We start from the raw sequence: 233178 nt of genomic DNA, 5'->3' as shown, positions 1-233178 counted from the left end.
GATCGTCATCACTTTTATTCTTTTGGAACATAAATTCTTGTAAAAAAACCCATATCTCTGTTTTAGAGAGAAACTTCAACAAATCTTTTTTTTTTTTTTTGATGAGGGGATGAAATCTTTCCAAATTCTAATTCTCCTAATCCCTGAGGTGTTTTAGGAGGAGCAGACCTGCAGTCTGCAGCGTGTTGCAGGCAAGACCGACCTCTGCAGGACAAAGTATGGCAGGTCTAAAGAAAATTAGGCTGAATGTAACTTGGAGTAGTACTGCTAAAAAGTAAGTGTTCTCCCACTATTTTGGAGAAAGTCCTTCCTCCTTCCTATTTTCTTGAGTCAAATCATAGTGTATGTTTACAGAAAGGGGCAGGGGAAATTTTTGTATGAGCTCCAGCCCTCCTCAAAGAGGGTTTCCTTTGCTCCCACTGATGCACAGAATGGCTGTGAAGGGTAATAAACTCTTGCCAGAAGTTCTGTTCAGGGTGAGAAGCTCCTTGCAAAGTCAGGGCCTAGGACACTTTGCTATGAATTTTAAGATTTACACAGTGGTGAAACTCAGCCTAACACTGAAAAAGGGATTAACATTTTTCCAAGCCCTCTAGGACCAAACTGAGATCAGGGGGACAGGATGTGTGTGATGTGTATGGCAGATTGAGAAGTGTTTTTCCTCCTACATGTTGAAATTGAGTTTAAGAAACTTTTTTTTTTTTTCCTTTTAGGTGTCCTGGATGAAAAAGTTGCCTTTACTGTTTTAATGGCTGTCCTGGTTCTTTTCCTTCTAATTACTCGCCAGCACCAGAACGTGTTGTTCTTGTACAGTCATCCCTGCAGATTCTTTGGAGGCCCCAAAACAGCTGAATAAAAGCTCCTAAGCCTGACAAGTTGCTCAGTGAGCAGTGGAACTTGTGAATCCAGGCTTCCTGTGCCCCTGCAGTGTGGATGCTTTGGTGGCCAATAACATCAGTGTCTCTGAAAGTGGCTGCACATGTGGGTTCTCTGATGGCTGATAAAAAGGTGAGCTCACACCCTGGCTCTCCTCCTCTGGGGAGTCTCTGACTTCAATCTCTCCCCTTTTCTGATGTCTAATGTGAGAAGCAGGAACTCGGTGTGTTTGAGTCCTCAGCCCTGCTGTAAGGTTTGGGGGATATGTCCAGAGGGATTTAGCAGTTGTACAGGGAGAGAATAGCAAAGACTGATGAATACATGTGCACACATGGAGTAGTCTGGTGGCCCTTTAATCTGTCCCCTGGAAAATCCAGCACCCCTCACCCTCTGTCCTCCCTGCAGCAGCACTGCTCCTCTAAGTGTTGGTGGCAGAGGTAATTACACAGCTGGATGGTGAACTGATCACACCTAAATATGTGTGAAGGATTGGGTTTGGGTTAATACCTTCATGGCTTATCTTTTTTTCAGCCAGCACCATTCCCTCCTCTGCTTTGCTGCACAAACCCTTCCAGCAGAGGCAGGAATGGGGTGAGGGGGTGCAGGTATTCTGTCTTTACATTGGCAGCACCTGCTTTAAATGCACACTGAACCACAGCCACAGACACCATGAGAGCACAACTCTTCTTTTGTAAGAAAATAAACCTAAAATTGTCTATTAAAAAGAAAAAAAAGTGGTGGGTTTGATACCTAGCAAAGGAAGAATAAATATAAAACCAATGGTCAAAACATGAAGGTTTGTTTTTTCAGCAACTCTGACTTAGAGATATTTCTTTTTGCAAGAATAACAAAGGGAGAAGACAGAGCAAAAAGGTTTTGCAACTACATCAAACTCTCAAATATAGATCCAGGCATGAGAATTTTAACAAAAATTTCAAATTACCATGTAAAAATAGCAGTGGGGAAGTAGTGGCAAGGATACAGCAGCCCTGAGGAGATAATCACACCAAAAGCAATGCCTAAGGATGCTTAAACCCCATCAGTTGGTATTGGATGCTGTTCCATGGAGGAGTTAGGGTTTCTAAGAACACTCAACAGCTTTATTATATGTCCAACTTGCTTTTCATTAGATTTTTGTGCCCTTCTCCCTTTTTTAAAATGACATAATAGCATAACTGAGATTGCATCTGAGATCTAGATGGATTGTATGTCATTGTTCTGGCTATGGGAATGTCAGGGAAAAGTTCTGTGCTTGTGAAATGCAGATCTAATTTGTTTATCGCAATGATTCCCTATGGCCTAAAAAAAATCTGTGAATGTATCATTGCCTGGGCTTTGGATACTGAAAAAACCCCAGGTTTTTGTTGAAATGGAGCTTCTGAGACTTGTTTTCTGAGTGCTGGAAAGTTCTTGATTTTCAGAAGGGTTTTGCATGTGGAAGAGCCTTGGTTGCTGCTTCTGTTGCAATGGACTGGTAATGGTAATTTCTGTTCTAATTCATTGTTTTTCAGAGCCACACCTGGCAACAAAGACAGACTGATTCTGGTTTGGATGTCCTGTTTCTGGAACTCTGCAGAGTTTCAGGACTTGCATCTTGAATGGCCAGGAAGATCATAAGTCCCTGCTATTATTTCTTGTTTGCTATCCCTCTTGCTGTCTGTTACTGTCCTTGTTCTTACTATTGCTGAAGCTGCACGACCTGGAAGATGAGCTCTCTCCCCCAAAGATCTGGCTGTTTTCACTTCACATTATATTCGTGTTACAATCATCAGCACACTGCATTGATGCTCCTAACTCTGCACTGTGCCATGGGAGGTAACTAAGAAAGAGCTTATGCACAAAATACTACTTTGGGAAGAAGTTTTACTTCAGGTAGAACAAAAATGACGAACTCTGAGCACACATATTTCCCCTCCCATAGGCATTATTCTGGAGTTAGGAATCAGGAAAGCCAACAGCATTGTGGTTGGTGATCATCCAGCATCTGCCCTGCCATAACCAATGCACTGGAAGAACACAGCAGTGCAATGTCCACTGTAACCTACATTGTTCCTCCTATTCCTGCTTTGCCCTTTTATGGAAAATTTAATTATGGTCTTAGTTACTCTTCTGTAGTCTCTGTGCTGCAGAAACACACTGGAATTGATAAAAATGCCTGTATTTTTTGAGCGAGGCAAAGTAGTTAAGTAATTGATTCGGAGCAGGATTTTGTTTGATTATATCCCAGTCACTGGACTCTTGAGCTGCTTCAGTTCCCTGCTTGCTTCCAGGAGGCTTTCATTTTGAATAAGATCAGCCATCTGGCTTCAAGCTCTTCAGCATTTTCCTCCTAATCCCCTTCTTATGCAAGCCCAGAATAAAGGAGTTTCTTCCAGCTGCAGATAAATAGTAGCTGGATTTTTCTCTCCTGGTTGCCAAAACTGCCACAGTTCATCACAGGAAACAGTCCAAGCTACACATTCTGACCTACTGGACCTTGGTTGAGGTACTTGGCCTGCAGCTCCTGCTTTGTTGAGTCATGTGTGGGGAAAATGAAAATGTGTCTGCAAAGTTGATCACAGAAATCAAAGTTTTCTCTGCTGAAGACACAGCATTTTTGCTATTTCACCAGACAGTTTAAACCAGCACTAGTGAAATGTGCCCAGGTGGAAGTGCCTATAGTGCAGTTATCTGCACTGTGCTAATATTCTGCATTTCTTTACAGTCCATGGAGGGAAAGGCATATGGAACTTGTGATTTATCTCATTCAAGACACCTCAAGTAATTCAGATGGACCAGACCTGGAAGTGACGTAGCTCATCTTCATTCTCTCCAGTGACTGAAGGGAGCTTTAAGTGGTTACAAGGCAGACCTCTAAGTGCAAAATCCATTCTAAGTCCTTAGAGAAATTAGATGTCTGAAAGTCTGAACTTTGTTGATTTCAGGATTGCATTTCTTTCACCCAGTTCAGGCTAAGCTCTACTCATTATGAGTATCTTAGGGCTATTCTAAAAATCAGGTGTTGTAGCTGTGACATTATTACCATAAGCTGTAGCTCAGAAATGCCTCCAGATAAGCTGCAATGTGCTTTCCATCAACACCAGGCAGGGACAAGTCTCTTTCCTGTCCTTTTTGTCTGCAGGGAGGGCAAAGGGGAGCAAACCATGTCTTCTGCAATTCAAAACTGAACAGTCTCCACTTGTGTCAGTGTTCCCACATGACTTTCTTGTAGAACAGTGGGATCTCATGGATATTGTTTCACACACATCTGTCTTTTTCAAGCCCATGTCTCCACAACAGCAAACACTCGGTTTTAGTGACCTCCTGCGCCCATATCTGTGTCTCATTGGGGAGGGAAAGGATTTTCCTCCTTTGGCAGGTGGACATCCTAGGTGGTGTCTCATATTCCATCTCCTCAGAGGCAAGGCCTGCAGAACATGCATTAGGAAGGCAGCAGACTTCAGGCCTCAGGAGAATGAGCCAATGTTATTAAATCTATGCTTTTTTCCCCCTTTGCAACACTATTTTTCAGCCTGTGGTCTGTGTGCCCCTGGGAAGCTGTAGAATACTCCAAGAGGTCCATGAAAAACAGCTAACAGGAGCAAGCCTATTGTCAGTAGGTTTAAATTCTCTATACAAGGATACATACCTCTTTTGGGGGGAAAAAAAAAATAGGCAGCTTGTAAATTGAAAACTGTTGAAAACTGCAGCTCTGTAATGTTCCAAGGAGTAATTTTTCTGAACACTTAGATGCGTGAAGGGCAGAGGGTGAATTATTCTAGCTTGGTGGTTAGCAGCTGCTTTAATAAGCATTTAATTATTTTGTACAAACAGGAGAGACTGAAAATTTCCTACCTCTGAATATCCTGTAGTGCAGGAACCAGGGAAATGTCTCGGAAGGTGAGAGGCTTGAATTGGGCAGGAAAAAATGTTGAAAGCTTAGCACATGTGGAGGGAAAGTTCCCTCCTCCTCTACACTGGATGTATAAAAGCAACACCTTTCCACACATCTCCCTTCTCAATGTTTTGTGCTGTGTGGACTCTGGTAAATGTTTCCTTGTGGCTGAACAGTTGGAATGGCTGTACATGTGCTCAGTGTTGGAGTGGTGTCCTGCAAGAAGAGGCTGTGAGGGTGGAAGTCTAGAGGTGCAGCTCCACTGGCACCCCACCCCAGGTGTTGGAAGTCTGTGTGTGTGGGCTGAGCACCAAAAGGTGCTTTAAGATTAAGCCTTTTGTGGTTCACTCAAGGCCACAGTGGAGGTCCTTGGTAAAGAAAGGGTGTGAGCTCAAGTTTACCAAATATGACACCAGTACCTTCGCCACAGGGCTGTGATGTCTCTGTTAACACGAGCAGCAGTGACCAGATTAAAGGTGAGCAAGAGATGCTTTTTACCCCCAGAGATTTTAAAAAGAGAACTGGCACATGGCAGTGCTACCACCAAGGGAGTTGTGCTGAGGGGGAAGAGGGGGAGGACAAAGACCTATGTTGGATGTGGAAAGCAGAGAGGTGGTGCAGAAAGAAATGTAAGGTCAGATTTACAAATCAGAGGAGGAGTTACAAAGAGGGTCACTGCTGCTCTGTAATGGGCTTCCAGTTGGATTTCCAAATACAGTTCAGAGCATCCTAATGAGAGGCAAGGATGGGTACATGGTTCTAGTAGAAATGACACTCAGCTTAAAGAAATGGATCAGCTTAAAAGGATGAACAGCTTCTTATTCCTTGAAAGAGCTGTAATTGAAATCAAGACAATCTACAACTTCCTGAGGGCTTTCTCGTATCCTTCAGATATCCTGAGGACCCATAATTGGATTTTTAACATAAACAAGCATTGAGAAACATGTTTCTTATTTAGGTTGCTCATGTGTTTCATCTGCTTTTCTCCTTCCCTCTTAGTCAACAGAATTTCTGTGGACATGAATGGGAACAGGAAGGGAATTTTTCTTGTGGGGAAAGGCAAACTTTCCAAAGTCCACAGAACTCAAAACGATTAACCTATTTTGGGTATTTAGAAAACAAAATGTTTACCCTCACAAACTTGTTTTGCCTGTAATTTAAACTCATTTTCTCTTCCATGCCATTTAAGCAGATTACATTTCAAAACCAAACAGATTTTCTAGGGAGCCCGCTTACGTGTTAAAGGCTGACAAAAGCAAAGCAGACACAGATCAGTCCTATGGAAAGGATTTCTGTATGCCCTGCCCTCATACTTTCTAATGTTTCTTCTGTTGGAAAGTGTTTTAGATTTTTCATATTACATTAAATATTAAAAGATGTATTATATAAATTCAATAATACACATTAAATAATTATAAATTTGCATTTGTTATATTTATTGCTTGTATTTATTTGTATTTTTGTTTGTATGTATTATATCTACTGAAGCTTCTGGTTTTTTCTCTCCCTTTTAATTTTCTGCATCTCTGTCAACTTCTCCCAGCAGTGCATGTGCTAGTGAGAGGTTATGCTCTGTTTAGAAAACATGAATACAATAACATGGAGAATAACTTTCAAACCTAATTTACTGACATTGTCAAAGAATTCAGAAAATTTCAAACTTTAAGGCCAAACCAGCTGAGAAAGCAAATATTTAAATATGCTAAATCTTGGAAGATTGTGGATTATTCTTCAAACTCCCCTTTCTTGCTGGTTGCACTTTGATGCTTAAAACTGAGTCAGTTTTGCAGGCAGGGTACTGTGAATGGGAGCAAGATTCTTGTTTGTATTACAGCAGCAACCAAACAACTGGTAATGAGAAGGGGACTTTTTATTACGAGTCAAGAGGTGCTGGAGGGAAGAGCCAAGGTTGAGCTTTCAGATCTATCTTTCCACATTCTGACAGTTGTGTATTTGATTTCTCAGTATTATGTTTTTTTGCTAGTGCAGAAAGACTACAATGAGGATTTAGAAGCACAGTGATAAAATTGGTTTGTACTGTGGTCCCTGAAAGGTAAATAGAGTGAAAACAATTTGGCTACAGCATTTAAACTGAATTTAACTGAACTGAAATACTTTTTCTTTTAAAGAACAGGAACATTTCTAAATCTTCCAATTTTTTAACCCAAATGCTGTAATTTTGTGTTTGTTGTGTCTTCTAAGGAGTTACATCTTATTCCTTTATCTATTCAGAAAGTTTTTGAACATATCACTCTCAAAAAACGCAGAGTGGGTGGTTCTGAACACAATGCTGAAGAACAAGTCCCGTGGAAATCTGAGGATATATTCTCACCCCATGGACATGAAAAGTAGGTCTAGATTCCCAGTGGGTCTGAGTCAAAAGCTCACAAAATCATTCTGAGCTTTCCCTGTGACTCCAGTTATCTTTGGCTCATGTTCAGTGAATAGGGAGTCAGTTGACTTGTAATTCTGACCCCAACTTATTTTTATTTATTATGAGTGGACACCAGCTGCTTCTTTGTTGTCTGAAATATACTGTGTGCCCTTGAACTTTGACATCTTCCTTCTAAGAGGATGATTTAGGCTTTGTCCAGGGTTTGCCAAACCAGCAGGCGACCCCATACTTTTGGACTTCCGACAGACCACGAGGGACCAATCCCCCACCTACCTTTGGAGTGATACATAAAGTAAAATAAGAAAAACATAAACGAGGCCTTATGAAATGGAAGTATTGATCGACAGGGCCACAGTTGGTGTGCTACCTTTGCTGATATGTTCAATTAACAGTCTTGTCAAGGAGAACCTGGCTTTGGTCACTCAACCTTACTTCATTTAAGTTGATAGCCCTTGATATCCAACAGTGGGATAAACCAGATTCCTCAGCTTTGTTTGTTTTGGCCTACCGTGTCTCTTTATGAGGAAAATGGTCAAAGTAAAGTGCTTCCTCTGTGTATTTTGACAGGAAACAGTACTAATATGCTTTCCTTTTGTCGTATGCCTTGCTCTTTTCTCCCGGTGTTGTTTAAATATTTTCAGTCCAATGACATATTTATTAACCCACCACTCTCTGCATGGGGTAAGACTTTGATTGGCCCATCTGTAAAGACTCTCAGTTAAGGTGGTTTTTTCAGCAAGAGTTAATAATATTACTACTATTCACGTAAAACTCTGAGACAATCTCTTTAAAAATGGAGCACATTTATCTAAAACAGCTGGTTAAGAGAGCATGAGGGCCCAGCTAGAGTCAGCAAGGTCGGGGGTCAGGGTTAACACCAATCTCTGTGGAACTTTGAAGCTGACATTTTACAGATTATATGTGTCTCAGTGCACAGTGGGCATGGCATATAAATTGGTCTTAGAGGCCCCTATTTGTTCTCTGCATTTTTATGAGCCCACAGAGTTGTTCTTTGAAGCAGCACACACAGAAAATAAAAACTCATTTTAATGTTGTGGAACTATTTGCAGTAAATCATGTTAACATCCTGGCTTTTCTTTAGAGAGATGCAGGGTGTTTTTCCATGTTCTTGGGTGCTGTGATTGCCTCTGACTTAATCCTGTATTTCTCCTTCTAACCTCACTTCATACATCTTGTCTTCTCTCCTGTCCCCAGTTTGGTATTTGCACAGTTCTCCTGCGTGCCTGGCTGATTTTAACCTCCAAGGACGCCTTCATTTTGCTTCATGCAGTGACTTAGTTATTGTAAGTGCTTACTCCCTCCTCTATCAAAAATCCCCTGGCACTATAAACCCCTTGCTATTGTATGGCATTGCAGCCTTAGAAGAAAGCATCTGATTTCAAAGAGACTAAGTTCCATTCTGGAACTAATTATATCATTTATTTTATGATTTTTTTTTTAATTGCTAGGTGTTTTAACTGGAAAATGCTGAACTGGGGAGAGCCACAAGGAACAGACACTGTTAACAGAATCTGCTGGAGGTATTTTAGCCACCTAATTAATTTTCAATAAATGCTTCCAATAGGTAATTTGCTTCTGGCCAAATATAAATCAACTGGAGACAAATAGAGTTAAAATTAGAAATGTGTGATGGGGACAATGTTTATGGACAAAATAACCTGGCACTCCTAGAAATAACTTGCTGACAGTAATAGAAAATTGGACCACACAGATGTTAAAAAAACCTGAACACTGTGTGTCACATGGCCCTGGTAGAGTTTCTCCAGCTGGACACACAACTGGTTCCTGTGTGTGCATCTCACCACACAAGGCCTGTTTATCCTAATCTTCCCTTGGAATGGATTGGGCATGACATGGCCCAGTCCTCTTGTATCTGGCATCCCTCCTAAGGTGCCTTTTCTCCATTCTCTTTTGCAAAAATTGACTTTATCATCCTCTTGAACCTGCACAAAACCTCAAAGACACTCCAGGCAGTACAAATATCCTCTGCAGAGCTCCAAGCTTCTGTGTTCTCAAGACTTAGAGGTCATATTTTCAGAGGTACATAACAGGTGAACACAGACAATTGATGAATAAAGTTTTCTAATCTTTTTAATTAATAATGGTACTAATCTACACCAGCTTCTGAGATAAATTTAAAATTAAAGATTAAAAAAATAGAAACACTTCTTGCATATTTGCTTTTTTAAAGTTCCTCACCCTTTTCACATATTTTTCACTGCTTCTAATTCCATGAAAAATCCCACTGCCTTCTCCTCCAGAAAATGAAGTCAGTATCTGTCCCTTCCCAAAAGGGCTGCTAATTTCATACCTCCCAGTCTCCCATGCCAGGTGGCCCTTGGACAAGGCTGTCTCATGGCCAAGGTCCCCCATGAAACAACACACTGCCCAAGTCCCTTCCTGCCCTTAAATCCAAACTGGAAAAGGGCTGATGTGGGAAGAAACAGACTCTTTATCCATGGAAACCTTCATATGAAAAGAGGAGTGTTAAGGTTTGATGGCTTTTTATTATGGATGTTAAGTCACTCGCCTTTATAATTCAGAATAAATTAGACAACTTGGTTCAGAGACAATGACAGGATTGGTGTTACTTGCTTCTGATGTGCCTGTGGGTACTGGGAGAGCCTTCAGAGCAGACACCAGCTGCTGTATGAACAGGGAAATCTCCCAAAGCTGCTGCTCATGGGCAGACCAGCAGCAGCCCTAACGAGACGTGGTGGAGCTGCAGTGACATTGTCATCCTGAAAAACAGGCCACAGATAACTCTGTGGCATGAGGTGTGACAAACATAGGCTGCTGCTAAATAAACATAAGGCCAAGTGACTTTTGGAGGTGTCTGATTGCCCTTCTTGCTTAAATCTTCAGCATTTTCTGAAAGCAAAAGTCAATTATGCAGGCTCACAACTTGTATAAACTTCTCTAAACATAAAGGTGACAGAGCAAACTATGGAAATTATCCTGCCATCTTCCCAGTCTCTGTTACTGAAAAGACACTAAGATGGTCTCAACATTTCCCCTTTTTCAGTAGATTTAGGTCTGGTCATACCCTATAGGGAGGATCTCTGTCAGTTTCAGGAAAAGGGCTTGGCAGCAAGTTTGTTGGTTGATCTAGCAAATCTTTTAACACTGTAGAATCATGAGGGGGTCTGGAAAATTTTGTTCATCTTTTTGAAGTCCCACAAAGTTTATTTCTGTCACTTTTATTTTTCCATGATGGCCAGTGCATGGAAAATGGCAATGTATCAGGCTTCATTCCTGTCTCAAGCAGCCCCAAACAAGGCTGTGTGCTGGCTCCCACGCTGGTTTCCTTCTTTTTCTTGGCTGTGCTGGCGGAGGCATTTTGCTGACACTGAGAGAGGAGTATTTATTTAGTTCTATACCAATGGAAAGTTTCTCCATCTGCAGTGCTGCTCATCAGAGATCTTCATTTTATTTTTCAAATGGCTCAATGCTGGCAGTGTCTTCAGTCGAAGACACTTGCTCAGTGTCCCTTTTGCTGAGCAGGCAGTCGAGTGGGTCTCATGACTGGACAACAGGATGGGCATGTCTATCCTGCTCTGCCTCTCTCCAGTCTGGAGAGCCTGGCTGGTGGGTAAGAATGCTGTCACAGGAGCTGCCCAGGAGATCAGCCACTGCAAGGCTTTGTGTTTTGGCTGTGGCCACACCTCTGTAGAACCATATTGTGAAACTAAGCAGTAATGACAATGTCTGTCAGAATGTCCAGCTCATACTGTTCCTTCCTCCTTATAAGACACGCTGCTGCTCCATCAAAACCCATCCTAAAGAGCATCTATGCCTTGGTTTCACCTATTTGTGAGACGATGTGGTGGGGTGAAATACCTAATTCACAAATCCTTGTACATTGACAAATTGCTCTCATTGAAAGCAGAAAATGCCTAGAGACCTTTCTATACAGCTTGAAAATTCTTAAGGAAATACTTTATGATCAACAAAACCAAACCAGCTGTTCCCATTTTGCTGGGATAATGCAAACCCAGCTGGAAAGTGAGCTGGACTGACCCCTGCCCTGAGGAGGTAGCAGCCCACAGCAGAGCAGGGTGGTGGCAACAGTGCTGCAAACATCTTTGCAAGAAATCCTGAATTGTACAAAAACAGAGCACCGTTCCTTGATTTGATAATTCCACTTTTTCCATGTCTAGCTACTCTAAAGACTTTTGCATAGCTCCAGTTTCCAACACACCTGTCCAAGTTGGGTGTTTTCTGGACTCAGCTGAAATGGGTGTGAGTTTTTTGATAACAAAAGACATGAATTCAACAGGATTGTGCAGCTTGATGCAGAATCCTATTACAAACAGATATTTTAGATGTGTTCCCCAGAGCAATGTTCTAAAGTAGTTAAAAAATGGATAAAGGAAATAACTGGGCAAAAGTACTTTGGAAAGATGAGGACAGATCCTCAGCTGGCCTAAATTTCTGTAGCTCTGCTGAAACTAGTGGAGCCTTTTTATACTCTGTTATACTGGTGTTTCAGCACATAAAGTTGTCATTTTATGTCCATCATTAATTATGAGCCTTATTGTTGTAATTCATAGTCAGACAAATAATTCTGTACTTAACATTGTGAGTAAACTTGCATTTAGGGTTGTGGGAAGAGGGACCAGTTAATCTAAAGACCAATTAAAGTGTAATTCATGTGAGGAAAGAGAATCTGATTCTGCATGGCATTTTAGGAATTTTAAGAATATTTTTCTTCTGTATCATAAAGCAGATTGATTAATTAACCCTGAACCACATTTAATAACCAAGCAGGAATTCTGATTTTATGACCCATCTCCCTATACTAGCAAATTACCTTTATTAACTGTATTAAAGATGGAGTTACTGTGAGTTCTTTTGACTGCTAGAAGAACTGATGGTCATAACATCAGACAGATGGATCAATTTTGGATAATAATCTTGAATTCTGGAGGACAACAGTATTTCTACTCCTAGAATTCTATTAAGATACATGATAGCAAGTTTTCCTTAAGCTTGGTACTACCCAGAAGTACAAGCTAGTTAATGAGGGACTTAGAAGTTGCTGGAAATACTTTATTTTTGAGTTTATGGACATTTGATACAGTGTTGAATCCATATATTGCCTTTAAATCTAAAAAGCATAACAAAACTCTACATTTTCTGCATTAATCTAGATGTATTTAATTAGCAGTAAAGCACGGGGCTGGGAGCCAGGAGGTCTGGGCTGTAACTGCTGTGGGGATCCTTTGCAAGCCTTGCCTTTGCCTGTCACCTGGGAATAAAAGTCTCCCCAGGGAGCATTTGCCACAGTGGAACTTAATTTACTGATGTTTTTAAAGTGCTTTAAAGGACTGAAATGGAAGGGACAGGAGAAATGAGAATTGTGAGGATCTATTGTGCATCCCAGGACCCTGGCGGCTGCTAATGATGGACACATGGCAGAAAGTCTACAGAACAGCTTAGATAGCCATGTATTTGGGTACTTACCAAACACAGAGCCTGTTCCTGCTGAAATCAATAGAAGTCCTGTGCTAAACCTCGTGAAAGCAAGACCAGTCCTTGTTCTCTGGGTCTGTGTCAAAAAAATGGTGCAGAGACACGTTGTCATGAAATTTTCTCACCAGTATTGCCTTCATCACATTGAACTAAAAAGTGCAAAGGAAGAGGGAAGCAAGATATGTATCTCTTTAAATGAAATGGAATTCCATTTTTAATATCAAGACAGGCTTTTCTTGATTGCTCTGCACAAATTTGCTTTACTTTGCTATTGCCAAATTTCTTGAGCTCCTGCCAGTCATAACTCATCTGAGCTCCCATGTCATGATTAAACACGTTGAGTGACTGAATGAAGATGGGAAATGCCAGTGTATATAAATCACAACAGACTGCCAGTTGCTCTCCATTTGCTTCCTCCTGCTCCTCCTCGTTGTCTCCCAACACCCATGATCCGTGCTGTTTCCTGATTGCTTCACTTTCACGGAGATGTGTCCTGATCCTGCCTTTCTTACAGCTTAGTTTACAAAAGCTTCTCTCTTGTTCTGCCAAGTAATCCTTGTTTCTGGGGAAAGCCCATCTGGAACACTCAGGTGAGTCAAATCCAGAGTCTTCCATCAGCATTGCAGGGATATGTCCACATCATCGTGAAAAAACACCTGAAAAAACCCATTCAGCTTGACATTTCAGCCACGTGGGAAATGCAACTAACCCCCATCTCTGTTCTCATGGCTCTATCTACCCCAGCAATGGGTCCTACCCCAGGCCAAAGAGTCTTTCAGCTCACAGCCAGTGGAGGAAAGCATACAGAAAACTGGTGCTACATTTCAGCCCAGGCTGATGAAGATTAAGAATCGTTCTCTGGGCTGCTGGCAGCTGTTTCTTCCTTTGGCAGAGTGCCACAAAAATGATAAGTGAAAACACCGAAAAAATGGTAAATCACTCAAGGAAAACGACATCTCTTTTGTTTTGTCCCAAAGTGTTTCATTATAATCATAAACTATAAGGTGTTAAAGGGGTTAACAGGCTCTCAACTCATTGTCAACTAATTATCTTTAAGGTGTTGTCATCACATACTAATCGCTGGGTGAATGCCAGTCCCACCACGGGGAGGTGCCCAACCCCAGGGTGACCTTCTCTCACCTAACAGATGCTTACTTCATTAACTTCAACCACCACTTGCACGGAAAAAAGCTTTTAGGGGCTTTCATCTTTTTAAAAGGGCAGGGAAAAAACCCTAATAAACTGGTAGCCTGGTTAGCAGTAGGGGACAGCTTTAGCTTCAGGCACCATGGGTGGCTAAGATGTATGAGAAACAGATGTAAGGCCTTTGGTGATAGGTCTGCACTTTCTATTTATTGACAAGTGAAACAGGCAATAGAAGGCAATTAAAAGCCAATGATTGCACACAAACAGTGCAAACCACAACAGCAGAGAAGAAAGAAAAGCAACAGCACAGTGCAGCTCAGGGCCAAGTGACATCAATTTGGGAAGCAAAAATGTGATTTCTTTGCAAAGAAAATGTTTTGAGTTTAAAGCTGAAGAGGTTTGATAGTTGTTCTTGCTTTTGTATTCTGTTTTCCCTAAGTGCTGCCCAGTTACAAGGCCCTTCCCAGCTGTGTGATTCTGGTTTTCTTTCTGGGGTTCAAAGAGGAGGTTTAGTATTGGTTTTGATTGATGGAATGGATAAAAAAGATAATCAAATGTGAATAGACAGCAAAGGGACTTCATTGCTGTGACTGAATGTGACAGTGACTTGACACCAAACCTCAAGTTTGACAACCTCTTTATATCTTAATGTTTTCTTAACAGGCAGCTGAGACCTGGACATGAAAAGGTAAATTCAAATTCCTGTACTCAGCTTCTCTAGAGAGACAGATTTATCCCTTTTCATTACTAATCTTCTGTCCTCAGGAAATCAGCTTGCAAGATAGTTTATCTCTGAAAGAACTCGAGGAGTGTGCGTTCTGCTTGTAGGCTGACCTCCCTGATCCCAGAATGTACAGATAGGTAATGTGAGGAAGAGGAGATCTTCTCTGTAGGTATTTTAACAGCCAGACCTGGGATAACACCTACTTTTCACTTAATATGATGAAGGTGCAAATCCATAGGCCTAATTTAAGTGAGTCTTTATTCTGCAAACTATAATTTTGCACCAGAGGCAAGGAGCGAACCAGCTCACCCTCCCAGGATGATGTTATGGCCGAGCAGAATCTCATTAAAAATCAATTCCTCATGTCCATAAAACAAGTTTATTTTATCTTGTGGGAGCCTGCTGTTAGCACTCATACAGTCCCATTGTGAGGAATTCCTGCCCCTAGTTGTATGCCAAACTGCACAGTGTACCATTAACGAGTTTCAATTTTATGCTAAGCTTTTCAATATTTTTGGTGTCATTTACCGCAGGTTATTTTGCCAGCATGTGGTGTCTTATAACATATGTTATTAATAGTGATGACATGTTTAGGTTCTGAAGGTTTAAACAAGACCTCCAATATTTACATTTGTCAAAGGGGGAAATGATGAGAGCAGGGCTGCCATTGGCCACTGAAGGCTCCAGCTGTGCAGGTATTCATCCTAACCCTCACAGGTCAAGTCTTGCTGGCCAACTGTTACAAAAACATAATGCAAAACACATTTTATAAGCACCACAAGACAAGCTAATACATGTTAATTATCTATTAATCTGCCCTTTTTGCAGAGGGTCACGGGAGGCACATGAGTTTGGGCTTGTGCTTTGCAGGACCCCACCCACCCAAGGTCTGCAGGGATGATGGCACCTGGGTGATAGGGGTGCCATGGGGCTCAGGTATCCTAAGCATTTACACCAGCTTAACACCACAGATAATCACAGAATAGCCTGAGTTGGAAGGGATTTATAAGGATCATCGAGTCCAATTCCTGGCCCTGCACAGGACAGCCCCAAAAATCACACAATGTGTCTGGGTGTCTTGTCCACACACTGGTTGAACTGTGGCAGAGTTCAAGATGCTCAGCAGCACTTCTTCACTGAGACCATGCCGTGAAAGCAAGGTAAAATACACTCACATCTCAAAAAGAGAGGTTTGAGTTAATGCACTTCATGCCTTACTTGAGTTAATGCACTTCATGCAACAGGTTAAGGATATGCATGTGCTCAGTTTTGCTGACCTGTAGTGATTTAAACTTCTGTAACTTGATTGTGTCTCTGGGCCTTTCATCTACAGGGCTTTTACATCTCTCTCTGTGTGTTCTGGTTGAAAATGGCATTTGGGATTTTTAGACACTATTGTAATTAATAAACAATGGTTTCATAGTAATTTAGAAATGTCACTTTTGAAAGCTGTGAAGAAAACATTGTATGTTCAAAGTATTGCTAATCCTGCATGTGTGTGTTTGGGAAGAGGGGAGGAGGGAATTGCAGTCCTTAGTACCAGACATAATTAGGATGATTAGTCAGGGCTGATTACACTGTAAATTATAGGGAGCAAAGAATGGTGCTTGAGTGATGTTTTGTGGTGCTAGGATATGATTCATGTCTAGGAAGGATGAACACAGTCTTAAATGCATTATCATATACTGTATTTAGTTATAGTGACAGAAGGAGGCTAATTTTCTTTTTTTTTTTTAGTTTTTGGTGCACCTAAGTTTGCAGGCTTAGGATTTTCAAAAGGACACTTCCAGCTTTATTTAGGCAACCAACTAACTGACTTTGTTTACTTGATTAAATTTCCCTTAGAAATTCCCGTGGCACTGGTTTAGGTTTTTGGTTCATGAAAAACTGCAGGCACAGAAAAATGCTGCTTAAAGTGGAATTTCCTGGGAACACAGCGTTGCTGTGTTTGTAACAGGTAACTGTAGGCAGCAAGGAAGTGATGGTCACAAATGTGTCTGTGGATTGAACAGAACCAGGCATGGGCAGGGGACCTCTTGGGAGAAGACATCCACTCTTCATTCTTTACATAATTATTGTGCTTTATGTAACAGTGATGTTATTTGTTGTAATCTCAAATGCTTCAATTAAAATACAGGTAATTAAAAATACGACATGACCTCATGCTGGTATCTCTGAAATGAATGGTCATTCCACACAGCTGAGAACTTGGTGACACATCACTTGTTCATGTCACCAGGGAGCCCAAGATCTCTGTTCCTCAAACCTGGCTGGGCTTAGGAGATGTCATGGTTAGTCAATTTATTATATTTTCCCATTATTTTGAATTGAAATTTCACAATAAATAAAGCGAGGGATAAAATAGAGCTGCAATTCTCCTTATGGCTCTGTACAAGGACACAAACAAAACTACCTAATACATCACATGTTCCCACACCTGTATTTTTGGCTTCCATTCACCCAGTAAAAGTCGCATGAAATTTTTAAGGAATTGCAACCAAATCAGAAAGAAGATTTAAAGTAAGGATTCACAGGGGATTCCTACAGGTTTTATGAAGAGAGATGTCTGTGTAAAATGAAAACTCCTTTCAGTACTTCAAGGGAGCTTATAAAAAAAGAGTGAGAGCGACTTTATACACAGGCAGATAGAGATAGGACAAGGGGGATGGTTTTAAACTAAAAGAGGAGAGATTTAGGAGAAATTTTTCCCTGTGAGGATGGTAAGGCCCTGGCACAGGTTGCCCAGAGAGACTGTGGCTTCCCCATCCCTGAAAATTTTCAAGGGCAGGTTGGATGGGGCTTGGAGCAACCTGGGATAGTGGAAGGTGCCCTGCCCATGGCAGGGGAACGAGATGATCTTTAAGATCCCGTCCAACTCAAGCCACTCTGTGATGATTCTGTGAAAGATGCAAATAAAAGCCCCCCTGAGAGAGAGGCAGCAGCACAGCTCCTGCTGTACTGATAGAAATGGGAAATACATGAGAAACAGTCACACTGAACACCCCAAGAAGAGAAGCAGCCTGTGCTGGAGTTCATGCTGTGTTAGAGTGATCCAAGCATGAGACACAGCCACAGGTTTCACAAGTTAATGGTGTTTAGAGAAACTCTTGGTTTTAGACTCTCACCCCCAAAAATTACAATTCAATTTGAATTAATCATAAAATAGCATCTATGAAATGGAATACTTGCAGTATGGTCAGGACAGGACACTTAAGAGTGATTTTATTTTGTTTAAAAGGCTTGCTTTTATGAGTTCTCTCAAAGGTTATGCAGAGAAGAAATAATTTGTTGTTAAACTTCTTAAAAGTCAAGAAAAATCACCCAAATTTTATTTTCTTTCTAGTTAATGAATTTCAAAATAATATTCTTTGGAGTTTTTCAAGGCAAATGGGCAAGTTAGGCATGCATCTCCTGCTGGCTTTCAGTGGAGACTCAACAATTCACTGCCATATTTTCTCTTTAAAAATCTCCCCCACCGATACACAACTATTCATTTAGGCAGGGCTGATTTTGTATAGAAGGAGTGCCAGAACATTAACACAACTTGCAAATAATAGAGGGCTCTGCTGGGTGGTGAACGAGGTCCTGTCTCACCATGCTGCAGCCCTCTCACAACAGCTAATCCTGGATTCAGGCATCCAGCACTAGGAGTCCAAATTGAGAAATGCAGCTGGTGACTTTTTGCTTCACTTTTATTTATCTCCTCCTCTCAGAAGTCTCCAGGGCAGCCAGAATTCCACAGCGAGGCCCCCTGCAGCAGGAGCAAAGTAGTTTGTGGAGTTGGAAAATTTTGGAGAACCAGAATGATTCGATCTTCATTGTTGGGCCACTTGGTTCATATTTATTTCTGGTTTGGGAAGTGTCACCACTTCCCCCTTCAGTACAGCATCTCTTAAGGTCACCTGGGGAACTTTTCAGAATTTTAAGAGCCCCCAGATTCCTCCAGTTCATCTGGTAACAAAAAGATGGGACAGCACAGTGCTGTGCTCAGGAAGGCTTGGAAGGAAAGTGTGACCTGGACTCGGGTGTGCCAGCTGCTGCTGGGGCCAGGAGTGTGTGTCCATGGGCACTGAGCTGGCTCTCCCACATCCCTTCATCTGATGAGCTGAGTGGGGTCTCTGCCCTGCTCTTAACCTCAGCACAGGCTCTTGCCTCTTCCCTGACACGGGAGTTACACGCAGAGCAGCTGAACAGCCTCAGGACCAGTGGTTTTTTCCTCTTTGCCTAAACCTGCCCTTTCTGAGGGCTCTAACCATGCAGGTCACTGTTTTGGGGGAGCACACAGAAATTCAGTTTTTGCAGCAGGTTCTAAATTCAATTATTGCTTTGAAGTCATTACTGTAATCAACACCAAAAGCACACAGACTCAGATGCATTGCCCTGCTTTCCTCATTTTTGGGTGCTCTTTGGGATCAAGGCAGAGTTTTGGCAGGTCTGGCTCTTTCTCATTCTCATTATGTCTTGTCTTCAGGACCTGGGATCCTTTTCTACTCCTCTCTTGCATGCCTTCTTTATCTCAGCTGGTCCTGAAATCAACATCCTTCAGGATAAAAGCATCTCCTGTTTCCTGCACATTGGTGTCTTTTCCAGAACCTATAGTCCCTTTGGTCTCTTCATTTGCAATTCCCTGCCACTGTTTTCTGCTATTCCCTCTCTTGTCAGGTGGTCTTGAGCAGCCTCCAAAGTTATCCAAGTCCCCACCTGATGATCAGCAGCTGAGTCTTCTTCCCTCCCAGTCCCTGAGATGTTCATCATACTTAACAAATGAGGTAGCAGCTTTCTCCTTGTCCATGGCTGTTGCAGTGGAACAGACTTTTGACAACATTTACATGACCCCTTTTTTTATTAGTCCTGTGCAAAGGCACTAAAGTTTCTCTCATCACCTCCTGTGGATTCTGGGACACTCTAAGGCTAAGGGAGCCAAGAAAGAAAAAGATTCCCTGCTCAGAGTAGGTTTTGTAGCCTCTCTGAAATGCAGAGAGAATCCCAGAGAGCAAGCAGAATTCACAAGCTGTGTGTGGAGAGATTGCCCAACTTGTCACTTAACATGAAATTTTACAGTCTTTCCCTAGGAACGTATATTACTTTAACAAAATAAAAAGACTTTCCCCTTATCAAGCATTACTCTTTTACATTTACAGTTTGCCTGACATACAGGAGTAATATTCCATGGTTTGCTACAACTTGTAAGTTTATGACCCTTCTGTGGCAGATCAGACTAAACATAATTCATTCACAGCTACTTAGTGTTCTGGGAAATAAACCTCTGAACTTAAATAACTATAGTGTGACCTCTGTAAAATATTATTTATGGGTTAAGAACTGTTACTATATACATATCAAGATATGCCAAAGGTTATAAAACAAACACTAGTCAGCAAACTGCACTGTTTACTGGCTGAGTCACTCGTGGCTTGCTCTCTGGTTATAGTCCTACAAATTCTGTAAATGGAGAAAAAATATGACTTGGCTGCCTTGGTAATTAGAATGAAGTTGAAGCTATTGACCACTAAGGATTTGATAACAAATAATTCTCTGTCGTAAACAGAATGCCAAAATACAACCAAGCAATCCAATGGAAACGCATGGTGTTTTCCATTAAAAGAACATTGATTGCCACAAGGGTGCAGCCAGTGTCACAATCAGCAGGGAAATGACAGCCCTTCATCTGCTACTCATTTTGTAAATCAGTTGGGAGGAAGCTCCAAGCACATATGTAATGCCTCCAGAAGGGAATTTCAGGTTCTGGTTTTGATATCTGCCATCCCACAGGGGGCTGGGGAGCACGTGAGGGTGTATTCATTGCTCTGCTTGTTCGTGTGTAATCTACCTATGTCAGAGCACATCTTGTGCACAAGGCTCCTGAAATGTTTTACAGGCAGGCCTGTACAGACACATAGATCAGAAATGTTCATATCAGTCAAAACCACATCATATAATTTCATGTGAGAAATCTGTTATGGTTTATTTCCCCTCCCCTTTACTTCCTCCTCACAAAGTAATGATAATGGTAATAAAAGAAAAAAAGACAAAAAAAGTTTGAAAGAAACATTAACCACCAACTTTATCTGGACAAGTCTTGTAACAGACACATTTAATGTCATAGGACAGACCCCTTTATCCCTTTTTCAGACACAGAAGTTCCCCAGAAATGTCAAAGGATTTTAATAATTTCTGCAGTAAGTTCCTGCATACAGGTTTTCCTGGCTCTCACAGCAAGTCCAGTAGTGCTCAGCTCACAAAGATCCCTTTCAGCTTGCTCTTTAGACATCAGGGAGGGAGGGTTTTAGGCATGTAAAGTAAATTAGTATGGGAAACTAAAAAATTTTTAGCCCTCTGAAGAGAAAATTTTTCTGTTATTAACTCAGGGGATTTTTTCTTTTCTCACCTTACTACAAAACTACCATTTAAGAGAGCTGGTACAAAAATAGCCAACAGCCCTGTGGTTAGGGCAATCCCTAGAGGTGGTGGAGACTGAAATTCATGTTCTTTTTCAAACTTTGGGTTTGTACCTTGGTGTGCCACATCCCAAGAGTGTGCCTTGCCTGCTGACCTTTCTCTGCTGACCTAAATCCCACCCTGGGCTGAGCCAGCTTTCCCCTGGGAGCTGGGTGGAAACCAGCACCTTTCACTGGAATGTTTCAACCCATTTTGTTCAACAGTTCTCTTCTGCCCTTCTACTTAACGCTCCTTCCACAGTGTTTGCTGTGAGGGATCTCAGTCTGTTACACATCCACATTTCCTTCATGACTCGATCCCATCACAGCAATGACACTCTGGCAGTGACTCCAGGTATTCACATAAACTCCATTTTCATTGGATTGAGGCTGTTGAAAGATTCCAGTTAAGTAGAAAGGAGAAACCAGCTCTTGCACCAATTATGGTGCAGAATGGGAGGAGTGAGTTTGCTGCTGTATTGTCATTTCTGGATGGAGTTTCATGAATTCCAGGATGATATCCCTAGCCTGGATGGAAAACTGGCTGTTAGCATGTGAGCCAAACTGCTCGCTAAATCCAGAGCTTCTCTTAGAATATGGCAGGTGCAGACTTAGCCACCAGTCTCTGGGGGTATGGGAGGTACTGGAACAGGCAGAGTTTGAAGTGCTAGGTGTATTTTCCTTTGAAAAATTGAGAAGAGGTGGCATTTCCAAATATTTGGTTCCTTTTGCTAGGTCAGAGTTTAGGTTAATGTTTATTCATGCTCAGTCTTTCCTGTGACTTGCTTTAGTTTAGCTGAAGCAGGACTGGGGGGGCCCTGGCTTTCAGAAGAGCTGTGCATCCATGTTTGTATCCTATGAGGAAAAACCCAAACCACGGGAAACCAGGGCACACTGTGAGCACAGAGCATCTGAGACAGTGTGAGCCAAGGAAGGGGACCCTGGCAGGGCAACTGGGTGACCTGCATCCTACTCCTGGCTCTGTCCCATCTGCTCAGTAGTCTCAGGCCACCACTTTTCCCTCTTTGGTCTGTTTTCCTTCTTCCCTTATGCATTGTCTGTTTTGAGTGCAAGTTCTGTGGGACAAGTTGTGTGTTTCTTCCTAGGTGTTCGCCCAGTTCCAAGCACAGGGCAGTCCTATGCTTATTTAACACCCCTAAGGCACCACTAAAAAGCAAATAAAATGAGAGATGGGAACATTTTTGCTCTTATATATTTAATAAGATCAAATATGTGTTTTAAATGTGAGCTCCTGTGGGTCTCCTGGTTTTTTTTCATTTACACCCCGAAGTAATCTTCAGCTTTGATTGCACAAGAGGCTTTAATGTTTACATCCTTGGAAGAAGCTGGAGCTGGTAGTTGAAAGCACAGCCCTGTGCTGCTCAGTGCAGTCCCAGCCTGCCCAGGGGGCTGGTCTAACTAACCAGAATCAAATTAAAGCGCATCATAAAATTACAGCATGCTTTTCTGTAAAGTTTTATTTTTACTTTCCTGGGCCTGGCCTTCAGGTTTCATTAGGAGCAGCACTCAGCAGAGCTCCCTGTGGGCTGAGGGTACCCTCTAGAGGAACAGGCACTGGCAGCAGCGAAATACAGGGATGGTTTGTCTTCCCAGGGGCATTTTTAAGGCCGGTGAGAAATTCGGGGACATGAAATGCTGACTCTGGATCCTGCCCATTTGTGCTGCTCTCTTTGTGCAAGGTTGACAGGGTGCAGGTGATTTTAGGGGTCACGTTTAAAGGGAGATGTGTGCTTCTTCAATCCTCCCAAAATCGGGGGTTTGTGGTTCTCAGGCCTGGTGGGAATAAATGCAGTGCAAAGAGGGACACACCACTTGGTGTTTCCTCCTGTGCATAGTGCTGGCAGAGAATAATTTAGGTTGGAAAAGACCTTTTAGGTTATCAAATCCAACCATTATCCCAGCACTGCCATGCTCACCACCAATCCATGTCCCCAGGTGCCACATCTAAAGGTTTTTTGAACACTTCCAGGGACTGTTATTGTTATTCAACCACTTCCCCTAACAGCCTGTTTAGGGCAGCTTGACCACCCTTTCAGTGAAGAAATTGTTCCTAATATCCAATCTAAACTTCCTCTGGTGGCCATTTCCTTTTGTCCTATCTCCTGTTCCTTGGGAGCAGAGCCTGATCTCCACCTGGCTCTATCCTCCTGTCAGGGGGTTGTGCAGAGCCAGAAGGTCCCCCCTGAGCCTCCTTTCCTCCAGGCTGAGCCCCCCCAGCTCCCTCACCAGACTTGTGCTCCAGATCCTTCCCCAGCTCTGTTCCCTTCTCTGCACATGCTCCAGCCCCTCAATGTCTTTCTTGTTGTGAGTATCCCAAAACTGGACCCCAGGATTCGAGGTGTGGCCATGGGGGTCACCTCAAGGCTTGTTCTCCAGGCTTTTGGGATCATGCAGGCTGAGCATGACACTCAGGCTGTCAGTTCTCTTCAGTCTGGCCAGCCCTGCTGGGAAAATTGCTTCCACTGCCCATGGAATGGGATAGGTCTTCCTGAAATTAAGCTTCACTTCATGGGATGAAAAGGAGTTGTTTGTTACCCAGATTTTTGCAGCCTTTCCCTCTTCATAGGGATATTCATTATGTTCAGATCTCAGCACTCTCCAGTTGAATCTGACTGTCTCTTCATTCCCACACAATTGGAAGGAGCGACTTTTGTTAGCAAGGGCATTGGCAACACAGCTGGTTTCTCAAAGAATTATGGAAAAGCTGACAGTATCTAATGACAGCACAACACGTGTGCAAAAGGATGCTCCCATTACATTGTCCCGTTGCAAATGCCTAAGCTTTATATTCCGGTTGCCTCGCCTTACGGCAGCACTTCAGTGGCTCTTGGTTTGAAAACAAAAGAGGCAGCTCCATCTAGAGGTCTGTGACAAGGGAAGAAATCCTGGTTTTCATTGCTCTGTGTTCTTAGGAGTTTCTGTTGACGCAGTGTCGTTGTATGTGTTGATGTGTATGTGGGAGTGCTTTCTCTCGTTCAGCGTGGCTTTGCCTTCTGGTTTCTAAATGTTTTATAAGTTCTAAGATTTTTGGAGCACGGTCTTGAAGTTTTAGAGCAATCCTGAGCTATTCTTATTTCCCCAGCTTACTCAGAGTGAGATGCAGCTCAGCAAGAGCATCCCTATGTGTAGTTTGCTGTCTGTGTGCAGAGTTTGGGAGAGAAATGGGATGGACAGGGAGGTCCTGAGCATTGTTTCTCCCTGATTCTTTACAGTCATCTGAGAATTTCTCAGTGCAATGTGTGAGAGAGGACTGTGCTCAAGCCTGCACTGGTATTTTCTGGCTGAGTCCACACTCTGATCCCAAAGAAGGGAAGAGTACCACTGTGGGAACCACCATGGAGTGGGGATGGGGATATACAGGTAACTTTTATTCATAGGTGTGCACCAACAGAAGTGTTATTTTAAGTAATTAGGAATCTAACAGTCTGATTTAAAGGGTCCTTGGGATGGCATCTTCGTATCTCAGAGCTCTTGTGCTTCACTGAGATTTAAAAGATCTCAGTAAAAGTGCATACAGAGCTTTTTTTTCTTCCTCTCAGTGATGATTAAAGCACAAACACAGAGATACATCCCCTGCACAGCATATTCCAGAGTGCAGCCCTGCCACAGGACTGCAACCAAATGCTGGGGGTTGTGTTGGGGTTTGGTTCTGAACCAAAAGGAGAGTTCTTTGTAATGGACTGAAGAATAAAAATCAATATTCCTTAGACGGAATTCAAAGGTTAATAATGCCCAGTACCTCCTATGTGCTTCTTTTTCTTCTAATCATCCAGTCCAGGTAATTGTTCCCTTCTCCCTTTGAGCATCTTTCATCATCATTATATTTTCTACAGTGTACTCTCATCAGCATACTTTTAACACCATTATTTCTAACCCTTTCCTGCTGCCTTTTCAACTTCCATCTATACTATAGGTATTAAAGATGACAGATCCTGTGGTTACTAGAAAAGAAATGTACAGATAAATAGAAATTATTGGTCAATGCCTGCATTTCAGTGGAACAGAGTTCAGCACTTGAGATGAAGAAAGAATAGGCAGTTCTTGGCAGATGGGACTTCGTTCTAATGAGAAAAAGAAATTTATGAGAGACATAGCAGGAAACTGAAAGATCAGGCTCAGTCTTGACTGAAAAAAGAACTTTGAGGGCTTGCTGATCCTTTGCCAGTGTTAAAGGAGTCAACTCAGTTAAGTATTCTTAGCTAATATAATGAGTCTGCAGCATGTAGTCATAATAGCTCCATAACATTAATACATTTATTTTTTTCTCCTCTTTAGTCTTCTTACTGTTAAACAATGTCTGCTATTGTTTTAGCTCAGGTCATAGTTCAGTCTTTGGAGGACTTAAAAAATGCAAAGTTGAATTATTCAAGAAAAGAACAACATCCTACTTCCTAAGGAATAATATTAATATTAGATAAACATTGCAGCGAGGAAGAACATCTTTAACTAGATCAGGTTGCTCAGAGCCCCATCCAACCTGACCTTGAATCTTTCCAGGGATGGGACATCCACAGCTTCTCTGTGCCAGTGTTTATCTGATACAAATCAACCCTCTTTTAGTTTAAAACCGTTACTCTTATTGCAACAGGCTCAGCTAAAAAGTCTGTCCCCATCTGTCTTCCAAGCCCCCTTTAAGTACTAAAAAGTCTCCCTGGAGCCTTCTCTTCTCCAGGATGAACACCCCCAACTCTCTCAGCCTTTCCTCACAGCAGAGGTGTTCCAGCCCTCTGAGCATCTTCATGGCCTCCTCTGGACCATGTCCAACAGTTCAGTGTCCTTCCCATGCTGGGGATCCCAGAGTTGGATGCAGCCCTCCAGCTGGGCAAAGATTCTGGGGTCTCTTCATTGCTGTTCCTCATGGAAAATCCTGGGATTTATTATGTTCTGAGCTGACCAGAAGCTGAAAGAGGCAGAGATGCTCTTTTATTCTACCCCATTTCCAAAAGGTAAAGAGAATGCACACACACCTGACAGTCTGGGGCCATTCCCAGCAAGCCTCTGCTGCTTAAAGGCACCATGTGCACATCCTTGGGCTTCTTAAGTACTTCTGAATTTCTTGTCCAACTGGTTCTGTTGCACAACATGTTAGCACGTGCTGGCTTGAGAAAGAGGGTAGGAAGGAAGTTGTTATCAGAAGCTGATAGGGGGGAAGCTGTATCCCAAGTGCCTTGTTTATAGGCAGGAGCAGATAAGCTGACTCATATCTCTGAGTCCCCAGCACTACGACATCCCCATGCTCATACCACGTGAGACACAGGCATGGGCATACACAGGAGGCTTTAACCCCTGCCCCAGGGATGATTGAAGCACTTTCTAATCCTTGGTTGTACAAACCAGCGCAAACTTGAGCCTGTTAACAAAATCTCCCACCTTTTTCCTCTCGATACTGGATCCATTGGCTGCCATAGCATCTGAATGGGCTTGCAGGTAGCACTGAGCTGCTGTAATTTGACCAAATTTGAACTCCATGCTTGTCCTCTGACCACTCTGTGTGTAGTCAAACCATGACAAGATCCCATTGCAGAGACCAAACTGGAACAGGCTTGGTGAGGCATCTCCAATGCAATGCATTCAGATGCTGCACTGTGAATCACTTTATTTGGAGGAGTGTGACCTCTCCTCTTCAGAGAGTTAAGCACCACATGTGCCACCAATACTCTGTGCTGGTTGTGGCCCTATCTGACTGATCCAAGCCTTTAGTGAACAGGGTGGCTCACCTATACCAGGTGTGCCTTTGTAGGAGAGAAGAATTTTAAAAGTACCATCAATAACTGCAGTGCAGTAGAAAAAGACCAACAGCTCAGAAATTGAGTTATTTCAATACCATTAAATGTACCCAACCCCACAGAGGGTAAAGCACAGTCATTTCACATATCTCTACCTCTGAAGTGCTGATAGTTCTCTTGCAACACCAGTCGGGTCTAGCACTGATTGGAGGGAGTCCGGAAGATCCTGTTCCCACAGAGCACTAACAATGCATTTCTGGGTGCCTCCTCCCTCATTTGTGTACCATGGCACTGCAGGTTGAAGAAAACTGCTCAGACCGCTCCATGAAAGCCACTTCCATGACAAGCTGCTGCCAGTCCTTCATGGCATTTTGACACTGGTGTTGTTTTTCCATAGCTTTGAACTGCAAAAAAGTGAAAAAAGCAGAGCAAAAAGTGGATCAGGTGTCTTCAGCATTCAAAATGTGGAAGGGAATGTCTTTCATATCTTGGTAATACTGGGCAATATTGCTCATGTGCAGGCATTTGCAAGATTGTGGCTCTAAGCTCATTTGTAAACCACATGGCCAGAAGAGAACTGTACAATTATCTGCACTAAATGTTAATGAGGGACAGATTGTATTCACCCCTGCTTGATGCATCAGTCCCCATGAAAAGGAAGTAAAAGGTATTTTTAAACTTGAATGTTGGATTTCAGTGAATTAGAAGGAGAGAATCATGAATGAAGCAGATTTTCCAGCCTCCTATGTACACATTACTGTGTCTTTTACTTAAATCCCATTATCACATATGTGGGTGGAAGCTGCTGCCCAACAAAAAATATACAGAAAAATCAGGAAAGCAGAGGGCACTGCAGATGCCTGGTGCCTCAGAGCTCTGTGGTTTAGAGGAGAGGTTTGTTGGGCTAGAGGTGGGGGGCTGGCATGCAAACTGAGTGTCCACATGGATGCCTTGAACCCATTTCTGAGCGTGTCCGTCATGTTTGGGAATAAGAGAGAAACTAAATTATAAATAATAGAGCAAGACTGCTGGGAAAGAAATAAATCCCAGTAAACCAGAACAATCAGTTTGTTCTCCAGTGTTTCCTGTACAAGTAATAAAATCTAATAACTGAGTTGCTGTTAACAGTTAATGACCACTGCATTTGTTAATAGACCCAGACAAATGAGAGCAGTTTAATACAACAAACAGACCATTAGCTGTATTAATGGTTGGCTTGTAGGAGTTAGTGCTCTTATAAACTATATTCTGCAGTTTATAATACCAGCACTTTATAAAATGACCCGGTGTTTTCCAAAAAAATAAAAAATAATAAGGATCAGGTGAACTGCAATTTAGTAGTGGAAAATCAGTATGCATGGCAAGTAGGAAAAGCTGATATTAGGCTACAATCTCTTTTTCTGTTTTGCACTGGAATAAATCAGGATCAACAGCAAACATACAAATCAGGGCTGATTCTTGTATAGCTTAAATGAGTGGCAGCTTTGCTTTTGACTTCAGTGCATTGTGCATTGATCCTGCAATTATTATCATTAGAGAGGAATTTGATTTTTTTTCTTTTTTTTTTTTTTCCCTAGACCACAAATGATTCCACATATGGGATATTCAGTCTTTAGAAGCTGTCATTGTTTAAAGCTTTAACAAGCAGTCTTATAGAAAGAACTATAAAAGGGAAGTGGTATAAATAGACTAAAATTAATAGAGGAACAAAATAGAGTTAGTTCCTGCTTTAATTTCCTCTATAGTTCTCTTAATTTTTGTATTTTTTATAGTGTATTTAGCTGCAGTTTGAGTTACAAAAAGTGTCACTGGCATTTTTTGCAGTGGTAGTTGTGAAACCCAAAGTTTTCCCATCACTTTACAGACTCACTGCTGAATGCGACCAGGGTCTGGTAGAAATTTGAAGTGGAGCAATTTAAGCCTTTGCCCTTAACTTGCCAAACGAGGATGATACTAAATTATTACAGGTTACTGGAGAAAGGAATAATGCACACTTTGGTAGGAAAAAGAAATGGAGATTTTTACAGGGTGCATGAATGGGCTCTAATCTGTGTGTATCTGTAGTGTGAGATGAGGCCAGGCTTAAATCACAACATTAAAACAGTTCTTGGCCAAGCTCTTTGGCTTTGTTTGTGGAGCTGAACTGCAAGTTTTCAGACAGATTCCCAAAAACAAAAGGGAGAAGTTGCATAAACTCATCCTTAAGGTTTCTGTGACCTGAAGGAAGAATGCAGAAGCAAACTCAGAGAGTTGCTCCCATCTTTGACCATTCACCCACCTGCAGGGAGTGGTGCCTAAGCCAGTCTAAAGAGATGTCACTCCTCAGTTTTTTTATTTAGAGATGGAAATTACAGTCCAGAGGAACACAATAAGCTCACTTTATCCCTCCTAGATTCATCATACCTCAGCCATGCTGTTCCATGTTCTTCCTGTTGATTCCTCTCAGGTGGCAATTTGTGGTTCAAGAAGTTTTTGGGCTAAGGTTTATCTCATGGTCAGTAGCCACTATTAAGTCTATCCTCCATTAACACCTAGTCCTAACCTATATAGGCTGTTTATATTTCTGGCCTCCATTTATTGCAACAAACTCCAAATTATAACTATGCATCCTGTGAAAAGGCATTTGCTTCTTATGTTTTAAACGTCTGACCTCAACACAACTGCAAGTGTCCCTTAGATCTTGGCTGGGAAAGACTGAAAAATCCTTTCCCATTCATACAGCCCATGTGGTTTATGATTGTACAGATCTTGCTCATATTTTCCTTTTCATTCATTCCTTCCCAGACTTAGAAATATTAAGCTAGGCAATCTCTTTCCCTTCATAAACATGTTTTGTGCCTTTCATCACCTTTGTCATCTTTTTCTGTGCCTTTCCTAATTCTATTCTGCATTTTTTGAGATGGAGGGACCAGCAGGCTTGCACACTATAAATGGTATGAGTGTGTCATTTATACAGTGCCTGAGTGACAGTTTTGGCATTGCTGTCAGTTGTTTCTAACAATTACCAATAATCTATTTGTCTTTTTGATTGTTGGTTAGCTCTAAGCTGTTTATTTTTTTCCAGGGGGTTCTCCACCACTACACTAAAACCTCCTAGAGTGGCAGGTTAATAAGATTGCCTGTAACCTGGTTTGTTTATCCTGTAATTTACCCATAATTCAGATTGCACTGCCTCATCTCCTTTATTTTCTATTTGTTGCCACTGCATGTCTCCCACCACTCTGCTGCTCAGGCACATCAGGAGATCTGTTCACTCTTCTCAGTGGGTTCCTTGAACAACTCTGTGTCATGGGCTGCCTGCTTGGCCATCCAGCCTGGCAGGAAGCACTGGGAAGAGCTCAGCCTCCCTGAACACCCGAGGGCACAGAATGAATCACCCTGCCATGCCTGGAGCCTGGTCTCTGAGGTACTGCTGAGGAAGGGAAGAGAATCCGCGCTCCTGCAGACCTGACTGGCACCCAGAGCTGTGCAAGGAGGATCAATGCAGCCATCACCAGATGGTGCTGCTGCATTCAGCCTTGCAAGGTCCTTGTGTGCAGGGATGTTTTGATTCTTGGAAGAAAATACTGAACTGGGGATGTTTTTCCACTGCATGGATGTCTGGAGAGTAGGCAGGGTATGTTCTGACTTCATATCACTGCTCAGTTCTCTTTGAGAACAGGACATTTGGGCTTTGGCTGGGAGTTCAGAATAGGGGTGTGTTCAGATGCTGTTTGAGATGATCTGTTCCAGACTGGTTTGAGTGGATAAACAAAATTAATTAGATTCACATCATATGAGTCCACAGGATTGATTTTTTCCTCCAGCAGAAAACTGGTTTGCAATGCTGCTCACCAGAAATACTTACAACTATGGCTCACCTGCTTTTTTCCATGAGTTTTACAATACTTGCTGTTTTTTTATTTTTTGAAGTCTGGGTGGAGGAATCACATTATCACATGACATTCCAATGAACCACTGTATAGAAAAAGTTCTTTAAGTCCTCATTCCTATTGTTATTACAGACTTCAGCAGGGCAAAGTACTTCACCCTGTGTGATTAAGCAGAGGAAATGCCACTGTCTGAGCTTTTAACCAGCAGATTTTTATCTTCTCCCTGTTTCTCCCAGTAAATATGTGAGCCAGCCATTACTTCTAACAAGTAATGCTTGGGATGACTTTCATCTCTGCCTGCTCAGAAACCTGAGAAAAAGGTAAAGGAAATTTTGATGGTATTACAGCAGTCTGTGATTGTAATTCATGTTTATCTGTTAACTATAGTCTTTTACCTCCAAACACTCTTCACTGCTATTGCACTGAGCATTTTGAAGGGCTCTAAGCAAAGTAAAATCTGTATTTGATGATTTGGAATTTAGAGAGGGAGTGCTCCAGCCTTTCTAAGGCCTTCAGCCTTATCCTCTGGGCACTCATGCTGGGTGCTTTAAAGTTTAGTCTGTCTTTAAGCTTTGTCTGCAGCCATTAGCGAGTTCTGGTGAAGTCTTCTAAGAACTCAGGGCTGCCCATGATGGGCAGTATGGATTCTACCCTGGCTTCAAGGGACAGCTCATAACTAGGAAGGACAGAAGTGGTAAAAGTAGAAAATGACAGATACTGATGCTCTTGAAAAAGTAAATGACGGACTTTTTTATTTTATGGTGTCATGAAAGAAGAAATGGTGAATCCAGACGTGAAAGCAGTAGCAGATATACAGCTGGTAAAGAGAAATATTTATTTCTGACCAGCTCACTGCTGTGGGATATGGGAATCCAAGACGGTACGAAGATTAAAACCAGGGAAAATAAACTTGCCTAGAATGATCACAGCTAATTTCAGAAGGAACATCAACACAAAAATCCTAAATATTCAAGTCTTTTATGAGAACAGAGTACTCTGTGTTTACTTGGCTGTACCTGCTGTTAAAAGATCTGGAGTTGGTCACTCCTGGAAACAAAATCCCAGAACCTGGGGTGGCAGTTCGTAAGACAGCCTGTATTCCTCCTGAGGATGAGCTGTCCTTACCAAGTTCAAAAAAATCTTAAACACTTCTCTTTTCCAGTTAATAGTGACAGATCAAGGAACTTAAAAGCCCTGAAAGGAGACCTGTCAGAAGTCTGATTTAAGAGCCTACAAATTTTTCTGGCAGAACAGTTGGTTCCATGTGAGGAGTGATCACATTACTGAACCTGTTCCACCTGCTCTCTCCAGAGGAGGCAATCAGAGACAACCTGCTTTGTCTGAGGCTTGGAAGAAACCTTGGCTTGGTGCTCCTGCAAAACTTGGGCGTTCTAGAAGACGAAAACAACGTGGAAAAGGGGCCAAGGGAGGTAAAGGGGTGAGGAAAAAACAGAGGCAGTCTGCTAGGGAAGGTGAAAGATGGCAGAGCTGCAGGTGAGAGGAGTGGTCTGGAAAAGTAAAGAAAAAAGAAACACACCAAAAAAAGGCTGCAAACTGTCAGCCAGTCTTGGCACCATCCAGCTGTGGTGGGGTCACTCAAAGGACCGCATCTTAGGGAGTGCAACCTAATTCAGATGATGTCGGCTAAGCAGTGCCACCGGGAAGGCAGGATTTCATTGTTCCCTACCCAGTTCACACCGCTTTCCTGTGAAATCTGCAAAGCAATTAAAACTAATTAAATTCCGACTTTATTAAGTGCGATCAAACCCCCGAAGAAATCCACCCTAAAACCAACCCTGCAAGCCGAATGCCAGGCACGTTAATCAGCTTCAATTAACCCCCAAACGGCGGAGTTGTTACAATACGGCAAAGCCAATACATCCTTATGTTCTCCGCGCACGTTCTCCCGGCTGAGCGATGCGGGGCGGCGCCGCTTGTCACGGACGAGGTGCGGGCGGCGGAGGCAGCGATGCTCTGGGTCGCGTGTTCGAGGGGCCGCAGGTCCGAGCGGCGGGTGCAGCCCCAGAACCGCTGAACAGGGGCTTGGAGCCCCTCCGGGGTGTCTCGGAGCTCGCCCCGGCGCTGTGTCCCCGCCGCGCTTCCCGGGGCCGGGCGGCGGTCTCTCCTCGCCCCACGCCGGGGGCTCGGGGCCGCGCCTCGGCTGCAGCGGGACGGCCAGAGCCGAGCGCTCGCCCGCCCATCCCCGCCCTCGCGGCGCGGGTTCGCGGCTCCTCCCCGCCCGCGCCCCACGCCCAGGTGTCCCCGAGCCGAAGCGCGCCGCTCCCCGCGGCAGCAGCAGCCCGGCCCGGGCGGCGGAGCGGCGGCGGCGGGGGGCGGGCGGGGCGCGGCGGTTCCGGAGCCCCGGCAGAGCCCGGGGGCGGGCGCGGTGCCGCCGCCCGGCCCCCTGAGGAGGCGCGGCGGGGCTGCGCCGGCCCGGCAGGAGAGGCTGGGTGCCTCTCCCGGCGGGAGCGGGTTCTGGCTCTCCTCCCGGCTCCCCGGCGCCCGGGGGGCGCGGCCATGTCCGGAGCCATGAAGTTCAGCGGGTACCTGAAGGTGCGGATCGGGGAGGCGGTGGGGCTGCAGCCCACCCGCTGGTCCCTCCGGCACTCGCTCTTCCGCAAGGGCTACCAGCTCCTGGATCCCTATGTCACCGTCAGCGTGGACCAGGTGCGCGTGGGGCAGACCAGCACCAAGCAGAAGACCAACAAACCCACTTACAACGAGGAGTTCTCGGCCACGGTCACCGACGGCCATCAGATCGAGCTCTCCGTCTTCCACGACACCCCCATCGGCTACGATGACTTCGTGGCCAACTGCACCTTGCACTTCCAAGATCTGCTGCGCTCCGCCGCCCCCAGCGACACCTTCGAGGGCTGGGTGAGTACCCGTCCGGAGGAGAAGCCGGAGCAGAGCTCCTCTGGGAATGAATGAAGGGCTCTCGTGGAGCCGGGGCTTGTCCTTGCATGCCTGTGCCGCAGACACGCAGCCCGGTGTGTGTCTGCAGGTACACAGGTGTGTTCTTTCACGCATCTCTTTGTGCCCCTCTGCCTCACATTTGCTCACGCTGCTGTTCCTTAGGGACCCTAAGGACAGAAAGTCTCAGCTGTGGTAGCTTGAGGGTGAAGACGCTGTAGTGGAGGTCTGTGAAGTCTCTCTCTTCCTCTTTGTAGACGAGTAGAGAGAAGACCTGTAATACATAACTTGCAAACTACACCAGCAAATTCACACAAAGGTGCCCCTTTTTCTCCTGCTCAGCACACAGAGGTGCACTTGGAGACTTGGTTACCTGGGTTGGATGTGTTTCTGCTCAGCTCTACACATGCTTGCACAATAGTTTGATGTGTGCATGAGGATTTCTTTGACTTCTTAGCTGAATGACAGGACTAGTCTTGTATCTGTTACATATGCCACTGCTCTGGGTCGATGCAGTTTCACTCTGAACTAATTCTAGGTTATTTCCAGGTAAATGTCACTTGTATGCAGCCCAGAAAACCTCATTTATGGCGTAGTCCCAATGGTGAGGGAAACAGTACAGGCTCTAAAGTTGTGCCTTTGCTTCCAGTCTTGTAAAGGAGGAGCGGATGATTGCTTTGATCCAGACAGTAGTTTGCTGTTAAGAGGTTAATAAAAAAAGGCACTTATTCTGAGGAGAGAACGTGCAGAACAGTTGAGAACGTTCAAGGCTGTGATGGGTATAAAGTTTTTGAGGCCAAGAAGTTCAGGATATGTGGTCGGATAACCACCACAATAAAACCAGACGTTGAGGAAGGAGAGCTGACAGTGTAGAGAACAGATAGACATCTTGATCCTATCATGGGGGAGAATGCTGGGGCTTTCTGCTCTCAGGCAGTGTCTGTGGCTGAGGTGTGATGCTACACCTTTGGGGTGATTACAGAGAATGATTAATAAATGTATATTGGGGCAATTTTACTGAGGTACCTTATGGATAGGCGTGAGGGTCATGCAGTGAAGGTGTTCTCTCTCAGACAGTCCCTGATGTGATTTTCGTGTCAGACAGAAGGGTCCAAGCCAGTCTCCAAAGCCTTGGCTGAGGTGTTGCTCCTGACAGCCCGGCCAGAGCTGAGGTCATGGGGTTTTCCTGGTAGATGCATGCCCAGCTTCCCAGGCTACCTATCCCCCTGGAAAGAATCTGCTCCTGGGATTTGTGCTAAACCAGTTTAGAATACAGAACAGACCCCTACGGGCAAGGCAAAGGAGTGAGCTCGGGATAGAGCGCTGTGGTTTTTTTGAGGGTTTTCCTGATGTTTGAATTGCTGGGGATGTTTGCTTTTGAGAGAGGCCCTATCCTCTTGGGAGGCTGGAGTTGTGGTCACACTGGAGCTGGCTACATGTGGGATGGGACTGCTCTCCTGCAAAGGTGGTGGCCTTATTTACATGACTAAAATACCTGTCATAATACTGCTGCTGGTGTGGATGCATGTACATTTCTTTCATTTAGTCCATCCTGCAGTGCTGATTTTTAGAGCAGATGCAGTCTGTGGCCTGAAATACTCATCTGGTCTTTGGTGAGGAAGAAGTTTCTAATCCTTGCAGGATAGACATGTGTTTTATGAACTCCTGTACCTGTGGGCTGATGGGTGCAGTGGGGTGGGAAATCACTGAATTCTTTTAACTAGACTGACATAAACTGATGTTGTATCTGGGCATGTAGACAGAGGCTAAGAGCTGCTGCTCTCCCTTGAAATTAATGTCTAAAATTTATAGCTGGGGTGGATTTAGTGGGGAATGAGCAAATGTTTGTCTTCTCTTGCCTTTCTCTCTCCCCTCCCTTCTGATTTGCTTTGTTAGCATCTCGCATAGCGTGCAGCCTGGATCACATGATGACGGGGAACAGCATCTTGCCCTGATAATTTAATATGTCTTGATAAATCCAGCAAGGCTGTCACGGGAGTCTGTGTAATCAGAAGGATAGGGAATGCTGGTTTGTACTAACCCAAGGTCCATGAACTGCTGGCACAATGCAAAACAGCACAGGGACATGTATATGATTTGTAACACCTCCACTCTGAAATCCTTCTTTTCTCTCCTTTTTCCATCCCCAAAACAAAAGCACAGATAGGCAAGTAAGGACTGAATCGAGTAAGAGGAAAACTGCTGAATCTTCCTAAGTTTAATCTGTCTTACGCTTACTTGGTTGTGCAGAGTTTTTCGTTTTGATTTGAAATAGAACTTTTATGTTCGCTTTTCAGAGACAGGGAAAACAGTATTTTGGTAAACTCCAAATGAATGATAACAGGCAAACACAGCAGGGCAGTTGGCTGCCTCAGGAATTACCTGTCACAGTCTTGGTGTCAGCTCTCAGGCTCATGCTGCTCTGTTTATAAACATGGATTTTCTCCCGCTGACAAAAAAAAAAAAAAAAGTGATTAGTTGTAACATTGGTCAGCACCTCTTGTGAGAACTGTAGGAAGTTTCAGCGAGAGGCAAGGAGGAGCAGTTGGTGTGTAAGAGTTGGTGCTTCCCAGATGACTTGCAGGTACCTCACTGCAATTATGACCCTGAACACTTAGGCAGATGAGTAAGTGTATGGACATGAGCTGTCTCATCAGTAATGCTTATACACCTGAGTCATCCCACTGGGTGCTGGGACAGAGTTCTCTGTTCATGGTTTGCTTTAAAATTCGTGTTTCAGAGACTTCAAAACTGACCCTTTTCCTTCTAACCATTTTGGTTGTTTTCTGAAGTCTTTCTAGTAACGACATTAGCATGGTCTGGATATCATCTAATTTGCGTATAAGTTGTTAAACACATTTGACTAATTTTCCACGGATCACATTTCTAAGAGCTTATTAACTTGAAGATCCTTCTTGCTGTTTCCCCTTCCTTATATTTACTTGTCAGGTTTCAGCACAGGAGTTTTCATTAACATTGTCAATTAAATGCCATTTTGCCTTCAGCATTCTTTAATGTGGTCAAAGCTGAGAGCGATCTCTCCAGTGCCATGTCCTGTCTCTGGTAGGCATTTGCCTGTGTGGGTGTGAGATTGTGCAAGCCTGAATTGTTTTACACAGGTGTGCATGACCAGGTGCAGGGCAGGAGGGAACTGAGCTGGCTGCTCTCTGAAGCTGTTTGCTGTGATTTACATCAGGGCTGAAACTTGCCTCTTAAAAGCATTTAATTCTGCACTAGCCTGTGCTAGGATCTTTTTACTTGGCATATGCACCTTTAAAAGGTATTATCGCCTGTCTGTCTCTGAGTGCAGTACAGAAAGCTGTCTTGTATCAGTGAAACAAATGGAGTGCTCAGTGTAGCTGAAATGGGAGATGTTTACAATACAGAGGATTATTCCTATGAGTTTTATGTAGTAGCTGAAGTAATTTTTAACCTTGGGGAAACACTCTTTACAGATACTGAATGGCATTGTTACAAGGGAATTATTTAACCACGGTTGTAAAAATTGTTAGTCCCTGGGTGGAGATGCCATAATTTCTAAGACTTTAACAAGGAGTAGAAATTTAAACTTTGATCTTGAATAGCAAATCATCAGAGTACACTGAAGGAAATCACATAACAGATGGGCTATAAGATTAATGAGCTGGTTGCAACTTCCTGATGAGTTTGTTACCATTTGCTTGTGTGCAGGAAGAGATTAAGACAAATAATTCTTGTGCGTTCCTTCACTTCGGCTCTTTTGCCTGTATCCTTCCCTATGATTTTTTTCTTTCTTGAGGCAGAAATAATTGTATTTTAACCATGCTTATATACAACTGTATATGTTGAATGTTAAGTTGAAGATTTAAAAGATAAGTCTATTTCTCTCCAGAGCATCGTGACTGTGGCAGAGCGCCAGGGTGCTGCAGGTCAAGTATGATATGGTTGCTGCTTCTTTTGACTCCTGCTTGGCTGCAAGTTCTCCAGGTGGGCAAAAGTTGCTTCAGGAAGCCAAAATACTTTATAGCTCTTGACAGAGGATTTTATGATGCAGTATTTTGTGTCTGCCCAACTGTAGAGATGGATTGCAGCTTGCAGAGCTGAAATAAGTGGTGTCTTCTTCCACAGGGCAGGAGCAGGCTGAGATAAAGAGCAAGAGTTATCTGTACATTTGACTTCTGTTTCCATGCACATGACAGTGGTGTACGTAGTGCAGATCTCTGATCTGCGTGAAGGTCACACTGCATGTTGGTTAGACTTGTGTAAAATGAGTTCTTTCCCTAACTTTTTGGAAGCTTTGTTTCAGTGATTGTTATTACTGATACGCAGTTATTATGTTGAATAGGACTTGCAGAGAGAAACACCCACTGCAGAAGGTAAGATGGGTTTGAAAGCTACTGGGATTTCAGCTTTTCTTTCTTTCCTTTAGTTGTCCTTTGGCCCTACGAACAGACCCCTCAAAATGCCAACAGAGTCCGATGCACCACGGCTGCCTGAGAGTGCCCTGCGGCCTAAAGCAAAGGCTGTAATAACTAAGGGAAAAATTGTTGCTATTTGTCAGGTGTTTAATAGTCTGTGGGGGTGTGATGCTAAAAACAGTTGTTCTCTTGAGGCAGATGAGAAGCTGACTGTCACGAAGAGCTGCGCACACACTGCCCTGTTCCAGCATCAGAAGTGGAGCTAAGCTGTTTCTTGCTCCTCCCCAATAAATTGCCTGTCTGGCAACTGTCAGAATCCTTGGAGAACATGGGCACTTTGCTTGAGAGTGTGTTTGGCTGGGAAGATTTGACCAAAGTATGAGAAGAGCCAGTTTCCAGTGATTGGGGTCAGTAGGGGTGCGTGGGACTGAGTTCATGTCCTGGCTTTGAACTGAGTGCAGCAAGATGTGGGTTTGGCTCTCAAGGTTTTCTGGAGTTGTAATGGGGCAGCTATGTGGGCAGTGAAGTGACAGTGTTCCCGTCCTCTCAAAGACATTGTCACTGCATTCACTTGGGGCTGGGGCTGAGGAAGAGAGTTCTGTGCATCTGTGCATTCATCTGTCTTTATCTCTTCCTGCACAGGAGCAAATGGTAACAAACTTAACAGGGGCAGAGCCAGAGTTCTGGGAGTGCAGGATGAGGCAGGACAGAGTGCAGGCAATCAGGTGCTGCAGTGACCTTGCCACCAAGTGCAGTGTCAATCACCTCAAGGTGACTGGAATGATGTACTGGAGTACTGCATCCATGCCTGGGGCCCTCAATAAAAGAAGAACATGGACTTCTTGGAGGGAGTCCAGAAGAGGCCATGAAGATGCTCAAAGGGCTGGAGCACCTCTGCTATGAGGACAGGCTGAGAGAGTTGGGGTTTTTCAGCTTGGAGAAGAGAAGGCCAAAGGGAGGCCTCATAGCACCTTACAGTACCTAAAGGGCTAAACTAGACCTGGAGAAGGATTTTTGACAAAGAGACAGCAAAAGGGTAATGGCTTTTAACTGACAGAGGAGAGATTTAGATTGGATATAAGGAGGAAGTTTTTTACAGTGAGGGTGGCACAGGTTACCCACAGAAGCTGTGGATGCCCCATCCTGGGCAGTGTTCAAGACCAGGTTGGACTGGGCTTGGAGCAGCCTGGTCTGGTGGAAGATGTCCCTATGCATGGCATGGGATGTGGAATGAGGTGGTCTTTAAGGTCCCTTCTAACGCAGACTATTCTGTGATTCTGTCAAGCCCTTGTTGATGTGGTTGGCTGGAGTGAGGGGCTGACTTTGATGCTAGGGGTACCTTTACATTCCTGCTGATGGTGTTGCTGCTGGATCAGTTGAAAGCCTTGGTTGGAGGGAGAAGAGGCAGCCAAGGGCTGATGCCCACGTTGCTTTTGGCAGCGTTGGTCATGTTAGAAGCCCATGAGAGGGTGTTTGCAGACCTGAACCTGCAGCCTTGGGGTTGCTCTTTGCAGAGAGGCTGTGAGGAGAACGGGGCAGCAGGGTGACTGCAGCACAAGTGAGCCCAGCAGCCCAGGAAGCTCTGTCCCCAGCTCTGCGTCCCGCAGGCCTTGACTCACCCTTTTGGTGGTTTATATTTAGCTTTTTGCACAGGTCTTTCAGTAAAGCACATTTCACCCAGGCTGTCAGAGGCTTTCTGTTTGGAGTATTTTCTGAGTAATGATTTGGTTTCTGGCCATTTTGAGCTTATAGGCAATAAACTCTGCAGAATGGATCATCAAGAGGGCCATTTAAGCTATTGAAATGCTATTAGAAAGTCTACTGATTTACAGGGTAATTCAATATGAAAAACATATCCCTTACTGAAGTGAATAAGACTCCCACCCTTTCTTCACAAACTATCAAAGCTCCTTTCATGGTTTAGGCTTTAGCTATTGTGCTTTGTTAATACAATCAGGAAACTGGGGACCTTTTGTGTAACCATGGAGAAAAAGATGAGCAGAAGACTTACCACATGAAATTAGTTACTGGCAGCTTTTATAAGGGTTCTGGATCAGCCATCGCACTTTCTTGCCTCCCAAATGTCTAAATTTCATCCTATTTAGGTATGCAGTTAAGACATGTCAGACCATGCTGCAAGTTTAATTTCCTCTGGAGACGATGAGCAGTCTTTGCTCTGGTTGCTTGCTCCACCCCTGTGCTGTTTGTGGGGCCATGCAGTGACCCAGGCTGGAGTCCTGGCTAACTAACCTGGCGCCGTGTCCTGGTGGAGATCACTGTGTGGTTGTTCTTCTCCCAAGCCATGCCCTTGTGCTGGTACAAGATCCCTGGCTGGTTGAGAGGGAAAGACCTGCTTTATAATAATGATATCAAAGATAAGAACTGTGTATCTAAAACAAAGCGCATCCTGAAGCGTCCAATTAACATTGCTAAGCCACTTAGGGTAAGCCAGACAAACAACTGTATTTCTGCAGTGCCAATGATACTGTTTTATGCTTTGATATCATGAGATGTTCTCATCACTTAGGGAGGTCAATTGCTGAGGAAACTGTCCTGCTATAATTTAAAGCCAGCACCACGAGCAGATGTAAGCCAGCTTTTGTCGCGTTAGTGCGATGCCGTGTGGGAACAAGCATCCCTCAGCAACTCCCATGCTCTTGATATTCAGCGTCTGTCCTGGGCCCAAGGTGATGGAAAAAATTGCTTTTTCACTGCCCCTGCAAGACCTTTTGTGCCCTTGTTGTGCTAGACCAGAGGCATCTAATCGATGTCCAGATCTATCCCGCAGGCTGCCAGAGCAGTCTGACCGGCTGATGGCCTCGCTCCCTGCGCTACTCTGTCCTGGGGCTCCTCCAGTGTGGGGCAGGTTGCAGGCAGAAAAGTCATTCTGGCAACTGACAGGGGTTTTTTTTGGCTTTTGACTTCCTTGTGAGACCCACTGCATCTCCAGAAAGCCTCATACTCTAGCCCACCAGTGATCTGTGTCCTGATGGAGAGATGCAGCCCTCAAGGCAGAGACAGGATGCCTGTGTGCTGTCTGACAGATGGGTGTCACGCTCCGGGCTGTCTCCTCTGAGTGCCACATTGCAGAGCAATGAAGCCCAGCCTGGGGAAGATGGCAATCCTGGGCTGCAAAGCCACAGGGTGTTAGGGATGTCAGGTCTAGGATGAGATTTTCACTTGTCTGATGAACCTCCGTGGCTCTGGATGGGAATTTTTGTGCTCCATCATGTGATGGTGGACCTGCCCTTCAGGTCAGCACAGCTCACACTGCACTAAAACCCAGCTGCTGTGGTTGTGCTTACCCAGGAGCTTTGCCAGGACAGAAAAATGTTGGCAGGGGAGGAAGGAGGGAAGGAAGTATGAATCTGTTAGATGACATTACATAAGGACTTTTTCTTGGTGTTCACCTGCCTAGTTTCATAAGTATTGAGTTTCATGAGTGTATTTGTATGGTTGTATTTGTATCAGTGATACAGTGGCAGCTCTCCAGACTCCTTCCAGGAGGGATCTTTCTGTGGAACAGGCAGGAGATGAAGTATTGGTGCAGAAACATGAGTTGGGCAGCTTTGGTATCTTGAGAATGGTATTTGGGACTTAGTGGAATTTCTTTTTTTTTTTTTAACTTTTTACTCCAATACAGATATTTCTATCAAAAGGAGGAAAATACATCCATGCAAGGCACATTTCTAAATGTGTGATTTGCTGTATGAATATTGCATGCTTGCTGTATGTTTAAAAAAACCAGCAAAATCATTTGCAGTGCGAAATCACCTAACGGCTCAGTAGAGCCCAGTAATCTCTCAGAATGAGGGGACTGAGGGACAGGATGTGAGAAACAGGCTGTGTGTCTGCTGTCCCAGGACTTCACATCTAATAGTAGGAATCACAGTGACAGATTGTCTGATGATGTGCATCCAAGGGCTGAGGAGAGGTTTTAGGTGGTAGCTCCATATCTGACATGGAGGTGTTTTTCTTGCCTTTCTCTCATATATTGTATGTCAGCCATTCTTGGAGACAGGGTTTTGACTTGTCAACTGGTCTCATTTGGTGTGAAAAAGCAGCTCACACCTCTGTAGAGCACCTCTGGGTTCTAGCCCTCTCTCGCTCTTTGGCCTGCTCTGTGGTTTCTGTTTTGCCTTTGCTTGTTTCTTTTTTCTTTAATTCCTTGTCATTAGTCTGCATTTTAGCATAGCATGGTCTTTTGCATTTTTTCTCATGAGTGCATTTAATTTTACTCTGTCATGTAAGCAAGACATCCCATGTAAATTAAAGTCTTCATGCACATGTCCACTTGCCTCATTTAGTATCTTAAACCTTCTATGATACCAAAGTGGTCTTAGTTTGGGAATCCTTTTGTCATTTTTGGATAGAAAAATCTTTGCCATCATTCACAGTTTCGTAGATGCTGTAGTAGGTTCAAGCAGGACCAGTTGTAGTGGTGCTGAGTGCTGTGGATGTGAGTCAGAGAGAGAAGTGCACTGTCAGAGGGATCATTTAGGATTGTGGCAGTTCTCAGGAGCTGGCTGGCTCCACAGTCAGGATAGGAAAGGGGATGACAGTTTCACTATGACAATAAAAGTCAGCATGGGATGTCTGTGCTCCAAAGTGCTTTTATCTGACAAAATAGTTGGCAAATCAGTGCTGTCTCTGATAGCGTTGGAGCAGGCTTGTCCACGTGTGGGTTAGTTCCTAGAGGAATTCTCTCCACCTAGACTGCTCAGTGTGCTCATCCCATACTAAATGTATTCAGTTCTGGGCTTTGCTCCTTCAGAATAACAAAGGTTGTCTAAATCAGGAATGACTAATGAAAGACTAGCTTATCCTGTTCGAATTCCTCCTTTGTCCTGCATTTATTTTCTTGGTAAACAAGGACATATAGCTTGTTGGCCTCTTCCCCCGGACTGAAGGGCAGAGGAAAAATAGAATTCCAAGTAGTGAAATTTGGGATTGATTTAGTGCATGTTTTGTTCTATCCCATATCCTTCAATTCTTTTAAATTTTACATGCTTTAAATGTTATCCTCCCCTCACGTGTAAGCTGGCACACACATGGAGCTCTCCATACCTCACTTCTTTCTGGCATCAATTTTTGATAACATCAGTGGGAAAGTTGCCTTCTTCCTTTTTCACTTATTTTTAAAAAGTTTGCCTGTGTGTTCTGTGAGATTCCTGGAGAACAGGAGCCTGGTGCTTGCGTCTGCTGTTGCTTGTCAGGTTTATGTCAGTGGATTCCCCATGGCTTTGATGGAGTTACACTGCCAGCTTTGCACTGGCTAATTGGGACAAGAACTGGACACGTTTCCTTCCTCCTCCTTGCATGCAACCAGAGTTGATAATGATGGCTGGGTTGTACATTATTTATGGGGCACAGCGAGTGCCCATGGTGCTCTGAGAAAGGAAGGAATTGGCTTCCGTCAATGAGTTTATTATCTGGGTTATTCACAGACTGAGGCATCTCACATTAATATATTCAATGAAAATTTATTCTCTAAGGCAGTTTGCTCCTGAGCCTGGAAGAAAATACAGCCATGTGAGGAAAGTGCTCCCGTGTGGTCCAAACCCATGGTGGGATTTCTTGTCAGAGCTACTCATTGGAACACACTGTTAATCCAAAAGCTACGGTGGTGTTGAGTGTGTAGGGTGAGCCTCCATCTCCTAACAGGGCTTGGTGGGAGTATTGCTACTGATAATCAGTTTTCAGCACGGTGCCCCACGCTTACTGCTTCATTATCTGCTTACTCAGTAGCAGTAAAAAGTCCAGCTTTGGGTACTTCCCAAGTACAAGACTGGCTTGTGAGAGAGGGTGATTTACTGGAGACTGTTGAAAATGACCCTGCGATCAGTTTCCTTTTTTAGAAGTTTCTGTCCCTTGTTTCTGCAAGGGACTCGTGATGTGGCAGCTAAGAAGAAATGCTGGTTTATTTAGTCTTCTTGAACGTAATGGGACATACCTGTGGTCATTTAGTAGCTACTCTACAAGCAACTAAGCTGTTCTCACCTTAGGGTGGAGCAGAACTGGGTGGAAACCCAGCAGTGCTAGGATAAGCCATCTTCCTCTCAAAAATTAGCCCCTGTTACAATAATCATATCAATGCCTAATGATAGGAACTAATTTTGACCATGCTTTCAAATAATTAGCTTTAGTAACATCTAGCCTGTCATGTCAATAAAGATGATATTTTTCCCTGTTTCCTTGGTTGTAGAAAGGGACATGTTTTGCTTTCTTCTTGCTGAATGGTTTATCAAAACCTACATCATCAAATTCGTTTTGCTCATGTCCAAGAAAGGAGCAAGGTCTAGAGCTGTGATAGTCAGCCCAGGAAGTGGGGCTTTATTTTTTCCCTTTGAGGGACAAAGAGGGTATGATGTAGACAAAATAAATGGTACAGGAATAGATAAAAGTTTCTTTGGTGCATTCCCACAGGTTGAGGCTGAGATCTCCAGCTCTACCTGAAGGACAGTGGAACCCCCCCATATTTACTGTAGAGGAGCTGTCTCTGCAGGCCAAGACTCCCTATATCCACATCCTTAGGGCTTGTCATCCTCTTGGAGTGACAGTGCTGAAACAAAGAGCAGACTCCTGGATTCTGGAGGCTCAGGAATAAATCATCAAAAATTCGGGCTATGCTGCACATCCTCAGAGAATGATTTTCAGCCCCTTGTAGACAAAATAGGTTCGTGTGCTAGTATGAACCTTTCCATCTGGGCTAATGTAATACTTGCAAAGTCACCCAGTCTAGGAAAGAGTTTTCTGTTTAAACATGGTGGAGCACTTTTTCAGCAGGCCTGTGACTTGTGGGCTCTGGCAGTTGGCACGGGGCAGATCTAGGAGGGCACCCAGCAGGTTTTTGCCCTCCTCTGCCCCATGGGCAGTCGCTGTGCAGCAGGAGAGGGGGAGAGCTTCCTGCTTGCGTCTCTGCTTCTTGCCTACCCCATTTCACAGCTGAGCTTGCTGAAGAAACCATCAGTCAAACACCAGACGAGTCCGTGTGGGGGGCTGTTAGCTGTGGTTTTGGAGTCGTGTGAAAGCAGCCGTCCATTGTGCTGCCTTTGCAGAGGAGTGGTGGCGGCCGGAAGAAGAGGCGGGGGTGGAATTTTGGGGCAGCTGGGGCTCTTAATCTGCTTTTGGTCAAAGCTTGATGCCAGGATGGTTTTTCTTTGTATTTTGGTTAATGATTTATCAGTTCACAGAATCACAGAACGGTTTGGGTTGGAAGGGACCTTAAAGCTCATCAAAGTTCCACCCCCTGCCATGGGCAGGGACACCTTCCACCACACCAGGTTGCTCAAAACCCCATCCAGTCTGGCCTTGGACACTTCCAGGGATGGGACAGCCACAGTTTCTCTTGGCAACCTGTGCCAGGGCCTCACACCCTCACAGGGAAGAATTTCTTCCTAATCTCTAATATGCACCCTCCTTCATCTTAAACCATCATCAACCCTGTGCTTTCCCATCAGTTTCCGATGGCCACTGTTGGACACGTACCAAGCCCCCTCTGAGGTTACCTGTGCTCCACTGGAGGGGTTTTGGGAGCCGTGGCTGCTCCCCTCTCTCTCGGGTGAGAGTTGCTGTGTGTGGCTGCATATCTGCAGGAGAGCAGGATGTTCATGCTGTGGTGTAGAGCTGCCTGGGAACGCCTGTGTGCTGTGGCACAGGCAGGACACGACACACACTCATTTCGGGTCTCGCTTGGCGCTGTGTGGAGCAGGGAGGAACCCTTTTGGCTGGTTATGTTCTTTCTGATTAGCACTATCTTGGTTAAAGTTCTTAGAATTGAAAGCTTCAGAATTTTGAGAAGAACCTGAGAACTGAGAGTTGAAGCCGTATCTAAAATCATCACGTGGTTCATTTTAAAATTGTACGGTTCTGATTTTGTCAAGAGTAATACTGCAGGATCTGAGTGTATTTCTTCAAAGAGGAGCAAAGATCATTCAAGTTGTCACATGTTTTGGCATACTTGGATGTGATCTCGGAAGGTTTCTGGTGTGCCCTTGCAGGTTTGTCATTTCCCTTTGTCATGGAGAAAGCTGTGTCTGTGATTAATACGAGGTCACTGGTGTTATTTCTATATATAAATAAGCTTAGTGCAAAGAGACTTGCCTCAGCAATGCATATGCAGTACTCATTGTTTTTAAGCAATGCACTTCTTATTTTAGTAACATTTTTGAAGCGCCTGTTCCTGTTTTCAACATGAGCATTAGGTGAGAAAAGAGTAACTGAGCTTGCTGGTTTTAAACAGCCCTTGGTGTCCCCGTGCTTGGCTTCTGAAAGATTGCTCTGAAAACATCTTTGTGACCTCAAAAAAGCTCATCAACATTTTCTCAGTTTTGTGGTTCCTTTCTAGGTTGGCTAAACTGTCTCTTCATGTTAATAATCCTGGTCATAGGAAATTTCATTTGCAGAAAAATTTGCAGATCTCTCATCTCTGTAAGTGTTCAAGGCCAGGTTGGATGGGTCTTGGAGCAACCTGGTCTAGGTAAAGTATCCCTGTGTGTGGCAGGAGGGTAGGAATGAGATGGTCTTTAAGGTCCCTTCCAACCCAAACCATTCTATGATTCTATGAAATTTGGATTTGTTGCTTTTGGGTTTTTTGTAATTACTTCAGCTGCACAAAAATGTTTTGTTTAAGTGCCTGATAATGTTTTTCGCTGTTAACAGTAAGAAAAGGAATTTTTTTTTTCTTTTGGCTGTATATATTTTAGCCAGTAAATGGGTAGTTGCAAAATTCTGTACACCTATAGCATTTCTTCTTAGTCCATCTCTGACAATATTAAGCAAGTGTTTCCACAGGAACAGTGCTCTTTACAATAGACAGTGTCGTGGCTTGCTTCAAAGCCACAGCCAGAACATGTAGGTGTTTGAAGAGTACCAGATCTTTCCATCTCTTGCTGTGAATTTTCCAGTGGGTCAGTACTTGTTCAGACTGTCTATCTCAGTATCTGAAACCACCCCCCTGTTTCATGTTGCTCTGTGTGGTAATGCCCTTGAAGCCTTTCAAACTCTGCTGGGCTGCAAGAGGAGTTTTTTAGAATCATGGAAAGTCACAATTCGTGGTGCAGCCAAGATCCAGTCAGCAGCTCCAGGTCAGGATCAATTACTCAAGGCCAGGCTGGACAGGGCTCTGATCAACCCATTCTAGTGGAAGGTGTCCCTGCCCATGGCAAGGGGTTGGAACTGGATGATCTTTAATGCCCTTTCCAAACAAAACTGTTTTACGATTTATTTTATGGTTCCATCAAACGCCTTGCTACGGTAATCCTATCTCGGGCTCTTTCAGTATAATGTATGTTAGGAGTTGAACAGTGTTAGGTGTTTTATTATCTTTCTTAGGGAACTGTGTTTGTAATATTTCCCTTCACTGAATGTGGATCAGTCATTAGAGGGACTGGATCTCTTTCATTTGCTTCCCCCCAGGGTGCTTGCTGAGAGGACAGGAGCTGGGTGGCTTCTTGGCTTTATATTACAAGGCTTGGTAAATCTTAAAGAAGGAAAGTGATTTGATTTTATTTTCAGAGGAGATAAACGCTGTCCAAGGGATTTCTGTCCTCAGCTGGTGAGAATTAAGGTATAAGACTAAAATTGATATGACTTTTCCCGGAGTGAATAAAATCTTGCTTTGTGAATTAAGGGAATGTGTCCCCCTTAGCAAGGGCTGTTTGTCAGCAGGAAGAGGAGCATAAGGTCCACATTAGCTGTGCCACCCAGATGGGGATGTGCTTTTCTCCAGGAGGGAATTTATACTTTAAACACATTAGTGTGCTGGAGTTAAAAGCATGTGTGTTTGTATATAAAACACATGCAGCACTCTGGCACAGATAAAATGCCAGGCCTTCCATTCACAAAGAAACTAAACATTTGTCAAGGAGGGAACATGACAGCAGTTGTCCTAAATATGACTGGCTTTGTAAGTGAGCCTGGCCTGCTCTTGGCTTACCTGGGGTTGCCGTGTGCTGGGGCTTGTGGCAATCCTCAGCAAAAGCTTTGTTGGAAGAGAAGAAGGTTTATCTGCAGCTTTGTGGGTGCTGTTGAGTTTTGAATGGGAAATGTGGTCGGCACCAAGTTATGTTTTCGATCGACCTGTGAGCAAAACCACTCCAGCCGTGTTCTGACCTTTTCCTCTACGTTCCCTTTCTGGGTGTCTCCACCCTCTGGTGTTTTTTAATCCAAGGTAAATCTTGGTCACGTTGGTTCCTCATCTTAAACCACACTTTGGAAAGGGAAAAGGAAATACTAAAAAGGGGAAATATGTGACAGCTGCCTGTCAGCTTGCAGTTGTAACAAACCCCAGGAGAGCCTTCTGTCCTTCAGAGGGAGGCAAGTGGCTGGGTCAGCTGAACAGCACATCCCAGTGACACGGCACCTCGTCACCATCCAGTGGCTTGGGAAGGCTGGAGGCCAATGGTGTTCAGCTCCTTCCTGGCTCAGCTTGATTGCTGGAGTCACAGCTGTGACTTTATGGTCACAAGTGGGTAGTGAGATCATCTCTCTCATGAGGTAGATGAGGAAAACTGTAATCACAGACTTGATGGGACTAAAAATTGCTTGGTCTTGGACAGTCTGTCTCTTATTGTAATTCTTGGCCTCAGGATTTCAGGACAATTTTTTTTTCCTAATTATTTTTGGTACTGATATCCAACCCACTGTCCTTCCCCATGAAAAACCTCATCTCTGCACCCTTTTTTCTAACTGCTGTTTCACAGAAGTATTTTGATTGTACTCTTCCTTCATCCTCACCAAAAAAAAACCCAAACAGAAAACCAAACCCATGAACAAAACCCACTTTACAAATAGGATATGATCTAACTTGGCAAAGCAAATGTTGGCAATGGCGTGTCCTTTCTGGGTGTTGTCAGCTGCAACCTACATTCTTTTTGCTGCCTGAAGACTTGATTGTGGCTCTCAGCACTGGACCTCGTGGGATTGGAGCAGAGACATGAGCAGGAACATCTGGACACCAGGAGCAAGCATCATACCTTCAGGAATGCTGGGGGAGTGCATGCCTTGGCACTCCTTTTTTTTTTTTTTCTTTTTTTTTTTTTTTTTTTTGTACCTTTGGAAACATCTCATTGGCTATGCAGCCAGAACAGAAACTGCTACTGCTTTTACAGGGTGTTCTGGGATGTGTGTACCAGGGATGTGGAGCAATCCCATAAGTGGTTGGCAGGGAATGGGAGAGGGAGTATGTGGGGTAAAGTACTTTCAAACCTTTCTTTTCATCTTTCCCTGTGTCCCAAGCAGGTTCTCTCCTGTGAGATGGCACTCATATTCGGTAGTTTGCTTTTCATCCTTTTGGCTCAAATCATTGGGCAGATCATCTTGCAACATGGAGAGGGGATGTGGTGGATTAATACCAGCTGGGTATAAATGTTAGTCCTTAATGGTTTCAGTGCTAAGAAGCTGCCAGGTGAGGAAGCGAGAGGAGGAAGAAGGAAGTCACTGTGATAATTAATTCCAGATCTGGGAAGGATTATCAGAGCAGAGGTGCTTAGGCTTCCCTGTGGTATTACAGCCCATGCCACGATTGAAAGTTTCTGGATTTAATCTCTCCTATTTGTATCCTCACTAAGGATGAGTAATGTGGTTAAGACTTTAAATGGGGATGTGAGCTGTGTTGGGAGCTGTGCTTCCAAAGACTGCCATGCCCCTAAGACATGCCATTAGAAATCTTAGGTTTTGCCAGAAATATTGCTGATATCTTGATCCTGCGCATAAATTAATTCATTGTGATGCTGACAGGGGTGGTGTTGTGTGCCCCTCAATGCACTTAGCTCAAGGCTTTAAAGTCACTGAAAGACTGAGAGTTCTGGTGCTTTGGAGCAGTTGATTCTTCTTGATGTCTGGACTTCTGTGGAGCCAGGCACCTGTTGCTTTTGTGGGTTTTGCAGAGTCCCCTTTGTACTTCTCCAAGCAGTGTGCCTGCCGTGCAGTGGGCTGGGTCTGGTTTTTGAAGACCCCAAGCCCTGTTTTTACCTCTGCTCCTGCCATCCCCATATGTTGCTTTCCTTGTCTATAAAACTGATGGTGTAAGATTTCCTCAGCACCCAGAGGGGCTTTTCTGTCTTTGGCTGGAAAGGTGGAGATGTGTGGGATGTGTTTTGATGTGTTTGGAGTGTACAGTGTCGTGTGCAGCTCCATCACATTGGCTTCGGGAGAGACACAGCAACACCACCGTAGGAATGTGACACCAGGATGGCAGCCTGGGTGACAGCCAGCACTGTGGGCCTTCCTGAAACTTCTGCCATCCACTTTTCAGGGTTCCAGCTGTCCCCAGTGTAGTAAAGATCAATAAAGATCTTTCCAACACTTGGTGTCGAACGGAGGGAAGAAGAAGGAAGGTGCCTGTAGATCAAGCCCTCTGCAGAGCTGTTGGTTTGCATCTGTGCCTCTGTGCTGTGCAACCACATCTTCCTGCCATCAAGCTGCAGGCATTGAGATGCTGATCACATCTCCCTCCAGAATCCTTCTTTCTTAGTTTTACAGTGCTCATTATTAGTGATCAAGCATCATAAATGACTGAACTTTTCCATCAGTTTGCCTTTTGCTGTACCACCAGGACTTAACTTTTAACTGTTGTTAAAAGGATGGTATTTGGCTCTTCGGTATCTGACAGAAGTGGATGAAATAGGAAAAAGTTGTGACCTTTCCCCTTTCTACCTGAGGTGTTGAGAAATTTGATGGATTGTATCTGGAGGACTAATGGGTTTTAATGGTTCATGATCTCATCTGCTGTGGCCTGGTTTTAGAAAGAAGAGAGAGGTATTGAACAAAAATGGAAAAGCAGCAGTACACCAAATGAATTATATGTAGTAGGAAGATATTTTAAAAATAGTGACACACCTAATGGAGACTCAAATGAGAATAATTTCTCAGAAGCTTAGGATTATGCAATAAAACCTATGAATAACAAGAAAATATTTCCTAGCACTGAATAGTGGAGAACAACGCAAGTAAGTGAGTGAGCAAGGTAGTGGGGAGACAGCTGCAGAGGGGGTCTTTGCATAGTGTGGCAGCTGGTTATGGGGTCCCTGTTCCTTGGGTTGGATCCATGAACAGGGTCTTGGGGGCTCTGCCTGACAGTGTACAACCCAATGGATTCCCCCTAAGTTACACCTAAGTGCTGTCCTGCTGTAGCTGTGCAGTGGTGGTCCCTGGGCGACCAACAAGAGTGCCCTGGACACAGAACCTCAGACCATGTGCAGACTGTGCTACTTAATGTAAAGCCATAAATGATTCATAAAGTCGGCCTAGATTTGTTAGGGAGGTTAATTAAAACCGAAGGTGAATGCTGTGCCTTGGAAGACTCCTCAAGACTGAGAGAACTGTTGTTGCTTCTCTGCCCAGTCTTTTTTGTTTCTCCTCTGTATTTCTGCCTGGTGCTTGTTCTGTTCCTCTCTGGGCCAAACCCAGGTATCTGGTGTGCACTGGCTGGTGCATGGGCTACCTGGGCTTGCTTTTTCACTGCTCTTTCCCTCCTGGGGGACACTGCCTCAGTGCTAAGCTCAGCTGTGTCACTGCTTTACTTTGAGAAAGCTCTGCTCAGCTCCTCATTGTGGTGGCCCTTGGAATGTTTCCACGTGGGAAGTGCCACCAACTTGCCTACTTGGCACCAGTCAATGAATTTATTTCTTTATTGCTGCAAACAGAAAAAGTGGCACAATTTCCTGGCTTGTCTGCCAAGTTATTTTGAGTTAATGTAGGAGATAGAAAACATGCTTGTTGATAATATTGGGATCTTGGAGATAGAAGAGGGCAACCCCTGCATTGTGTGCTCAGTGATAGACCTAAAACGTGAGCTGTCAACATCATCCCTTTACAACTCCAGCTCTACAGCTATTCAGAGATTTTTGTTTTGCTGGTAGTAACTGGTTACTGAGATTCATTGGTGTGTTGCTACTGTTCATTGCATGGAAATAGAAGATTTTTGTTGTTTATTTATTGGTCAAAACTCCCAACAGTTTTGAAGTCCTCTCAAGAGCAGAGACCCTTTCCCACTTTCATCCTCTTTTACCTGCAGTTGCACACAGAGGTGTTTGCAGGCAGATTTCCATACATTGGTTATGCAAGACTGTTAGCCTGATAGCAGCTACTGAATGTGAGCATGGGTGTATTTGCTGTAATCAAGTGTTCAGACAGCTGAAAATGAAGCCCTGCATTTGCCATCCTTTAATTTAGTGGTCCTGCATTGATGTCAGTATTTGCCTTTGGGAAATTAAAGTAATCTGTGATTTTCCTTCCCATCCCTTAAAAAAAAAAATTAGCTGTAGGAGGAAGGCAAGAGGAGTTGGAAGGAAAATACAGGGATGGACTGGACATGGTGGTACTTGGCATGGCCTTACAAAGAAATATGGTGAATAATTGAGGTTTAATTGTGCTCAGCAGAGCTAAAGGTTTGCTTGTATGTGCTTGTGGTAGGGAAGGGCAGCATCCGTCCTGCTCACGTGGTTCTGGTTTCACACGGGCTGTGGGAGGGAACTGTGGGGGCAGATGTGGTGTCCTGCCCCTTCTCTCTGCAGGGGCTGCTCAGGGAGGCTCAGAGCAGCCTCTTCTCTCTGCCTGGCATCTCCCCTGGCCACCATGTGCCATCACTGGGGTGGTTCCAGCAGCTTTGCTGTTCGTGGCTCTTTGCGGAGTCATCCTGTGCTTGGCATGTTCTGTGTCCTCAGAAAATGGGTCCTCACTGGTAGGGTCTGGTCATCCTTTGTGTTTTCTTCTCAGTCCATTTTCCAGCTAAGTCATTTCTAGCCCCACACCTGTATGAGGCTGTGGATGGAAACTCTCCTCTGCTGCAGACTCCAGTGTGTGCATGGCATTCGTAGACTCTCCCACGTTCTCCCATTTTGTTTTGAATTTCCCTTAAATTTCTAAAAGAGTGGGTCCTTACTCAGTGATGGTACTGTTGGGATCAGTGCCTTGTCTCAGTGAACGTCAGTACCGTGGGATTTCGAAACAGGCAATTGGATCCCCTCCCCCTGCTGCACAGCTTGGGGAAAAAAAAGGTAAAAAATCCCTCTGGAGAGTTGTTGTTGTTTTTATTTGGAAGTATAAGGAGAACGAAAACATAGTAGTCCCTGAACCAGTCCTGTCTGTGTTTCTCTTTTTTTAACTTTATAACACTATTTTTTTTTCAAGTATACTAAAGAGCATCTGCCTGCAGCCATTAGTTTTAAATCATTCATTGCTTTAGAGGTGAGATTTCTCAAAAGCAATATAAATTGGTGTAACACCATTAGGAGCAGGCTCTGGCTCATGCTTTTGAAAGGGTTTTTTTTTTTTTTTTTAAGATTTGAAACCTCCTTTATTATCTATATTTTATTTGCAGCTCTTAAAGCAAGTTTTCATGTCAGGAATTTTCACAGGATAAATAAATCCTATTCCTACCTGAGCAAATCTCCTGTAGAGGTGGGTAATCTCTTGGATGAAACCAGACTAAAATTGATTAAAGTGTCCAGGATTGGCTAAGAGTCATTAGTTATGCATGCTTGTTCATGGCTGGTGCACAGCTTGTAATTAGGCAGCTTGAACGAAAACAAAAGTAGTATTTTAAGCAGCTGTCCTGAAACAAAAAATTAGAATGACAGTATTACAGTAATAGCTGGAATAACTGGTTATAGGAGTTTTGAGAGGGACTCACTTTCCACCCATGCGTGAGTTTAGCTGCAGAGTGTTAAACTTGTGTTCAGGTGAACTGCGAGGGCTTCAGCACTCGGGGTACATGGACCTGGTGATTGCAGGTGGGATTGGCAGCCTTTTCCCAGTGCTATCCATGTGGGAATTACTGCCCTGAGCACTTGGCAGCCTTTGCAGGAATAAGAAGATACTTGGTACCCTGTTGTGTGTGTGTTTGCATTTTTTTTTTTTTAATCACCCTAATTTGAATCTTAAAAAGTGCATGCTGTGCATTTGTAGGAAAAGCACTTCAGTCTGTTGGTCTGGAAATGCAAAATCCCCTTTGTACTAGACAGCCCTGAGGATTTTCAAAGGTGTCTGACTTGATAGACAGGTGCGTGTCAGCCTTGAAAAGTATGAGAGGGACTGATTAATCCAGACACCGTGTGTTTGGCTGAGAAAATTGCCATTTGACCTGTCCAAGGAGGTGCTACCTTATTAAAATGCAGAAAGATCTGACATTCCATAAGCATGATCTGGTAAGAGCTTAAACAAGAAAGATGACAAGAAATAACTAGAGGCATGTGAAAAACCAGCTTTAGCCTAACCCAGACTTTCAGCTCTTTCGACTGAACAGAGCCTTGGGAATTGCCTCTACGAATGACTGATTACATATGCAGTTCCGTTAATTAAAATTAAAAATTATGTAGGAAGTCAAAAGATATAGCTACTTGTTTAATTAAGCAAATGAAGTCCCTAGGTAGCTTTTATATTTGCTTTACTCACTGCAAGTGTCTGGCCTGTTCTGTTTTTGAAGCCATGTCAGCATTGACATGCCTTAGAAAAAGGCTGTTCTTCTGGGATGCTTATGGATTGTGCCTGTGGGGAAGGAAGGATGGGGCAGCAATGGGAGAAAGGATGTTCTAGGCTCCAGGGTAAACACAGTCGTCTTTTGTGTCTGATCCAAACACAATAAAAAGATTCCCACTGATTCTGATGTACCTCAGATCAGACTTCCCAGACTGGATTATCTGTTGTGGGGATGGGAGGGGAAAAAAAAAAGAAAAAAAAAAATCTTGTAAACTTGTGTTTGTGAGATTTAATGCTCATGCCAGGTGCAGTGTTGAGGATGTCTTTTCATCCTGGAGGCCCACCTTATCTATACCTCATCTCCACTTTGGAGGGTGAGCGACTCGCAGGCAGGCACCTTTTGGATCTGCCTCTTCCCATCCTTTCCCAGGGGCAGGCCGGGCTCTCTCGGAGGCCAACTCACTATACCTGCTCTTCGAGTTCAGTGGATGCTTCAGCTGGGTGTTGATATGTTGCCTGAGAGATTACCCTCCTTCTGAATTTGTTTTCCAAACCTCTTCCATTGATGAATCACACACGACCAGTTTTTATTATATGTGTGAAGGGATGTGATTAAGGAGCCCTGTTTTGGTCTCCCTGCATCTGTTCCACTCCTGAACTGGCTTATTTTTTATAATGCAGAGAAGGGGAGTAAATAACACTGGCCCTGTTGCTGGGAACGATGTGAGTACAGCCCTTTTCTGGGGAAGGTGTGTGAGGTGGTTGACTGGGGCCCCTCCTTGTGGGAAACCAGTCCCTGGTAGCTGCCTTTGAAGTCACGTGGAGCAGCACGATCCCAGCAAGTTCAGGCATGGGGCACCATGTGAGTGGTTTGGGTTAGCAGTGGAGTTCCTAACTCCCAGCACACTGTCCTGGCACGGGCTTGTGCCTCGCAGTGGAAATGTAATGAAGCCGTGGCTGAACTCATCATCCTTACCTGCCTGTTTCCAGCTCGCTTGCCAAATCCTCCAGTGCTTGTTTTCCCGGGTACGGCCGTGGGGTTCAGCAGAAGTTAAAGTGTGTGCTTAGCTCTGGGCCAAAATCCTGTGCTGTTCTCACAGAGACAGCTGAGCTCCGGCAGTTGATCTTTTCCACCCCTTGTGCTGTGGACAAACGTACTGCCTTCATTTCTTTGAGGGTGACTAAAGGATTTACTACACTGATAAGCACACTTTCCTCTCCCAGTGAGCTAAAACTTGGCCAAGTTACCTCTAAACCAGCCAGAAAGTCTATGTTTTTCCTCCTGGTTCTTCCCTGGGGGACCGGGCTGTGGATGAAAGCACTGGAGAGAGGGGAGGGTGATGATTGTTCACAGGTCTACCTGCTGGTGGTGTGATGCTGCTCGCCACCAGTTTAGTTTGATTTATTGAGATCACTGCACCGCACAGCATTCACGATATCAGGCATGCATAGAATTTCATACTTCTCCTTTGCTTCTCCCAATACAACAGGACTTTTCTTTTGCTTTGTTACTAAACCTTCCAGGCATAAGGCTGTGATTCCCTAAAATAAGTTATCCCATGCCAGATAGATCTTGGCAGTAGGAAACTTTTCTCTGTATGTATTACTCTTTGATGATTGTGTCAAATACATATGGGTGGTTAGATTCCTGTATCACTTATCTCGTATATTGTGGTGTAGGAGTTCTCCCTGAGCATCATCTGTGCTGCCCTCAGGCTGTTGAGTTTCTGTGAGCCTCTTCTGCTTTCTTTAAGAAAGAACATCAGCTGCCTTGTTGACCCAAACTGATTTCATGGTCTATTTTGGACTTTAATAACTCTGTCAAGGTTAATACTGCAAAACCCTGCTTCTCTGCAAAAGTGTAGGGATTTTGCCTTTAAGCAGCCACAATCAGTGCTGGGAAATAAAAAACCAGAAAAGAAGTGAGGAGCAAAACTTGGCGTCTGCATGGTACTTGTGTTACACCCACACTGCTGTTAGGAGGCTGGGTCCCGAGGCTGTTTGCTGGTGCTGGGAGGTACTGGCATCGCTGGATCTGTGCCATTGTGGAGTCAGGGCCTGGGCTGCCAGCCCAGGTAGGGTTATCCCTTCCGTGGCTGGAGGGCCAGTCCTTTGGCAGCTGCTTCCTTTTGAAGTGCTCAGTTCTTACTAAGTGACAGAACACGGTGAGAAGCCCTCTCCATCTGTGAAAGTAGGTGCGGGTGATGGAAGTGCTTTGGCGACTGGAAAGATTGAAGGAGGGCTTACATCAGGAATTTCTCCTTTTGGGGACACAGTAGGGTACCAAACTCCTGATCTGTGGGTGTCTGCTTTCAGACGGTTCTGGGCAATTTCTGCTTGCCCAGCTCTGGCTGCAGTCGCTGGGTGGGTAGAGCCGTCCCGAAGCGTGTGCTATTTCTGTGGCTGCACTGCAAGGGTGAAGGCGGTGCTGAAGGTGTGTGCTGAGCGTGTGAAGCAGGGGCAGGAGCACAAGGGGCTGTGCTGCAGGGCTGGCTGAGCTCACCCCCGTGGCCCCAGCGAGGTGCTTGGTGTTCACACCCAGCTCAGCACGTGGGGCTGCCCTGGCACCACGGGTCCAGCAAGTGTGAGCAGCTCCCAGGCGTCAGCCGCTGCCAGCACGAGGCCACTCGGGCGGTGTGGCTGTGGCTCAGGGTGTCTGTGTCATGGTGGGAAGCACGTCCTGTCAGGCAGGTGTTGCTCTCAGGGAGCTGCTGATGTTTCTCAGGCCAGCTCAGGTCTGTGGTCAGGCATTTTTCTTTCAGTTTTTTAGGTCAGGCGTTATTTTCTGTTTCAGGCACGTTCCACGTGTCTAAGAGTTATCTCAGGAGCTGTGTTGGCTGCTACCTAGCTGGTCAAATTCATCCTTAAAGGAGATCCCAGCAAGTCCAAAAGCCAGACTTTTCCCTGTGGTCTGTTATTATTTAATTTCATTATCATTTGTTGATGCTGTTGCTGTCAATTTAAGACTAGAGAGACTCTTAAGACTGTCTGGTTTAAACTCTTGTCTAGGACAAGAGTTCCCCATTGGTCCTGCAGCCAGCAGTGCTGCTGTGCCAAAGTTGCAGCAGCTCCTGGCATGCTGGGGCTTCAGGCTCATTTTGGAGCCTTTCAGCTGTAATATTTAATTAGATCCTCCTTACAGTTCTGTGAGAAGATCTTGAGTGTAGCTCAGGTCCTCTTGGCTGAGTGCTCTTGGATTGTGGTACAACATGAGCACAGCTGCTTAGTAGGTATAGGGGATTTGACTGGTCTTTAATCTTGGAGTCTGGAGGGGAGAGAGATTGTTTTATAACTCCCATAAATCTCCTGCTATTGCTTTCTGAACTATTTTGTTTCTGTTTTGTAAGACTGCTAGGGGCAGAGGACTGTGCTGTGCCAGGGGCAGAGGAATCCTGTTTGCAGAGATGGGGAGCAAGGTCTGTCAGGACTTTGGGCCAGTTTTTGTCTGTGCCCCGTGTCGAAGGTGGGTGATGTTTTTGTTGGATCCCCTGGCTCAGCCCAGCTGCTGGAGTTCTGACAAGCCTTTGCTTTTAAGACTGAACAAGGAGTACAGGGTTTATTCCACATCCCACCAGAGATACTGTGTGTCAGAAGAAGGGAGGAAGGATCCCCTTTGTCACTGTGGAAGCAGGAGTCTGACATACCCTGTATGGAGACTGGCAGGAAAATGATAAGCACTGAAGAGTGATTTTGGAAACCTAAGTAAGTAAGGATTTTTCCATAAAACCTGAATTCTTGGTATCCCATAAATCAATTTGCGTAATTATATATTATTATATGTTATTATATATTTTGGAAAGAACCATCTCCTTACAAAGATGCACATCTCTCCAGGGAACTGAAATTTAGGCAAAAATGATGCATGATATTGCTGGAGTTGAAATCTTTTTGGGGAATGTTTTCAGTATTGATGGAGACAGAGGGCTGTTCAAACACAGCTTCCTAAAACCAGTGTAATATGCAGTGCAAACAAGCACAAAAATTAATATTGAGTCAAAGCTAAATATTTGCTTTAAATTTTCCCTGTGAGACTGATTCTAATTTTTTTTTAAATTTTTATTTTTTTGTGGAGAGTATAGTGTCCATAAAGTCAGCATTTTGGTAGTATTTTCCCAAGCAGTTGTAGCTTCCCTTTTTTGTGTCCCACTGATAAAAGTGTGTGCGTGGCACCTCAGAACTGTAGCTGGAGCTGTGTGAATGAGATGGTTGCTCATTCTTGTTCCTGAAAATATTTCTTCTGCTCGTCCTAACAAATTCCCAGCAGTTTAAATAACAATTTCTCTCCTTCTGCAACAAACTGTGGGCTAGGGAAATGCATGGCTGGCTGTGCTTCCCCTTCACTTACCCCAGAAGTGTCAGCATTCCTGGGAGTGGAGGTGCCAGCAGAAAGTGCTGCTGTACCTTAGCCCTGCAGAGTCAGCCCAGCTCAGACACCTCCTCCCACCTTCAGCTGTGCAGGTGCTTCACCTCTGTTTGCAGCTTGGCTGTTTGGCTCCTCTTTAGAGTTCACCTTTCTGTTTTTCCAGTGTCTTAATGTTAGTGCCTTGAAATGACTGTTTGGTTCGTGGCAGCAGTGTTTTTTGGAAACCACGAGCAAATGTCTGGGTCAGGGGTGGTCTTCAGCCCTTGCTCTGGGAGCTCAGGTTGATGGTTGGAGGTTTATTCCAGTGATGTGCTGTGTGTTTACACTGGAGAGGAATCAAGGGGCTGACAGGGTTACCCCTGAAGAAGGGGGCAGCCTGAGCTCGTCATCCTGTGGTTGTACAGGAGGAGCAGAGAGGGTTTGGGTGAGCAATCTTTATTCATTCCCCCAGGGAGCTCCATTTTCAAAATTCCTGTTCTGCACAGGTGATCAATACCCACGAGGTGTGAAGCTCCTGTTTGCTAATTTTAACCTTGCAATCTGTGGGAACAGTTGAGGGGGTGCCTTGTTATTTCTTTCTTTTGTTTTTTGTTTTCTAACTGAGGTTTCTGTGTGACAGCCTGACTCAAACTTCATGAATCCTTAGATGTCATTTTAGCTGGTAAATAAAAAATACTAAAAACAAGACCTTTATTAAAAATGTATCCTGAAAAATCTACTCACCAAAAAATAAATGCTTTCTTTCAAGGACAGGCTGACTGACACTGGGATTGAATCTCTGATCCCTAAAATTATGTTCTGTATTTCTATCTCTATCTAATTTAGATTAAACGAGAAGAAGTCCTTAGGTAACAGCACTGAGAGTTTTCTATTTCCTGTGGTTTAAGGCCAAAAGGTGATTTATGTAAGAAATCAGCATTTGCCTCAGCACTGATGGTATTTTGAGAGACTGAAACAATTTCACTGAGATAAAATACAATAGGGAGGAAATATCCATATAATTCTCGAAACAGATGCACATTGATCTTTTCAGAGAATTTACTGTTAGTCCTGCTTCATTTATCTCACAAATTGGAACACTATTAACTGTATATTTTTTTTTTATATACTTCTGTTTCCTCTAGCAAGGTTGAGATTGTTCAGCACTTCTAGGAAAAAGAATGAATCAAGTTCCTTATTTTTTATGGAACTCTGAATGCTGAACAATTTGGGCACTGGATGCTTGATTTTTTTTTTTTTTTTCAATTAAAGGTATGCATGAGAATACATACAGGTTCAAATATTATCAAATGTTGGCAGGATTAAGTCAGGCAAAATCCCGAGAAGAATTTCTACCTCAAAAAAACCAATCTTCTAACATTTCCTTTCCTTTCTTTCAGGTGGATTTGGAGCCAGAAGGCAAAGTGTTTGTTGTCATAACTCTGACAGGAAGCTTCACAGAAGGTAAGGGAGTTACTTTGGCTTGTTTCCATTCAGAGCTGGACTCTGGTCTGTGTTCCTGCCATCAGTTCCAGAGCAGTGCAGACGTTTGGATTCTTCAGGGGCCACATGCTGTGGTGTGCCTGAGATTTCTTGAGTGATGGGGGAAGTCTGCAAAGGGCTGCTGGTGACAGCTGGAGCTGTGTGTGCCCTCTGCTCTGATCTCAGACCTGGGGAGCCGGTTCATGCTCGCTCTCGTTTATTTCCCTGAAGTTGTCCTTCAGACAGATTGTTTTTGTCACTCGTGCTTTTCACCTGGGTGCCTGTTGAAGGGCAAGCTGAGGAGAAAGTGGAGCATGTTTAAAATAGAACGTGTTTAAAACATCTGGATGATTTTTATTCCATAATGGTTCCCATCTACTTCATGAGCATTTCTGTTTCCCAGGCTCACTTTGCACAGGAAACTTGCAAGTTTTTAGTGTGACAGCTGCCCCAAAAAAGTATCTGGGTAGCTTTTTTTTTGGTAACTGTATTTTATAGTGTGATGGTTTTGATTTCCCTGTTGGTTATTGTCATACCAGTTACGAGCGTGGCTGTGAGTGTGGATGTGAGCAACCTGGGAAATCTTTGTATTTGTAACCAGAGAACAGGGAGAGTGGCAGGGTGTGCTGGGGAGGCCTGGAGAAATTTCTTGCAGGGGTGAAAAGGACGTTAAAAATTGGCTTTAATTGCCTATGACAGAGCCAGTGATGGAAAGAGAAGAAACTGGAGGGCTTTTACTGACTTACATCCCAGTTTGTATCCACGTGCAAGAGTGTCATGCTTGGCTATTTAAAGCAGGGTTGAGCAGGGATGGTGGGCATGAGCATAAATCCAGAGTGTGTTTCAGATCTGTGCTGGTGGCTGAGCATGCTGCTAATAAGGTCTCAGAGATGAGAAATGAATAACTCAGATGTTTGTACAGCTACTGCTTTCTGAGGGAAGTGGGAAATATTGGAAATAATTCACTTTTATTTCCTCTGTTGTTCTTGAGGTTGTGTAGGCTTACAGAACAGGAAGATCAAAGATGGCCCTTGGGTTTTTTCTTGTCTGGTCATTCCCATGTATGGTCACATTTAGAGTTGCCAAGAAAAGACCTAATTCAGGGCAAGTCTGATTACAGATGGTGACTCTTCCCAGTCATTGGGTAAAAGAGGCATTCATGAGGAAGGGGTTTCCTTCTGATAAACAGTGAGCTCTCACTCATAACATCGTGTTTATTTGCTGGAAATGTGGAGGATCAGAATTGTATTTGAAATTTTAAAGTTTTTTTTGGAAAGAAGTCTGAGAATAATTCACGGCTTGAAAGCTCAAAAAGTGGCTTCCCACTTGTTCCTCTGATCTGGAGGGCAGCAACTGCTGCATCCTCCCTGCTCCCTGTGACTTCTTATGCCTAGCTAGTTGTTTTGTTTATGGGAATAGCCAAATTCACGGGGTCTCAGGCACCGTTGTCTACCTCCAGTAAAGTAAAAGTCCAAAAAGTGGGTAAAGAGAGGGAGGAAATAGGAGGGGGAAGAAGAAAAACTAGCAAAACCCAAAAAACTCCAACCAAACAGTAAAGACTGGGTTTTTAGGCCCACCTGAGACTGTCCTGTTTCGTTGTCTTCAACTACTTACCCAAAATAGGCAGTGCTGGTGGTGCTTGGACTTTACCTTTAGGAGTGGGGGTTTTTTGGTTTGATCAAAAGCTCTTCTGACCAAAATGGAAATTCGGTTCTGCTCACCTGCAGCAGGGATGGGGGAGCAGGGTGTCACTCCTGTGAGTCTGTGTCTTGGGGTGACGTTATGATGTGTATCCCATATCGCTGCCTATGCCCAGAAATTAATTTTTGTGCCTTTCTATGCCTCTAAACTGAGCCTGAGAGGGGGAAGGAAAAAACTGAGCAAAACTTTTTCAGGGCAGTTTGCAGCTTGTTCAAGGTCACACAGAGATAGCAGGTTTTTTTTTCCAGCTGCGGGAGGAGAGCGAGGAAGCACCCGGCTTGCTGCTTTCCAGTCAGCTTTTGGCCAGTTGTTTCGGCTTCTTGTTCTCCGGAGAGAGAGACTGAGAGTTGGACTTTGCTTTTCCTTCTCTGGAATTCCGGATTTTCTCCCTTTTATACTGGACTGTTTTTTTCAACCTCAGAGCACATCGGGAGGACTTTCCACCGGGCACAGAGGGCCTGGCCCTGGGCCAAGCCCCAGTGCCAAGGAGACCAAAGGGAGGACTCTTAACACTTTCCCAGGTTTTTTTTTCCTCCACAGTGAAACATTTTATTATTTAGCCTTATTTTCCTTTTCCCGTGTGTTTGGTAAATAAATAGTTTTATCTTCTTCACTTTCCTTCGAGGAAAATTTATTTTTTCCCGAACCTGGAGGGGGGAAGGGGTAGTTGTTCCTTCTCTCAGAGGATATATTTCTAAATTTGGCCAAACCGGAACAGTCTGCCAGAGGCATTTGAGGACTGATGAGGATGTGAGGGCAGTATAGGAAACATACAGCTGGGAAGAGGTCAGTTCTTTGCAGGTTCCTGTATGGCTCTTGTGTCCCTCGGTGTTACCCTGCTGTTCTGAGGCAGGGAGACCTGCCTGTGTGATGTGTTAAAAATACATGTAGTTCTTCAGAAAAAGAAAGCAACAGAGCAATAGGAAGTGAGGGAAGTCTAGAGAAATTATACCTGCCTCTCTTTATTTTCTCTGCTTGGATATACTTGCTGGCTAAGCTGTATCTGATTATATTAACTCCCCTCATTCAGCTGACATTTCCTGTGTAAAGCAACCAGTACAAAATTAAAATGAAAATCTCTTTACCTTGGGAGGAGATTACCTCTCACAGAAATCACAGAATGCTCTGAGTTGGAAGGGATCCACAAGGATCAGCCAAGTCCAAGTCCTGAGGTCCCCAAGGGTGACACATCCTTGGGTCCTGGTGGCCCTGGCACCCAGCTGGGGTGGAGGGAAGCATCTTCCCCAGCCATCTCCCTCACTGGCCCAAGAGCTGTTTCAGTCCAGGCTGTTTTATAAAGAAGGTGAGGACTAACTTCTGCCTGCTAAACTTCAGGCATTGCTTAGGGATTGATTTTCTGCCCCTTCTCAAATGAATTTATTTACTCTTCTCTGGGTTTTCTGTATTTCACCCTGCCTGATAATAGGATTTTTTTTTCAAGTCATCAAAATTATGATTCCTTTTAAAAACTTCCTTATTCTTTTTACTCTGGAAATAAATATGATTTTTTTTCCCCCACGGGTGTCTTCAGCATTTCTTACCTCTCTCTGTCTCTGTTTGTGTCTCCTTGCCTCTGCTCTCTTAAAAATAATGAATGTGCCTTCTCTGAGGTGTGTTTTTGCTGTGGATGTGCCCCATCCGTGGATGTGAGGCATATTTTCAGCTGAGGAGCTGGGAACAGGAGCAGGGTGCAGTGTGTGGGACCACACCAAGCTCTGCCCAGCCCTGGGGACTGCAAGAGCTGTGGTTTGACAGAACCCAGAGAATCCTGCTTCCCTCCTTCCCTGTGATCCTGTGTGTGTGCCCAGATCTCTGAGATAATCCACAAGATCTCAACTCTTGCAGGCCTTCTTTAAAGGGAAAAAATCTGCTTTATTGCTCTCTAAAAGATGTACTACTCTTGGGGTGCCCCAGAGGGTGTTGCTCAGCTGGTGACATGAATTCAGACCTGCTTGTTGCTTTTTCCCACTGAATACTGGTTTCAGCTGTGAAAGGGCAAACCATGAGTCAGCTCTTCTTGGGCAGGGTATGATTGATTTGAAATAAAAGCCTTGCAGTGAGTGTGGGTGAACCACTCTGTGGTTGGTGCTTCTTGACCCCTGTGAGAAGTTAGATGAGATACCCAAGAGCTGGTGATGGTGTCTGGGTCAGGCTGTTTGGCTGCAGCAAGGTCTGAGAGGCCCCAGGTGTGTGTCTGGATGGATTGAACCTCTCTCCTTGTAGCACTGGAGTCCCAGAACCAGCCCAGTCCCCTCTCTGCTTTACCTGCAAGGTGTGCTGTGTGCCCTCAGTTTGCCACCTCTCTTTCTGTTTGCTCTATTTAATTCTGAGCAAAGCTAATTAAATTAATACAAATGAAGTAGTTGGCTGAATTAATGAATGAAGCAAACCCTGTAGAAAACAGAGTGCTTCTATTTTAGTGCTTTGAACTCTTGCAATTTGCCTTTTTTTTTTTAAATTTTTTTTTCACATTGTCACTCAAAGTGATAATTCTGGCATGAAGTTCAGTTTTAATTTTGTCATTAGGAGGTAAGTAATGGTTGTTTCTTTTCTTTCAGTGTCAGTAAAGACAATGACAAATTCGAGTTCTGGGCAAGAAATAGAACGAGAATATCGAAAAGCCAAGTGAGTTGGTAGAGCAGATATAGCACCCAGTGTTAAATATTTCATGTTGGTAGGGTTTGCAGCAGCAAGGAGTCATAGAATCATATTGGAAGGGACCTTAAGGATCATCTAATTCCACTCCCCCCAAGGGGGGAAGCTGAACCTGCTTACCTATGGATAACCTAAGAAGCAGGTTCAGGAAGCCTAAACCTGCTTCTAGGCCAGGAAATGTTTCTCTGTTTTGCAGCTGGCACATCAGAATGGTTTGTTCTCAAACATCAAGACTCTTGGTCTTTTGCTGTCGTTTTTCTTAGAATACATTTTTTTACCACAAAGTGTTTTTTAAGAAATAACATTTTCTGAGGTGCCACAAAAGCTCTGCAGTGGTGCATAGGTATTGTGCTAAGGAGATCCTTGCTCTGCACTATTATGTAGCTTCTCAGCCCCATAAAACTTCTATTGACAGATCTGTTTTCAGGCTCTTGCATAACAGGGAGGAAAAGGAGTTTTACCAGTCCTCTGTAAACTGCAGTAATGACTGCTTTCAGCCCATCTTTTGTAGATAAGGGAATAAATATTGGAAACTAGGAACCAGGAATAAAAAATGCCCTCTTCTCATCTCCTGTTTTGTTGGGCCACTCTTCTCTTTTGGTTTACTGGCTCAAGAAGAGTTTTAAAGCTTGTAGTAGGCACCACCTAAAAAACCTCCTGGTCTAAACAGGCCATATCAGTGCAGAATAAGATAAAGAAAGTTCTGCTGTCTTTGGTTCACAGTCTGAGGACATGGAAGTCTTTAATGTCTAGTCCAAAGTCTTATGTGGCAGAGACCAGCAGGAGACATGTATTTCTACACTCTTGTATATTTTTCCAATGTTTGCACTTTTTCCAGTGCTTTATGCTTGTCACACCTGTGTGCTGTAGGCAAGGGATTTCCAGATCCACTCCTTGTTGGTTCAGCTCTGCATTTTCAGATGGAGATAGGTCAGAACAGTTTTGAGTTCCATGGGGGAGAAAATACGCCCTAAGTGTGCCCTGAGAAGATTGAGCCCTTGCAGGGACCAGAGGCGTAATCCACAGATGCTGTGCATCTCTGTGTGGCAGGCAGGTGAACTTCAGTGGATCCCCACCCTTGCTGAAAGATGTCAGTCAGGTGAAAAAATGAATGTCAGGTTAAAAAACAGAAGGTTTCCAGAGGCTGGTCTTGAAGTCCTGAGCAGGTGTTGCTCTCCTGGAGGTCACACTCTGCACACCCCAGCAGATGTTTATCAGCCAAGCCAGTGGGAGCCAGGGCAGCTCTCTCCTTGTCCTGAAGCCTCCAGGAGTTTCTTTTTTTTGTATTTCAAAGTGAAACTTTCAAAATGTATACATTGCATTTCATGTGTAAATACTGAGGAGAGAACCCAAGTATTTTTGCACCCTGGCACTCTGATATCTCTCATATGCCTCTCTTCCATTAAAAAAAAAAAAAAGCCAAGGCAAGTTTGGTAAATTCTGAATTTTCACAGGGAAAAAGGATTTCAACAGGAAGGCAAACAAACAAATCTGTGTATTCCTGCTAGCAGGAAGAGCCAGACCCTGGGAAATGAAGTGATTTGCTTGGTGTTTATGGAGGGACTGTAATGCAGAGCCAGGAGGAGAACAGCACCCCAGCCTGCTACATACCCACAAGGCTACTTTTATTTCTCAGAAAATGATGCATAGGAACCCTGCAGCTATTGCAGTGTGTCTAATGCCAAGAGGTTTTTGTCAGTAATTTGTGACTTGCCAAGATCTGCCAACTGCAGAGATAGCCAGGGACTGTAAAAACGCAACAAGCAGCAGTGTCAGGGTTAACTTCACTTCCTCAGTGGACTGTGTTTTGTCTGGGCTCTGAAGCCCAGAGATAAATATGCAAGCTTGCAATCAGCCCTGGGATTTCAGTGTTCCTGGCTGTAATGAGGAACAGAGGTTTCTTTGCTTTATTTTAATGTGATTCCTGGAAGAGGTGACAGTAGCTCCTGGAGGAGTTAAACCTGCTTGGGCTTGGAGGACAGGGCTGTGCTGGAGCCGATGTTTGGGCTGCAGTGGGGCAGGATGGTGAGTGTGGGATGGAAGGAGATGAACATGAAGCTGTAGGAGGTGAGTGCTGGGATCCAGGGGTGCTGGCACAGCCCTGATTGCTGCACTCTGATGGCTGTTTCATGGCCATCCCTCTCTGGACCCAGTGTGGTTGAGGACACCTGGATGATACCCTGGATTGGGATGAAGGGGGTTGCCCTGTACACTAGCACACCTCATGGCTGTGCCTGAATTTCTCTAGACCACAGTTTGTGAGGTGCCTGGCTGATGAAATAGGCAAATGGCTGTCCAAAACCCCCAGTGCTTTACCAAGGGTCACTCTGTAAATCTGTACCAGAAACTGGAGGAAAAAAAAATACCAACAAAACCATGCTGTTTGTTTTGTTATGTATATAATTATAAATACATATAACTTCAGCTCCACCAACTATCAAATTAGACTGTATCCCATTTAATATCCAAGTCTCTCAACTCTGGCTGCTGGAGGAGACTCCTGATTTAGGTGGTACCACCGCAGTCAAGGATTTTCCTTGTGTCTGGGTGCCTGGCAGCCCAGTCTGTCCAGCATCCAGAAGTCCATATCACCTGGAGGGAACCAGATGCTGTTGTGCCACAGTGTTTAATTACCTGAATTTACCTGGGAGTTATTCAGGCATCTTTAGTGCTTCTGGAGACCCAAGGTTCCCTCTGGCTCTGCAGACATGAGGAGGACCAGCAGCATCGGTCTGCTGCATGGTGAGGGCGTTGTGCAGTTCAGTCCTGCACCTCACTGGAGGATGGCAATGTGTCCCAAATAGCAAAGGGCAGAACAGGGTCTTCAGCATTAGGTGAGCTGGCATGGAGCTGTAGGAAGAAGAGCTCATCTTCTAGTTGTGCTTTAGGAGACGAATACTCACACTTTCAAATTATACACCCCTGTTTTAGGTTGTTCCAGACCATGCACAGCATAAAATAATGAGTTTCCTGCTCTTCAGTGCCAGCTGTTCTTGTTTCCTGGAGTGTTTCAGCAGCAATGATTCTGTTTGTTTTCCAGAATGAAATGCTGAATCAAAATAGAGCTTAGAGCAAAGAGATCCTGACGTTGCTTGGCCAGGGTGACCTCAAGCTTGGCAGAGGCAAGAGAGGGAGGGATGAAAGCTTCTGCTGTCCCTGTCTGCTGTCTTTGGGGAAAATCTGCTCATTTGTGATGTGGGATAAACTGCATGCCATCAGCATGGCTTGGAGTGCTGTGGACACCACCTGCACTGAGCAGGTTCCCACCTCGGTGGCTGTTGCTCCTGGCACTGCCAGCACTGCTGGTGGTTGCAGATAAGAGAACGAGGCAGTTTCATAATTGAGGGTAAATCTGTCTGTCTGAAAAGGATGCTCCTGGGTTTCCCTGGGGCTGCCTTGAGTGGGGCCAGTTCTGCACCAGCTGTCTGGACTGGGAAATTGGAGCAGGGCTGTGATTGGTTTTTGGGCCAGAATTCTCCCTGACTGAGCTCAGCCTTGCCCTGGGTGCTGCAGGGGGGCAGGAGTGGGAGCCCCAGCAGTGGTGTAGAGGAGGGAGGAAGGCAGGAGGTCTGGCTGAGCAGGTGTCCTGCTCTCCTTGCCCCATCTGCTGAGACAAGGGGCAAGGGCACTGAATGGTGGAAACAATGGGAAAAGTTGTTTCGAGAAGAAATGGAGCCATAAGGGTTTGTAAGGACAGAGATGAGGAGTGTAAGGAGAGATAGAAGGAGACTGGTCTGGGGAGTGGTGGTGGATGGGTGCGGGCAGGAGTTGTCAGGAAGAAACAGCTTAAAGAGGCCCAAAAGGTTAAAGGAGGTGGGAGGAGGAGAAAATGGACAGAGGGATTGTAGAGGAGCTGCAGGGGACAAGGAAAGGCTGCAGCAGCAGCAGCATAGCTGTGACCATCAAAGCCTGTTTCTTGCTAGAGTCTGGAACTGTTTCTAATCCCAGAATCTCAGCTCTTTTCTGCCGTCTAGCTGCCAGACCTGTTGAGCATGTGTGTCTGCCTGTCGCTAGCACAGATCCACAGAGCAGAGCACAATCCTTTCCTGGGAAGCGTGTGTTCCTGTGTTAGTTCTCTCCTCTCCCCCGGAGCTGTGCGCTCAAAACCACAGCCTTGCTGCTGAGCCAGGACCAGGAAGACTGCTCCAGTTCCAGCAGATGAACTTGCTTCCAATGATAGTTTCCTTTGTTTATAAAATGTAGGAAATTGCCTTAAAGCCAGAAACCTTTTCATTTGAAGGATGTTACTAGAAAATCAAACTCCCAAAAGCCAGTGCTGAATTTTTGTGTCTAAAATGCGTCTTTCCTATAGTTCACAGTACAAACTTGCAGATCACACTTGCAGGTCAGCAAGGATAAAGGCAGAAAAGTGTTTCTTGTCCAGCTTGCCCAGCTCAGAGTTCTTAGGTGGTGAGTGGGGAATCCAGGGCCTCAGTTTAGTCCTACACCTGTTTTTACTTGCGTTGACTCTGGGTTCTGTATTTCACTTGTGAATGGGAGGTGAAATGGGCAAAACAAATCCTTCAGGGAAAGGGTCCAGTGCTGCATCCTAAAGGGCTGATTACAACTTGCACGTGAGGGCCATGGCAGAGAAATCCCTGTGTCCCGTGTTCTGGCTGGAAAATGGCAGTGTGGAAGGGAGTGCTGGAAGGAAGGCAGGGTGTTTTGTATGGGGAGGACTGCTTAAACCTGTGTAAGGGCTCTTGTGACCATCAAACCACAGGCTGGCTTTCATCTCCTGTCATTTGAGCCTAAATAAATTCCCTCTCGGATAGTTCCTTCCCCATTAAAGGCCTGGGAAAAAAGACAAAAGAGAGTTACAGGTTTTAGGTGTCTCTCAGAAGCTGTTGGAGAAAGTGATTTTCTTCTTTCTCACCCACCTCTGCTTGTTTGTTAACTGAGAGGAGTGGGATGGGAGAGCCCGCGGGGAGGCAGGATATGACTTACTGCTACTGCTCTTACACCTGCTGGAAAGGGCCACCCATTTGGGAGAAAGAAATTGAGGGGTGTCACATTATGGAGCTGCTGAAACCAGTCTGCCCAAGCAGGTGGTAGAGTCCCCATCCCAAGAAGTGCTCAAGAAATAACTGGACGTGGTACTCTGTGCCATGGTTTAGTTGACAGTGTGTTTGGTCAAAGGTTGGACTTGAGGATCTTGGAGGTCTTTTCCAACCTTTATGATTCTGTGATCCTGAGCCAAGGCAAGCAACACCCTCTCCATGTGGCAGCCAGCATTTTTAAAGCTGTATCTGTCTGAATTTGGGACATCCGCTTTTGATATCCCAGAGACATATTTCAGAAGTGGAGAAATATGTATTGCAGGGTGAAAACCACGTTTGGGAGGAGATGGGGAAGGGGGAGAGATCAGGTCTGGCTGTATTAGCTGCTGGGAAGCTGTTGGGGACAGCTGCGTTTCCTGAAGGCACCACTCCTGGCCTGCAGCCCTTAGGAAATCCCTTTGGGAAATCACAATAATCCCCTGGCACTGGGAGGGGAAGAGCACTCATGGTCCCTGCCATCTGCAGAAGTTTCAGGATGGATTGTGCAATCCCCAGCCTGAGCAGTGAGTATTTCCGTGCTGCATTGCCTAGGTGGGGATGTGTTGATGAGAAGAGGTGCTGCTTCTTGGCAGGGCTCTTCCCAATGAGCTGGGAATACAAGAGGCTGAATTTATTTTTCTTGACAGATGCTTTGCTGCGGCAGTGTCTTACTCAGCCCATGGTGTGTGGGAACCTGCGTGGGAGAGCAACATGGTAAACAACCTGCTTTTTAAGGCTGTTGCAATTAGAGGACTCGTTAGCAAGCTGCCACATGGAGAGCTCAAAAGTTCCAGGGTCAGCTGTGTGATCAGAGCTGAGTTTGCTGCCAGACCAGCAGCTGTGGGGTGACCAGTCCACCAGGAGGACCCAGGTGTTGCGGGGTGGTGATTCAGGTGTTGGTCATCCTGCCTGGTGAGCCCCAGTGCACCTTCAGGGTCTGGGGAAAAGCTGAGGCATCTCATGGCAGCAGTTGGAGGCCCCAGTGGCAGAAAAAGGAGAATGTTTAATTTGTTCTGTTGTATTAGCTTTCCCAGTTACCTTGTTCCTGACTAGATTCCAGTTGTGCTATGGGATACAGTTTGCTTTTTGTGGAGAGGTGCAGTGTCCTTGGTGAGGAAGGCTTGAGATGTCATCCTAGGGATGGCTGCTGTGTTGAGGAATGTGGTTACTATTTGTGGAGATGCTGCAAAACTTCAGGACGCTATGGACACAAGCTGCTTGTTATTCCCATTTCAACTGGATTTTGGTTCATCCTGATTTCTTTGTGTGTCTTTGTGTTCCATAAAGAGTATTCTCCTGCTCCTCCTTTCTTTAAGATTGATGTTAAACCTGTGTCTCCAGAAAATGACAGTGCCTGAACATAAAGGTGTGAGTTTTAAGCAGATTTGGTTGATTGCCAGACCTTGTATGGACACCCTTGTTTCAATACCAACGCAACCGACTTCCCCGTGCCCAAAAGGGGGATGTCCCCAGAGCATCCACTTTAAAAATAGCTTTAAACTGCACTTGGTTAAAAATAGGTTTGACTTGGATCTCGTGCTTCCCTGTGTGGGCAGGACCTCCTCAGATCGAGTTGTGATCCCTGCTGTGGAACCACCCACGAGCATGTGAGCTGCTGATGGTTGTGACACGCAGGAGTCCTGAGGGAGGGTTCAGGATCTCCCTGCTTCCAATTCTGCTTTTCTGGAGGATTTTGCACAAGTGATGGGAGCTTTGACTTACAAATGCTGTCACTTTGTTACTGCTACTTCTGCTCTGCAGCCAGCGGGGTTTGAGACCTTCTAAACCAGAGGGCTTCTGGTGCATGAATTAATCATAGCATAGATCAAAGTTGCTTTGTTAGTTTTATTTTCCTGTTTTTAATGAATAATGTATTTAAATGGTTTCCTTCCCTAGTAAATCACATCTCAACGTTTTTCTCTTGAGTTTAGTAAGTGGGAAGGACTAACAGGAGGTTTTACAATGGAAATTCGCTTGCCTAAGCACAAGGAAATAGTAATGATTGTAACAGTGAGGGGAGGAGGGAGAGGAATCAGTTTGTTAAGGCTCTAATGAGCCATGCAGTAAGAAGTGCTTTGGGGTTTGGTTTTTTTTATTTTTTTTCCTGTTCTTATGTAGGTCAGTGTGACAGGAGTGGGTTATGGAGCAGCTGAATGCTGGTAGGTCTGAAATGGCAGGGAGGGGGCTCCATTGTGAGGAGGGAGCAGTGGGGCTGAGGTGGCTTTTAGACTGTACTTCTGCTGGAAGACCATGTTCAGCTACAGCCAGAGGGAAGCACCTGTCTGGAATATGACCAGACTAATTTATTTTGCTTTCTGAAACTGTGTCCTGCTGGGTAAGGGATAGATACGAGGTGGCATTCCAGTCACAGTGCCAGTCTGGGGCTCTGATGGCCTCAGTTCAGTGCTCAGGTTTCTCCTGTCTCTCTCAAATCCCTCTTCTAATTTTTAAATAAAATCCTTCTGTCCTGGAATCTCCTCTCTGTGCAAGCTGAGACAGTTCTTTGCCATTGTTGCCCAAGTTTGGTCTCTCTGGCAAACAAATATATCCTGAGGTTTTGCAAATGAATGCACAAACTTGCAGAGATAGAATGGTAAGGTTACTCACTATAAAAATGAGTAGAAAGGCTTTTTCATTCCCATTTTTCAGCCTTGTGCAACATGCTGTAGTGGCTTGCTTTAGAGGTGTCAACATCCACAAGCAAATGTCTAAAAAACAACTTTTCCTAGGGAAAAAAAAAAACTTTTCCAAGAAAATTCATGGAAGAGCAGATGTGGAAAAGCTGCTTTGTGCATGTCTGAAAACCTCTGTGGCAGTTGGGGTTAAAGTTCTATGCAGAATAACCTGTATGGAGTTCATAACTGGTCAGGAGACTTGAAGAGGCAGCAGAATACTTGTTTTAAAGGTTCTCAAGCTGCCTTCTTCCTGCTCTCTCATGTTCTCACAGAATTTATGCAAACAGATAAAAAGCAGCTGTCTCAGCCCCGGCACTAGGCTGTACCCTTGGCTTTGCAGCCATCTCCCCTCCTGCAGATGTGGATGCTCCCAGCAGCCCCACACTGGTCACTCCAGCTCTGCAGAGCTGCCCTGCTGCCCTTGGCACTGCTGTAGCCAAGAGACTGAACAAAACTGAGTGCCTCAAAAGGTGCTTTTCTGTGTTACCTACTGGTACCACCAGAGCTCTGGCATCATTGTGTAATTCTAGAAAGAAGCCTGTGGTGGGCTTTTGTAGCAACAGCTGAACACTGTCATGCTCACCAGTATTGTTGGATGAACCTCATTGATCTTGTTCTCACTGCTGCCGCACTGAAACATCATCCTTCAGCTTCAGTCCTCAAATGCTGTTAATCACTGAGGGCTGAGATGAATTTATGTCCTAGATCTGGCAAGAAAACAAGGAAGATGGACCTGCCCTGCTTCAGCACTTGGACGAGAAACAGAGGCCTCAGCTCCAGTGCACAGTTGTGTCTGATGTGATGCAGGGATGATTACATGTTTGCATTTCCAAGACTGCTGATAGTGCTGTTTCACACTCACGAGTGGAAAAAATGTTTTTTAGATTCAGAGCATCATTGTTCCTTCTTACTCTTTTGGACAGTATTGACAGGTTGGCATCTTAAAAGACAAGCTGCCCATTAACATGACTCTTCTGTGAAGTCCTGGAAGACAGCATAGTGCTGCCAGCCCTAGCCCTAGCTGGCTCATTCTCTGATCTTCAAATCTTTATCCAGTTTCAGAGGGCAAAGCGGCAGCTGGATCAAACATAAGTCCCAGCCTGTGTTTGATGTGCCACGTGTTTGCTTTGCAAGGAGCCTCTCCTGGGATCGGAACCAGAGTGCAGAGACCAGATCGTGCACAGACTGGCAAAAGCAACAGAAGGAGCAACTTCTGCTGGGAGAGACACTCCATGTGGTTAATGTGATCTTTGTGGAGGTGGCTGTTTTCCACCTGGCTGATTTGTGCATCCAGCTTAATGTTTGAGGGAAACTGAAGAAAAGCTTTGTAATAGGAAAGATTAGGCTTCTACTCTGCAGCACTGTATTAGGGAAGCAGAGCAGAGTATTTAAATCCTTTTCCCTTTTTTAGAGTCAGGCTGTCAGCTTCTTCTTCAATGCTGTGTTGTGTTTGTAACATTTTAATTAGCAAGGCTTCCCATAGTTTTGACCATCCACAGGATTATGGTGATAAAACTTCTGCTTAAAAGATGCAAAACCTTAGTAAGGGATTTTTGTCATTACTGACATGTTTTCCAGCCAGGGAAATAAACATCTTGGTTTAGCCTCAGTTTACATTTAGTAGATGTGAGGAAGCCCACTGTTAGGTAAATATTGAGAGAACACCTACATACTGATGCCTGCAGGGGGTGGGGGGCTGAATTCATTTACTTGACCTGATTTATGTATTCTTTTCCTAAAACACCCACTACTACTCACTGTTAGGGCATGGGGTAGATGATCATTTAGCATGATCTGAGATTGTTTTTCAGTGCTGCAGTGCTTGCAGGAGGTGAGGGGTCTCTCAATCCACTGTCTTGATTTTTACAGTCCAGTAAGCTCAGTGGTTGTGTCTCAGTTCAAGGGGAGCTTGCTTGCAGTGCTCCAAGGGAAGGATAAGTGTATACTGCTCCTGGTACTGACAAAAAAAGGCTTAATTAAGTTTTTACCTATTAACATTATTGATTTAAGGCTTTTTACTTTTCTTTTTTGAATATCTTTATTTCTTCCAAAGAAAAATGCCACTGGTGCATATGGGAGTGTAACACTACTAGGAATTGTCATTTGTGAGGAGGTACCTGGCTGACCTTTGCTGTGCTGCTGTTACAGCAGGGGTCGATAGCACAACAGTGAGATTGATTTCCAATAGATGAGACCTGACAAGCTTTAACTACTTGAGTCAAATAGTTCCAAGCACACCACTTCATCCTGCAGCTCTTCCTCTTGTTTTCCTGCTGTAGTTATGCCACCACTGCAATATATATATATATATATGTATATATATATATATATATACACCTGACATAACCCCCTGGAATACAAATTGGGGCGGGGGGGAAAGGGGAGATCTCTGCCCAGGAAGAGCAGGATCAGGTAAGCTCAGGGGGCAGGTGGGATGGTGTTAAAGGCTGCTGAGTGGGTGAGGATGTGCTGGTGCTTGCACATGTCCTCAGATGACTTGGTGGGTTATTTATTCTCTTCTCCTGCTGCATGTATAATTTCCACTGCTATGAACACGTGTTTGGCGGGAGTGGAGAGGAGGGAAGGGGAAGAGGCTTTTTAGTGTTGGACTTTGTAGTTAAGTTTTGCACATAGGCAGACACAGTAAATACCCCATAGTTACAGATGTCAGAGTTTAGCCACGGATGTGGAAACTCCCTTCACTGAGCAATTACTTGTCTGCTTTTATAGCAGTATTTGGACATTTGAACCGTTCATGGTGGTTGTTGCTTTACCAGAGATTAGAGGCTTTTAAAAGCCTGAGTCTCCTTAATGGTCTAGAATGGCTTTGTTTTGTAAAATGTTCTCTGTGCCCAGAAAGAAAATATATGTCCTATAGGAAACTGGCCAGAATGAAAAACATGAGCTGGGAAAATGTCTCTGATGGCTTATATCCTCTGACACCAAAGATGGGAGGCATGAGAGGCTGCTGTACTGGCCACCCTGTCACAGAATCACAGACTGGTTTGGGTTGGAAGGGACCTTAAAGATCACCTCATCCAACCCCCTGCCATGGGCAGGGACACCTTCCACCAGACCAGGTTGGTCCAAGCCCCATCCAGCCTGGCCTGGAACACTTCTAGGAATGGAGCAGCCACAACTTCTCTTGGCAACCTGTGCCAGGGTGTCCCCACCCTCACAGGGAAGAATTTCTTCCTGATAACTCATCTAAACCTATTCTCTTTCATTTTGGATCTGTTTCCCCTTGTCCTGTCACTACATACTCTTGTAAACAGTCCCTCTTCAGATTTGTGGTAGTCTCCCTTCAGGTACTGGAAGGCTGCAATGAGGTCACCCCAGAGCATCCTCTCCTCCAGGCTGAACAATCCCAAATCTCTTGGCCTTTCCATTAGCAGACTTCAGCGCTGTGTTGATGGATGATTTCTGCCCACAGCCAGTGGCACTGGGACATGTTGAACAGATGGGATGGGTGCGAGCTGAGGAACTGCTGTCCTGGTGGTTGGGAGGAAGGAGGTTTTGGTAGCCATGTGTTCCACCATTTCAAAATCACTTGTTGGAGGGCTGAACTTGCCAGCTCCATGGTGTGGTGTGTGGGATGCATGAGCACCCAGGCCCTGAGACAGGGGGATTTATTCTGTGGGATGTGGTGGTATGTGTAGATACACTAGATCATGTGGTGGATGGTCTCCTGTGGCTACAGCTGGGCTCAAGGTATGGCTGAGGTTGTGCTGGGCTCTCCCTCTCCTTTTCACTTGAGCCAGCACCAGGAAATGGGAAGACTAGTGCCCAAAAGAGTTGATGGCATATGGAAAGTAATCCAGGCCTTCCTGAAGCCTGCTTAGTAACACTCAGCTTTGTTGTAATGTAAATTGAGGTGAACACAAGCACGGATGAGGATCACCTGAAAGATGTGCAGTATCAGCAGAACGTTAGCGGGGTCTGACAGCCAAGTAGTGTGAGAAAATGTGAGATTTGAGGAGTGTTTTAAATATGAGTTAGCTTTTAGTAAAGAAAAAACCCTAACTTGTGGCATGTGCTTTTATGAGAGATGGGTCTGCAAGATAGAGCTGTTGTGCTGTGGGATGTTGGTGTCTGGAAAACAGGGGATGGAGGCTAAGTACAGCTCAGGGGAGAAGGCTTCAGGTTGGCCCTGGATGTGATCCACCACTGCAGGCAGCACTGGTTGCAGACTTCCTCTGTTGCCCAAAAAAAAAAACAAGTGCCTGTAATTTTTTGGGTTTTGTGAACTGTTTCAAAATTGCAGTCTGTCTGAAGCTGGGCAAACCACAGGGATGCACAGCAGTGTCCCATTGGTGGCTTTGTAGGCTGTTGTCAAGTGTTCTCTATTCCTGGTGCCAGGGATTGGTTTCCTCTTGCCATGTGTGGTCTGCACTGCATGGGAGAGCACCAGGGAGGTGATTACCCCGTGCTGGGCCTTGATGGGAACCATAACACAACCAGAAGCTGCAGGAGCTAAATTGGGAACATACTCTTTTAAACCGTGCTAAATGGGGGCTTAAAGGGCATCAGCTGTTGGGCTTCTAATGGAGCAGCTGGCATGGAGCAAGCCGGTAACTGGATTGCTTCCTTAGGTGAGTTACTTATGTGCTCACCACCCACTCAAACCCTGTGCTTCCCTTTCCGTGCCTCAGAAATGCTCCTCTACATTCTTAACACCAATACAGGACACTTTGGCACTTGAGGTATTTGGCCCTGATCCAGGAAAAAACACTTAATTGTTTGCTTAAACCTAGATCAAAGAGATGCTCTCTTGAATTTGAAGTTGGGCACATTCTGTAATACTATAAGGATTTTTTTTTTTTTATTCTCACATGAAGTTGCAGGAGGCTCAGGCTCAGCAAAGCAACTGGCTCTTGATCTTCCTTCTTGAGGACCTTTTGGTTGACCTCGAGCTTCTTCTCAATCTTGTTTCCTGTGGTAGATAACAAGGCAGTTGAACTTGTGCAGTGATGGTTGAACATTTGGAAGGAGTATTAAACCTCTGCAAATCAGATCTCACTTCTGGAGATCAAAATGACATCTTGTGTGTGGGAAAGAGGCAAATTATCTCCCAGCTGCAGAGTTCCTCCATCTTGCTGTCATGTGTTTCTGGTTGCCCACTGACAGAGGCGGGATGCTGAACTAGATGGACCAATGTTCTGATTCAGTCTGGCAATTCCTGTGATCCCCTGAGTCCTGTTGGCCTCAGTGGGAATTAAACACATGTTTAAGCACTTCCCTACAAAGGCAGGCTCTTCTGCACCAGTCTCTGCCCAGCTGCTTGGAGCTCTGCACCAAAGAAAGAAGGTTTCTGTTAAGTGCTTGGATCAGCCTTACCACATCCTTTTTTGTGTTGTGTGTAAGTGGGAAAATCCTAATTTATAGCATGCAGTTCCATTTAAAAAATAAATACAGGCTGTCCTAAAGTCAAGCCGTGCACTGTGTCACAGTGATGCCATCGGGTAGGAGGTTTCCATCTGTGCCTGTGGAAGGGACACATGCACGGATGTCTGGGAGAGCACAGCAGAAAAAAAACCCTTCAGCTTTATGGCTGGCTTTGCTTCTAAACCTGTAGCAAGAGTACCAAGAGGAATGCATCCTGTGGCTCACAACCCCTTGAAGTGGCTGGGCTCAGTACTGACAGGATGGCTTCCCTTATCTTGACTCCTGCAAAGAGCACCGGGAAATACGCCTGTGATGTGGGATTCCTACATTTCAGGCCTTGATCAGGTTGACAGCTTTTCCTCTATTTCCACCACCCCCCTCCCCCCAGTGGTTAATCAGCAAAGCCAGTTGAAAGCAGGGAATTGCTCTGCCCCCTTTTTGTGGGAAGATAAGTGGGATGGTGACAGCTGTGTTTGGGTCCAGCTGCCAATCCAGCACTCCAGGAGTTTACAGACCTGTCCCTTCCTGTGGCATTATATCCATGCAGAGGGCTTGGCAAGGGCTGGCTTTTGTCTTACATCCAGTCCATGCTCAAAACAAGAGTCCTGAATACAGAACATTGGTGCACAGTCACCTCTGGCAGACTCCACTGTGTCCCCCCCACCAAATGCCCTTGTTTTCAGGGCCTTTGCTTTGCAAAGTAACTAACTTGAAAACTGAAAATTTCATTTCTTTCTTCTGAGGCAAGTGTGCCCCAGATGAGGCTTTGATCTGGGAAAGCTCAGCTGAGTCTGACCAGGTTTGTCTGAGGATCCCAGAGACCAGCTGGCTGGGATATGCAATTTGGATGGCTGCTGCCAAATGTGAATGGCTCTCTTGATCTAGAGCTCAGTTCTACCTTTTGAGAGACACTTGTTTTGTATAAGTTGAGCTTTGCTAGGAAATTGTTATATGGCTGAACTAAACTCAGTAAAAAGATTAAATTATATTGGTAGGTAATTAAATTGTGATATTAAATTGCACCAGAGGAGGTTTAGACTGGGCATTAGGAAGCATTTCTCTAACAAGATGTGGTTCAGACACTGGAACAGGATTCCTAGACAGTTGGTCAATGCCCCCAGCCTGTCATGTTTAAGAAGCATTTGAACAATGCTCTTAAAATATATTAACTTTTGGTCCATTCTGAAGTGGTCAGACTGTTGGACTAGACAATTATGTTAGGTCCCTTTCAACTGAAATAGTCTACTCTGTTCTAAAATTAAATTAAATTTTGGGACAAGTCAGATTTGAATGCCAGCAGTTCCTGGGTCCCTGCTTTCCAGAACTATCAAATATTATCTAACCTTTGGAAAATGAACCCTTTAAAGAAAGCTGAATGTGGCACATATCAAAAAACTGATCATCATTGAAAAAGTAGCCTATATTTTTCTTAACCAGTACAGGAAGTATTGGAAGTATGTGAAAATGCTGCTAATAGTGATAAAGAAGTGTAGCATGAGAATACCAAAGGTGGATGAACACTGTTCACAAAGCAAGGCACTGCTTTCACTCAGCAACGTGGTGCTAGTCAGTTGGTTACATGTAGTCATGTTTTCAGGAGTTACTGTCCAAAAAGCTGTGAGTTATGACAACTCATTAGCCTTGAGCTTCTGGTCCATTTACAGCTTGTGAGTTAATAGCTTAATGGCATGTCTCAACATGGGAAGGTGTGAGAGGAAGGGGAAAATTTTTCTAGATGAAAAATGTAATTTTGAGCTAAAGGGGACATTGCAGTTAAGTTCTGTACCTGTCCCAGATGCCGTCCTTGTTCTAGACCACTGTCCCCTGACTTCTAAACCAGGGGTGTAATTGTGATTTTGAAAGTGTTTTATCGTAGAGTCATAGAATAGTTTGTATTGGAAGGGACCTTAAATATTGTCCAGTTCCAACCTCCTGCTATGGACAGGGACACTTTCCACTAGACCAGCTTGCTCCAAGCCCCATCCAACCTGGCCTGGAACACTTCCAGGAATGGGAGGGACATCCACAGCTTCTCTGGGCAACCTGTGCCAGGGCCTCACCACCCTCACAGTCATTAATTTCTTCAAAATATCCAATCTAAACCTACTGTCTTTCAGGGTGAAGCCATTCCCCCTTGTCCTGTCACTCCATGTCCTTGTCAAAAGTCCCTCTCCAGCTCTCTTGCAGCCCCCTTCTAGCACTGGAAAGGGCTCTAAGGTGTCTCCAGAGCCATCTCTTCTCCAGGCTGAACAGTCCCAGCTCTCCCAGCCTGTCTCCACAGCAGAGGGGCTCCAGCCCTGGCATCATCTCCATGGCCATCTCTGGCCACGTCCTCCTTAGGTTGGGAGCCCAAACCGAATGCCATAGCAAAACTAGGAGTGATAACTGTGTGTGATGATCCTAATGTTTCGTTGTCCTTTTTTCTCCTTCTCCCCCCTGCCCAGGGACTCTGCAGAGGGACCGGATCTTTAAGAACCTCACTCGGAAGCGCCAGCGGGCGATGCGAAGGCGGGTGCACCAGGTGAACGGGCACAAGTTCATGGCCACCTACCTGCGACAGCCCACGTACTGCTCTCACTGCAGGGAGTTCATCTGGTAAGAACAGCTCAAACACCCTGTCACAGAGCTCCCCAGTCTTCTGTGTTCTGGGGACAAGGCACCCCCAGTCCTGAATCAGTCACTCAGGACTTTATCCAGGGCCTCCGATGTGATGCCTCTTGGCCAATCAGGTTTGGCAGGTTACATTTATGCTGCAAACTGGAGTCTGCTGCAGAGAAGGCAGAGGTGATATGTATCTTGGGTGCTAGAAGCAAACTGGGTTGGTGTGGGGATGGGGCAGTGTCCCTCCCTTGTAACCACAGATGTTATTTCAAGGGAGAAAAAAGTAACGAGGCAACCTGAAGAAAGACCCTACTCACTGCAGTGGAGCATTGAGATTTCACTGAGAAAAAAACAGTTGTTTGAAAGCTTAGAGAAAATTCCTTGCAACAGAGAAGCCATCAGAGAGGTGTGAGGTGATGAACGTGGAGGAGTGGGCAGAGCAGGGAGAAAACATAGATATGTCTCAAAAGAACATGGAGTGGGAGAGATAATAACAGGGTGTGGGCTGTTGGGATCAGTCTAATGTGTGTGGTGTGTGTTGTAATGAAGTTGAGGTATTTGAGAAATGAGAGTGAGGGGGAATATGGGGAATACAAGGCATATTGACAGCCTGCCCTGTGAGCCATGGCCTGTCCAGTGCTTTCCTGTGCCCTCACACCCCTGTGCTGGGTTGCACCACTACTGCTGGGCAGCTCTACCATGGGATCTGATAATTTGGGATCCTCCTGCATTTTGGCTCTGTTTTCTGTAAACAATCTGCAAGATGACTGTCTTTCTGCCATTAAATTGTGTCTGTGTTTTCTCTTGGCCAGGGGCGTGTTTGGGAAGCAGGGATACCAGTGCCAAGGTAAGGTTCTCCTTTCCTGCATGGTGTGTGTGTGTGTGGGATGTGCTGTTCTGGGAATGCTGTCCTGGTCTGCTGGGATGTCCTGCAGCTGTGAGCTGCTCTGGAGTCACCACTCCTCTTCCTCCCCAGGCAGCCAGGCCTGTGCTTTTGAGCCTCTGTCAGGTTTGTGTGGCTGCAGGAGCAGCCTCTGACATTCCTGCCCAAACAGGTTGTCCGGTTGCTGTTTCATCCTGTGCAAGTCCACTGAGTTGCTGGCTACATGCAACACCCACCTAGGCTTGAGGCACCCAGGGTCCCTTCAGGACAGTGCCCAGCTGGTATTGGGACACAAAGTGACCTGCTGGAATGGCCACCCTCTCCCTTTCTCTCCCTATGAAGTTCAACAAAGTAGAATTAGGGAGTTTGTGACTTCGTGGGCTGGCACAGCACTTCTGCCTGAACGCATGGTTTGGCTGACTGGCTGTAGAGATGTCTGTGGTGCTTGTTTGCATTTAATTATTGTTCTGCCTTTCCCCTTTTTATTTCCTTTCCCTTTTTCTCAGAATTTCCTGCTTCATGGTCATTCAGTATAGCCTAACACAGCCTGTTCCTGTTCAGTGTAATAGGGCACTGGTGTCCTCCTGTGAAAGAAAGCTGCGTGTGAACAAAAAACACTCTTCCTTGGATGATGATTTCAACAGCATTTTTTGAGTAGTTTGAGAAGCTACACTGTTGTTTCTGTGCCCATCACCCGTATTTGATATAGGCAGCTGTTCTCTAGGCTGTGTGAATGATCCAGTGCAGAATTTCTGTTGCAGTAGGTTGAAGATACATCTCCAGATCTGTTGTTAATTCCAAGCCACTGATTATTTTTCACATCTTTACTGTGTGCTGATGATGCAGCTGAGCCTTAAGGAGCCCAGCTGGTGGGTTGATGTGTTCTGAGTCTTCCAAGGGCTCTTTTCAGTGTGCCTCTTTTATTTCCTAGTGTGCACCTGTGTTGTACACAAGCGCTGCCATCACCTCATTGTCACAGCTTGCACGTGCCAAAACAATACCAACAAGAACGATCTCAAGGTAAAGTCACATTGGTTATTTTGGGTCATCATACTTTGTCTGGGGTTGTCTGGGTTGCTGGGGTTTTCCTGTAGCAGAATTTACTCTGTTACCTTTAATCATGGGTTTAAAAGTGAGAAAAAAGTGATGAGATCTGCATAAAGGCCATGCAATGTCATCTGGTTTTTCTTCTGTCGATGCCATTAACTGTTTGGACTAGCACATGGTATAGGAAGTCAGGATATCTTCATTGGAAGACATCAAAAAGTAGCAAATCCACTGGTTTTCTTGGTAATTTTCTTGCATGATTAACTGTGGTGCAATCAAAATTTGGTGCTTGGTGCTTAATGTGGATTTCTCTGGCCAGCCAGTGATCTTTGTTTTGCCTCTTTTTTCTTTTCTGGTTGCCTGAAGGGCCCATTTAGTTGTTGCTCCACACCTTTGCTGTGTGAAATACATTGTAATAAAGAACCCTTGCATAACTTGTGTTTCTGAAGGTTTTCTTTCGCGTTAGTTTTGGCTGTGTTTGATGGGAGTAACATCCCCGCCTAACACTGCCCTGTGCCTTGCATGTCTCATTTCTGAACTGGAAATGGTTCAATAACTGTTTGAGGAAAAATCAAATCAAATCTATTTATTCACAAGGCAGCTCTGTGTTTTGTGGCATGCAATCACCTTTTGTTATTTCTTGCCTCTGAACTGCTGAGCTGAACTCCTTAAAATGACCCCTTAACAAGCCAGATGAAAATAAGTTAAGAAGCCTAAGGGTAAAGTGCAAGTTAAATAGTGAATGTCCTCGCCCCTCCCTTGGGATTATGAAGGTTTTATAACACATTTAAACTACTTTAAAAGAAGGCAGAAGTGAGGAGGCACCACTCACCCTAAACTTCTTGTTCCAGTCGCACCCCTGACTTTTCTTTAATAGAGTTATGGGTTCTGCCTCAGCTTTCCAGGATCTGCATCTGACTTTGAGAAACAAAGTCAAAAGTGATGAATTTGCTAAATGGGGACTGGTTTCTTCAGCCATTGGAACATTTTTTTAAAGGTGTCCTTGGGATTTGAATGATATGCAATTGGAAAAGAACAAGGTTAAAAAGGGGATGAGTGCAAGTGATAGAGTGAAATGTGTGCCTGAAAGGCTGTTAATTACAAGGAGGGTGAGAAGAGGAATGAGAATTTTGGGAGGAGCTGTGAAAGCAGTTCTATATTAAAATTAATAAAATCAACAGTTTGACCTAAAGTTACATATTTTTGCACATAGTATGCAAGTCAAAGATGTCATAACTGCGTGATTAAAAAAGCTGTAGCTCACACTGTGGTGGGATTGGTTTGTTTTGGGGTAATCTAATTCTAACTTGTCTTTAAGAATTTAAAATTGGCTAGGCAGCCATTATTTTAAAGTCTACTTTTCCAGGTAGTCTGGAAAAGCAAGGAAAAGCAGGGCTGGCCCACAGCAGGTGAGGCTCTTAATTCAGTATTCACTTGCAGTAAACCTCAGTGAGGTGATGGATCAGGACATTTTCTGACTTGAAAATTATCATCTTAGATTTGCACTTAAATGCCTGTATGTAAATGAACACCAGCTTATGTATGTGTATTTGAATTTTAAACCTGTGCTTTCCTTTTGGTGCCTCAGGTGACTGAACAGAGGTTTGGGATCAACATTCCTCATAAATTCAGCGTCCACAACTACAAAGTCCCAACGTTCTGTGACCACTGCGGGTCCTTGCTCTGGGGGATCATGCGACAGGGTCTGCAGTGTAAAAGTGAGCAGCTTCTCACTGTTGCCTTTTCACAAAATACATTTATTTTTAGACTCTTGATGCACCATGTGAGCTTGATTTGTGCAACCTTCAGGAGAAAGCTGAGTGATGAACATTCTTCTTTGTTAAGAGTTAAAAAAAAGGCTGATCTCCTTTTTAATCTGGCTGCCAGAAGGACTCTATTCAGCACTCTCAGCACAGCTTTGTTTAACTTGCATTATTAAAAGTATTCTGCTTCCTGCGTTCGTATTTTCCCTTTACCTGAAGGTTTTTCCTCAGCTGGTGAGATAAGGCAGTGAAAAGGCATCCGAGGGGAAAAAAAGGTCATTGCTTTAGGCTGACTGCTAAGCCTGTTAATTGATGACTAAGCATGTCCTGGTGTTACATTTTTGTTTCAGTGATCCAGACTGTAAAATCCTTGCCTTCACTTCCCACAAGAGGGTGTGTGTGTGCCTATGAGTTAGAGCAAGAATGACTTTGGTTTCCCTCTGAACACTGTCTTTAAAATTAGATACATGAAAATGGAGGGGATGTTTGTTGTGAATTCTATGGCATTATAAATACTAATTGTACTTACAGGCATAGCTGCCATGGTAGTTACATACCTCAAAAATACATGCTTATGAAAAGCTTTAGGCAATGTGGCATCCTGCCTCAAGATTTTGGGGTCTGTTGCTGGTTTTCAGGAGTTTGTTCTCTTAAAGAGTCCTAATTTTTACTTAGATCAGTGGCAAAAATCCCTCTAGTTTAAAGATACAGAGTAGATCCAGATGGGTGTATTTCCTGAAGTGGGATTACTAAATTGTTTCTCAGCAGCAAACACCTCCAAGTTATTTTAATTGTTCCTTTGCTTTTACTTTCCATTGCCCCTGTCAGTCTGTAAAATGAACGTCCACATTCGATGCCAAGCAAATGTTGCTCCAAACTGTGGGGTGAACTCAGCAGAGCTTGCAAAAACCTTGGCCTGCATGGGTCTGCAACCGGGAAGCATTTCCCCAAATTCGGTGAGTCTTTTATCTTTTTTCTTCTCTATTTAAAACATTTACAACTGAATCTTTATATGGGTGCAGGAGAGGGCAGAGGCTTCCCATAGGACAGATAGTGTTGGGTGGTGGACTGCAGGAATAGGTCTGTGGCTTGTGGTAAAGGTCTCACCTGAAAAATGGATGTTTGATGTCCAGGCCTTCATCTCTAGGTGTTCCTTTGCTCTGTGCTTATGTTTCACAGTGCTGTGACTATTAAACACTCTTCCATGTGCTTATCACAAATGAGAGCAGAATAAGACCCCCTGACTAATTAGAAATCAGTATAATTCATGACATGCATTTTTTATTTTTAGTGCAAGCACAAGTGCTGTCTGCATGTGTGTGGTGTATGATAGAGCAGAAGAGCTCAAGAAGAAACCTAGTTCTCTTCCCAGCTTTGTCACTTTTTCTGTGTGATTTTGGGGAGCCCATTTCACTCTTCACTACATCCCTAGCCAAAATTTGTGGCCCCTGTCAACGCAACAAAAAGAAAATATTAAAACCCAAACTATAATTTCCAGACTTGGTAAACATTCTCCTACAATTAGCCATTGATCTACCACATCATGCTGTATCAACCTAGCAGGCTTATTAAATAAGGCTGTGGTGCCCCTTTTGATTTCAGTTGGTTCATAGCAAACTCTTATCTCTGCTCTTCTCCCTGTAGCAGTTCAGGTGGACAGTTATCCTGGGAGTTACAGGGAAATCCCCTACTCCCTTCTTTGTTCTGCAAAAATCAGCACTTGTTAACACTTGTTGTTGCATCATCTGCACATCAAAAGGAGATGAAAACAGAAAAAAAAAATCTATACTTGGTGTTTAATGATCTCTTCTTGTTATTTGTGAGCTAAAGAGTCTAGGAAGTGTTTGGACTGTGCTGTATGGACAGCCCTGAATGGCTTTAAGCTGAACGAGGGTGGATTTAGATAATATGTTAGGAAGAAATCCTTTGCTGTGGGGCTGGTGAGGCCCTGGCACAGGTTGCCCAGAGAAGCTGTGGATGCCCCATCCCTGGAAGTGTTCAAGGTCAGGTTGGATGGGGTTTTGAGCAAGCTGGTCTAGTGAAAGGTCTCCCTGCGTGTTAGGGATTTGGAACTAAATGCTCTTGAAGGTTCATTCCAACACAAACCTTTCTGTGCCTCTGTGGCTGCTCTTGGTTCCTTGTCCATGGTGACGAGTCTCCTGTGCAGGAGGAACTTTGCTGTACACCAAAGTAGTCACAAGATGGAGCTCATGAAGTCCGTGTGACTTTGTTTAGACCAGTAAACTGAATAGAAGTGCTCGTTTGTATGCACATGCATACCTGGAGAGCTGTGAGCAGAGGGCACTGGAGGTTGGCTTGATCTTTGTGTACTTCAAAATTACAAGCTCTGGAAATGTGTGCTAATACTGGTACAACTCCTGAATATGCAGCACCTCACTGCTGGCATGGGAATGAACAGCTTTCCATTGAATTTGGAGCTGTGGAGGAAACCAGCAGCCCAGATGTGGAAAAGAAACGTGTTTTGAAGTTGGGATCCCACTGAACTGGGCTTTGAGTAAGAGTCTTAAAATCACGTAGAAACCTAAGAAATTCAGATGAAATTCTCTGCCAGCATTTGAGATCTCACCAGCACTTTGCCTATTGCAGAAATTATGCAGTCCTCCTTACTTTCCTGGTAAATAGAAGACTTGGATTCCCCCACTCATTCTCTTTTTTTTCGTGGGGAGTGAGGATGGAGAGAGTCAACCTTGCCTCTCGACTCTTGGGGATGGTCCTGTGCAGGGCCTGGAGCTGGACTCAATGATCCTTGTGGGTCCCTTCCAACTCAGCTTGTTCTGTGATCATCTGTGATGTGCTGGGCAGTGGGTTTACAACCTGAAATGCCCGGGTCACCAGAGCTGGTGTTGACATGTCAGCACAGCCCTGAGCAGTGCCAGCTTTGGCCAGCCAGATGTGGCAGCTGTGTGATGCTACCAACACACTTTCTGTCCCAGTAGCTGTAAAGTGCCCCAGAACAGGCCCCAAATGCTGTAGTTGGTGGGTTGATCACCTGTGAGCACCTCTGAGGAAGAAGTACAATTTCTACACAGACTGACACTTGTTTGCTTTCTTCCACAGAAACTGGTTTCGAGATCTTCCTTGAAACATCAAGGAAAAGGCAGCCTGAAGGATGGCAACAACATTAGTGACAGTTCAGCAAGCAAACTTGGGATCAAAGACTTAACCTTCCTTCGTGTATTGGGAAAGGGAAGCTTTGGAAAGGTGAGAATTATTCGTGGCTATTTTGTGAGAAACTACATTCCTTATTTAGGAAGCCCCAAGGTAGGTGAAGTGATTTCATAACATGAAATCACTTCACAGGCTGTCCGGTGGTACTCCAGAGCAAGTACTAAGCAGTACTTCCTTTGTGCAACAAAGTTGGTTACAGAGAACAAGGAGAAAAGGGAAGAGAAAGAAAGCTGACAGCAAAGTGAAGAATTGGATATCACAGAAAAGAAGTTAGCACCTGAAGGAACAGCTGCATGCCAGGGCCTATACCAGGAGCTCCAAGTGTGTGTGTTAACACTCGTTTGGGCAGTATTTTTTGGAGCATGTAAAGACTTTTCCTTTAAAGGCAACAAGGCAGTGGTTTCAAATGTGGTGAGATGGGGGTTTTGCTTCTCTGCCACGAAGCTGATGTGAAAGAGTGTGTTTGAGTTTTAAATCTGAGGAGGGAGGTGGGATGAGTGTCCCTGCCCAGGCAGTGTGTGCTGGCACAGTGGGTGACCTTCGGCCAGCCAGCCGTGTGCCAGACAGGAGCAGTGTGTGTGGGTATTTCTGTCCAGAGCAGCCTGCTGCAGGCAGTAGTGTGTGTCATTGATTATACACTGATGCCCATGCTCACAGGCTGACTCACTTTGGTCCACAAGCCTGGTCATGAGATAACTGACCTTTATAGCCTGGGAAGGTGTGAGAGGCTCTGTGCTGCTCAGAGGGCTCAGCCCTTGCCATTCACACTCTCTTTTGGTTTAGGTGATGCTTGCCAAGATGAAAGAGAGTGGGCAGCTCTATGCAGTGAAGGTGCTGAAGAAGGATGTCATTCTGCAGGATGACGATGTTGAGTGCACCATGACCGAGAAACGCATCCTCTCCTTAGCAAGGAACCACCCCTTCCTCACCAAGCTCTACTGTTGCTTCCAGACTCCTGTAAGTATAGCCCAGGCAGAGGCCAGCCTTCCTCCTGACACTGGCTGGCATGAGGAACCCTGTTGTGTATTTGGCTGCTGACCTGTTACAAATGTCCACTTCAGACCCAGGAGAAGCCTCTCTGCTTGAGGATGAACAGAACACTCTGCTATATTCCACCTCTAACATCTGCTGGGCATTTGGCAAACAAATCCTGGCTTTTTCTAAGCTCCCTAGCAAATTGGTAAGGCACAAAGCCTTTCTTTGTGTCTTCCCTAAGAACATCTCTGTTCCATTGAATGTTTCCAAGTGCAAATGTCTACACACCTGCAGTGTCCTCTGGTTGCTCTGGGATCTCAGGCTCTGCTCTGTTGCTGCCTGAATTTTTAACTGGACTGTATTTGCATTGAGTTTTCTGCAGACTTAAAAGATTTGTGCTTGGAACCAGAGGTTCCTGTCTCTGCCAGCCTTTGTAGACTGCTCAGAAATGAATGAAAGATCCTTCTGGGGTTCCTGGAAAGGGTCTGCCTGACATGGGTGGACACTGAGTCAGATCTGTGTACAGTTGGTATTTCTTTTTGTGTAGGGAAGACAAATTGGCAGCACTGCTGTCCCTTGTGCCCTGTGTACCTCAGTGGAGGACAGCATGTGGGCTGAGTGCCTGGCTGGGAGCCTCATTTGGTGTGAGCTGGTGGCTGGAAGCCTCTTGCTGGTGTGGGTGGTGGAGGGGGGAGTGGCTGAGATGGAGGCAGTGGCCACAAGGTGAATTTGGGAGTCCCTCAGCTAAGCTTTTATTAGGACCAAAGCATTTTCTGCAGTGTAGATCTTCAAAACTGCCTGGGCTCTTTTCCAGTTGCATTTTGTTCTTTGCTATGGGGCAGTAGAGCTTGTTTTCCTCTTACAAGAGGCAGGAGAAACTTGCCCTTTTAATTGCAGCTTTTCTCCTCCTACATAAACCCAAAATACTTCAAAAAAAACCAAGCAAAAAAAAAGCAGACAAATGTATTCAGCCACCCACCCATTTCTCTTTTCACTGGGGTGATGCAACAGCCAGCTCTGGAGGTGAAGAACTGTGCTCATTTAGGGTGGAGCCCTTGGGTAGACTCACATAATTGAAATTGAATGGTTTGTGTTGTGTTTTATTTAATACACAGCTCACATGGTTCACAGAGCAGCTGTGGTGTATAGCAGAAATGAAACTTATAGCTCACTGTTGTCACTAGTAACCAAGGAAACTTTTATTTCATAGTATTTCAACTTGTAATGGCTTTCCTGAAGTATTGGAAATGTTCAGTATTGATGTGTTCTGTTTGAGGTCAAATGTGGGTTTTGCCACTCGTTGCTATGGCCTTTGCTATGGCTTTGCTGACTGAATTTGCAGTGCAGATGTGAAAACAGCAAATGTGCTCCTGAGCTGTGTAGAGTGTTTCCCTTGAACTTGGGGAAGACTCAAGGTCACTGTGTGAGCACTCTTTGTCATGTTCAAAAAAAATGGAATGCAGTCTGCTGTGGGTGCAGGCAGAGTCTTCTGGACTGGTGAAGTAATTGCAGAGTCTTTTGCAAAGAGGAAGAAAAGGGGAGAACTCAGCCTGTTTAGACTAGCAAATTGTAGGTAAAAAGAGGATCTGATCGATGTCTGCAGATGTCAAACACTGAGGAGGGAAACAAAGCTGTCAAGATGCTGGCTAAGATTAAAGGAGTCTAGACTGGCCATGGGTACAGTTAGACTGGAAATTAAAAGGTGGTTGCTAAACAGTAGAGCAGCCTGGAACAGGAATTTCTGGACCAGCTTGTCATCAGAGGAGCAGAGGGAAGAACCCCTCAACCCTTGGTGCCTTGAGCACAGAGCTGGTCAGTCCTTGAAATGGTACCAAGGGAGTGGTGCTTGTATAGCAGGACCCTGCTATTTCCAGTCTTTCCTGGGTTCCTCTTTTACTTGAATCCCACTTTGCTTCACTGTCTGGATTGTCTGTAACAGAAAACCACTTCCCCTCTGATGATAAACAACACCAAAAAGGGAAATGTTTGCAAAAGAAGTGTAGATGGTTCATAACACCTTCTGCCCATGGTCTGCACTTGGTGACACCCACTTCAATCCAGAATAACCAGATTTAAATTGTTTACAAAAGCACAAATAAACCCCTTTGCTATAGTAGAGAAATGATTGCAACACCAGGGTATTCACTGTACACAAGCCTTCCACGAGGTCTTAACCAGGCTGATACAAACTTGGGATTTCTGTTTATTTTTTGTATGGCATGGGGATATCCCCTCCATTAACAAGACCTTGGCAGAAAAATATATATATTTTTTTTTTTTTTTTAATATATTTTTATATATATTTTTATATATACATATAAACCATTATATATATAAAAAGAGTAACCACTTATTCAAAATGACATCCTGCAGCCATATTTAAAAAGCTATGGACTGGGGGCATGGTAGCACAAATACCCAGTTTGCAATTACATGGAAACCACATCACATGTATCACAGTTACAGCCCAGACTCTTAAAATGTGGTATTAATGGTTCATGTTAGAAAAAACAAAGCACAGCTCCTGGCTGCCATGGAGATCCTGGATACATAATGACCTATGTCATTACTGCCTTTAGTAATTTTTCAAGAACTAGCCGTTTTGAGGCTTCCTACCATTTGTCAAGGCCAAGTCAGAGCCTGATCCCATAGGTCAGGACAAGCTGGGACTGACTGGCAGAGCAGTAGCCCAGCTGGAAGGCAGACAGAGCTTATGGTAGGTGCCAGGCTCAGTATGAGCCAGCAGTGAAGCCCCATGGAACGTGAGCTAATTTATGGACTGGGCTGCTTCAGGAGCTCTGGAGAGTCATTATCCCTTCTTCCTGACACTGGCCAGGCTGCACCTAGAACAGGGGTGTCCAGTTGTGGCCTCACCTCTCCCAGTTCAAGAAGAAATCATGGAAACTCAAAAGGAAGGCTCTTGGAAGTGCCTGAGATGCTGCTGCAGTTTGAGGACAGAGCACTCGTAGGGTCTGAGGATTTGGCTGGATCCAGAGCCGTTTGAATTCTGTTTTTTTTATAATATCCCACCCAAACTAGCAAACTCTTCCCCTGGCTTAAGGAGCCTGAGGGTGACTTTAACAGCCTAGGCCATGTCTGTGCTGCACGCTGTGATGTTGTCTGGTGCCAGGAATGCAGCATTCTTCCAGGGATGCCCATCCCTGGAAAGTGTTCAAGGCCAGGCTGGATGAAGCTCTGAGCAACCTGATCTAGTGAAAGGTGTCCCTGTACAAGAGAGGAGGGTTGTAACTAGATGATCTTTAGCATCTCTTCCAACCCAAACCATTCTGTGATTCTGTGATTAGCTGAGCAGGCACAAGTACCCAAAACAGCAATGCATTACCCGAGTTCGTCTATACTGCTGCTGCTTCTGCTTGCCTATTTTAGAGCTGGCTGAGGTTTTTCTGAGCTTACATTAGCCACTGACAGTTTTCAGAGAGGTTTTCTGTTCTCTGGTGCTCAGTGTGAGCCTGCTTTAGTCTCAGTTGCAGCGTAAGTGATGCCTGCCAGCAAGGGCGGCTTTGTTTGCCCAGGGTGGGCTGAGGCTGCCTGACCTCCTCCTGGCTCCGTCAGGGCTGAATCCTGCAGCCACTAGGTGGTAGGAGCTGCAAGGGCTAGCTCTGCCTGGTGTGGGTCACACTTTTCAGAGCCTAAAGATGAAATAGCAGCAGCTCAGCAGGCTGGCAGAAGCTGGATGTAGCCATCTGTGTGCCCAGCACACTGGGCTAGGCAGTTTTGGACTTGCACCTCCGGATTCCTTTCCTCTGAAAGGCAAGGAAAGAGTCCAACTGCTCCATTGCAGGGGGGTAATTAAAGTCCTGCTCCAGCTGCATCTGTGGGAGGTCTCCCTTGCTCACCACATCTCTGTTTTTTAAAATTGTAAACTTTTTTTTAATTGAAGGCCTTGCCTTGGGAGCTTTCCACCTTGCCTAAGCCATTTACCTCTGCTTTTTCTAGGGCCTTAGAATAATTCTTTAGTGTCAGAGAGGATTATGCTTCCTCTCCAGTAATCCGTGAGTTGCTGACAGGTGCTGGGACCTGAGGATAATCCCAGATCCTGAATTAGGGGTCACAAGCACCAAAAAGTGTTTGTTTCCTTTTACCTGATGCTGGTGTCATCCAACACCTCAACAGTACTGTCCTAGAAGGGGTGAAAGAGGCTATATATATAAATAAATAAGTCAGGAATGTAATCCTAGGGAATGTGAATCCTGGAATGTTTTAATTAAAATCAGCTTGCAGTAAGTAGGTCCTGTCTTCTTTGGGGTTTAGGAGCCATCCTTCCTGCACAGGTGGTTTGCTTTTAAATCCTTTTGTCTCCACTCATATGCATGAGAATGAAGAGGGCTGGGAGAGATCAGCTTCCCATGCAAATAGTGTCGAATAGCTTCTGGGTTTTATGTTTATTGCCCTTATCCCTTTTCTCATGACCAAAGAGTCCTTCCAGGGGACTGTCCCCCAGGCGATGCTGTTCCCAGCACTGTCCCCGTAAGCCAGCCTGATCGTTATATGGATTTGCTTTCCCTCTGGCTCTGCTGACAGTTGCTGAGGCTCAGAGCCTGCCCCTATTGTTCCAAAAATAGTGAGACACGAGAACTTGGCAGAGGGATGTGATTTTTCTATAACGAGCATCCTTCAAGATAATAATGAGCAGGGTGCTATTTAAGCCAGGCGGGACTGGCCTGGGACTCCAGGACAGTATAATCATGGAACTGGTCCCATTTTACAAGGACAGCCTGCTGTTTGGCATGCAGTTTTTTTGTCCCCTTTACTGGCTGCAGGCTGATCAACATGGAAGAGGAAAGTTTCTCCGCATCTCCACTGGCTCTTGGGGCACTCAGGCAGTTCTGCCAGGGTCAGTGTGGGCATCTTGTCATGGGTCACCCAATTGTTTAGAGAGATGAGCCTGTATTTCACCTCCTGGAAGTGTTAGAGCTGACTTGGAGCCTTCAACAGGGACATCATTTTCAAGTGAGGGCCCACGAGCCAAAGTGGTGGGACTGAGAGGTGGCAGCTCACCCACCCCTTGCCCCCAGATGCTACAAGGGAGGTCTAAGTGCCCTTGTTTGTCCAGGGGAGTCCTCGGTCATGGTCCCTCCAGGGGATCATCAGCATCAGCCTGGTTGTCCACCAGTGACTCCAGTGTCACCAGGTGGGTAGAGCACAGGGCAGAGCACGGTGTGGTGGAGGTGAGGGAGGCTGGAGTGGCAGTGACAGCTTTCCTGGGGCTCTGGGAGATGAGGAAGTACCCTGACAGACTTTGGAGTGTGCTGGTGGGCATTCAGGAATTAGTGAGGCCTCTTTGATGTTCTCTTTGCAAGGCACTGAGAAGGAGCAGAGAGGATGGCTTTGATCCACTCCCAGGCTCTGAACCCCCAGCATTCCCTCTGTGGCATGTCGTGGAGGCACAACTCTGTGCATGCATTCACGTGACAGGAAAATGCACGTCTTGGATGCTTTTCTGCAAGCACTGAGACTTCTGTTCTTGAGAGTTGAGACCCATGTTAGCCCCAAACCACTCTGCTGGAAGGCTCTGCAAGTAAGGCTTGAAGGAGCTTGAGTTATGCTTTACCTGGGGTGGTGGGTTGGTTTTTGGGTTTTTTTTGACAGGGAGGTACAGGGGAATTTCCTCTCCCACCTTCACTCTCTAGTGCAGCTCCTGCAGGTGTGTGCACCGTGGTGCCCTCATGTTGGCTTTGTGACCACAGCAGGGACAGCCAATTTCTGCTTTCCTCTGGCTCTCGTCCCGTCTAGCACAGCATAAAAGCAGGCTGGCCAAAAGTGCATCTTTCTGTGGTTTGACAGTGTTCACATCCACCCAAAACCCCTGATGTGTTTGCTGGCACACTGGTTCCAGTTGTCAGTGAACCAGATGTGCGAGGCCTCCGCAGCCTGCTCAGAAAGGCTCTGCTTTTTCTGATACATGCAGTGACACCTTGCAGTGGTGACTTTGTTGCAGGAACATTCGAGGCTGGGGTTTTTTTTGCAGGCAGGAGATGAAACAAGATCAGACTGACATTTCTGACTCTAATCTGTGAACTTTGCTGGGCGTCCACACTTGGGCTGCACTCTGAGGTGATGTGAGCTGAGGTGAAAACATGAGCTGGAGGGTTGGAAGGGTCAGCTGCCATCGTCGTGTCGTAGTTCCCCAGAGTAACTTTCTGACCCCAGATGGTTGAGGGACTTTGGATATTTGCATTTTCGTGAAGCTGAAATAAATGCCTGTCTCCATTTGCAGTGGCTTAGGGGAGAGACTGTAGCTTGGACAAATCATCAAGCTCAGTGCAAGGGTAGCCAAGTGTGTTGCCTATGGTTAGCCACAGTATGTGAAACTAGTATTTTTTGGCCTTAAAATCAAGGAAGTTGCAGCATAAAAGGGGATCAAAATGGAAGCAGCTCTGAAGCAGCCTGAGCAAGCAGGTGCCAGTCAGTATTGAGGAGGAAGCAGAAGAAAAAACAAAGGCAGTCTAAGCTCATAGAAGAGGTAACTGAGGTGTGAGCCAGTGGTACTTTAGGTTTCAGTCTCTTTGAATCCATATTGCTTTCCAGGTGAAGTTTAAGGTGAGAAGGTGATCTACACCCTCACAGCAAGCTGTTTCCAAGTGGCTTTGGGGTGTTTTGGCACTCTTAGTTTTTGTGAAGACCTTTGGCTGAGCTCATAGAGGTCTCTAGCCTTGCCTAGCCCTGCCTGAGCCAACAGATAGTGCAGAGCTCAGTATTTTGTAAAATGGGAAGAGCTGTTGCAGGTTGGTCACTCTAAACTGAAAACACCAATTTCAGTAGCCTTTTTGAACTGAAGGGTGTAAAGAAAGCATGGTATTTATAGGGTTATTCTCTTCTGAGACACCAAGATGCCAGCAGCCAGCTGAGGGGTGCAGATGTCCTATAAATCTTTGATTAACAGGTAATGTCTACAGTTATACACTAGAGTTCCTTTTTTCTCAATTTATTCCCCTCTTAGTTCAGCCAGTCCTTTGATTTTTTTTAATCTTTCAGGTGGGAAGAAGTGTTTATGTAGTTTTCTGTACCATTTTAAAAGGTCTGGAGGGGAAGATTTTGTTTTGCTTCTTCTTTCAATTTGTTTTTTATCCTTGTAATATCTTATTTTAATGATGCTCCAAGTGTCCTTTTTTTTTAGTTGGGATTAAAAAACCAGACATTTTTTTTTCACATAATTGGTTGACTTATCTGAGTTTTGGGTTTTTTTTCTAATTCAGGTCTGGTCTTGTTTCAAATGGAACACACACAGGTGAACAAGATAATAATCATCCTTTTGCACATACACTGTGTGAAAGTTCCTAGTGAAAAGATGAGCTAATAGTGTAATGCTGCTGTGAGTTAGGCTGTCTTGCAGGAAGGGGATGAGGAGGAAGGATGTGTGTATGGTTCACTTGAATACCCCAGAAGAAGCATTGTTCCAGACAAATGACTGAATTTGCCTGTTACAAAAACTCTCCAGCATATGAGCTTGAAATTTCAGCCAAGTGGTTAAGAAAATAGGGGCAGGAATTTGGAGGATGCAGTCAGATTTGGGGTTTTTTGTTTAGTTTTGGGTTTTTTCCCCTGGGGTGAGTGGGAACCCACAACTCCCCTCAGCTCGCCCTGGTTTGTGGTTGTTGTTGAGCTCCTCTGGAATGAGCTCAGCGTTGATGCTGCACTGTGCACCTGAGTGCCAGGGCTGCCTTTACCCTGAGGGACCCTGCAGATTTTATTTATGCAAATGGAAAGAGCCAATTTATGATTCTCTGAGCAATGTGTATGTGCCTTGTTGCAGTGGCCCCACAGGGAGCCTCATGGTGCCCACTGTCAGCAGCGTCAGAGAGCAGAGCATGGTGGGGTGATAGCCAATGATAACTGCCCCATTTATGTGGTTGTGACAGTGGTTGGTGACTATGAAAGGAGCTAAAAACGAGCCTGGTGTGGGGAAGTGACCTGAGATTCTCAGAAATGTGTTCACCAGCTGCCCAGCCTGGAGGAGACACCACATGTAGCTTATGCCCATTGTGAGTTGGCTTAATTTTCACTGCACCTCCTTCTAACTTAAAAAACCACCCAAAACCAGCAGAAGAAAGAAACCTTCCCCTTCTCAGCCTTTCAGCTGCATCACACAGTGATCCCCTCATCTGGGTAGCCCCAGGGCTGGATGTGCTGTCTGTGGCTTGGTTCCCTGAGGCAGAAGTGGTTCCTGGGGCTGGTGGGCACTTCCACAGCCACTGAAGCAGGGAGGAAGAACAGCCCACAGAGCAGCACTGCTTGGCAAGCAGATGGCTGTAAAACCTGCTGCCTCTCTGCTTGGGAGTCCTGGGCCATGCCATGGCCATCACCTACAACGTGCATAGGCTTCCAGCTCAGCCAGCATGGGGCAGAAGTGTTCCTTGATGTAGTTGCTGTGATTTGAAGTCAAAGGACCAAATCTTTACCTGACATCAGTCACTGCCTTGCTCCGTTGCAGTCAGGTGAGAGTGGCTTTGTCTGGAAATTTGGGGCTGAGCTCATTAGATCTGCTCCTGTGCTCGCACACGTGTTTGTAAAAGAGTTGTTGTGGTGACTGCTTCTTGGTGAGCCTGTTCACAGGACACCTGTGATCCTCCCTGGATTTGAAACCATGTGTAAGCCCCCTGGACAGCCTGCCTTCCTTAACCCTCGGAGCTAGGAGCAGCAGGCAGCTCATGAGGGTGCTACCTTGGTTCAGGGGCAGGATATTGGGGGGAAGCATTCCCAACAGGAATTCATAGAATCTATGGATTCTGTGTGGGGCTGGGTATGAAATCATAGAATCATAGAATATGCTGAGTTGGAAGGGACCCAATCAGGATCATTGGGTCCAACTCCTGGCCCTGCACAGAACAGTTCTGTGCCTGAGAGCATTGTCCACACCCTCCTTGAGCTCTGCCAGGCTTGGTGCCCTGGGGAGCCTGTTCCAGTGTCCAAACATCCTCTGGGTGAAGACACTTTTCCTAATAGCCAGCCTAAACCTCCCCTGACAAAACTTCAGGCCATTCCCTCACATCCTGTCACTGGGCACCAGAGAGAAGAGATCAGAGCCTGCCCCTCTGCTTCCCCTCATGAAGATGTTGAAGACCACAGTGAGGGAGGGGAAGCATTTCCAACAGGAATTCATAGAATCTGTGGAGGGCTGGGTATGGAGGACAAGCATTTCCTCACAGAGCAGCATCTAAGAGTGGAGCATGGCTGTGTTAGTCCTACAAAGATAAATATTCAGTTACGAACCTGTTTATTATTCCTCCTCCAGATCCTATGCTTTGCAGTGCCTTGACCCAGATACAGATGGCCACTTGCACTGCTGGGGAGTTGGACATGTGGCTTTCTGGAGCCCAGTACTGAGAAATCACAGTTTATTTGCTCGCTCCCAGCAAGACCTAGGGCAGATTTGCTTTGTGTGGGGGTTGTGGACCACGAAGGGAGAACATTGGGAACACTGAGAGAGCCTGCCAGCTCTTGTAATTATCTTGTAATAATTTGCTTGCACGCTCCCTAAGCCCTGCTACTCTTTTTGGAAACAATAAAGTTTCTCTGGGAAGCAGTGACACAGCTGTCTCTGTTTGGGGATGATTTGGAAAGCCTGCCTTCTGCTCTGCAAAGCATTAACTGCCAAAACAGGGAAAAATGACTGTTTTCCTGGGGAGACCCTTTGGCTTCAGTGAACTCAGATTGAACCCAAAGCTGATTTTCTAAGGAGTTGTGTGCATGAATTATTTCCAAAAAGATGAAATGCAAACTAAGTGGAATTCCTGAGCCAGGCTGATTTTCAGGGGGGTAAATTGGACCCTTGTGATTGGAGATAAGGTCCCAAGTGTCTTCAGAGATGTTTGGTCTTGTGTGGGTTGTACATGGACATCAGCTATGAGTAGAAGAGGGTAGAAGCTGGCCATCACAGTGGAGGGAAAGGATGCTCTTTTAATAAAACCTGGATATTTTTTCTTCCCTTGTGATGACAAAGAGGGAAGGGTATGAGGATCCAAAACAGCTTGTAGAGCTGGTGAGGACAAAGGGCTTAAGTGATGCTTGAGACAGATTTCAGTGTTTGCAAGGGGCAGTAACCAGTGTGTAGATTCTCCTTCTTGGTGGCTTTTGCAGTCAGGGACTTTCTTGAAGTCCCACAAAACCCCCTAAGACAATGAAAGAATATTATGGGTATTTACAGCTACTGTCAACCACTGCTGTGCTTCCAACAGCCTTTGCCTTGCTAATAAGTGAGCAAATAGGGATGGAACACTGAAGTTAAAATAAATAATTTTTTTTTAAAGCCAAGAAAAATAAAAGAGACAGCTGTCTTGCATGAAAATTGATAGGATTAATCTCTAGGTGTAGTCCAGCCTTGAAATTAACCTGCCTGATCCCATGGATTTTGTTTCCTCCAAGTGTTTCTTTAATTTACAGTAACAATTGCTCTGAGACTTTATTCATCTTGATCCCAGTCCAGGAATGGTGCAATGTGATTTCCTCCTGCGGCTGCCACTTGCTGCAAAGCCTTTCATGTCACTGTTTCCTGTTGACTCAAATGCTCCTTTCTTACCACGTCAAACAGAGATACCAGATCAGGGAGACTTCTGGGCAAAGCACAATAGAAAATACACATGTGAGGAGTTCAGCATCGGGCCCTGTCAGAAAACAATCCAGCTTTCAACTGCTCCTCATTCCCACTGGTAGTCCCCAAGAAAGGAGACACGTAACTGACTCTTAGGTCAAATTTGCAAGTGTCTGAACTATCTGCTGTTTTAAGATTTACTTTTCCTGGCCCCTTTTATGGTTATTTACTCAGTCTTACTCTTCCAGCTGCAAATTGCCTTCTTTTTTTTTTTTTCTTTTTTCCTCTTTTTTTCCCTTCCTCTTTTTCCCTCTCTCTTCTCCCTTCTTTCCCCTGCCCTTCCCTGTCTCTCCCTCCTTCTCTTCCTCTCTTTTCTTTTCATTGCCTCCTCTTCTCTTTTCCTTCCCCCCTCCCTTCCTTTCCCGCCTCTTTTTTTTTTTAATAGGACACCACTGGTTATGTTATTTCTTAATGATTCTTGGGAGAGTGGTTGGTCTTTGCAGCTTAGCAAGCTGATGGTCTTCCTTAAGAGTAAAAATGGGAGGCCTGACCTGGCTTTTAGATGCTTTTCCCCAAAGGATGGTCATTAGTGCTCATTTTCCTAATGCTTGTTTCCAGGCATGTAGCAGACCAATGCACAAATGCTGCATTATAAACCAGTTGTAGTACCCATCCTGCTCTTTTCTTCAGCAGCCCCATGGGCTTTCTAAGTGTTAGGAAAGTGGGCAGACAATAAGCTGGACTTCTTTAAAATTAAATTGAAAAAAAAAAAATTTAAAAGTTGAGTAACCCAAAGTTCTGTATTTATGCTTGACCAGTGAAATGAGCCCATGGGTGGGTGTGACTATATAACACATGTGGTTATGCTTGCTCAGGTTTGCAATTAGTCTGAAGCAAGAGCAGTTTTTAGCAAAAAGCTGCTAATTCCATGGCAGCAGTGATGTGAATTTCAAAATCAGCTGTTTTGGTGCTCACCTGAACATTTGAGAAAGAAGTAGTGTCTTCCTGTAAGCATCATAGTGGAGACGAGTACAACCAGAAGTCTGAGGTGGGCTGTGGAGTTTTGCCTGCTCTGGAGAAGCTGGACATAGATGTTTTAAGATAGGAAGAGTTAATTTTGTTTCCCTGAAGGTCACCTTTAAGGAAAGAATAGGAAATCCATGTGTGTTCACCTAAGTGCATGCATGTTTATACAGGCATATGTATCACTTACATAAATACACACACACGCCATCCCTCACCAGGCTGCTGGGAAATTAAATTGCTTCCTGTTGGGGATCTGGCAAGAGGGATTTCTTTTTTAAGTATGGACTTGAGGAGATGCCTGGACAAGCTGGGCTAGATAAGTGTGTGTCGTGTGGAGAGATCAGCAAGGAAGGAGGTGGGAAGGAATAACAAGGAGATGTAAAAGCCAGCCTGACTGGCGGGGCAGAGGTGATGCCTGTGCTGCAGCTGGAGGAACAGGCAGGCACAGGACAGCCAGACTGAGCTTAACCAGCTGCAGTGAAGATGTGGCATTGCAGGGCTGATGTGGGCTGAAGAGCCAAGGCTGCTGGTGGGTTTGCTGAAGAGCCATGCTGCTCTGGCTCAGACTGCTGCTGTAGACAAGCCAGCTCAGGTGTCTTTCAGTGCCCTGTAATAAAGACAGAGTGAAACAATGCGGTGGTGGTGTTTATATGGACTGGAGATAGCATTCAACACATGGCCTTGGTGCTGCAGTAGTGTTGTGAGAATGCTGGGAGCAATGGTGAGGCTGCACCTCAAATTCTGGGTTCAGTTTTGGGAGCCTCACTGCAGGAAGGACATTGAGGTGCTGAGTGTGTCCTGGGAATGACAGTGGAGCTGGGTAGGGGTCTGGAGCACAAGTCTGATGAGGAGCAACTGGGGGTGCTCAGCCTGGAGGAAAGGAGGCTCAGGGGAAAGCTTCTTGCTCTCTACGACTCCCTGAGAGGAGGGTGGAGCCAGGTGGAGGTCGGGCTCTGCTCCCAGGGAACAAGGGACAGGACAAGAGGAAATGGTCTGAAGTTGCACCAGGGAAAGTTTAGATTGGATATTAGGAACAATTTCTTCACTGAAAGGATGGTCAAGCTGCCTGGAACAGTCTGCCCAGGGCAGTGGTGGAGTCCCCATCCCTGGAGGTATTTAAAAGACGTGTAGACATGTGGCACTTGGGGACATGGTTTAGTAGTGGGCTTGGCCAGAGTTGGGTTAGTGGTTGATGGTCTCTAAAGGCCTTTTCAACTCAAATGATTCTATGATTTAATGATCTTTACCTTCTGGAAGGAGCCCAGAAGGAGCTGCATGGCAGAGCCCAGGTTGGCTATGCGAAGCAAGCTGTCCTCATGTGTCACAAGCCATTTGCTTTCCTGCTCATTTCCATTGAGAAATGAGGGAATTTCTGGTTGTTTTTCTTCTGCTGTGTGCATCTCAAGATGTTAATACCAGTAGTCATTTCAAGCTGGCTGACTGCCAGAAAGTGGAGCATGACAATGCTTATCCTCTTAAACTTAGAGAGGGTTTAAAGGTAGCTTGTAGATAATTAACATCAGACCTGGGAAGGGGCTTGTGGGAAAGAAAGGCATGTATTACCATTAAAAGCCTGACTGGTCTCAGTGGAATTCTATGCCTGTTTTCCAATCTGCTTGTTCCTGATACTCAGAGAAAAACTGAAACAACAAATACTGAAAGTCCTGAAACAATTGCTAAAAGAAATTTTTGAACTAGACTGCAACAATTTCAGGGTTTATTTTTGTGCCAAATCTCTCTCTGTCCTTCCTCTCACAATCAAGTGAACACCTGTGAAAGCCCTACTCACTGTTGAGCACACAGCTTAAGCAAGTGCCTCCCTATCTGCAGGCTTTTGCAAAAGCCAGAACAAAGCCAAAAAAGAAACCTCAGAGACTAACAGCTGTGGTTAATGAACTGAACTTTATCAAACAGGTTCCTTTTCTGCTCAGCAGAAACTTTTGTTTATACTTCATCCTTATCAGTTCCTCTACTGCCCAGAGACCTCTGCAGAGGTCTCTGTGCAGGTTCTCTGCATAGAATCATTTCCTAATCAGAGGAAAGCTGGAACCTGAGGGCCCAAAAAACAGCTGCCATGCAAGTGTATGGCAGGAAATCCCATCCTGGAAAACAGCCCACACTCTCCAGAAATAATGTTGGGATATCCTCGAGACAGTGTTGTGGTGAAGCTGCATTCTGATTATGTATGTTGTGTTATGGAGCAGCTTTTCCCAGAGGTCTGAGGTGTTTACTAGGGAGTCAGTGATTTTTTGCAGATTTCTCTCGTGCCACTGAGCTCAGAGAGTACTGATGAAGGGCTATCATTCCCTGCTGATTCAGGCTGAGGGTAATTCAGGGAAACGTGATGGGAGTTGCTTAGCGATGAGAACATACTTACTGACATGCCCAATCCACATGTGAACAGGAATTCATTTCACAGCTGGGGTCATGACTTCTGGGAGGAGTGCAGGGCAAGGAGGTACTAACAGATCTTCCTAGTATTGACTTGATTTTCCCTGAAAAAAATCAGCCTTTCCCCCCCCCACACAGTCTCATGTTTACTTAATCTGTTTTTGTTTGAGAGATAATAGTTTTACTAAGACTTTTCTAAGCCTGGCCAAGGATGTGATTAATGCTGTTCATGTTTGTTGTGGTTGCCTGTGTGTAGGATCGCCTGTTCTTTGTGATGGAGTTTGTCAATGGTGGGGACTTGATGTTCCACATCCAGAAGTCGCGGCGCTTCGATGAAGATCGGGCCCGGTTCTACGCTGCAGAAATTATTTCAGCCCTCATGTTTCTCCATGAAAGAGGCATCATCTACCGGTGAGCTCTGCCTTCATTGCTTCCCTTTGTCTGAACCCCACAGCTGAGATGAGAGCTGGAATTCTGTGCTTGAATAAAGAAGTGTCACTTGCTGCCCACCAGGAACAAATTGTCAGCTGGGATAACAGTACCTCCACATTCCTTCTGCACATTGGTCAAGGTGCACCACTTTCCAGGAGGGGGTGAGATTTCTGGGCAGGCATTAAATTAAACCTTCCCAGATTTTCTGGGAGGTGAATGTAAGGATCTGTTGCTTTTTCCACAGTGTGCCATGTTATTTCAAGACTAATGCGTACTGGTCACACCAAAGCCTCTGCTTCCCTGTTTAAACCCTATCTATTTCACATACCTGTTCAGTGCCACTCATCTCAGCCACTAAAAGTCTTTTCATTCCTGCCATGGTCCTACAGCAGGAGTTCTTCCTTCCTGTCCATGTCTGGCATCTTTGTGTTTGGAACAGGACGGGAGCATCGTTGCCTCCGTGCGTCAGCCTCCGCTCCAAGTCTCAAGGCTGTTCTCAGGAAGCTGTTTCCCATACATAGTTCTCCTTTGTTATTTGTCATTTTTCTGTACTCACGGGGTCAGTTTGGTTATATTTTTTCCTTTCTGTGCTGCTGAACTGCTCCCCTGTCAGCTCAAGCATAAAGGCATAGAGCAGCCAGCATGGATCAGAGCCAGGCTGCTGTGCAGAACCGTCCCTGGCCAGCATGACCATTTGACCAGCATCCTCCCTTATGCCCCAGGGGCACAGCAAGGCCTCTTCTGGGATGGAGGAGGACAGCTGGAGCAGAGAGGTGTCATCACTGCCACAGTCTGGTTGTACAGAAAGGTTTCTTTCTGCCGTACTTCACAGAACACCTCTGGCATCCTTGTGCCCAGAGCACTGGGGAGGAGGAGCAGACAGTTGTTTTCTTTGGAATGCTGTTACCTGGAATCCAGCAGCAAAGCACGCATTTTTGAGCATGATCTGCTGTAGCCCTGCTCAGTCCCACTTGCAGCATGCCAGTACTGCAAAGAATAATGTCAGTTCTCTTTTGCTGCTTGGTTACAGTTGTACTGCTGGGATCCAGAGCTGGGTGCAGGATGGGACCAGTTCCAATCCCATCCAGCTCTGTTAGTGCCATTTCTGTGGGTTGGGTCAAACGCTGTCTGATTTGGGACTTGACATAGTTTAACTCAGGCAGTAGGGCATCCTCCCATGCCAGATAAACCCAGGTTTGAACTCACTAAAACCAGAACAGCTGAGGGCTGAAGTGGCCAAAGGGCTGGGGGCTGTGCGAGGGGCACTTTCTATCTGATAGTGAAATGGTAGGATCAGTCAAGCAAAGGCAGCTTCTCTGTCTCTTCCTACCTTGAGCTGCAGTAAGAAACAGATGGTCAGGTGAGGACAGAGAATAGTAAAATATTTTTAAGTATGAACTCACGTGACATATATGGCACAGTGAAATAGAGGAGTGTCATTTTGATATTCTCCATGTCCTGAGAGCCTGAAGATGACTAATGATATACCCCATGTATCAAACTCCTAAAGCACAGTGATTGTCTGTATGGAATAGCAAATCTCCTTACTCTACAGCTGGATTTCAGTCTAATTCTTCCCTTGTGAATAATGCCAGCCGCTGAGGAGAGACCCTGCCAGATAATTACACAAATGACATTACCCTTAAAATAGTGACATCCAGTAGTTATTGTCAATCATTCAGCAGCAAAACTGGGTCTGTGCATAATGTAATGCCATGTGCTTACAGCTTGTCCTGTCTGCCCCAGCCTGCTGCCTGTCACAGGGCAGGAGTAACTGATCCCTCTGGGTTTTGGCACTCCTCAAGTGCTGCTGTAATTCATGATAGAAACTGGAGAAGTAATTGAAAAGCTCCTCGAACAACTGCACAGGCTTTGATCTTGTTAAGAAACTGGTTAAGCTGTGGAGTCAGACAGCTTCAGCTGCATGGGGCAGATCTGCAGGGGGGTGACTTGGTTTCTTGTAATTAGTTGGGGTTCTGGAAGATGTAAGAGGAGAGAGCTGCTGGCTGGGGCTGTACTGAGCTGAGGTTGCTTCTGTGGGGTCACAAACACCAGGCTCTGGGAGAGTGTGCAGGATGGAATCACTGCACTTGTGTAAGAGAGTTTGGATCAGATCTTAGGATCAGAATGTGAGTGCTTGCTTAGGAAGCTGGGAGCAGGGGGCAGAGACACCAGAAATAGCCTGACCAGAAAGGGTTTTGCCACAAGCTCTTCAAGGTGTCTCTTCTTTCTGGATTTCAAGGGTGAGTGGAGGAAAAGAGTTCCTAGAATACTCTGGGTCATTTGTTTTTCTTCTGGGCTTGACTTAATAATGCTGTATTTTTCCTTGCTCCCTTCAAGATTAAGTAGTTCAGGAAAGAATCTGCATTTACCAGTGCAATGAGTGTTCTCCTGGTAAGTCAAGTTGCATTTGCCACAAGCACTGCCAAAAGCTGAGTTTTCTCTTCTTTGAAATGCCAGAGAGATTTGAGAGACAGCACTGAAAGTTCATCAGGAAGTAGCTGAAACTCGTCATTGTGGCCTGGGAGGATGGTGCTGGTGGCTGCTAAAATCAGCTGTTCACTGATTCCTTTTTCAGCCACACACAAGCAATTTGAAATAGCTGTAGTGCAGTATTTTTGCAATTGCTACTGTAAATCCCTGAGAATGGGGTTCCTGAGGCAGATGATTCATTTTGGTTATATGTGATTTTTAGTGTTAAAACTGGGGTTACAGCTGGATTGGTGCCCTCATGGGATGGTTTTCATGATTCAGCTGGAATTTTCAGTGAGTTTGCGCCTCATTTTGAGGAAACTCTTTTTTTGTTACTAAGCTGTGGCCAGAATAGGAATCCCATAAACATACATTGTATGTATTTGGGGCTCTTTAAAAGAGAGATTTCAGTTTCAAAAACCTTTATTTTTTTCTCTTCATTTGCAGCACTACAAAGGAGAGATAACTTTCTGGCCTTATCAAGGAAAGGTCTCTCTTGCCCTGAGCTGAGGTTTAGCTGTCAACTTAGCAGCACCTATTTATAGTTGCTTCCTGAAAAAAAACCCCCAGCAAGTACAGTGGGGTTCCTGATCCCATCATACAGGGGAATGCATCCAGACATGAAAACAATCTCTTTACATGTCACATCACAGTGTATTGTGCACCCCTGACCACAGAGGAGTAGGACAAGGACATACTTGGGATCAGCTCATGCTGGTTGTTGCCAGGAAAACATTAGGTAATAATCGTGGTTATTGTAAATAAAATCTTTGCTCACAGGGTGATATTTGTGCACTGCTGCTTTCACCAGGATTATTTCTAAAGGAAATTAATGTGCTGGGTTCTGTTGCAGATAGGTAGGTTGGTTTGTCATTTTTTCTAATGGCTGTATGTGCTGTTTTTCTTGAGGCAGCTTTTGCAGACTTTCACTTTACAGTTCAGCAGTTCCCAGGGTAGGGGAAGCATATTTTGGCTTCTGTGCATGCCAGAAACAAAACAAAGCAGTGTATCTGAGCAGAATTAGGCTGCACAGTGGCTTACTCAGTGTGAGGGAGCTGGTCCACTCACAGTCTGCTAAAATGCAGAGGGATAGTGGATGATTATAAGGGTTTATTTCAAAAGCAGGGCATTTCCTTCTGTGTAGCACTACTGTAAAAATGGCTGGTCTGCCCTGCTGCCCTCAAATTCAGACCTTGTTGTAGGCTGATGTACAGCTTTGGGAGTGGATGGATCCACGTGCCAAGGTCACCTACTTGTGTATTGAGGGCAAATGCGAATATTTCCTTAAATTTGGTTGTTGTGGGGTTGGATTTTTTTGGAGGAGGGGGCTTTGAGGTTTACAGTAAGATCTTTCTAAAGGCAACATAAAGCAGTCAGCCCAGCCTAGTGGTATGGCCTTAACTTTCAAGACAAACTTTTCTCTCTCTCTGCAAGTGTGTCTCGCCAGTAGGATGCCTGGGCTGAGAGGCTCACTCTTGAGAACACAGCTCCACTACCTGCAGAGGTGATACAGTGTGCAGGACACAGTGTCAGCTGTGCACCCTGTACTTTAGTGGTTTTGCCATCCTGAGGTGTGGAGTTGGACAACAAAGACACCTCCATGCCCCAGCTCACTGCTTGGCACAGCATAGAGGCAGATACATCCTTAAGGCTACCCGAGGTGTAGCATGAAGGTAATGTAGCTGACCAGAACCCAGAGGAGCTGAAAGGCTGGGGAGAAGGACTGGTTACTGGGTGTCTGAAGAACCTTGTTTTTATCCTGAGGGCTTGTGCTGCTGAGCTCATTCCAGTGCTTTTGTGACTTTCTAATGCAGCTGACCCGTCTGGAGATGTTGGGGGCCTGCTTGTGCCCTATCACACCTCTGGATGTGGGACGGTGTGCAAAGAATCCCTGTGCTCTGGTGCGTAGGTCCTGTGACTCAGTGGTGTTTAATAGGATGCATGGTCCCTTTGGAAGGCAAAAGATAATTACACACCCAGATAAAGAACATGGTCTGGCCTTGGGGCTGAACTCCAGCTCTTGGGGAAAATAAGATGAGCATATTAACAGGTAGTGTTTACTCCTCTGTGTGTTACCTGAGACAGTCTCCTTTGTGTGTGGGGTACTCCTTATGACAGGGAAAAACTTCATCCTCTGGGATCTGGACAGATTGCTGGATACTGGCCAGGTCTCTGAAATCATCACCTTTCCTTAGTGGAGGAGACCCATGAGGTCTGCATCTGTGTCTCATGACTGTTGGCTTTTATAGGGAATGGCCTCTTTGCAACAGGTTAATTCCCTGCCAATTCAGACAATGAGCCTGTGACACTTGAAGGAAGCTTTACATAAGGCTTTTATGGAGACCAGTTTTGCTGGAAAGACTCCTGCTAACTGAAACAACACTAAGGTTTCTTTCAGCAGAATCAATTAAAAATTACATGCTGAAAACAGAAGCTGAATGCCTTTCCTAATTACATACAGCCACTGTTAACAGAGAAACTTTTATTAGTGTGCTGTTTGCTTTTTCCATGGGTCAAGACAGTGTAGACACAGGATTCCTCATGTTCACTCTGTTGTTTTTAGTTGGTTTTTTTTTCCTGCCAACTGGTGATTTTGTTTATTCTCATCTGATGCCCTTTTTCACATCTTGAGCCAGATCTTGTTTCCCCTGAAGTCAAGAGGCTTTCCTCAGGGAGGTAAATGAGCAGTTGAACTGGATCTTTGACTGATAGAAGCAGTGCTCTGCAGGGCAAACTGGCTGGGTGGGGGCTATCCAGGGATTACTGATGGTTTGCTTAGGTGCTGTGCATAGCTTTGTTTTCTTGGCAAATAAAGATAAGCCTTTGGTTCAATGAGGTGTTTTTAAGCTTTTCTGAAAGAGAAAGACCTTATAGCAGCCTGGAGACCTGATAGCAGCCTTCTAGTATCTAAGAGGGGTCTACAAGAAGGCTGGAGAGATACTCTTTGCAAGCGTATGCAGTGATAAGACGTGGGGGAATGGCCTTAAGCTGAAGAAGGGTAGATTTAGATTGGATATTAGGAAGAAATTCTTTACTGTGAGGGTTCTGAGGCCCTGGCACAGGTTTCCCAGAAGCTGGGGATGCCCTATTCCTGCAAGTGTTCAAGGCCAGGTTGGACAGGGAGGGTGTCCTGCCTGTGGCGCTGGGGGTTGGAATGAGATTCTCTTTAAGGTCCCTTCCAACCCAACTGTTTTATTGTTCAGTGAAAGTTTTTGCTTGAATGTGCTACAGTTGATGCCTCTATAGGTAATCTTTGCTGATTTGATGTATTTTATGCCTCTCTTCCCCATGGATTCGGCTTTGTGGGCAGAGTTGTTGGCATCTGAGGAAAGGGTGGGAAACAGCTCAGCTAGTGCCAAAATGGGTGTGAGTCTCCATAGCCTCAGCTGTGGGATCTGCTTGCTGTCACTTCAAGAACTCTGTTGGGGAGAGTTCTGAGGCTCAGTGCTGTGTGGGATTGGGGCCCCGAAGACCAGAGAGGATATATGTAAGCAGAGCAAAATGAAGGATATGCTGTGTTCTGAGAGCAGCAGAAGGGATGAAATATAAGCTGATTATCTGGTGAATGAGTGAAGCAAATCAGCTAAAAGCTGCAAACTGGCACAGAACAGCATACCAGCAGTCCCATCCCTACAACAACTGCTTAGTGCAGAAGAGGAATTTTCATGCCGGAGTCTCTGGAAATGCTTCATTCAGCTTTAGAAAACATAAAGGGATGTCTCTGAGGGTCAGGAGTGTGGTGATGTCTGTGGCTATCTTATCTGCTAGTCAACAGCTCATGTAGACTGATTTTCCCTTCTTCGACATAGTTTTCCACTCAGATGTGGTTGTTGCATGCTTGTGAGATGGGCTCTTTTACAGCCTCTGGCATGCAGTGCTTAAAGGGTTGTTTCTCTGCACTTGATCAAATGGAAAGTGCAGAGAGAGAAAAACCCCAGCCTCTCACGTTTCCGTGTCATGTTTAATCAGTCAGAGTGCAGGACAGTTTAGTCCTGATTTACAGTTATGCTTACGAAGAGCAGTCCTGTTTTGAGATCCACATATCAGATCTCTGTGCCCCATTGACTCCACTGTATATTGTCTGTGAACTTTGGTGGAACTTTCCACATGACTAAGGACTACTGAATAGCCTACAGAAGTTGTTGGCTCTGCCCGTGTCTACTTTTCCTTTATGGTTATTTAAAGGGATTGATTTGAAACCTGCAAACCCTGCATATAATGAGTTTGTATAAATCATTAAAAATCCCAGCTCGAAGGGGCCTCAAGAGTTTGTGTAGTTCATCCACCTGCCCCAAGGCTGGAGAACCTTTACCTGAATGCAAGTCTCTCATACTTTTCCTCTTTTTTGGTGTAGCTGCTGCATTTGCATATAAAAACTTGTGAACTCTTACAGGCACAGACTCATTTAGTGAATGCTTACAATGAGAGCTCAGTGTTGTTTGAGAATTCTCGTGCTGGTGTAATAAAAATAAGTAGTACTGCTCATCTGTGGAGGGGATAAGTGATTAGATGTGAGTTCTGTTCTGGCATTCCTTTGTGACTAATACATCCCCATGGAGGAATTTCACAATTAAAGAGCATGCAGATACAATTAAGAAATAGCTATGTGTAACAATTACAGACAAGTTCGTAAAGAAAGGAGACTTAGAAACCAGAATTAGGCTCAATCTTTAAGTCCCAGAGCACCTGAGAATATTTAGATTAGAACTTTTGAAACTAAGAAACTTTTCTACAAAAATACTGGTTTTTCTGTCTTTCCTGCTCTCTTCATTCTATTTTAAAGGCATAAAGGTCATCAGAAGGAAAAAACATAAAAACTGAAATATATTTTATGTTACTTAAAATTTATTTTTAAAAACCGCCCCTAAATATTACTGCTCTGTTTTTAGCCAGAAGTGCTCATCTGACTTTTAACATGTTCCCTGATGCCAAGGGCATTCAGGTCTATGATTTCACAAATTTTGAAAACATTTGCTCTGAGATCTCTAAAATTGCCCAGCATTAATCCAGTAATTTTATTGATCTTTTTACCCATCTCAAAATGAGGAAGCTTTCAGTGTCACTCTCAGAGAACATGAGCCCTGGGTTGGCATTAGGGAGGCTGATATATATATAGCTGGGGAAAAGGTCTCTCTGTCAACCTTAATAAATGTTTTCTACAACTTTTTGGAAGAAGGATTATGCTGACAAAATGCTGTTGCATCTGCTCCTCTGACTTGCTGAAATGGAAGATTTCTTGCATCACAATGTGTTGCAGTGAGTGAAGTTGCTGTATTTGTAAGGGACACAGTGAGAGGCTCAGTGTTGAAATATTTGGCCTGCAGCGACAGCTGTAGTTATCCAGGGAGACTTTGGCTTACTCTTTTAGCAGGTTTTCTTTACTCTGTAGCAAGATTGGCACCTGATGTTTCCTTGGTCAGTAATCCCAATGTTTAGATCTTGTTCTTTATGCCAGGGACCAGGTGGGTTACTCTGCTTTTATGCAAGCAGAGGAATTTTGTAAAGCCACCCAGCAACTTTTGGTATCAGTGCTGCACCACTGTCACACCTTGTCTGTGGATTCCTGTTCAGAGCTGTCTGTGATGATACAGATATAAACTAAAAATAATAACACAGTGGAAAACTTCAACTATTACAGGGTAGTGCTGCAGTAATAACTGTTTTACAATTCAGAATTTCTGTGAGAGAGAATTCCCTCTTCTGCTAGTGGTAGCCTGGGTAGGATGGTGGGCACAGCTTTGTTTCTGCCCTCTGTGTGCCAGCTGAACTGGTGCTGGGGCTTGTCCTTAGCTGCTGGTGCAGGCCAGGATGCAGTTTGTGGGGCCCATTCCCATGGAGCAAGGGAAAAGCATTGCTCATCATTTGGCCTCTGAGTCACAGCACCTTTGCTGTTAATAGGATGGAGAACCTCCCCTTTTATGAGGCTGTGCCTAAGGGCACAATTTAATCTTGGAATTGTATTACCTGGTTATTGTTCCACTGAAGCAGTGGCAGTATTCCAGTTGACAACAATGGAAAGGGGAGCAAGCCTTCAAGTCTCAACCGTGTACAAATGTGATATATTCAAAACCACAGAGATCCTCCACGCTCTGAGCTGATTTTTTCTGAATCAATTAAAGTTTCACAAGCACGATTTATTATTAACATCCAGAGCCGCTTTCACAAATCTCTCGGCAGCGTGGTAGGGGAGTGCTCATGAATCAAGAAAATGACTTCCAAGTAGGAGAGGTTATTCACTAGCTAAATCCCTGATCCAGGCATACTGCCATGGCTAAGTCTACCCAGTAGGATGTGTGCATCCACATCTGAAGCATTTCTGATCTGAAGCATTTTTGTCATGGTGCCTGGCCAGGGTGGGTCATGCCACCTTTGGTTGTTGTGCTGGAAAAGGAAGGGGGATGGAGGAGGGGTTAAATTGGGAAAAGCAGGGTTAGCTGCACAAGGTAGCAGGGGGAAATTATGCCATGTGCAAACCTGTGTGGTAGCAGGGGCAGTAGGAGGTGTTCCCTTCAGACTCTCCAAGGACACTCCACTCAGCCAGCATGGGCTGTTGAAGCGAGGCTGCAGCGTGTCTCAGTGTCCAGACTCCGTGGCACTTGGACTAAGAGTCTGAGCTGGTGTGTGACATTTAGCAAGCAGGCTTTGGGTTTTCTCCTCCCTTCTCTGGATCTTGTTACGTTCCTTTTGCCATTTACCTGGGCATGAAAATGTAGCAGGGCCCCATGTCCTTGTTGGCTCATGTCTAAAAGCTGAATTAGGGTGCTTTGTATTTCTGTTTGTCAGTATCTCTCAACCATAAGTTGAGGAATTGTATACTTATCTGTGCTTTGGGGATTTTGACACAATCTTACCTATTTAATGTAATCTTTGACATTTCCTGCACCTTCTCTCTTTTTTTTTTCTTTTACTTGATAACTATTCCTCCTAGCTGGAGCTCCCCGTTCCAGTATTACTCATATCATTTCTCATATATTTTGAGCAGTAGCTTGAAACTTCGTGCCCAAACAGCAGCTTTACAGCCAGAATTTCTACCTTCAGACCCTGTTGAGCACAGAGGGAGAAAAAACCTTGGCAGCTGGCTCCTGCTTCTTGCTGCTCTGAGATAAAGGAGAAAGCCAAGGAGAAGCTGTAACTCCTGCCAGCTGGCCAAGCTCCCAAAGTAATAGTCCACCCACTGGGAAGGTCAGAAGGCAGCACTGCCCAGCCACTCTACCCTTGCAGCAGCACAGAGTGTGGAGACAGAGCTGGTCCTGCCGTTATTGCTCCTGCTGGGGTCTCTTTGGGGCCAGGGCCAACCCCCATGGCAGGGTGACAGCTCTTGTTGTCCTTTGTGCTGCTTGGGATGCAGCAAGCCAGGGAAGATTCAGGCAGTCAGCTCATGCCTCACACTACAGAGTTAATTTTGAAGTTGGGGTGGCTGATGGATGGCAGGTGATCTGCTGGTGGTAGGTTTGAGACAGGACTGGTATAACTCCTTCCTGAATTCATGTTTTTCTCCCCTATCCTTACACAAAGAGAAAATGCCCAAATAAGCCTTTGTGGCACCATATCTGTTAAATAAATAGCTTTTATCAGTGGCTGAGCCACTTGAAACATAGTTCCCTGTCTGCTTTCAAAAAAGGCAATACTAAACTGTGCTGCTTCTTGGAACTCATGAGCTTTTGGAAATGAGCCAGAGCAAAGGGAGAGCAGCTTTCAAACCCCTAAAGCCACAAGTCGTCTGTGGCTTGAGTGGGCTGAAGTTGGATTCATGAGGGGAAAGTCTCTATGTCACAGATCCCCCTGCACTCTTTTGATCTTGTGAAATTGCCCTACTCAAATTGGTGACTGCCCTGACAGGGATAGCCCTGGGGGAAAGACAGCTATTTGGTGTGATAAAATTAATGGGAAACTATCCTGCAGCCTGCCCTATTTACTGCCCCTCATCATCTCCACTCAGAGCTGCCTTGGAGTCCTTCAGGACTGACATTTTTCCCAGGCCACAGGACAGTCAGCAAAAGTTCCTGCCAGAGCTGTTGGATGCTGCTTCCCAGCATCAGCCAGTGGCATCTCTGGATCCCTGCTGGCCAGGAAGCAAGGCAGCAAATGCCAAATATTGCCAGTAAGCTGACATTGGAATGGGGACACGTGGAAGAGAGGGGATAGTCTTTGGAGGCCTGGCTATTGTCTCTGCATGAGTTAAATGTGGTATGGAGTATTGGCTATCTCACGTTCTGTTATGTCCAGGACAGGTTAATTGAAGTCACTGTTTGACTGCCTGAGAGCCTTCCCTACTTTCTCTTCACTTTCTTACAATCAGGCTCATGCTGAAATTCTCTATCTCTTCTCCAGGGAAGCTCCTAGTATTTCCAAGTCTTTGCTCTGCCTGTGTCTTCCTTGGGACCTTGCAGTGCTTTGGGGTAGTTCAGGTTGTTCTCCTGTTCCCTGGGGGACACAGTTAAAAGACAGCTGTCCTTCATAAGAGTTGGGTTGTAGAAATAAGCACGTCATTGCCATAAGATCCCTATTTCTCTGAAGCCCACAGTGAGTATGTAAGGATGTGTGGAGCCTCTGGGTGTAGCACAGGCACTGCTTGCTCCCAGGCTTTCTTTGGGCTGTGCTGGCACAGCCATGCACAGCGCTGGCCAAGTCAGTGTCTGTCCCAGCGCTGTTATGTAAGAAGGAATTTCAACATTAATTACCTGTCTTGGCTTTGAGTTTCATTCTGTCTCTCCAAACACCAGAATGAGTCTCAGAAGGTTCCATGTGGCTTCTGCAAACAAAACAAACAAACTTTATTTTACAGGCTCTGGGCTCTGCTGCTTTCTGCCAGGAGCATCCGCTCTTCTGGGACGTTTTCCCTTTGTTTCCCTGCTGCTGAGGAGGGACAGCAGGTTTTCTGGAGATGCTGCTGAGCATAGCTAACATGCTCAAGTATTTGAGCTGCAGGGAGGCTGGCACTTCCAGTCAGGCCGATTAAAAGGGAAAAATTAACATTTCCTTTTCTCTCAGCCACCTTCCTCTCTTCTGAAGGGCTGGGGGAGGGAGGGATGCCACCAGGGCTGTAGAGGCTGGCTGGGACAGAAGTGTGTGCTGGGCCAGAGGTATCTGTGTGGATCATGTTCTCCCTAATGGCTTTCCTCCCCCCCATCTGAAGTCATTAATGCTTGTTAAGCCAGGATGGAAACAAACCCAAACAACAACAGTCTACAAAATAATTCCGTCACTCCAGACTGGTTCTCTTTATTTCTGCAGTGAAGCAATTAGTCTCCTGTGATCCCATTTTTAGCCAGACTGGAAACAACCAGCTGGACAATAGTGAATTCCTCTCCTGGCAGAGCTGTCATTGGATCTGCTCCCTGATGGGAAAGGTGAGGTGAGTTCCCTTGCCTGTCTCTAGGGGAAGAATCTCCCTGCAGAAATTCCTGTGGGCCTTGCTGAAAGCCCTATTTTTGTGCGGCCTCTCCCAGTGAGTCACAGCCTCTGGCTCTCTGGCTACTCTGAGAGCTCTCAGTACCATGGGTTTTCTCCCAGCCCACTGCAGGGTTAACCCCTCTGTGGTTTTGCTCTCATGCGTGTACAGCCCATCCCACTCGCTGGCTGATGATGCCGACTGTGAGTGCCAGAAAGTCATGAAGTAACTTGTGGTTTATACCAACAACAGGCTGATGTAGGACTCGTGTGGAGGTGGGGTGAGACTTTTCCAGTCTCGCTCATCTGAGTGGTACTTGATCCTAGGAAAGGCTCAACTTGATCCTAGGAGTGGCTCAGCCCGTGTTAGGGGACAGTGCTGTGGAGCAGCAGAGTGTGACACAAGCAGGGTCTGGCAAAATTCGGGGTGTGTGATAGGGAAGAGAGGGTGAAGTCACTGAGACTGCCACCTGAACAGGCTGTGCAGAGTTGTGGATGCTCCATCCCTGGAAGTGTTCAAGGCCAGGCTGCGTGGGGCTTGGAGCAATCTGCTCTAGGGGAAGATGTCCCTGCCCATGGCAGGGGGGTTGGAACAAGATAATCTTTAGGGTCCCTCCCAATGCCAGCCATTCTGTGATTCTCTTCTATGATTCTCTGAATTCCTGTGTAGCACCACAGAGAGCTGTGGGGGCAGCTTGGCCAGAGCCACCCGGGAAGTGTCTCAGTTCCTGTAACTGCTTGAGTAACATGAATAAGGTGAAGTGCTGTCCTCTGCCCAGGGCAGAGCCTGCAGCTGTGCCACACACAGGGCCTTTCTCTTGCGTTTGAGGATTTTTTAGGGTGTGGAGAAGCACTGGATTCCCCCTCCATCACTGCAGCTCCCTGCAGGGCACCGCCTGCCAGGCATGCAGCACCTTCACTGCCCTGAAAAATGTGGATGATGGGACAGGGTATGAAAAGGCAAGTACAACTGGAGAGCACTGTGGCTGTGCTGCTGGAGGAGGAGGCTTAAATCACCAGAAAAAGGGATCTTGCTGTCTAGGTTCTAAAAAGCAGCCCCGATGCCACCTTAGCAGCTGGACAGCTAAACCCAGACACTTCCCTTTCAAGATCCAGGAAGGCTCTAAGCCCAAATCCATATTTTACCTTATACACATGAGGTAAAAGCCACAGGGTTTCTAGTCAGGTGCCAGGAAAAGCTGCAGCTGCCCAGAAAAGGGCAGCTGAGGACAGAGGGGAGCTCTGCTCACTTGACTGCTGGGATTAAGAGCAGTTCACCACGTCTTTGAGTCATGTGTCACCAACGACGCAGCTCTGACTCCTGTGGTATGAAGGTGCCGTGTGGGCACCGGAGCCGGTGGGCTGTGGAGTGCTTCTCCTTGAGATGGAAAGCCAGGGTGGAGAAACACTTGGCAAAGAAGTCTGCCAGGCAGGCTCATCTGGGAATGCGCGGGAAAAGTGTTTCTGCCTGATCCCTGCAGCTTGGATCAGCTCTGGGGCAGAGCCTGCTGCATCTGAGCATCACCCTGGGTGTTGGCTGCTCCCGCTCTGTGCCTGGGCGGAGCCACCTTGGTTGCTGTGGAGGGATGAGAGGCTGTTGATAAACATTGTCATCTTGTTGGGTGTTCTCTGTTTTGAGTCATTCCAGCCATGGTGATGGTTGCTGGCAGTGCCAGGAGTGCCAGCAAGCGCTTGATGCCCAAGGGTTGAGTTCCAGGTGGCTGTGGAGATGCAGGCGTGTGCAAGGGAAACTCAGGGATTCAAAATTTGCAGCACGAAATGAAGGGATTGGCTGGAGAAGAATTAGGATGGGTTTGTGTTTTTATCACTATGGTGCTTCCCAAGTCACCACAGGGACAATGGGAGGTGGGAAGTGAAAGTAACCCAGTGTTTAAAAGCTGATTCCAAATGCCTTTGGACGTAACCTTGGTGGGAAAGTGGCTGCTGTGTCATGGGTGATTGGTTGCTTTCCTGTTAACAGCCCAGGACAAAGCACACTGCAGCACCCACACCACCACCCCCCACTCAGTGTCCTGTGCTCTCACAGCCATGGGATCATTTCAGGTACCATGAAATCATTCCTCTTGCAAAACCATGAAGAAGTTTGCAAGCCATTTGTGAAGTAAAGTATTGTGGAGTCTGCTTGAGAACAGAGATGGAGGACAGGTAAACCACTTACAAATGATGTCCCCAAAGTGCAGAGAGGACATGGGTCATCTATTGCTCCATGTCTGCAAATCCATCTAGAAAAGTTCCAGGGGTTCATTAGCTTTAATGTGCCTATTGTGGGTGATGCATTTCAGCATGTTGTTATTAAAATAATGCCCTTTTTATTCCTTCTTCTCAGGACAGTACAGTCATTCTGCTTTCTCTGAGCCTCCATGGTCTTCCATTAGTCCTCAATCAATTATTTATTCATGGGAGAGTATCTGAAAGCTGCAGTCCAGTGTGAGAGCAGCAGCACTTGGCTGTGGAGATGAGTTTGAAGTACTTGATGGCTGAACCCACTGGAATGGTCAATAACATTAAGAACTGCTTTCCTGCCACAGAATAAAAATACAGTCTTGTAGGTGGAGAGTTCTAAACTTTGATGAGGACATGAGCTAAAAACCAATGCACTTTAGATGTCACCTGGGTATAACTTTAGTGAGCACAGACAAGGAGTTTTTTGAAAATCATCTTGCCTTCAAGTTGACTAACTTTTGTATTGTGATAGAAAATGTGTATTGTTGTGCAGTTCTGGCCTGTGTTGTAAACGTGGGAGGTCTAGGTAAAAAATCTGTAATTCTGAGTTTTGATCTGATGTGGTGTCTCAGCAAGAGGCACCAAGATTTTTGCCTGATGTTTCTTTTCTCCCTAGACTAGAAATAAGTTTCAGTGGGGATTTGTGGTGTCTTCTTCCTGACTCAAAGGGATTTATCAGCAAGACATACAGTTGGAACCTATGTAAACAAGAGGGACTTGACAGCTTCAGATCTTCCACAGCTAGAATAGTAAAATCTGAATATGACAAGGGGCATAATTCCAGAAAGACACACAGTACTCTGGGTATCCTTCTCCATGGTCACATGTTGCAGAGGCCAAAGGGACTTGCAGGGACTTGACGTATCAAAGTGCTAAAAATTCAAGGGCTAAGCAGTGTAAAGACAGACTTTCCCCATTCATGTCCCATTTGTATTTTTTTTCTTGATGGGGTCAGTGTAGACAGTGCTTATTTCATTTTGCCATTCATTTGTTTCATATATAACAGGAACGAGGGAGTTGGCAGCTCCTTGTGCCTGGTAGCCATGTCAGGTGACCATCACTTGACCCCTGCTCTGAGTTACTTCTGCTTTGCTTGCAATCAGGCAGCCACCTAAGGCACCTAATTTGAGAACTTTGGTAGCTTTGTCAGCTGGTGAGTCAAATTTAGAGGGGCTGAAGTGGCTTGGGAAAGCATCTGTTCCCCTGTGCCAGCTGAAGAGGGAGCCCAGACCAATGAGACTTGTGGGTTAAGTACTTGATGTGAAGTGGGGACAACACCATCCAGCATTGTTCATGGGCAGTTTGGGGGTCTGCTTGATGCTCTGTGGCATTTGGGGTGACAAATCTGTCTAGTCTGTCCCTGCTGGCCTGGCACAAAGGTCAGTGTCACTGGTTCCTGCACACAGGCAGCCTGGGAGGAGTCGGAGCGGGACTGCAGAGAGCTCAGCATGCCCAGCCAGGAATTCCACCTGGCTCTGCCCTGCTTATCCAGGATCCTTTGGCTTCACACAGCTCTGGGTGAATCACCTGTAATGAGTGAATAACAACAGTAATTCACATGAAATGAGAATCTAAATCTTGGGATAATGACCCATCTGCTAGGCCCCTTCAAAAGCCTCTTCCATTTTATATTTAAGTGATTGGTGTGGCCAAAAGCAGGGAGATCAGAGCAGTCAGAAAAGCACTGTGTTTGCCCAAATACTGGAGTTCCTGTTCCCTGGAGTCTTAGAAAAAAAAGAGCCAATTATATCAGTGATGGTGTCAGTTTGTTTTTTTAAGAAACAGCTCTCAAGACAGCATTTCCTAGGAAATTCATTTAAACTTTGTTCCAAGGGGAACTAGGCAGAACCCCCTCCTGTGCAGCAGTGGCATGGCTGTGTGCTTTGTGCCCACAATGTGTCACTAGCAAGGAGACTGTTCATTTGCTCTGTGCATAAATATTCAGTGCAGATGGTGAGATTTTAAAAAGCATCCACAGCGGGCCAGCACGGATGCTCCCTCAAAAGTTAATAGTAGGTTTGGCAGTGGAAATCTACAGGCCAAAGCAAGGTGCTTTTAAAAAGCCTGTCTAAAAATACAGTACTTCTGCCTTCAGCTTTGTTTATTCCATTGTAGAAAGGAGATTAGCACCTATAGCCTTAGCTTTATTAATCTGGATCTGTAATTCAGAGCCTTAATAAGGTTAAGTAATTTTTTTTTCTCAGGGTCTAATTCAAAATCGAGTGAACTTTACGGGATTTTTTTTCCCACTGATTTCCCTGGATTCAGAGTCAGGCTCAGCAAACCTTACCTGTGTCAGATGAATGTGGAGAGCAGATTTACTGGTTCCAGGCAGGAGTGTCCTTGCCACAGAGCCCTGCTGGCATTGCCAGTACCAGCACAGGTTGGTTTTCTGCCCAAGCCAGTGCCAGAGGCAGTCTGCACACATCATCCTGATGGACAGGGACACCTTTATTTTTATTTTCTTTGATATTTCTGGGAGTGAAATATACCTCCTAGGACTGGAGTGTGAGGAGGGTGGATTCCATGTCAGCTGTGGGATGAGCAGGAGAGTTGCTTTGGTGTGGGCTACTGTGTCATTCCCCCAGGGCAGGCTTAGTGGCACACAGCGGTGAAATGGGCACCTGTAACTGTGTGCCAGTGGAAGGAGGAGCCTTTTCAGCAGCACAGGCCAACCCTGATCCTACCAGGACAGCTTGGAGCTGGGACAGGGCCTTCAGCAGCCCTGTGGTGGGCTGTGGGCAGCTGGTGATGACTAATCCTGGATAACTCTTACTCCATCTTACAGTGTTGAGACCGTGCTGTGCTGCGGGCACAAACCTGATTTCATTTTAATTTCCATATCAGGCTTTGAATCAACATTGATCTATTTTTGTCAAAGTGACACAACAGGCTTGTGCTTTTTAACCTCTCCTAGCTCCATCAGTCACCTGATTCTTGTTCCTGCATTTGGGTCTTGAGTCTGTTGTGTGCCTCCTCTGAAGACTTCAGGCAATAAGATGCACAAAAAGAAGCATTGTGTTTGGGGTTTTTTTTTGTTGTTATTTTTTTTTCCTTTTTCCCTCTTTTTCTGGCAATGGTAAAATAGGAGCTCTGTTGGGAGCAACTCAGCAAGTAATGTTTCAGGGCCAGCAAATTCCAGTGTTGCTGCCCAGTGGGACTGAGGAGTCTATCGCAGGCCCAGGCTGGCAGCTCATCCGGAGGGGGAACGTGTGGCGTGCATACCAAAAGCTGGACACGAAGCCTGTTTCTGCTCACCTCTCCCCTTTCTGCAGTAAATGGGATTCAGGGAAATACCTCAAGTGTAGCTCCTCTTTCATGATTAGAGTCCCACATAAAAGTGCGGCAAATAATACATAGATTATATATAAGTATCTATAAAAAATGCAAGCACACCAATTTGGATGTGTAAATACATTATAGGGATTGTGCCATCTTTGGGATTACTCCAGTGTGGCAACTTCCAGCGCGTCTGTGTTTCACCAGTAATGGCTCTGGCTCGTGGCTGCCCCATTTCACAAGAGTGTCTTTTTGCCCTTGTAAAGCTGCCTTTGGACACTGTCATCAGCCCCCTTACAGCTGCTGTGGGTGTAATAAAGGGGAAGCTTGTAGGTGTGCCCGACCCCAGAGGGACTCAGGGCACCCGTGAGGTCCCGCTGGGTCTGTACCACCAACGTGGAGGAAGCTCTGTGATTATCTCTCGTGGTATGCCCTGGGATTTTAGTCTCTGCCTTTATACTTGAGCCTACCACTCTTGTTTTAACTGGAGGATGAATCATGCCTGCTCATCTCAGCAGCAATGAAATCCTATGACTAATTGTGTTCAGCTTCCACAGGCGCCCTTCTGAAGTGCCCAGAGGGGAGGGGAGGTGGGAATGCTGGTGCTTCAAACCACTGGAGAGGTCTTGGATGCTGGGTAATGCCATGTCCTGTGCTGTAAGAGAAGTCAGTGCCTTGGGCACTGCTTTGTGTTCGGAGCAGCAGCCCGGGGTTTACCAGGAGAGGGCCAGTGCTCTGATGTGGGCTGGGGAACTGCTTCCAGGGAGCCCTTGCCGGCAGGAAGGGGTCAGGCAGATGGACAGCCAGCAGTGCTGGGTGCCAGTCTGTGTCTGCCAAAAACCCCATGGTGCTACCTCAATGCAGGCAGATTGCTTGCATAAACTTGTCCTTGTGCTTGAAGGGCTGCTTTACTTAAAGATTAAAATAATAATAATAACAGAGCACTTCTGGAAACAGTGCTTGCCAGTCTGTTTAGTCTGAAGCCCAAGCAACAGAGCAAGAATGTATTTTAGAGCTTAATCACACTTACCCCCGTGAGTGTGCAAGACTGATACCAAGTGCCTTTAGACACCTGAAGAGCACAGGTGCAGGTGTGAGGATCTGTCTTGCACTAATTCACAAACCCCTGACCTGTCCCTCAGGGCAGTCCTTGGCCGTGTGCTGTGGTGAGAGTTTTCAGAATGTTCTGGTGTTGCGTCTCGAGTCCGGACTCGAGTCCGTATTGCATCAGTCTGTAACATCTTGTGTTGCAAGAGAGGTGGAGCCTGCTTTGGAGGCTGAGTGTCCCTAATCCATCACACCTTTATCCTAACCCATGGGTGCAGAGCCTTTCCAAAGGTCTGTTCTCTGCGTGCCAGCAGGGCGAGTTGGGTGAAGCAGAGACAAGCCAGGAGGCTCTTGTTGTATTCTGCCACATTCCCCTCCCCAGCTCTCTGCGGAGTCTACCGGATGTGCTCCGGTGGGATGAGGCTGTAAAATCCCCAGGAACGGTGCTGGGCTCCTAGCTGGAGCACTACTCAGATGCTAAGGTGCCTGTAGGATGGTGCTTTCCCAGAAGCCTCCTCTGGCTCCCACGGCCAGCAAGGACAGGCTGCTGTCTTCTGTTAAATGGCCCCGCAGTGAGTGTGGATTTTCAGTAGAGTTTCACTTACTTGTGCCACTTACCCCGAGTCTGAGTTGGATCCTTGAATCATTATATCACATTTCTGCTATTGCTTTGTTTGTGAGAAATGAGAAGGTCAGCCTGGAGCCGTGGTGGCTGTATTTACAGTCCCTAAACACTTAAGTCTGGTCAGCTTTTGAAAACAGCTTCTGGCTGTTAGGCCAGTGCAGAAGGGCACTTGCTATGTTTCATTCCTACTTTCTGGTAGTTACGAGTTACAAATACCTGGAGAGATCTTCCCTTCATTTCTGTCCTGTTATGCTGCACTGCAGGTTGCAGTTTGCTGTAGCCAGGCTGTCTGTGTGGCTGACAGTGGTCTGGGTGGGTGTTTGGAAACCAAAATAAATGTTTTCTTTACCCAAAGGAATGTTTTTCAAGGAAACAAAGAGTTGAAGTTATGTTTTGCAGACGCTGTGTATTTCGACATGACTTCGTGCAGTGCTGCGGAGAAGGGGGTGCACAGACTAAATCCCATGGGATTTTAGGGATTGTGCTGGGAAGCTGCAGGTGTGTAGAGCAACACTTTCCATCTCAGCCTGCAGTTCCCACGCAGTGGTGTGTGTAAATGCCTACACACTGGTTCTATGCTGGGGAACAACCCTGTCCTGCCTCTGGTTCTTCCCTTGGTGCTGTGCCCACGAAGGTCCCTCTGTAAGCACAGGGAGTTGCTCCAGCTGTGCTAATTTCCCCCTGTAAAGTTGAACAGAAGTCAAATTAAATAAAGCCTCCAAGACTGGAAGGGACTGCCAGCTCGTCTTTTTATTTGGTAGCAAAACTCAGGATTTCAACTGGTTTTTTCCAGCTCAGTGCAGCTTGATCTTCTTCTGATCTCTGCTTTATGACTCCCTTTATCAAAGGCCAGTAACCTGGTGTTTCATTTGTGATTTCGGTGTTTCCTCCTGCCCTAAAGATGTGCCTAAGCAAATACCAGCAGCTCAGCTTGGGTTTTTATGTCGTAGCTCTGGTGGAATATGTTGCAGGTGTCAGCTTCAGCCTGTATTTACTGCTGCCACTCCACTTTACCACGGCCTAGGACATGCTTAACTCTTCCTTGGGGCTGTGAGAATGAGAGTTTCTGGTTATAAAAGCTTGCTTGATCATACAAATAAATAATGTTTGGCTGTTATTAAAAAAATGTGGGAGATGTGAACCATTTTCTGTGAAGGAATTTATAAGCAAGTTCTCTACAACCCAAGACATACAACAGAAATAACCTTAATTCCTAAAATGGTGTAAAGTCTTGGGGACAAAATGTGGAGGTCCCTAGTCCAAAGCTGATGGGAATAGATTCATGAAAATAATTATTTTCTTTGTGTTTCCTAACTGAGTCTCCAAAATTTAGTATGGAAAGAAAGATAGAAAATCATTTTGAGGGCCCAGAATTAATGTTAAGGCTTTTTTAAAGCAATAATATTTTCTTGCAAGTCAAGAGAGCATTGCTTTCAAGTAAAATAAAATATTTTAGTTTGGATGTTCCTAATGAATGCAAAGGAAAATGGGAAACAGCATCAGCTCCACATGAGTATTTAGGGCTTTACATAAAATTGAGACCTCCATCTGTTCTCCTTATTTAATCAAAGCATGGGTTTAAATCTGTTGTCCACTATATTTGGAGCAAAGCCTTCAACTCGAAAAATACTACCTTTTCCTTAAGTACCTTACCAACTATGCTATTCTGCAGGTTGTACATCTTTCATTCTCTTCTGTTGAAGTTGCTTCATTAAAAAAAAAAAAAAATTACAATGTCATTGGAGCAGGAGTTGGAAATGGGTATTGCTCTGGCTACCAGAGCAGGCATTAGAAGCACGTTTTTCTGCAGAGTGATGGAGATTGCAGTATTTCTGTGAAGTAAAATGACTTCAGCAGAAGAGGTGGAGAAAAATTAAAATCTCATCCCTGCTTGCAAAGGGATTTGAATGCACATTTGCTCACCCAAAAGTGTTTCCAAGGAGTGTCTAAAGGGAAAGTTTTTCCCCTTCAGAAATGCCAAAGTTACTCATTTAGCTAATTTCAGGTTTGGGGATTTTGTTTTTCATTGTGTATTTTTTGAAAACCGTTTGGCTGGAGTTTTATGTTAGTCACACCTACCTTTGTGGCTGGCACCCACAGCTTTCATGACTGAATGATTTGCATTGAGATGGGAACACCAGGCTTTAATGAGCTTTAAACTGAACCTTTGAGATTAGCAAACCTGGGATAACCTTGAACAGAAGCAGGAAGCCAGTGTTTGCCACCCTTACTCTTCTGGATCCTTACATGTACAGCCCTTACCACAACAGGATGATAAAACCAAAATAGGGGAAAAACCCACCAAACTTCATCCTTCCAAATACAGTTTCTACATCATGAGTGGGATGGTCAGAGCGAGTGGCAGGTACGTGTATAACACACGTTGCCTGGCAAAACTCCCCAGTGCAGGGAAATTGCATTTGACAGATGCTTTGGAAAAGGACCAGATCATCTGCAGTTGTAATTTTGGGTTTTTTTGTGAATGTCAAACTCGAGCAGCAGATGTGCAAAGAACACCTCTCCCAGTGAGTGACGCTGAACCAGCTCATTTTATCGTTTCTTCTGGGTCTAGACTAAACAAGGCCATTAAGCCAGTGTGCCATAGCTGAGGGTGAGGACAAAGACAGCCTTTTCTGAGTCAGGATGAAGCCTGTTTTCCAGGGAAGGTTTGCCAGTGAAAGGCAGAACCTCAGCCGGACCTTAGAAACGCAGCCTCAGAAAACCTCTCTGCCGTTACTGCTTCATGGAACTGCTAAAAATATTGAATGGAAAATGCAAGTATTAAGGAAATGAGGTAGATTTGGCCTTTCTGAGCTGGATGGCTTCCAGTTTCATCAGCTTCCCGGAATCCTTGCTGCAAAAATGAAGAGCTCCTTGTAAATCTCAGAGAACTGTCAGTGTTTTTCCTCTCATGTGGCCGTGCTGGCTTACAGGGTTCGGTGTGTGGGGAGACCTCTCAGAATCAAGCAGTGAGTTCAGAGCTCACAACTGCTGGGATGGCTTGAGACAAATGCTCAAACCACAGCTTTCCCAGGGAATTATCTTACGGGGCAGCCAGAGAGAGCAGGCTCCAGGAGAACCAGTGGCTGAGGCTGCCACTGTGCTGGCCCACGAGACCTGCTTCGAGAGGGACGTGTGGGATCATCTCCTGTCACTTTGCTGAGCAAAGAGCATTGAGCAGCCTTCTGTGGTCATGGGAGGTCCTCTTCTGAAATGATCTGCACGTAGACAAGGGCCTGAGCAAGTGAGAGCCAGAGTAACGTCACATTACAGGTTATGTGAAAATAGAAATGCAAGTGTTGGGTTTCACACTGCTGGACAGAAGTCAGGAGGAGACAACAGACACTGTTAATGGGTTTAACGTGCAGTGTGGAGAAGCCAAGGGCTGGAGCTTTGCCTTGTGTGGTTAAAACTATGCTTACCCAGGGAGAGGCAGACAGTTTAAATTTAATGTCAATTACGGAGATAAGAGGCTCTCTGGGAGGACACAGCCAGCGCAGCACTCTTGCACCTGCAGAACTCCTGCCATCTCAGAGCTGGGATGAGCATGGTGCACTGTGCAGCTAGCAGGGATTTGGGGGTTCCTGCAGCATGTCCTGTGGGGCAGAGACTGGGAAGTGGCAGCATGCCCTGGTGACGTGGTCAGCAGAGCTGGCCCAGCCCCACAGCTGTCTCTTGCCTCTGCTCCTCCACATTTGTGATTGTGTTTCTGCTGGCTCAGATGGTGTATTTTGAGGTAGTCCCAAAGCATGCCAGGACATGGTGCATGTTCCAGGGAACAGGGGGAGGTTTGCTGGGGGGATCTCCAAGCGAATTCACCAAAATTCCCCTTCCAGTTGTACCTTTAGGGGCACACCGCAAGTCAGCACTGCCCAGGACCGAGAAGGTGTTCGCTGCATTTAAACCCGAGCCAAGAATAAACTGTGCATTTCAACCACATCGTGGCAGATTCCTGAAAACAAGGCCTGCCTTCATGCTTGGAGGGCTTCCTTGTCCTGCCAGGAACCACAGGGAAGAGCAGCAGGAGCTTTGGCTGTAAACTACTGCTGAAGACGGGCTGTCGTGGGCAACCACGCACAAACCTCTCCCTGTGCTTGCCTAAAGCCTTTCCAGGTGTGCTAGTTTGAAAACAAACCAGTGAGAGGCACCAAGTCAGAATAACAATTTAATGGAAATTAAAGAAAAGGAAAAGAAAGTAAAAGAAAACACTGACAGAGTCAAGATACAACCTGAGTCCCTGTTAGGCAGGGTAGTGGTAGCAGTCTGGTGGAATGGTGGCTGCAATCCTCTGAAGTGGTGATCCTGTAGTAGAAGGGGTCTGCTCTTCCTCAGAAAATCCAGCGGTGGCTGTGTAGCTCCTGTCCTCTGGAAATCCAGTGGAGTCCCTTTGATGCTCAGAGTCCCAGTTATATCCATGATGGGATGCTTGGTTCCTCCCTCTGGGTGGAGCATCTCACAATGGGGTAATGAGTCATGAGGCCAGGTGTTGATTAGGCTCGTTAACAGAAGATGGTCCGGAGGGAGTTATCTCTGAGTCATGCAGCAGGACAATGATGGGCCATTAACAGAAAGATAGTCTGGGGGGAGGAGGCAAGGAGACACTGCCCCACCTGATTTCAACAGCTCATGAGGATGGTAATAGAATACACCTCAACCCAGGACATTATCCACCCCTTATTCTATTACCATCTACATCATCCCAAATCAATACCTTCTTAAACTCTAAATACACATACATATATATATATATATATACAATGAAACCCTACACACCGTTCTCACCTAAGATTAGGTCTCCCTGTGGTACACAACGGGTTTCCCCATCTTTTTGCATTACCCACCAAGTGCAACCAGGTCCTTGAGCAAAGACAATCCCACGGATGGGTTTGCCTTTGCCTGAGGTAGGATTAATCCAAACAGTCTTTCCTAAAATACCTCTCAGGTGTACCACAGGGACTCTATCTCCATCCACTGTGTGCAAGGGTTCGGACTCGGCAGGACCAGCTCGATTGATGGACCCTCGGGTATTGACCATCCAGGTAGCCTTCGCTAAGTTTGCTTCCCAATTTTTGAAGGTTCCCCCACCAAGTGCCTTTAGGGTGGTTTTAAGTAGTCCATTGCAGCGTTCAACTTTTCCGGCAGCTGGTGCATGATAAGGAATATGATATATCCATTCGATACCGTGTTCTCTGGCCCAGGTGTTGATGAGGCTGTTCTTAAAATGAGTCCCGTTGTCTGACTCGATCCTGTCGGGGGTGCCATGTCTCCACAGGACTTGCTTTTCCAGGCCCAAGATGGTGTTCCGGGCTGTAGCATGAGGCACAGGGTAGGTCTCCAGCCATCCAGTGGTTGCTTCAACCATGGTCAACACGTAGCGCTTGCCTTGGCGAGTTTGGGGAAGGGTGATGTAATCAACTTGCCAGGCTTCCCCATACCTGTACTTTGACCATCGTCCGCCGTACCACAGAGGCTTCACCCGCTTGGCCTGTTTGATTGCAGCACAGGTCTCACAGCTGTGGATGACCTGTGAGATGCTGTCCATGGTAAGGTCCACCCCTCGGTCACGGGCCCATTGGTATGTTGCATCTCTCCCCTGGTGACCAGAGGCATCATGGGCCCAACGAGCTAGGAATAGTTCTCCCTTGTGCTGCCAGTCCAGATCCACCTGTGATACTTTCACCTTGGCAGCTCGGTCCACCTGCTCGTTGTTGCGATGTTCTTCATTAGCCCGACTCTTGGGTACGTGCGCATCCACGTGTCGAACCTTCACGGTCAGCTTCTCTACTCGGGCGGCGATGTCCTGCCAAATCTCAGCGGCCCAGATGGGTTTCCCTCTGCGCTGCCAGTTGGCTTTTCTCCAGCGAACCAGCCATCCCCACAGAGCATTAGCTACCATCCACGAGTCGGTGTAGAGATAGAGCCTCGGCCACTTCTCTCGTTCAGCAATATCCAAAGCCAGCTGGACGGCTTTAAGCTCTGCAACCTGACTCGATCCACCTTGTCCCTCGGTAGCTTGTGCAACTTGCCGTGTGGGGCTCCATACTGCAGCTTTCCACTTCCTGTTAGTGCCTACAATTCGGCAGGAACCATCAGTGAAGAGGGCATAACGTCTTTCAGTCTCCGGTAGCTCATTATATGGTGGGGCTTCCTCAGCACGAGTCACTTGCTCTTCCTCTTCTTCAGAAGATAATCCAAAAGTCTCACCTTCAGGCCAGTTTGTTATAATTTCCAGAATCCCAGGGCGATTCGGGTTTCCAATACGGGCACGCTGTGTGATGAGAGCAATCCATTTGCTCCATGTGGTGTCGGTGGCATGATGCGTGGCAGGAACCTTTCCCTTGAACATCCACCCCAGCACTGGTAGTCGGGGTGCCAGGAGGAGTTGTGCCTCTGTGCCGATTACCTCTGAGGCAGCTTGGACTCCTTCATAGGCGGCCAAGATTTCCTTCTCTGTGGGAGTGTAGTTAGCTTCAGATCCTCTGTAGCTTCGGCTCCAGAATCCCAGTGGTCGGCCCCGAGTCTCACCAGGCACCTTCTGCCAGAGGCTCCAGGACAGACCATGGCTCCCGGCTGCAGAGTAGAGCACGTTCTTCACCTCTGGTCCTGTCCTGACTGGGCCAAGGGCTACCGCATGAGCGATTTCCTGTTTGATCTGGGCGAAGGCTTGCTGCTGTTCAGGGCCCCAGTGGAAATCGTTCTTCTTGCGGGTAACCAGGTAGAGAGGGCTCACAATCTGGCTGTACTCAGGAATGTGCATTCTCCAAAAACCTATGGCGCCTAGGAAAGCTTGTGTTTCCTTCTTGCTGGTCGGTGGAGACATCGCAGTGATCTTGTTGACAACCTCGGTGGGAATCTGACGTCGTCCATCTTGCCACTTTACTCCCAGGAACTGGATCTCTTGGGCAGGTCCCTTGACTTTGCTCCTTTTGATGGCAAAGCCAGCTTCCAGGAGAATCTGGATGATTTTCTCTCCTTTCTCAAATACTTCCTTTGCTGTGTTTCCCCACACGATGATGTCGTCGATGTATTGCAGATGTTCTGGGGCCTCACCCTTTTCCAGTGCAGTCTGGATCAGTCCATGGCAAATGGTGGGACTGTGCTTCCACCCCTGGGGCAGTCGGTTCCAGGTGTATTGCACACCCCTCCAAGTGAAAGCAAACTGGGGCCTGCATTCTGCTGCCAAAGGAATGGAGAAGAAGGCATTGGCAATGTCAATAGTGGAGTACCACTTCGCTGCTTTGGACTCCAGCTCGTACTGAAGTTCCAACATGTCCGGCACAGCAGCGCTCAATGGTGGTGTGACTTCATTCAGGCCACGGTAATCCACTGTCAGTCTCCATTCCCCGTTGGACTTACGCACTGGCCATATAGGGCTGTTGAAGGGTGAATGGGCCTTGCTGACCACCCCTTGGCTCTCCAGTTTACGAATCATCTCATGGACGGGAACCACAGAGTCTCTGTCTGTGCGGTATTGCCGACGGTGTACTGTTGCTGTGGCGATTGGTACCTGTTGTTCTTCAACTCTTAGCAGTCCCACGGCAGACGGGTCATCTGAGAGGCCAGGCAATGTACTCAGTTGTCTGATATCTTCTGTCTCCACAGCAGCTATCCCAAAAGCCCAACGATGTCCTTTTGGGTCCTTGAAATATCCATTTCTGAGATAGTCTATGCCGAGAATGCACGGGGCCTCCGGGCCAGTCACGATGGGGTGTTTCTGCCACTCATTCCCAGTTAAACTCACTTCAGCTTCCAGTACAGTCAGCTGCTGGGATCCTCCTGTCACCCCACAAATGGAAATGGGTTCTGCTCCCACATACCTTGATGGCATCAGAGTACATTGAGCGCCTGTGTCAACCAAAGCCGTGTATTTTTGTGGGTCAGCTGTGCCAGGCCATCGGACCCACACAGTCCAAAAGACCCGATTATCCCTTTCCTCTACCTGGCTAGAGGCAGGGCCCCTCTATTCCTGGTTCTGGTGCATGTTGCTCCCTTCCGGTGAGTATGTTCCTGAGGTCCCTTCAAGAGGATCAGTCATACTATCATTCTGGTATCGTCTGGAGTTCTGTGTGCGAGAGACCGGAGCAATGTTGACTCTAGATGCGCTTCTTGTGGTATTTGTCCCTCTCTTTAGTTCACGTACCCTGGCTGCTAAGGAGGAGGTGGGTTTTCCATGCCACTTACTCATGTCTTCTCCATGTTCCTGAAGGAAAAACCAGAGATTACCTCGTGGGGTGTATCCTCTCTCCCTGGTTGGGGGACGCCGGCTCCTAATGGCAGAGACTCTTGTTGGTTCTGGCGAGATCTGGTAAATCTCTTCCTTAAGTTCCTTTTTCAATTTCTGATGGCCTTCTTCAATCAAACTCCGGACTTGCTCAGCCAAAAGACTTGTTTCCACGGATGAGACATGGGTGCGAAACGGGGCTGTGACGGTGTCCTCGTAAATCCTCAGTTTGTTCACCAGGACGCCCACCCTGTCCTCGCCTTCCCTCCATTGCAGCGTTGCCAGGTAACGGGAGTATATCTCTGGTCCAAGGCGTGCGAACCTCAACCACATCTGTGACGTGCACTGGACACCATCTGGGCTCTTAGGAAATCTTTCGTCTTCTGAGAAAATGATCTCCAGCACAGCCAATTCCCTCAGGCACCGGATACCTTGTTCCATTGTGCTCCATTTTCCTTGGTGCACCTGGAGGTCTTCTTTACAAAGGTACCTGTCCCTGACACTTGTAAGCAGTCGCCGCCAGAGGCTGAGAGTTTCTTGGGTTCTCCCGATCCCCTGGTCAATGACCACATCCCGGGACAGAGATCCCAGCTGCCTCGCCTCACTTCCGTCCAGAATGGTGTCATTGGCTGCAGCGTCCCAAATGCGGAGCAGCCAGGTCAGGATGGACTCGTTCGTCTGGCGCGTGAATTCCCTCCGCAGGTCACGCAGCTCACCCAGGGATAGTGACCGAGTGATGATCTCCGGCTCTGCCTCTTCTGCTGGGTGCGAAGGTCCTGCTGCATCCTCGTCAGTCACTATGCGGACTGACTTGCTTTTTGATTTCTTCTTCTGAACGGGGGCAACTGCAATCGGTTTAGGCTGTTCTGGTTCAGTGACAGTTTGTGTGGAGATGCTTACAGCTCCTTTGGTTTTTTCCTTCTCTGTGTCAGTCTGGATGGACATGGACGCTGTGGTCTTGTGTCTGGGTTCTTTCTCCTCTGTGTCAGTCTGGATGGACATGGACGCTGTGGTCTTGGGTCTGGGTTCTTTCTCCTCTGTGTCAGTCTGCGTGGACATGGACGCTGTGGTCTTGGGTCTGGGTTCTTTCTCCTCTGTGTCAGTCTGCGTGGACATGGACGCTGTGGTCTTGGGTCTGGGTTCTTTCTCCTCTGTGACAGTCTGCGTGGACATGGACGCTGTGGTCTTGGGTCTGGGTTCTTTCTCCTCTGTGACAGTCTGAGTAGAGATGGATGCTGTCACTTTGCTTTTGGTTCCTTTCTTCTTTGCGACAATCGGTGTAGACATTGTGCTTGTTGCTTGGCTCCTTTTTTTCCTCTCATCCTGAGGATGCTGTGCCATAGCTCTGATCCTAAGCATAGTGTACACAGTGCAGGTCATGGAGAAAAAAGAGAAAAGAACTGCCAAAAAGATTATGCCATCCTTAACATCCACAGGGAACTCAATATTTTCAAAAACTGCTGTGTCCGGTCTGAAAGGCTGGAAAAAAACATTCTTTAATCCTCCCCCCAGGGGCTGAGTATGATTGTTGAGGCCCCAGATGTAGCAGCCTAAAGTAGGACAGGCAGACAAAGTTGAGTATATATTCCGAATTATGTTCATTGTCTCGGAGGTTATCATGCAGTAGGCATAATACACTAATAAAGCAAATTTTATACCATACCCTGGTCTACACAGGAGCATTACAATCGGCAGATAGGTCCCCATGTGCGGAAAAATATAGAGAGCTAGGTACAAGACCCATGTAAGCATGTTGAGCACCATAGTGAGTAGATGGCTTCTACAATACAAAATTGTAATTCTGACTTTTCTCAGCAGCCTAGCCCCACGTTGGGCGCCAAATTATGTGCTAGTTTGAAAACAAACCAGTGAGAGGCACCAAGTCAGAATAACAATTTAATGGAAATTAAAGAAAAGGAAAAGAAAGTAAAAGAAAACACTGACAGAGTCAAGATACAACCTGAGTCCCTGTTAGGCAGGGTAGTGGTAGCAGTCTGGTGGAATGGTGGCTGCAATCCTCTGAAGTGGTGATCCTGTAGTAGAAGGGGTCTGCTCTTCCTCAGAAAATCCAGCGGTGGCTGTGTAGCTCCTGTCCTCTGGAAATCCAGTGGAGTCCCTTTGATGCTCAGAGTCCCAGTTATATCCATGATGGGATGCTTGGTTCCTCCCTCTGGGTGGAGCATCTCACAATGGGGTAATGAGTCATGAGGCCAGGTGTTGATTAGGCTCGTTAACAGAAGATGGTCCGGAGGGAGTTATCTCTGAGTCATGCAGCAGGACAATGATGGGCCATTAACAGAAAGATAGTCTGGGGGGAGGAGGCAAGGAGACACTGCCCCACCTGATTTCAACAGCTCATGAGGATGGTAATAGAATACACCTCAACCCAGGACACCAGGACAAGCCTTTGCCCACATGTCTCAGCCATCATTTGTGATTCTCAGAAGGGAGAAAATAAGTGTCTCCTGAGCATCCCACCCAGAGCAAACACTGCAGTGTGAGACAGGCATGGACACTGCCCTTGCATCCAAATTTCAGCAGCCACTGGAGAGCTCATGGGCCTGCCGGGAAGGGCAGCAGTGTCGCAGAAGGTTTTTGCTGTCTTGCATTGCCAGGCCATCTTAAAGTTGAAGAGGGGATGTGTGATCTTGTGATTAAGATCCGGAGCTGGAATTCAGGAAGCTGGTGTTCAGCTTTGTCTCTGGGGGGCACAGGCAAATTTCCTAACTTCTATCCTTTGCTCTCCCATCCATTCACAAGAGGCTAAGAATACTTTTCTTTATCTCTTTAGGAGAGGATGTGGCTCTGATTGTCTTACACAATGTGTCCTTGATCTTTCCAGTGCAGCAGTGTAAATGAGGGAGGGCTGTCTTGTGTCCTGTGGGCTGTGGAAAATGCCAGTGCACAACAGAGCCATCAACGCCCTGATTTTCACTTTAGGATCGTAGATGAAGGATGAACAGGATCAAGGTGAATTCAGATTTCAGCTCGACCATAGGTTTTTATATTGATATGGAGATGTCACCACCTATGTTACACCCTCCCTACTGCTCCCCCTTCCCAGGGAAATAGATAACCAACCAAAGGGCAAAATGCATTGAGATCCAGCATGGATTTCGTTAAGGGACCCTGAGACCCTCAAATGTATTTAGTTTTTTGATCTTGATGTGGGCATCAGAGTAACTTTGAAGATAGTTCTGTCAAGGACCCTCCCGTCATGGAGCGGCTGTGAGGGCTCTGGGCAGCTCTTGGGCCAACACCTGAGAGAGTTCAAAAAATGAATGTGACCTGTTTGTGCTGCACAGAGCTCCCATCAGAGCTCCTCTCCTGCATCCACAGTGGTGCCTGGAGCTTGTGTGGCAGCTGCAAAGCAGAGGTGCTCTGAGTTGGTGTATTTTTAGGCAAGCATCACCTAAGTGTGCAGATGACCCCGTGCTTCCTGGTCATGTTCCTGACAGTGCTTCTGGCTGCAGGCTATTCCTGTGGGTGATCTCAAGGTCAGGCAAGCTGATAAGCTTTGTTAGGGCTCTGTCATTTTGGCAGCTCTGCTTTTGGCGAGGAACTCCTAGGCTGTTAGAGGTGAGGTATTGGAAAAAGTGTCCCTCTGCAGCTTGTTGGGCTGCAGATCTCTTGTGACAGTGACAAGGAAGTCCCCACTCCAGTGTGCACTATGGGGGATGTTCACTGCTTATATTAGTGCACTGCTGGAATGAATACAGCTGGGAGGACTTTAAGACTTTGCTGTAATGATGGAGGCATCCCGTGCTGCCTGAAGATTCCCCCTGCCCATGTGGTGTGATGTTGGCGGGAGTTTCGTTTCTTCTCAGCTTGGATAATGCTCCAGGTGGGGTTTTTCAGTCAGGCTGATGACAAGGAAATCTAGGACTGAAGCCCCAACACCTCAGGAGAATAGGGAACGTGCTTCCCCTCTGCAGAGGCTTTGCTCTGCTCCCCAGCTCCAGTGTCTGCTCCAGTGCAGCTTTGCTGAATCAGAGTGTGGCCCATGCGCAGCGTTCTGCTGCATCATAACACCCTTACGCAATCTGACAGCTCTGGCAGCCTCTGCTCCAGTGAGTCCCAGAGCTAAGCGAGCAGGAGCGCTGCCAGCCAGGCTGGTGGTGTGTTTGGAAAGCCGTGTGGGTGAACTCCTGCAGCACCTGCCTGCATTAAATGCCATTCAGCAGAATGACACTTCTTCCTTTCTTCCTCCTTCCCCTTTGTGAGATGAAGCAGAAAAAAAAAACCAACCCTCCTGAATGACTTTTGTTTATTTTTTTATGTTGATGAGGCTTGTCCAGGTTGCAGGTTGAGCTTCTGAGGCCTGGGATGCTGCCTGCATCTGTGTGGGGCTGCTCCAAGCGCGCAGTGACTCTGAATGATTCTCATTGCAGGGACTTGAAGCTGGACAACGTGCTGCTGGACTATGAGGGGCACTGCAAGCTGGCAGACTTTGGAATGTGCAAGGAGGGCATTCACGATGGCAGCACCACGGCCACCTTCTGTGGCACACCAGACTACATTGCTCCAGAGGTACAGGAAACCTTTCTTTGGTCAGGAGAACTTGGTCACAATATGAAAAGTGTAGGTTAGCTTTGGAACAGCCAGTGACTTTGGCTATGCTTTATGTGATTGCTGAGCTCAAGGTTTCCTCCTTAGGTGTATTGTCAGCCCCTTGTGAAGTAAAGCATGAGTAAATCTTCAGGCTGCTGTATGCACTGATGTAAGCTTTCATTTTTCTTTAGAAAATGTGAGGTGAAAAACAGAAATACAGCTGCAAAAAGCTTGAGAGGCACATACAGATGCTGTTCCAGCTTGATTTGAAGGAGATTGAATTCTCCTTCGTTATTCAGTTCCTTTTTCTACCTCCTCACACTCCCTGTCATTCCCCAATCTCACTACAAAATTAATAAACACCTCTATAAGGAACAGCTGCCCTCCAGATGCTTCCACATGTTCTGACAGGGCTTCACATCCTTCAACACAATTGAATTCCTGTCTGTGGTTGATGTTTGCACCATTCTCCCACACTCACACTGCTTCCCCTTTCCAGCTGAAAGCCTTGCTGTTGGAGCCAGGTAGGTGTTTTCTTCCCAAGGGTGAGGAGGAAGGAAGGTCAGCTCACACACGTGGCTGCTCTGCCACGTCTGAGGCTCAGGCAGTTTTGCTGGAGTGCCCCTTCTCCTCCAGCTCAGCCCCAGCATCATTCTAAGAGCTTGTTCCCCAGGTGACCCAGCCAAGCTAATTCAGTCCTTGTTTAATGCATCTGATGTGCCTTTGTGCTGATCTGGGGGTTCCCAGAGTGAGATCACTTTATGTTCCGGGATAGCAGCCTAACAGAGAGCACTGTTAGGGCATAGCAAGAACTTCTGCGTTAATGTTTCCAAATCCTTTTTTCCTGCCCTGCTCAGTTACGCAGCTTCAAGGTTGGTGTTTCTTTCCCATCTGTGCTGCAGATCCTGCAGGAGATGCTGTATGGCCCCGACGTGGACTGGTGGGCCATGGGAGTGCTGCTCTACGAGATGCTGTGTGGCCACGCGCCCTTCGAGGCTGAGAACGAGGACGACCTCTTCGAGGCCATTCTGAATGATGAAGTTGTCTACCCAACGTGGCTCCAGCAGGATGCAGTGGCAATCCTCAAAGCAGTGAGTTCCTTTGGCTGTTTGCTCTCTGTCCTGGCTTTCTCCAGCCTAATTCCAGCAAAAGAGAGCAGGGCCGGGGTGTTGGCACACAGAAATCACAGTTACCCTGACCCTGACCCTCTTCTTATCTTGGATTGAAGGGTAAACAGAAAAAACATCCTGCCGCACTTAGGTGTGTTTGCATGGTTATGGCCTTCATAGGGTTTAGTAGCCAGCTTGGCAAGCAGAGTGTGAGCCTGTCTGTGTGTCTGGGCATTCCCCTGCTTGCTTAATGATTGACAATGTGTGGTCATCACCCAGAACAGAAGCAGCAGGTAAACACAGGGTTTAATCTGTAGCAACCATATGGCCAAGAAGTGAAGGCTTCCTGATAATCCTCCCTGGTAATGCCAACATCCCCCAGGACTGCTGCCTTTCTGCATGCAAAGACAGAGGTTTGAGTTTTGTGTGTTTGGGAGGAAAAACCCTGGGGCTGTACAGCAAAAAGTTTGAGGAGAGCTGTTGCTGGCAAAGCTTTGTCCTTGTCCTGCCGTGTTATCCCTGACTTTTTCCAGGAGTTCTTTTATCCACATGCCTCACATCTTTGCCTGTGACATAGAAATTAAGCTTTGAAGATTTTGAGCTGTGTGTGAGTCTAATGCACTGGAACTGCCTGGCTTTTCTGTAATGAGTCAAAAGGTGATTCTGTGACAAGAGTGTTAAACTACGAATTGGGAGACCTAACTTGGCTGTTCTGCTGCTGACTTCTTCCTGGCACTCATCAAATCATATCTCTAAGAACCTTTTGGAAAGAGAAGGGTCAGCATGTTCCCTTTTCTTGTAAAAGCACTGTGGACAAAGATGTATTTAAGACTGGATACCAGTAAATACTATAGTAATAGAGGATCTAAGAAATAATTGGATAAGGTAATAATTTATAGAAACTCATGGAGCACTGACCCAAAGAAATGGTGTAGTCAGTGATTGGACCATTTAAGGGGAAAAGGAGAGTTTTTAGTAGTAAAAATCTGGAAATTTTCTGCTGAAGGGTTTCTGTTGTATATGACTCAAGCAACTACTTCCTGTAGCTGAAAACACATCTGATAAATTCCACAGAAATCAACTGACAATAAAATCCACTCCTGGAGGAGTAAGAGGAGCTTTGAAATCACAGGTTGTGCTCAGAATTGATTGATTGTCATGCTGGAGGCTCTCTTGGATTTTGGAAATAACTCACTACATATTTAAAAGATAAACATGTGAACTTCAGACTCAATGCAGCTTCTGGAGCAGTGTTCATGTGGTTGGATTGGGCCTCTTAAGTGCCTCTTAAGTACCAATTCCTCTTCTGCAGTGACAAGTGCTAGAGGAGTGTATTTGTTGCAGGTATATTGTGTAATCATGAGATGGAGGTAAAATGAGGTCCTGTAGATGCTTGTCGTAACAGGATCTCAGGGTGTAATAAAATATGATTTGTGTTTTAGCCTCTTGATGAAATGAGTTTTCCTCACTGATAGGGCATCCCAGAAACAGCCAGTGCCAGCTGCAGTCAACCCAGGCTGCTCTAGCTTGTGTTCAGAGGCCAAATTTTAACAGCTTAAGGCCTCTTCTGTGATTAACAGGCAAGGAACATGATGAGGGACACTGGAGAAAGTGGGCCAGAATTGAGGAGGGAGCTGAGAATTTAAATAGAAAGCGACTGAGCATCTCCAAATCACAGTCAGCTCAGTAACTGCTGGTTCCTTGCCTGGAAGAGAGTCTCCTCTCCAGCCCCTCTGCTTGTCTGCTGTATTGTGTGTTGCTGATGACACACAAATGAAAGCAGCAGTGCCTCTCTGAAATGCACGTGCACTGCTCATGAGAAGCACTACGCTGTGTCTGCTCTGGGAAAAAGGCTGAAACTGGGGGCATTCACCAGGGGTCTTGTGATTAATTAGTGGGAAGTTAACAACTGAAATACTTACTTGGACCTTCCTTACAGTTCCTTGGTGTTTCTGCTCCCTGAGTGGCTGCTACTTGGAGGTGATTTTTGCGTCTTACTTCTGCAGCTTCACAGTAGCTGCTTTTGGGCCCAAGAGCTGTTCACTGGAAGAGCTCCTTCTTTGCTCATTTCTTTCTTATGCTGAGTTTTTAGGGGCATTAGAGCATGTTGGCTTTCATGGGAAGGAAACATCCTGTCCTGAGATTGTCTGGGGTCCTAGATTAATATGGAAACCACACACACTTTGATTTATTCTGAATGATAACAAATGTTATCACTGCTGAGGTATTATATTTGCAGTGCACTGATAATGTTTGGTCAGTATTCTTAGATGTTGGTATAACAGAATGGTAAACCACTTTATTTTAAGGAAGACAGCAGATTTTCTATCTGCTAAATATGTAGATTTTCTTTTACACATACTTCTGATGCTAATATTTGTCTTAGATGCAGTTATGACTAAATGAGCATCTTCTAATTGCTATTTTTTTTTCTCCAACAAAACATGCAGTTGAGCTCTCTGATTTAATGCTGTGATGGTGCTTTCTAACCATGATGCTAAGAGCTCTGGAAAATGCTACTGCAGTGACATAAATGATTATAAGTAATTACGTGGCACAGGGAAGCCTGTGGAAGATCAGGGAATTAAACCTCGGTTCTCTTGTATTGCAGGCTAAGGCCTTAATAGCCTTAATAACTGGATTAGCCCCTCACTGAAAGTTCTGGCCTCTAACCTTGAACAGACTAGTGAGAATTCACTGAGTTTGAATGGTACAAAGCTCTGAAATGAAAATCAAATTCTTCTGCTAGGAAGGTGCACTTAGGTTTAGGTGCTTAGAGATGCCCTGCAGATATATCTAGGTTTAGAAAGCACGTGATCCATTTGCCTTTGTGAAGAGCTTCATTTTAAACAAGGATAGTAAGTTTTAGGACTCATTTCACAGATGCTGTTGCCTTGTTTTGCTTTCATTTTGTGTAATTGCATTTCACCAACTTCCCCCCATCAGAAACCACACGATTTCTGAAGATTGCACCCTGTTCATCTTTGCAGTTTCTTGATAATAACAAAACTACGTTGTTAGGACCTCGTTTACGTCACTGGGTGTTCCTGGAGGGTTTGTGAGCACTGGTACCAAGGAAAACAAAACTAACCTCAGTGTCCTGGGACTTTGGATAGAATTGAAAGCAGAAGTATTTGTGCTGCAGAAAAAAAGTTTTAATCTGTTTCCCTTTCTAATTGTTTTTGTCCTTGAAATTTCCCCTGAAGAGCTGCGGAGGGAGTAGGACAGATCAGCAGGGTTTGATGGAGTCAGCACTCCCAGAGAGGAGGAAAGTTGAACATCTCACTTGTGTACCCTGCCCTGTCTGAATGTGTTGCTGGGGAATTCAGGTACTGATGCTTCAAGTCAGGAGGAGAGGACTCAAACTGAGGTCTCCTCTGCTTGTGTGAACAAGTCAAACTGGGCATGGGTTTGCTTGTGGGAATAATAAAAGTGCAGGAGAGGAGAATTGGTGCTGAATGGATTCAGACCACTTCAGCTTATTCTAAACATAAGTTTTGCTTTGATTTTAATTCCTAAAGGAAAAGGATTTCTCGATCGCCCTACCTGAATGCAGTTACAAGGAGTTCATGGCAGAGGAGCTATTGGGTTTGTCAAATGTCAAATTGTGTGTGTCAAATAAATTCCTTCAAATACTCCTTGCCATCAGCTGACAGAGCAGTCGCCAGGGTCTGATGATGGAGAAGCTGTGAGGGAGAAACAGTGTGAGTGTGCAGAGAGCAGAGACTGCTGCACCAGATCTCTTACAGGGAGAGTGCAGCTAGAGATTACTTTGTTACAGCATATCAATATTCTGAATTTGTTAATTGTCACCAGTAAAAGGTGCTGGAACAGAGAGGGGAGCTTTCCAGGCAGCCTGAAGCTTTGGGATTCATCTGAGTGAACTGCAAAATGAAATACAATCCTCTTGTTTCCCATAAGCGGGGTGGGGTTTTGGCAGCGTGTTTCACTCACTTCGTGCATAGCTTTCTCAGATGCAATTCAGCCACGCTGCCTTGCTCACAGGCAGCTTAGTCTGAGGGGAGAATGGAGAGACACAGTGAAAATCAGGTCTCAGAAGTCGATGGTGTAATGGGAAGCAAATTCCCAGGGAAAGCTGCAGGGATTTTCCTTTCCGAGTGTGGTTTCGGATGAGGAGAGAAGGGCTAAGCCTACTGAGCTGCTCCATGGGCTGGTGATCTCAAGTAGCAATGCTTGGCCCAAAGGCTTGGAAATTTGGATGAGCAATTGCAGCTTTGATGTTTTCACCCTCAGAGCCTGGTAACAGCAGGGGCTGGAAAGCAGCATCTCCCTAGGGAATTGTTAATACTGCTCTGCCTTCTGCATGCTGGATTTCCAAACTCCTGTCACAGCTGAGTTTGCTGAAGCCAACGATGTCTCTTGGCATTTTTATGTTAACCCCCAGTCTTAATGAGAGCTCTGAAACACTTCTGGCCTAGCTGAAATGCTCCTTCCAAAAGTGAGGCTTAGGCAGCTTTGCCTGTAGCTTTATATTTTGGGGACACAAATGAGACTAAAGCCTGTTCTTCCTCCAGCTGGTTAAAGACATGCATTTTTAAAAAACACTACTAGAGTTAAGAGAGTGGGCAGAAGTGGTTATATCCGCCTCCAAGTGGTTTTTGTGTGAAAAATAAACACCAGACAAGAAAAGGGGAAGGTGCACAGGAGATTGGCTGTGGTTTCAGCACTGTGCTCTTTCTTAACACAGGTGGAACAGCACTGGGGAGTCCAAATGCCCCTGGATTAGTGTGAAGAATGAGAGGGATGGAAAAGTGAGGAAGCTTGGCTGAGGGCAAGCATGAGAAAAATTGCATCAGCACTACAGTGCCAAGGATGCAAAAGAAAAACTTGAAGATGATTTGTTTTTGTAGAGAACAGCAGCCTGGGAGTGACTCAAAAGGCAAATGGTCTGGTTGAGTGAACTCTCTCCTGCTTTGTGTCACTGACTTCCTTTCCCCCCTCCAGATACCACTGAGACTTTGTTCTTGCAGAATTGTGTAAAATCCCCTTTGCACTGTCAGGTTAACTCAAGGGGCTGTCCTGTCTGGGAGTGGTGCTTCAGACTCAGCTGCTGCAATAATGGTGCTCTGTGTGTCAGTAGGAGCTGGGTCCTGCTCTAATGACCTGTGTTTTATGGACTTGTTTCTGGCTGTCAGACCACAAGGTGAGGGCACTGGGATTTCCTGTGTGTACCCCTGTGCATACATAGAAATAAGTTTGGTGGAAGTTAGGAAATGTGTACGTGGATGGTTTTCTTCTTCCCTGATTTGCAGCTGATACTAGGTGAGGAAAAACTGTATTTGAAGGGTAACTTCCTCTGTCCTTCCTTGTGGTGAAAAGTTTTTCCCATCATTCTTCAGGAATCCTAAGCGATGATAAAGTGAGATAAATTTTAATACTATGTTTGTGTGTGTGAGTTGAATCCAGGACTCCCTGGGGAGTACAAGTCATCATTCCAAGTCATCAGAAAGAAATACTGAGGAGCTTCTCATGTCCCACGTGAGTAGCGCACAGGGCAGTCCAGTTTGGCTGGAGGCAGGATAACAGCTCCAGCAGAACCTTTGGAGATTCAGGCTGGGAAGGCCCTTACTGTAATGGGCTGAGAAGAAAGAAGATTGGAGAGATCACAGAATGGTTTGGGTTGGAAGGGACTTTAAACACCATCCAGTTCCAACCCCCTGCCATGGGCAGGGACACGAGACCAGGTTGCTCCAAGCCCCATCCAGCGTGGCCTTGAACACTTCCACGGATCATTCACAGCTTCTCTGGGCAATCTCTGCCAGTGCCTCACCACCCCATAGTCAGTAATTTCTTCCTTATATCTAGTCTATATCTGTCCTCTCAGTTTAAAACTGTTCCCCTTGTTCCTATCTGCCTGTGTAAAAAGTCCCTCTCCCTCTTTTTTATAAGCTCCTTTTAAGTACTGGAAGTGCCCATGTACAGATACAAAAGAAAATTCCCTAGGACACTTCATCCAGGGCTCACTAAGGGAGAGAAGCAAAGTGAGCACTTAGCTGTGCTGGGGGAGGAGTGAACTGCCCACCCTAAGGGTGCCACCAGGAGTGCCCAAACCCTTGGTGAGGACCCCTTCTTTTCAGAAAGGCTTTGTGGATGGTGAATTCTCTGAGCTGAACCAGACTGGCCCCACCACTGTGGGCAAATTGAAAATGCCTTTAATGAGAAGAGGAGGCAAAGGGATGTAGTTTTTACCTCAGAAAGACTTTGAGGCAGATTTTTTCATGTAATCAAAACAAACAGTCTGCTGTGACAGAGGAGCTGAGAGGAAAAGGATGTTTCCAAACTGCTGACAAGAATGTCTGAGTTCAGGAGAGGTGTGGATGGTCCCAGCTGCCTACTCACTGCAGCTGCTTGCCCCTGACATCAGCAGGCTGGTGAGGTCCTCTGGACTTCGGAGAAGTTTATTCTGTTCATACTCTGCAGTTGCTTGGGGTCTAACACCGCTAGATATGGGGAGGTCAGAAGTAGCTGTCACCAGCTCAGATACCACAGGGGTGTCTGCATCCTCCGTCAGCACACCATGCTTTGTAACATATGTGCTTTCTGCTGCCTTCATGCCTCACCTTTTCCCTAAGTCCTGGGCAGTCAGTTTGGCCACTGTGCAAACTAGACCAAACCCCCTGTGTTTGTGCTTCCCAGCCCTCTCCTGAGCACCTCCAAGGAGTGAAAAGAGACAGCCAGATGCTGATGGTGCCCTTGTGTCACTCTGCACAAGGCTTGTCTCTCCTTTGCACTTGTATCCTGCAGATCTGGGCCAGGTTCTTTCTTTCCAAGTGACAGAAAAAGGCAGATAATCTGTTTCGCATTCAGTGCTGGAACAGCCAGAATGAACTTGTTTCTGAATGAACCAGATGTATTTTTTAGGCAAAGTTCAAAAGGAAAAGGGACAGCACGATGGTGACCCACTGAAATCAAAGAGGGAGCTGGATGAGCTCATTGCTTCATCCTCAGAGCTGAGGAGCCTGCTAACAAAGGCAGATATTAAAAGTGCCTTCAAATATGCCAGTAAATTATTCTCCTTGGCATCTCTTCAGAGTTGGCAGTCTCCATAAATTCTCTTGCACCATTTGATTAAGCCTTGGCTTTCAGCATGAGGCTGATATTTGAATCTCTCTGTGAAGCTCCGTGCTGGATCTGTGTACACATTTTTCCTTAATTTTATTTTTCAGAAATGCTTTCATCTTGCATTTCCTGGTTGGCTCCACAGCCACTGCTGCAAAAGCAGGACTTTGGAGCCTGTTGTTTCCCAGCTGGGGAGGAGTTCTGCAGTTTTAAATGATCTTTTGCCTAGACAGTTTCTGCCATAAACACACACCGTGGTGAGGTGACAGGGCTGTGCCCCACCACAGGTGGCCTTCTTACCTCTTCTGCCTGAGCTTGCACATCCATATCTGTAACCTGCTCTTATTTTTTCCCTTCTAATTCTCAAACAGCAAACGGCTTTCCCCAGTGATTTTAATCTCTTCTGTTGATTGATCACACCTCTTTCTCAAGTGCTTCTCTTCCCCACAGTGATAGTCCCATGCTTCTGAATAATTCACTCTGAAAGAAAACTACAGACATCTGTATAGAGCTTGCCAAGGCCAAATTCATCCTGAAGTAGTCATTAGGTCTTCCACCATTCCCTTTCCAACAGGCTGAAATTAGCTTCTCGTTGAAGTCTGCAGTGTGCAAGCTCAGATTTACTTCAGAAAAAGCTCCTAAACCAGCCTATTGTAACGTTGTGAGTCATCCTCCTCTTTCCTGCCAGGGATGGGGGAAAATGAAGGTTTATTCCTTGTGCCAGCATTGTCTTCCCTGTCTTTTTTTCCTCCTTGCTCCCTGGTGCTCAGGAGGGAGTGATTCCCATGTCCAAGCCTAAGACTTGTGGTGCAGGCTCCTTCCTCAGCTCTGCCACAGCTACACTGATATAACAGACCCACAAAAGGGGTTTGGTGAGGTCCATTAAAATCCAGTCTTGGGGAAAAGCCCAAGGATTCATTTAAGAACCTGGGTGTCCATCCTGCATTTGGGAATGATTGCTGGATGATGAGGCCAGCTCTGGCTGTGCAGCCACTGGCAGAGGGGGCCAGTCCATCTAACTGGGAGGTCTTCACACTGTGATAGAGGTAACAAAACTCTGACTGACTGAGCTGTTCAGGGCTTTAGGTCTTACTTGTCCCTCCAACTTTGAACTTTATGACATGCTGTGTCTTTTCAGGAACTTTAAAATGAAAAGAATTGAAATACAACCAGGACTACAAAAAAAAGCTCCTTTGATGTATTTTTTTTTTTCTGAATTGGCCTCTACAGGTTTGTCCAGGGCACTTTAGTTGCCTTTGTACTTGACCCTATGTAAATAGACCACCCAGGGTTGTGTAACAGATTCCCAGCTCCTCTTGACAGGACTATCAGAAAAGGATTAATTGTCTTCCCCTGTAACCCAAGGGAGATTTTACTCCTGCTTAAAACAAGAGCAGGATCACACTCCCAGTCTGTTAGTAAGTGTGATGCTCATTCTTTCTTCATGTTTGTGCTACTCTGATTGATGTATTGATTTAGTAATGGATCTGCATATCCTCATGTTGTACCTATAGCCTGACTGTGGTAATTGAAAACCAGCAGCAGGATTTTGATACTGTCTGAGCAGCTCCTGCAGCTGGTGACCCATGTGGGAACTGGGGACAACTCCTCAGTCCTGAAAGCACAGCTTTCTGGGGTGTCATCCTGACTAAAACCTGTGTCAAATATTCCATATATCTAAAGACTAAAGTTAATTTCTGCTTATTATTGCTTATTACAGGAGTACCAAAAGCAGAAGCATCAAAAATCACTAGTTATCCTCAAGGGCCAATGCACTTGATAGATACTTTTTATTCTACATTAGTGTTGATGAGTTAGTTGCTGGTGAGTGGGGAGAGGCAAGGAAACAGGTAAATTTTAGCACAGCAAGGAAGTTTGTAGCTATTCAGACAGCATTTCTTTGTGGTAGTCAGCAAAGTCTCATCAGTTTACACCACTGGGAGATTTGGAGCCAGATGTGTCTGTCCCACATGGGAGTTGCTCTGTCCACCTGGGTTTATTTTGCTAGTCTGTCCACCTTGGTTTATTTTGCTATTCTCTTGCTCAGCACTGTTTGCAATCCAGTTAATCCTTCTTGTTCCCTCGAGCTCTGTCTGGGCAGCATCGAGCGGCCGTTTCTGCACCAGGGGAAAGCGAGATCAAATTTATCTGCTTAATGCCCACTGCACTGACATTTTGTCCTTCTTGCCTGGGGCTGGCACACTGGACATGTGACTGTCAGGCTTATTGTTGCAGTCTTCTGGCTTTTAGGGAGCTGGTCTAAAGACTTATTTTTACCTCCCTTCCCCTTTTTATCTGGAAAAGGAGATAACACATATTTCACACTCTCTTTTCCTCCTCTTCCCCCTCCTTAAAATGCTTTCAGGGCAGTCTTGTACTTCTGAACCCTGGCACTGTGCTTGCTGGACCTTCTCTGCACTGAGGGATTTCACCTGCTCCCAGTTTTGTGTAGCCAGGACTGACCACAGGACTGTGGGGTCACATCTTGGCTCAGCACCATGATAAACTGCACTGGTAGGAATCAGGGCTTTCAGCAATTGATGCTTCTGTGTGCAAGAGAGGAGCAGAAACACCATATGGCCTCTGATGGCTGCAGTCAGAACAAATCCCCAGAGTGAAACAGAGGTGCCACGGTGACTCCAGTGCTGCTCTCAGCAGCACAGTGCTCAGGGAAGGCCAAGAGGATTCCAGCTTCCAAGTGCATGGCTCACACCCACAACCAGGCACTGGCTGAGCTGCCCTAAGTACAGGGACTTCATGGGACGGCTCTCTGACCACAGCATTTAGTGAAACTGGGCTGTGCTGCCTCCCTCACCCCCTGTAACCCACTCCTCTGTCTAAGCCCTGGATTGCTCTTGCATGGGGAAATGAGGCATCTTTGTGAGCATCACCTGGCCGGACTGGGGTGGAGGCTGATGGAAGCTTTGCCCATCAGTGAAAGACAATTCTGACTCAAAATGAACAGCATTTTATTAAAAAAAAATAAATTCCTGGCTTCCAGTCATTAAAAATACTACAGGCATTAACAGACAGAGCCATAGAACCATCTTTCTTCTCCTTTGTTTGAGGGCTAATGGCACCTCAGACCGTGGGTTTGTTTGCCTTACATAATAGGCAGCCAAACTGTTTTCAGCAACTACAGCATTCAGTCTAGAGATACATGGAGGGAAGCCTTAATTAGAGTAATTGCTCTATTTATATAATGATTCCCTTTTGTCTGAGATCAAATGGATGTTTGAGAAATCTTATTTCCTTTCCAGTTAATTTCTGCCCTGTTAGTTTAGCTCATGAATCTTAATGAAGAGAAGCACCTTGGGTATCTCCTGATCTCCTGCTCTCCCTCATTACTGGAGGGGAGGCTGTGGGGTGTTAATCTCCTGTGCTGCTGCTGCTGCTGCTCCTCTTTACTTTGATAGCAACATGGGAGAAGCACCAATAGGTGAATTTTAAAACCATGAACAGGGAAATCTTCCATTCCTTTAACAGTTTGACTTGACTAGTACACTGCCACAATCTGAGCAGGGGGCCCTGTGAGGCACGTGGTGAGAGGTGACACTGAGGTACTGCCATCCTATCTGTGACAGGCTGTCCTTGGGCTCCTGGCAAAGTAAAATGATGAATTTTCCTTGGTCTCTGTTTCCTGCCTGTATGATTGGGAATATCCTCACTGTCTGCTCAGTGCTTGTGTTTGAAAGATGAGCTGCTGGGACACAGCACAGCTTTCTCTTATAGGGTAAATACACCAGAGTCCTGGGGGGAACTGGTGTGTCTAAAATGTTGTTTAGTACAAAAAAGAATGATTTCTTCCTTTTCCAGATGGTTGACAATGTGAAGGGACTTCCTGAGCAGAAAGTTGCATTTCTCTTCCTGAAGTACTTCTGTGACAAAATTGAGCCTTGTTAATGTTTTCCTAGAATGTCATGCAATCTCACATAATCTGTGGTATTACTCATGAAATTAATTTTCCTGATGCAAATACACATGCGTCAGTTACATAAAACCAATCAGGGATTCCAGTATTGAGAAAGGTGACTTGTAATTCAAGGAAATTAATGCAAGGAAACGGCTGGTTTGTGCAAACATCCCTGCAGTGACTCCCAGGCCGTTAGACCGATTTGCAGACTCAGCCTCGTGAGACAGAAGTTGCAATGCTGCATGTGAGCAGCACTGGAAGAGTCCACTACAGCCTTGCTCTGTGTACCAGGAGTCCTGGAGCCCTTCCCAGCGTGGTCTAAGCTGTGGGTGAAGGGGAGCACCGGCACAGATCCCCTCACCTGCTGCAGGCTGAGCTCCCAGGGCTGACGCAGATTTTCCCCAATGGTTGGCACTGCTACTGCAGCATTTTCTCCTTGTAGCTTCACGGGCCCTCTGTGGACTAATCCCCAGCTTTTAATTTCTTGTCATGGCTTGCTGCATTTTGTCTCAGTAAAGGTTTTCAAATGATCTCATGAAGTCATGGTTTTGGCTCATGCCAGCTGCTGGTTTTGGCTGTGATGCTGCTGGGAGGGTTAGTTGAGGTCAGGGAGAGCCTTGCTCCAGTTTGCTGCTCAGCAAACTGGTGTAGCCCAAAGGATCCCAGTCTGAGGATGCTCCCAAGGGGCTCGTTACCCTGGGAATGGGATAATTTCCCATGGCTGGTTGTGGTCACAGATCAAGGGCTTGACAACTTGGTTCAGGTTTGAGCTTGATAGTGTTGCTATTGGTTTTGCTGGGAGGCATCTTGGATTTGGGTTTCTTTTTGCTCAGGAATATCTCTGGTTTGCCTTGTTGTTACTGTTAAATTTTTTTCTTTGTGTTTCTTTATTTCTTCATCTGTGTGCCAGAGACTGAGGTTTCTGCTGCATTCATGGTTATTGTGGAAAATTAGAGACACTCAATTAAACATTAGGAGATGACATCTTTGCATTAAAAACTTTCTGCTGAACATCTCTCATCACCTGCATTGGAGGGTTGTCCTTGGAAGGACATTGAGCGCTATCAAACCTGTGAAGCAAGTGTCAAACCCTGGCCTTCCCGGGAATGCCAGGAACAGCCAACACTTTGTAAGACATTTTCCAGCTGTTTCTGAGTGCAGCCACAGGGATCATGAGGAAGAGGAGCTACACTTCTGAAAACCCTTTTGCTGTGTGTGCAGAGGGCTGTGTCTGTGTAATCTGGGCACTTTATCCCTCCTGCTGCACAAGAGCCTCTCACATGGTCAGGACAGGGGTATGGGCTATAAATGCTCATTGCAGAGATGGAGGCTGAGCTTGTAATTAAGTTTTTCAGAAATCTTGAGCTCTTTGCTTTGCTGGAAGTGCCGTCAGACAGCAGAGGCAGCACAAGATGGGGCTGCCAGATGCTGCCCTGCTGCAGCAGAGAAATGTCAGTGCTACCTCAGGCAGGGAGGAAGCAGGATTCATGGGTTTTGGAGCCTTTGAGAGGTCATTGGAGTCTTTTGGGTTTTCCTGCCTACTGGGCAACATAAACTGAAAATTCATCCCTTTCTGTGTCAGTGCAATAATTTCTGGTGAATTCAAATAGTGTTTGAGAGGCTTTGCTATGCATTTTAGTGGAAGCGGGCTTCAAAAATTTCATTCTGTCATTTTATTTACCTCTTACAGCAAAGCAGGCAGCTATTCCAGTGCAGAACATCAGTGCTGTCTCTGTTGGAGTCATCATTTGCATTCCTGCTTTTCAGCCCAGATAAAGGCTGGAGCCTCTTCCAAGACAAACACACCCCCTTCACCAGGCTGTGACAGACCTGCCACCTCCAAAATTCACCAGGTGATTTTATGTGAGGGAGGAGCAGCCATGACCAGCCTGTGGTTTTCCATCACAGCCCCTGGGTCCAGAGGTGTGTGTGCATCCACAGGCTGAGCAACCTGCCTTGGAGCTGCACTACCCAGAGTACAGGGCTGTGTTTCACATGCCACATTGCTCAGAGCCCCATCCAGCCTGACCTTGAGTTCTTCCAGGGGTGAGGCATTCTCTGGGCAACCTGTGCCACATTTTTGCTGAAGCAGACCAGTGTGAATTTGACTGCCATGGAAGGGGAGCCTCTTCATGTAGTCTTGATAGTCTTGCTAGAGTGCATGGTCTGTAATTTTCTTTCAAGGTCCTGCTAGCCCGTGCTGGGTGCTTCCAGTACCTGGGAAATAGGTTTAGAGAATCCTCTCCAGAGTGGTTTATGGTGCTGTGCGGTCACTGCAGCCCCTTGTGCTTCACAGCCCTGTTTCTACAGAGCCAGAGAGGCAGCAGCACTGAGCATAGGTCAGCTCATTCCTGTTGGAGGCAAGGAATAATTCAGAGAGGTTTTATGGAAGCCCGGCATCAGTTTCAGCAGCCAACCGGGGAGTGTGCTCCAGCAGTGGATGAATTTGAATCCTTCACTCTCCTCCTGCCTCCTTTAGGCACTCATTGTGGGGTAGATGGTGCCTAGTTACCCAGCTGAGGTTTCCCAATCTCTGCATCCAATGGACAAACCAGAGCTGGCTGCTTGAATTTGAACAGTTTTGGTTTGAATGGTGTTTTACTTTCTCAGACCTCGAAACAGCCGACCTTAAGGGATGGTCTTTGCCTAATTCTTATGGTCCTAACAAAAAGGGTGTTTTAAGCAGCCAGGAATGAATTTATGTTGGCTCTTGACTTGTTGCATTGGATGCCTTTGCTTGGTGCAGTTTTGGCATCACATGGAATAAATCAAGCAAATAGGAATGTAAACACACTTTTATATCCCAGGGCTCTGAACTGGTCTGGAAATGGGCAGTTGGGTTCAGGTTTTGGTCTTATATGGTTGGGCATGAATGAAGACCCAAGCAAAGTGTATTGCCAGTCCTTTTCAGAGTTTATTTACTTTCATGATTATTTTTTCCCTTTCCACATTTAACAGAAGGTTGCTGGTGTAATGGAGGTGGTGGTGGGGCAGGAGCCAGGAGACATGTAGTGTATTCCCAGATCTTTTCTCCATTTTTTTCTTGTCTTTTTGGAATGTTTTGGTCTATACCACTCCCAGCACCAGAGCTCTGGTCTTGTTTGAGCTTTCTAGGTGTTCCAGCAATGCAAATAAGAGGTAGTGAGGTGCAGATATCCATCTATGGGGACAAAGAATGAATTTCTAGACAAAGACAGGGCTGCCAGGAGGTTTCTGATCTGTTTTGCAAAACAAAGAAGCCTAGTTTAAGACTTGCAAAAGCTTGTCTGAGCCAGGTCTCTCAGAGATTTTGGCTTGACCCATTACTTGTTTGGAAACCAAGCTGTGTCTGGGGATTGCTATCCCACAGAAATGTTGGGGCATTCTCTTGGGAAACAAATTGTGTTGAAGTTCTGCTGGTAGAAAGGGAGGAGAACAGGCTGGAAGGGCTTGAGAGGCACAGAAGTAGTGCTTGTCCTTGGGCCTGACCCTGGAAATGCTGCCTCACCAAGGGCTGAAGAGTCCAGAGGAGAATGGGAAGAGCCCAGCTGAAACATCCACCTCATCTTTGTTCCTGTCCTGGTGACTGTTCGTACAAATCTGGGTGCACTCTGCAGCTCTTTCTACTGATGTTTTGGGTGGAATGCTGGAAAATGGTCCTCAGAGGGCTCAGGGGGTTAGGGTGGAGCTGGGGGGTTTGTGCTGATGCCAGCAGTGTCTGGGGTCCTGCAAGGTGTCAGCTAAAGATGCCCCATCTGCTTTGGCCCTGAAGCCCCCTCAGAATGGGGTGTTGGGGAGAATTCTATAAATCAGGCAGTCATCTTTCTCCTCCCCACCTTCTCTCTAGATGGGGAATGACTAGACCTTTTATCCACTTGTCCTAGGAGAGTTTGTACCTTGTGAAAGGCTCCTGCAGTCAGAATGAAGTTGGTCTCTTCATTTCCCCATTTCTGAGATGCAGCAGACTTGGCCATTCCTGAAACAGTGACTGATTGTCTGGTTTGGCTGGTTCAGCTGTTTGCTAAACATAATGCTCTTTCATCTTCCAGGAAATCGTCTGGACACCTCCACCGGAGTGCAGCTTGCTTTATGCTGCTGTTTCAATAGGCAAATAAAAGCAGCTATTTTCCCAGTTTAAACATAACCTGATTTCTCCAGTGAGTTGGAAATACTCGAGGCGAGGGGAAAGATTGTTTATTACTGAATTTTCAAGAACTGTAATACTAAATTAACAAGCCAGCCAGCTCTTTTCCTTCCTGGGGAAACGATTCTCCTCCTCCTCCTCTTAAAGAATATCCACAGCACTCCATCATTTTTATCAGGACCTAAAGGGCACCCACCAGGGCCCTCTCACACCATCTGTGTGATGTATGGCTTTCCTCATTGCTCCCTGGCAGGGCAGGGCACTTTGGCTTAGGTTTGAGATTTCTTTTTGCTGGCTGCAGAATAAAAATGTTACAAAATTAAATCCTTTATTGGTGTTTCAGCAGTGAGAGGGGAGATGGTCACCTGTCTGCTCGCATCAGCTCAGGGTCGGGGTGCTCCAAAAGCCAGCGCCTTGCCCGTTTCCCTGTGTTTCCTGAGATGACAGGAAGGAAAGCGTAGGCATCTGGCAGTACTTCAGCAGGGAGAGGTTTAGGAAAAAGGCACAGCTCAGGACTGACTCCAGGCCAAAGCCTGGCTGGCTGCTGGGCGGCATTTGAGAGCAAGCTCATACTCCTGAGAAATTAATACAGAAACAAATAATGACGAAACCCACTGGGCAACATTTGTAATGTTGCAAATTATGCAAGTCAACTTTCTTTTCCTACTGTGGTAATCAAGGATTTCACCAAAATGCTAAAGGACCAGGGAGAAATACACCCTGACTTCTCCCTCTGGGGAGTGAGTCAAGTTCCTTGCATGCGGTTCCATTACAAGGAGCTTGAGAAGTCTGGCCAGCAACTGGGTTCAACAGGAAAGCTGAGGACAAGCTTTTGTGTGGTTGCTAATGGGTCCCTCTCCCATGGCCGTGCCGGATGGGAGGGAACAAACAGCCCTTTCTGTTTTGCAGTTCATGACAAAGAACCCCACGATGCGGCTGGGCAGCCCCGGGCTGGGCGGCGAGAGCGCGATCCTGCGGCACCCCTACTTCAAAGAGCTGGACTGGGACCTGCTGAACCAGCGGCAGATGGAGCCCCCCTTCAGGCCCCGCATTGTACGTGGGGAGGAGGGTGGAGGGAAGGGATCCCTGGGGGTTTTTTTCCTCTTTTTGGCTCTATTAGCAGATTTATTCCCGTGAGACAGGAAAGAGGTGAAGGAAGGGAATTGAGGCCTCTGGCCCTGGCTTGGCTGCTGGTTGGCCACCTGGTGAGCCACCTCTTTTCCTCTCCATGCTGGATTTTCAGAGGCAGCTCTGTGAAATGATGCAGATTTGTAAAAGCAACTGCAGCAGGTTAGGCACTGAAGTACCCTTTGCCTTGCCCCGAAGGTAAAACAGGGTAAGTAATCCTCATCCTGCTCACTCCACCTACCCATTCACAGCAGGGCTGGCTCTCCCCTGTCCCTCTGTGTCTGTTCAGCACCCAGCACAGTGCTCCCTGCTCAGGCCACTGTCAGTGAGTACTTTTAAATGTCAGAGAGGCTGCAGAGGACACGGTGCTGTCCTTGTCCTCAGTAGTGCCACACAGGCCTAAGGATGCTCTGTGAGAGCAGAGTGGTGCTCTCCATGGACAGCCTGTCCTAGGCTGTCTTTGTGGCTTCCTTGTCTTTCAAATTATTGCCTGGAATGGCTTGTCTCATGCTGTGGTCATTCTGCAAGCTCTCAGTGGCAATGGTCCACCCAGTCCTGCTCCATGACCACTGGGTGCAGGACCAGGTACTTGGGGAAGGTGTGACAGCTCAAAAGCAGAATCTTGAGTTGCTCCTTTGCCTGAATCAAAGGCTGAGGGAGCCTGCTCAGTCTGCCGTGAGCTGGGCAGGATCAGGCAATGTTGGACTTCAGTGTCAATAAATTTTATTGACCTCAATGTCAATAAAATATCTTGCTCTGTGTGCAGGAAAAACATGTCTCATGAAAATGTGCCACAAGCCCAGTTTGTGTGTGTGTGCATTCTAAATAGCCCCACTCTGTGGCACACAGCAAGGAATCCAGCACCTGGAGGCCAGCCATTTGTCTTCCCACGGCCCAGTAATTCAGCATTGTGCAAGTTTAATGGCTGGCACAAAGAGGAGTGTCCTCCACCTCCTCCCCAAAACCCAGCTGAGACACTCTGCAGATAAGGAGGGACTGTGTGGAGTCAGCCACTTGGGAACACAGCTGATAACTGCACGGGGTCTGTGCTGCCACTTGAGGGAAGGGACTTATTTATGTGCCCTGCCCTGCCATGTCTGGCCAGAGAAGCCCCCAGAGTTGCTGTTAGTGAAATCTGAGAGGGGGTTCCTTGTCAGAAACCTGTAGAGGCTGGAAAAGGCTTTGTTCTGTAAGAGGCTCTGTGGGGGCAGCTGCTCCCAGTCCAAGCCCAGAAGCAGCTCTCAGTCAGCTCAGCCTGTGTTATGGAAGTGATGGTTCAATGCACTCAGATGCAGAACAAGGATCAAGCAGATGATACATACTTCTGACGTGTCTTTCTTTTGTCTGTTCCATTTGACAGAAATCCAAAGATGACGTGAGCAACTTTGATCCAGATTTTATAAAAGAGGAGCCTATCCTGACTCCCATTGAAGAAGGGATCCTTCCAATGATAAACCAAGATGAATTTAGAAACTTTTCATTCACCAGCCCAGAACTGCAGCAGTAGCTGTGGCTCCAGAGAAAGGTTGTTGAGAGGACTGGGAGGAAATGAAATGAAAACCAAGTTTACCAGTAATTTCATTCTCAAGGAGTAACAGTGCACTGACTTGCACGATACAGCAGCACCACTGTCAATGTTACCTTAATGTGAAATTGGAACCTTCCTGTGTTTGTAGGACTTCTGCAGCTCTTGGATCAAATATTGACAGGGGTGGAACAAACATGATATTGTAAATAGCTGGTGCAGACCGAGCATTGGATGCTGAGCTGGTTGGCTCAGCCTGAATGTCACCACTTGCAGTGGATTTGAGGAGTCAGCGTGAGCATGAAACAAGTGTCTTGCAGCCCTGAGCCTAACAGACTTGTTACAGTGCTGATTGTTTGCATGACTTTTGAGGAGTCCCAGCAGTGTCCAGCTTTTTGGAGACATGATCCAACATCCCGTGGCCTGACTGAACCAGATGTTCCTACTGACTTTATCTGTTTCCTGCAGTATTTATTTCTTTCCAAAGCACAAATGGCTCTCTTTGACACTGTCTGGGTTCCCATGTGAAATATTTCATTGTGCTGACTAGCAGAAGGAAAAAAAAACAAATGCCCTGTGCCCTGCACAGATTCTTCCAAATCAAAGGGAAGTCATGTGCTCGTAGTGTTTTACTGTTTGTGTGTGTTGAAAAGTTTTAGTGTTTGCATTCTGTGAAATGCCTTTTTACATCATGCATCTTCAATGCTCCTTTCTTTGCCTCCCAGCTGTTTTCAACTATAATGTAACTTGTTGTACTGTTTATTTAGGCCCTTTCTATTTAATTATGTTACACAGAGCCCCTTTTGTGGGTTTAGTGCCTCATTAAAATTTTGATCCAAAGTGGTAGCACTTAAATTATTCGTAGTGTTCTTGTGATGGGACCCACAGAGCTGGCAAGCTGCTTGCAAGCAGAGTTGTCAACCAACAAGTAACGGAAAAGGACAACTTTTATCCCATGAGAGTGATAAACCTTATCTAAGATACAGAGTGACTTGGTTTGGTTTGGATTTAAGGGCTCATTACTCACTTTTTATCGGTTGCATCACTTTTTATCGGCACTTTTTATCGGTTGCGTCCTCAAGCTTCTGCCACAGGCAGACTGAGATGATTTTTCAGTGCAGGTTTTAGAACCCAGATACTCTGGGAGATGGTTCTGTGCTTTCCCTGCTCTCCTGGAAGCTGGATGATTTTTCTGTAGCTCCTTGGCACACCTTTGGCCTCCTTGCTGGGCTTGAAGCTGGATGACAGGTTTATAGCCTCTTCCTTGGGCAGATATGAATTGCTGGGGAAGGAAAAGGATTTTTTCCCTCTTGCAAAACTGATGATGTTTGTATAGGGCTCCCCAAAGGCTTTAACTTGAAAGAAGGGTGAGGTGTAGCAGAGAGGGACAACTCTGCACAGACCTTGTCCCACTGCAGCTGTGGGGGTTGTGTAGGGGAGCAGGAGCCTTTGGCATGGAAGTTGCACAGGCACGACCCTCCTAACAGCACAGACCCCCTGGTCTGTACGTGCTCAGCTTCTCCAAGTTAGAGACCCAAGTTAGAAATATGAAATCAAAGGTGAGATCTACTTGCAAGAATTACTCCTTCCCACTCCAGTCCTCTCTACTTGGCTGAGTCACTTCTACCTCTAAAGCATCGCTGAACTGTCGGACAAATGGGGCAGAAGCTCAGTCACGCTTGGACTCCTCTTGCCTTTGTGCTTGTGTGTTACATCAGTTCTCCCTCTTTCTTTCCTGTGTCTCCCCTTCCAGTAAGCACAGCTTCATCCTTTGGTCTCCCTTCCATGGGTACCTTCTGGCCATGTTGCAGCTCATCCCTTTGCTGGTCTGTAGATACCCAGCTCCTCCAAAATGGGGCAAGAGAGGAAGAAAGGTTCTGTTGTATAAGTGGGAGAAAAAGGGCAGATTTCCAGAAAAAATGATCCAAGAACCAGTTGTGCAGGCTGGCTTGAGTTCCTTTCCCGCATAGGAAGAAACAGTAGAGGGATGGATTCATCTGCATGAGGGGCCACTGTGGCACCTTGTTTGCATGTGAATGACGCGGGGTGTTCACCTGACTGGTGCAGACATGACCCAAGGCAATTCCTCACTCCAATTCCCACTCAGTTTTCCTCGGATTACAACTGCAGCAGTGCTTGCTTGGCAAGGGGTAAGTGCAGCTAAGTTGGCCACCAAAAGTGGGAGCCCCAAAACTGTCTGTGAACTTGATGTTGGTGGCTTTTTGACTCCCCCACTGTCAAGGATTGTGAGCAGCCTCTCCTTCCCTGGAGGTCAGTGCTGGAGAACAGTAAGTGGTGCACCCTTTTTTGCCAGCACGGTGGCATCATCCCAGGGTTTCATTGGTTGTGTTATTCTTTGGGACTCTGGAGACCCTATGGAATTGTTCCTGCTGGAGAAGCTACTGCCACAGTGTTGCCTTCAGCATCAAAATGTGATGCCATTTCCATGGCCCCAGGATTTGAGTATTTACATTACTGACAGCATGAAGAATGTGCAGTAGTCACCTTTGGAGATCTTTATTGCTGTGTCAATATCATACTTTTATCAATACCCACCAATATGTCTTCTGAAAACTTGGAGAATGGGAATTAAGTCACCTCTGGAGGTGTCTTGCATTGTGTGTACTGCAAACGAGAAAGCTTGTACATCTCTGGAGGATATAAGATGGTTTTTTGGGGAGCAGGAAAGCTCTCACTGTGGCCAGCTAGTACCTGCTGTGGCCCAGGGCTTGTTGGCTTGATGGGGCAGGGATCAAATGACAAAAGGAGTGTTTTCACCAGCTTCTCTTTTCCTTGATTTTAAGTGACATCAGTGTCACTCCACCCTTCCATCATCCTTGGTGCAAACTCCTGGACAGATCCGTGGTTGTACCTGGAAACCTAAGGTTCTGCTATATAGGAATTTCCTCTATTTTCACAATTTTCACCTGGATCCTGATTTCTAATTTAGGGCAACTCTTCCCCTTCACTGCCTGCCTGGAACTCATATGTCTGTGTAATGCTTTCAGCCACTCAAGTCAGCAGATCTTGAGTCAGCCACATTTGGCCAAGATCCCTGAACTCTCCCATACTTTTTATTAGGAGCTGCCATTTCAAACAACATCAGTTGTGTTCCCTGAGACTCTGTCAGCAGTATGGATGAAGATCAGCTCAATAAAAAGTATCTATGCAATGCCTTTGCTTTGGAAAAAGCTGGATTAGTGTTTACACTGCTATTGAATATGTAAATAAATATTGATTTATTAAAGAAAAAAAAAAGGCAAGCAGGGGTACAAAAAAAAAAGCAAGAGTTTTCCAGGAGCTACCCTTCAGCTCTTTTGGCTTCATTGCTTGCCTCAGTGGGTGCAAGATGGTTTTAGTCTATTAATTTGGTTCTGGCTTCAGAAGTATATTAAGCTGGCTGCTACAAGTTTGTAAGGTTTAAAGCATAAAATGCTTATATTCACTCCAGTGTGAAAACTGGCAATTGAGCAAATTGTAATTAGTTCCCTTTGCACTGCTTTTAGTGCTTGCATGAAAAGAGAAGATCCCTTTGATGTCTGTAAATTTGTGTTCGGTGCAATCCTTTCATTTTCAAAAGGTTCATGGAATCTAGCTATAAAATTCAGTGGCCTACGTCTCCTTCAAGGCCTTTGAAAGTTGAGGGTGAGAAGCAGATGGTCTTGGGATGAAGAGATGAAAATCATCTCACATCTACTCATGCTGGCTGTGCTGCCAAAGACATCATTTTTAATACTGCTGCTTGATAGGCAATGGAAAAAATCTCACAGACTTCCAGTGCCCAAGGGATTTTAAAGTAAAAAATTCAATTTTGACTGCTGGCTGAGGATGCTTTGAATGCGTTCTCAAGGACTGGCGCAGGTTCCTCTCCTTGTGAAGTCCTAAATGGTTTTCAGCAGTAGTTGTTCCCTTGGTGCTGCATGCTCCTTCTACAGAAGCTGCTCTTTCTCCAGTTGGATTTGAGAGAGGCTCCGGTGGCTGTGGTATGGCAGTGGACTTGATCAGCAATGCCCAGAGCCAGGAGCAGTGAAGAGGAAAACATGTCTGGGATCATCTGCTCTGTCCCTTGGCCAGAAAGGAAAGAGCTGTTCACTGCTGCTTGCTCTCCCTCGGTTTGTTCAGCTGCTCAAGCGTGTAGCCAGAAGGTTTCTGCTCCTCCCCAGGGAGACCATTTCACAGCTTTTACAACTCTTCCCGCTAAGTAAATGTCCTGGTATTTGGAAATGACGTGAATGAGATGAAAATCTGTCTTATCATGCCATTAGGATTCTCATTGTAAGCTGCAAGTCAGGGTTTGTATTACTAAATATATACAAGGCTGCCAAACCAAAGCATTCAGAAATGCTGAGTCAGGTTGTCTGAAAATTGCAGCTAACTCAGGAATCAAGAGCTTTCCAAAATAATAAATGTCAAAGTCCTTTTCTTGCTTTTTTTCTTTCTCTTCCTTTTTTTTTTTTTTTAAACGTCTGTATAATGAATATTTTGGATCCTGACTTGCACTTTTCCACATCAATAGGAGCTGGAATGTCGTGCAATTATAATTTTTTTAGATGAAAGCTGAGGTCTGTGAATTGATGTGAAGCCAGGCATTGGAGCATGGAGAAAGATGCCAAACACCAAGAGGTGGGTGATAAAACTGAGCAGGCGTGGGGTTTATGTATTTTTCCATCTCTTCCTGTTGTTTATGTACAGTCACCACAGTGTGGACGCTTGCCTCCTTGTCTCCAAACCCACAGAGCAGGGCATGCAGAAGGCACAGGAGTGAGGAAGGAGAAGAGAGGAAGGCTGGGGAAGGCATTTATGTGTTGTGTAGTCACTGTGTGAAGGGCTTGTCCAGCAGCATTTCTGAACTCGTGCATCAGCCCTTGCACAAGCCTGGCACCTTCTGCATCCCACACTGCCCGTCCTGCCTTCCCCTGGGCACAGCACTCGGCATCATCCCTCAGGCTGCCATGGGTTGGAGGTGTCCTGCTTATGGAGCCAGGCCTGAAGGAAGAGCAGGAGGTCAAAAAGCATGGAGGAAAGGGAGTGCTGTTGGCATTTGGCAACCTTGGCATCTTCTCATGGGAACTTGGGTACAGCCAGTGTCCCAGTGATGTCCATATACATGACTGGCAGCTGAGGGAGAAGGCCAGGCTGTCTCCCCTCTCAGGCCTTTAATAGAAGCTAAAAAAGAGAGGAGACAGGGCAGTGTCTTCATGAAATGGGGTCACAGCTCTGGGTTGTCACTGACAGGATGCACTGTATTTTAGAAGTGCCTCAGGCCACTTGCAGGCAGCAAAGGCATGCAAGAATCATCATCATTTCTGCCCCATCCACGCTGGGGAAGATCCTCCATGAGGGAAGTTTGATCCAGGAAACTTGGGGACCACAGGTCTCAGGGATGGGGGAGTTTGTGTCGTGCAAAAGGCTGCCAGGCAGAATTGCAAAGGAACATCCCCAAACCCTTTCATCCAAAGAAGGAAGCTTAGAATGAGCTTGGGTAAGACAAAGACAAAGCCTTCCCTGTATGGGCTCCCCCAGGTAACGTGTCAGTGTGAAGGTTTTAGCCCTGAAACAGTTCTGACTTGTCCGTGGTGTCCGTTCTGCTCCAGCTCTGAGCTCCCAGAGCTGTTGTTGGCAGCAGGTCTTAGAAAAGTGGAGTTGAGAGACTTTAGCAGTGAGTTCAGGATTGCTCAAAACTGGTGACTCAGTTCCTCCAGTGCCTCCTTCCCCCTCCTTCAAATGAGGGGTTTATTCATCACCTGGTTTCTCATTTCCAACCATTTAATGTGGACTGGGGTCAGGGCCTCAGTTATTCTACAACAGAGATGACTAAAACTGCATTTCTTCTTAAATGGAACCTCACTTGATTCCAGGAACAGGATCTCCAGATCTTCAAACCACTGCAACTTCAACACCACCACTATAACCTCCACATCTGCCAGGAGAAGAACGTTGCAGGAGTTGTTAATGAGCCCTTTTTGGAGACTGGCCAAGGTGTGCTGTAGTTCAGCTGGGAGTGAGAGGCAATTTCATGTATCTTTGTCTTATCTACTGCTAGACCTAGACAGGAAGCAGTTCCAGACCTCCCAGTTATTAGAGGCCTGTCTGCTGCCCAGGGATGCCTCCTGCACAAAAGTCTGGCTTTCTTTTCCCAAATGCTGTCTGGAAGAAACAGGGTGTCAAGAGCTTTGTTAGAGATTGGTGCTAACCACAGTTTTCTTCAGAACTGAGACACACTGTCACAGTTCTGTTTACCCCACAAACAGGGTTGTTAGGTTTGCAAATTACTCTGGGCCATGTCTCCTCCAGCTTCTGGGATGTTGCTGTCTCCCCACTTTGAAGCAAAGGCAGCACCATCGGTACCTCAAACCTGACTGAGGCAGGAGGGCAGCATTACAGGGGAGTATTTCACCTGGAGCTGAGTCATCATTATTTTTAAACTGTGAAGGGCTTGAGCTGAGGTATTGTTATCTGACAGACATATCTGGACATGTTGCACTCCTTGGGGCAGCCTTTCTGCTTGCCTCTTCTCGGGCCCTTTATTCTCACTCATCACCAACCCTTTCTCCAAGGGGAAGGCTGGGTGGAGGTTTTGTTCATCTCAGTGCTTCTGTCACTTCCCTGGACAGTGGGGAAAACCTGCCTCCAGCTGCCTGAGGAAAAGGGTCAAGTGAGTCCTATGTCACAGGAGAATGTTCCCTTTCAAATGCTAATCTCAGTAGCTTAAAACCCAATTTTAACTGGAGGAAAAAAGGCAAGTGTGACCTTTAAGCATGCTCAGCTAGGCCTGGACTTTAACAGAATCTCTCCACTTGTGGGAACCTTCATCCCCAAGTTTCACCAGGGCTCCTTGCAGACCCATGGAAATTACCACATGGAAGCTGTGTCTAAATTACACCCTGGCAACCGAAGGCTCTTTTGTTTCTGCTTACAATGAGCAAGAGTTTCCTCTGCCCGTTTGGGGTATCTTCTCTCATCTGTTACCCTGACTCCTTTAATTTTCCTTCCAGTGCACCAATTTACCATAGCCCCGAGTCTCCTGCACACACAGAGGGGAGTTCTGCCTGTGCCCATCTGGTGAAGATGTTGTAACCCAAAATGGGGCTGTCTCTCAGCTATTTTGGTGGAGTCTGGTAATTTGTCTGACATGGAAAATCCCCAAGCTGCAATCAGTGCCCAGGATGCCTGAGTGGAAAATGACAAAATTATAACATGGTTCATATCCCCGTGGTCAATTACTCTGTGCCTACACATAGTCTGGAGCAGCCAGCGTGAGTGGAAAGGTGTACAGCCTTTCTGTTGGCTCCGTGGCCTCTGTATTGGGTTAAACATGAGGGAAACAAAGCACCCACGGCCTAACAATTGTTAGAGGTGGGTGGTCCTCAGTTCCTCTGAGAGCATCTTGGGCAAAGAGCCATCAACCTCCTCTTCCCTCCTATTTGGCCAGGCCTGGGAAGAAGGGGTGAAGGGATGGATGAATGCTCTCTCCTCTTAGCAAGAGGTAACTTGTCTCCTGGGTCAGAGGGAGGTGCCAGGGAGCCTGGTGGTGGTGGCCAGATTTTCAGGGTGACCTTATGTAGGTGTCTCACAGTTTTGGTGGAACATGAGTGTATCTTGGGGACTCCTGAGCCCTAAGAAATGGGTTTGGAGCACCTGGAGTTCCACACCAGGCACGTGGCCCACGGTATCCTGCCTTGGAGACTGGTTCCTAGGCAGAGACAAGGCGTGAGCAAGGAGTTGCCTGGAGCTACCCAGGCCTGGAGTGAAAGCCGTAATGCAGAAAGCTTATTAGTGCTCAGCTGGGCTGGAAGAGGCACTTGAGGTCACTCGGGGTCTTTGCCTTAGTCCTCCACCCACCTGTGCACTCAGGCTGGGGCCACGGTGAGCAGCTCCTGGAGCACTGGAGCCTACCTGGTGTGCAGGACCTTGGGCTTGAGCAATGCAGGAAAAGGCACCTGGGATTGGAATCAGAATATCCTAGAATATCCTGAGTTGGAGGGACCCACAAGGATCACTGAGTCCAACTCCTGGCCCTGCACAGGACCGCCCTCATTTAGACAATAATGAGCATTCTAGTTGAGAAAGGGTGATTGAAGCCTAAGCTGCTGGTGGTGGCTAGACCTCCCCTGCTCCTTGCTCCCAGCCTTTCCCACTGGGCACTGCTGCCCTGAGCCAGTTGTTTATGGAGTGATGACCACAGGCAGCAGGAGCCCTGTGCTGATTTAGGGTCATCAGGAAAAGGTCACACAGGCAACATCTAAGCTTCTAAATCTTGGTGTCCACCACGATAGAAAGCAGAGTTCTGCAGCTTGTTTTTATGACCATCATAAACTAAATCCAGCATCTTCCTGAGATAGGGTACGAGATAAGCCTGCAACAAACCTGAACAGAGAAGTAATTTTCTTTTAATTGCTGTTGTAGGACAGTAGAGATGAAAAACCAAGGGTATAGGAGCCCTCATCCCCTGATTAGATACATATAATGAGATGGAAAGCTAATCTATCATATTTAGAATCAGTCAATTAGAGGGTTAGGGCTATAGATGCGTTTAGCTTTAGCGTTAGGGAGATATTTAAACCACATACTGTACTTAGTCATTACCATGCTAAGTGATAGTAGATGCAGGTCACCCTATATATGGGCCATGGTAATCAGCTTGAAGTATTACTAATTAAGCCTTTTCACCTTTGGGCTCCCTTCCATGCACCACGCATGAAATGGGCCATTGAGGTCACGGTGAGATGCTCCTTAAAACCCAACACCCACTGTTTATGGTGAAGTCGAGGGTGATTTGGCTTTCCAGTTCAGTCTCTGCTGTGTGGACAGAGCTGTAAGCACACAGCTCTTGCTTTAATCATATATTTTGCTTCTGAGTCTCAAGATGCCAGCTGGGCACTGCCAGCCCTTCACTTGCCCAACTGCCTGCCTGGCATTATTTGAAGCCCACGAACTATCCAGGTGAATAAACCATGTCAAAGTGAGCGTGGCTCTGGCATCTCCCTCCTGGCAATCCTCAGTCATGTTTTCAGAGGAAGTCAATAAAAGCTGAAAATGCTGTAGTTGCTCTGGAAAGCAGCTTATGCGATTAGGCAGGTCAAAAATAGAAAAGCTCACAAAGGAAGGGCTGAAAAAATTGTGGGTGTGGTGCAGTGGTGCCCAGCAATGGCTTCACTCCCTCCCTCCCCACGCCCTGAGACACGGGTGGGTGCCCAAGGTCCTCAGCCGGCTCTGGCACTGGCCCCCTCTCTACAGATATCATGGATCCCTCAGGACAAAAGCTCCTGATGGCTTTATATTAATATGCAGTTGCATCTGCTTGTAGGACTTTGCTGTGCCAGGCTGGTGGCAGAACCACAGGCCTCCCTGCTGCAGGGGGCAGGAGAACAGGGAGCTTTCCAGTGCCTTCCAGCCCAGGAGAAAGCCAGGATTGGCCATGGAAATGGGGGTGCAGTGACTGGTTGCTCTCCAGCCCAAGGGGAGCAACTGTTTTGAAGCAGCTTTTCTCTGACAGTGTTACTGAGGCATTCTTGGGAGCACTCAGGCTCCACTTTCATAGAATCATAGAATATACTGAGTTGGGAGGGACCCACAAGGATCATCCAAGTCCAGCTTTTGGCCCTGCACAGGACAATCCCAAGAATCCCACCGTGTGCCTGAGAGCGTTGTCCAAACATTTCTTGAGCTCTGGCAGGCTTGGAGCTGAGAAACAACCACACTGTCCTTAAGCCATCCCCTCTCCATCCTTTCCTCAGAGGCTAATTGCTCCATTTTGGCCTTAATTTCTGGTCTCCCAGGAATCTGAGTAAGACCCTCTTGCTTGAGATGGCTAAAGCTGAGTACATGTCCATAACAGCCCTTTCCAGGCGCTTCCAAACCCTTCAGCCCTGTCCCTCTGGGGCAAGTCTTTGCAAGCTGGCAGGAGCTGGCACAGAGGGCTTGGAGCAGGGATTCTGGTATTGTCTCTTAGAAGAATACCAGGAACTGGTGCTGCTCACCAGGTACTGGAAAAGGTCTTAATTTTGGCATGCCCTGGGAACAGGAAACAATTTGAAATACTGGGTATTTTCTGGGACACAGGGCCAGCTGGTGAAGATCCCCGTGGGAGAGATGGCAGGTTTGGGGCTGATGGAGACCTGCCCCAGGGAGGTGAAGTGAGGATGATGCAATGAGCCACAGCTCTTGCAGCGCCGGGGCCGGGGTGTGGGCAGGGAAAGTGTCCGTGGTGTCCAGAGCCAGCGCTGGGCAGTCAGGGCGCTGTGACATGGCAGCAGCTCTTCGTGGGGCTCAGGGGGGGCAGCCAGAGCTATTGGCTTTCTTGGCAGGTCCCTGGTGTTTCCCTACCTGTGTTCCCAAGGGCCAGGGACTGTGTAGATGGAGCACAGAATCTTGATGCAGAGTTAAATTAGCAGCAAGTGCCCGTGGCAAGAAGCCTGTGACGAATGTTTCACTTTTTCATGGAATCATGAAGTGATTTAGTTTGGAAGGGACCTTAAGGATGGTCTTGTTCCAACCTCCCCTGCCAGGGGCAGGGACACCTTCTGCTAGACCAGGTTGCTCCAACCCACATCCGACCCCAATGATATTTCACTTATGCTGATGGGGAAGCATTTCTGTCCCATGAACTGTGCTCTCCAGTGGCAGGAAAATCTTCTGGGTTTTTTTCCCTAATTCTTAGCCAGTAACTGCAGGTCTTGGAGGGACTTTCCATCTGGACTCGTTAGCAGGTCATGTTCAGCTGCACCTCAGCACTTGCAGGTTGGTCAATCACTGGACAAGTCTTTGCAAATCCAGGTTCATCGAGGCCAGCCCAGAGACACACCTTGCTCCTTACCTGCAGGATCTGTGCATTATCTTATTCATCCTCCTCCTTTTGTCTTTTTGCCCACCTGTGATCCTCCAGTGCCGTTTCAGCTCCCTGTTTGGGGAGGAGCAGCATTGTACCAAGGAAAAAGTATCAATGTGACCTCTGAAAAGTTGATTTTATCACTGTTGGAGCCTGTGTTTTGTTGTGGGGGGGTTGTTTGTTGTTCATTCTCCCAGCTTGCAGAGCCACTCCAGTGCTCAGTCAGCACTTGGAGGTGGTAAGTAAGCGCAGCTCTGCCCAGCTGGGTAAGGATGTCTCTGCTGTGGTGTGAGCAGAGGTTGCCATTGGTCTGAAGGCCAGCTTTGGTGGTGGCATGGCCACCTCTCTGTCACTGGTGGGGAGGGTGGTGCTTCCTCTTGCTCAGCACAGCGGTGGGGCCATGCTCTCCTTTTCCATGGAAAGGGACAGGCGCTCTCAGCACAGGGAGTTGTTCCTGCTCTTGCCCATAGGATCCACCACCATTCTTGTTGCCTGTTTTTCCCCATGAACTTTGTCAGTTTTCCACAGGTACCAGAGGTGTCCCACCAGCCTTCCTCTGAGCCATGGCCCATGTGTGATAGAAAAAGGGCTGAAACTCTGCATGTCAGAGACCCCCAGCTGGCATCTGTCTCTGCTTGGAAAGATGAAGACTTCTTTGCCAGTTGGGTATTGTGGAACAACAGCCATGCCCGGGGTGGGAGGGCAGAGCCAGCAGGAAGCACGCCTGTGGTTTAGATATGAGGTGAGAGCCTGGATGTTCAGAAGTAAACTTCGGGTCATGGTTTTGGGCGGTGCCAGGGCTGGGTTGGTATTCTCCAGTTTGTTTTTTTGCATTGCAGCTCTAGGTCTCATCAAGAGGCCTGAATTTCTGAGGGTGGATGCTCAGCCTGGACTCCAAGCCTGTATTCCTGGTGGTGGTGATGGACAGCCTGTCAGTGACCTGAAACACCATTGACTTTCCAAAGCCTGAGCACGTTGTGTGACCCCTCCCAGTGCATCCCATGGGAAGAGAGTCAGTGAGCCCTCTCCTGACTACCTGCTGCAGGGGTTTAGGGGGAAAAAGTCAATAACCATGCTGGGCACTAACCCAGCTGCCAAGCTCAGAGCTAGGTGGTGTGAACATTGTGGAGATGGACCCTGGCACTGGGAAATGAGGGCTAAAGGCAGACCTGCTCTCAAGTCGCAAGGAACACAGGCTGTGGGGACATTTAGTTGCCTCTTGGCAAGGCATTGGCTGGGAGGGGGCTGTGTTTCTCGCAGCATCCCTGGTGCAGGAATATGGGCTGTGGCACTGTTTGTCCACCAGCACACGCAGCCAACAACCCGGCTGTTAGTGCTGCCTTCCTGCCTGGCAGCTGATACCAAGGACTGTTGCCATCCCTGTGGGATGGAGACCCATGCCTACCACAGAAAGAGGCATGTTTCCAGCTGAGGGAAGCCCAGAGGTTGCTTTTTTGGGGTCCCAGCTGCAGAAGCCAAGCAGGTGCCGTGGTGACAGGAGGAGCCGCCCGCTCGCTGCCTTTGCTGCTTCTCCTCGTCTGAGGCTGTTGCGCCATCGCAGCCAACAAGTCAAACATTGCAAGGAGTGCCCTTCACTCCTTCCTGGGTCAGTTGCTGCTGAATCACTCAGTATTTGTTCTGATTACAGGGCCTTTCTTATCAGAGCCTTTTACTACTTCACCCTTCCACTTCCTGGCACACCAGGGTTCATCTCCTGGCCCACCGGGCACTTCCAGGCTCTGTTTCCAAGCTGCCAGGGTTTCCATGCTGGCCCTGTGAGCCAGACAGGCTCAGCATCCCCACTGCCTTCCCAGGAATGCATCAGGGCTGACTAAGGGCTCTGCCTCACTGACCCAGGGGGATGTAGCTGCAGCACCCAGCACATTTCTGGTACCTGCCCACCCCAGTTAAATCTCTCCTGGGACATTTTGGCCCTCCCAGCATCCTGGATGCTCCCCAGTGTGATCTGGGGCCTGGGATGTGAGGTGAGAGTATCCCAGAGGTTCACCCCATCCTGAAATGAGCTTTAACACCATGCATTTGGGCATGCTTGCTGCCTCATTTTCCTCCCCTCTGTAGATCAGGAGGGATGGGGTCTTCAGGGGCACAATTCATGGCTGCCCTCGTTGGGTTCACAGGCCAGCCCAGCTGGAGCATGCCCAAATTTTGGATGTGGCCCTAAACCAGGCCATACCACACAGGGAGCTTCCAGCTGGGTGGGTACAGCCATTGCCCTGAGATGCCAAGGTGTGGAGCAGACGATTCCAGAGCTGCGGTCGCACCCCTGCAGCATCCTAAAACTGCCTTTGGGGTCTGGATCTGATGAAGGGTCACAACTTTTCCCCCTGCCCCACACCACAGTGGTGGATACCCTACAGACCCATCAGGGAGCCTGAGCAGGGTGAGGCTCCCTCCCTCAGTTCCCTGCGCCCCTGTGTTGGTGCTGTGGCTGATTAAAGCTCTGAGCCAGGCAATTACGGGATGCAGGGTGCATAAATGGGAGGTGCTGGGGTGTCACAGGCTGGGGAGATGAGCTCCTCTGCCCTGTTGGAGAGTATCTGGGGGTGTATTTGTGGCTCACTCCTGCCTTCCTCACACTGCCTGAGCCTCTGGATCACCTTCACGGCACGCTGATTTCCAGCAGTGGTTTGTGGTGGTCAGCAGTGGCCTGGAGGGATTTGTTCTGTCCCTGTCTTAGTGGTGTCTTCCCTCCCTGGCAAGGGTGACTGAAGCAGCTGGAGAGCCTATCCCTATGTGTCCAGGCAAAAGCAAACCCTGGAAAGGCATGGTCAAGTGAGCTTTGCTCTTAGAGTTCACTCCAGTTTTATTTTCAAAGGCTTCTCTCAATTTGTAATCTGAACTACTAAGAGAAAATGTCTGACAGGGAAACACAAACCCAGCCCAGCACTGCAGCACTGAGCATTCCACTCACATCTCAGGGCTTTCTTTTTTTGATACTGTTTTGATTTAGAGTTTTCATAGAGCCACAGAATGGTTTGGGTTGGAATGGACCTTAAAGATCATTTCATTTCAACCCCCTGCCCTGGGCAGGGACATCTCAGGTTGCTCAGACCCCCATCCAACCTGGCCTTGGACACTTCCAGGGATGAGGCATCCACAGCTTCTGTGGGGAACCTGTGCCAGTGCCTCAGCACCCTAAACATTTTGTTTTAACTGCTCTCTTCTAACCACTTTCTTTCTTTCTTTCCTCCTCAGAAGCCAGCTGTCTGTGTGCTGTCTGGATGAATCCAGCTTTTTTACTGCTGCCCCACCTTCCCATCTCCTGGAGCTACGCAGCAGTTGAGACATGGTATTCATGTGCATATACATGTTGTATATGGAGAGATCCTCTGGTAATCTCAAACACGCTTTGATCAGAAAAGTAATGACTCCCTGGCATGAATTGCTTCACAAATTATGCTTTTGTGGAGAGAAGCTCCTTGGCTTGAGCTTTTCCATCCTGATAGGAACAAGTTATATCTGATGAACAGACCTTGCTGCTTTCACTCACAAAGCAGTGATTTACTCTCCAAGCAGCAGCATCCCAACTTGCCATCCCTGCAGCACCATTTATTCAGCAGTGCAGTCAGCCAGGAGGATAATGTGGGGTGCAAACCATGGGGTTTTATCTGCTCTGCACCACCTGGCATGGCTTTCCTCTTCTTGGTATATTTCAGGACACATAAACCAGGCAGGGAAATGTTTTTCTTCGTGTGAGGAAATTCACATCACCACATAACCAAATTTATCCTGTGGAATAGCAGCTACAGCTCCCAGTAGATCCAGTGGAAAATAGTTGTAGCCCAGCAAATTCCACTTTGGCCCATACAGCTGCAAAGCCATAAAAGACTAGGATCTTTCCCTGCACAAAGGTCCAATAAAGGCTTCCTGCAGCCTTGACTCATTGCCAGCCCAGCCTCCCAGGCCACCTCAGCCCATCCAGGACTTTCCAAAGAAAATCCTGTCAAAACCTCCCCAATTTCTCTGGTTTGTGTTTTGTGCAGCGCTCTGATGTGAAAATATTGATTCTGGACTTTAAAGCAGTTGCTTTGTATATTTGACCAATTCAACAGTACCAAAGTTTGGCCAGAACTGTCCTTGTCCTTGTCTGGGTCCTTTTTTATATTTTTAATGCAGCCTCAAAAGCACAGGGGGTATTGACATAAGGAAGAGCCAAATATAACAATGATTCAGCACAAATCCACTATACAGGCAATTTTGTCTGTTTTGGCTACACGCAGCTTTTTTTTTTTTTAAATTCTTTTTTATTCTTTTACCCTCCAGATTTTATTCAAAATGGAAAATTTTAAAAGGCCGTTTCAGAAGAACGTTAAGCATTCATGCAGAAACAGGGAAAATCAGGCTGATTGAAAAAATACAGAAACCCAAGCCTTTAGCTGACAGACAGTAGGTTTAGATTGGATATTAGGAACAAATTCTTTGCTGTGAGGCTGCTGAGGCCCTGGCCCACGCTGCCCACAGAAGCTGTGGCTGCCCCATCCCTGGCAGTGTTCCAGGCCAGCTTGGATGGAGCTTGGAGCAACCTGGGATAGTGGAAGGTGTCCCTGACCTTGGCAGCAGGGTTGGAACAAGATGATGTTTAAAGTCTCTTCCATTCTATGATTCCATGCTGATCACATTGATCTGCCCAGAGATTTCTGTGCCTAGGGCTTTTCAGCAATTTCTGTGAGCACAAGCCTTTCCATGGGATTGAAGCTGAAATGGTTTGTTACAAGGAGCTGGAGTGTGTCCTGTGCTTGCCACTCACCAGGCTCCAGTCAAAACTTCATTTTGTTTGTTTAACGTGGGCTCAGCTCATGCTTGTGCCTGCTCCAACTAGGATTTGGGTCAGAGCAGTGTTTAGAGGTGGTCTGGCCCCACTCTGGCACCCCACACTCCTCAGCAAGATGCTACTCCCTGCTAAGCAATTCTGAGAGGGGCTCTGGTGATGAACTCTTCTGGCAAAGCAGCAAATGATCCCACTGGCAGCCCCAAAGCCCTGCATCAGAGATCTGTGCACTAGAAAACACTCTGCCCTCACTCAGCAGTGTCCCAGTGAGGTATCATGAGCCAGGCTAAAAATGTAACCCTTGGATGAAGGAGCATTGAAGATGTGTTTGCTCTAAGTTGGAAGTAGTTTTATATCTCTGAATCAAAACCTTTCCATGACTTGGTCCTGTTTGAAACTGGGCACATTGTGTAAGTCTTCCTGGGTGCCTGTGCTGAACCCCAGGCATCTCCCACCATTGCATCTCCCACCACTGCATGTCCCACTGCTGCTCTGTGCTGGTAACAGGGACATGCTGTACGAGGGCAGATGAGGAGCCAGAGGCATTTTCTTTTCCAGCTCTCTACATGACCCATCAGCACAAGCCAGGCCGTAATTCTGCAGCCAGCTTTGAGGACAGGACAGCCACCACATGGTCCAGGTGAGGACTGAATGTCACCTCTCCATGGAGCAGGACTGCCTGTGCCTGGGCAGTGTGGGAAGGCAGCCTGACCTGCCCTCCAGCTCTGTGTCCTGTCCCCTTACTTAGTCCAAGTCTTCTTAAAAGGCCAAAAGGCAATGCAGGAGGATAAAAGGTGGGGAATTTCCTCCTGGGCATGGCTCGGTGGGTTAAGCATGTGACTGTTTTGAAACAAAACAGCCAGAGTGAGAGGTAATGGGGTCTCTGCTGCCATTGATGGGGTTCATGGGGAGGTGCTGGAGCTGGGGTTGGTGCAGGGGCTGTGCTGTCCCCCTCACCAATTTTAGATTGGTGAAATCCCAGAATTTTCCAGACCACATCCTGGTGTCTTACACAGGTCTGTAGGATGGCAGGACTGAGGAGGTACCGAAGGCTTCCCACTGAGCCCAGTGGGAGAGGCTGGTGGGTGTTGTGGGGCTGCAGCCCACCTCTGCATTTTGGAGAGAGGGAGGAGGAAAAGATCCAGCTTTGTGTTTTCAGGGTTTTCAACTTTCTCACCGAGCTGGAAAATACTGGAAAGAAAGTGTGTGGGAAGGAAAATCTTGCGTGAGACACACTCTGAAACTGAGAGCTGTTGTCTTGGTCACAGAAACAGCTGCTGCAGTGGGACTGGATCTGATGCACACAGAGCCGCTCGGCAAAAGTGTCCTCAGCATCATCATGGGACAGTTTCACTCTCTCCAGCCCATTTTAAAAGGTGAGGAGCTGACAGGACCCTGCCTAGCACAGCTTTTGGAGCAACAGGAAGATGTGTGGCTGTGATTCGGGGCAGGTACCACACAACATGCTCACACAGGGGCAGGGGGCAGAGCTGAACTTCAGATAACCTGCTAAGACTGGAGCAAGATCAGCTGAGGAAGCTGCCCTGGCTTTTCACCACTGCCAGTACCAGCAGAAGCCGGAGCAGTCCTGGCTCAGACAAAAGAGCTCGCTGGGCTTTGTTGCCGGCTTTCTGCAAGGCTGGTTCCCTGCTCCCTGCAAAGCTTGCATATCACCATGAAACATGAACTGGTGAGCTAAGAACCAGAGCTCACACGGCACTTCAACTCAGCTTAAAGCAAAGGTGAGGGTTGTTGCTGTCCCCACGTGGGGATTTGACCTCCTGGGGCTCCATGAGAACCCTGAAGTGAGGAGAGCAGGGAAAAAAATCTGCACGTTGGAGAGCTTGTGGAGAAGCCACAGGTGCTCCAGGGTACTTGATCAGGATAGAGAATCAGGACAGGGTTTGGGGGGACTTACCCGCAGAAGAGAGGCAAAAAATGAAACTCCTCATAGTTTTTCAAGCTATTTGTGCCCTGAGTTAGTGCTCCTTATGGCATTTGGTGAAAGTGGGTAGGAAGGTTATTTAGCAGCAGTTTATTTTTAGCTGAGATGACTTGTGACAGCACAATGGTGTTGCAACACCACGGTTCTTGTCTGTGGTTTCCCTGTGCTTTGGTACCGGAGCAAGTGAAGGCTCCTGACAGGGGCTCATTGTGCTGGGAAGTGCAGAGATGTTGCAAGAGCTGGTTCCCTCCCAAGCAGGCAGAGAACAGACTTGCAAAAGCAGAAAGAAGGAATTGGAGTTGGCCTTGTGGGCAGCCTGTGGGTCCTTGTCACAACCTCACTGTGGCTCGAGCAACCAACCCCGACCCCAGCATAGCCAAGGGCTGCACAACCCCCATGGATGTTCTTCTTTGAGGGGATGGGGGTGAGAGGCTCCTGCCACAGGAGCTCCTCCCAGCCTTGCTGTTTCTTGCACAGCTGCTCTGCTTTCCCCTCTATCTCCTCCATGAGAACCACACCACTCAAAAATAGTTGTTCTGACTCCAGCAACGTCTCTGCAACTGTGTGAAGTGACAAAACTGGAAGCCAACACAGGGCCAGGGAGGAAATCTTAACCTACAGCCCATCGCTGTAACTAAACCTGTCTGCCAAAGGAAGCCTTCTCTGTTCAGCTTCCTACCTGGTGTAAGAGAAGAGACATCAAAGGAATAAGGATCTGGTTTCCTCAGCTACTGTCCTTTCACTTGTGCCTGCTTTCTGCCTGTGTAAATCCATTAACTCTTGCCCAAGGTAACAGTGCAGAAGGAGGTACCTGATCTGCCTCTTTCCAGGCAACACAACCTGAGATTAAAGCTGTGCTAGCTTGGCACGCCGCTCAGTAAATCCCTACGTGTTGATTCCCTGTCTCCTCCTCAAGTTTTACAGGATGCCGACAGCTTTCTGCCTGTTTTTTGGTTTCATGGCAGTTGCTCGACACATCAATATGAGAATTAATTAATCTTGGCTACAGGGTAGGCAGCAGTTCGGGCAGCCCAAGAGCGAACAAGGTCAGGATTTCAGCAACAGTCCATTTAGAGAACTTGCTGGGGCTCCAGCAGAGCAGCCTAGTCTCTGCAATTTTTATTAGGATCACTGCTCTCTTGCCTTGTTTGCAAGTTCTGTCCTGTTGGCAAGGCTGCTGTGAAGCCAAACCCAGAAGACTACAGCAGATGACTCTGCTCCATACAGGGAGCAAGGATTAGGGCAGGGATAGTGTTTGGCTTACAAACATACCATCACTACAAAACAATTATTGACTTAAAATCCCTTTACTGATGTCCCAACTTTCATCTGATGATGTTAAAAGGTCAGAAGGAAAATCAAGGCTTTTTTTGCCCTAATCCCTTTAAGTACTAAATTCATGGATAGCAATTGAACCAATAATTTAGATTAAGGCAATAGCTTCAGATGATGGAGAAACTCTGCTCCTCAAAGGATGCCTGAATGAAATCTGGCTTTTCAGAATGGGATTGGAATTGCCCTTGGCCTCCTGTTACAAAGACCCTCCTTGGTAAGCGAATAATCCAGGACAGCCATGCTTATTGCAGTGCTCAGCCCTGCAACATGCCCATAGATCACAGTGAAAGACTCTGAGCAGCAGCAATAAATACAGGGGAAAAGAAAGATCTATGTTAGATGGCTCTAAATTAACCTGTTTCCTGAAAAAAATCAATAAATCATTACTGCTACTAGTGAACAGTATTTATCAAGTTGATGATGCTCTTTACAGTCCTTGGTAGGTATGAGGTTTTTTTCTCTTCCCTTTGCAGCCAAAGTTTCTCTGGATCATCAGAGTGCAGAGTGAGGATGCCCTGATGGAGAGAAGGGATGTCCAGTGAATACAAAGCACAGCACAATGGCAGAAGCAAAAGCAAACCCAAAGGAAGGCTCGAGGTGATGTGACTCCTTTCTTCCCTGAGCCCTGGTCACAGACCCTGCTCCAGCTGAATGCCCTCAGCTCAAGCAGACAATAATCCAGCAGGCTGTGAGGTGTTAGATTGGATCTTGCACGGTTTAGTTGGGATGTAGCCAGCTCGTTTCCTTGGTGCCTGTTGATAGAAGGGCTTTTACTGCACACACAAGCCTTAGCAGAGACAAAACTCATGTCTCCCCTTCTAACAGGAGAATTAAGAGATATGACTCTGTCAGCAAAATGTATTTTCCGTGTGGGGCTCTGGGTGAAGAGTTTGTCCCTGCAGCTACACTTGGTAAGCAAGGGGAGGTCCTGGGGACAGGAGTTGTGTCAGTGCCCCCCACAGCAGGGCACAGCCACCCTGTGTGTGGGCTGGATGTCATAAAATCCCACAGTGGGTTGGGTTGGAAGAGATTGTCCAGTTCCAACCCCCTGCCATGGGCAGGGACATCTTCCATTAGACCAGGTTGCTCTGAGCCCCACCCAGCCTGACTGAATAATTCCAGGGACTGTGCACCAACTGGGCAACCAGGAAAATCATCCTGGACTTCTCACTGAGCTCGAAAACTGATGAATAGTGGTGTGTGGATTTGCATGACCCAGCTCCTATAAACTGATAGTTTTATTACCATGTGAGATGACCCTTTATAGTCTAACCCACAGTGGTTGGCCATCCTGGTGAAGCAGGAAAATCTTCTTATTAGGAGCAGAAACTTACTAATTCCTATTTATCACTCTTAAACAGCAGTTCCAGCCATCCCTCTATCCCAAACCCCTTGGCTTCAAATTTTTCTTTTTCTTTTTGTTTTTTTTTGGTTGGTTGTTTTTTTTTTTTTTTTTTTTTTTTTTCTGAGTTTTAGATTTGCCTGGGAAATTTCTCGTCCTGAGAACAGTTCTGAGAAACATGTTTTCCATGACTGGTTCCTTCAGAAATGTTATTACTGGCTTGGGAGAATTCTTATACAATAAGATTAAGGTTCTCTTGCTGGAAAATTCAGACTCTACAAATTTTTAATGTCAAAAAACCAAACAAGTAAAAACAAGTAATTTCCTAAGAACATACACAATCTGGTGTTGATAGTTTTTCATGGGAAAATGCTTCACTCCAGTGTGTGTGCCTGTTTCTAAGGGAACTAATGGCAGATGGGGTGAGAGGAAAAACACACAGGATAATTACAAAGCCCCACTTATCGACCTGCTCCTAACTGTTCTTTGGAGTGGTAGGCAAACATGCAAAACACTGAACCACTCTGTATTTTTATGATGCTTTGAAGTGTGAGTTCCAAAGAAATTTTAACTTGCATCACTTCAGCATTTCCATAGCTGGGTAGTGCTGCTGTCTTGGGGCAACAGCCACCACTTGGCTTTCCAGAAAGAAGTCCAGAACAGAGGATCTGGTTGGAGATACTGTGTCCTTAATCAAGAGAAGAGGTGGGCAGAGGAGGGAGCTTGTGAAGTCTTGATGGACAAGTCCCACCGTGGTCTTTCTCATGCTCTGACAGACATTTCCACCATACAACCTTCAGTACTCCAGGGTGGCATCTTCAAAGCACAAACGGGTTGGCAGAAGGGGAACCATCATCCCTGACGTCTTTCAGAGGTGATTTTTCAGGGAACCTTTAGTAGGGGTACACTCCCTGTTTCAGCCAAGCATGTCATTTCCCACTTCTCTTGTATCTCTGTCCAGAGCAGAGTGGCAACGAGAGGTGCTGAGTGTCGACCCTGGGGAGCCTCTGCCATCAGCAGATGCAGGTGTTGGCAAATGCAGGCAGGCTGCTAAAAATATCCTGCGTGCTTTATTCTTGTTTCAAAGGCCATTAAGTACTTCTATGAGAGTCTTTTTCATCTTCAGCATGGAGATCTGCCTAGTACTCCCACGCATCCTTTATAATCCCTGGAATCTCAGGTTCTTCCAAATGAGAATATCTGGGCTGCAGATCTGAGCAACAAAACCTTTAGTGCTGTGTGGCAGCCCTGGGAAATATGGGCAATGAAGCTGAATTTATTCTCCTTTTAGCCATCCTTACAACACTAATTCTACTGAATGCAGGCTGTGGGTTTACTTCCTGTATCTGCAAAGAGCACAATCAAATCCAATTACTCTTCACATGAGCATAATCCACCTATGTGACTTTTTAATGCAGAATATTTAGGTCTGCTTCATAAATAGCAAAGGAGTGTTGTGAGGAAGTGTCGTTGTCTCACCCACAGGCACCTCACAGAACCCAATACACCCGTGCAAAGGCCAGCCTTAAAACAAAAGCACATTGCTTTCCTCTCACTCCTGGTCTTCCAATGCATTTCCAGTGTGTGCCCTGTGATTCCTAGCAGCCCGGGTGTTTTAGTCATCCTAATGTGTTTGCTTAGGCACCAACATTAGTGTCAAAAGCACTTAATGCAAAGGAAACTCCCCAGGAGTGCACTGCTCGCTGCCAGACCCATCAGTCCCGCGTCAGGAATGCATATGCTGTGCAGCATTTATTACTGTGGGCTGGTAATGAATTACCCACGCATTCTGAGGGCTGCTTCCCACTAGGCCATCCCACTAGGAAAAAAAGTGCTGTGCCCCATATTGACAGGCTGAGAGGGTTGGAGTTTTTCAGCCTGGAGAATAGAAAGTTTGGGGGAGACCTTATTGCACCTTCTAGTGCATAAAGGGGGCTGACGAGAGCTGGAGAGGGACTTTAGACAAGGACCTGGAGTGAAAGGACAAGGGGGAACGGCTTTAAATCTGAAAGAGAGCAGGGTGAGATTAGATATTAGGAGGAAATTCTTGACTGTGAGGGTGGTCAGGCACAGGTTGCCCAAAGAGGTTGTGGACTCCCCATCTCTAGAAGTGTTCCAGGCCGGACTGGACAGGGCTTGGAGCAACCTGGTCTAGTAGGAGGTGTCCCTGCCCATGGCAGCAGGGTTGGAACAAGATGATCTTTAAGGTCCCTTCTAATCCAAACCATTGTGCGATTCTGTGATCCTATGTTAGATGGCTGTGGGTCCTCATGCACTCACATCAGCCTCTGATGACAACAAGTCTGAGATGAGGATGGAAATATTTATTCTTGACTGATGCTGTGATCTCGTATTGAGCAGATGATTCAAACCTGTGACACAGTGACATCCTCCCACCCTGGAGTCTATTAATGAAAACTCATATTTCCCATTAGGCTAATTGGGGCCGGGTAACTGTGGGTGAGGTTCAGCCACTGGGAACCTCTGGCAAGGTGCCTGACCCCTTTCCCAGCCCCTGGCAATCACTCTGGATTTTCTCCTGTGCCCCCAGCTGTTTTTCAGTGCAAGCAGCTCGGTTTGGAAGCAAGGCTTTAAACCAGGCTCACCTGAGCCTAGATGTGGGTTTTGGGGCAGAGGATTTAGCCGAGAGCCTTCCCATGTGACCCCATCTTTTAGTAAGCAACTGCAAGGCTCTGTCTGTGGGTTCTCCTTAGGCAAATGGAGACCTGGCTCACTCACTGCTTTAAGAAGCCCTTTTTCCTTCATGATTTGTTTGCTGCTTTGATTATTATTTTTTTTCAAGTTTCTGTGCCTTTGATCTAAAGGAAACAGTTAGGAGGAATTTGAGCTGAGCTCTGGAGGTGAAGAAGTAATCGGAGATTACGTTTCAATGTGCTGCTGGAGTTTCGAAGGCAACTCTTAGAGTCATTTTTCTTTTCTAATCTCTTCTTTCTTCCCCCTTTGTAGCAGAAAATGAGCTTTCCAGGGATTCCTGGCTATCACATCATGCTGGAGGTGGGTGAATCCTCTCTGTGCCTGTCAGGAGTTGCTGTTTGCTGTCATTCACCTTCTGCAGATCAGCTCTGCCTGTGAAGGTGCCTCCAGCCTTCCTGCCATGCATGCTCCCTTCCCCAGAGCTGTAACAAGGAAAACACAACAGTAATATTGATACAAAAAATCCCCACCATTGCTTTAATTCAAGTGCTTTTTTTCCAGGGTTTCCAGTGCCAAACCCTTATGCTTGGAAATATCCAGAGCTAATCCATCTTTATAGGTGTTGGAGTCACCCTAACAGCAGCTGAACCAAAAATAGGCTTCCCTGCCCCTGTACCTATACATATGGTGCTTATGGGCCTTTCAGAGCCTGTCAGGGATGGCTCTGACTTGCAGGGCACTGTCCCAGTTCCTTGGAGATGGAGGGTGGAGGATCCCAGGCTGCACAGGAGCTTTCCAGAGGGAGCTGGGAAGTGGCGAGGCTGGTTTGCTCTTCCCACATGCCAATTTACTGTAACGCAAGGCAAGTCACCTCCTAGCTATCATCAAAGTGGTAGTGTTTATTCCAGGGGATTTTTGGGGTGGATTTGCCTAGGGCTGGTGCCTGAGCTGGGGAGGCCATTAATTAGAGCAAACAATATTGTCTTTCAGCCTCTTTTGAGAAACTGAGGATCATTTTAAAGAGACAGAGCCCTAAAAGGGCCTTGTGCCAATCCCTCATCATTCCAGGAAGCTTGGAGGCAGCCTGGCTCATCTCATCCTGGCCTGTGCCTCCTGCTCTAACAAGGATTTAACATCCCCATTACAAATCCATAGAGGCACTGACCTTCTTTCCATATATATCTCCTTGAAAGAGGGAGATCATTACAAACAATGCAACTCTGAACAATTAATTCCTTGCAATGTGAATATTGCAAATGGAATTTTCACCCTGAATCCCAGACTTTCTCAGCATTTGGAGAAGGGGTGTGAGCTCCTGCTCCTCCAGCCAGCTGCCTGACTTGAAGCCAGTGTTTTTACAGTGCCAGGGAGCAGAATTTGGAGTATTTGGGTGCAGGCACAGCGGCTGTGTCTCTGTCACCATGTGCCTCAGCAGCTGGAATGTGGAGCTCCTCAAAGGGCACTCCATCCGATTTCCTGGCACAGTGCAATTCCCCAGGGCATTTTACAGCCCTCAGAAAAGGTTTCTTGCTCAGGGCTTTGTTAGTGTTTGATGTTTTAAGAACACTAAGCAGACACCACTCTCCTAATCCTGTCAGACTTGCAATGAAGCAGATATGTAATCCTTCATGGGTATTAAATTTAATAGCAATAAAATCTATTTAAGAATTACACTGTCAAATGCCTGCCTAAGCAGAGGAAAATATTCTTAATTTAGACTTCATCAGGAATCTATTTCCAGTTGTTATTGCCTGTGGAAGTCTCCCCTGTAGGGAGTAGGAAGTACCCCCTGGGGATAAAGATGAGAAAAATCAGCAACAGGCAGTCCCAGATTGCTCTTTTCTGGACACTTTTGGGAGAAATAATTCCCTGTAATATATGACCATATTCACATGAATGCTCATACATCTGTACAACTGCTTTTCTATCCATAACAGCAGATGTGAGTGCACTCAGGGGCACCCCTGTGTTTAAAGAAAAGCCCTAAGCTGCATGATGCATATTCATGCCAGGGGAAGGATTTTGGGGGGGTGGGAGGAGAGATGTGCTGGGGGCTGAGAGAGAGAGGAGATAGAAGCTGTGCCACAGGCAGGATCAGCAGCTTTGGGAGGGATGAGCAACACATGGGGCTGAATAAGGAATGGGGGGCACACCCCTGAGGAGGGGAGTAGTGAGGAGAAGTCTCTGAGCCTCTGGATTTGGTGCTCCTTCTAAATGGGGAGCCATAGCTTGGCTTTGCTTGGGCTTGGCCCAAACACTGGGGGAAGCAGGTACATTTCCCAGATGGGAAGCAGGTTTCTCATCTGAGTAAACAGCTCAGTTAGCTACCTAATTAAACAATAATATTAGTGTCTAAAAAGCTTTAGCTCAGCCTCTACTTTTGGCATGAAATGGGTAAGAGGTCCTTATCTGACCCTCAGTCCCCCAGTGCCGTGGCTGGGAGCCCTGGTAGAGGCAGGAGGATGAGACGGAGCTGCTGCAGTGATGGTACCCAGGGCACAGCTCACGGTAGAAAGGCTTACAAAAAAAAGTCTTTTGTGAGACTTCAGGTAGAGAAAAAAGAAGAAAACTGTCTTCACTGGCTGTGAGCTGTGCGGCAGGATGTGGAATGGTCGTTTCAGGTGCTGAGTAACTTTTCTCCGAGAAGAATTCCCATCCTCCTCCCACCAGCCGTGGCACAGGGAGCTGGGCAGCAGAGAATGCTTTAGAGGTGAGACCTACAGAAGTCCAGCTCGTCCAGAGCCTGTCGCTCTCTATCAGGACGTCACACAAACAAATCCTGTGTGACATGAGTGCCCCCTCTCCACGTCCCCTCGCTGCCCCCAGCCCGCCGGGTAGTCAGGCGAACACACGGTTTTGCTGTGGTTTACACGAAAACTTTTTCCATGTGACAAAACGAAGCCTGTGGTGTCACCCAGACCCAACCAGCCGCCGGCACAGGAACTGCCTGACACCGCGGGCTAATTAAGGAGCTTCTAAATGGTTTCCGCCAGCGATATGATAAAGTGCTGACTCTCCTCGTGAGGAAACCTTGAGAAGGGTGACAGGGTTTTCCATGCCGCCCCTCCTCTGCTACAATGAGCTACCGGCAGCTGCCTTCCCAGGAAAGCCGCTGAACGCCGGGGCAGGGATGGAAGATGCTCCTTCCCTGTTGAATGTACGGATCAGCCCCGCCACGGGCTCTGGATGCTGTGCAGGGGATGGCTGGCGGCGTGGGGGGACCTGTTTAGGGTGGGAAGCAGCTCAGCTGGCTTTGCTTAGCGCCACAGCCCGGTGCCATCCTCTCAAGAGGGTTTTTTCACAGTCATCCAGTGCGGGCATCTCCCGGCTGCTCCCCCGCTCCCGGCTCCAGCCCGTCGGGTCTCCCAGGCTGAGCCTGCTCCAACACGAACACGAGAGAGCCGGGGAGAGCTGGAGTTCGCAGATGTCTCCCCTTAAAAACCCGGCAAAGCGGGTGGAAATCCCCCGCCCCGGGCTGAAGCAGGGGGGCCAGGCCCGGCACTGGGATGAGTTTTGGTTTGATCCTGATTAGATGAGGGCAGGAGGAGCCTGAGCCAACGTGGCCCCCGCTGCTCTTAGCCTCAAATGACCCCGGGTAGAAGTCCGAGCGCTCCAGCCCTGCAGGGCGGCTGCTGGCAGCATTCCTCTGTGCCGACCGCAGAAAACTCCTCTGGAATCACTCTGCATCCCGGCGAGGAGCTTTCGCTCCCGCGGATGGGCGCTGGATGTATAGCAAGCCTTTTGCTGTGAAGTGAGACTGCGTGGGGACAGATCCTTGCAGAATTTACAGGTCCCTCATCATTTTTCATGCATGTACTGGGAAGCCATCACCTAAATCACACTGCGGGGTCCATTTTACAGAAACACAACTATTGCATTTCCCACAGAAAATCCATATGCTTGGAAAGCATTTAGTCCCTACTGTCTGACATTAGCTAAAACCTGTGAGATAAACATCTTTCAGATGGAGAATTTGAGCTGTGGAATAAGCACCCTGAAGTCCCCTAAACTTGTTTTTTCACTGAGTTACAAATGTGTGATAAAAGGCACATATTTCTGTGGCTGAGTCACCCCCTTGTAAACAGAGTGTCGCATTAATGCTTGCGTTGAAACACCTTCCCTTGGAGCAGCCAACCCTTGACCCTTCCAGACAGCATGAAAATATCTATATATATAGTTCCAGTAGATTTTTGTACTGTCTGACCAGCTGCCAGCAGCTGCTTAGGAGCTGCCTTCCCTGGAGGCAAGGACACAAACAGGAATCTGTATTACGCCTTCCATTTTCTCTTAAAACATAAAATTGAATTTTAAACAAATGAGAGAGCTGATCACAGGCTATTCTGTGAGGGATGCTCTGTCCCTGCTGACTGATGCAAAGGCTGTAAACCTGCTCCTGATGGAGCAACGCTGATTTACACGGGCTGAGGGTTGAGACCATTGGATTTATGTTAGACAGTGTGGCTTTTGACTCCTGGTTGTGTCCCGGGGAGTGCAGGAGAGGAAAAACTCAGCCGAGCAAAGGCAGCTGCTTGCCTCCACGTCTGTGGCAACACAATATTGGCCTCTTAATTTCCTACTGATTAAACTGTAGGAAAACAAAATCTGCTTTGCCTGCAGCAATTTGGCTTCAGCTCAAAAGCTTTCTCATCAAAATGAAATATCATTTGCTGTGAAACCGTTAGCAGGAGGATAAATGTACTTATAAAAGCAGCTATTTGTAAAACCCAAGTGGGGAGCAGCAAAATGCTGTAATTTAAGGAGAAATCTCCACAAGGGCTCGAGAGGGCAAAACTCCTTATAAAGCCCAAGTTTCATCAGGATTGTGTGATGAAACAAACAATTGTTCAGCTGCCCATCACTCAGACAGAGAAGCATTTTCCTTCCTAACACCTCTCTTGGCTTGTCTAAAAGATGAGCTGGTTGGAGCAGGGCTGGCAGGACCCTCCAGTCTGATATTGGTGTCCCCAAGCTCAGAGAGGGGGTTGGTGACATCTTGTTTGGGAAGCACAGGTCTGGAAATGGTGGTGTAGCCCCTCAAACACCCATGTACTGTCATCAGCAGAGCTCAGGGCTGGAAAATGGGGTACAACCTATATAATCCTATATAATGCCAAGTAAATAGCAGGTCGTTTTAGTCCTGAGAAGTAGCCACAAGAGGGAGATGTGATTGGATGTGCCAAATATATGTCTTTAATAGGCAGGAATATTGAGAAATTGAGTATTAGTTCAGAGCTCATTAGAAATGCAGAAAGAAGTTTCACCACAGGGGCCTGCAGTTTTGGGGTGAACAAGTTATCTGAGTTGAATTTTGGAAGTACTTTTATGATAACAAAATTATCCATGATGCCTTTTTACCTTAAAATCTCCCTAGCTCTAATGAAAAATTGTGTTTTCTTCAACATTGCCTGAATGACATTAAAAATTTTAAGTGAAAAGAGGGGAAATACTGAGCTCCCCAAAACTCTAACAAAACCAGGGAGTCAAATGTCAAGTTGATTCAAGGAAAATTTTTGATCAGTGAACCAAAAAATCCCTCATTCAGACAGCACAGCTGTAATTATCTCGCCCTTAAGGGCAGACTGACCGGGTGATGCTGAAGCATTTTGGAGCGTGCTGTGGGGATGGCTTGAATCTGCTTCCCGCATTCTGTGCTTTCAGTTTAAACAAAACATTTCCTGAAAGCCCTCAGTCTGTCACCCTTCCCCTGTATCAGAATCATTTTTTTTGCTAAAATAAACCTTGTTTCTCCCCGCCCCCTCTTTTTTCCCCCATCCTCCACAAACCCAGACTCTGATACCAAGAACTCTGTGGGGCTGAAGATTTAGGGAACATAACCAGGGCTGTGGATGCTCTCTTTAAAACCTTCTCTATGCCCTTTAAATCATCTGACTCTCGACTGTCATTGTAACAATGGGGAGAAAACAGCATTTTTCTCTCCTCTTAGAGCTGCTCCCATTACATAACTGCTAATACAGTATCCGGCTCCTCTTGCCCATCAGTCCTTGGAGCTTTCAGACCTATTTACACACAAACAGACTAACACCCATCTGAAAGTCATCTCAGGCACACAGAAGGGATTCTTTTGCCTCCCCAAAATAACAGTCCTTCTCTGCAAGGCACTGAATAACTGTTTGGCAAAGCGAGTGCCAGGTTGGTGCTTAGGTTAATCTGCTTAGATCGACTAACAGAGTTGTGCAAGGATAGAAAATACCCAGTCAAGTAAATTACATCATCCAGGGAAAAGCTATTCTAAAGAAAGCTCACGCTTTATAAGCTTGAGCAAAATCCTGCTCAGGTAAACATTTACATATATTTACAAGCAGAAGCTCATTACTTTCCTTGTGAGGAAAAAAAAAAAAACAAGGGGGGGAAAGAAAAATGGGATCTTTGAAGTTTTTTGGCTAATAGAAAATCATCTAACTAAATTAATTAACTGGCCAAGATCCAGAATGAATTAAAAACTCATTTTAATTTTTCTCACATTAGTAGTACTAAGTAGGTAAAGCCCCCAACCCAGAAGAAAGGAGATCAAGGTGCTGCTTAGTATTGTGTATAAGCAATGGCACTCCCCTGGCTATACTGGGCCTTTGAATTGTTGTAATTCCTTCTACTGTCAGACCATATTTTAACAATCTCCATCACTTGATGCTTCACTAAAATATATTGTTCTCTCTGCAGTCTTAAAAGCAATATGAGAAGGGGAAAAAAAGTGAAGCTAGAGCGGATGGGAGAATTTAGAGACCATAAGCACATCTGGATTTAAATATTTAACTGCTGACTTGGTTTTTGCTGTCCTGTTCAGAAATATTTTCACAGTAAGATCTGTTGTCAGTGGTGAGACCTGACAAGGGCTGATGCTGACATGCCTGGCTGCCAGCAGCTCTCTGGCTCAGTTTCCTAGGCTGGTCCCCTGCAAGCTTTCCCCAGAGGAAGTGCTTGAGCTTTAGCAAAATGAAAGATGGGATCAAAAGGTAAGGTTTGGTCTTGAAACGGAGCCTGAGCTGTTGCCATCATCCTGGGTCACATCCTTGGGAATTACAACCCAGAGGGCAAGCACCACAACGGTCTCAAGAAGAGTTAAAGGCCTCCACAGATGCATGGAAAGGTTGTAGAGGGTGTTGGAGACAGACCAGGTCTTGGGGTCTCTGTTATATTCCCTGACCCAGAGCCCATTCCACCAACTTACACCCCTTGCTGGAACCAAGTGGTTGTGCAGTGACACCTGAACACATCACACAGACAGGTCTACGGGGGTCAAGCTCAGTGCACAGACCCCTGAACCCAGCCTTGGCAGCTGCATCATCCCTTGGTGTTGGTTTTGCTTTTGCAGAAAGTTCTGTGTCATGCCAGGAGCTCTGCTTCAGCTTTCTGTGGTTGCACTGAAAGCTCTCCTCTAGCAAAGCTCGTTGTCATGGTTTGAGCCTTAGATTACAGTTTGGGCCCAAATATGCAAATGTGTCACAGTGGGAATTCCCACAGAATGGAGTAAAAGTAATGTGGTTGGACTAAGTTTGTATCTAAATGCAGTAGCTTTTTTTTTCTCTAAGCCCTTGTAAACTTCACCTTGATAGAACATTATATTTGTGTTAAAATTAATCTTTTGTTTTCTCTTCTTCCTCCCAAATTCATCTGATCAAGCCCTTGTCAGTTTTAAGAACACCTAGCTACTCCATTTATATTAATTCTCTTTTGGAATAATCTTATTACCTTTCCCTCCCATCCCTTTTCATCCTCTTTTTCCTATGGTCTTGATTCAGAGTCCCATGAAAAGAGAACAGCCACATTAGTAACAATAAAAGGATAAGATTTCTGCAAGGGTAATTGAGCCTTTTAGGATTTTATCTGCCTGACCATATTAGCAAAAGGACTATTAAGCAAATGTGAAATTTAAAGCTAGGTACTGTGTATGATATATTGGCTTCTACAGTGCACCCACGTGATCAGCTGGATGGGTGATTCATCAGGACAAGGCTTAGTACTGCTCCAGAGTTGGACAAGGCAGCATTAATCAGGTTCCCCACACTGATTGCCCTGCCCTGGACTGCTCCAACCCTGCTCTCCTCTGCCTCTCCCTTCCCGCTTATTCACCAGTTTTGATCTCCCAGGTACTCCCAGGTCTGACTTCAGACCAGCACTGCAGATAAACTCATCTATCCAATGGGTAAATACAGCCATAGACATGTTGTGGCAGGGTGAGGGTCATAATATCATGCCCATACTATTGTGTGTGTCACACAGAGCCCTTGTGTTCATAAGAATGAGGAAAGTCTGTAATAAGTGCTATTACTGTTGGTATTTAGTGACTGTCTTATCACTGGCATAAGTGTTCCTGTGGAAGTGTATATTAAATGCCCATTTTAAATCCTCAGTCTATTTTTTCTATGCTACAAATGAGCTGATAAATGATTGCAGCCCGTTGGGATTATAATATGAATCGACATTCAAAAAAAAAGTTCCAGCTCCATCTGTTTGGGTTACATAACTCATGATCTCAAGCAATCTCAGGGGCAGGATTTTCTGCATAAATAGTACAATTTCCAGTAAGGAGATTAAGGCTTCTTTGCTGGGAAACGAAGAAATTACCAAAAAAAGCTGTCATGTCAATGGACACAAATAAATCATGTTCCAAAATACACAGGAAGACAAATTTATGTCATTTAGTCCCTCTGCCTCAGATGCTCCCTCCCCACCTGCCAGTAAAAAGCATTTTGCTACAAAATACCATTCATCCTTTAAACATTTACGAAATGTGGTCAGCTCTATTTTCCACATGTTAACTCCTTAAAAAAATCAGTGCTGCTATTAACATTGTACATTTTTACAGTTTTAATCCAAGTGCTTTTTTTTAATATCCGGTGGCTTTCTGTAAGTACTGGACTTCAGTAAATCCAAGTGCTGGGAAGCATAAAATATATTCCACCAAGGTAAAGAGAGGCACTCAGAGCAGCTACTATGGGGCAGCCTGGCAGCAGATCCTGCTGTGTGTGATGGAGAGAAAAATTCTCCCCCAGCATCTGACAGCGCCGTGCTCGTGCTCCACAAAAACATTCAAATTTTAGGTTAAAAACACACCATTTTTGTGTGTTGTGCATGTGTGAATAAGAAGAAAACTCCTAGTTTGGCCTCTCTCTGCACACAGATGGGCAAGTGTTTCTGCAGACAGACTGTTACCACACGTCACATCCTCCAGAGGCAAAGCTCCCATTAAAAGGCTGCTGGCAGAGAGTGTTTATTAAAGTAACTCACAACAGGGATGGCAGCACTGCCCCACAGCCAGCCCTGCACAAGATCACTGCCCCAACGAAAATCCCCTTTGCTGGAGAGGAAAAAAAAGCAGAGCCCACCTGGGAAAGCCCCAGCTCAGGCTGGAGCTCTGTGCAGGGCTGGTGGGTGCTTCCCCAGCACTGCCAGACCTCTGCCAGACTGCAGGCTCTCTCCTGCCTCTCTGCAGGGCTCACCCTGCTTCTAACCCTGTTTATTTTTCATTTCCTGCTGCAGCTCTCATGTGTACTCAGACCCCTCTTATCTTTTATGTCAAAGGTTTTAGCATGGACCAAGCCATGGCTACTCAGCAGATCCCTATTTCCCCTTGCTGGTATCTTTTCCTTGAAAAGCCAAGCAAGTCTGGTGTGTGGTTAAGAGGAAATGTTGTGCTGGTGGCTCCCATCTTGCTGCTTGTGCATTACCATCCCTCTGCTGAAACCGCTTCATGGCTGAGTCATGTGTTCACCATCCCTGTGTTCTAGGGCCACTTCTGTCCTTTTAACCATCCCCTGTGTGCTTCAGGAGCTCAGGGACCCCCAAGGATGTCCTGGGAAAGCCTCCCTCTTCCTAGGCTTGGCTATTTGCTTCTCCACCAAAATGGCATGAAAACAAGTGAGGAGGCCCTCATCATGCTCTCATACAAGTCTCCAGGACTCTAAAATAACTCTTTAGCTCATTGTTTCACCACAGGGGAAGTGAGTTTGGCCATGCTGATATGCAGAAGGAACAGAGCAGCAAAGGGGGAACGGCTTGCCCGCAAGCTCGTGTGTTCAGCAGCATCAGCAAACTGAGTCAAACTCAACGTGCTTTGGAGCAGTGTCCCATTTCATTCCTGGGAAACTGCTGCTTATGACCTGCCACAGCAAAACATCACAGAGATGACTTGGGAAAACAGAGATTATTTTGTGTATGGGGGAAATATGGAGTCAGTGCCTTCCTGCTGCCTGTCCTCCCCTCTTCTATGCACATCCCCTCAATTTGGCAGTGAGAGAGTCCCCATCTGCAGGGGTTATCGCACCTGGTTCCCTCCCCAGACAATGGTTTCCTGTCAAAACCCCTTTGCCTCAACCTCACAAACCCATCCCAACTCCTCTGCACAGCCAGCAGGGTAAATGGAGACAGGTTTCCATGGCTGGTCCTCATATTCCTGGAGATAAGCGACTGAAAGCCCTGGGTTTCCCTGTCCTGACGGGCTCTGTGAGCAAACTGTCAGTGCTGCAGAGAGAACTGACTGAAGAGTTGCAAAATGCCATTGCATATATGACTATGAACATTTCCCATCATCTGAAAAGAGAAAGGACAACTGGCCTGGTCAAGTGGAGAGAAAAACGCAGTTGTTGGAGCAGGAGCTACCTGGGAGCAGGGAACAGGGCCAATGACCTGAACCCAGCCCCATTTAACACCTCCTGCCCTGCAGAAGCTGCAATCACTTCCTAAAGGTCAAAATGGTGTTACAGCGGGACATGAACTCTGGTGTTGTTTCAGAGGGATGGATCAATACTCCTGGCACGGGAAAGTGGCCAGAGATGAGGCAGAGCTCCACTGCCACGGAGAGGGTTGGCAGCACTGTGTGGCTTGCAAGCCAGTTTACAATATGGACTTGCTAATGTACTTATGCTTTAATTGCTATTTAGCAATGAGGTGTTTGGGAGGAGTTGCCCAGACAGGAGAGATTAGAGAGGGCCAACAGAAGATGCTAATCGATGAGATTATGGACTTTCTCTGGTCTGATAAATTGGCTAACTCCAGGAAATTATTTTTTTCCTCATACCCTTCCTATAAGCCAGCGAGAGCTTGGCCTGATTTCACTGATATTCAGCACTTTGAAGGTGGCCACATTCAACCTCAGGATGTGTCTGACATTGGCCACAGCCCTGGGACCAGCAGCTGCCTCTTCTTAGCAGCATTTTTCAGGTGAGAATCCATCTGCATCATTAAAGTTCTTGCACTGAGATCTGCGGTTTTATAATTTATTTTAAAAAATAAACCACTCGTGTTGTCTCAGACATGATTGACAGAACTTCATTACTCTCTCCACGGGGTTGCAGCAGCAATTTCTTTACCATTTCTTTACATGCAGCAGAGGCTGCAGGACACTCACAGGCTACAGAAACTCTGAGGTCATGCGGAAACTTTTCACATTAATGAGGGCTCCTGAACAGAATTCTGTTCTGCAAAATAAACATTGCTCCTGGGTAGTTTTTTGCTCATTTAGGTCACTTTCAGCCTTTTTTTAACATGAGTTTGCTTGGCAGGGAAAAACAATAAAAGTTGTATGATGCAAGCTACTTGTCTTTTTTTGATGGAGTAAAAACATATGAGGGACTTTTTGTTTGTAAAAAAATCTCTGTTAGGAAGATTGTGGTTACCTCACAGATCTGTGAATTTGGAAACCGAGTCCCTGAGGAGCTGACTGGTTGTCTACGGGATCTAGAAGAAGTCAGTGGGCTGACAATGACCTTTGGGTTGAGCCAAGCCTATTTTGAGGGGAAAAGGGGTGGGTTTTATTGGGTTTTATTTTTGTGGCTGTGTTGTCACATCTCTTCCACTGAGAAGCCACAGAGTCAGGGCAGGCTGCCTGTCCCTGCCTTTGCTGCAGTGTGGTGCACTGGGGACACCTCACACGAGCTCTGCCCCCTCCTCTGCACATACCTGTGGGGAAGAAAGGTCACACCAAGATGCCAAGTAAGGGACACTGCTCAGCCAGCCAGGCGGGCTAGAGAGGAGCCTCAGATGTCACTGAGGTCGTTCCCTAAGGGGTTGATTTTTGTTTGTTTATTTTCAAGCTTATATGAATTTAAAACCTTTCAAAAGTGTTCCTGTTAGACCAGAATGGATCCTTCCCTCTCAGAAATACATGCTCCACTCCTGCAATTAGATTTCTTTTCTGCTGCTTTGGGAGAAGTTGTTCAGCTGCTGGTCCTATCAATAATCCACGAGCTGCTGTACTCAGGCCTACGCTTGCTTTTACCTGGGGGAGATTGCAGCAGTGCTGCCTTCTCTCGGTTTTGCGTAACAGTTCTAGTAAAATAAATGAGTAGTAGAGATGCTATTGCTACAATCCTCTTGCATTTTTAAAAATAAAGTCACGAAATGGTGATGAAATTTAACTGGTTTCTCACCTTGCCATCCATTTTTTTGATGATGTGCTTTGTTCAGGATGAACCAAGGGCTTCTCAACTAAAAATGAAAATTACATCCATGAACCAACTTTTTCTCTTGTTCCAAAAAACAAAAATTGATTAGCTCGTGTGTCTCTCTCTGTTGGGTGCATGAATACCTATATGTACTAAAGGCTTGCCCTGAGCAAAAGCAGTCAGCATAAACAAATTTTCATTTGGATCTGAAAACAGTGAGGTCTGTGGTCATTCTTATCTAGATCAAGTTCCTACAAATCTTTGTTTCCCACGCTTATGAGCTGCCTCTTACAGATGAACATTTCATTATTTAACACTTGATCTCAGATAGTAAAGTGAGGTTTGATGCGCCAACTTTGTCATTATGGTTCTGAATTTTGCTTACTCAGTTCCCTGCAAACTCCTTCCATCCTGTGTTGACATCTTTTGGCATATAAACCCAGGGGTTTCCTGGGCTCTGAAATGCTGGGCTTATTAGTTCCTACCAGAACCTTGCCTAATTCCTCATTAACAATATAGGAATGCCCCCAGCCCATTCTATGCCTCCATTATATTACTTTTTCTGATTTTCTCACCTGTCAAAGTGCTCTGACAACCCAGCACTGGTGGTCCTTGTTCACTGCCTCACGCTTCATCCTTCCTGCTCTCCACAGCATCTCCAGCTAAAGGAATGGAAACTTTGAACCAAGAAACAACTGGAAAGCCATCAAAGGGTATGCTGGTCTCTCTTGCTGCTGGCCAAGGTGGGTAGCACTAAGGAGAAGACACCAGGCAGAATGCTCAGATGCTGCTTTGTGGCCAAATACCTGGAGCTGTTCAGTCACTGCCCAACCTCAGCTCTTACTTGGCCTTGGCTTTTTGTGCCAGGAGTTGTTGCAGTTCTGATGGAAAGTACCTATTACACCGTTCCTAAGTGGAGAACTCAGTCTCCTTTCCAAAGGACCAGATCCACAGACTATTTATGTATCTAGGTCCAACTGATTTTTATCTCAGCTGCCAGGATACTTTTGCATATCTGGACCTAAGTGTTTTTTCTGTGGTCATGCAGGAAGTCTATGGTAAGCAGAGAAGTGAAAACACAATGCAAGCTAAAGCTGTAAATACTTGTGCCATTCTTCCCTTCACTGGGAATTATTTGGGGGCTGAAGATCTCAGTTTGCTGAGCAGTATGTTGCCTCTGCATCTTAATATTTGGCTTTAAAATAAAACCCTACATTGCTGCTGCAAATGATGCCTATTGATTACCCTCTCAGAAGCTGGAGAGCTCATTTCAGCTGGCACTGCCATGGCTGAAAGCCAGCGCTGCAACTGATCATTTAATTAACTGGAAGAAAATTAAAGGAACTGTAATCTGTGTCTCAGCTCTGTTGTTATCAAGCTGGCAGAGTGCTTGTTTCTGCCTACAGCAACAATCAGCTCCTTGACCCTGTGATTTAGAAACACCGGTTTAGGCATCCCCCCTCACCTACCCACCTGGATTTCTGCATGGCAGGAAGTGACACAACAGGATCCTTCCTCCATCTGCTTGTGCTTCCCAGATTTTTCAGGGGTACCTGACACCTCTCACAGTGGGCTGGATCAGCTAAACCCACCTCTCATCACATCTGTGAAGGTGAGATTAATGTGAAGAACCACAAAGGTTCTAGATTAATAGGTGGAAAATCTGGAAAGTCTGGAAGAAAAATGGATGTACTATAGAAGTAATTTATTTAGAGGCTGAAATGAGACCATGGGAGCACTTGAGTTCAACATTTCCTTAAAGGGATTGAGGTATTGATTTTTATTTTGCTACTTCAAATAAGAGGGAACAGTGTGTTAGAGACAGAAATTACTGGTCCAGAAAATCTGGCGAGCTCTTAAAGCTTTGACTTCAACAAGCAACTTGAGTGGTCCATGAACACAGAGAGGAAAAAAAGAAAGATATAAGAAGGCATTGTTTTAACGATTGTGTTGCCATATCAAGAGAAGAAAGACAGCTGCTTTGAACTTGTCTTTGCATGCCCAAGTAATATGTTAATTACCTCGTTCCCCCATAAATGCCTACAGTCCTCCAAAAGGCATGTTAAAACAGACATAGTCATTAAAGCTTGCACTGCATTTTCTACTGTGTTGCTGGGAAAACAAACAAACAAACAAATAAAACCTCAAGCCCTTTGTCTTTTAGCTAGATCCAAGTTGGGGAAATGTTAGGCAGAAACACTTAAGAAACTGTATAATTGGAAAGAAAGTGTGTTTTAATGTCAAACCAGGAAAAAACTCAATCAGAATTTGAAACTTCGTTATGTTGCATCAGGTAAAATAGTTTGGTCACCTTTATATTTTCATTACAAGTGCAGTCCATTTAATTTCATCTTTTAATTTATTTTGGACTCTTTCTTGCTCTGTGTGAGAAACTTGTGGTCCAGGCTGTAAAGTAACAAAGGGCTTTGTAGGAGGGATGAAAAGGATCAAAAGAAGGAAAAAGAAAACTCTTTCTGAATGTTCCTACGGATCATAACTAGCTGTAGGAGTCAGAAATCTGCATGAAATTGAAACCACTCCTTCTGAGAAAGGCATATTCCCTCTGCTCTGGGTTATAACTTATGCAAAGACTGTCACCCCATTCACGCTGCTCCTGCTGGCTGCTCATCTGGCTTTCCTTCCCTGTCCTCAAAGCGTTTCACTTGTGTTTGTAGTTCCTTCAAAAGGGAAGCAGTGCAAAGAAGAAAGTAAAACTAGCTCGGTAGGTCTGAGGTGTTATGGGCTGGTTGGCATATGGGGAGTGTCCTGCTGGCTCCAGAGATGTGGGTTAAAACCACTTTGTTGGTCACAAGGAGAACCAGCCAGTGTCCTGCTTCCCACTGTGATGACAGACTGTGCTGCCCTGGTCACCACAGCCTCACAAGAAAGCTGTGCTTGGAGTGTGTGAGCAGAGCAGAGGAGGAAAGGAGGTGATTGTGTCTCCATCTCACACAGTGAGGCAGAAGGCCATGAAAACAGTGCTTGGTAAGCTCAGGAGTACTCAGGATCACACCGAGGAACACCAAAACCACTGCTCAGGCACTCTGAACAGGGAAAGCTCTGCCCAAATCTCTTTTGCCTGGTTTGGTGGGAGGATTTAAACTCCGCTTCTTCATGTTCCAAGCGTTCCTCTGGAAACAGCACTTAAGGGGCTAAATCAAAACAGTTCCCAGAGGAGAGAAAAAGGGAAGCTTTTCCAAAGTTGTTGTCAAACCTTGGTCTGAGCTGGACAGGACAGAGGCTGAACAAGCATCTCTGACCTCCAAGAGAGCACTTTAGCCCCCAGACTTCAGCTGCTTTTTCCAAGTGACTTACTGCAGGGTGGAGTTACCAGATGGGGATACTGAGCACAGACACATCTTGGAAGCCAAAACCTGGATCTGGTTTTGACAAGGCCATGGGATCAAGCAGCACTCCTTTTTTTCTGTACTTACATTGTGGTTGTCTCAGTTGCTCCCTCCTCAGCTGTTTCCTGAGGGTTCCAGATCTGTCACTTTGCTGCATGGGGAGCTGGACTTCGTGCACAGCACGCAGTGGATTCCTCCACTCCACACTGTGGCAAAACATTGAAATCAGAAAGCCTTTCTCTGAGTCGCATAGAGTCTTCCAGGAAGCCTGGAACCAAACCTTGGCCCCCAGAGTCTTTGTTCAGGGCTTTGACCACAAACCCATCTTTTCTGTAAGGACAACTTTAAAATGCCATGCTGGTTTTTGTCCACATCAGGAAAACCATTGTGCAATTGGCAGTATCTGCTCAGGAGGGACCTGGGATAGGCAGGATGCAGCTGACTGGTGAAACTGTACAGTGTAGCCTGCTGAGTGTCTGCTTGCCTTTCATTTTGATCTGTTAAACTCCTTTCATAGGTAGGAAATCCTTCCCCAAATCTAACTGCACTGAATTGGACATAGTGCTTTTATTATACTGCAGAATTTGTTACCATATGGGGGTACCTGTGTAGAAATAACAATCCAGAGAGTATTTCCAAATGCCGAAGTGTACACTGACCCAAGCAAGCTCAAAGAGGTGGTCATAGTTTAAAAAATGTGGATTGTACAGATGCGAAAGGAAAAATAAGCAAGATCTTGGCACAAGAAGGAGAGGAGAAGTACTGAGGTTAGAAAAGACCAGAGGAAACAACAGTTGCCAAAGGGAGATTGTGTCTCCCATCACGTACTCTTGTTTCAGACAATATTTCATATTTGAGAAACAGCAGCATTAGGCTTCCAATGCCAGTGGTTGAGTTTGAATTTGATTCAAATTTCAATTCATTTTTCTATTGTGAAATGAGTTGACCACCAAACATCTCAGGTTCTTGCACAGTAAGTTAAGCACAGTAAGTTGCAGTAACAACCATTAGCCTGTGTCACAGAGCCCTGGGTCTGCACAGCATTTGAGACCTCGTGGCATTTCTCTGTCAAATCAAGACTCCACAGTGGCGCTGTGAGCAAGACAGGTTTTTTTGTCAAATATTGATAGACTAGAATGTACCCTTCATTATAGCTTAATTATTGAACCAGTGAGTGTTAATTCCTGGTACAATGTACAATGAAGCAAAAGTACAATGAAGCAAAAGTACAATGAAGCAAAAGCCCAGGAAAGCCAGTGCTGAGGTTGTTTGTGACACCCCTGTGATGTGAGCTGCCAGCTCCAGAGATATAAATGAAGCTTCTCTTTAACACCCTCTGCCTAGTGAGTCCCTGCTCAGAAATGGTCAGTGTTCTTGGGAGGGAAGATGCCTTAATTAAACCCCCGATTTCTTCCCACTGAAGTCCGGAGTTTTGACAGTGTTATTGATGGGGATGCATTTGGATCCTGAGAGTAAATACCGACAGAGCCCATCACGGTGACACCTGGCTCATCAGCAAACAGATCCGAAGCCACAGGCTTCTCACATCTTCACCCCGACTTGTTCTGCTGCCAAGTCGCTGCCGCTGTCCTCGCCGGCCGAGCCGTTTGCTGACTCATCAGCTTGTGCTTTTGCCCTAATTAGTCATATGCAAACACCATTGTGTTCAGGAAGTTCTCTAACGTAAGCTGGAGTATGAACTTAGAGCAGCAATAAAGGTCAAGAAAAGTGACTAAGGCATCATATACTGTAAGAAGTTTCTGATATCAGCCACTGGGAAAGCGGGAAAGAAAGTGTATATGCAGAATTTCAGAGGAGTGACGCAAAAGTTTAATAAAGGGGAGGATGTGTGTGAGAGAGAGCATTTGCTTAACATCTCTCCAGAACTGCTACAGTATGAAATGCTTAATTGCAGAACAAGTTTCCACTAACACCCTTCTGAAACACAGCTGGGTTTTGAAGCATTATTCTTTATTATGAGCTCGGGGTAAGCATGTTCGGCATGAAAGAAATGTGTCTCGTAAGGAGACCACAACATTTACTCACAGCTCCCCAGACAGTTCATGCTGGGAAATCTGATATCTTTGAACAATCATTTGAGCAGCATTAGCAAAGTGTAGACTGGGATTTTTCTCCAGTGATTTTTGCTCAGGGGTCACTAACACACCTCGAGCTGTTGTGCCCAAGTGATTTAAAGTGATCAGAACCTCATGTGAGAATACTCGAGAAGCCCTTTTGACGTATTGCACCGTATGTGATTTTGGATAGTGGTAATAAAGGTGCACAAGTGGATCCTAAGACACCCATGATTATAGGCACTAAAATTGTCATTCAAAGAGTGACAGGATTGAAAATAAGATCTTACTGGGTAGGGTAAGGTGGGTTTTGTAGGTTACAACTGGGCAGTGCCTGGTCCAGACCACATCAAGTGCCTCTTGGTCTGTGAAGGGCACTGAGACTGCAGTCAAAGTGCAGAAGAGGCTTTCACTTTCAAGTGTGCCAGGCTCACCAGGAACCACTTCAACCTCACATTCAGATTAGAGAAGCTGCAACGGCTGCTCTGAGTTGCACCAGACTCCTGTAAGGCATGGAAGTTCCTCTGTTATCACCACTTCACTACCAAAACTCCCCCAATGCGTTCCAGGGGCTCTGATGGGGAAGGTGACACTTAGCTGGCCTTGTCATTTCTACATCCACCCGGAGATCCCCCCCCTATTTATCCAGAAAATTCTTTAGGGGCTGTTATGGTGACTCTGTGAACGGACTGAAATATTGCACAGCTGCAGTGCATGACTGAATTTCTTCCTATGTTTCAGCTGCCTAAACCTCATTTTGATAAAGTTGTCTGTGAGCCCCTAGGGAGGGCTTCTTGGTACTTATGCAAGACACTCAGGGTTGAGTCCTGCTTAGATTGTTTTTCTTCTCGAGGCTCCAGTGAGCACAGAACAACAGAAATATCAGTAGTTCACAGCCACACTGCCACAGGCTATCGTGTTGTCACAGCTCATAAGCAAAGTAGAGCTGGGCTTTGTCCATGTTTGGATGGAAAACCTTGAAGGAATAAAAGGAGTCAGAAACACCTGTGCCTCTTCTGTGTATCTGACTGCTGCAGGCAGAAGAAATTCATTTCATACAGGAACTCCTTGTGATTGCTATCAAATGTCACAGACACTGCTTTTTATCCTTCTTCTTATAAATGAATGAATGAATGAATGAATAAATAAATGAATAAATAACCCCCCCAAACACAGAACACTCATGACTGCATGCAAAAAACAACTGCTTGTTACCTGGAAGATGGGAATCCACAGCAGAAGTGTTAGGAAGGTGCAGGACTGAAACACCATCACTTTGCCCTGCAGGTGTTTCTTACGTCACCACACGAGCACACAGCAGCACAAGAAGGTCACTTATGCCTGTCAAAGCTGCTTTTTTTTGAAGGTATCATTACCACTGAGCTGCAAACTGGGTAGTCTCCTAAGGTTCAGCTCCAGATGGTCACTTGAAGTCTTTGCTGGAGGGAGCCCACAAGATGTAAAGGAAATGCTGAGCTCCATGGGGTCACTCTGCCTGGAACTGTGCCTTTCCTGCCTCGCCAGAGTGCTCACACACACAACCCTGAGTTAAGAGTACAGAGCTAAGGCTTTTAACTTTAAATGTGTGGGCTCTGCCCCCAGTTTTCCTCTCCCTGCTCCCCCACGGCTGTGTCCTGGCTCCTAATCCAAGGGGCCACTCACCTCCGTGGCTGTGCCAGGTGTCCCCTGTCCAGCCCCTCCTGCGGAGCCTCCAGGGTTAGCCAAGGTTAGCAGGAGATCCTGGGGCTCTCAGCTGAGCAGTACCTGAGGCCAGGCTTGCCACAGGGGGAGAAGGGAGAGAAAATTGGACGCAGGCACTGGGATGATGGCATTGGATTTGGGCCAGCCTGGGTGGGTAGCAGGGAAGGCAGTGGGGTCACAGGGCCTCAGCACAGCCCTGGTCCAGCCTGCCGGCTCTGCTGTTAGGTTTGGTTGGGGTTTGGGAAGTTGTAAAACTTGCTCGAAATGTGCTTAATTACCTGCCCGTTCCCCTTCTGGGCTGACCGGCTGTGGAGCTGTCTGTTCCCTTTAATTAAAGTGAGGTTCTGAACCCTTTAACTGGAAATGGACTAGAAAACATGTCTTGTGAGGAGTGGCCGCGGGAGCTGGGTTTCAGGGGGGTTTCATCTCTCTCTAAAACTCCCAGAGAGGAAGTTGTAGGGAGGTGGGGACTGGTCTCTGCTGCCGTGGCTGCAGTGAGAGGACAGGAGGACACGGCCTTAAGCTAAGAGAGGGGAGATTCAGCTTAGATACTAGAAAATAAAAACTTCACTGTTAGGGTGGTCAGGCATTGGAATAGGCTGGCCGGGCGGGGTGGAATCACCATCCCTGGAAGTGCTTAAGAGGCGCTGGGTGACGAGATTTAGGGGCTGCAGGGGCAGTGCCGGGTGGATGCTTGGACTGGACGATCTTGAAGGTCTCTTCCAACCTCGATGATTCTATGATTGTAAACGTCTTGGGGTTCTAGTACTACGACACCTTTGGGAAAGGCAGCGGAGTCAGGCACTGAACAAAGATACGTTGAGAAAGGGAAAAAGAAGGAAAAAAATAAAAGGGACTAACTCCTGGCGCTGTGCCCACAGGAGTGCGATTTGTTGCAAGATCCGCACGGGCGGTGCTCGGCGCGGCAGCGAGCGGGCCGTGCCGGGCCGAGCCCCCGCCGGCGGGCGCTGCGGGACCCGTGTGGGGCCGGCCGGGCCCGGGCCCGCCCCGCACACAGCGCCGCACGTGAGGCGCCGGCCCCCGCCCAGCTGAGCGCTCAGCTGACCCCGCGCGCAGGGGCCGGGCCGCGCCGCCGCTCCTCACTGGCGCAGCCGGGCTCCGCGCCGCCCCCGCCGCCGCCGCTGCTGCCGCGCCCGCCGGCGCCCGCACCTCTCCGCAGCCTGTGCCCCGATGCTCTGAGCCCGCGCGGCCCCAGACCCGGCCCCTTCCCGGCCAGCGCCGCCATCTCCCCGCGCCCCGTGGCGGCCATTGGAGCCGCGGCCGCCTCGCATCCAGGGAGCCGGCGGGAGGAGAAGCCATCCCGCCGCCATGGACAGCCCCGGCGGCGTCACCGACAAGAAGAGGTACTGATGCCGCGCCGCCCGCCCCCCGCCTCCCCCCGCTCGCTGCTGCCGGCCCCCGCCGCCCCCCGCTTTGTTACCGCCGCCTCTTCCCCGCTGCCCTCCCCGCGCGCCCGCGGAGCGCTCCACTCTTCCATTCCTCCTTCTCCTCCTCCTCCTCCTCCTCCTCTTCGTCCCCGCCGTCCACGTCGCCATTTTGTCGGCGGGGGGAGCGGGCCGGGGCTCGGGGCCGCCGGCGGGGCCGGGGGGGAAGCGGCCGGTGTCGGCCGCGGTGCCGGGGAGCGACCCGAGGGCTGCTCCGCTCCTGGACAGGAGCGGGCAAGGACTGATCGTGCCCCGTGCCCGGCGCGCTCCGAGCCCGCCGTGCCCTGGCTTTGTGCGGAAAAGGGCCGGTTCGCAATCTGGAGATACTAAGCTTAAAAAAAATTCCCCAAAAGCCGCGCTGGGGAGGTGTAAGGGGTGTGTGGGGGGGTGGCGGGTGGACAATGTGAGTTGAGGACTATGAATAATTCACCGAGGATTGTTAGCGCAAATTAGGGGAAGGGGGGGGGGGGGGGAATAAAAGCCTTAAAAGCCTTTGTTAGGCGGTGAAGTTTAAGGAGCCGGGGGGCTCGGGTGAGCAGGTCCCGGCGGTGGGGCTTTGTGGGGGGATTAATTGCCGTAATCGCCGTCTGCAGAAGGTTTGTTTATAGGGATATCGATACCTTTACTCGGTTTTTGATTATTCGAGATGGGTTTTGCCTGCCCTTGTATCCAAGGGTCATCTGAGCAGGTTAAGCGCAGTAAGTGTTAGAGCCTGTAAGTTGTGTCGGGAAGGAGCCTGGCCGGCTTGTAAAATGGATGGTGAGCTTTGTGCTGAGCTGGGAGGAGGGATCGGGAGCGCCGGGACAGCGCCGGCTCCCAGCGCCTTTGGAGCCGTCACCGCGGTGCCGGGATGGGATGGGGCAGAAGCGCCTCTCGGTCCAGTGAAATCCCAACGGGGGACACCTGGGTGGCTTTAGCTTCTCTACTCCAAGCTGATGGCTCTTGAGAAGCGTGGGAGAAAATGTTGCGACCAAAACGATTGATCTGTGCTTTGCTCTGCTGCCCTAATTTAGTGGCAGGTCTAGGAAGGGGGTTTGAGACTTAAATTGTTTTCTGATACTTTTTTTCCCCTTTTTTTTGGTTTATTGGTTTTTTTGTTTATATTTTTTTTCCCCCCTTCTTCTTTTGCCCTCGAGCATTTGTAGTTTTTTACTTACCATTCTGCCCCACTGGAGGACTTTTTCTTTTTTGCAATTTCCTTATCCTGGATGTAATCTGCTTTCTTCAGAATGCAAGAATCAGTATGCAAAGCTTATCCTTCCTTCCTAAAGGCAGGGCTTAAGAAAGAGAATTTGTTGTTTTCTGTTTCCTGCAGACAGAGTTCAGAGTTGGGAATGTTTCTTATAAAGGAATATTCAGATTACTCCTGTTGTAGGGTTTTAATGGAAAACATAAAGCTGTGTCTGTGGTACGTTCATCCTGGGGGCTCTGGATGTACAGCTGAGTGAAGATGGCTAAGCAAAAAAGGAAGGATGTGAGCTTAGCAGAGAACTTCATGGAAATCTCAATCATTTCTCAAAAACCTGGGTTTTTGAAGGCTTTAGGTTTGATAGTGTCCATATTCAGAATACCTTAAAGGGAGAAGTCCTTTAGGTCCTGTTCTTTATCATCTTTGCTGATAAAACTTTGGCTAATTGTATATACAGTACACCTCAATTTTGGCATGGGTTAAGGTCTTTTTATTCCTTGCCTCTCCCTCTGCTTGTATGTGGATAGTGTTTATCTCTTGATAGTTAATGTAAAGCTTGTTGTTTACTTAATTATGTACTGTGAGATTCAGAAAGTATGGAATTTGACCAAATTTGTGTCTCAGTCTTTAAAATGAAATTTAGTCATAACAGTATCTGGAGGTGTGGACTTCTATGGTGGCATGTTGAGTCCATTTTCTGATGTGGTTTCAAGCTTCTCATATATGTACAGGGGTCAAGCTTCCCTGAGAAATCAAGCCATCAGCACCATGATTAGATACTGAGTTATTTGGGCTTTAGCCATTCTTCAGTAGTTATATCACTTTGATGTGCTCCTGGGTTTCCCCCCAGGTGCTACAAGGAGAGTGTTTCAGTGCCTGGAGTGGGTGAAACAGAGTTGTTGGGAGCTTTGTTTGCTCATCGACTCTCATTTGAGCCAAATTTAAGGCTTTTGTTGAAAAGTATGACATTTTCCTCAATATTCTCTTAACAAACTCTAGTGTGCAGATGGCTGATGCAATGAAAAGTTTTTCCTCAGGTCTGTGCTGTGACACTTCACTATTTAAGCAGAGGAATTCTGGTACCTTTTTAAGTAAACGAGCCGTTTAGGGTTATGGGTTAGTCGTTACTTTTGTAGTGGCTTGCAGCTGGTAGGTAACCCAGATTCATTTTTTTTCTAGTGTGTTGTAAATCTGTATAGCATAAAATACATATTTTTAATGCTATAGGTGCTAAATAAAAATGAGAAGTGATTTCTGGAGTGTTCATTCTGGGTCTTAAGATGGTATAAACCACTGAAATTTAATATCCTGACAGGAGTGCCTTGCAGAAGAACTTCACCTTTTCAGGTTCTCAGAGCTGGGTCTTGAAACTTAATTTTTAGTGTCTAAGGGGGATGATTTGGAAGACTGGGGGTTTTCTGCTGGATCCTTGCTGCTGGAGTCCAGCTCCAGAATCTGTTTGAGAAGCCTGTATCCTGTGCCGATAGCTCTGAGGGCAGTGGCTACCCCTGTTTGTTCTTAAACCTGTGTGAGGTCTTTAGAATTGTATGTGCCATTGCTTTTGTCTGTTAATTTCTTTCAGCGCTGGTGGAACTGAGCCACCATTGCTAGAGTCGAAAGTGAATACAAAACCCCTTTGTATACTGTGACACTCTCTGGGCTGTAAGAAGAGGAGGAATCTTTCAGTAAATCTCCTGTAGAGTCCCCCCACAGGTATGGGGAAGGCTGAGTGGTTTCTGGCTCAAAGAACGGTGGTTTTACTGCTTTCTGGATTTTTCTGGATTGTTTGCCTTGCCATAGGGCTTACCTGTGTTGTCTGTTCTTTCCACTGCCTCAAACATGAAAAGTTTCATTAATCCCTTTAATGAAAACGACCAGAAATGGTTTTCCACTAAAGATGAAGGGGACAGCATAGTGCTACTGCCCGTCCTTATCAGCATCAAGGCACTGAAAATCAGGGAAGAATAGCTGTGGAGGATTTGCCTGGTGCAGAAATTTTCCATAATTTCACTCTGCTGGTGCTTTGGTTCCCTTTTATCAGTGAAGGTCTGATAATTTGGCAGTATGCTGATGGAAGCAGCAGGAGGGGTTTCTGGTTTTCGTTTACAGTCATGCTTGCTGTGCCCTTTAAAACACAGTGTCTCCAGTCTGCAGTCTGGGTCTCTTGGTTGGGGTGCCTGAAATACCAACAACCAGTCCACACTTAGCCAGGAGGGCCAGTGCAGCTGTGATCAGATGGTCCAGGTTGTCAGGGGGTCTGTAACAGGGTAATGCAATAGTAAGAGGTTTTTGTTTCAAGTACTTTCAAGCTTTTCTAGCAACTCAGCCTTCTGTAGAAATGCTTTTCCGTTCTGGTGTCTCTGGAGGCACATCCTGGACCATTTTTGGAAGGTGTGTGGGGGGAACAAACGTAGCTGCAAACTGTTATCAGCACCTTAAGTGTGGCAGTTAAGTCAACTGTTGGTTTAAAGGTGGAGGTGTGAAGTGGACAATCCATTTTATTCTCTCATTTAATTACCGTCCCCATCTTCTGGTTGATTTTTCTCTTATCAGAAGTGCCCGTCAAGGGTTTACTTAGGTTAGGCTAAGGTGGCATGTCCTTAGTAAGCCTTAATGAGCTGAGAAGCAGTGCCAAGCTGTCTTTCTGCTGCCACGAAGAGGGGCCATAGGAGACCATCCTGCTGTGATGTGTCGCCCTCAGTCAGCAGTGTAACACATGAATTCACCTGCAGGTGCTTGCTTCCTCCCCTGCACGTTGTGAAAGCAACCACAGACCTTTGTTCCTCCCTATCCTTGAACTATAATGCCTGGAGTTTATGCGGCTGGTTCCAAGACTCTGATTGCTGGTGGTGAAATGGAAAAAAAAAAAATTAGTCAATAAATATTAATAAGGCTGTCAAATGTCAGTGGCGTTGCAGTGTAAGCCCAAAACTCTTAAGATTGCACATGTTCCCTTTGGTGTGCTTCTAGGCTGGAAGCCTGGAGGACTCTTGCTGAGCCTATGTAACAGAGTGGATTGAATTCTTGAGTGTGTGTTGCTCAATAGTGATACTGCTGTTTCCAATATTGCTGTAACCAGTTTCTGTTAGAATGCTGGATTTCAAGTAGGCTTGAATGAGATTTTTGATATTAAAGGGGACTTTGAATGACAGAAGCTGCTGATTTTTGATTTTTTTTTTTTTTTTTTTTTGTACTGCAGAAGAGAATTTGGCAGTATTAATTTATTCCTGAAGACTTTGGTGTTAGGATATGCCAACAAAATAATTTTTACATGGTTGTAAAGTGTGCATTGCTCAGTAAACCGAGGAGGGAAGTCCCCTGTGGTTCAGGGGTGGTATACAAGAGCATCAAGCTTTTCCTGATGATACTGCTCTTCCAAGGAGATGCAAATACCAATCCAATTACAAGATGTGTTCTTTAAAAAACAAACAGATTCAAAACAAAAACAAATCTTGCAGGAGCCTTAAAGAAGGCACAGTAGCCCATACCTGTTCCTAGCAAGCTGTTGTCCAAAAGGAAAGAATGTTCCAGATTCCAAGTCATCAGCTCAACTGCACCTTTTATCTTCATATACACAGTTATATGAGCAGATGTTTGCATGCCTCAGAAAAACCACCTAGGTAATGCATAGAAAGAACTTGGACCTTAATCATCTTTTTGTGTTATAACAGCCCTTTCCCTTTTGAATCTGAGAAAGTTTGAGCATTTTGAGCCTCTCCTGAGAAACTTCCTTTGTATTAGAGTGGGTGGAAGAGAATGTAGGAGAATCTGAGTTTTCCATTGAGTACTGCTCTGAAATGGGAGACACAGGGAGGTTTTATGACACCAGGGACTACAGAAATGGCCCAGGAGAGAAGATGAGCCTTTGCACTTTAACTAATGACTGAAAAATCAAGGAAGATACAGGTTTCCAAATTACCATTGGATATGAAGCCTGTTGAGGTCTTCCTCTACTGAGATCTCTGCTATTTAGCTTGGAAGAAAAATCTCTATGAAAATCACATTCTGAAATCATTTGGAACATGGAATCAAGTGAATGCATGCCAGGATATGTATTTTTTTGAATGCAGTTTACGTAGGTGACGAACACTTCAAGGTTCTTTGATGTGGAGCCACAGCCTCAGTTGAAGCTACGCCTGTTCATACCAGCCTGGGGGTTGGGTTTGAGATCTCAGAGAAAGTGCATTGATAAAGAGGAGTTTCATCATGTGCATGATCTGTCCTTTCTTCCTGCTGAAGTCTGGTAACACTGGGACTTGTACTGAAATGTAGCCTTTTAAAACCTTGAGATATATTAGTACCAAGACATTCAAAATGGCTTTGCTGGCACTGGAGAAGAACTGGTGCTTCAAGATGGTCCATCAGTCGTCCAGTAAAGACACCAAAGCATAACAAACTCTGTGTGTGTGTGTGTGTTAAGAGATACTGTGCAGCTTCTGTTTAATTTGGTGTGAATGAATGCTCCTTAAGCATTTTGAGAAATGTTACAACAAACCTTTTAACTCACTGCATTAAAATAGAGCCTGAGCTTCAGGTGAAGAACTGAGCATACTGAGTCAGCAGCACTGATTATAATTACAACAGTGGAAGATTTTACCAAGCAACTTACTGAAATAACCTTTTTTACTCAATTTGTGATAATCCTGGAAGTGTTACCTGAAAAAGATGACCCATTTTGTTTACCAGAATGAGTTCTTTCATTGTCAATCCTAAACCAAAACTACACTGATGCCACCCTGAAAATTTGTGCATTTCAAGAAGCAAAAGGATTTGAGGCCAAGCCTCCTGTTTTTGCTCACTAATGAGAGTAGTAAATGGACTAGTATGCTAGACAGGGAGCTACTAGAGGCTTACCTCCTTATGTTTGCTCCTTGCTCTCCTCCATTGGAAGACACGGAAATATGGTCTGAGGAAGAGAAGAAGTAATCCACATCAGATATAAAGGCTGCAGCCTCCACTAAGAAAAGAATGGTTTAGCTGGGGATAGGAATTTTGGTGCTCAGTCCTTCAGAAATGACTTTTTCCTTGCACCCTATTGAGTCAACTGGATGCTGAGCTGACATTGCTGCAGGCTTTTTGTCCTAGCTATTGTTGTAAATGCTTCTCTTGACTGCTTAGTGGGTCTGTTTGTTCTTTATTCATACAGAAAACTAAGATTTTATAGCTTCTGGTTTTTCTTCTTTTTTTTCCCCCTGTTTTTAAAACTTTTGATTACAAAATGCCCTGTTAGCTGAAAGCAGTTGAGAAACTTGAATTGAAGGGATGAGAATTTGGATGGAAGCAGTGAGGGAAAATGTCCAGCCTCCAGTCTAGAAAACTGAATGCAATGAACAAAACAGAAGATACATAATTTAATGCCATGATTTAGACTAAAATTACTTACTTTATCAAGAGTCTGCATCTGTCTGAAGGTAGACCAGTTCTTAGCTAAAACATTATTAACTGAGAGCCTGACAGATATCTCGGGGATATGTTTTGTATCATTTTTTGTGAGCTTGATAGAAGCAAAAGCAGAAGGACTGAAGGGAGGAGAGCACTTAGTGTCTAGTTCTGTCAAGCCTGTGTTCTGATATCTCTTTTGAATAGCTCTGATTTTTCTGTAATAATAAACACAATTTAACTACCACGTACTTTTCATCCTGAAGGGTAGAGCACAACTAATTGGGGGGGCGAAGATATATGCAAGGAAAAAGCCAAATAACCTAGCTGGAAAAAAAAATAATTTTCTTACATATTACCACTGTATGCCATGTGGTTATTTTAAAACAGTAAATTAAGATTCAAAGGTAACCTATCAGTGGGTTAGGCTGTATAGTAAAACATGACAGAATCACTTCACCATGATCTAAATTAGAAATTACAATATTTAAGCTTTTCCCTTCTTAACTCACACTTTCTATGTGGGCAGGTAGTTGGGGTTTCAGGTCAATTCAAGCCCAAATCCAAATGATGGATAATCTTGACAGCGTGGTCCTGTGCTGGCTGCAGGGCTTTAAGGCTCTGCTGCCTGTGCTGTAATTTGTCTGCAGGATGGGTGTTTATATGGACTTTGTGGTGTCAACAGTAAGACGTGAGCTGATGTGCAGCCCAGTGGAGTCTCCTCTCGCTGCCTCTCCCCACTCATTTTGCAAACAGCAGTGGCTTTCAGAGCGTTTGTGCTGCTGTAGCTAATCCAGGCTGACCTGCCTGCTTGCTCTCCTGATTTGTTAGAGTTTTATCAGTTAGGGATTTGTTTTGGTGGCAGTCAAGCTATGGGTAATGCCTGTAACTACCCTCATGTAAAAAAAAATGGTTTAAATTGCTGTGTTAGAAAGAAATATACAAAGGAATGAATTTTGATAGTTTACATACAGTGGTGTTGTCTCTGCTTGAATATTATGTTAGTTTCTGCAGTTAAATCTCTTTTAAATCATTCATACTGTATGTAAAGCATTTCTGAGTTCTTTTCCTGAGTTGGATTAGTGGGCTGTGATCTTCATTAATTCATGAAGAGCAAGACTTTCTTCTGTGTAATCACATGCTTCTGATTACACACCAGACTTGAGTGTGGGGTTTTTTTTCCTCACAAGAACTCTCTACACAGACTATAACATAAGAAGAACTAGTAAATAAAATTGGTCATAAAGCAATAATACTTTAAAAGGAAATCACGTCAAAGGCGGGTCAAAGCTGTAACCCCGAGCTCATGGAGAATTGGCAGCTGAGAGAGTGCACTAATTTTGTAGAGCTGCAATAGGAGGAAGGAGCACCCCTCCCAAGCAATTTGGAAAAAGTTTGCCTGCTGAGGGATGAACAGTCTGGGCTGCTGGTCAGGCCAGGCAAGTATGTCACTGCAGGGCTGGGAGGGAGAGGGAATGGGCCTCTCGGGGCTGCCTGTGACTCTGGGTGATGTTTGTGTAGGTCTGTCTCAAGACTTGATAGATGGTGCTAACATTGCAGCTCTGTCCCCCCTCACTGAAGTTGATCAGCTCTCCATGTATCTAAGTAACTGGATTTGAGTGGTGTTCTCTTTCATTATAAATCAGTTTTTTGTATGAAGTTGTCTATAGGGCACTAGTTTCTCTGTGCAAAGTGCTGGGCTTGCCTGGGCCTTCTTTCCATGGAGGAATAATTTAGCAAGTATCATGGTGAGCAGCTCTGGACAAAACACAGATCTTACAAACAGTGAAAAAACCCAAGTGATTGTGTATTCAGCACAGTCAGGAGAGTCCAGCTCTGTCCTAACACTCTTTGGCTGTAGGTGAGAGTGGTTGGTGTGGCCATGCCCAGGACTGAGCCCTTCACATTCCACATGGACACAGCTAGTTGTTCTGGGTGTTCTGCAGGGTATGGCTTCAGACCAGGAGCTGCCCCTCTGTCCTGTTCAGCTCTGCTGCCAGAAATACCTGGCTTAGGCTGGGCCTGAAAAGGTGACCAAGTTTTGTACCAACCACAGGAATGAATTCAGCCTTAAAAGTTGAACGTGAGACCACTTGCAGGTCTACTTTCTAAAGTTCCAATACCATTGTGATATCATATACTTTTAGTATAGTACTGTATTGTAATATTTGCATTTTTTTTTTGTGTAATGAAGAAAAAATGAAGCTATGTTATAGTGGATATAGTTTTTGTGACTCCATTTCTAAGCCAGCTATTTCCCAGACTAGTCTGAGAGGAGAGATTGTTACTAACATGGAAATATTATCTGAATCTTTTACTGGCAAATGATGGCAGTTAATGTTGGAACTGAAAACTGGTTCAAGTTCAATAAGGAGATGTTACCAGATTTGAGGCATGTTGCTAATTTGGATTGCTTGTTTCCTACAAGGTATATTTCTATGAAACTTTAATAACAAATAATGTGATAAATACAAGGCCACTTGGTTGTAGAAAGCAAATCTAAAGAGAAGAATGTGAATTGCTATGAGAAGATGTTTATGTTTTAGAATGTTCTCAAAACCTGTATCAAGAAAGATGAGCCTGGGTTAATTAATCATGTACAATATGTACATAACTATTTTACATGGGAATGGAAAACACGTACTGGGCAAAACATACCTGATTGGAGGACCAGTAAGTTAGAATGGGAGAAAAGCTAGAAAATCTATAACCATAGCAAAGTGACATAAAGGAAACCTCCTGTTTTGTTTTTTTTTTGTTACTCTTATATCATGTACACAGTATAAAAAATATCTTAACACTGGGTGGTGATTTTAAAAGCTAGAAAGAGACGAAGTTGACTGCTACACGTTTTAAGTTCTATCCACTGACCATTTTTTATCTGATTATTTTCAACCAAAATTTACTAATTACTGGTGGTATTTTCCAGGGGTTTGTTTTTTGTTTTTTTTTTTTTTTTTTTTTTGGTCTATTTGCCATTGGTATATAAGAAGGAACTAAGCTTATATGTGTGGCCACTGATTAGTTTTTCACTCAAGGAGATGAAAAATCGGGGCTGCATTTAGAAAATTGGGGGCTCACTTGTAGGAATCTGCTGTGGAGGGGTGTTTGGGATGGTATGGGAAACAATGTGTTATTTGGGAGATGCTGTGGCCCAGATGGTTTGTATGACCAGGATGACAGGAGTTGTGCACTGGAGTTAACATCTGTAACTGGTGGGCATGGGCTTGTTGCTGGTGTGCTTTGCTCTCAAGGCTGTTGGGCAAATTCTTGCTGTAAAACTTTGTTTCAATTCACCATGGTTTGAGGTAGTGAGTGGGAGTCAGGGTTATATCCTTTAGCTGAGCCCTTGGTTCAGCTGCAGTGAGTCCTGGTCATGAAACAGCCTTTTGCTCTGGGTCTCTAACTTAAATATCTTCTGGAGCTCAGATTTTGCATGTAAACATCTCTTATATATGAAAAGTGGTATTGAGTTTAAAGGGGTCAGTGAAACTGCTTTCAGTGAGCTATGATGGATAACGTGCTTAAGATTGTCTGCTTCTGTATTCTGGTGGTAGAAATACTAAATGGAAATGAATGTCTGGCACTGAATTTGTGCAGGAAAAATCAGACCTGCAAATGCATGCAATTTCCTGTCCAGTACCGGCATTTCTGATATTTTCATTGCATGTATAATCCGCTCTGCAGCTGAGGTTTTCTTCAGACTCTTGAGGTGTTTTGTTTCGTGCCAGACTGACAGCAGAAGGCTGCAACACAGATCTGAAGTTTCGGGTTCATTTTAAATGGAGCTTGGCTCCTTTTTTACAGAATGCTATTTCTGTTGTGAAGATCATGAGGTTGACACAGGGGCAGTTCTGAAAGAACCGATAAGAGAAGTGATATGATTTATTTAAACTGATTTTGTGGCACTTCACACCTCACTGTTTAAAATCCCCTTCCCTGAGCTCCCTTTCCTTCCCCTCTGGTTGAGACAGTGCTCACTTTGGAAATATATTTTCTTTGCAGGAATTCAATGTCATTTAATTGACTACAATTAATTGTGAGCTATACATGCTGATGTGTGGTGTTTTATTTACTTTATGCAATTGTAACAAAGCTTAGAGTAGTTGCAATAGTAAAGAATTTTTTTTTTTTTTTAATTTGGTGGCATTTCAGTGTTGAGGCAACAATGACTTCACTTGGTAATTAAACCTCATTTGTGAAAGACCTTTTCCCTATTAATTTGATCCATTAAAGAAACGCTCTTTGAAGCTGGTAGTTAATCTTCCTATTTACATGGCTGGGTTTTACTCAGATTGGTTACAGTTTAGGTTTAAATAGCAGCTAAAAATAGCCAACTGTTGTGCTGTACAGTTTAAACATCTATCTATAGTAGTAGGCTTTCTAGAAAGGAAACACATAGTAAAAGGGAGAGGAGACGCTGCCACTCTGGCAGCACTGGTTGGTTCCAACATCCCCTTTTCCTTGGGTTCTGCCCATCAGCTCCAGCTGACAGCACTTGATGATCTTACTCTGGGATTAATTTTTAAAAGAAAGCACTATGGGCTGGATTTGAGCAGCATTTTAGTCAGTAATTAATAATTCAATGGTTGGGAGAAGTTTTGACTGTTTCTGCTGAAGGCTGCTGCCAAGGGTGCTAAAGCCTGGCAAAAATCTGGAAACTACCCAAAATATCTTCAAGAACATTAGGCTGTCAGGAAGAAAATACAAGGGCTGAAATCACCACTTGTGAGGTTAGTGTCTATTTTCATCTCTTGAGTTGTCCTTCTCTGTGTGCCCTGTGTGATTCACACAAGCCTGTCAAACCTGTGGACTTGAAGTGCTCAGCTTGATTGCCAAAGCAGGGGGGATTTAACTTAAAAGTGTCTGCAATTGAAAAGGAAGCTGTGACAAAGCTACAGGAATCTGGGTGGATGGCAACCACTTACTTCCAGTTATTCTCTCTCGAGTGTTTGTTGTAGGATGGACATTCTGCAGGTGAAGGGATCTTGAATGAGTAGCTAAAAAAATCAAAGGTATAAAGGTGAATCCGTTTAAGGCAGCAGAATTGCTTGTGCTACTGTTACTGTTTCAGCTGGCATAGAGTTAATTTTCTTCCCGGTGCAGGGCTGTGTTTTAGAGAGCAGTGCTGATAGCACACTGCTTTAGTTGTTCTTGAGCAGTGCTCACTGTGAGTCAAGGACTCCTCAGTTTTCCATGCTGTGCCTGTGAGGAGATGCACAAGAAGCCAGGAGGGGACACAGCCAGGACAGCTGACCTGAACTGACCACAGAGTTACTCCAAACCACAGAGCGTCACACCCAGTGTATAAACTGGGGAAGTTGGCTGGGGGGTGCTGGTCACTGCTCTGGGATGGGCTGGGCATCAGAGGGTGGTGAGCAATTGCATTGTGCATCACTTGTGTCTTGTTTCTCTCTTTATGTTGTCTCCCTTGTCATTGCAATAATTATTTTATTTCAGTTATTAAACTGTTTTTAAGTTGGCCCATGGGTTATTCTTTCATTGCAGTTTTCTTCCCCATCCCATGAGGGTGGGACAGGTAGTGAGCAAACAGCTTTGTGGTACTTAGTTGTGGGCTGGGGTTAAACCATGACAGTTACCTTGAAATACCTTTAACAAAATAGAGTTACAGTGAAATCTGTGGTCCAAGAAAGAGGACAAAGAGAATTCAGATGTTTTTTCATCTCCACCCTAAGTTTTCCACCAGAACAGGTACTTGAGGCCTGTCTTCAGTAAGAAATGTTTAATCAGTCAGGTTAAATAGCTAAAATATTTTTTGCAGTATTGTTAAAGGTCAGACTTTTCGTAATGGCTATTTCCAGATATACCTGTATGTCAGGAGCCTCAAGCTTCTCAGACCAAGATATCCATCACTACAACAGGAACATCTGTTGTCACAGGGAAATTCAGTGTGAAGAAATCTGCAAGATGGGGAAATATTGTCAGATATTTAAGGCTGCCCTTCTGAGGGACATGAGTTTATATTTACAGGAATAAATGGGACTACTGTATGTCCAGAGTTTTTTACAACTATAATTCCCAAAAGTTAGTTTTCAAAGGTGATTATTATTATTATTATGTCAATCTATTAATGTTTCTTGTTCCCCATAAATAGTTTTTCTCTGCTGGCAGTGGCAGAAGTAGGAAGAGAAGGTGGTGGGGATGGCATACAGTTTTATCAAGTTGGTAAAAAGGAAGGTAATTGTGAAAGAGATTCTGATAGCTTATTCTGTCTTTCTCATGGGTTATTAAACTTCTTCCACGTGTCAAGGCATTCGTGCTTCCCATATCAGTTGTAATGGTACTGTCACACCTGTGTTTCTGCACAAACTAAGCAGGTTTTTGGCCACTGTGGGTAGCACTGCAGGTAAAGGACTGAAAATGTGTTTTTTGGGTATGTATTTGCTAACACTGAAGAGGAGAGATTCAGATTAGATTTTGGGAAGGAGCTCTTTACTCAGAGGCTGGTGAGGCCCTGGCCCACGCTGCCCACAGAAGCTGTGGCTGCCCCATCCCTGGCAGTGTTCCAGGCCAGCTTGGATGGGGCTTGGAGCAACCTGATCTAGTGGAAGGTGTCCCTGCCCTTGGCAGGGGGTTTGGAACTGGATGATCTTTAAGGTCCCTTCCAGCCCAAAACATTCTGTGATTCTTTGAATCTGGTTCATTATGTCCCAGGGAATATTAGCTCGTGAATTGCTTTGCTCTGTAGTTTGTGGTACCTCTCACAAGATGTGTGCTAACTAAAAGGAACTTTTGCACAGATCCACAGACTTAGCAATGTGAATTTGGCAGTGGTAGTAGATGGCTTTTAAGTCTAGTGAAATCTTAAAAAAAGTAATTCCCAAACTGCAATTGCCTTTTGTTTCTCAGATGTGTGCAAAATGAAGACAGCGCGCCTTCAGAAGATGTAAATGTATAAAAAGAAAACTGGACAATAATAATGTGTGGTTTCATATAGTTCATTTAAAAATAAGAGCACATTTATTTCCTCAGGGACAACAGCAGCACTGAGCTCTTGTTTGCACATGTGAAAAATTTGGAGCTCCCATGTGAAAATGTTTAGTTCAAAACACATCTGACCAGATGCATGAGGCAGATGTGACCTGGTGTTGGGAAAAGGGGGAATTCTCCCTGTTACTGACTGACAGCCTTGTTTCAGTGCTTTCTCTCAGTGAGCTGTTCTTTACCTCGTGTTCTGGAGGAGGCAGGTCTATAGAGGCAGTGGGAGCAGAATGAGGTATTGTTTTCCAGTGTAGGGGAGACTCTGGAAGGGGCTTTTCTGGAGAAAGAGTGAATCATAGAATCATCATGGAATGGTTTTGGGAAAGGGACTTTCTGTATTGCCTGAAAAGCAGCATATCTTGTGTTAAATGAATATCTTCGCTTATCTGACCTGTTAGGTGAGCTTTGTAGGATTGTAAAAAAGGAAGAACTTGGAGAATGTACATGATATGTGATGCTGGAGCATCGAGCTGGAAATTACCTGCTCTGTAATTTGTTGAATGGACTTGAGAGGTCAGGATTTGGAGGCTGGAGAGGCAGCACTCAAAGTATGAGATAAGCAGGAAGGGTTCTGAGTATGAAAGCGTCTGTTTGAAGAACTGATCTTGTTGGAAGACTCTGTGGGTGTCAATTTAGTTCTGGCAGAGCCCAGCCAGAGCAGGAGTTGATACAAAGAATTACACTTGCTCTTTAAACTGAGCTGTACATTATTCAACTTCCACAACTGGTTACTTGGCCACTGGGCAACTTAGTTTCAAATATGCCTTTCACAGAGAGCTCTGTTCCCTCTATTAAACCAAAACTTTGTTTCTCTAGGATTAGCTCTGAACGCAGGAAAGAGAAGTCGAGGGATGCAGCCCGGTGCCGGAGGAGCAAGGAGTCGGAAGTGTTCTATGAGCTGGCTCACCAGCTGCCCCTGCCCCACACCGTGAGCGCACACCTGGACAAGGCGTCCATCATGAGGCTGACCATCAGCTACCTGCGCATGAGGAAGCTGCTGGATGCTGGTAAGGGAAGAACAAGGTGGTGGCACCATCTGGAAGGGATATTGAAGAAGAATCTATGTGTAAGACCTGTCAGCAGTAAAATAAATGAGTAGGTTGTGTCCTTTCTCTGGGAAGGTGGGAGACCTTACAGTAGAAATCAGCTATTGGCAATGGCACAGGAAAAATCCGCTGTTCAATGGACTTCATTTTTTCCCTTTCTATTCTGGTGGTCCTGGTTGTCTCATCACAGCCCTTTTCAGTCTCATTTGACCCTTCTCCCAAAGTTAGATTCCTTCATTTGAACCCCTTTTCCCCCTAAACTTGTTTGTTCCAGCTCTGCTTTCTTGACTGTAGGTAATTGGTGCAAGGCTGACTGAGCTAGCTATAGTTGTGTCCCCTTAATATAAACTGCAAGGAATAGTTTTGTAAACTGTGTTTCTGTGATGTGCTCCATTGGAGGTGAAGGTAGCTGAGGATATGTTGTCTCTGCAGCTACACCTGCCCATGCAACTGCAGGAGTATCTGAGTCAGGTTGTGAACCAGAAGCTGCATAGCCTGCCATGGGTGCTGTACTGGTTATTTGTGCTCATGCATGCCTATCTTTACTGTATGCAGGAGGAACTTCAGTAGCCACACTCTGAAATCTCTCCCAGAAAGCCCCTGAGAGTTTATAATGCCTTATTGAGATAGGTGGTAAATTTTTTGCCACACAGACCTTTTCCTTAAGGTGGATGGTTCATTGGTTAATACATAGCAGCACAGAGGGTTAACCTCACTCTGATTTTCTGTGATTTGTGATACCATTGCTAGAGCTTGAAGAATTGAGCTGATCACTTATCTAAATGAGTTATACTGGTTTTGAATGGTCCTGCAAGATTGACTCCTTGCAGACTGGTGCCAGAATTAATTCCTGATGGTAAGTGAAGAATGACTGGTATTTGCTGAAACAAAAATGTGTGGCTGCTTGCAGGTGAGCTGGAGACAGAAGCCAAAATGGAGAAGGAACTGAACTGTTTCTACTTGAAAGCTCTTGATGGCTTTGTCATGGTTCTGTCTGAAGATGGGGACATGATTTACATGTCTGAAAACGTGAACAAGTGTATGGGACTCACTCAGGTGAAGTACTGACATTTCCTAAGACTGTTTCAAATGTGTAAAAGCTGTTCCATTTTTGTGTATGTGAAGTTAAACACCTGTATACCTCTTAATTTTTGCAGTTTGAGTTGACGGGGCACAGTGTATTTGATTTCACTCATCCGTGTGACCATGAGGAGCTGAGAGAAATGCTTACACACAGAAATGGTGAGAAGAAAGAAAAAAAAATCAATTTAATTTATTTATGGAGAGTTTCTGTTGGCATTAATACAGTTGGATATCTGCCAGAAAATTGTGTTGAGTTAAAAAGCTAGTATGTTTTTATTTCTTAAATCTCAAATTACACCTTGTTGAGACACACTAACAACAGGAATAACCAAAATGTTTTGGCTATATCCTAATTATAGGAGAAATAAGACTTCATTAGCATTCTTTAATCTAAAAAAATTAATGACTAAAATGGAGTTCTTGAGGGTTGAAAGAATAAATGCCTGCAGGAATCAAATTAGAGGTAGATTGAATGAGAATTATTTCAAGCAGTTACTGTAGAGGGACATGGAGAAACTGAGTTGGTGCATTTGTCTTGGACTGGCCTTGCCTTTCTGGGACAACTGAGAACAAATGCTTTCTTCCAGAAATCTGTGATGGTATACCTATGACAAAAAAAGATGGTGTATTTAAGAAACTAATCTGGAAATACTTGAACAGCCCCAGAAGGGGCTTTGGTGTTGATGCTTCTCTGCACCTTTTAATTGGTGCATGAAATTGGTATCTTTGCACAGATTTCTGGGACTTCTTTTCTCCGTCTGAGGGAGCAGAACACCATGTTTACATGTTCTGTATGCTTTGAAATGTAACAACTGTCCATGAATTACAGCTTTTATGTCTTTTAAAGATTTGATAAAGGCTATAAAGACTTGGCAGCCCGTGTGCCTCCAGACAAATATGCTTTACTCAGTAGTTGGAAGCCTAAAATCTGACCTCTCTACTTTCTCTTTCATCAAATGAGGGTTATATGGACTCTGAATCCAGATAGTGATAAACTAATAAACCTGTCCTCTGCTTTCTTGTAGCACTGTAAATCTTATGTAAGTCTTATGTTGTCATCCTGTTTAATTCAGTGGAAAGGACCTGATGAGATACTGTAGCATTAAGGGCCCAACTTTGATTTTATAAGCATTTTGTAAACTTGTCTGCCCTTAGAATTGAAGTATGTTTCTCAGGCCAGATTAGACTTCTCCCCTGCCCCCCCCCCCTTTGGAATACAGTAATGCATCTTGGGGGTGGGGGAACAACTTCCCCAAAGCAGTGTAAAAAATCTGGTTTTGTTGCAAAGGCTTATTCTTAAAAATGTCATATCACTGAGTTTCATGCAAACCATCTCCAGCATGTCTAAACTGGCCAGACTGGAATCAGACGTCTGGAAAGCATTATTACAAAAGCTGTTTTGCAAATGACATTGGCAGACGGAGGTCTAAATTACAGTAATAATAGTACATTTTTATATTTATTAGTATTCCCAGGTTGCCTTCTACTGCAGCTCTTACATCAGTGGAATTATTTTGGTTTTGAATTGAGTATTAAATAGTCCCCTTTGGGACTGTATGAGTACAAGTGAATGTAAATGTGATTGGCAGAAACAGAACTGCATTTTTATTTTATGAAGCTGCTTTTTAAACTTTCAAAGCTGGCCATTTAAAAAAATAATGTCCGGTGCTGAATCAGACTTGAAAGTTGTTCCATATTTTACAGCTGCTTCTCAAAGCAGAGCCTCAAGCATCAGGGCTTGGTAACAGGATTGTCGTGTGATCTTCAGCTATCAATTTCTAGATTCATTTAACTCTTAAAACTTATTGAATTAAATAAGTTTTTGCTGCTTCTGTGAACTCTGCTTTAGTTTCTCCCCCACTTCTTCCATTATCGAGGATATTTTAAAGTAGCATAAAATGTGCCTGAACCCTTTAGTCTTTGGTTCTGCAAATTAATTTTGTCAAGCCAGTAGCTGCAGTGCAAGCCACCATGAAGAATTTCATGGCTACTATTGTCTCTGGAGGATGAGAGCAAATTGTTGTATAAACTTGTATTAGAAGTAAGCTCATGTGTTTTAAACGTCCCCCTCTGCCATAATTTGGTCCTTGCTCTTTAGCAAGCCTCAGCAAACTGGCTCTTCCACTGCTCCTTCTCCTGGGTGCTGTATTTCCTCCTTGCACACATTATGAGCTGCTTGCAGCTCTCCTGATAGCATCAGTTACATTTTCTTTGCCCACAGTAGCATAGCTGGTAATTGACTCTGCAAGGATCTCCCCTGTAAAGGCAAAAACTTAACTTAGTCTGCTGGTAGCAAGTGAGGCTAGAAAATAAGTGCCACCAATGTTGATTTGTATCAGGGTTTCTCAACTCTTTTTCTCCCAGGAATGTTAATAATGTGTTTAAAAACTTGGTCCATGTTTACTCCAAGAATGTAAATCACTGTGGAAATATTTGGATGCATATAAACAGCTGAGTTGTTAATTTTGAATTGAAAAATTTGCAGTCCTGAAGAGCAAAAAGCCCAAAAGGTACTTGGTTTGAACCTCCCTAGAGTGAGTTACTGATTCATTTCAGTGGAAGCCTCTTCAACAGGGCTTCTTATTCTGCACATGCTTTTCTTGTCCTCTGTTGCAATTTTAAAATACATTAAATTTCCCATTGGTCTTTCTTTTGTCCCACTCCTCTTTCCTGAAATCTGGGAGTGTGCAGTTGGCTACTAATACAATCCTGATCTTAAAACATTGAAACTGGACCACATCAAAAGCCTTTCCTGTGAGGACAGGCTGAGAGAGGGCTGGGATTGTTCAGCCTGGGAAAGAAAAGGCTCTGGGGAGATCTTTGAGTCTCTTCCTGTACCTAAAGGGGCTCCAAGAGAGCTGGAGGGGAACTTTGGACAAGGGTCTGGAGTGACAGGACAAGGGGAAATGGCTTCCCACTGACAGAGGGCAGGGTTAGATGGTTTTTGGGAAGGAATCCTTCTCGGTGAGTGTGCTGAGGCCCTGGAATAGGTTGCCCATAGAAGCTGTGTCTGCCCCAGCCCTGGAAGTGTTCCAGGCCAGGTTGGACAGGGCTTGAAGCAACATGGGATGGTGGAAGGAGTCCCTGCCCATGGCAGGGGGTTGGAATGAGATGATCTTTAAGGTCCCTTCCAGCACAAACCATTCTATAACTCTATGAAACTTCAGGGGTTTTTTTGTCTACTTGATAGTAAAACTTGTTCTGAAAAATGCCATTATCAGAAGTGCTGTTAGGAGGTGTATGAATCTTTTTAGTTTATTTTTTGGATCTTCCCTTAGAGTTCTGTAACATGTTTGTGGAGGCTTTTTTATGGCTTTGGAAGATGATCTGAGAGTTTTAAGAACTGGTTTGCTGTTTGCTTTTGCTAGGTCCTGTGAAAAAGGGCAAAGAGCAAAACACGGAGCGCAGCTTTTTTCTCAGAATGAAGTGTACACTGACTAGCAGGGGAAGAACAGTGAATATAAAGTCTGCTACGTGGAAGGTAACTGATGCAAAGGAATATTTGCATAGTTTGGCAGCTTCCTCTTCAGATGTCATAACACTGTATTTCAACATTTTTACTTCACGTAACGAGCTTGAGTTTCACTAAGTACTTTATAATTTAATGATTGTGCTTCATTATACTGAATTTTAGTGCTGAATACATCACAGAGGTAACTGAAACAGTGTTTTAAAATTAGTTTTTCAAAACTCTTTTAATGAATTTTTCATTTTAAATTAGAGGTCATTTATTTACAAACAATTATAATTACTAAATATGTTTGCATAAAGCCTTCTCTGGGAAAAAAGTACTTGACACCACTTATGCTGATCCCTGATTTCTTTTGATTTAACACTGAAAATGTGACAGTTGAGGTCTCTCTGAAGGACTTCAATGCCATTCTTTTGAAGCTGCTGGCTCTCCCTTTTGTAATAGTTGGAACAAAAAGAGGCCAGCCTGATAACTTTCTGCAGTGAATGCATTTTCTCCTCTGGACAAAGTAACCTTTTACTGTATCGAGTGGATTACGGCTCACAGTTCTCTTTTATGATTTGAATTTGATTATTCTGGATCAAACAACTCCTTTGCTGCTGTCTGTGAACTATTTCTGCTTCAGAATGGTTAAAAGCAAACCCCACAAAATGCAGAAGTTCCTGTCTGTTGAAGAATATATTTGATCTCTGTCATCACCTCTGCCGAAGATCCAAAATGGGGGTTGCTACTATTACCATAACTTTCAGATTTAAATTGTGAGATACTTTTTGCTGAGGCAGTTGCTCATCAGAGTTGTCATTATTGTGACTAGAAAGGGGAGTTCACAGAACTTACAGCAATGTCTGGTGTTGCTCCAGCCAGTGCTGAGGAAGGAGTTGGGCTGTGAACCCATCCCAGGATGTGTGGGGTGAGGAGGAGGACACGGCTCTCCTAGAGCCGTCCCTTGCCACTGTCCCCTTGAGGGGTGGGGAGGGGAAGGACTTGGCTCAGAGTGTACTGGTGGAAATAGGATTGTGTTGTCTGATAGACCAAACCTCGTCTCCTGCTAAAATCCAACTCCCCCGTAGGTGCTGCACTGCACTGGCCACATCCGTGTGTACGACACGTGTGGGAACCAGACTCACTGTGGATACAAAAAGCCTCCCATGACCTGCCTGGTGTTGATCTGTGAACCTATTCCTCACCCATCAAACATTGAGGTCCCCCTGGACAGTAAAACGTTCCTCAGTCGTCACAGTCTTGATATGAAATTTTCCTATTGTGATGAAAGGTAATATATATGATTTATACTGTAAAAGAGAATTCATTTGAAGGATTTGCAGGGCTGGTACATGTTGGCTAATGTTTGCCTTCTCGATAACTTAATTCATCTTGACAATGCAATCATTCATGGCATACTTGGGCTTTTCCTGACTGATCAGGATGTCTTAAAAGCCAGATTTTTAGATCTAAGGAGGATGCAGGGTTATTACTTTGGAATAACGAATGGGAAAGGGACTTTTTAGAGGAGCAATGGTTTTAAACTGACAAGAGGGCATGTTTAGATTAGATATTAGGAAGAAATTCTTGACTGTGAAAATGCTGAGGCTCTGGCAGTGAGATTGCCCAGAGAAGCTGTGGCTGCCCAATCCCTGGCAGTGTCCAAGGCCAGGTTGGATGGGACTTGGAGCAACCTGATCTAGTGAAAAGTGTCCTTGCCCATGGCAGGGGTTTGGAACAGGACAGTCTTTAAGGTGCCTTCCAACCCAAGCCACTCTATGATTCTATTAATAAATCCTTTGCCTTCAGTTAACTGCCTCTTCAAATTGGTCTTTGCTATAGTGGAAGTGATTAAATTTAAATGAGAAGGTTCTTCCAGACACTGAAAAAGCAGGATTTTAGGTTTGTCAAAGATGGGGCATTTTGGTGACTGAAGAGTGTGTGTGTAATACTTGTCAGATGTATTTTATTGCTACTGCTTCCCCCCCTCTCCCTTCCCCAGGAGATCAGTGTCTGCTTTCTTCTGTCAAAAAAACCCCGGACGTTCAGCTGTGCTTTTAATGCAATACATCTGCTGTTGAATAATTAGATTTTGTGTTCTGGTGCAAATCGGGGGTGTAGTCAGACACATAAGACTGATTTTCCTATCCTCTGGGAACTTGGCTTGACAAATTTGATAAATGCAAATGAAGGAAATAATCAGCACAAGGGGTTTTTTTGTTTGGGGTTGGTTTGTTTCATTTTTTGTTTGTTTTTAATTTGGTGTTATTTATTACTACCCATTTCCTTTACTTTATAATAAAAGTGAATTTCTAGTTAGTTTTTGCAGTTAGATGCAGAAAGAGGTTAGTGCAGGTTATTTCTGTCCTCTGCAGTAACAACCTTTCTAGCACTGATGGTGTCACATAAAAGGTACTTATTTGGTCACATTCTGCATCTAGAATGGGGCAAAATACAAGCACTTCCCTGGTTTGCACTGCCCTCTAGAGACTAAAGAAATCCCATTTTCCTTAAAGGCAGGCAGTGCTTGAGTGGGAAGAGTAAATCTGATTCCTAATTTCTCTTAGTTGCAGGATTAAAACTGTTGAAGCATATCTGTTATTTTGTTGAATTCTCATATTTGTCTAAGCTGGTCTGTAAGTAGCTGGTCTACCTTGAAGCAAAAAGAAAAAAAAAAGTCTAAAAAGTGGGGATTTGTTTAATCCTATCCTACTACATGATTTATAAGTACTCAATGAGAAGTAAAATCCTATGCCTGCTGAAATTTCTCTTTTAAAGAAGCATCAAAATAGCAATTTATTTCAAAATGAAAAGTCCCAGTAAACCTAATTTGCTGCTGCAATGTATGGAAGTGATTCTTATGGTTTTTCTAGATGTGCAAGCATCCAAATGCTCTGGTATTTGTGCTGGCCCATGTCTGCTTTCACGTAGCAATTTTTTCCCTTGTTTTAAAGAATTACAGAGTTGATGGGGTACGAGCCAGAGGAGCTCCTGGGTCGCTCAATCTATGAGTACTATCACGCACTGGATTCTGATCATCTGACCAAAACACACCACGACAGTAAGTGAAAACTGAATTTAAAGCCCTCAAACTACAGGAGATGAGAGACAACCCTGGGGGAAAGCAGCAGAAGAACAAGGGCTTTCTTTTAGTTGCAGATATGAATCTGCAATGAATACTCACCTCAAACAATTTTGGGGTTTTTCTGCTTGTAATTAAAGCTGGTGTCCTTTCTGCTTTTAGTGTTCACAAAAGGGCAGGTGACAACAGGACAGTACAGAATGCTGGCGAAACAAGGTGGCTATGTCTGGGTTGAAACTCAAGCAACTGTTATATACAACACTAAGAATTCACAGCCACAGTGCATAGTGTGTGTGAACTACGTGTTGAGGTAAGTTGAGTGGACTTTGGTGATCTTTGTCATCATTTTTACTGAAGACAAAGTCAGATTCTGTTGGCGTTGATCCCCTGTTGAGTATGTTATGATGTTGCTGTTCCCTATTTTCTTAGAATACTGCCAGTCCTAGGATTAGAAATTGTATTTGAAAACAAAACACTTTTTTGGTCTCGTGATGTCAGTAGGTGATCTCTGCAGACAAATGAGTCTAGAACCAGCCTCTTCTGTATGATTGCAGTGGAAGCATTTGAGCATTTGTGTGTATTCTAGATAACTCTCTAATCTTTCTCCCAAGTCTGGAGCAGTTAATTCTGCTAATAATTTGTTATGGAGTCAGAGCAGCAGTAGTGGTGTTATTTTTGATCCCATCTATCTTTTTCTTCCTTAGAACTCCTCTTTTAATTGAAAGCTTCTGCTGAGGGTGGACTGGTTGACTCTTTTTCTGCAAATGTCTAGTACTCCTGAATTCATTTTTCAAAACTTCAGTGAATGTACCAGTATCAGTCTATCAAGATATTGCACATTCATTTAAAACAAGAAAAAGTAGTTTAGGAAATAGCAAACTTTTTTCTCTTTTTTTTTTTTTTTTTAATATTTTCCTTGCTTTTTCAGTGCTTTCAGAAAAGCATGTTTATTTCTGTTACTTTTTTTTGATGGCACCACAATTAGTGCTTGCTTTTTCTGTTACTTCTGAGAAAAGAATGAGTAAGAAAAGAAGAATTCTTAAAGCCCTTATCCTGGTAATTTTGTGGGATATGTGTGGTAGGGTGTTTTTTGTTTGTTTGTTTGGGGTTTTTTGTTTGTTTTGGTTTGGTTTTTTTGGGGGGATGGGGGGGAGTGGGTGGGTTTCAACCTACAAAACTATTAAGCCAAAATTTATTCATTTTAGCTGTTCTTTAACAGTCATCTTCCTCTCTGTCTGACAGTGGAATTGTTCAGAAGGACTTAATTTTTTCCCTTGGACAAACTGAGTGTATGCTGAAACCAGTGGAGTCTCCTGACATAAAAATGACCAAAATATTCAGTAAAGATGACCTGGATGATACCAACAGCCTATTTGAAAAACTGAAACAGGAACCAGATGCTTTAACTGTGCTGGCCCCAGCTGCTGGAGACACAATTATCTCTCTAGATTTCAGCAGTAATGGTGGGTGTGTGTTTAAATAGGAGAGCATGTTAATTAGCAAAGTTACTGTTTTATAATAGATTTCAAAAAATAACCTCCCAGTACCACTTGTCCAGTGGTATTTCAGCTGCTGTTTAAATTTAATGAGGTCCATAGACACTCACAGTACTGTTACTTAGGTTGATGGTTTCTTTTAATTTTTATAGAGTCTGATGAACAACAATGTGATGAAGTTCCTTTGTATAACGATGTAATGCTCCCCTCATCCAGTGAGAAATTGCAGAATATAAATATGGCAATGTCCCCACTACCTGCCTCTGAAACTACAAAGCCACTTCGTAGCAATGCTGATCCTGCACTCAATAGAGAAGTTGTATCAAAGCTGGAGCCAAACACAGAGCCACTCGAACTTTCTTTTACCATGCCTCAGGTGCAAGAGCAGCCAACCAGCCCTTCTGATGCAAGTACCAGCCAAAGTTCACCTGAGGTGAGTTTTGTAACTTGGATATGCTGTCATTAAAATGGATGCGCTGTTGGGGCTTGTGGGGCAAATCTGGTTAAGGATGCAGCCACGACAGGAATTGGAAATTATTTCTACCTTGTGACTTAAGCTCACGCCATGATCTGAGTAAACTGATAAATTTTCATATCTTTTCATTAAAGTGAGTCTTGCAAAGATGTGCAATGCTATCTGATAGAAATAAGGAGAGCTTGGGATTGGTCTTTTTCATTCAGTTGGTTCAGACACAACTTCCCTGAACAGTAAAGTAGTTGCAGTAAATTACTGTAGAGGCTACTTCCAGGTTCCACCTAAGCAAGTCCTTCCCAGGTGGGGTAAATTTGAATGTAAACAGACAAGTGTATTTTCCTTTCCCATTTTAATTTTGTGCAGGTATAGCTTGGGATTAGTTCTACACTAGAACATTTTGCAGAGAATCTGTAGGTAACAATGCCAAGTGATGCAATGACAGAAGCCTAAAACTGTGCTCAAAATGTTTTCACAGCCCAGTAGTCCCAACGACTACTGCTTTGATGTGGATAATGATATGGCCAGTGAATTCAAACTGGAATTAGTGGAGAAACTCTTTGCCATAGATACAGAAGCAAAAAATCCATTCTCTACTCAGGTAATATACAGTAACTTAAAATTCTTAATCATCTTATTCTGAGTGTACTTCTTTTCCTTTTTGGAATGTTTTCAGAAATCTCCTTCTCTTTTTATGTAATATTTTGATTAAGTTGCAAAAAAAAATATATTTTAAGGATTTGGTAAAAGGAACAGCCTTGATGAAGTCATAGCTGATATTTCCTCCTCACTGGTTAAGTTCCACCTCTTGTCTCTTCCAGGAAACCGATTTAGATTTAGAGATGTTGGCTCCTTACATCCCAATGGATGATGACTTCCAGCTGCGCTCCTTCGATCAGCTGTCCCCGCTGGAAAGCAGCTCCTCCAGCTCTCAGAGTGCAGCCACCATCACCATATTCCAGCAGGGCCAGGCGGCACCGAGCAGTGCTGAGGAGATGAAGCTGGCGGCAGAGTGCGGGGACGATGCCAAGACGATAATTGTCCCTTCGTCTCCCGTGCGCGGCGGCGCCGAATCCAGCAGTGCCCCCGCCTCGCCCTACGGCGGGAGCAGGAGTCGAACTGCCTCTCCCATCAGAGCAAGGAAAGGAGCAGTGGATCAGGTGGAAAAGCCTTCTCCAGGAGCACCCAGCTTGCTAACAGTCACTCTAAATAAAAGGTATTTTAAAAGTGCAGCTTAAGCCCTGGTGTCTGTTCAAGGAATTAGATATAAATTCTGCCAGCTGTTGTGTGTTCGTCTTCGGCATTCTTCAGAGCAGAAATTGAGACATTTAAATTAGGACATGTCAAATGAGTTTTTTTAATGGTAAACTCCCCTAAAGCTGATTTCATGGTAGCTTTTACATAAGCACCTCATGTAAAAGGCAGCTACTGTAAAAATTCTGCTCTTGCACCTGATGTGCAGCTTTTATAAAAATGCAGTAAGCAATTTACAGGTAGCTACACGCACATAATATTTCTGGTGCTTTCCTTGTCCACTGTGTTAGAGGTAAGAGGCAACTACAGTCTGTGCTACAGATACTGCAGATATCAGATATACAGATATCTGTAAGCAATAGATACTGCTCTTCAAACTAAATGTGTTTTGTGATGGACTGTGGTGCCTGTAGTAGATATTTATCACAATAGAAAACTACATTAAGTCTAACATGAGATTTATGATATGTAAAAGATTTATCTGTACATAAAAATATTCAGAATAATTTCCCTCACCCATCCCTCCCTTCTTTCTGTTGAAAGTGAACTGCTGAACTTTTATGCTTTTTTTTTTCTGCAGATTTAAAAATTTTTGTTAAAACTTATTCTGAGCTTCACAGCAAGATTAAAGGCTAACATTTGCTATGCTCATAGAAAGTTATTGTTGAAATAAGTCAATTTATGAATGAAAAGTAGTGGAGTTCATAAATTCAGTTCTGTGATGTTGTATATGTAAGTGTCCACAAAAGAAGAATGGCTTGAGGAAAGTAGAAACGTCTTAACAGCCTGAATCAATTTTTCTTAGATCTACTGCACTGGATGAAGAACTAAATCCAAAGATGCTAGCTTTGCATAATGCTCAGAGAAAACGAAAAATGGAACATGATGGTTCACTTTTTCAGGCAGTTGGAATTGTGAGTTTTGTTTTACCATTTTAAAATATTCACTTTTAACCTTGCAATTTCTGAAATGAGGCATCAGTGCAGGCTCCTGAGTTGAGCTTTTGGTAAGCAGTGGACTCTTGGGCTGAGAGATAATTGATAGCGAAATTTATATATATATATATATATACATACATACACACACACATATATATGCAGATACTCCACTTCTAGTTCTCTTTTACTGTCAGCTTTTCAAAAGTGCCCTCTGCACCCAATCTTTCTTGATTAGGTAGAAGATACTCTTCTGTGAACATATATATTTCTTTAGTAGAATATGGGCAAGTGTAAGAAATCACATTGAAATGTGTAATTGCTGGATTTATTTAACTTTTAAATTCAAACTCTGTTTTTGATTTGTCAACACTGGAGATTAGTGTTCTTATGCTTCTTCCTATGCTTTTATTTTTCCATTGGGTCTCAGATTTCTTTACTTAATCAGATAACAAGACCATCTGAACTGTGAGGGAAGAGAATTCCAATAATAACATAGCAAACGTCTATTGCTGCCACTCCCTTTCATGCATGCTCACTCTAGTATTAGTATGGGCACTTGGGAGTAGCTCCTCCTCATCTGTCCTAGCTATTCAAAAGAAACTTTGTAGATACTCCTAGATTTGTGTCACTTAATTGGGGGTTGTCCAACTTGTTATTTTCTGCAAGGGTATGTTGTCTCCATAATCTTTGTCTCTCACTGTCAGTTTTTAGTATTTTGAAACCTTGGGCTTTGCCATTGCACACTGTTCTCTCTCTCATCTTCACTGCAAATTCCCACTTCTCAATTTTGGAGAAGTCTTAGTCTTAAGTCTTAGTTCTTCTACTGTAATGTAGCCTTTGAGCTTCTCTGTTTCTCTACTGGGCCACCTCCTAGCTGTAGTCATCTACCATATCTTACAGTGCAGGATTATTTTTCCTCTGAGCTCTCCTTACTCCTGTACTAGCATTCTAGTTTGGGCATAAGACAAATCAGTTTTTCTATGCCATTTTTATGCCATTGTTTTCATTTGCTAAATGCTTTGCATTTCCATGCATGTTGTTCTGCTGCTTCCAGAAGCCTTGTAAGAATTCATAGCTCTGCAAGAAATGTTATTTCCTTCCACTGCCCTTTTCTCGTGCTGTCATAGTGTTGCTGATAAAATACTCAAAATAGCATGGGATGTCATTAAATACACAGGACACAAGCAGTTCAGGATTAACTGCTGGAATAGTGTTCAGGCTTCTGTGCTTAGTGCCTGTTTAATGCTTACAGGTTCAGACTTCATCCTTTGCTATTACTTTTTCTTTTGTCTGTATCTGACGAAAGTGTTATAAATTATTTTGATGGTTTCTCAGAGTCAGAAGCTGAATTTCCATGAAGCTGGGTCTTAGTGGAGGTATTTTAAGTAAGTGCTTTTGTTGTTTGGCTTCTCTCTCTACAATGGATTTCTGGGAGGATATACAGGCCTTTCAAACACACACAAGAAAAATGATGTTAAATCCAGGCTTAGAATACATGCTGTTCTAGGGTTGTACAAACACTTGCTATAACTTCTTAGCTCTAGGGAAGTGGGATGTATTTTGCAAAGAGTGAAAATAAGTGAAGACCCAAGTAAAATACTACTTTAGCTTCCTGGAAAACAGGAGAATTAGACAAGGATAAGATATAGTTAGGTTATAAAATATTGTGTTATAGTGAGGCTATAAAATAATGGTATAAATCATTACACTGGAAGAGTTACAAGCCACATCTTTCTTAATGTGAAGGGCTGGATTGCATTCATGGTAAAAAAAAAAGCAGCAGCAGTGTAGGTGACTGATCTCACTATGAACTGCAGCTCTGAGTTAACTATAACTTCTACTATACTCTTTTGACTTGCACGGGTGTTTTATAACCTGAAAACATATGCTGTTCACTATTTTAAGTGTTGAGGATAATGGCAGTGTTCTGAAATACCTTCTCCTCTTTTTGGAGCAGTCAGTGTCACTAACAAGACCAAACTGCAGATTCAAGTACTTTTGCCAGCAGACTTGATACTAAGATGGTGCTTCTTCCTTCCATCCCATCTGTTTCAGTGGCAGCTTCTTCTTCCTTATCCCAATTCAATAAAGCCCTTACAGCTTCCTAATCTCCATATCTTCTGTTCTGCTGTCAAAACAATATGCTAAGGAGCCATATCTGCACTAGACTGGTGCAGGACTGCATTTTCCACAAGGCTTGGGTCAGGTGGCTTGGTGGCAATAACTGGAGTGCAAGCAGAATTTACATCCTAAATGTGTAGATAGAATCAACTACTGAGGTTCCTGACTCTCCTGCCTACACTATTAATTCCAGTGCAGAAAGCCATGAGAGACTCCAGTGAAAACCTGATGCTTACTCACCCCAGAGCAGTGGTAATTAAATAGGTGTGTTTGTGTACATGTACACGCTAATCTTGAGCGTGGTAACTGATGATAACCCAGGATTTTGTAATTGTTTTCTGCAGGGGAAGTAAGGTCTTGAAATCTGATTCAGTTTTCTGTTAAATAATTTTCAAGTTAGTGTACTTGGAAATATATTTCTCCCCAAATTCTGAACAAAAACCACTTTTAAATTATAACAACGCCTACATTAGTAGTTAGTGATGGAAACTGTTAATTTGGAAGAGGGGTGTGGAGGGATACAAAGATACAGTATTCACTAAAGAAGACTCATTTTATTTCTTTCTAGGGATCTTTATTCCAGCAGACAGGTGACCGTGGAGGAAATGCATCACTTGCTTGGAAACGTGTAAAGGGATGCAAAACAAATGGTCACAGTGGAGGGGAGCAAAAGACAATCATTCTACTATCAACTGGTTGGTATCTTCCTTTCCTAGGCAGAGTGGGTGGAGGGGGCTGTGTGAAAGAGAACAGAGTCTCCAAAACTATCCAAACTTAGCTCCTTGTGAACAGCTCTAGGAGAGGTTAAGCATGGTGAATAAAGTGCACTTTTTCTCCTTCCCCTCCCTCTTTAGACATAGCAAGTAAACTTCTAGGGCAGTCGATGGATGAGAGTGGACTCCCCCAACTCACGAGTTACGACTGCGAAGTAAACGCTCCCATACAAGGCAACAGAAACCTGCTACAGGGGGAAGAACTGCTCAGAGCTCTGGATCAAGTTAACTGAGCTTTCACAAAACTTGCTCCTTTTTTGGACACTGGTGAATCATCACCTAAAGCAGTCTATTTATATTTTCTATATCTGATTTTAGAAGCCTGGCTACAGTACTGCACTAATTCAGTTAGTTCAGTTTTGATCCCCTTTCTACTTATTTTGACAGTCTTTTTAATATGTTCTTTATGTAACAAAAACTCAAACTATAGTGCATTTTTATAATTCTTTGGTACATACACTTTTAAGTCCATTACATTTAAAACACACTTGCAATAGCAGCTTTGAAATATGCACCTGATTTAAAAAAAAAAATTATTTTTTGGCTGGGGAGTTGGTCACCAAAACTTATCATTAGTAAAATGTCAACACAGGAAAAACTGGCAATACTTCCATCCTGCTTTTCATAGGTAGTTGGAAGACTTGTGCTCTCTTACTCTTTATGTTCAAGTAAGTTTTTTATTTTAATAGTTTTTATAAGAAACAACAATGCTTTGCAGCGGTGCATTGTAGCCACAATCGCACAATATATTTTCTTAAAAAATACCAGCAGTTCCTCATGCAATATATTCTGCATTTATAAAAACTAGTTTTTAAGAAGAATCTTTTGTTTGCCTATGAAAACATGTCTAAACCTGGATTATGTCATTATTTTAGTCACATTGTAATATAAATTGTTCTTAAATGCTGTCTTATGCTTTTGACTTCAGTGAGTGTGGTTAGTCAAAGGAAAGGCTTTATCTGGAAAGGGCTAGCAGCATTTTATTTGGATACGTTCTCAATTTAGAGAAAGTTTGATGTTCTTAAAGTAGTCACTTTGCCAGCTTAAAAAAAAAAAATCCCTGCCTGTAGTTGTTGAAGTTAATGCTAATATTGTGTATGATCTTAAATCTAAATGTTCCGCTTACCCTGTGTGGTATAGGTGATATTTCAAGCAGATTGTAAAACATCTTGCATTGTTAGCAAACTTTTATCTAGTACATCATTGAGTTGCTCAATATTTTGATGTTTTGGTTTTATGCACCTTGTTGCTATTAACATCCATATGTTTTCATGTAGATTTCAATAACTTGAATATATTTAGAAGCCTTTTTATTTAGAAATATATAGTTGTCACAAACATCTTATTTTCCTATATGTACTGTACAAAACCTTCATTCACTCATTCTTTTTGCTCTTTGTGGTTGGATCTAACACTAACTGTATTGTTTTCTTACATCAATAAACTATATGTGGACCAGGCCCCCTTGGGGAGTGTGTTATCTAAGAGAAATGAGATAATTTATATTTTTGTTAGTGGTTATTGTTCATCCGTGTTCTCTTTTTAACTTAGAGTTGATTGGAAATCACTGCTTCCTTATTTTGATTGTAACATCTCTGCGTTCATTCTTTGAGCCTGTTCAGTACTGAAGTCTCCTAGACAGTGTTGTACTACCACTCGCCAAAGACGTTACACTTCTCAACCTGTTATCACACCAGTGAGCAAACTTGACAGCGAGGAGTTTTGTTTTACTGTAGAGCAGAAAGAATTCATCTTTATGAACAGCTTAAAGGCTTGTCTCTGGAAGCTTTATCAAGGTAACACAGGAAAGCAGGAAAAGGTAAAATTCACAAGAGTGATTGATCTGAGATGGATTTCTATCACAAAATTCCATTATTAAAATTTAAGCTGGTACTTGATAAAACTTGTTCTACATTTTTGTGCTGTTGATCCAGTGACTTTTCCTCACTTTGCTGTCATGAAACACAATGCTACTGGTAACCCTGTGTTGTGTAAATATTGTCAAGATATTCTGTGCATTCTCCAAACTATTTTTTTTAAAAACCTTATCCCAATATAAGTAATCAATTGTGAAGTGTCACAGGAGTTGCTTTGGTTTTATGTTGTAAACTCTTTGGTTTCATTGCTCTATTTTGAAAACAATAAGCTTAACCTGTTCTCTAAAATTACTGTTTGACTGAAAGGAGCACTTTCTAAACTGCCACAGCTCTATGAAACTAAAAGGACACTATTAACAAAAAAATGATAAGGCACTGGCAGCAGAAGATAGCTGCACACTTGTTAAAATTTTGAGTAGAAGTTTAACAGAGAGGAGAAGGTGTGTAGGGGCAGTCAGCTGGAGCTGATGCTTCACACAGAGAACATTTTCACTAGTAAACATTTTTAATGCATTTTTAATGGCTAAAATCAGCACAGCTCCTCCCTGCCTGCTGTGTCTGGGCTGGCATTCTTTCCATAGCATTTCTTTCTCTGTCAGCAGTTAGGAGGTTTAAATGGTGAAGTTGGGTTAAGCCCCTGCTGTTCAGGGCATCCCTCCTGCTTAGCTCTGCATGGATTGATGTGGTGTTTCTGTGAGAGTCTCGCAGGCAGGTTAAAGGTGCAGCTGGGTTCTACTTTTGTACTGCTCCTTTTGTACTACAAGCTTTGAGCTGGCCTGGGGGGGGATTTTCCCTTTGCACTCCCAAGAGAAAGGTCAGAGGTGTTCTGCTGCTCTCTTGGCCATGTTTTGGAGGAGCCTGATCTGTTTGGATCTGTCAGGCCCTCTTCAGTGCACTTTAAGAGGGCAAAAAGTTTTCACAGAGAAAAACTGAAGTGACCCATGTGATTTCTGGTCATGAGCCCACTCAAGTCAGAGGATGGCTTGGATTGAAAGGGACTTTAAAGATCATCTTGTTCCCACACCCCTGTCACGGGCAGGGACACATTCCACGAGATCAGGTTGCTCATAGCCCCATCCACCCTGTCCTTGATCATCTCTGATCTTAGTGACAGCAGCTGTAGGTTTAAGTGAGCCATATTTCATCTGAAAATCTCGATTCTCACTTTTTTTTACTATGCATAATAACAAGGCATTTTGATTACTATGATGAACTGCAGTAGCTGTATTGGTTTACTGTAGGGGAAAACTAACAACCTAATAGAACTCCCCCAAGCCTCCTAGAGACACTGAACAAAGCACAGAAAAAGAACAGTAATTGCTCTGCCTCGTAAGAGTTTGCTAAATGCAGATGCCAGTTTGCAAAATCTAGACATACATCTTTCAGTTGCTCTTTTTTTGTTTCTGTTTTACTAACTTTTTTCTTCACCTGTTAAACTTTCTTTTTTTTTCTCTTGAGACTCCAGGAACACAGTCTGATTCTAGAGCTAATTTGGAGTACAAGCTTCTAGAATAAATAGCCTTCTAAATGTTTTCTTAGTGATTTTGAATACTTTCTTTGCCAACTTGCAGCCTTTTTAAAATGTTGAGGCACCATATTAGAAATTATGAGGAAATTAAAGACTGTGAGGGTGGTGAGGCCCTGGCACAGGTTGCCCAGAACAGCTGTGGATGCCTCAGCCCTGGAAGTGTCCAAGGCCAGGCTGGATAGGGCTTGGAGCAACCTGGTCTAGTGGAAGGTGTCCCTGCCCATGGCAGGAGGTTGGAACTAGGTGGGGTTTAAGGTCCCTTCCCACCCAAATCATTCTGTGATTTATTCTTTGTTGTAAAGAAGAAACTGTGGGTAAATACAGTATTTCCTCCTGTATATAGAACATGCTAATTAGGTGAAAGTGATAACTTCGTTATTCTCTGCAGTTTATCTTCCAGGTTTTCCTGACTACAGCAGTAGTCAAGCCAGACCTTCTCCAGGGCACAATACAATTACTGTTTTTACATACAGATTTTAATTGATGTTTTAATCATCAACAGTGATGATTTTGTTAAAGGGTAAAGGAATTTTTAAACTAGTATTTATGATGACATAATTCCTTCCTTTACCTGAAAGTAGTTGCAGTTAACTGCAGCTGTAACTCCCCATAAATCACGTAAACAGGCTGTGCCAGTAACTTATCTTGGGTGTAAGATAACTGAGTAAATTAAGGTAGCCTGGAGTCCAAAGTACCTCTTGCTAACATACCTTCCTCCCACCCAGGGAGACTGGCTTGGACTTTGGTGATCTTTGAAAACCTTTGGGTGAAATTGAGACAACTCACCCGAGAAAAGAAACTTACTAGTATCTGTGTACACACATTAAACTCTCCCAAAGTAATGACTGAATTAAGGAATCACAGATTAGGGCCCAAAAGAACCATTTACACATAACACTGGTGATGGTTTTAAGACTTCAAAGCTTAGTTTGGATGAAATGATCAGCTCTTCTTCCAGTGAAATACAACTGATGATTACAGGTTAAATTATTGCATATTTAGTAGTAATTTTTCATTACTTAAAGAGCTGTTTAATTAAACAGCTAAGCACTGGCAGCTAAAGGCAGTATGTGTTGGCAAGTGTTCTCCCCTGTTACTCTGCTGAGTGAACCTTTCCCGACAGTGCCGTGGGATCTGGGAGCATCCTGCCACTGTCAGCCAGGCTGGATGTGCCTCAGGCCAGCCATCTGTCCCCATTCCCACTGCTGCCCTGCTCCTGAACAGAGCACGCATCTCACTCAAATGTCACTGCACTCAGGCACATTACTCAAACTGTAACTGTCCAGCATGAAAATAAACACCTCACAGGCCACAAGTACTTTGTAGGAACTTCATTTTCATAGGAATTCCACATGAGTTGGGTATCCAGCTTTCATTAAAAATACCATTATTATTTAACACCCTGAAGAGCTCCATTCTGGAGTACTCTGATTTTTGATCCAAATTCTAGAAATGAATTGTCATTTTCCTTCTGCTTCTCTGTTTACCTTGAGCAAGTTACCAAAAAGTTAAAGAGTTTGCTACTGGATTTATACAGTACAGTAGATTTTGTGAATAATAGCAGTATTCTCTCATGAAGAAGTGGTATATTTTAATGGAATTCTTTTTTTGGAACCAAGTACAACGTATTGCAATTGATATTTCTCTTGAAACATTTTGACGTACTTGTGACTGTATTTCTTTTTGATTGTGTAACAGTATAAAATTCAATAAAAGAGAAGGTTTGTTTCTAATTTGTGACATCTGTGATCTTTTTGTTCATCCCTTTTCCCTGTTGTAAAAGGTGGAGGTGGCAGTCTGTTACAGTGAACTAAACCACTGTGCAGAGTAACAAACTCCTTACAGGTTTGAGACATTACTGCCTGCTGTCAGAAACTTGAGCATCAAACAGACATGGTCACTGTCCCAAAAACATTTGTATATTTTATAGTAAGTATAATATAAACATATAATATTTATATATAAGCTGAATCCTATTCACCTACGACATGTGGTTATCCCACATGAATTAAGCAGATCACATGCGTGAACAAAAGAGGTCAAGCATAGAATTTAACAAGTCGGACATGGGGATGGTGTAGGTTTTCCTGGGGGAAGCCAAAGAGAGAGAGAGCAACAGCTACGGACCCAGAGGGACAGAGAACATTTATGAAGCCTTTGATTAATCACACCAAAAATGCCCTTAGTAACAAAACACAAACTGGTTTGAATCTGTGGTCATGTCTCCAGGTGGTTTCAGTTGCTGTCAGTACACACAAATGACTCGACAAGAACGTGGGACTCCTGCTGTCCTGTTAAATCAATGCCACTTCCTATTGCACAGATTCAAAAGCTTTTGCAACGTTAGTGCTTGTTGGGAAGTCTGAAAGCAGAAGGCATGTGCCAGTAGAGTGTGATCCTGTTACTAGCAATAGGTTTGTGCATACTGAAGGTGGAATATGCTATTTATTAAAATATATTCATTATTTATTTTCATGTTTTCAACTTGAAAAATGTGTTCTAATGGAATCATATGAGGTATTAAAGAAAAGAGTTGTTTTGTGCCATATGCACCTGGAAAACCCCATTATTTATATCAATAAAAGCAGGATAAACGGCTTTTAACTTGCAACTTACAAACTAGGAATTAGTAGAGCAAATAGGATTTCATCCTTTTGTTTAGGAGTTGAATATGAAGAAGATACAGTAACCAGCATACTCTTCCTTACATCATCTAGTTATTTATTATATTTTTAGTTTGAAGGCATTACTTGTACTAAAATGTACTAATGAATAATCCAAAGGAACACTGAAAACAGTTTATGAAGAAGAGTGGAGAATTAATTAGTCTAAAAATTGATACTGTATTTAATTTTATATACTACACAAGGGGAATTGTACAAAGAGACCCTGTTACTTGGTTTTATTCTTCTGCATTTTCATTCTTTACATTGTACCCAAACTTTCTGTAAGGGAAGACTTAGCACACGTCAACATGGGCACAACAGCCTCATCCTCACTACATCTTGCATCATGCAGCCCCACCTGCCTTAGGAAAAAAAATAATTCCATACAGTGTTCCTTGAAACACTGTCTCTGAGAAATTACCCTACTCACTGCACGCTGAAAATACAAAAATCAGAAAACACACTTGAGCTTTACACGCTCAGCATCCCTCCAGAGCCAGGCTCCTCTACTCCTATTAAATTAAGGGATAACTCCTATAACTAAACAGGGCTTGGCTTGAGCTCTATGTAATGATGAACTCGTTCCATGATGTGTCAGTTTTGACTTCCTTGTGCTTTGAATCCTTAAATCCATTGAGGGGGGAGCACATTATATCTGTTTTCTTAACAGTGCTGGCATTCTGTTCCAAAATCGGTACAATCTGTTGCAGTCAGGGTCATGTACTGGATGAATGGGGTCACTGCTCTACGTCTCTAAACATGAATCTAAATGATAGATGAAAGTGTCTTTTCAGAATAAGGAAAAAAACGCAAACCA

The 233178-nt window shown here is 45.3% G+C and overlaps 2 protein-coding genes across 2 annotated transcripts; both read left to right on the top strand.

The window, feature by feature from the left end:
* Positions 1-32921: 32921 nt before the first annotated feature.
* On the top strand, positions 32922-153978 carry PRKCH (protein kinase C eta). Its single transcript, XM_069018503.1, has 14 exons — positions 32922-33444; positions 60039-60102; positions 80020-80170; positions 80989-81023; positions 81991-82079; positions 83695-83824; positions 84698-84825; positions 86948-87091; positions 87842-88015; positions 102256-102410; positions 134101-134239; positions 135163-135351; positions 151395-151538; positions 152974-153978. Exons 1-14 carry the CDS (start codon positions 33085-33087, stop codon positions 153118-153120), a joined length of 2049 nt encoding a protein of 682 aa, XP_068874604.1. The 5' UTR covers positions 32922-33084; the 3' UTR covers positions 153121-153978.
* Positions 153979-196671: 42693 nt separating this feature from the next.
* HIF1A (hypoxia inducible factor 1 subunit alpha) lies at positions 196672-231428 on the top strand. The gene is made up of 15 exons (XM_069018502.1): positions 196672-196920; positions 211388-211578; positions 212528-212673; positions 212775-212859; positions 216069-216181; positions 217243-217445; positions 219109-219215; positions 219399-219546; positions 220479-220699; positions 220885-221165; positions 221683-221805; positions 222026-222420; positions 223264-223372; positions 226086-226212; positions 226372-231428. Exons 1-15 carry the CDS (start codon positions 196886-196888, stop codon positions 226521-226523), a joined length of 2436 nt encoding a protein of 811 aa, XP_068874603.1. The 5' UTR covers positions 196672-196885; the 3' UTR covers positions 226524-231428.
* The last annotated feature ends 1750 nt before the right edge of the window (positions 231429-233178 follow it).

This window comes from Aphelocoma coerulescens, chromosome 5 (genome assembly GCF_041296385.1).
Source record: "Aphelocoma coerulescens isolate FSJ_1873_10779 chromosome 5, UR_Acoe_1.0, whole genome shotgun sequence".
In the NCBI taxonomy this organism is placed as follows: domain Eukaryota; kingdom Metazoa; phylum Chordata; class Aves; order Passeriformes; family Corvidae; genus Aphelocoma; species Aphelocoma coerulescens.
Note: the sequence above shows the minus strand (reverse complement) of the source record. Positions and strands in the feature narration are given on the sequence as shown.

Excerpts from the sequence above, each read along its gene's own strand:
- HIF1A (XM_069018502.1), top strand. The coding sequence starts at position 196,886 with ATGGACAGCCCCGGCGGCGTCACCGACAAGAAGAG. Across the intron at positions 222,421-223,263 it reads ACAGTCACTCTAAATAAAAG|ATCTACTGCACTGGATGAAG; the intron begins GTATTTTAAAAG and ends AATTTTTCTTAG. Across the intron at positions 223,373-226,085 it reads TTTTTCAGGCAGTTGGAATT|GGATCTTTATTCCAGCAGAC; the intron begins GTGAGTTTTGTT and ends ATTTCTTTCTAG.
- PRKCH (XM_069018503.1), top strand. The coding sequence starts at position 33,085 with ATGTCCGGAGCCATGAAGTTCAGCGGGTACCTGAAGGTGCGGATCGGG. Across the intron at positions 82,080-83,694 it reads CCAACAAGAACGATCTCAAG|GTGACTGAACAGAGGTTTGG; the intron begins GTAAAGTCACAT and ends TTGGTGCCTCAG. Across the intron at positions 84,826-86,947 it reads GAAGCATTTCCCCAAATTCG|AAACTGGTTTCGAGATCTTC; the intron begins GTGAGTCTTTTA and ends TTTCTTCCACAG.